The sequence below is a fragment of the Symphalangus syndactylus genome, chromosome 17 (genome assembly GCF_028878055.3).
Source record: "Symphalangus syndactylus isolate Jambi chromosome 17, NHGRI_mSymSyn1-v2.1_pri, whole genome shotgun sequence".
Classification (NCBI taxonomy): domain Eukaryota; kingdom Metazoa; phylum Chordata; class Mammalia; order Primates; family Hylobatidae; genus Symphalangus; species Symphalangus syndactylus.
The window spans coordinates 55,994,484-56,253,378 of record NC_072439.2 but is presented as its reverse complement, the minus strand read 5'-3'; the positions used below and the strand labels follow the sequence as shown (position 1 = coordinate 56,253,378).

The window sequence follows — 258,895 nt, the reverse complement described above, 5'->3', positions numbered from 1 at the left end:
GAAAGATAGAACTCACCAGAGCCTTTGATAATGCTGGTAAGCTTCAGAATTAACCCATTCTAGAACTGCTCTACATGTGGACTTATTTTGATACAATAAAAACCCTTCAATTGTTTAAGCCACTTTTAATAGGATATTGTTAGTTTTTTGTTGGTTTTTTGTTTTTGTTTTGTTTTTCGTTTTTTGGAGACAGTGTCTTGCCCTGTCACCCAGGCTGGAGTGCAGTGGTGTGATCTTGGTTCACTGCAGCCTCGACTTCCTGGGTTCAAGTGATCCTCCTGCCTCAGCCTCCCAAACAGCTGGGACTACAGGCGTGCACCACCACACCTAGCTAATTTCTGTATTTTTTGTAGAGACACCGTTTCACCATGTTGCCCAGGCTGGTCTCAAACTCCTGTGCTCAAGCCATTTGCCCACGTTGGCTTCCCAAAGTGCTGGCATTACAGGTATGAGCCACTGCACCTGGTCCCTAGTAGGGTGTTTTTAACTTGGCAAAAAGGATGTTAATCAGAAACATACACTATCCATCACTGAGTGTTATACTATTGATTTTGCAATATAAGAGTTTTAACCTATTTGTCTGACAGAAGGTGTAAAAGTGCTGGACATGCTGCAGAAAGAAACAGGAAAAGCATCTTGCTGCACTCTAAAAAGTGCAAATTTTAATGTGCCTTCCAATAAATGCAAGGAAACCAAAAGAGTTAAGAGTATCATACAATGACTGGGATGTATTGATAATGCTACAGTGATCCATTAACAGCACTTGTTCAGGTACTGCTCCCTATCCTGGGAATGTGTGTTACCTGTTATGTCTCAAGTCCATTATATTGGCTGTTCTTCTAAAAGTGATCTGTCTCTCATTGAATGCTGGCATTAGAGTCATGTCACAATATTAGGGCATACTGGTTTGCCTCTGAGGTCAAGGTGACCATCTGGTCTTTCTTGCTCTATAAGAGTTTATGTTTGTGCTTTTTTTTTCCTTTTATTGTCCAGTTTAAATCCAGTCAGTTGGCCAAAATGGTCTTGGAAGAAAGGATTTAGAGATTCTGTAAAAAAGATTATTAGTTGGTTTTGTGTTTGCAAACCAATATGTAATTCCCATATGAATGGGGAAAATGTTCCTGAGGAATTATTTAATTGATGAGGTATTCACAGAGATTAAAGCAGTTATTGTTACCTCCAATTTATGTCTTCTGTACAGCTGATTAGGATGGACATTTTAATCCAAGGTGCTACTTACATTCTGTTTCTTTTGTTTACAAAATAGGGCATTACTGAGTAGAAAATACATTCTAGGTCTAAGAACTGTTTGTTCTTTAGTGGATTTTAAAGAATAAGACATTAAATTAAGAAGGAAAATCTGTTTGATTCATCATTCTGAGTAATGCAGAGAATAACTCTTAAAAAAAAAAAACCTGAAACAGAAACTTACAGGAAAAAAACAAAAGAAATTAAACTACTGAATAATCTTTCAAAAGCATCGTTGAAAAGTGAACACATGTGATGCCTTCCCAATTAATTAATTTGGGCAAAAGCTCTAGATAAACTTACACCAATTATTGCAAGGCATTCTCTATTACTGCATTTTTAAAACAAAGTCCTCCCCTAAAAGTTATGAATTATACAAAAGCTTTAGGAGGAATTTTAGTACTCCTTTACCCGAAATAAATAGTGGTAAATTTCCTCCTGTTCTTAGCTCTGAGTTTGTATTTATTTATAAGTCATTGTGATCATGTATACTCATATATTTTTAATATGCTAATTGCCTTTAAATGGGATTTTTGTTTTGATTTTAAAATAATACGTCCTCCCTGGACAATATCTGGAAATGTGGCAAAGTAAATCATGTTACCATTATTCCATTTTGATATATATAAACTTTAGGTATTATTTTATATATAATAAATTTTAAGGTATTATATATAATAAAATTAACCAATTTAAGTATATGATTCAGTGAATTTTGTCAAATATATAGTAGTGTAATTACCACCACCACAACCTTGATACAGAACTTTTTTTTCCCCCCTGAGACGGAGTTTCGCTCTGTCACCCAGGCTGGAATGCAGTGGCGGGATCTTGGCTCACTGCAACCTTCGTCCACCTGGGTTCAAGCAATTCTCCGGCCTCAGCCTCCTGAGTAGCTGGGATTACAGGCACGCGCCACCATGCCTGGCTAACTTTTGTATTTTTAGTAGAGACAGGATTTCACCATGTTGGCCAGGCTGGTCTCGAACTCCTGACCTCATGATCCACCTACCTTGGCCTCCCAAAGTGCTGGGATTACAGGCATGAACCACCATGCCCAGCTGATATAGAACATTTCTATCAGCTAAAAATTTCCCTGTTACCCCTTTGTAGTCAATCCCTTGCCGCCACTTCTACCCCTGGCAACCCATTGATCTGCTTTTTGTCACTTTCGTTTTGCCTTTTCTATAATTTAAAATAACCAGTCTTTTGCATCCAGCTTCTTTCACTTAATGTAGTACTTTTGAGATACTGATATTGTTACGTGTATTAGTAGTTAGTTCCTGTTTTATCTTCTGTTGTTCAGTAGTATTTGCATTGTATAGTCATACCACAGTTTGTTAATTCATTTACCAGTTGATGGACATTTCAGTTACTTTCAATTTTTTTTGTTGTTATGAATAAAGCTGCTATGAACATACATACATATATTAGTCTTTGTGTGATTATATGTTTTCATTTCTCTTGGGTAAATACCTAAGATTAAGGTTGTTGTATTATAGTAAGTGTGTTTGTATAAGAAACTGCTAAACTGTTGTCAGAATTTGCTGAAATTTTACATTCCCAACAGCAATGTGTGGGCGGGGGATCAGAATATTCCACATCCTTGCCAGTACTTGGTATTTTTAGCTGTCGTTTTAATTTTAGCCTTTAGTGGATGAAGCGTCCTGTCTCATTGTGGGTTTAATTTTTGTTTCTAAAATGATTAATGATGAGCATCTTTTCATGTGTTGTTTGCTTTTTCCTTAGTTATCTTAGGTATTTCTGTTTGAGTTTTGATTTTTCATCTCATGTCAAATGATTGGAGTTTTAAGGATATGTCTGACTAGGGAAAAGGAGGATTACTAATTAATTTTAGAGATACAAAAAGTTATTATTTACATTCCTTGACAGTTATAATGGCCAGATGTGTTACTCTTGACTTGGTTGGTAAAGTGTAAAGAGTTAAGCCAGTGTTATTAAGTGCCAGGAGAGACTAGCACCAGTTTTATATAGTTATGAAGGCAAGAGGTGTATTCATCATGAGGTGAAGAATGGGACATAAGAAAAAATATTTATTGGTATTGGGAAAGTCATTGGAGATAAGGAAAACAGCTGCTATGGAAGCACTGTAGAGGCAGTCTACTGTGGATGATAGAGAACTTTTAAATTGTGACTACCTTTTTTTTCTGGTTCTTAAATTTGATTCATATCTTAATGGTCTGGTATAAATTTTTGAGTTGTATTTTTCTATTTCTGAGTCCTTATATAGTATATTATGTTACCTTTACACAGTGAACATCATGGTTGGGAATAAAATTAACTTTAGCAAAGCTTTAATTTAATGAAAAAGTGATTCCTTGGTGACTTTTATCTTTTAGGCCCTTCTAGCTGTATATTTATTTTAAATATTTCAATATTTAATCCTTCCCATAGCTTCCATTCACCTCACTTTCTCTTAATGGCTGTTTCTCTCGTTAAATGAGAGAGTTTGATTATTTTTACTTGTTCTGGAAGCCAATTTTTTTTTCTTGTTTGTTCAAGCAAAGGCAAAACAGACCTATCTCTAACGTTTTTGTGGTGTCTGAAGTAAGAATATAAATGGAAGCCAACATACTAGATCTCTAAATATTTTAAAATTTTAAATTAGTTTAACAAACTTAAATAAAACGTCCTTTTAGCCAGGTGCGGTGGCTCATACCTGTAATCCCAGCCGTTTGGAAAGCGAAGGTGGGTGGATCATTTGAGCCCATGAATTCAAGACCAGCCTGGACAACATGGTGAAACTCTGTCTTCACAAAAATTACAAAAATGAGCCAGGCATGGTGGCATGTGCCTGTAGTCGCAGCTACTCAGGAGGCTGAGATGGAAGGATTGCATGAGCCTGGGAGGTTAGGGCTGTAGTGAGCCACTGCGCTCTAGTCTGGACAACAGAGCAAGACCCTGTCTCAAAAAACTCCTTTTGACAGATACACATTAATAATGACAAAATAAAAAATGGCATAAAACAATATTGAAGATGACTTTTAGCCGTAGTTTCTTATTTTTTCCAAATATTCTTTTTTACATCAATTGGCACAGTAACCATATTTTTTTTTCTTTAGCTTGTTAATATTATAGATTGCTGTCTTAGTCATTTTCTGTTGCCATAACAGAATATCAAAGACTGGGTAATTTATAAAGAAAACACATTTTTTCCTTACAGTTCTTAAGTCCAAGACCAAGGTGTCAGCATCTGGTGAAGGCCTTCTTGCTGTGTCACAAATTGGGACATCACATGGCTAGAGGGCAAGAGTGTGTGTGTCGTGTGTCATCTCAAGTCTCTTATAAAGCCACCAGTCCCATCATGGAGCCTTTACCCTGATTAACTTAGCTAAGCTTAAAATTACCTCACAGAGGGCCTACCTCCAATCAACATATGAATTTGGGGATTAAGTTTCCAATGCATGAAATTTATGGGACACATTCAAACCATAGCAATCACATCAATTGATTTTTAAATATTGAGCAATCCTTGCATTTCTGTAATAAACCCGACTTGGTCTCAGTGTGGGTATAATGTATTTTTTAAATATATTGCTGGATAGGATTTGGCAGTGTCTTGCTGAAGATTTTTGTCTCTCTATTCAGGAAAGATACCAATCTATAGTAGCTTTTTTAATAATGTAATGCTGGCCTCATAAAATATGTTGGGAACTATTGTCTTCCTCTTATGTTTTCTGGAAGACATTATGCATAATTGGCATTAATTCTTTAAATGGTTGTAGAATTTTCCAACAAAACCATTTGCACTTGGAGATTTTTTTTCAGAAATTATTTTAAATTGTGAGTTTATTTAGTAATTATGAGATTATTCAATGTCTTGGTAGTTTGTGGTTTTCATTGGTTCATTTTCTCTTAAGCTGTTGAATTTATGTATGTAAAGATTTTTTGTATTGATCAGAAGCCTGGGAAGCAGTAAAAAATTTTTGAGTTTTTTGTAATGCCCCTTTATTATTTTTTTAATGTCTGTAATGTGGGATCTTTAATGATATATTCATTTTTCATTGATTTTTCTCTCGTATTCTGTTTTCAATTTTATTGATTTCTACACCTAACCTTATTTCCTTCTTATTGCTTTTTTGAGTTTATTTTGTCTCATTTCTTGAGGTGAAAGATTAGATTTCTTTTCTAATACAAGTTTTTTGTGCTGTAAATTCTCTAAGCACTACTTTAGCTGCATCCTATGTATGTTGATATTTTGTATTTTCATGTCATTTAGCCAATGTATTTTTTATTTCCCTCTTTATATATTTTTTTCTTTAATAAATAGATTAGTTGGGAGTGTGCTGTTTTAAGTTCCTAGTGTTTGGAGATTTTCTTGTCCATTATTAATTTCTAGTTTGATTCCATTATGGTCAGAGAAAATACTTTGTATGATTTCAGTCCTTGTAAATTGGTCAGTTTGTTGTATGACTCAGAATATAGTTATCTTGGTGAATATCCCTTAGCTATATTTAAAAAATGGATAATCTTATGTTATTGGATAGTATACTGTAAATGTCAATTATATCCCATGTATTGGTGTTCTGTTCTATACTCTTTTTTTTTTTTAAGTTCTAGGGTACATGTGCACAACGTACAGGTTTGTTTCATATGTATACATGTGCCATGTTGGTGTGCTGCACTCATTAACTCATCATTTACATTAGGTATTTCTCCTAATGCTGTCCCTCCCCCCTCCCCCCACCCCATGACAGGCCACCGTGTGTGGTGTTCCCCACCCTGTGTCCAGGTGTTCTCATTGTTCAATTCCCACCTATGAGTGAGAACATGTGGTGTTTGGTTTTCTGTCCTTGTGATAGTTTGCTCAGAATGATGGTTTCCGGCTTCATCCATGTCCCTACAAAGGACAGGAACTCATCCTTTTTTATGGCTGCATAGTATTCCATGGTGTATACGTGCCACATTTTCTTAATCCAGTCTATCATTGTTGGACATTTGGGTTGGTTCCAAGTCTTTGCTATTGTGAATAGTGCTGCAATAAACATACATGTGCATCTGTCTTTATAGCAACATGATTTATAATCCTTTTGGTATATACCCAGTAATGGGATGGCTGGGTCAAATGGTATTTCTAGTTCTAGATCCTTGAGGAATCACCACACTGTCTTCCACAATGGTTGAACTATTTTACAGTCCCACCAACAGTGTAAAAGTGTTCCTGTTTCTCCACATCCTTTCCAGCACCTGTTGTTTCCTGACTTTTTAATGATAGCCATTCTAACTGGTGTGAGATGGTATCTCACTGTGGTTTTGATTTGCATTTCTCTGATGGCCAGTGGTGATGAGCATTTTTTTCATGTGTCTGTTGGTTGCATAAATGTCTTCTTTTGAGAAGTGTTTGTTCATATCCTTTGCCCACTTTTTGATGGGGTTGTTTGATTTTTTTCTTGTAAATTTGTTTAAGTTCTTTGTAGATTCTGGGTATTAGCCCTTTGTCAGATGGGTAGATTGCAAAAATTTTCTCCCATTCTGTAGGTTGCCTGTTCACTCTGATGGTAGTTTCTTTTGCTGTGCAGAAGCTCTTTAGTTTAATTAGATCCCATTTGTCAATTTTGGTTTTTGTTGCCATTTGTTTCGGTGTTTTAGTCGTGAAGTCCTTGCCCATGCCTATGTCCTGAATGGTATTGCCTAGGTTTTCTTCTAGGGTTTTTATGGTTTTAGGTCTAACATGTAAGTCTTTAACCCATCTTGAATTAATTTTTGTATAAGGTGTAAGGAAGGAATCCAGTTTCAGCTTTCTTCATGTGGCTAGCCAGTTTTCCCAGCACCATTTATTAAATAGGGAATCCTTTCCCCATTTCTTGTTTTTGTCAGGTTTGTCAAAAATCAGGTGGTTGTAGATGTGTAGTATTATTTCTGAGGGCTCTGTTCTGTTCCATTGGTCTATATCTCTGTTTTGGTACTAGTACCATACTGTTTTGGTTACTGTAGCCTTATAGTATAGTTTGAAGTCAGGTAGCATGATGCCTCGAGCTTTATTCTTTTGGCTTAGGATTGTCTTGGCAATGCGGGCTCTTTTTTGGTTCCATATGAACTTTAAAGTAGTTTTTTTCCAATTCTGTGAAGAAAGTCATTGGTAGCTTGATGGGGATGGCACTGAATCTATGAATTACCTTGGGCAGTATGGCCATTTTCATGATATTGATTCTTCCTGTCCATGAGCATGGAATGTTCTTCCATTCTGTTTGTGTCCTCTTTTATTTCTTTGAGCAATCGTTTGTAGTTCTCCTTGAAGAGGTCGTTTACATCCCTTGTAAGTTGGATTCCTAGGTATTTTATTCTCTTTGAAGCAATTGTGAATGGGAGTTCACTCATGATTTGGCTGTCTGCTTTTCTGTTATTGGTGTATAGGAATGCTTGTGATTTTTGCACATTGATTTTGTATCCTGAGACTTTGCTGAAGTTGCTTATCAGCTTGAGATTTTGGGTTGAGATGATGGGGTTTTCTAAATATACAATCATGTCATCTGCAAACAGGGACAATTTGACTTCCTGTTTTCTTAATTGAATAGCCTTTATTTCTTTCTGCTGCCTGATTGCCCTGGCCAGAACTTCCAAGACTGTGTTGAATAGGAGTGGTGAGAGAGGGCATCCCTGTGTTGTGCCAGTTTTCAAAGGGAATGCTTCCAGTTTTTGCCCGTTCAGTATGATATTGGCTGTGGGTTTGTCATAAATAGCTCTTATTATTTTGAGATACGTCCCATCAATAACTAGTTTATTGAGAATTTTTAGCACGAAGGCTGTTGAATTTTGTCAAAGGACTTTTCTGCATCTGTTGAGATAATCGTGGTTTTTGTCTTTGGTTCTATATGATGGATTGTGTTTATTGATTTGCGTATGTTGAGCCAGCCTTGCATCCCAGGGATGAAGCCAACTTGATCGTGGTGGATAAGCTTTTTGATCCGCTGCTGGATTCAGTTTGCCAGTATTTTATTGAGGGTTTTTGCATCGATTCATCAGGGATATTGGTCTAAAACTCTCTTTTTTTGTTGCATCTCTGCCAGGCTTTGGTATCAGGATGATGCTGGCCTCATAAAATGAGTTAGGAAGGATTCCCTCTTTTTCTGTTGATTGCAATAGTTTCAGAAGGAATGGTACCAGCTCCTCTTTGTACCTCTGATAGAACTCGGCTGTGAATCCATCTGGTCCTGGACTTTTTTTGGTTGGTAGGCTATTAATTGTTGCCTCAATTTCAGAGCCTGTTAGTGGCCTATTCAGAGATTCAACTTCTTCCTGGTTTAGTCTTGGGAGGGTGTATGTGTCCAGGAATTTATCCATTACTTCTAGATTTTCTTACTTGCATAGAGGTGTTTATAGTATTGTCTGATGGTAGTTTGTATTTCTGTGGGATCGGTGGTGATATCCCCTTTATCATTTTTTATTGTGCCTATTTAATTCTTCTCTCTTTTCTTCTTTATTAGTCTTCCTAGCGGTGTATCAGTTTTGTGGATCTTTTCAAAAAACCAGCTCCTGGATTCATTGATTTTTTTTGAAGGGTTTTTTGTGTCTCTATCTCCTTCAGTTCTGCTCTGATCTTAGTTATTTCTTGCCTTCTGCTAGCTTTTGAATGTATTTGGTCTTGCTTCTCTAGTTCTTTAAATTGTGATGTTAGGGTGTCAATTTTAGATCTTTCCTGCTTTCTCTTGTGGGCATTTAGTGTTATAAATTTCCCTCTACACACTGCTTTGAATGTGTCCCAGAGATTCTGGTATGTTGTGTCTTTGTTCTCGTTGGTTTTAAAGAACATCTTTATTTCTGCCTTCATTTTGTTATTTACCCAGTAATCATTCAGAAGCAGGTTGTTCAGTTTCCATGTAGTTGTGCGGTTTTGAGTGAGTTTCTTAATCCTGAGGTCTAATTTGATTGCACTGTGGTCTGAGAGAGTTCGTTATAATTTGTTCTTTTACATTTGCCGAGGAGAGCTTTACTTCCAACTATGTGGTCAATTTTGGAATAAGTGTGATGTGGTGCTGAGAAGAAGGTATATTTTGTTGATTTGGGGTGGAGAGTTCTGTAGATGTCTATTAGGTCTACTTGGTGCAGAGCTGAGTTCAATTCCTGGATATCCTTGGTAACTTTCTGTCTCGTTGATCTGTCTAATGTTGACGGTGGGGTGTTAAAGTCTCTCATTATTATTGTGTGGGAGTCTAAGTCTCTTTGTAGGTCTCTAAGGATTTGCTTTATGAATCTGGGCACTCCTGTATTCGGTGCATATATATTTAGGATAGGTAGCTCTTCTTGTTGGATTGATCCCTTTACCATTATGTAATGGCCTTCTTTGTCTCTTTCGATCTTTGTTGGTTTAAAGTCTGTTTTATCAGAGACTAGGATTGCAACCCCTGCTTTTTTTTTGTTTTCCATTTACTTTGTAGATCTTCCTCCATCCCTTTATTTTGAGCCTATGTGTGTCTCTGCAGGTGAGATGGGTCTCCCGAATATAGCACACTGATGGGTCTTGACTCTTTATCGAATTTGCCAGTCTGTTTCTTTTAATTGGGGCATTTAGCCCGTTTACATTTAAGGTTAATATTGTTATGTGTGAATTTGATCCTGTCATTATGATGTTAACTGGTTATTTTGCTCATTAGTTGATGCAGTTTTTTCCTAGCATCAATGGTCTTTACCATTTGGCATGTTTTTGCAGTGGCTGCTACCAGTTCCTTTCTATGTTTAGTGCTTACTTCAGGAGCTCTTGTAAGGCAGGCCTGGTGGTGACAAATCTCTCAGCATTTGCTTGTCTGTAAAGGATTTTGTTTCTCCTTCACTTATGAAGCTTAGTTTGGATGGATATGAAATTCTGGGTTGAAAATTCTTTTCTTTAAGAATGTTGAATATTGGCCCCCAGTCTCTTCTGGCTTGTAGAGTTTCTACCGAGAGATCCGCTGTTCGTCTGATGGGCTTCCCTTTATGGGTAACCTGACCTTTCTTTCTGGCTGCTCTTAAGATTTTTTTCCTTCATTTCAACCTTGGTGAATCTGACAGTTATGTGTCTTGGGGTTGTTCTTCTCGAGGAGTATCTTTGTGGCGTCTGTGTGTTTCCTGAATTGGAATGTTGGCCTGCCCTGCTAGGGTGGGGACGTTCTCCTGGATAATATCCTGCAGAGTGTTTTCCAACTTGGTTCCATTCTCCCCGTCACTTTCAGGTACACCAGTCAAACGTAGATTTGGTCTTTTCACATAGTCCCATGTTTCTTGGAGGTTTTGTTTGTTTCTTTTTACTCTTTTTTTTCTCAACTTCTCTTCTTGCTTTATTTCATTCATTTAATCTTCAATCACTGATACCCTTTCTTCCACTCAATTGAATCGGCTAGTGAAGCTTGTGCATGTGCCACGTAGTTCTCGTGCCATGGTTTTCAGCTCCATCAGGTCATTTAAGGTCTTCTCTACACTGTTTATTCTAGTTAGCCATTCGTCTCATCCTTTTCAAGGTTTTTAGCTTCTTTGCGATGGGTTCGAACATCCTCCTTTAGCTCGGGGAAGTTTGTTATTACCGACTTTCTGAAGCCTACTTCTCTCAACTCGTGAAAGTCATTCTCCGTCCAGCTTTGATCCGTTGCTGGCGAGGAGCTGCGATCCTTTGGAGGAGAAGAGGTGCTCTGGTTTCTAGAGTTTTCAGCTTTTCTCTTCTGGTTTCTCCCCCTCTTTGTGGTTTTATCTACCTTTGGTCTTTGATGATGGTGACCTACAGGTGGGGTTTTGGTGTGGATGTCCTTTTTGTTGATGTTGATGCTATTTCTTTCTCTTTGTTAGTTTTCCTTCTAACAGGACTCTCAGCTGCAGATCTGTTGGAGTTTGCTGGAGGTCCACTGCAGACCCTGTTTGCCTGGGTATCACCAGCAGAGGCTGCAGAACAGCGAATGTTGCTGCCTGATCCTTCCTCTGGAAGCTTTGTCTCAGAGGGGCACCCACCTGTATGAGGTGTCAGTAGGCCCCTACTGGGAGGTGTCTCCCAGTTAGGCTACTCAGGGGTCAGGGACCCACCTGAGGAGGCAGTCTGTCTGTTCTCGGATATCAAACTCAGTGCTGGGAGAACCACTATTCTCTTCAAAGCTGTCAGACAAGGATGTTTAAGTGTGCAGAAGTTTCTGCTGCCTTTTGTTTAGCTATTCCCTGTTCCCAGAGGTGGAGTCTACAGAGGCAGGCAGGCCTCCTTGAGCTGAGGTGGGCTCCACCCAGTTCAAGCTTCCTGGCCACTTTGTTTACCTAGTCAAGGGTCAGGAATGGCAGACGCCCCTCCCCCAGCCTCACCACCACCTCGCAGTTTGATCTTGGACTGCTGTGCTAGCAGTGAGCAAGGCTCCATGGGCATGGGACCCTCTGAGCTAGGCATGGGATATAATCTCCTGTTGTGCCATTTGCTAAGACCATTGGAAGGGCGCAGTATTAGGGTGGGAGTGTTCTGATTTTCCAGATACTGTCTGTCATGGCTTCCCTTGGCTAGGAAATGGAATTCCCCAACCCCCTGTGATTCCCCGGTGCGGCGATGCCCCGCCCTGCTTCCCCTCACACTCTGTGGGCTGCACCCACTGTCCAACAAGTCCCAGTGAAATGAACCCGGTACCTCAGTTGGAAATGCAGAAATCACCCATCTGCGTCGCTCATGCTGGGAGCTGTAGATCAGAGCTTTTCCTGTTCGGCTGTCTTCGAAATCCTGTTCTATACTCTTAACACTATATTGTCATTTGTCTGTTTTCCTTTTAGTTCTGTTTTGTACTTCATATATTCTAGTTCATGTATTCTGTCCTAGTTTGTACTTAATGTATTTTAAAGCTCTATTACTTGCTGCATACACATTAGAGATTTTTTATGTCTTCTTGGCATACTGACTCTTGTATCGTTATATAGTGTCCCCCTTTGTGCCTGATAATTCTCTTTGCTCTGAAGGCTTTGTCTGATATTAGTATAGCAGCTTTTTTTTTTTGGATTGGTATTTGCTTGACATGTTTTTCCCTTCATTTATTCTAAACCTACCTATATTAATTGTATTTGAAATGTGTTTTGAGTGGATAGCATATGGTCAGGTAATTTTTAAAGTTTCTGTGAATCTGTCTTCTAATTACAATTTAGACACTCAAATTTTATATATTCATATGTTAGGAGTGAAGTCTGCTGTTCTATTTTTGCTTTCTTTAATATTTTTTTTCTTTCCTGTTTCCCTTTTCCTGCCTTCCTGTGGGTACCTGATTTTTTCTTTTTTTTTTACTGTTCTGTTTTGCCTTGTCTATTGTGTTTTTAAATATATCACTCTGTATATATTTTTTGTTGCTCAATGGATTACAGTATACGTATATAACATCAGTTGACTAGTATCAACAGTTTGACACTTCTAGTGAAATATAAGAACTTTACAACCACTTAGGTATTTAGCTTACTGCTTTATAATTTATTTTCTTAAATAATTCCTTTACATACATTGACAACCATGTCAGATAATATAATTTTGCTTTCAGCCATCTCACATTTTTAAAACTCAAGGATAGCCTATTATATTTACCCAAATGTTTACCCATTCTGTTCTTCATTCCTCATCTTCCAAGTTTCATTCTGTTATTTCCTTACTTTGAAAAACTTTCTTCAGCAATTCTTTTTTAAAAATTAATACTTCACTTTGTGGAGCAGTTTTAGGTTTACAGAAAAATTGAGCAAAAGGTACAGAGGTCCCATAATCCCCTTTACCCCTCCCACCAGTTTTTAAATTAACATCTTGTATTATGGATTATATTTGTTATAATTAATGAGCCAATTTTGATACTTCATTATTAAAGTCCATAGTTTACATAGGGTTCACTCTGTGTTGTACATTTTGACACATGTATAATATGTATCCACTATCACCATATCAGAGGACACTTTCACTGCCCTAAAAAATCCTCTGTGTTCTACCTATTTTTCCCTCCCTACCCCTGAGTCCCAGGCAACCACTCTCTACGTGGTTTGCCTTTCCAGAATGTCATATATTTGGAGTCATAAAGTGTGTAGGCTTTTCAGATTGGCTTCTTTCACCTGGCAATGTGCATTTAAGGTTACTTCATGTCTTTTTATGGCTTGATAACATTTTTTTATTGCTCATTAATATCCCATTGTATAGATGTAACAGTTTATCCATTCATCTATTGAAGGACATCTTATAGTTGCTTTCAAGTTTTGACAATTATGAGTAAAGCTGCTATAAACATTTATGTGCAGGTTTTCCTGTGGGCATATTTTCAACTCATTTGGATAAATACCAAGGAGTGTAATTGTTGGATCATATGGTAGGTGTGTATTGCTGTAAGAAACTGCCCAACTGTTTTCCCAAGTTGTTTTTGCATTTCCATCAGCAGTGAGTAAGAGTTCCTGCTGCTCCACATCCTCATCAGTATTCGGTATTTTCAGGGTCTTAGACTTCAGCTATTCTAATGAATATAGTGGTATCTCCTTTAAATTTATAATTCCCTAATGTATGATCTTAGATATCTTTTCATATGTTTATTTACTAATTGTGTATCTTTGGTGAGTTGCCTAGTTCCCCCCCGCCACCCCCGAATTTGAACACTGGGTTGTTTTCTGTTGAGTTTTAAGTTTTCTGTATGTTTTTGATTGCCAATCCTTTACGTTTTGCACATATTTCCTGTCTGTGGCTTTTTATTCTAACAGTGTTTTTCACAGAACTGAGGTTTTTACTATAAAAGTTCAACTTACCAATTTTTTTTCTTCATGGACCGTACTTTTCATGCTGTAGATAAAAAGTCATTACCAAACCAAAGGTCACCTAGATTGTCTCCTATGTCATCTTCAAGGAATTTTATAATTTTGCATTTGGAAAGGCCTAACTTTCCAAATAAATTGATAATTCTTAATTTTTGTTGTTTTCTAACCTACTTATGTCGCCATCAAAGAACTCACTCCGCATAAGTTCAGTTCTTTAAATAATTGGTTGGAATGTGCCTTATGGCCCAGGGAATAGCCCAATGTTGTAAATATTTTATGTGCTTGAAAAGTGTGTATATGCTGAAATTGTTTGTGGGGTGTCCTATATATTCCCATTCTGTTAAACTATTTCATTAAAATTTTCTGTACTTTTCCTGATTTGTATCTATTCTTCCAATCAAATACTCAGAGTGTGTTGAAGTCTCATGCTATGATTTAAAATTTTTTTTTCTTATATTTCTGCCAACTTTAGTTGAGGCCATATATATATATATATGCTAGGTTATTGCTAGAATATATATTTAAGTTACTCCATCTTCCTGATTAGATGAAACATTCATCAACTATGTAGGCACTCACTTTATCCCTAGTGATACCTTTTACCCTAGACCATTTTATGTAACATTGATAGAGCTCCATGTAGTGAATGCTGTGATGTTCTGCCCCGACCTCCCCCCTCCTTCAGGACTGAAGGACTTTTTGCTTTAGGTGCTGGGAATGCAACCGGATGACAGCCTTCACCCATCAACCCTCTACGGGAATTGTCCTCAGCTGAAGGGAGCCACCTTACCCAAGACCGCTCTCTTTTCCTGGGGACAGCCTGCCTCTCATATCTGGTCAGAGCAGGGTTATAAAGGTCCAGCCCCTTGCCAATGCTGCTTTCTCTCTCCACTCTCCTCTGGGATTCCAGTTAAATCCCTACATTCTCCAGGTCTCCTCTCTCCATGCTTTCTTATGGGTAGAATCTTCTAGCCTCTCTTCTCATTCCCCAATATCTCTTTTAACTCTTATCTAATCTGGCATTAAACCCAGTTCCATAATTTCTAGGTTTTTTTCTTCTATTATGCAACTTTGTGTAGTTCAGTTCTGGCTTTATCTCCGTCAACAGCAATGGTAAGTACTTTAATGTCTATATCTGATGATTCTAGTATATAGAGTCCCTGCGTTTGTTTTTTTCTGGATCACAATGCCATGTCTTAGTGTTTACTGAAACTTTGACAATTTGCTTTTAGAAGTAACAGAAGTCTTAGTTCTGATGATGCTGGTTTCTTTCAGAGACAGGATGCGTTTTCTTCTTCCAGGACTTTAATACTACTAAAAACCCAGAAAGCAAAGCTTTAAATCTTTCAGATTCATACTCCCACATGAGAATAAGCCCTTTAGGGACCAAATCCACGAGAAGTGTTATTAATGGTACTAAACACTGACCTGGATTATTTTTTAGCACTGCAAGTCCACCAAGTAGCTCTGCCTCTCTGGTGCTTGCCAAAGCCTAGGAAGAATGCAGCAGTGATTTGGGATAGGGGATGGAGCAAAGAGGAGGATGCATCCTGCTACTTCCAGGGATGGTATTCCTTATCTCTTTCTTCTTCCATCACTAGCTTGAGTGAAAATCCAGGAAAGAAGGCTTTGATTGGTGTATTCTAAGATAGAGGTAGCTGATTGCTGTTTCCTATCACATAGCTAGCTGTATCTTAGCTGCAAGAGATCCTGGAAACTCTAAGCCTCAAACATCTTAAGGTTTTATAGAAGGTGTTATAGGCAGAAATCTAAGATGTCCCCCAATCTCCCTCCCTGATACTACATCCATAATTCTTTTATATTGCATGGCAAAGGAATTTAGCAGATGTAATTAAGGTCCCAAATCATTTGATTGATTTTGAGTTAGTCATAAGGGACTTATCTCATGAGCCTAACCTAATTAATTATGTAAGTTATTTAAAAGCAGAGTTTTCTCCCACTGGTAGCCTAAGAGGGAGTCAAACAGATTCCAAGTGAGAAAAGGAGTTAACATGCCATTGCTGCCTTGAAGATGGAAGGAGCCTGTGGCGAGGATATGAAGGGCCTCTAGAAGCTGTGAGCAGCCCCTAGCTCACAGCCAGCAAGCAAACAAGGACCTCAGCTCAGCAACAGCAAGGACGTGAATCCTGCCAATAACAGAAATGAGCTTTAAAGAAGACAGACACCAAGCTCCAGGTAAGAAAGCAGCCAGCCAACACTTAACAGCCTTGTGAAACTCTAAGCAGAGAACCCACCCATGCTATTCTAGACTTCTGACTACAGAACTATGAGATAATAAATGGGTAGTTTTATGCCACTAAGTGTGTGGCAATTTGTTATGCAGCAATAAAAAACTAATGTCAAGTCATTTTTTGACTTCTACCAAGGTTCACAAGGTGGCAAAATTTCACAAACACAAAGGTTCAGATACAAGGTGACCAAATGAATGGTAGGATATGCTCCAGGGGATAAGGGAACCGTGCACTATGTAAGATAAGCGATTTAGTCCTGCAGGTTTATGCCAACTACGAGAAGAAACAGCACAACCCATCTCCTAAAAATATTCTAGTCTTCTAGGGCAGCTGATACCAGCATGTACCCAAAGAGAAAAGATTAGTCCCCTGAAATGTTAGCTACAGATGATACCTTTTAAATAGAGCTCTGATTTGGCCAAAAATCCAGGAAACTGTATACTTGACTGAAAACAACCTAGAGTAAAATAAATCACACCAGCACAAAAGAACAAGTATCTACAAAATCTTTATAAATTCACATATTTTTCTGAAAGTATACAAGCAGTCTCAACTTACTGAGACAAAAATGAACATTTTTGTTCTTTAGTAATGAAGTCAATGTACAACTCAGAGCAGGTGTTCATAGAAACAACTAGGTTTGAAAAAACTGTGTTAAGACAATTCACAGTTGAAATCAAACACTGTGAATGTGTTAAATACTTGCCATATAACAACACTTTAATACACAGCATTGATCCTGCTAAATAAGGCTATGATTCATAAGATGCACGTATTTCCAAAGCTGTTTAACATTCTTATAAATTAATTCACAGGATTCAAATAGTTGCTTTTTAGCTTCAACTGGGTATTAGCAAAAATAATACAAAATGATCCCTGTGCAAGCACAAATTTACCTTCCTTCCTAAATAAAACATGACAGATTATATTACAACTTGTTAGCCTCTCCTTTAAAAAGTCTGTGACACTCTTAAAGAGGCGACGGAATTCTTGTTTTACAAACCCCAACACATCTTTCACTGTGGACCATTGCTATTACTTCATTAACACAGTTGCTCAGATCTCAAGGTACTCACGGTCTGAAATATATTTTACAATTAGAATGTATGCACAGGTCAAAAAGAGCAATCCAAGGGTTAGAAGTCCCCAGTGCCCCACAATGGCTCATTGCCGAGGTGACGGTGCAGGCTGTGTGAGCCAGGCACACTTACCCCTCCACTGGGCTTCTGTAGCTTTACAATTTGGATAACTAGTTAGCGGACAGTAGTTGGGACATGTCACATATAGATTTGAGTCCTCCAATAATGTATACTTTGCCAGGTTTTATCCCTTTGTTAAAGAAAATAGAACAGAGAGGGAATATAGCTGCCAGTAAAAATCATTTCCCCCCTCTTAATCTCCCATCCTTCATCATCTCCATGAAACTATTTATTAAAATAACCTTTCTCTTTCTGTGCACTAGTGGAAAAAGTAGAGTTCTACAGAAACTCACAGGTAAGAGGGACTCTGAATACAGCAAGTTAAAGCTTTTAGTGCAAACAGAATGAATTCCCACTAAGGTCAAAACATTTCAATTGGGTACCATGCTGACTTCTTGATATCTTTTAAGGCCTGATTTTCCCTTCCTTGAGATTACTGTAGTGTGTTCCAGCTAATTTCTATTTGGAAACGAGTTGGAACAGCTGAAAACTAGGTATTATTGAAGGCAAAGCAGCCTCACGTCAGTTTTTTATCAGCTCATTTGGGAAGATTTTTTTTTTTTTAATTAGAAAGTCGGCTGGGCACGGTGGCTCATGCCTGTAATCCCAGCACTTGGGGAGACTGAGGAGGGTGGATCACTTGAGGGCAGGAGTTAAGAGACCATCCTGGCCAACATGGTGAAACCCTGTCTCTACTAAAAATACAAAAAGTAGCTGGGCGTGGTGGCATACTCTTACAATCCCAGCTACTTGGGAGGCTGAGGCAGGAGAATCACCTGAACCCAGGAAGCAGAGGTTGCAGTGGGCCAAGATCACACCACTATACTCTAGCCTGGGTGACAGAGGTGGGGGAAAAAAGTAGGACCCCTGTCCTACATTCAGGATTTTCTCACATATGTGAAACCATTTAAATTCTACGTTGTTAAAGGTAGCTTAGGTTAATTAGTCTGTACTTACTTAAGACCAATATGGGGTAAGATGGATTTTTTTAAAAAATCCTAAAGTAAGGCTTTCTACTTTCCTTCTAATGAGGAAAAAGGTGACGACAAAAATTCAAGTGTCAATGTCCCTTTCCTGGGAAGAGGTTTAGAAAAACAACAGCTCACCTTCTGAGCTCTACCAGTTTCTTTTGAAGTTAACAAAGCATTAGAATCAAATGTAAAAAAAGAAAAAAAAAGGCAGGGAAATATTTACAAAACTGGACATTCTTTACAGATATAAAATCTTGCTAATACTTGGAGAACCATACAACGATGTTTAAAGAGAGATAGTAACCTTAGTAAAGCAAGGATAGAGAAAACCAGGATATAATATGTGTTTTTTATTGCCAGAACATGGTGAAACTAGGAGGAGCGGAGATGACCTGATCCCTGAAAGTGAACTGCTCAGCTATTCTGTGTACCTCAGGAGGTCTGCAAGTGTGTGGTTAGGTAAAAACTGAACTGTGCAAACTCACCGTATCCAAGTTCTCATGAAGAGCAGAACCACCTGGCAAGCTTAAAGGCAAGTGTTTTCGTTCTTTTAATTGAATAGGCTGTGATAAAATTAACAATAAAACTAGCCCAGAACCAACCAGCCCAGTAAGTGTCATGCAAATCTTGCAGTAACAAAAGACCATCTGAGAGACTACACGTTGGTCTCCAGTCCTAGCAAGCGTCCCATTCTCTCCACATTCTTATCAATTGTAGCTTGACATGTTATCTCCTTGGCACATTCCATAGGAAACCAGCCTCTTTCTCCATCTCGCAGTCGTTCTCCCTCATACCAGCCTGTGAAAAAGAACAGAGTCCACATCAAACGACAAGTATTTGGAGTGTGCCAGGCTCCAAGGATATGAAAAAGCTGAGAGGCAGCATCCCTCCCCAGGCTAGGTGCTACGGTGAGAAGAGAAAGTGGGACAGGGAAAGGTTTTGAGGGGGAATGAATGACATGGCAGGGAAAGAACATGAGCAGAGGCCCTGAAGTGAGAAGGCTGAGAGTATCTGAACCTGGGCTGAGCTGGGAAAGGAGATGCTTTGGGTAAGGATAGCAGGAAGAACGGTATTTTTGAAAGGACAAATATTTAGAGATAAGAACTAGGTCACTGGGGGACTGGGGAAAAAAAACTTAATGGTTTCCTTTTGAATAACAAACCATATGACTGCATCTGCATTCAAAACCAAATCAGATAAATCGTGGAGTGTAGATAGATGAGAGGCAGGTGCACATGAGAAAGCTGAAGGGAAAGCACATAAAGAGGCAAACGTTTCAAAGTCCCCAAAACACTTCTCCAAGTCATCTTTAGGCCTCTGGGAAGCCAGTGATTTAGGGAATAAAGTCTTGGGGAAGAGAAAAGGAGTAAGAACAGAGAAGCAGCAAAATTAGCCTTAGAGATGAGAAGACAGTACATATATGTGATCTCAAACATTAACATGTCAAGATTTGGAATATGGGCAATAATGACAAAATGACAGTCCTCGGGTCTATAGCACTCTGCATCCTGGACCACGAGTGTCCCGTAAGAACACTCCCACTCACCATCGCTGACACGTTGATAGATGAGGACGACGTCAGCCACCTGCAGGGACAGTTCATCTGGCTGCTTAGCAGTAAATGACCTAACGATTTCCACCTGGGTCAGTGCTGAGGCCGAAAGAGGACATACTAAGTTTCCAGTAGCAGAGAAAAAACATGTGCAATCCAATAATGTACACTTATACTCATTTTTCTCTGCAATTCAGGGCCAGCATTGAGAGAAACAAGTTGGGCTTCTAACAAAAAGCAGAACATCTTTTCTAGCAACTCCTTTGCTTTGCTATAAGCTTTAGAATTTTAGAAGCTCAGATTTGAGAGGCCTTTTATGATGCATGAATCCCCTCAATAACAGGTTGATCAGGAGTCATTAGTCATGTCACAAAATGGAACAGAAAACAGCCACTGTGCATTAGGGAAACTGAGACATGAAAGAGTTGCTGATGTGCCAAGGCCATGCAAAATCTGCAACAGACACAGTTCTCCTGGCTCTCATCAGAGTGTCTCCCCATCCCAACAGCAGCACATGAAAGTTACCAAAAAAAGTTTAGAAATAAAATGAGCTCCAACCAAAAGCTGAGAAGTCATGTTAGACCTCCTCAGAAATGCTGACATGTGGCCGGGCCCTGTGGCTCACGCCTGTAATCCCAGCACTTTGGGAGGCCGAGGCGGGCAGATCACGAGGTCAAGAGATTGAGACCATCCTGGCTAACACGGTGAAACCCTGTCTCTACTAAAAATACAAAAAATTAGCCAGGCATGGTGGCGGGCGCCTGTAGTCCCAGCTACTCGGGAGGCTGAGGCAGGAGAATGGCGTGAACCCGGGAGGCGGAGCTTGCAGTGAGCTGAGATAGCGCCACTGCACTCCAGCCTGGGTGACAGAGCAAGACTCCGTCTCAAAAAAAAAAAAAAAAAAAAAAAAAAAAATGCTGACATGTGACTTCTTAATTTGCTTTTTAATCGAAAGCTTGATTTCCAGGAACTTTCAAACCAGTCATTTTGGCTTTTAATCTAAGCTTAAAGCTATAATTTTTGAGTGTTCCAGGATAACAGTGTTTTGTTCTAATTCTTTGGATTTGACCTTGCAACTGTAATAATCTAAGGAACCACAGCATCAAAGTTAGGAAGCTAATAGGCATACAACACCTCCCTTCACTGCGCCAGTTTCTAATTCTCTAGAATAATGAAACACACTTTCTTAGAAGGTCAAAAAGAATTCTTAAGTAATTTTCTTTTAGATTAAAAATACTTTTCAGCTTAAATCCAGTCAGTATGGAGAAGGTTTAAACATGATCAACTATTGTCCACTGATAATAGCTAAACATTTAAGAGTTTTACAATTCAAATAGGGCTTTTAACGTAGATTATTTAACTTAATCTTCACAATAACCCCATGTTGTATATAATGGTGTAACTGACTTGCAGATGGTTAAACAGGCTCTGTAATGCTAAGCAATGATTTGCCATGTTTACACAACAAAGAAATGCACCTTGGATTTGAATTCAGACCCCCTGACTTCCAAAGCAAGGATCATACATTTCTGGTGTAAAGCAGAAGGAAGCCCTGGAGGAAACTTAGGCAAGTATTGTGGTGATGTAACTCGTTAGTAACCCGGCGTCCAGCAGGGGGCAGAGCCCATCCATGTTCCCAAGTGGGCTTCCCCTTGAGAGAACTTACAGGTTCGGTCTGCAGGCGGCTTCCCGCTGCTGTGTCCCAGGGCAGTTATCCAGCGGGCTCGCTCGCTGCTAAAACAGAGGACAGATCCAACTGAGAGATTCAAGGTGTAAAAACACAGAATGGAGTGTGTTCTAGGCAGCCAGTGCAAAGGCATTCCCAGAAAACAAGAGGTTCTCCAGAGAGGTACGGTAAAACAGGGTGAGAGTAGTTTAAAAGTGATAAGCTGGAAAGTCTAAAATAAGCAGGAGACTAGTCATTATTGTCAAAAGAGTCTGAGTGAACTTGGCTCATTATTGATTAAAAGGAACTTCTCATATGACAGTTTAAAAGTTAATAAGGAGCTGATTACACGAACACATGATAACCCCAAAAGGTATTTAGCATACCCATAATTTGATGTCTAACACTTCAAAAGCAGTTTTTTCATTTTTTAAAAATCCTACTAATTTCTCTGCTTCTTCCCCACTTCCCTTCCCACACACTCAAACCTTTCAGAAAACTTGAGAAACCTGACATATTTAGTTATCTCATCCCTCATACAACTAATTTTGCCAAATATGAGTCTTACTGAAATAGAAATTCTTCGGCCACTTTTATACTGTTCCCAAATGCTTAAAATGGTTTAATGAGCACAGGAAAAATGACCAATACTTATAATATTAAGCTATAATTACATAAAAATAATTATTCAACTAAAGGATCAAAAGTTTCAGATAAGCACTTTTCTACATAATGCAGTCACCCTGGTTTTTTATTTTGAGCATCAGGTATTAAAATTACAATTAATTAAATACTGCCCCTGCCACACACATACTTTTAACTCTCTTACATATTTATTAAACACATGCTACATGTCAGACACTGCACTCAACATCCACTATTCCATGTAATCCTCCCAAAAGCCCATCTGAAGGATGCTAAGATCGGACAGAAGTTAAGAGGCAAGCAACTCAAACCGAAGTCAGTTTCTACTGTGCCACTCTACATTCTTAAGAAAAAATGCCTTCATGACCAACACCTGGGGAAAAAAACTCTTCTCTCATAGCAACCTGAATCTACAGACGCTTGTCGCTGTCACCCCACCTTCATCCCCACATGCATCCTTCCAACCCAGGCAGAGAGAACGACTTACCGCATCGGAACATAGCACCCTTGCCCCAGCCCTTCCTATTCCTTCCCTGTTTTTACCTAGATAAGCCCACTCATTATTGCCATTAAAATTTCTTAACATACATAAACTGAGTTAATCATAAGCATGTACAGCTCTGTGTTTACTTACCAAGACATAGATGCGCCAGGCATTTCCATTCTGACCCTTTCCAATCAGTAAACTCTGTCCAAAGGTAACTGCTCTTCTGTTTTCCATTACCATGGAATTTCTATTCCATCTTACCATGCTTTTGTATTTTTTGCAAATGAAATCCTTTAGTATGTATGCTTTTGTATTTGGCTTCTTTTGCTCAACATATATCCACTCAATGCTGAAAACAGAAGGCTCACTTCCTCCAGCGGAGGCTCCTCTGATAGTCTGATAGTCCTGATAGTCCTGTTTCCAGGGCACCCCCCTGCACAATTCTATTATACTGCTGGTCAACAGTAAGCCTCATAAAAGCAGGCAGCTTATCCATTTGGTTCACTGCATTATCTCTACAACACTGCCCAACACATAACAGGGGCTCAGTATACATCTGCTAATGAATGAATTATATAACTCATCACATATTGAGCCCAATCACTTACTGACTCATCTGCTTTTCTTACCAGGCTATAAACTCCAGAATGGCAGGAATTGGGCCTTGTTCTAAATAATATTCTGAAGCACGTATATGTCAGGTATGGTACTAAACAATTGCAAGTATCATCTAATTTTTACAACAATCTTGAAAATATTACCAAAATTATTTCTATTTTTTTCAGAGGACAAAGCAAGTTGGTATGTTAAGCACCCAACCCAGGCAGTCTGAAATCAAAGAGGTGGTGTTATGCAGCAGGTGTTTACAAAATAATGATGGAAGGCAGGAATGGTGGAAACTGTGCTATCTTGAAAGACAGGCATTTTCAAAGATTAAGATGAGGCTGGGCCTTGGTCAAGATGGTGTCTCAAGTAGTAATATGCACAATTTATATAGAAGCCAAGGCTCCTGTCTTGCTTTTAAAACCTCTCTCTCTCTCTCTAATACAGGACAAAGGGCTTTACAATAGTTCTATAAGAAATAAGCAAAGCACAACTCCATGTAAAATAATTCCCAGGCAAATGCTTATATCTTTGCTATCATGTCCTTATTGGGAATAAGATCTATTTTTTACACAGGCTCAAGTGGAATTTGCAAAGTACAAAGCCAATCGAAAACAAAATACCTCAAGAATGGAAGAGTTGCTCACCAAGAGAAATCTAAAATGATCCATTTGTGTCTCTCTATGCCATACTGAAACAAATTATACGTAGCCTATACTGCTGTCTTCTGGAGCAATGTAGAGCAACTTGGAGCCAGTGAGGCAGATCTTCCTGTACACAGACACCATCTCTGGCACTCAGTGGCCAGTATCAGCAGTGGCTTTGCCCTGCAGCCAGTTTCCAGAAGTCCAGATGAAATCTTTCACTTCTGTGGCATGCTGCCTAGATGCTAATAGCATCTCTTAGACACAGCTGCCTCTCACAGGGACTCCAGAGGATAGAACAAGACACTCCTTGTTGCTATCACTAAAAGGAGCGGCTTTTTGAAACTTTCAATTGAGTCAATTGAGTGACTCCCACCCCGCTCTTAGATGCTGTCAAATCCACAGGACTTCCCCTGGGGCTTTCAAGAGCCTGCCAAGAGGCCGGGTGGGGCAGCTCACACTTGAAATCCCAGCACTTTGGGAGGCCGAGGCAGGGATCACCTGAGGTCGGGAGTTCGAGACCAGCCTGACCAACATGGAGAAACCCCATCTCTGCTAAAAATACAAAATTAGCTGGGCGTGGTGGTGCACGCCTGTAATCCCAGCTACTCAGGAGGCTGAGGCAGGAGAATTGCTTGAACCTGGGAGGCGGAGGTTACGGTGAGCCGAGAGTACGCCATTGCACTCCAGCCTGGGCGACAAGAGCAAAACTCCATCTCAAAAAAAAAAAAAAAGAGCCTGCTAAGGAGCTCCTCCAGCTATGAAGCAGAAAGCACTACATCTCTAAGGCAGGAACTAAGTTGTAAGATGGATTCTAGGGACAGGAAAAACCAGGGCATAGACTTACCCACGATTAAATTTAGACATGAAGTCTAGGGCTCACTCACAGACATCTATTTTCTCCAGGGACATATCGATATAAAACAATTGAGATGAATTCGCAATCTACCACACAGCCAGTTCATGGACTTTTCCCTTTGCCCAAAGTGACAAGAGTAAGCAATGCTGCACTAAAGTCCATCTGCGGCATATCAACTTTCAAGACTCGCCTTACCACTCCTTCCTCCACCCACATTCACTTTGCACACGCCCTGGGCTAGCTTGGGGGTGCAGAGCAAGTACACCGGAGTCCCTTGCTTTTCACTGCCCTCAGTATGAGGGAACACACAGAGCAGAAAACACACAAAATCCAATACAGCATGCAGTGTGCTGAAATGGAACACTCTAACAAAACATTTGACCTACGTAGAGAAAGAAGACTAAATTGAAATGAGACTCTTAACTTAAATATCTATAAATATAGTCTTTTCATAACCCTTAAGTTCTCCATGCATGGCATGAAATGATGTTTCTACAGTTTCCTATTAGCTGTGGTAGCACCTTGTCCTGTCTCTCATATAATTCATTATGCACAGTAGGTTTAAACTTAATTGCACGAAGGTCAAAGATACAGCAAAGTCTCACTTCTTATGGAATACCAGGCATCAGCTACAAAACACAGATACATACTGAGAAAGTAGGAAGTAGGCTTTGAAATCACAGAGGCAGGGCTGCAGGTGAGGCTGCACAGAGCAGAACATTGGCTGAGGACTCCATCACCAACAGGGTTTTCCTGATTTCTCAATAGAAAAAAAGAGCCCTTCGTTGCTCTTTAATCTTCCTTTTATCCCTCCCAAAATGGCATTTGACCAGTTACCTTTTGTGTTTCTTCTTACAGCCTACACATTTACCTGTGGTTCCTTTTGAATTTTCTATATCCATGGACTTTGAAACAAGTCCTTCGAACCTTTGTAAAGAACAGGATTGTGAAGACAGTTGTTTTTGTTCATTCCCTCACACACTCAATTCAACTAGATTAGTTCAGAAAACTGATCCATGAAAGAAAGCCCATAGCGTGAAAAAAAGTCATTAAAAATGCTGAGACCAGGCCTTAAAAAACTAGATATCAGTTCAATTTGCCAAATTTTAAAAAATCTAACTGAAGCAAAATAATATCCCTAGCCCACTAAGAGTTCTAAAATTTAGATTTTTGTCACATGCTATATAGTTAAATCAATTATTTCTTGTTTATCATATTACATTAGCTCAGACCTAAAAAATCTGGTCCAGAATCCTTCAGTTAACCTGAAGCGGGTCAATGATGTTTCCTTGCTGATAGAAGACCTCCCGTCCTATTGGGGTTCGTGATGAGGACCCCATAAGATCAGATCCTTTGACAGGCACTAGATAAATGTAAGATTATGACTGGACTTAGAATTTAGATTTAACAAGGAAAAAAATGCTATACCCCGCAATAAATGTTTCCACGTATACTGTCTTTATGTTGTGATTTTTCTAAAAGGATGAAGTATATGACTATGTCAGAGATACTATTTACAATTTTATTCCATTCCATGTACTTCCTGTTGTTAATTAAATCATTAACAGAAGCAGGAAAAGCTCAAAGACTCCCTACAAACAATGCCCCTTTATCAGGAGGCCCAGGAATTGGTGTCTGGATGGTTGACAGCACCAACCACATTCATTATGCTTCTAGAGCGCTCTGTGAGGGAGAAGTTTTGAAAAGGATATTTGATTATGGGCTAAGGTCATCATATCCTATAACTGACACATAATGAGTGAGGAGAGTTTATGTTCATCACTGAACACGTCCTAGATGTTTCATGACGGTATACACTACACCCAAATGACATCTAAATTTTACTGCAAATGCAGGAAGCCAAGGACTCCACTTGCCACAGCCTGTTGTGTGTGCCAGCTGCAGCTGTCTGTGCTTCATTTTAATGAAGGCAGACAAAGGGGGCTCTCTGGCTCCCACATTCCTCTTGAAAGGCCCGGAGGGAAAAAAGAATGATAGTGGTAAAACGTTCTTCCTTTGTCCTTCTATAAAGGGTAGGCTTTTGTATTTTTCGCAGACTATTGTCTCATTAACAATACCATGACTTAGGGCCTGTCATGGACAAACAGATACAACACAGTATACATGACTTCCACGTACATCCTTAAAAAACATTTGACTGAATCCATAATAGCAAAAAATTGAAAAACAAGCAAAATTTGGGAAAAACTTGCTCCAGCAGTAACAAAAAGGGCAGTAAATAGAGACAGATAGGAAGCAGTTTTTCTCCACACCTGGTTACTCTTCTACCTTGTCTTGGATAGAGAAAAGCTAGTTATAATAATCATGGGTCAATCCCAAAAATATTTATTGGGAACCTACTCGCTATGTACAAAGCAAGGAAAGGGCAAAACTAGAGCTGAGCTTAGGGATTAGTGATAAAACTACTGTATTGATGGGAGAGGAGAATCGCTAGGAGGCCATTGGGGTAGTTCAAAAGCCATGTGGTTGACCTAGGAAGGAGGCAGTGCAATGGAAAGATGAAATAGACTTTTACACAGGAAGAACTGGCAAGTGATGGATCTGTTCTGACACAGAAGCATCAAAAACAGCACCAAGTCTCCAGACTGGATAACGCAAAACAGTGTCATGGTACCATTTACAGAAATGTGTGCGTCAGGAAAAGCCATGGGCAGTGTTGATGTTTGGTTTTGGACAGCCTGCATTTCTGAAGAGACAGAGAAGAGGAATGGTCATAGGTGTGAGAGGCAAACAGCACAGATAAGAGGCTGAGAAAAACAATCTCAAAAAAAGGGTTAGCATGAAAGAGCTGGATGGTCAATAAAACTAAATGACACTAGAGGTAAAGAAAGAGGAAGACTGGACTGCTGGGTGTGAAACTAGGAAGCCTGTTAATCTGATGGAGAGGCCTCAACAGGGTGCCAGAGGAAGAAGCCACGCCAAGGTTGATTAAGAAACAACTCAACTAGCTAACAACTCACTGCACTTACCCCTACCTTGATTAAGAAACAACTCAAGCTAGCAGCTCATGTCAAAAATCTAAATATCATCGATTCCTCTCTTCCACTTACTGCCACCTCAACTCATCCAATCCATTGGTTGGTCCTGTTGTTTTTGTTTCCAAAATATAACATTTCTGTCTCCTCATATATCATGGTCCAAGCCAACATCGGGACTCCCCTTGACTACTCCAACAGGATTAGGGTTAGGGTTCTCATTGTTTGCCCCACTGAAACTTCTGTCCCCAGGGCCCCTGTTGTTCCTGGAACTTCCTGCTATGGCTTATGTGGTTCTAAATCAGTGTTTCTTGAGATATCTCTGGTAGAGAACCAGTCTCCACCCCTTGAATCCACTGCAGACCAAATGTTTTTAGAAATACAATAAAAATAAATTAATTGTTAAAATCATCACAAGTTTTGATGCCTCAGAAATGCCAAACTGCTTCCTACATACCAGGCTGGTAACTACTTGAGGACTGATGGCCCACAGACAGCACTGGGGTAGCTCTGCTCTTAGACAAACTGGCCTTTGTTGCCCATTGACTGCCACCCTCTCCCTGGTTTATTCTGCTCCAGCCACATTCTCCATGTTCAAGCCAAGTTTGAGAACACTAAACTCGTTTCCTTAGAGGTTTTGCACTTGCTGTTCCCTTTGGCTGAAACATTCTGATTGCATTTTCCTAAGGGTTGACTCCTCCCTTTCACTCAAGGCTCAAATATCACCTCTTAAGAGAGGTCTTTCTGCACCACCTAAGTTAGAGTACATATCCTCACCACCCCTCAATTAGCACTCACTCCGGATCACATCACCAGCTTTAGGGTCTTCACTGCACTTACCACTACCTGAAATGATCCTTTATTTTTAATTGAATCAAGAAGAAATGCTTTCCCATCATCCTAGCTCATTGCAGAGCATTTGCCCAGGCAGACTGGCCAAAGCTCCCTTCCATCCAAAGTCACCCTTCCTAAGAGCAGGAAGCCCAAGGGGATCGGTTCTTCACTTGGATATAAGCCTAAGAGCAGAGATCTGATCTCTGTATGGTTCACTGCCACATCCCAGCACTGAGAATAACACTTGATGGGAAGTAGGTGCCTGACAAAAATCCACTGAATTAATTAATCCGGAGAAATGAAGGCCACTCTCTTGAGAAGTTCTGTAAAGGAAAGGAAGGATGTAGCAGTAGGCTGGGAGTTTGGAGTCATACAGTGGAGGGTGGGTGAGACAGAAAACATGAGGGGAAAAGTGAACTAACAAGAGTGGCACACACAGCGAGCACTGGGCATTCTCAGGATGAGACTGCAGTGTGCAGTACTGAGAGGTTCCTCAGCAGAGGAAAGCTTGACATGGGCCCTAAGAGGAGCTATCTGGCCATCCGAGGAGGCCTGAAGAGGGCATTCCAGGAAGTATGAAAAACACAGGCAAAGGAACAAAAAAGGAAGTTTAACATGGAAAATAATTTTGGGGATGCAATATCTACTTGGCATTTTATAAAATATTCCAACCCATATGATATCCTAAATTTAACATCTAGGTTTCCACAATCTTTTTTCCTTTTTAAAGCCTATGGATTGAGGCTGGGCACAATGGCTCACACCTGTAATCCCGGCACTTTTGGAAGCTGAGGCAGGCAAATCACTTGAGGTCAGGAGTTTTGAGACCAGCCTGGCCAACATGGTGAAATCCCGTCTCTATTAACAATAAAAAAATTAGCCAAGCGTGGTGATAAGCCCCTGTAATCCCAGCTCTTTGGGAGGCTGAGGCAGGAGAATCACTTGAACCCGTGAAGGGGAGGTTGCAGTGAGCCGAGATCGTGCCACTGCACTCCAGCCCCGGCGACAGAGTGAAACTCTGTCTTAATAAAATAAAATAAAAAATAATAAAGTCTTTGGACTTGAAAAATTCTGTATTTTAGTAGTTTCTCACAGTTAATAGCGACTGACTTCTTGGAGTTTTCCTTCCAAATCCAGAACAAGCCAAACTGAGCAGCAGAGTGGGGGTGGAACAGCCTACTGGTTGGCAGCTTCTCCGTAAAAAGATTAAAATTTGTTACTAGAAAGACTGCTAGACTGTCAGGAAGGCCAGATTCTAGTTCCAGCTTTGGCAATAACTCACTTCCTGTATGGCCTTTGTGAGTCTCACTTCACATGGGGGAAGAAAATGAGAGAGTTAGACCATGTATATAATTATAAATATGTGTATATATTTATAATTTGTTATTGATAATATTTTGTTTTATATAATAATTATATATAATTAGGGTCACCATATATTTCATTGTATAAATGAGGACCTTTTGAGAGTCAAAAAGAGTATCATTCATAATTTCACCAGGACAACGGACCTAAACTTGAACCACTGATTCTGGGAAAACCAAGATGTCTGATCACTTCCCTATATGCTTTCTTCAGCTCAAAATTCTGTCCTCCTCTAGAAACACCCATGGGTCCCTTCATCATGTTTTATAGCTGGCTCAGTGCCTGGCACATCCCAGATGCTCACTGTTTGCCCCATCTCCTTTTGGTGAGCATTTCTGCATTCTTTATGTAATCAAAGCCATTGATTTTTCTTCCACAATTTCACTGTCTTATGAAGTTGAATTGTCCTTGTGCCAAACAGCTGCACCCCTCCTACTGCTGATTTTACATGTTGTATATCCTCAGGTGGCCTTTAGTGACAACAGTTTTTCAAAGAAAGTAAAGATTTAGGTGTAAAATTCATTATTTTTCAGGTCAAAGAGTAAGCAGTGAAATTATATACCTGACTGGTCTGAAATTCTTCAATTACTTAAGGCTAGAGTGGTAGTGAAAACCTTGTTTTTTCAACTAGATTGCCAATGAATCATATTAACCAAAAAGACATAAAAGAAAGAAAACCTAAACAATATATACTTATTGATGCATTTCACAAATTTTGGAAGAAAATAACACATTCTATGCATATCGAAACTCTAATTGCTCAAAACTCGGTAGCCCAAAGCTAACCTGCATATTTGCAAACACGGCATGTAACGATTTGCCAGGTTTTTTAATAATCTTTTTTTTTTTTTAAGGAAAGTGCGTCTTTAGTTGTTAAATCTATTTTTTCAACACCAATGCTATTTTATGTCTTGAAAGCATGTCCATTTATTTACTTCTCAACTATAATTGAGGGTGGGGGCAGGGAGAGCAAAGAGAATGAGAGAGTCACTCCCTCTGTACCCAAGGAGACCTCTGTCCCATGCCCCTTCTGGAATGTCCTCTTGCTATTAATTAAAGAACTACAAATATGAGTCAGACCCATGGGTTTCCAAGTGACATGACTAAATATTCTGAGAACATGTCTGACTGAGGAAACGAACAACCATTCAGTCTTTGGCAAGATTAAAAGGCAAAAGGATGGAACAAATGCTACACAATGTCCCAGGAAAGGATCTAGCCTTGGCGTGAAATAAGCTGGACATGTCAGTTCACCTCCTACTCTCTTGGAATCATCTCAGAAATGAGTGGTGGAGATTACATAAATTATGAATGAGACAGTCAGGAAAATCTCTGTTGAGATGTTGGCAAGGCCTGAATAAAGAACAAACAATCCTTGTAAGCCAAAGAAAAGGAAAACACAAGGCAAAACCAGCAACACTTTCACCATTACTAACTATATGGGGAAAGGGAAGTCTCTAGTTTCTGAGAATTCTCTAGAATACTGGAAAAGTACTAATTTCCAAAGTGTTTAAGTCATTCTCATCCTTAAAGTCCTATAAAATCCAAAGCACAGGCATACTAAAAATTCTGTTTTGAGGAGAGGTTTCCCCACACAAAGGAAGTCTAGTTTGTCCTCACTGGCGAAGGGGTTTAAACCACTTTTGGAGTTCAAGTAATGCCTCCCCTTGGCCCTGGTCTTGGGTGTGTCGCTTGCTGGTCACCTCACAGATCAGCAAGCACACGCCCACCCAAGCTCACCTCCCCAGAGCCGCAAACACAGAGGGGCATGCTTGGAATGCCGTCAGCGCTTTTCAGCACCTTTAGAGGAAGAACTCTGGGACCTCACAGAAAGGCATTTGTTTGTTTTGTAAACAAACACATGAAGATGACGCTCCCTTTTTTTTTTTTTGATGGCTGCTGACTAATTCGGGTGATGGTTGCTGAAGGTTTGGGTGGCTGTGGCCGTTTCTTAAATTAAGACCACAATGTAGTTTGCTGCATCAACTGACTCTTTCATTCATGAAAGATTTCTGTATAGCATGCAATGCTGTTTGATAGTATTTTATCCTCTGCAGAACTTCTTGCAAAATTGGAATCAATCCTCTCAAACTTTGCCGCTGCTTTATCAGTTCAGTTTACGGAATATTCTAAATCCTTTGTCGTCATTTCCACGATGCTCACAGCAACTTCACTTTCTTTGCTCATCCTGAAGAAGCAACTCCTCATTTGTTCATTTTATTATGAGATTGCAGCAATTCAGTTGCATCTTCAGTCTCCATTTCTAAATCTAGTTCTCTCACTTTTCCATTGCATCTGCAGTTGCTTCCTCCGATGAAGTCTTGAACCCCTCAAAGTCATCCATGAGACTTGGAATCAACTTTTCCCAACTCCTGTTCATGTTGATATGTTGATCTCCTCCCATGAAATTATGAATGTTTTTAATGACATCTACGATGGTGAATCTTTTCCAGAAGTCTTTTAATTTACTTTGCCCAGATCCATCAGAGGAATCACTGTCTATGGTAGCTGCAGCCTTATGAAATGTATTTCTTTTTTCATTACCTTGGTGAACTCTCCAGTTCATTTGGAATATGCTATAGCTTTCACCAACCTGTCCTTGGTTTTCTCCAGCCTGTGAAATGTTACTTCTAGTGCCAAAAGATATGAAATAATTTGACATTTTATGTGGATGCCTTGTAATTTTCACATTTTTCTTATGTCTCTTGACAAAGATTCTTTGCTTGGCCAAACTTTAGTTAGATTTCTGTATCTTCTCCTAGGCTCATCTGTACAGTTCATAAAATCCAGTTTTAGCAAAGAACCCTACTAAGTCAATTTGTCAAGAATATCCCCTACCCCATCCTCAATATCTGATAAGATTCATTATTCTCTATCATCCCAGAGGTTATGATGTCTAATTACCCTGGCCTGTCTTCAGCAAGAATCCTGTTTGGTTAGTTTAGCCAGAATCACCCTTATCTCTGATATTTCCTCTTAGTAAGTTTCCTTCCACTGACCTCCATCCTGCTCCATGGCTATAAATTCCCACTTGCCCATGCTGTGTTCGAAGTTGAGCCCAATCTCTCTCCCCTACTGGAGACCTTGTTGCAATGGTCCTTACACCTATTAAAATGATCTTGAATAAAGCCTGCTAAGCTTACTGTGCTTTAGCAAGTGCCCTTGAATAATTTTTCTTAAATATTCTCTTTAATCATCTAGGAACACTGTTAAAATCAGTCTTAAGGTGAAGATACCTCTTTGGGATCACTTTCTCTAAGATCTTGCTACAGTTTTAGGGTTGTTATTCATCAGCTGCTGATCCATTTGAACCACACCATTTAGGAACCTTGGCAAACATGGACTGGGAGGCAGGAATCTGCGAGGACAAAGAATTAGGGAACTTCTCCTTTCCCTCCACTGTTCCACTCTCTGACCCAATATAGTATCTGCCCATGATGATTATTGCAAGAGGAAGTTTCCAGTTTCTAAACAAATACATTGGTCAGTTATCTTTAAGTGAACCAAAAAATCACTAAGGTGGACTTGAAAGTTAACCCTCACTGCCACTCATCCAATGTGAGAACTAACTGCACACTAACTGCTGGCGAAACTGCAGGCACAAACAGAATGCCTGTTTTGGTCTTGCATAAACTCTGGATTAGAAAGAGGATTTATCAGTATATTTCCGTAAACTGGGTAGCTCTTTTGACAGAAATCATTAGGCTTTCTGCTCTCTGGTTGAAGGTAGGTGACTGAGAAACGACCTCAATTCCATTACCTAAGAAGGCTTATGGCCTAGACTCAAAATACCAGTTGAGTCATATTCCCTAAGGACAGTGTATCATATTTTTGTCAATGAAAAAAGTAAAATGATTTTTAAACCACTCTATAAAAATAAAAACATCACCTAAAGCACACTGCATCTATCAGGACTTATAAGGACAAAAATAACAACATCCATCTCCTGTAAGAAGATTACAATGAAAAGAACAACATCTGTAAAAGTCACCTAGTCATAGTGCTTAGCGAACAGTAGGTGCTCAACAAAAACATGAATAGTAGCTGCTGTTTTTAGGGAGTCTGTAAACCAAAGGAAATCAGGTCAGGGAGATACTATCAGCTATTCCGATCCTTTCCCCACATATACTTACTGCGTCTCAGCTCCTAGTAGCATCTCCACTTTCTCATTCGCATGGTTACTAAGGACTGTCAGAGTAAAGAGGTGACTGGCAGAGCTCTGTCTTGAATAGAGCATCGTGGAGCTGTTCTTCCCTGGAGAAGAATTAAGCTCTTCATTGTCACAAGATTCCACCAATAGCTGATCTCTTAAGGAATAATCATTGACGTTATAACTTTCTTCACTATAAAGGAAAGGGAAAAGAACATGTCAATTATTCAGCAGATAAGACTGTGACATTGTCAGTTTTCAAGGCACATTTTGGTGGAAACAGCAAGGAGTGGGCAGGAAGGAGAGGGAGAGAATGACTTATTTTAAACTATGAATTGGAATTTGAATTCTATCTACTGATTATAAATCAATGTAACCCCCTCCAATTAAACCTAATTACTATTTTTATGTATGTAACACACTAAATTGCATCTCAGGTATTGACATCATCCTGGAACTGTTATATAATAAGTGATCCTTGCTTCCTTACAGGCATCTTGGTAATACTCCAGCAGGTATACTTCCCCAGCTTCCACATCTCTATTCGCAGAATGAAGGAGGAGCCTACTACTCATGCTCTGGGTAACAAGACCTCACCTCCCAAACCCCCCCATCTCCAAATGACCATGCATTGGAGAGAAGAGCCCCAGAAGTCTGCTTGCTTCTGGCAAGACACCCAACCCATCCTTGTGTCCCACACTCAGAGCCTCACCACCTGTTTCAGAAACCACCAGGACTAATCTCATTATGCCCTCTATTCCTGCTTAGGCTCAGGACCCCCAATATCCTTCTTTGCCCTGCACTCCCATTCCCATCGCACTGTGAACATGCCCAATCTGGCCCCACTTTTTTCCACTCCTCAGCTGGTTCCTGAATCCTTTCCACTGTACCCTCTGGGAATGCAATTCCCTCATTTAAGGAATCTAGTAAAGTCTTTAAATACTTGGCCTCGTCTCTGAACCCTCCCTTCACATTCTTGCCTTAAAAGAAACCTGGCTCTCCCTAGAGAACAAGGCATCTCCTGAGAGCTCTCTGCCTGCGTGCTTTTTATTCTTGCTTCTATACAATGATCACTTCCTCCTCCTGAAACATCATCAGCTTTGAAGCTCATGCCATCAGTCTCTAACTCATAACCACAGTCATCTATAGACCCCTGGATCGTTTCCTATCCTCTCCCTTGAGTTTCATTGCTGGCTCTCTGTCTCTCTCCAACAATACTTCTTCATACACACACACACACACACACACACACACACACACACTCTCTCACTCTCTCTCTCTCTCTCTCTCTCGGTCATTTGCATCAAGTCCCCAACACTACTTCTTTCTTGAACTCTCCTGTAAAGGATCTTTCCATTACCCTGTACCTTCAATTCCCCAACTTTACTCTCCTCCGATGATCTTGTTTTCTGCCCTACTTCAGCCACAAATCCATGGTTATACCTTAGTCCCTGTCATTACCATCAACTACAACCTCTCTGTAATCCCAGTGTCAAACATACCACTCTCTAACCAGCACGGCCTTTCTTTCCAACTCACCTCCTCTAATCCTCAACACCAACCATCATTTAACCCACCAGTTCTTACAACCCATTGACGCTACAACCTTCCCCCTACCCCCTCCCTTAATTCCCTTGTGTCCTCTTGTTCATGCATATTAAATTAGCTAGCTTGGATTTCTTGGTACCTAGTTAAATCACATCTTGCATACATGTTCATCTCCTTGATTGTACTTGGCTGGCAAATCCCGAACCTGGTTACATACAGCTTTTCCTCTATTCTGCACCCGCACCCTTGCGAGTGAACATGAGAGTACTCAATAACTGTCACATAAGTGGATGAATATGCAGTAAATTCTAATATATGCTAGGAATATCGAATAATTACCTCATTTAATAATAAATGCAAATGAATGATGTCAGGGGAGCTTAGAGAAAAGAAAACTCCTTGTGCCTAGTCCAGTACACTAGGAGGAATTTCAGAACAGGCCACTTTGCTCAAGATTTCCTGGAATTTATTTTCCTCAGAATGGACATCTACCTGTCAACCACTCCCTTGTCATGCTCCTTGAAAACCGTTATAATCTTTTCTAAAATTTAGTTTGATAGATTCTGGCCTCAAAAAACAGCAAATGCAGTTATCTATAAAAGCAAAATATTGCCTTCTGATCAAGCCTAATTGTTCTAGGGTAGTAATCTGTATTAATTAAAAGATTGTGTGGCACGATTATCTCCAAAGTTCTCCTGAGACTGCCTACAGACCAGCACACCCACACCTGGATATGTCAAATATTTCTCACATCCAAAATGAGACTTATCAAAGTAGACATGATGTTTATAAAAAGACGAAGGTGAATAATACGCTTTACAAACAAATACGGTCATTTTTTAAAAGACTATGTTTACTAGAAACAAAGCAGTCAATTTTTAGCAGCATAGAACAAGTTTATTATGTTGTATAGATACTATATCAGACATGCATTTAACAGCATAGAACTCAGGATAAAAAACAAAACCAGGATAAAACAGCAAACATAACAAAGCTCAATAACAGCAGCATCAAAAACAAGAGAAAATGAGGATGAACTGAGGCTTCCTTGTTACTATTTTCTCTCTGCCCCTTCTGATTACTCTTTTGGTCCAATTTACAAGTTAAAAAACCTGTTAGTCAAAGGCACCTGTTTCTGCTTAAAAACAATTCTGCTTCAGAAGGAGAAATGGAAGCAACCTAATATTGTGAACGTGGGGTAAGGCCCTAAACAATGACATGTGCGTAGGTATCGTAGGTATTTCCAAAGAAATAAAAGTCAAAGAAATGAATATGCTATGAAGTCATCATTTGAGATGACTCAAATTCCAAAATAAAATAAAATAAAGTGGTTTCACCTATCGAGTCATCCCAATAGAATTCAAGACCAAGAGTTCACAGAAAATGAATATAAGCTAATATGAATAAACTAGTTAAGTGTATGTGTGTGTTTGTGTGTGTGTGTGTGTGTGTGACGGAGTCTCGCTCTGTCGCCCAGGCTGGAGTCCAGTGGTGCACTCTCGGCTCACTGCAACCTCCGCCTCCCAGGTTTAAGTGATTCTCCTGCCTCAGCCTCCCGTGCAGCTGGGATTACAGGCATGCACCACCATGCCTGGTTAATTTTTGTATTTTTAGTAGAGACAGGGTTTCACCATGTTGGCCAGGCTGGTCTGGAACTCCTGACCTCAAGTAATCGGCCTCCCAAAGTGCTGGGATTACAGGCCTGATCCACTACACCCAGCCAGCTTCTTTTTCAATTTTCAGAGTCATAAATGCTTTAATTTTTTGTCTTTGGGGGATAAAGACAGAAGTAGATACTTTTTAAAAATGTTTATTAATTTCCTCTTAAGCAATGACAACTACAATGCCACTGACTAAGACCCAGGGTGGCTGCTGGGCTCAGTTTATGCCTGAAGTCCTCTCAAATGTCCAGTTTGAATGATAAACTGTGGCTGCCCTAATCATAGCTATATGATTTCACCTCAAGTATTTATTTCCACACATCTGCATAGGTGTGTCACTGAACATGCCTGAAAACAAGGAACTTGGCCCACTGGACTTCTCAGTCCAAAATAAAATGCAAGAAACATGTTGGCCTTTTTGTTTTTAAAGTGGTCACCCAATATCCAATATCATTATTTCGTCTAGGCCAGTACACTTCTGCATTACGTAATAATGTAGGTGTTTACACCTTCCTTACTGCTCTTTTAGGGAATCCACTATAAAAAGAAACGATTCCATTTAATAGTAGTGAAGTAAATAGGTTATTTATCCTTGCTGGCTACCTAATTCAAACCCAGTGGGACAAAAACTGAAAGAAAAAAAAGAACTGAAAAAAAAAAAAGAACAAAAACTGAAAAGCAGCTCACTCTCGCTTGCTAGCTCTTGAGTGTTCTCACACATGCACATACACATTCACACACTTAATCCCATGAAGGTTTGAATGAATACTGAAATACTGAATGAAATTCATTCTCTTCCTGTCAGCCAGCACCTACTATCTTTCTTCTTAATAGAGAGTAACTGTTAAAACATGTGCTTCAGTAGAAAGAGGAGCGGAAACTCTATAGCCAAGTGCAGCTGTTTAAAGCCCGTTTCCCATCTCTACTTACCCCATGTCCAATACGTACGGAGCAGGCTAAACAGGGTTGGGAAAGAAACCCCCTTCCTGAGGGAAGCTGATGCTAATCAGACTTCCCCATGTTTGTCTCTATCGTTTAACAAACATATGGTTTACATAGTCTCTGAAACAATTTGGAACAGGTAATGAGGAAGTTAAAGTGCTCAGAAAAGGGCAAATGGAAAAACCATCTTTCCTTGCATGGAGAAGTTTATATGGAGACTTCCTTTGATTGTCTTACATGTGCTCCAAGTTTACCAGCTGCTCATCAAGGCGTCTGCTTTGTGCAAACGGCAGCTCCTATCAGATGCTTCAACTGAATCAAATCTATGTAAGTCTGTTGCTTGGAGTGTAAACAGTGATGGGTTCCTCTGTTGAAATCCACTTAAGGTCCTAGTAACCTTTGTTGAGATTTCTTTCTTTTCTTGTTTTTAACAAAATAAAGAACTACTAGTAGAGAACAGGATATGATGGTAAACACATAATCTAATTGTTTTTTTTCTCTGGAAGGCATTCTTTGTTAAGCAGGTCAGTGTTTGATTCTACTATATGCAACATAACATCAAAGGCAGAAAAATGATATACCTTATTGTGAACAGTGGCTTTCTTAAGGAGATTATTACGAAGCCCTTGAAATTTCTGTCCCATAATTTCTACAAAGGTTAGACTTTTCATTCTGAGCATATATTCATTACTTTGAAATCAGGAAGACATTTAAAAATTTGCATACAACTTGCATACATTTTTAAAATACCAAAGCTACATATATGTATCTACAGTAGTTAGCACAGGAATAAGAGATGCCAACTTCAACAGAGTAGGTACTCTGGGGAAGAGGAGGAAGAAGGGCTGAGGGTGGAAGGACTTTGGGTAATCTGAAGTGTTTTATTTTTTTTTTTTGTTTAAAAAGGAAGGATCTGACACTAATACAGCAAAAAGTATCTGTTAAGCACGGATGATAGGTATGTTCATGTTTGATAATTTTCTGCAAGGTTGAACCATTTTACAATAAAAGTAAAAAAACAAGAATTTAATCAAAAATACATAGATGTGACGGCTATCATCACTCTAGCTGTCTGTGGCTGCTTAAGGATGCAACTGAAGTGACTACCTGATAATGGAATGTCTTTTCTGCCCTCTAACAACTAACTCTTTGCAGATGACATCATTGACTGAAAATATACTACCAAGTGAGAGTGAATTCAGTAAAGCAACTAGGTGTTAAAAAAATGGTTTTTGTGTATATGAATAACACCCAGTTAGAATATAAAATGAAGATGTCACTTTATGATAGCCACAAAACACATAATATGGATTAAACTTCTATATGTAGATAACCTTAAACAAGGTTTCTTCTATATGTAGATAACCTTAAACAACTTTAGAAGAAGGCCCAAATTAATGAATAGAAAAGCTTGATATCAAGATACCATTCTTCCTAAATTAATATATAATTTAAACACAACCCAGTGAAAACACAAGCAAGGGTTTTTTGACAGATGGCAGGGAGTAGAAACAGTTCAGTTGACTGTAAAACACGGAAAAAAATAAACATGCAGAAATAGCCAGAAAGGTTGTGGGAAAAAAAAAACAATAAACTAGCCGTATGATGTATTAAAACATACTGTAGGGAGGCCAAGGTGGGCGGATCATGAGGTCAGGAGATCGAGACCATCCTGGCTAACACAGTGAAACCCCATCTCTAAAAGTACAAAAAATGAGCTGGGCACGGTGGTGAGCGCCTGTAGTCCCAGCTACTCAGGAGGCTGAGGCAGAAGAATAGCGTGAACCTGAGAGGTGGAGCTTGCAGTGAGCCGAGATCGCACCACTGCACTCCAGCCTGGGTGACAGAGTGAGACTCCGTTTCAAAAAAAATAAAAATAAAAAATAAAAAAATAAAAAATAAACGTACTGTAAAGCTGCAGAAATTCAAAGACTGGGACAAGGGCATGAGTTGGCTGATGAATTATGAAGCAGAATAGTGGGTTCACGAGTTGACACAGACACTTCTGGGGATATAGACGTGACATTTCAAATCTCTAAAAAAATTAATGGGTTAATCAATAAATAACATTGGGACATTTGGGGAAACATATCAAATATGTTTTTAAAATGTGGATCCCAATCTCACTCCTTAAACCAGGATTTTTCCTTGGACCCAAGCTCTGGGTACATAAGAGTTGTGAAGAAAAAGTAAGTGACAAGACAGGTCTTTCTGCTGGATATAGACCTTTAAGGGCCTGCCTTGTGGTCAGAGAGGTGCTGTTAAACATGTACATACCTTAGCGCGAGTTCTCATCTTAACCCTTATTAGCAAGCATTTTAGATACTTAATATGGATGAACAGGAATGGAAGATAGGCTAGCTTACCAAGATGCACCCAGGATAGTGAAAGGAAGGATGGTGATGGGGAGGCAAGGGAAAGGGTTAGACTGCACAAGCCAGCTTTCCCACAAGCCACATCTCTCAGCCCCAGCTGTAGGTATAACTCTCACGTACCCACTTACATTGTTTTAGAACTCTCTTTTATGGCCCAAATCCGACAGATAGAAACCCAAGCAGCACTTCCAATTCTTCCTTTTGTAAAAAGGTTTAATTTAAAAGAAAAGATGCTATTGAGATTTATCACAACATTGATATTCATATGATTTTGGCATATATTCTCAAGATAGTGACATTTATTTTTTACCTATTCAGTAGTTTCCTTTCCATAGGCTTTAGAACATTCACACAGCTTTTCTGTCCCAAAAAAAATATTTACTAGAATGTGCTGGTGCCACAACAAATGTTTCCTGAGTTAGCAGCTGCCTGCGTTTTTTCAGACCCTTGTGCTTACAGGCCAGTGAAATGGCTTCCGAAGGGCCACCATGGCCCATCACCCCACCAAATTAAACACCTGGATTTCACCATTTTATTTCTCTTTGCATGTATACAGAATCTAGTGACACTGAGCAACTGTGAAACCTGAAACTCTATCTTCTAATGCCTTTTGTGACATTTCTAAATCATTCTTCTTTGGGGACACTCCAAGATCCTCTTCTAGACTGTCGTGCATTAAATCCCTCTGAGGAATTTAATGGCTCTGACATTCCCCCCAGTAGCACTGATACACAGGAGTTAATGGGGCTTATGAGATCAAAGGAAATTCTTCCTACTTTCCTCGAATATATGTATGAGAAAAAAGTGTTCTGTAAATTTCAACTTGTTTCCCTTCTCCTTCTAAAAAACATGATTCCTAAACTGTCACACTTGATCGTGTGCTTAAATGGAATAGAAACACTCTAGTCAAACTTTGCTGGGATGAAGGACATTGAATTTATGCTAAAATTTATTTTAAGTCAAGGAGTTAAAAATTTTTTTCACTTGACTGAGGTTGATTTCCATTTCAAAGCTTGGTTTTAGAATTATACTACTAACATGTTTTTAGTGGAATAATATACAATTTTAAAGGAATGAAGTATGGCACAGCAGGTAAGAGTAGAGCCATAATTTGGAATGTCTGGTAAGAAACCCAATTCTAGGCTGGGCACGGTGGCTCACACCTGTAATCCCAGCACTTTGGGAGGCCAAGGCAGGTGGATCACGAGGTCAGGAGATCCAGACCATCCTGGCTAACATGGTAAAACCCCATCTTTACTAAAAATAGAAAAAAAAAAATTAGCCAGACGTGGTGGCAAGCACCTGTAGTCCCAGCTACTCGGGAGGCTGAGGCAGGAGAATCGCTTGAACCCAGGAGGTGGAGGTGCAGTGAGCTGAGATCATGCCACTGCACTCCAGCCTGGGTGACTCCGTCTCAGAAAAAAAAAAAAAAAAAAAAGAAAGAAACCCACTCACTCACTGGCTTTGTGAACCAAAGCAAGTTACTGATCCTCTCTGTGCTTCAGTTTTCTCATCTGTAAAGTGGGAATAACAATACCAACTTGACTGGATTGTTGAGAGGATTAAATGAGATAATACATTTATTACCTCATTGTGTGTAAGGCACTTACAATCATGCCTGACTTACAGTAAATGTCAGCTATTTTTTTTATTTTCCTAACAGAACACCATCCATTTAAATTGCCTGACATTTTGTTAAAAGCCTGATAATTATATGTTTTGCAAATGCGCAAGTGGACCAAGCATAATTAGAGCTAAATACCCATGTCAAGAAATCCACAATTTGGCAAGTGCTCAGACCAGCAAAACAAGGCACAATATTTATCCAGAAACTGATTTCAAATAGGCTTACTTGCTCAGTTCCTCAAGATAATTCTGAAGTCTAACAAACATGCCACATACATCCTATTTCATTGTTAATAATATAACAAATAGTGGAGATGAGGTTCCCCATTTGTCAGTATGATAAGGATCTGTTGTGATTCACTGCCACCAAAAAAGATGGCCAGTGACCCAGAAAAGGGCCAGGAAGCCCCATCCCTGTCTCCAGGGGTCACCAGATGCCACAGCCCAGCACTTCTTGTGGCTGCTCATTGGATGCTCTCAACCCACAGTCCTTGAAAAAGAGGAGATGGACAGTTCTGAGAGGCTGTCACCACCTTTCTGAAGCTCTCTCCCTGGGATAAGCTGAACTAAGCAAGTCCTGAAGAGCAGGCACAGCTTCTTAAGTGGGTAACAAGGTTATCCAAATTATACAGCAACCCCACACTCCAATTCAGGAGTACCACACTACTGACTACGTCAAGAAAAAGGAAAAATATACTATTTATTTCACATTTTTCAGCAACAATGTTATAGTGTCTCCTAATCATTGAGGAATAGTGCAAAAAAAAAAAAAAACTGCTACTACAACGTGTACACATGATTTACACCAATTTATAAAAGAAAAATTGACCAATAGTTTTTCCTCACTCACTTGCCGCCTGACATGGGTTTCATGAGGAGGGAAAGGCACAGAGTTAAAGGCATTTATTCCAAAACTGCTCGTGTTCTGGAGGCCATAAATTCAGGTCTGGTCCTAGAGCGTGCCGTACCTTCAGCTATGTGGCAATTACGTAAAGGTTTAAAATCATTTTTTTTTCTTTTCTTTTTTTTTTTTTTTTTTTGAGATGGAGTCTTGCTCTTTCACCCAGGCCGGAGTGCAGTGGCACTGTCTTGGCTCACTGCAAGCTCTGCCTCCCGGGTTCACGCCATTCTCCTGCCTCAGCCTCCCGAGTAGCTGGGACTACAGGCACCCGCCACCACGTCCGGCTAATTTTTTGTATTTTTAGTAGAGACAGGGTTTCACTGTGTTAGCCAGGATTGTCTCGATCTCCTGACCTCGTGATCCACCCGCCTCGGCCTCCCAAAGTGCTGGGATTACAGGCGTGAGCCACCACACCCGGCCCTAAAATCATTTTTTAAAAACAATAAAATATTCTAGAAGCAGAAGGGCAATAATTTGATTTATGGCAAAATCTTTAGAGAGAGAAACACAATACCAAAAATAATCTTGATGATAGCATGTGTCAGTTACTTAGCAGGACTATTCATATTCACTGTAGTAAGAGCTTTATGTGCATTATCTCATTTAATTCTCACAGAAACTCTGTAATGAAGATGATGTTATTACCCCCATATTACAGACAGAACACTGAGGCTCTGAGAGACGAGAAGTAATTTGCCCAGGATTTGAGCTCAGTTTTCTGACCCCAGGCATCGATATTGTGCTTCTCAGTAGTGGCAGCTTTAAACATTTAACAGCAATGACAACTCTCCTTACAGATGCAGAGGAAACAATACCTCATAACATCAGAGGAATCAAGGGTGCATATGACAGCGGAAGAAAAAAAGGAGCAAAAAGGAAACAGGGCTCGCATTTCTTTTCCACCCAATCTTGCCATCTTGAATTTAGAACTCAATTCCAAACTGGTCAGAAATAACCAAGCTTCATGTGTTCCAGGAATAAAGGAGCTTGCAATCATTTTTAGTGCCCCTTCCTTTAGCCAAGATACTCTTAATTTCCCTAGGAACGACTTTATTCTGCAGATGAAGACAGGTATCAGGTGATTTCCAGCTTTCTATAATAGGAAAGCGCATTCTCATGGAAAAAGCAAATATGGAACCAAACCAGGCCATGAACCTTTCAAGGGAGCCTGCACAGCTTTAAGCCACTGGGTGTTCAAACTATTTGGGAAAATCCAAATTTGAACTTAAGTCCTTGACCTTATGATAATGACCTAGTAGTTTGCTATTACAGAAAATTTTATAAAACCTGAAAAAAAGTTAAAAATTTTGAAAACCTTTTTATAAAACCTAGAAAGTTGTAACCAGGGCTCAAGCTATGTCAATATACACAGTATTTATGGAACCAGAAATCAGGAAGTAGAAATCTCCTGTCTTAAATGTCTGCAGGAAGGAAATGTTATCAAAGGGAAACTCTTCCCCAGACTCTGATGCTAGATTAGCTAATGGCAGAGGAAAACTCACAAATATGATTTGGTCCTGGTTCTAGTTTTCTCCTACAACCAGTAAACTATAAAAATACTTAACAAAAGTTTACTTTGGAAAAGACGTTTCTCCAAACAAACAAAAAAGGTGTAAGTTGCTATGCTTTTTCCCCCCTGTAACTTTATAGGATGAGGGGAAAAGTGAAATATTCTAGAAAAATAAAATGAAGAAGTAATGAACATAAAGAAACTGAGCCTGTGGAAACAAAGTCTCAGATTAGAATCCTGGCTCTGCTCAAAGACCCTGGAAAAGGTATTTTCTCTCTCTTTTCCTCAGCGTCTTCATCTGTGAAATGGAAATAATCCTGGCCTCCGGAACCATAAGACAATAAATTCTGACTGTTAGAAGCCACTCGCTTTGTTTGTGGCTTAATGTGTTTCTTACAGCAGCTGTAAGAAACTAACACAGCGAGGAAACAAATACAGGAGGGAAAATTTTGCTTTCAGCTTCAGGTGAAATTGGTAGAGAAGACCGAAGCCAGACAGAAGGGACTATATCTTACAAAATAAACCTTTTAGGAGTTTGAACCTAGTTAGGTCTTGGATTCAGTTTTGTATTTCAAAACTAGGAACAAGAGTACTTAGACCATAGGTTATACATGAAGGTATAGTCTGTAATTAGTCTTTATTATAAGTTATCAGTAGGCACATATTGGATATTATGTTACTTGTTAATCTACGAGTATAACTCGACAATAAATTACTTATATAATACAATATTACTATTCATGCTGTGTTAGTCTGATAGATTCACACACCTTCACTACTCCAAAGGCAAAGCTAGTTTAGTTTACTACCATGCTAGTATAGTGGTTGTCAACCAGCAGGGATTTGCCCCATGGGGACATTAGGCAAAAACATCTAGCGACATTTTTGGTTGTCGCAACTAGGGTGCAAGGGGGCTGCTACTAGCCAACAGTGGATAGAGACGAGGAATGCTGCTAAAACATCCTACACTGCACAGGACAGTCCTCTACAACAAAGAAACATCAGGCCCCAAAATGTCAATCGTGCCAAGGTTGAGAAGTCTGCTCTTGCAGTACCCAGATAACTTCTAAGTCAAAGCTTCAAATACCAAAGTGTTCATGTCCTCATCCCTCATCCAGAGTAATCAATCATGTATCCTTTCGAAATTTGGTAGAACCAGGCTATTAATAGAGTGACTCACTAGCAGCCAGTGCTAATGAAAACTAAACTTTCTTGTAAAGAGAAAGGCATGTGCCCACAGCCCCAGCTACTCAGGAGGCTGAGGTGTAAGGGCTGCTTGAGCCCAGGAGTGTGAGGCTGCAGTGTGCTATGATCATGCCTGTGAATAGCCTGGGCAGCAGAACAAGGTCCCGTCTCTAAAAAAAAAAAAATTAATAATTAAAATAAGCTTGCTTTTAATGTTCTAAAAAACTGAAAATTCCTGTCACAAAGACAGTGTCATGGCCACTCATCAAGCCAGCTTTATAAGCACTAGCAGTGATACATGCACTGCGAAGTGGAGGGGTCCACACACCTCAGCAATCTATGGAATGTGCCCAGTATAAACCTTCTGCCAGTCTGGATTGGAGGAGGAAGAGTAACTGTCCTCCCGAGCAGCTTTTCTCAGTAGCTGAAAAACCTCCCTGAAGAGGAAAACCACTGGAAGCCCAGCGGCTAAGTTCCTTGACTGAAACTTGGAATTAGAATTAGGCAGTGGGTGGCTAGATCAGTCCTCAAGCGCTGGCACAGGTGATTTTCCTTTATCTGTAACTTGTGGCCAAGCCTAAATTATTGCCTTATTCAGGGTTGTTGTATCTCCTTTACTGTTGCCTCTGGCATGCAAAGCATTTGCAGTCGCCTCCTTGCAGCTATCACGTAAATACGGTCAGGCATAGTTTACATTTTTAACCAAGTCTGTTTATCAAGCTTCTGTGGTCTGCATGTCACCTCACCACATATTAAGGTCACAAACAATTAGGTCTCCAATACTATTACCTAAGAACACCCTAGAAATATAATGAACTAATTGGTAAGGCAAAAAAAAAATCTAGTTTTGGTAAAGGCCAAGTTAGGTACTCAGGTTGTCCTCTCCATTGGAGCTGTGTATCTTGCTCTTAAAAAAAAAAAAAAAGAAAAGAAAAAGAAAAAAAAAAAGGCCAGGTGCGGTGGCTCATGCCTCTAATCCCAGCACTTTGGGAGGCCGAGACAGGCGGATCACCTGAGGTCAGGAGTTCTAGACCAGCCTGACCAACATGGAGAAACCCCATCTCTACTAAAAATACAAAATTAGCCACGCGTGGTGGCGCATGCCTGTAATCCCAGCTACTCAGGAGGCTGAGGCAGGAGAATCACTTGAACCTGGGAGGCAGAGGTTGCAGTGAGCCAGAGATCACGCCATTGCACTCCAGCCTGGGCAACAACAGCAAAACTCCGGTCTCAAAAAAAAAAAAAAAATCTCAAAGACTCCCAATGGCATTGCTCTTTATTAATAACGCAAGTTCAAATTTACCTGAGCAAATAAATGTGGGATAGCTAGGAAAGCAAAACCATCTGTGAAGGGCAAAGTATGCTACTAAATAGAAGAGCATATACCTTAATTCTGACTTTCAATAGTCTATATTTATTGAGTAGTTCTGTGCAAATTCAAGAACAAAAGTTGCACTGTACTGGTTTAAATACCTTTAATATTTTCATTAAGCCACCAAAGTCACCATAATCGAAATTACATTTATATTTAAAATTGGCTTGGTACTGTCAGTGTACATTTTACCATTTAAATCAAAAGTTTAGTTAAAGCTCTTGGTCCACTGAGACAGAACAAATATTTCAACAGCTGGAAGATGTTAAAAGTCAAGAGTTCTGGCATTTGAAGAGACATATATAATTACTCTCCCCTAAAAACAAAACATCCTGGAGAAAGCCAAGGAAAAATGCTATCTCATAGGAAACCAACAAAACACAAAAACATAAAAATTATAATTCTTCTCCCATCTTTCTTTATAAAATTTACGGCCGGGCGCAGTGGCTCACACCTGTAATCCCAGCACTTTAGGAGGCCAAGGCAGGCAGATCACGAGGTCAGGAGATTGAGACCATCCTGGCTGACACCGGGAAACCCCATCTCCACTAAAAATACAAAAAATTAGCCGGGCGTGGTAGCGGGCGCCTGTAGTCCCAGCTACTCGAGAGGCTGAGGCAGAATGGCGTGAACCCGGGAGGCAGCGCTTGCAGTGAGCCGAGATCACACCACTGCACTCCAGCCTGTGGGACAGAGCAAGAATCTATATCAAAAAAAAAAAAAAAAAAATTTTTTTTTTTTTACTTAGCTGCTAGAACTATTTAGACTACTCCAGGTAAGAGAAGTAATTTCTCCTTGGAGATATGGAAATAGAATTTTCCTAAGTATGAAAAATAATGATCAGCATTTTAATGTATGTATCATTGTCACATTATGGCTTCTCAGGGAAGATCATACTAACATTTCATTTCAGCTAGACAGCCACTCAGCTAAAATAATTCATAATATGGTCTGATTAAAAGGAGCAAAAAGAAAAATTCAATCTGTTTTAATTTAGTTTGAATTTTCAAGCTATAAAGTCAGCAACTCAGAACTAGCATTTAATTAAATATTTCTGATACATTTGGACATTTATTTTGTATTTTCATAGCGATCTGTTTCTATAATTCTCTTCACCTTGCCTAAATTGCACCCCAGGACCACCCCTGCTCCCACCATGTGCCATCAATTCAGGCTACCATCATTTCCCTCAGATGTGGAAATAACAGCCCACAGATTTATATTTTCACTCTAAGTTCATATTCTAGAAAAGACTAAATATTTACATAGGACCTTACATGTGTTGGGTGCATTTAATAAAATATGTTCCCTAGAGAAAGGCAGAGCTGAAGGGGTGTGTGTGTGTGTGTGTGTGTGTGTGTGTGTGTGTAGAACAGGAACAGTCTGACAGAAGAAATACTGGAAAGAAAAGGTTTCTACAATATTCTTCATGGACATCTCACCAGAGCTGGACACAAACACACAACTAGAAGCCTGGAGTAAGAAGAACAAACACTCTGCCAATCAAATGATTTATTTCATTCCCTTCAGAAGGGAGTATGGCTAGCACCTTCCCAGTCACAGGGGAATGTTTTAGACTAAGAATCATTAAAAGCAGTGCATTTTAAGTTAAAAGGAGCACTAGAGTTGCTCCCCAGCCTGTTCTCAACTGGACCAACTTTTTTCTGTTTTACACAAAAATTTTATGGTAGGAGTCTGAAAAACACTGAATGAGAATAAAAACAGTGCTACCTTCTCAGGGATATCGTCAGAATTGAATGATATAAATGTGTAAAATGCTTAGAACAGTGGCTCAGTAGAGGTTGGCAAGAATTATGATGCAGATAATGATTCAAGTCTGAAACTACATAAGCAATTTAAAGAAAATGAACCATAGATGCAATTATGATTCAGTATGTAGAAACTATACTTCCAACATCTCTAGCTTTTAAAGGATGATCACCCTAACAGGTGTCTGAATTATAGAACTTTAAAATTGGAATGTCTAGTCAGCAACACCAGATAAAGACTTACCTCTTCTTCTTGGTGATAATGAGCACATCATTAAAGAGAAAGAAGTAGACTTGCTGTTTGGATGTCCTTCTTGAGAAAAGCACAGTGTCTTCAACATAGGCTGTCAATTCACCTCTTTTTACCAACCACCGGGAAGAGGAGACTAAAGGAAAAGGCTACAAAAGGAGAAAATCCCAGTGACCAAAGCTAAATTGAAATCCTTTTAAGTTTACTGAAAGTAAAATCTAAAACGTACATTCAAACAAATGATACTTATCATAGTATGCATCATTATTTTATAGGCATATAAAACTGAACTATAAATACAGAAGTACAGTGCATTCTTCAAGAAAAAATGAAAAGGAACAATATATCTTCCACTATAAAAAACTATTAACTTCCCAATATGAAACTAAAACTCAATGAGAAAATGTTATTGGATCAATAAAAAACTATGACCCTTCCATTAACTCTCAACTGAAAAAGAAAGGAGTTACTTAAAATTGAAAAGCCTAGTAATAAAATCTATCAGAATCGACTAGTTATTTTAAATATCTCAAATCAGAATCTAAACATACAGAAAAACACAACTGTAGGTTAACAAGACAAATATAAAAGTCTACATTTACTTTATGAAGTAAAAAGGTTTCTTTCAAGAGAAAAAAACCTACATGCTTATTTTTTTGTCTACAAATTGTCTATTTAGCCATATTCTTGAGAACACCTGTTCTTAAGATCATGGTAGCTTTCTTCATGGAAGTTTGTACCTGAAAGCATCATACTACGTTCTGGCTGTGAAAATGAGGTTCTTCCAAAATAATCCATCACAATCATTATAATATCATAGAAAAGGCTGTATCCAAAAAAATTACATACTGCTTTATTTTCTTTATTCAGTCTTGTGCAAGCCAACTGGAAAACTCTCAAAACTACAGAACAATCCTTACCCTTGAAAGCTTTTTTTTTAAGTTACCAGAAATGTTTACTGCCAAAAATCTGATTTAAAAGACTGCATCCATAAAATAAGCAAAAGTTCTTGGACACACAAAACATAACGCAGAAATGTGATGCAATCAAACATCACCCTTTTCAGGAAATAATGATTAAAAATAGCTAAAGGAAATTGAGGATATTAGAGAGGAAATGAGAAGGCTAAGAAAGGATTTCATATTTATTTTAAACTTTATAAAGAGCTTTTATAAGAAGGCTGCTTATCATTTATATACTATTTTCCTGAAGGTCCAAGAAATGAAGATAAAAGATTATGGCTAACCCCAAACTTTTCAAAACTGGCTGCTAAGGGAGTTCATGAAGTTCCCAACCCCCAAAATCTCAAAATCAGACAATTACCCTACAGAGACAGCTGAGACCTTAAAGGTCGACAGATTGCTTAGATAACTCCGGCAGACTAGGCAGCACATACAAGAGGTCACCTTGTGTCAGGGTAGGTCTGGCTGAAGGGCCGTAATTACAGGAAACACAGGACTATCTTGCTATTGCGTGTAACCCTACCAGATGAACCAAGGACAGTATTATGGTTAAGTTTCAGTGCACATGCTGCCCTGTGACTGTTCTGATTTAGGGGGTGGAGAAAGAAAGATTTTTAAATTGTTTTATTGTTTTTAAAGCAGATTCATTTTTATGGAGTCCTCATACTCCACTAGGGGCAAAACTAAATTTCTACCTATAAACACCTAAAATTGACAATAGCTTTCAATACATCTATGCTTCTTTTGAAAACAAAAATCCAACATTATATTAGTTTATGTTTCAGATTTATTGTTAGAAGACTGAACTCAATCAGATAGGTTTTATTAAAGAAGAGATATTAAAATGATCAAAATAAAGGGAATCAGAACAGCCCAAAGTGAGCATGAGTGAATTCCCCTAGTAAGGAAATGCTGAGACTAGAATCGATGTGTGAACCAGAAACTAGAAAAGAAATTCATGAACAAAGATATATCCTAAATAGTACTGAAACAATGCCTATGGAGCACAGACATTTCATTTTTTTTTCTATTACCTGGCATCCTAGAAAGCTAGCCTTGGCATAAAATGTAACTAATTTTATGGGGCAGTAAGAAAAGAGAGAGCTGCTGAAGAGCAAATGATTTTTTTTAATGTTGAGATAAAATTTACATAACACGAAATTCACCATTTCACCACTTCAAAGGGTGTAGAATACAGTGGTTTCTAGTATGTTCACAATATTGTTCAATAATCACCATTATGTAATTCCAGAGCATTTTCATTACCTCAAAAGGAAACCCCATATGCATTGAGCAGTCATCCCCCACTCTTCCTCCCCCAAGCATCTGGCAACCACTAATCTACTTTCTAACTCTATGGATTTATCTATACTGGACGTGTCATATAAATGGAATTATACACACATGTGATCTTTGAATTTGGTTTCTCTCACCTAGCATAACATTTCCAAGGTTCATCCACAAAGCATGTATCAGAACTTTATTTCTTTCTGTGCCTAAATATTTTACTATATGCATATATCACATTTTGTTTATCATTCATCCGTTGATTTGGGCTATTTCCACTTTCTTGGCTATTATGAATAATGCTGCCATGAAGATTCGTGTATATGTTTTTGAACATCTCTTTTCAGTTTTCTTGGGTATATACCTAGGAATGGAACTGCTGGGTCATATAGTAGTAACTCTTATGTTTAGATTTTTGGGAAACTAACAAACTGTCCTCTATAGCAGAAAGATTTTTCTTGGATTTCCATTGTTAGTAAGGCCTCCAAATGGCAACCAGCAAAGCCTTCTGTCAACTAACATACCACCACTCCACTCAATCACACTGAATGTATGTCTCCTAAAGCAGCCTGAGAACCCTCAACTTCTCCATGTGCTTATTCATAAGGTGAAACTTTCCATTGCAAGACAAAAAAAAAAAAAAAAAAAAAAAATTCTTCCCAATTCTGTAGAGGCAACTTTTAAAGAAAGCTGCTTTCTAGTGGAGAAAAAACACTGGATTTGAGACACAAACTAATCTCTGGTTTTCAATCTTCTTGGTTTAGTGACCAGCTTTTTCTCTACAACCATCATTTTCTTTCCTCCCATCTCAGAGGATAAGCTCTCCTGTCTTCAACACCCTGCTTTCAGCTCTAAGGCCTTATTCCCTTGATTTATTCCCCTCTCATTAGTATTCTCTCCCTCCTGGCTCCCTTTCTGCAAACTATCCTGAAGACTATTCACAAAAAATGGTCCCTTGACTTTGTGTATCCTCTAGTCATCATCATTGCCCTATCCTCTTGATAGTCAAGCTTCTGGAATGAAAAGTCTAATCTGCTTCAACTGCTTCACATCCCATTCACTCTTCAATGCACCCACATCTATTTAACTATTCTGATAAAACACATCAATAATGTTTGCTGCTTGTTTACTATAAATCAGGTCTCTTTCAGTCCTTTATATCTCTTAAATAATTTAATTTTCAAAATAATTCCATGAGGGAAAATACCATCATCGGCTTCATTTTAGGGTTCAGAAAACCAAGACATGAAAAGGTAAGTGATGCCCAAGGTTGTACAGCTAGTAAGTGGTGGAGCTTCTACTGCAACTCAGGCAGGTCAGTTCTGGAGCCTGTGGTCTAACTTTATACTAGCTTCCAAAGTGCCAATCCAGGGATGCTTTCCACCTCCTCTCATGCTACTGCAGTTTAGCACTTGACAGTCTTCCAGAAAATCACAAGCAAAATTAAAAATGAAAAACACGTGAAATGACAATGAAACACACACACGCACATGCCCTACAAAATTTACTTTCCTCCAAATTAGAAAAATATCCACATTATCATTATCATACAGTCATTGTTAAGAATGTGGACTCTGAAGTCCAAGATTAGCATCTAGACTTTATAATGTCTTGGTGTATAACCTTAAGCAAAGAATTTAATCTCTCTAGCTTCAGTTTCTTCATCTATAAAATGAAGTTGATAATAGGGTACTTTATAGGGTTCATATGAGAATTAAATCAGATAAATGTGAAAATGGCACTACTTAGTAAATTTGCAACCAATATTCTCATAGTAGTAGCACCTATGGCCATACCATAAACCAAATATGGCCAAAATAGAACTCATTACCTTCCCCCAAAACTTGTTCCTCCTCCTGAATTTCTTGTCTGAGTGAGTGGGTGGCTCTCCACCCAGACAACCCGACAAGACCCACTCCCTGACCACTGCCCCTCATGGATAATGACCAATAACTAGTTTTGTCTGCATCTGTCCAAATATTTCATCTGAAGAAGGAAATTGTATTTTTTATATCTAAACCTTACTTTTTTCATTTAATAATATATAAGAAAGCTTTCCATATAGGTATCTAAAATTCTCCTTTATTCTTTTGAGTGGTATCACATTATCTGGGTATACTATAATTTATTTAATCAATCCTCTTTGATAGATATTTAGATGTTTTTCCTCATCTTTCACTATTACAAACAACACTATAATAATAGCTCAGTGTGTGTATTTTATACATTCACGAGTACATCTGTAGAATAAATTCTTAGAAGTAAAATGGCTGAGTTGTAGTAACTTGAATCTGTAATTTTGATAGTTATTGCCAAATTGCCCACCATTAGGATAAAACAATCTTTCCCACCAGCAACATATAAAAATGCCTTTCTCCAATTCCATCAATAAAATGTGTTATCAAACTTTTGAATTATTTATAAATCTAAAAGGTGAAGTTCATTATCTGCTAATCTTCAATTAGCAATTTTCTTCTGAGTGAAATAAAGCATCTTCAAAACTTTAATCATCATTTGGATTTCCTTTTCTGGTAGCAGTTTTCTAACTTGCAACTTCCTAGTGTTTTTTTTTTTTTTTTCTTTGTTTTACACAACAGGAATTTATGTCTCACAGTTTTGGAAGATGGGCCAAGATGAAAGTGTCAGCAAGGCCAGGCTCTCAGAAGGTGCTAGAGAATAATCTGTTCCAGTCCTCTCCCTCAGCTTCTGGTAGTTTGCTGGCAATCTTTGGTGCTCCTTGGCTTGTAGACTAGTGGATCTTCTCTTATCATTTTGATTTGATACATCGGGGATATTTACCCTTTGTCTATATGTGAGTTGCAACTATTTTTTTCTCCAGTTTGCTATTTGCCTTCTCACTTTTTTCATGGTCTTTTTCCCTCTATAGATAATTTTTTTAAAAATTTATATAGATAAATTAGGACTTTTTTCTTTCAACGACTTCTGGATTTGGAGTAAGTTGGAAAAGCTTTCTCCATTGCTGAAGTTGTCTTTACTAAACACACGTCTGATTGTGTTACTTCCCTGCTTACAACTTTTTGGTGGTTCCCAAATGACCTCACTCAGCTCCTCCTCTTGGTACACAGGGCTGTCCGTATGAGCATTTGCCTGCTACTGTAGCTCTGCCCTGCTCCTCTTGCACCCCAAGTCTACCCACACTGAATGCTTACAATTCCTGGGCCACAGCAGTGGAAACTGTGCATTTGCTTCTGCTCTAAGACCCTTCCTAACTCACCTTTCAAGATTCAGGTCAAACACACCTCTGGCATGAAGCCTTGCCAGACTGTTCCAAGCCCCCCAGCCCTCTGTCTCTTGCTCTTACAGTTGTCCATCTCCCTTCCATTTCCAGTATTTTCCATAGTCTTCTAGCTACTGTGACAGCGGTAGACTTTGCTGACTCCTTTGATCTTCAGCAGTCTTCTACTAGACTATGAGGGGAGGGATGATCACGTTTTTGTTTATCTACTGCCTTCCACATGGAAGATGCTCAGTAAATCTGTTGTATTCTTACAATACTTGCCATGTACTTGGATAAATCATTTAACTTCATTGAACCTCTATTTTATTATCATTAAAATAAATTAAACAGAAATGTCCATTGTTATTCATATAGTGTTATAAGGTCCTAAGATTTTACGAGTATTTCTAATTAGTAAAAATTAGTAATTCTAAGTGTTCTAAATTAGGTGCTCCACTGTAAATCCGTACTTCAGGCTTGCAAATATTTTAATCATTGAATGAAAAGAAAACAACCAACCAAAAACTCAGGAACTCAATTGATGTTAATCACTTACTTTTTTGTTTTTTTGTTTTTTTGAGACGGAGTCTCGCTCTGTCACCCAGGCTGGAGTGCAGTGGTGCAATCTCGGCTCACTGCAAGCTCCGCCTCCTGGGTTCTGCCATTCTCCTGCGTCAGCCTCCCGAGTAGCTGGGACTACAGGCACCCACCACCACGCCCAGCTAATTTTTTTGTATTTTTAGTAGAGACGGGGTTTCACTGTGTTAGCCAGGATGGTCTCGATCTCCTGACCTCAGTTAATCACTTACTTTTAAAATGATCCTTGAGGTTAGCATTTTTCAATTACAAATTAATTTTGGGTTCTGGACAGAGTTTCTTTTTTTTTTTTTTTTTAGAGTCTTGCTCTGTTGCCCAGGCTGGAGTGCAGTGGTGAGATATCGACTCATTGCAACCTCTGCCTCCTGAGTTCAAGCAATTCTCCTGTCTCAGCTTCCCAAATAGCTGGGATTACAGGTGCCCACCACTACACCTGGCTAATTTTTGTATTTTTAGTAGGGACAGGGTTTCATCATGTTGGTCAGGCTGGTCTCGAACTCCTGACCCCAGGTGATCCACCCACCTCGGCCTAAGAAAGTGCTGGAATTACAGGAATGAGCCACCTCGCCCGGCCTAGACAGAGTTTCTTAAAGTAATCTCATACCAATTGACTTTCAGTGAAGAAGGGAAAAGGAAAATGGTTAGGGATTTTTTTCATCTTTCAAAAGGAGGAAATTAAAAAACAAAAAACAAACTTGTTGTCAGATATATTTTCCAAAATATTTAGAAAAAAATTAGAACAAGATTCTGAGAATTGGGAGAAAGATGGGATTTTTAGTTGCTGTAAATTTCTGTACAAGAACATTAAAACTATTTAAAGTGTGCGTGCATGCATGTGTGTGCATGTGTGTCTGGTTTTTGGCAAATACCCATCTTCCCTTTTACAGTTTGTGTTTCTGCATCTAAACCATTACAGTCAGAATGTTACAGTAGAAGAGTTTACACTGACCTGCAAGTCAGGGCATCTTGACCTTAGTCTTGATTTTAACACCACTAGCCAAGTGACTCTGCTGACAATTGTTCTCTGGGTTTCTTTTCCTCATTCATAAAATAAAAGGGTATAGCTGTACTATATCAGTGATCCTCAATTTTAGTATATATGCTGCCAAAGCAAGCATGCAGTAATCCTCAAACTACATGACATGGCAGAGAATCTGCTCTTTACAGAATACCATGAAATGCTGATCACTATAATTTGACTGCATGAAACAGAAACACTTTTACTAGGGAAAAAATATGACCAGTCATTTAAAATTGTTTAATTACATTTACAAGTTATAAAACTAAATAGAGTCACAATTGTGAGCACTCACTTCCCATTAAAAACTCAGCCGTGAGCCAACAAAAGAATGGCCATGACCTAGATTTGCCATTAACTGTCATTTTCTTCTTCTTTGTTCATCTTGTCATCTGCTCAAGAGCAGTATCAGACAAGGAATAACAAGCAGCACATATTCAAAAAAATTATGAGAGAAAAACAAAGTTGAAAAAAATTATCCATTAACGATCTGTTTTGTAAACAAGAAAAGGAGTGTCCTTATTTAATTTAGGAGAACACTGGTCCAGCTCATGGAATATTACTGTTTTTCAGAACATTTGAGAATAATGAAGGAATCTCCTTTCAATTCTAAAATTCTATTATTTTAACTACCCTATTCTATTATTTTATTTATTCCCCTAAGCTTGGTGTCTTCCTGGAAAAAAAAAAAAAAAAAAAGTGCTTCTTAGATAATGCCTGGCTTCAGAGCCTGGAGAAAGGTCACTCTGTCCCGTACAAGCAAAAGCAAAATTGCCTGAAGCATCTGCTACTCCCTTTTGTCAATTTAGGACCCTTCTTTGAAAAGTAAATTCCTATCTACTTTGTTGCCCTCAACTGTCTCTATTTAGAGAAAACATAGGCAAGAACAGTAATGAACAAGGTACGAGAATACCTTAATTTTAAATTCCAGCTGGGAGTTAATTGTGTACATCATCTCAGTCCTTTCCATCTTCCGGGCGCCCTCATTGCACAGTCGAACCAACTGGGAATACAGAAGAGTAACAAGGGTTAAAGGTCAAGGAGAGAAACCTCACTTTCAAAAGCAGAACTCTCACAGGAAATAATTAACACTTGGGAAGCCCTAGAGACTCATTTCTGACAGAGAACTCTCAGTTTTTCACAGTTAAGACATTTGTATCCAGTTAGAAGTGGTGTGATTAGGATGTGAGGACAGAAGGGAAAAAAAGGTCACCCTATCTCAGGGAAAGCTGCACCCCTCACCCCTCTTCCAAATCAGAGCAGCTGAAGGGAGATGGCCAACTTCAAAGGCAAAATCTAAGGAGAGTGCTGTGTAAAGCATGAGACCAGTAAACAAGTGCTGAAGAGGGACGTCTTGCAGGGGAGCCTGACAGTCAAGGATTCTTCAACAATAGCCAAGCTAAGGCCACCAGTTAAAATTTGTTTCACTGGAAGCACTAAATTATCTATAAAGCAAAATTATCTATAAAGGACTTTCACAGTCGTTTAATGAGTACCTAATCCTAATTCAATGGTCTAAATCAAAACAAATTTTGCATCTCAAATTTCTCATTAACTGGAAAATCTGAAAAGAAAAAAAAATGCCCATATAAGAGTCATTGGCCATATAAACTAACGTGATTGTTAAAAGGACTGGAAATTTTAATTGGATTTATTTTTAATATTTCGCTTTGTTAAGTAATGCTCACTATAAAAATATAGTTATAAAAATATAAACACGTCCACTATAAAAATAAATGATTATTATAATACAGAAGTAAATAAAATAGGACGCAAAAGGTCCTGACCTACTCCCACTGCACAGATGTAGTTGGAAACAGACTGGGTCATATACTTTCTCTTTTTTTACTATGTTTATATGAACATATAAATACACACATACATGTACAGAAATTTTTCTTTTATTTTTGGAAATGATCATTCTATGCTTGTGTGTCTTTTTTCACTTATCAATTATTACAGACTAAATGTTTGTGTCTCCCCCAAATTCATGTTGAAATCCTAACCTCCAATGTGGTAATATTACAAGGCAGAGCCTTTGGGAGGTTATTAGGGCATGAGAGTGGAGTCCTCATGAACAGGATTAGTGCCCTTATAAGAGACAGGATAGCTTTCTTTTTCTCTCTGCTCTCTCTCCACCATGTGAGGACACAGGAAGAAGGTGGCCATCTGCAAACCAGGAAACCAGCCTTCAGCAAACACTGGTTCTGCCTATACCTTGATCTTGGACTGCCCTGCCTCCAGAACTGTGAGCAATAAATATCTGTTCCTTAAACCACCCAGTTTATGGTACTCTGTTACAGCAGCTTGAATTAAGACAAAAATATTTCCCCTTCTAAAATATCATTCATTAAAAAAAAACGTTTATTTAGTACCTACTGTGTTTCAGGTACTAGGGTTAGAATACTTACAATCCCTAACCTCACGGAAGGGCAGACAAAAGGCAAAAAAAAATCACAGACTGAGATCATAAAGTAAAAACACAGGTGAGTAGGGGAGTGGGAAGTGGGGAGGGATCCAAGGAACTCTCTCCTGAGAGGTCATTTAAGCTGAAAGCTGAAGGAGAAGTAGTTACTACTAAATGATACGATGGTTCACAGAGAAGGGACACCATGAGCAAAGGACGAGATGAGAAAGTGTGTGACTGAGTGAGCCAAAGAAGATCCTGGCACGAAGGAAGGTGTCATAGGGTGAAGCAAAAAGAGATAGGCCAAGGTCAGATCATGCAAGGTCTTAAGGTGTCTGGACTGTACTCTAGGTACAAAAAAAAGTCACCAGCAGGCTTTCAGTGGGGGAATGGTATGATCCAATTTATGCTATAATAATTATATGGACTTTCCACAATATAGTTATTCTATTTCCTATTAATGGGCACTTAAACAATTTCTAATTGCTCACTTGGTTTTTAGACTTGGAGGGCAGACCTGTCTTCAATGACAGCATATCTTTAGCTGTGGCCTGTGAGTTCACTGATGCAGGGATTGATAGCTATATCTGATCAAAGCTAAGAGCCAAAATATCTAGGTATGAGACAGGGGCAACCTGAAACTGCAATACCCTGAAAGGAACAGGGCATATCAGGGTGAAACCCAAGCACCATATCAGGCCTCTGCTGCTTGGGACATTTTTGTGACTTCTCTTGGGGAATGTGTTCGTAGCTCCCAAATCTATGTTCCCAGACTTTGTCTACATCCTAGGCTCTGGATCCAACTATCTACATGGCATCTCTTCTTAAATGTCCCAGAGCCATTTCAAATTCAGCATAACCAAACCTGAGCATCTCCTTCATCACGCTCTTGCCCCTGGCTCCACACTGTCTATCCTGGTGACTCAACTCAGCATCATCCACTTCCCTCCAAAACTTGGCCCTCACCACTCAGACCCCTCCCTCTGCTTTGCCCTCCACATACAATCCAAGTCTCCTTAATGATGCTGTCCTGCTGTCCACTTCTCTCTACCTGCCCTGGCCACTGAACTCAGGCTCAGACCTCTTGCTGCCTGGATTACTGGCCTCTTAATTCTTTTCCTCACTTCTGCCCTACCCTTATGCATCCTCCAAAAATAAGATGTCAGTTTTTCTAAGTTCAGATCTGATCACGAAACAACTTCACTAGAAATCCTTAAAAGGCTCCCTGAAGCTTTCAGAATAAAGTCTTAGCAAGACCCTTCATGATCTGGTGTCTACTTCCTTGATCCCTAACCTGTTACTGCTCCCATGTGGGGCCTCGGCCCCACCAAATGATAGATGCATATGCTGTGTCCCGCCTTCCCTCTTTTGCATGTGTGTTTCCCTGTCTGAACATCCTTCACCCCACTCTGTCCGACTGACTCCTTATCTAGATTTATATCCCCCTACTTGTCTTTCAGTGCTCAATGTGGGCACTACTTCTCCAAAAAGACTGGAGAGCACAGACTATAAAATTTCTGTAATTGTAAGCCCAGAGCCCAATATAGCACCTAATGCCCAATGGGATATTCTGCAAATGTTTCTGCATAAACAAACGACCTTCAGAGCCTGTTTATAAGTCATTTTTAAAAAAAGAAACAATTTCTTCATAGTTATCCTCCTCTCTTTTTTTGTGGAGATGGGGTCTCACTACATTGCCCAGGCTGGTCTTGAACTCCTGACATTAAGTGATCATCCCACCTTAGCATCCCAAACTGCTAGGATTACAGACATGAGCCAGCACACCAGGCCAATAGTTATCCTTTCTTAAAATGAAAAGAAAAAAATGGCATTATTAAGTTTGGGTTATCTTATTTCTTAAACTTCCAAATTCTGAGCCCATCAGCAAAAGCTGGAGTCATGCCACCACTAGGGAAATCCTAAAGAAACCAAAGGTGCTTCAGAAGTCAGACCAAAAACAAGATTCCCAAGATGTCTTAAGCAATGGTGTCATCAATGGAGTTGATTTTAATTAGTATTTTGAAGGGACAAGCATTAATTTGAACATACGTGTTCTGCTGTTTTTATTGAAAGCAGCCTCAGTATATTACTGGACCTTCCTTCAATTTATGCCAAAGCTTTATTAAATTTAGTTCGCTAAAGCTTTTGTCCCAGGCCTAATAAATATATATTAGGCCTGGAACAAAAGCATACATACACACACACACACACACACACACACACACTCTCTCTCTCTCTCTCTCTGAATGTTACTAGTAAAGAAATGTAAATTAAAACACAAATAAAGTCTTTTTGATCTATCAAATTAACAAAGATTAATAGAATATCTGATCCTGGCAGCATGCAGTAAGATAGACACTTTGAAACACTACTGGTGGATGTGGACGTGAACTTTTCTGGAAGGCACTTTGGCGTTATATACAAAAGACTTTAAAACATTCTTGTGTTTTTCTTCCCATGAACCCACTTCTGAAAATTTATCTTTAGAAACGGTTAGATATGCACAATCATTTAGGTAAGACAATGTTCAGTGGAGCACAACTTAGCATGTTAAATGAAATAGGTACCATATATACCATGGATTCCCCACCCCTAGGGCCATGGATTGGTTAGGAATCCAGCACACAGCAGGAGGTGAGTGGAGGGCAAGTGAGCATTACTGCCTGAGCTCTGCCTCCTCCTCCTGTCAGATCACAGTATTAGATTCTCATAGGAGTGTGAACCTTATTGTAAACTGCACATGTGAAGGATCTAGGCTGTGCACTCCCTATGAGAATCTAATGCCTGATGATCTGAGGTGAAACGGCTTCATCCCGAAACCACCTGCCACCTACCCCCCAACCCCCTACCCCTGTCTGTGGAAAAATTGTCTTCCATGAAACCAGTCTGGGGTGCCAAAAAGGTTGGAGACCACTTTTAAGTACTCATTTACAACCATATGCTAATATTGGAATAGAAAGCCAACCAGAAGGATACAAAATAGAATGACAATAGTCATCTTTAAGTGATAAAATTACTGATGCATTTTACTGGCTCTTAAGTTTTCCAAATATTCTGCAATGTATATTTATTATTGTATCCAATTTTCCTTTTTTTTTTTTTTTTGAGACAGGGTCTTGCTCTGTCACCCAGGTTGCAGTGCAGTGGTGTGATCATGGTCACAGGGTCTATCATGGCATGATCAACAACCTGGGCTCAAGCAATCCTCCCACCTCAGCCTCCCGAGTAGTTGGAACCACAGCTGTGTGCCAGGCTAATTTTGATTTACTGTAGAGAAGAGGTCTCACTATGTTGCCCAGGCTGGTCTCGAACTCCTGGGCTCAAGCAATACACCTACCTCAGCCTCTCAAAATGCTGGGATTATGGGTGTGAGCCACTGCACTTGGCCACTTTATCCACTGTTAAAATATACCAATGTCAACTTAAATACGTTCTTACGGAGCTGTACTTAGCCTTATTACTTCCTCCCTTCCAAACTCTCCTCCCTTTACCACAGCTAACAATGGTTGAAAGTGTGATGTGCATGATTCTGGGACTATTCCTACATATCAATAAAATACATACACACACACACACACACACATATATATGCACACATACATATACATTATACATTATTTTCTAGGTGTCATTACACTATATTGTTCTGCAACTTAATTTTCTGCACTGAACAATACAGCTTGTTTGCATGTTAAAATATATATATTGGCCCAAGGCCAACTAAGATAATGGAATACAAGGCTGCACTGATCATCCTCCCCGCTACCCTCTTCAAGGACACCAATTTAACAACTATCTACACAGAGAAAACACCTTCATAAGAACCAAAACTTAGGTGAGCTCTCAGTACCTGGTTTCATCTTCATATTGCTGAAAGAGGCACTAAAGAGATAGAAAAAACAGTCTTGAATCCCCAATGCCACCCCCCACCCACCCCCGTCTCCTACAGCAGTGGCATGTTGCGGAGAGCATGTCTGGGCACTGGGGGAGAGAAAACACAGCAATTGTGATGCACTGAACTCAGTGCTGTCCTGCTAGAGCAGGAAAAAAAAACAGACCAAACTCAGCTGATGCCCATCCATGGAGGGAGCATTTAAATCAGCCCTAGTCAGAGGGAAATCACCTATCCCAGAAGTCTGAACTTGAGTTATCGCCACCAAGGCCTACAGCACTCTGTCTCCCTCAGTGAACTTGAAAGGCAGTTTAGGCCATAAAGACTGTGACAATTAGACAAGTCCTAGTGCTGAACTAGGCCCAGAGACAACGGAATGGGGGCTCACATGACATACTGAGACACCAGCTGTGGCAGCCAAGTGAGTGCTGGCATGCACAGCTGGGGCTCCAAGAGACCCCTTCCTTCTGCTTGAGAAGAGGAGAGGAAAAAATGGGAAGGGCTTTGTCTTGCATCTTGGATACCAGCTCAGCCACAGTGGGAGAGGGTAATGCTCATTGTTGTTAGGCCCCCATTCCAGGCCCTACCTCCCAGACAACATTTTTTTTGGGGGGGCGGGGGGGGGACAGACTCGATCTGTCGCCCAGGCTAGAGTGCAATGGCACGATCTTGGCTCACTGCAACCTCCACCTCCCGGGTTCAAGTAATTCTCCTGCCTCAGCCTCCCAAGTAGCTGGGATTACAGGCGCCCGCCACCACACCCAGCTAATTTTTTGTATTTTTAGTAGAGACAGAGTTTTGCCATATTGGCCAGGCTGGTCTCAAACTCCTGACCTCAGGTGATCCACCTATCTCGGCCTCTCAAAAGTGCTGCGATTACAGGTGTGAGCCATTGTGCCTGACCCCAGACAACGTTTCTAGACACCCTGGTGCCAAATGCAATTGGCAGCCAGGCGCAGTGGTTCACGCCTGTAATTCCAGCATTTTGGGAGGCCGAGGTGGGCAGATCACTTGAGGTCAAGGAGTTTGAGACCAGCCTGGCCAGCATGGTGAAACCCCGTCTCTACTAAAAATACAAAAAATTAGCCAGGCATGGTGGTGCGTGCCTGTAATCCCAGCTACTTGGGAGGCTGAGGCATGAGAATCGCCAGAAGGGAACCTGCTGCCTTGAAGAAAAGAACCCAGTCCTGGTAGTATTCAACACCTGCTAACTGAAGAGCCCTTGGGCCCTGAATAAACAGCTTAGATACCCAGGTACTATGCCAAGGGCCTTGAGTCAGCCTCTGAGACTTCCTGGATTCAGGTACCAGCATGGTCACAGGAAGGCAGAACACCAAGCAGGCTCCTGGGGTCCCCGACTCCAGGACTTGACTTCTGGATGGCATTTCTGGACCTGCCCTGGGTCAGAGGGGAGCCCACTGCCCTGAAGGGTGAGTCCCAGGCCAGGCAGCATTCACCACAAGCTGACCTAAGAACCCTTGGATCTTAAGGGAACATCAACAGTAGTCTGGCAGTACTCCTTGTGGCCTGGGGTGGTGGTGGCTAAAAAGTGAGGCTCCCATCTTTGGAAAGGGAAGGTTAGAGTGGGAAGAACTGCATCTTGTGGTTTCAGTGGCAGCTCAGCCTCAGTATAACAGAACACCAAGTAGACTTCTAAGGTTTTTGACTTTAGACCCTGACTCACAAACGGTACCTCTCGACCCACCTGGGACCCGGGGGACCTCCCTGGCCTGAAGGGAAGGACACAGGCCTGGCTGGCTTTGCCATCGACTGACTGTAGAGCCTAAAGGCCTTGAGTAAACAGGCAGTAGCCAGGGAGTGGTTAGAGCAGACCTTGAGCAAGATCCAGCACTGTGCTGGCTTCAGGTCTTACCCAGCGCAATCATAGTGAGGGTGGCCACAGGGGTGCTTGTGTCACTCTACCCCCATCTTTAGGTGACTCAGAACAAAGAGAGAGGCTATGTATCTGGGAGAAAGTAAGGGAAGAGAACAAGAGTCTCTACCTGGTAATCCAGAGACTTCTTCCAGATCTTAGACCATCAAGGTGGTACCTATATGAATCTGCAAGAACCACAGCGTTACTGGGCTTTGGGTGCCCCTAAGGCAGATACAGCTTAGATCACAACACCCAAGTTCTTTCACATGTCTGGAAAGCCTTCCCAAGAAGGATGGGTACAAATAAGCCCAGACAGTGAAGACTACAATAAATATCTAACTCTTCCATGCCCAGACACAAAGAACATCTACTAGCATCAACACCATCCAGGAAAACATGACTTCACCAAATGAACTAAGTAAGGAACCAGGGACCAATCCTGGAGAAACACACATATGTGATTTTTCAGGCAAAGAGTTCAAAATAGCTGTGTTGAGGAAACTCAAGGAATTCAAGATAATACAGAGAAGGAATTCAGAATTATACCAGCTAAATTTAACAAAGAGATTGAAATAATTAAAAGAAATCAAGCAGAAATTCTGGAGCCAAAAAATGCAACTGGCGGCCAGGCACAGTGGCTCACGCCTGTAATCCCAGCATTTTGGGAGACCGAGGTGGGCGGATCACTTGAGGCCAGGAGTTTGAGACCAGCCTGGCCAGCATGGTGAAACCCCGTCTCTACTAAAAATACAAAAAATTAGCCAGGCATGGTGGTATGTGCCTGTAATCCTAGCTATTTGGGAGGCTGAGGCGTGAGAATCGCTTGAATCCGGTAGGCAGAGGTTGCAGTGAGCCAAGATTGCACTACTGCACTCCAGCCTGGGTGATACAGTGAGACTCCATCTCAAAAAAAAAAAAAAAAAAAATGCAATTGGCATACTGAATACTGCACCAGAGTCCTTTAATAGCAGAATTAGTCAAGCAGAAGAAAAAATTAGTGAGCTTGAGGACAGGCTATTTGAAAATACACAGTCAGGGGAGATAACAGAAAAAAGAATACAAAAAGATTAAGCATGGCTACAGGAGCTAGAAAACAGCCTCAAAAGGGCAAATCTAAGAGTTATTGGGCTGAAAGAAGAGGTAGAGACAGAGATGGGGTAGAAACTTTATTCAAAGGGATATAACAGAGAACTTCCCAAACCTAGAGAAAGATATAAATATCCAAGTACAAGAAGGTTACACAACACCAAGCAAATTTAACCCAAAAAAGACTACCTCAAGGCATTTAATAATTAAACACCCAGATAAAGAAAGGATCCTGAAAGCATCAAGAAGCTGAGGATGGCGGCTCACACCTGTAATCCCAGTACTTTGAGGGACCAAGGCAAGAGGATTACTTGAGCCCAGTTTTTGTTTTATTTCCAACTTTTATTTTAGCTTCAGGGATATGTATGCCCAATATGCAGGTTTGTTACATAGGTAAACATGTGCCATGGTGGTTTGCTGCACAGTTCATCCCATCACCCAAGTATTGCCCAGAATCCACTAGCTATTCTCCCTAATTCACTCCCTCCTCCCACCCATCCTCCAGTAGGCCCCAGGGTATGTTGTTCCCTACTTGTGTCCATGTATTCTTATCATTTAGCTCTCACTTACAAGTGAGAACATGTGGTATTTGTTTTTCTGTTCCTGCATTACTTTGCTAAGGATAATGGCCTCCAGTTCCATCCATGTCCCTGCAGAGGACATGGTCTCATTCTTTTTTATGGCTGCACAGTATACCATGGTATATATGTACTACATTTTCTTTATCCAGTCTATCATTGATGGGCACTTAACTGGATTCCATGTCTTTGTTATTGTAAATAGTGCTGCAATGAACATACAAGTGCATGTGTCTTTATAACAGAACGATTTCTATTCCTTTGGGTGCATACCCAGTAATGGGATTGCTGCGTCAAATGGTATTTCTGTTTCTAGGTCTTTGAGGAATCACCACACTGTCTTCAATAATGGTTGAACTAATATATACTCCCACCAATAGTGCAAAATCATTCCTTTTTCTCCACAACCTCACCAGCATCTGTTATTTTTTGAATTTTTAACAGTAGTAATTCTAACTAGTGTGAGATGGTATCTCATTGTGGTTTTGATTTGCATTTCTCTAATCAGTGATGTTGAGCTTTTCTTTATGTTTGCTGGCCACATGTATGTCTTCTTTTGAGAAGTGTCTGTTCATGTCCTTTGCCCACTTTTTAATGGAGTTTTTTTTCTTGTAAATTTGTTTAAATTTCTTATAGATGCTGGATATTAGACCTTTGTCAGATGCATAGATTACAGAAATTTTCTCCCATTCTGTAGGCTGTCTGTTTACTCTGTTGAGTTTCCTTTGCTGTGCAGAAGCTCTTTAGTTTAATTAGATCTCATTTGTCAATTTTTGCTTTTGTCACGACTGTTTTTGGCAACTTCATCATGAAATCTTTGCCCATGCCTATGTCCCAAATGGTATGACCAGGTTTTCTTTTAGGGTTTTATAGTTTTAGGGTTTACATTTAAGTCTTTAATCTATCTTGATTTTTGTATATGGTATAAGAAAGGAATCCAGTTTCAATTTTCTGCATACAGTTAGCCAGTTCTTCCAGTACCATTTATTAAATAGGAATCCTTTCTCCACAGTCTGTTTTGGTCAGATTTGTTGAAGATCAGATGATTGTGAGTGTATGGTCTTATTTTTGGGTTCTCTATTCTATTCCATTGGTCTATGTGTCAGTTTTTGTATCAGTACCATGCTGTTTTGGATACTGTAGCCCTGTAGTATAGTTTGAAGTCAGGTAGTGTGATGCCTCCAACTTTGTTCTTTTTGCTTAGAATTGCCTTGGCTATTTAGGCTCTTCATTTGTTCCATATGAATTTTAAAATACTTTTTTTCTAATTCTGTGAAGAATGTCAATGGTAGTTTAATAATAATAGCATTGAATCTATAAATTACTTTGGGCAGTATTACCATTTTAAAGATACTAATTCTTCCTATCCATGAGTATGGAATGTTTTTCCATCTGTTTATGTCATCTCTGATTTCTCTGGGCAGTGGTTTGTAGTTTTCCTTGAAGAGGTCCTTACTTCCCTTGTTAGCTGTATTCTTAGGTATTTTATTCTTTTTGTGTTAATTATGAATTATGAATAGAAGTTCACTCATGATTTAGCTCTTGGATTGCCCACTGTTGGTGTATAGGAATGTTGGCGATTTTTGCAAATTAATTCTGGTCCCGAGACTTTGCTGAAGTTGTTTTATCAACTTAAGAAGCTTTTGGAGCCCAGGAGTTTGAGAACAAGCTGGATAACACAGTGAGACCCCATCTCTACAAAAAAATAAACAAAAGCAGCAAGAGAAAAGAGACAAATAACATACAATGGAGCTGCAATATGTCTGGCAGCAGACTTTTCAGTGGAAACCTTACAGGCCAGGAGAGACAAGCATGACATATTTCAAGTGCTGAAGGCAAAAAACTTTTGCCCTAAAATAGTGTATCCAGTGAAAATATCCTTCAAACATGAAGGAGAAATAAAAACATTCCCAAACAAAAGCTGAGGCATTTCATCACTAGACCTTTCCTGCAAGAAATGCTAAAGGGAGTACTTCAATCAGAAAGAAAACAATATTAATCAATAATAAGTAATCACCTGAAGGTACAAAACTCACTGGTAATAGTAAATACATAGAAAAACACAGAATATTATAACACTGTAACTATGGTGTGTAAACTACCCCTACCCTAAGTAGAAGAGTAAATGATTAACCAATCAGAAATAGTAACCACTTTTCAAGGCATAGTCAGTACAATAAGATATAAACAGAAACAACAAAATGATTAAAAGTGGGGGTACAAAGTTAAGGCATAGAGTTCTTATTAGTTTTCTGTTTGCTTGTTTCCTTGCTTATGCAAATAGTGCTGTTATTGTGTTAAAATAATGGGTTATAATATTTGCAAGCCTCATGATAACCTTAAACACAAAAAACAAAAAGCAAAAAATGAAATCAGAGAAAATAATCTTCACTAGAGGAAGACAAAAAGGAAAGAAAGAAGGAATAGACCACAAAACAACCAGAAAACAAATAACCAAAGGGCAGGAGTAAGTCCATACTTACCAATAATAACATTGAATGTAAATGGACTAAACTCTCCAATCAAAAGACACAGACTGGCTGACTAGATGAAAAGACAAGACTGATTGATCTATTGCCTACAAGAAACACACTTTACCTACAAAGACACACACAGGCTAAAAACAAACAGATGGAGAAAGATACTCCATGTCAATGGAAACCAAAACAACAACAACAAAAAAACAGGAGTTGCTATACTTATATCAGACACAATGGATTTCCAGAAAAAACTGTAAGAAGACACAAAGAGGCCGTGCGCGGTGGCTCATGCTTGTAATCCCAGCACTTTGGGTGGCCGAGGTGGGTGGATCACGAGGTCAGGAGATCGAGACCATAGTGAAACCCCGTCTCTACTAAAAATACAAAAAATTAGCCAGGCGTGGTGGCGGGTGCCTGTAGTCCCAGCTACTCAGAGAGGCTGAGGCAGGAGAATGGTGTGAACCTGGGAGGAGGAGCTTGCAGTGAGCCGAGATTGCGCCACTGCACTCCAGCCTGGGTGACAGAGCAAGACTCCGTCAAACAAAAAAAAAAAGAAGAAGACACAAAGAAAGTCACTATATAATGATAATGAGGTCAATTCAGCAAGAGGATATAACAATTTTAAATATATATGAACTCAACACTGGAACACACAGATATATAAAGCAAATATTATTAAAGGTAAAGACAGAGATAGACCATAGTACCATAATAGCTAGAGACTTCAACATCCCACATTCAGCACTGGACAGATCTTCCAGACAGAAAATCAACAAAGAAACATCAGACTTAATCTGCACTATAAACCAAATGGATCTAATAGATATTTACAGAACATTTTGTCCAGGAGCTATAAAATACACATTCTTTGGATCATTCTCAATAATTGTCCATATTTAGGTCACAAAACAAGTCACAAAATATTCAAAAATTCTGAAGTAATATCAAGCATATTCTTTGACCACAATGAAATAAAACTAAAAATTAATAATATGAATTTTGGAACCTGTACAAATACATAGAAATTTAAAAATATGCTCCTGTATGACCAGTAGGTTAAAGAAGAAATTAAGAAGGAAATGGAAAAATTTCTTGAAACAAATGATAATGGAAACACAACATATCAAAACCTACGTGATACACTAAAAGCAGTATAAAGAGGGAATTTTATAGCTGTAAGTGCCTAAATCAAAAAAGAGGAAAACGCCAGGTGCAGTGGCTCTTGCCTGTAATCCCAGCACTTTGGGAGGCCAAGGTGGGGGGATCACTTGAGACCAGGAGATCGAGATCAGCCTGCCAACATGGTGAAACCCCATCTCTACTAAAAAATAATACAAAAATTAGCCAGGCATGTGCCTGTAGTCCCAGCTACTTGAGAGGCTGAGGCATGAGATATGCTTGAACTCAGGAGGCGGAGGTTGCAGTGAACCGAGATCATCGAGATCATGCCACTGCACTCTATCCTGGGAGATACAGCAAAACTCTGTCTCAAAAAAAAAAAAAAAAAAAAAAAAAAGAAAAGAAAAATAAACAAACTCACAATGAAACTCAACTAAACCCAAAATTGGTAGAAAACAAATAATAAAGAAAATCTAAAGGAAATGGACAAATTCCTGGACACATACCACCTATCAGGATTGAACCAAGAAGAAATCCAAAAGCTGAATAGACCAATAACAAGTAATGAGATTGAAGCTGTAATAACAAGCCTCCCAGGAAAGAAAAGCCTGACACTCAATGGCTTCACTGCTGAATTCTACCAAACATTTAAAGAAAAATTAATACCAACCCCACCCAATCTATTCCAGGAAATAGAGGAGGAGGGAATACTTCCAAACTAATTCTATAAGGCCGATATTTCCATGATACCAAAACCAGACAAAGACACATCAAAAAAGAAAACTACAGGACAATATCTATGATTAATATTAATGCAAAAATCCTCAAGAAAATACTAGCAAACTGAATTCAACAACACATTAGAAAGATTATCAAAAAAAAAAAAGAAAAGGAAAAAAAAAGAAAGATTATCATGGCCAAGTGGGATTTATCCCTGGGATGCAAGGATGGTTCAACATAGGCAAACTAATCAGTGTAATACATTATATCAACCAAATGAAGGACAAAAAAAAGATCATTTCAATTGTGCAGAAAAAGCATTTGATAAAATTCAACATCCCTTCATGATAAAAACTCTCAAAAACTGGGTATAGAAGGAACATACCCCAACATGATAAAAAATCATATGACAGACCCATAGCTAGTATCAGCTGAATGGGGAAAACTGAAAACCTTTCCTCTAATATCTGGAACATAACAAGGATATCCACTTTCATCACCATTATTTAACATAGTACTGGAAGTCCCAGCTAGTGCAATCAAACAAGAGAATGATATAAAGACCATCCAAATTTGGAAGGAAGAAATCAAATTATCCTGTTTGCAGATGATAAGATCTCAATAAAATACTGGTAACCCGAATCCAGCAGCACATCAAAAAGCTTATCCATCATGAGCAAGTGGGCTTCATCCCTGGGATGCAGGGCTGGTTCAACATACGCAAATCAATAAATGTAATCCAGCATATAAACAGAATCAATGACAAAAACCATATGATTATCTCAACAGATGCAGAAAAGGCCTTTGACAAAATTCAACAACACTTCATGCTAAAAACTCTCAATAAATTAGGTATTGATGGGACATATCTCAAAATAGTAAGAGCTATCTATGACAATCCCACAGCCAATATCATACTGAATGGGCAAAAACTGGAAGCATTCCCTTTGAAAACGGGCACAGGACAGGGATGTCCTCTCTCACCACTCCTATTCAACATAGTGTTGGAAGTTCTGGCCAGGGCAATCAGGCAGGAGAAGGAAATAAAGGGTATTCAATTAGGAAAAGAGGAAGTCAAATTGTCCCTGTTTGCAGATGACATGATTGTATATCTAGAAAACCCCACTGTCTCAGCCCAAAATCTCCTTAAGCTGATAAGCAACTTCAGCAGTCTCAGGATACAAAATCAATGTGCAAAAATCGCAAGCATTCTTATACACCAATAACAGACAAACAGCCAAATCATGAGTGAACTCCCCTTCACAATTGCTTCAAAGAGAATAAAATACCTAGGAATCCAACTTACAAGGGATGTGAAGGACCTCTTCAAGGAGAACTACAAACCGCTGCACAACGAAATCAAAGAGGATACAAAGAAATGGAAGAACATTCCATGCTCATGTGTAGGAAGAATCAATATCGTGAAAATGGCCACACTGCCCAAGGTAATTTATAGATTCAATGCCATCCCCATCAAGCTACCAATGACTTCCTTCACAGAATTGGAAATAACTACTTTAAAGTTCATATGGAACCAAAAAAGAGCCCGCATTGCCAAGTCAATCCTAAGCCAAAAGAACAAAGCTGGAGGCATCACACTACCTGACTTCAAACTATACTGCAAGGCTACAGTATCCAAAACAGCATGGTACTGGTACCAAAACAGAGATATAGATCAATGGAACAGAACAGAGCCCTCAGAAATAATGTCGCATATCTACTACTATCTGATCTTTGACAAACCCGACAAAAACAAGAAATGGGGAAATGATTCCCTATTTAATAAATGGTGCTGAGAAAACTGGATAGCCATATGTAGAAAGCTGAAACTGGATCCCTTCCTTACACCTTATACAAAAATTAATTCAAGATGGATTAAAGACTTACATGTTAGACCTAAAACCATAAAAACCCTAGAAGAAAACCTAGGCAATACCATTCAGGACATAGGCATGGGCAAAGACTTCATGTCTAAAACACCAAAAGCAATGGCAACAAAAGCCAAAATTGACAAAAGGGATCTAATTAAACTAAAGAGCTTCTGCAGAGCAAAAGAAACTACCATCAGAATGAACAGGTAACCTACAGAATGGGAGAAAATTTTTGCAATCTACTCATCTGACAAAGGGCTAATATCCAGAATCTATGAAGAACTCAAACAAATTTACAAGAAAAAAAACAAACAACTCCATCAACAAGTGGGCGAAGGATATGAACAGACACTTCTCAAAAGAAGACATTTATGCAGCCAACAGACACATGAAAAAATGCTCATCATCACTGGCCATCAGAGAAATGCAAATCAAAACCACAATGAGATACCATCTCACACCAGTTAGAATGGCCATGATTAAAAATTCAGGAAACAACAGGTGCTGGAGAGGATGTGGAGAAAAAGGAACACTTTTACACTGCTGGTGGGACTGTAAACTAGTTCAACCATTGTGGAAGTCGGTTGTGGCGATTCCTCAGGGATCTAGAACTAGAAATACTATTTGACCCAGCCATCCCATTACTGGGTATACACCCAAAGGATTATAAATCATGCTGCTATAAAGACACATGCACACGTATGTTTATTGTGGCACTATTCACAATAGCAAAGACTTGGAACCAACCCAAATGTCCATCAATGACAGACTGGATTAAGAAAATGTGGCACATATACACCATGGAATACTATGCAGCCATAAAAAATGATGAGTTCATGTCGTTTGTAGGGACATGGATGAAGCTGGAAACCATCATTCTCAGCAAACTATCGCAAGGACAAAAAACCAAACACCACATGTTCTCACTCATAGGTGGGAACTGAACAATGAGAACACATGGACACAGGAAGGGGAACATCACACACCGGGGCCTGTTGTGGGGTGGGGGGAGGGGGGAGGGATAGCATTAGGAGATATACCTAATGTTAAATGAAGAGTTAATGGGTGCAGCACACCAACACAGCATATGTATACATATGTAACAAACCTGCATGTTGTGCACATGTACCCTAAAACTTAAAGTATAATATAAAAAAGTCTTATATTTGATCTCCACAAAATAGAAACTATCAGAACTAATAAACAAATTCAGTAAAGTTGCAGGATACAAAATCAACATACAAAAATCAGTAGCATATTTCTATATGCCAACAGTGAACAATGTGAAAAAGAAATTAAAAAGTAATCTCATTTACAATAGCCACACATAAAATTAAATACTTAGGAATTAACCAAACAAGTGAAAGATCTCTATAATAAAAACTATAAAACACTGATAAAAGAAATTGAAGAAGACCCCAAAAAATTGAAAAATATTCTATGTTCATGGATTGGAAGAATCCATATTATTAAAATGTCCATACTACCCAAAGAAATCCACAGATTCAATGTAAATACTAACAAAATACCAATGACATTCTTTACAAAAATATTAAAAATCCTAAAATTTATATGAAACCACAAAAGACCCAGAATAGCCAAAGCTGTCCTAAGCAAAAAGAACAAAATTGGAAGAATCACTTTACCTGGCTTCAAATTATATTACAGAGCGATAATAACCAAGACAGCATGGTACTGGCATAAAAACAGACACACAGGCCAGTGGAGCAGAAAAAAGAACTTAGAAACAAATCCACACACCTACAGTGAACTCATTTACGACAAGAGTGCCAAGAACATACACTGAGGAAAAGACAATCTCTTTAATAAATAGTGCTGAGAAAACTGAATATCTATATGCAGAAGAATAAAACTATACCCCTATCTCTTACCATATACAAAAATTAAATCAAAATGGAGTAAATACTTAAATCTAAGGCCTCAAACTATGAAAGTACTACAAGAAAATATTGGGGAGAATCTCTAGGACATTGGTCTGGGCAAAAATTCCTTGAAAAATACCCTACAACCACAGGCAGCCAAAGCAAAAATGGACAAATGAGATCACATCAAGTTAAAAGGCTTCTGCAAAGCATAGAGTCAACAAAGGGAAGAGACAACCCCCCAGAATAGAAGGAAAATATGTGCAAGCTAGTCATCTGACAAGGGATTAATAACCAGAATACATAAGGTGCTCCAATAACTCTATAGGAAAAAAATCTAATAATCCAATCAAAAATGGGCAAAGATATGAATAGACATTTCTGAAAAGACATACACATGGCAAACAGGCATATGAAAAGGTCCTCAACATCACTGATCATTAGCGAGACGCAAATCAAAACTACAATGAGATGTCATCTTATTCCAGTTGAAATGGTTTATATGCAAAAGACAGGCAATAACAAATGCTAGCAAGGATGTGGAGAAAACAGAACCCTCATACACTGATGGTGGACATGTAAATTAGTACAACCACTATGGAGAACAGCTTGGAGGTTCCTTAAAAAACTAAAAATTGATTACCATATGATTCAGAAATCCTACTGCTGGGTATATACCCAAAAGAAAGGAAATCAGTATATCAAAGAGATATCTGCCCTTCTATGTTTGCTGCAGCACTGTTTATAATATCTAAGATCTGGAAGCAACCTAAGTGTCCATCAAAAGAATGAAAGAATGAAGAAAATGTAGTACATACACATAGTGGAGTATCATGCAGCCATGAAAAAGAATGATATCTAGTCATTTGCAACAACATGGCTGGAACTGGAGATCATTATGTTAAATGAAATAATCCAGACACAGAAAGACAAACATTACATGTTCTCATTTGTGGGATTTAAATTTTTTTTTAAAAAATGAACTCATGGGCCAGGCGCAGTGGCTCACGCCTGTAATCCCAGCACTTTGGGAGGCCGAGGTGGGTGGATCACAAGGTCAGGAGATCAAGATCATCCTGGCTAACACAGTGAAACCCCGTCTCTACTAAAAATACAAAAAAATTAGCCAGGCGTGGTGGCGGGCGCCTGTAGTCCCAGCTACTTGGGAGGCTGAGGCAGGAGAATGGCATGAACCCAGGAGATGGAGGTTGCAGTGAGCCGAGATTGCGCCACTGCACTCCAGCCTGGGTGACAGAGCAAGACTCCATCTCAAAAAAAAAAAAAAAAAAAAAAAAAAAAAAAAATGAACTCATGGACATAGAGAGTAGAATGATGCTTATCAGAAGCTAGGAAGGGTAGTCAGGGGCTGGGGAGGAGGTGGGGATGGTTAATGGGTACAAAAAAAAAATAGAATGAATAAGACCTACTGTATGATAGCACAACAGGGTGACTACAGTCAATAATAACCCCCTACATTTTAAAATGAAGAGTTTAATTGAATTATTTTTAACTCAAAAGATAAACGCTTGAGGGGATGGATACCCTATTCTCCATGATGTGCTTATTTCACACTGCATGCCTACATCAAAACATCTCATGTACCTCATAAATATATGTGCCTACTATGTACCCACAAAACTAATAAAATAATAAAAATACTTTTATATCTACTTATCTATGAAAAAATTTATTTCAATACTTTTCAGGGAGCAGGTAGTTTTTGATTCCATGGAGAAGTTCTTTAGCGGTGATTTACGAGATTTTGGTGTACCCATCACCTGAGCAGTGTACACTGTGCCCAATAGTGTACTCTTTTATCCCACACCCCCTTCCCCCTTCTCCCCAGGTCCCCAAAGTCCATAATATCATTCTTATGCCTTTGCATCCTCATAGCTTAGCTCCTACTTATAAGTCAGAACACATGATACTTGGTTTTCCATTCCTGAGTTACTTCACTTAGAATAATGGTCTCCAACTCCAACCAAGTTGCTGCAAATGCCATTATTTTGTTTCTTTTTACAGTTGAGTAGTATTCCATGGTGTATATATGCCACATTTCCTTTACCCATTCATTGGTTGATGGACATTTGGATTAGTTCCATATTTTTGCAAGTGCAAACTGTGCTGCTATAAACATGAGTGTGCAAGTGTCTTTTTCACATAATGACTTCTTTTCCTTTGGGTAGATACTCAGTAGTGGGATTGCTGGATTGAATGGTAGCTCTACTTTTAGTTCTTTACTGTTTTCCATACTGGTTGTACCAGTTTACATTCCCAACATCAGGGTAAAAGTGTTTCCTTTTCACCACATCCATGTCAACATCTACTATTTCTTATTTTTAAATTATGGCCATTTTTGGAGGAGTAAGGTGGTACCTCATCATGGTTTTAATTTGCATTTATAGTTAGTGATGCTGAGCATTTTTTCACATGTTTGTTGGCCATTTGTCATACACATGTACTTCTTTGTAAATGGCTGAAACAATACGTTATAGGAAAAGATTAAATGGAGCTTGACTATTTTGCCTCTGGGAGAAAAGCTCAAAATGTAACACTATCTCCAACTCTAAACAGAATTTTGATGAGGTCAGAGTTAAAGCAGACATTCTCTTTCCATGGGAGAGTAAACAGAAGGAAATAACAGGGAAGATTCATGTGGCATAAGACCATCTCTTGATCGCTACTCCTTACATGGTACACGTCACTCTAGATGAGCTGAATTACCAGATTCCTATGGAAATTATCAGATTCCCAAGAATTTCTCCCCCCAGCATGTTAACAGAAAATCAGGAGGTAAGCACATTTTTCATTTTGTTCTTGTTTTTGAGTTGTTTGATTAGGTCAGTAAGTCTTTCCAAGGCCCTAAATTAAAGAAATTGTCACAGTCTTTTCGGCAACATGCATGAGCAATTTCAGCGAAGTATTATTCACATCTTGCAAATAACCTGCATTATTTTAACTACCAAAAAGGTATGACTCTTTTTTTCCAAGAATGAGTAACTACCTAGAGAGACTTACCCAAGAGATTAAGGCAGCATCTGGTTCTAAACCTTGGGCCTCAACATACCAAATTTAACTCTCTAAAATAAAATATTGGGAACTCCCAATTTCTCTGATTTTAGATAAAGCAAACAAGTATAGTTCTACATTTTCATTCTAAACCATAAATGCTCTCTGTGCATACTCTTTCTGCTGAAAATATTCATATTGTTTTCCCAGAATCTATAAAACCTCATCAGTAACCTTTACAAATAAAAAAGATTAATTATTGAGCTGACTATATTAACGATTTCAGTTTCCCTATAACACTGGGAGACTGAAGGAATAATTCTAATATTCATGATTCATGCTCAATAGAGAGAAAGCAATGACGCCCTTCAGAGAAAGCAAGTCACTGGAATGACATCTCTTCACATGATAGCCTTTTGTATACTTATAGTACCAAGGTAAAGCAACTCACTGGTCTATTACATTTTTGTTAGCCTTTCCTGAAAGTATCAGCACGAAATCAAGTGAACAAGAGATGCCTGAAGGAATGTAGTAATCTACTGTAACTGAGATGTAAAATTCCTGAAAAAAATTAAGCAACATTCCAGGTTTAATTCAACAACCAATCACTAGTACCTTCCTATTTTTCTCTCTGTGCAAATTCTTTTTTTTTCAATTTCTTAGTAACAACCAGGCAAAATTTGTCAAAATCTCATTTATGTCCAAGACTAGAACTTCTCTAGTAGTTTCTCCTAAAAACCTTCCCCCGTTTCCCTCCCCAATTCCTCCTCTAGGAAAGCAGCACAGGACTTGAGGTCTTGGAGGAAGCACCACTGGCAGTAGTATCTTATGTAACTTCTTACTTGTCAGGCTTTCTTTACTTATTGTTCCCAAAATAGGTGTGCAGACCACTGATGGGATGAAGAGATGAATTTAAGTGGCTCACAGATACACTTACTTTTACTACAAAAATGTATGTTTGAAAAATAAACAACTAATAAAACCCGTGACTTTGTAAATATTATTGGCAACGATGAGGATAAGTAAAATGGTGACTCGATGTAAAGTTGAGTAAAAGAAACAGTACTTCACAGTAAAGTGGTACAAAGCCATACCCAATTCATATAGGGCTATGTAACTGGAGACATTTAGGAAGCTTCTGATGCTACCATTATCTTTGCTCCTCCGTGCCAACCTCATACAGTATCCTCAGTGACACCTACACCTTCTATTGCTTCCTCTCAGCTAGATATTTCTATCAGTAGCTAACCCTACCTACATTTCTCTATCTTTAAACAAATATACTAACGAAGACCCTCTCTCACTTCCCTTTCAGCTACAACTCTTTCTCTTTCTACTCCCCGAATTTAGACAGTTAGCTACCACTGCTGGCTGGCTGCATATTCACACCTCCCTCTCAGTTCTGGATACACTCAGCTCAGGTTCCCTACCCCCGCCCCCCAACCCCAGTATACAACCTACCTGATGATAAACCCAAGGATAACTTCAGTCATTAACTCACTTTATCTTTCAGGAGCATTCAACAGAGTTAACCACCAAATTATCTGCCATTTGCCAAGCTATTACAGTTTTCCTTCTTCTTCTCTGGTATGTTTCACTTTGTTTTGTTCTTTTTTTTCAGTTTCCTCCGCTGGCTCATTTTCCCTAAATAAGACTATGAATGCTAGCATTCCTCATGGTCATTCCTCAGGCTCACTGCCCTTCTCATTCCATACAGTCTCCCTAAGTAACCTCATCCACTCTCCCAGCTGCAAGTATTGTCCCTACGCTGATGATTCCCAAATCCATGTCTCCAGTTCAGGTCTCCTCTCTGAGCTTCTGACTTGTTTATTTAGCCAACTTGGATATTCTATAGGAATCTCAATGACAATACGACCCAAATGGAACTTATCCACTCTCCCTATGTTTCTATTGAAGATGAAGAAGAGCATCCACCTTGCTGCCCAAGCCAGAGACAATATTCCTTGACTTCTGTCCTGAAATGTGCTCACCCAATCAGTTTCCAAGCCTGCCTCCCCAGTATACAGGTAGACTTCTCACCACCTTACCATCATGTCAATAGGGGCCACTGCCATCCCTTGCCTAATCAACTATCACTGGCCTCAGAACTGGCCCCATCACCACTATCATCTTCATAATACATGAATTTAACCTCTACATCATCTTAAGATCAGGTCCCCAACAGCCTAGCATGTATAACAAGGCCCCACACAGCTGGTTCCCCAGTGCTGACTCTGATTGCGTCCTAGCCACATGGAGAACATCCCAGTTCTTCAAAATCTCCAGTATTTTCTTGCCTTTGGATCTCTACACATACCTGAGACACTCTCTTCCCCCAATCCTGGGCTCACAGCCACTCCCGTGTTAGGTCTCAGCTTAGACACCACTGTGGACTTCCCTATCACGTCACCCACCACCCTTCATTGTAACTCTATTTAATGTCTGCCCTCCTCTTTCCATTGCACATTCCACGAGCACAGTGACTACACGTGTCTCACTCATCACTGCATTTCCAAGAACTGGCATCATTCTTGGCACGGTGGTTGATACTCAATAAGCATTTACTGAACGAGAAATGAATAAACAGCTATTCAGCCACCAAAAGAAAATGAGGTATCTGTAGGCCCTTAAAGCAAAACTGTCTGAAACCATAAAAATACCAATTTCACTTGAGTATAGCAAATATTATTTTGTTTTGCAACTACCTAAAGAACGCTGTACAAACGGCCATGAGACTCTACTAGTTTTCAGCATCAAGCCAAGACACACTTAGTGTCTGAGGTAACTGAATGGTTTCCTGTCTTACAAATAAACTGTCACCCAACAGTTACCTTGCTAACTTCCTTCAAGGCTCTTTTGCAGACTTCATACTTCGGAGAGTCCTTAGGTGTTTTTTGACAGATAGTCTGTAATAAAATAAAAGTGAACAAAATTTATTGATCTATTTTGTTAAGTAAAATAAAACCAATGTCCAGCCATATCCTTTTACTCATAGCAAACAATGCCAAACACGATATTATGGATCAGTATGAGGATAATATTAAAACCCAATTTAAAAACCAGGAAATAATCTTTAAACACAGGATCCAAGTCCATCCGGGGAATGGTTAAGTAAGAAGATAGAATTCAGAGGTGGGTAACCCTAGTTTCAAATCCCAGGTCTGCCCCTTACTAGTTATCCAACCTTAAGCAAGTCATCAACTCTATCTTTATAAGCCTCTCTTTCCTCATCTGTAAAACTGGGGTGATGTCAGCTACATCACAAGGTTGTTAGAAGTGTTAATGATAATTTATGTAAAGTTCTTTATGAGTGCCTGGCATACGGTATGCCCTCAATAAATAAGAGTTACTTTAATTATCACCATTATAATCATTATTATTAGAGGCAATTATATTTATAGATGATACATTTTGAATAAAAAGAACAGCTGGGCACAGTGGCTCATGTCTGTAATCCCAGTACTTTGGGAGGCCAAGGCAGACAGAATGCTTGAGTCCAGGAGCCAGGGCAACATGGAAAAACCCCATCTCTACAAAAATACTAAAAAAAAATTAGCCAGGCATGGTGGTGTGCACCTGTGGTCCCAGCTACTCAGGAGGCTAAGGTGGGAGGGTCACTTGAGCCTGGGAGGTGGAGGTTGCAGTGAGCCGAGATTGCACCATTGCACTCCTGGGTGACAGCAGCTCAAAGAAAAAACAAACCACCAAAAAAAAACAAACAACAACAACAACAAAAAACCAGCAAGGGAAAAAAAGCCTGCTAGGTTTTCTGTTGATATATTTATACTGAGAAATTTCATTTGTGATAGTAAAATCAGGTCAAACAGGGTCAATTCATGGTAAATTTAATTACATATAACTTTAAAGCTATACACACACATTCAAAGCCCAGGGAACCACTCTAATTACTGAAAGTGTTTATTTCAATTAACAAGCTTTACTGAATTTCCAAAGGAGGTAAAACTGAAGAGACACTATTTTAAGTACATTTACATTCTGCCTAAATGGCCAGATTTCCACACATGAGAAACAGATTAGAGCAATAGGCATCAGGCAGAGGTAGAAAGTAGTTGGCTACTAGCAAGTCACTGGTCCCTTAAATGTACAGAAGCACCAAGCCAAGACATCTGAAAGTCAGGTATCAAGATTTTTAACTATGTGCTATGTGAGAAACACAGAGTGCACCATCTCTGGAGGTTCTTATATTTTTTTACTGTGATCCCCTGCAAGAAATACTTTTACGCTGCAACCAGCACACATGCACACATAAATGAAACCAGAATTTTATGAAACAATATTTAACCACTTTATGAGCAATGTACATATGCTCATAATTCAAAAATCAGTTTTATGGCCCACTAATGGGTATGAAAGCAGCATGAAAAATACTGGTTTATGTCCCTGAGAGAGCAGGCATTCTTAGCTGGACTCCATATATTGATATTTTATGTAAAATTTTGTACATACACATTCTCTGGGAAGAAAAGCTATAGCTTTACTCAGAATCTCAAGGGGGGTCTGTGGCTTAAAAAAAGTTTAAAGCCTACTGAGCAATCATGGCATGAATCTCCAACACTGTATAACATAATGTGTTAGATTTTAGAGTCCCATTCTATACAAGTAATTTTCTCAAATTTAAAGAGGATATAAAAGTCTTGGCCATCACAGCATATGTAAAATCTGGAAAACATGTTTAAAATGCATTTTATTTATTTTCGTTCTTTTATTTCAATTCTTAAAGGGGAATAAAATGCATTTTCAGAAGAAGAAAACCCTGAAAATTCAAAAGTCTAATATTACAAGAAATGTTGTATTTACAAGGCATTCACTTTTTGTTTAAAAAAATAGTCATGTTTGAAATAATATTTCCTTATATGGACCAAAGTCTCCTTCTTAAGCAAAAATTCGATTTTGATAACTTAGCTGCATTCTATCTTTAAACATGATAAATACTGATCTCAAAAAAAAGTCAGAAAGTGAAATGTTCAAAACTGCAAGCTTCCCAATATGTACACAGGGGGGAAGTTCCTGAATTACAGGTGATCGGTAGAGAAGGTGTAAAGGCAGTAGATCAAGGTGAACTTGAGGAGCACAGGGTGCTATGAATCCTGAAATATCTGACAAAACCTCTCCAAAACTGCAGCAGTCAGCTAAATGCTCATGATCCCATGCTTTTACACATTTCAAAATTTCAGCATTTTTAAAGAATATATTTTAGAATTTACAATGGGATATAGAATGTGCAATTTACTTTGTAACCTTAATCATAATTTTTAAGACATATTTTACTTTGTTTTGATTAGTCAAAATCAGGTATGTAAAAAGTTGACCTTATATCAACATTATGATCCAATTTTAAAGTAGGATTGTAACAAAATATTTTCTAATTAGATCAAAAAGACACTCTGTGGTCTACTGCTAGAATGGCACCTGTGTCAAGCCACCCCACTTTTCTCTTTTGCTGCCCTAGCAGCTCCAGTGCAGCCAGTGGCAGGCTCTCCTGCCCACAGCCTACCTGTCTTTCCAGCTGCACGTACTACTAGGCAGACTCTACTCACTTTTCCCAGTCATGTCTTGCCATGATTCAAAGTCAAACACTTGTTTTCTTCATAAATGCTGCCTAACACAAGAAGGAAGCTGGGCTTTCCTCACTCACTTCACACAATGCATAATACAGGCAGTACTATGCCTTGTCATGCTGAAGAGACTCTCATTCCTGTATGAAATGGAAACCCCAGGGTAGCTTGGAACATTATAGATGAAGGGATCTCAGTGATCAGTCTGAGGAATCCGGCCCGAAGAGGCTGAGTTGCTCAAGGTCACACGCCTAATGGCTTAGCTGGAATTGGAATCCAGGCCTCCTGACATAAAGAAGCCACAACTCTTCCTATTTCAAAAAATGCTGAGTAAGTGGGTGATGAGATCCAATTCTTCAGAATGACCACAGAAGTCTAAATGAAAGATAATTTCCAGAGATATCAGATACAGGTGAGACTTTCTGAACAAACAACACCTTCTCACTTAATTGGGGGATTTTTAGACCTTTAAATATGCATCAATTTAAGTGGAATAATAATAATTTTCTAAATCAGATTTAGAGAAGCACAGCTACCAACAGAGGAAAAAGCCACCGTCATGTCTTACATCCATCAGCAGGGGAAGGCGGGTCACCCTCTGCATGGGGAGAATGAGGAAAGAGATCATGGGTAAGTTCCTACAGTCTTCATGGGACTCAATCCTTGACAATACTTCCTTAAAGGATGGATTGGTAGCTCTGAGGGAAAACAAAGAAAAGAGAAACTTCAAAATATTTCCTCCTCAAATTAAGCAGCAAGTAAAAATGTATTACAAAATACTGTGATAAATCCACATAGCATCAACTATTTTAAACTATATGAAAAGATCATAAGCACATAATTACACCGCAAATACGAATGGCTTGTCTGCCTTTTATATTCAAGGCTGAATATAATAAGATGTGGATTTCACATAACAGTATTAACAATAAGGCAAAACATGTATGAGCTAGAAATTTATACAAGTGGAAGGTAAGCAAATGAAGAAGCCGTGGTATCATAATGGTGAATATATGGGTCATAAATCAGTATACAGACTAGGTCTTATATCCGATCATCTATAAACATATATCATTAATAAGATCATAAATAATATGTTTTAAGCCACTTCTCCAGCCCTAGACAATGATATAAGAAATTAACAGTTAGACTGGACTTCAGAGGCTTTAGGCCACAAAGATCCTCTTTCTGAGACAGAAAACCTTTTGATCACATCAGTCAAAATATTCCTCTTTCTCCTGTTAATGCAAGAAAAGTATTAATGCTGCTATAACATTTTAATGAAACTTAGCGAGATACTGTGACATACATTCTTTCATGTGGAACCACCTACATAACTTTTAAGGAAGGCCAGATAGGGATTCCAGTAAGAAAACGGAATGCAGAAAGGTCCCTACCTCACCAAGTAAATATGACTTAGTAACTGCCAAAGACAGAAGTCAAACCCAGGTTGGTTTGTTTTTATTTTTTTTTGAGATGGAGTCTTGCTCTATCACCCAGGCTGGAGTGCAATGGCACGATCTCGACTCACTGCAGCCTCTGCCTCCCAGGTTCAAGCGATTCTATGCCTCAGCCTCACAAGTAGCTGGGATTACAGGTGTGCGCCACGACGCCCAGCTAATTTTTGTATCTTTAGTAAAGACAAGGTTTCATCGTGTTGGCCAGGGTAGTCTCGAACTCCTGGCCTCAAGTAATCCACCTGCCTCGGCCTCCCAAGTGGTGGGATTACAGGTGTGAGCCACTGTGCCCGGCCTCAAACCTAAGTTTTCTAATGTTAAATCTGACACTCTTGTCCCCCCATCTCTTGCTCTCTTACCTCACTTCATCCCATGAAGAGCTCTGTAGAGTTCCACTGCCACTTTCCAAGGCAAGGAGGGTAGGAGGTAGACAGATATTGTACTCCCATGATGGGAGAAGGAAGCAGGATAGTGACAATAGCAGTCATTTTTTTAAAAAAAAAAATGTTATTTTGAAAATTAAATAATATCGTTCAAGGCTGCTACTAAAAGCAGGGAGGGGGAGAATGCGAGAATAGCAAATGAAAAGAAATTATACAGAAACATTTCATTTCCATTTTCTCTAATTGAGAAGTTTTAAGTTTCCTTTAACTTTAGAAAGTTAAAAAAAAAAAAAAAACTCTAAATTAGTTGTATATTTAAATAACTCAGGTCCCAGTCCCCTCCCTCACCTTCCAAAAGTTCTGATTAAATAGTCTGGGATGGACTCTGGACAGTGTATATTTGCTCATTTTCAGGCCTCAAGGCATTTGTAACATGCAGCTAGAATTGAAAGCCACTGCTCTAACCTTAAATTCACATCAACTGCAGGCCGGGCGCAGTGGCTTACACCTGTAATCCCAACACTTTGGGAGGCAGAGACAGGTGGATCACGAGGTCAGGAGATCAAGACCATCCTGGCTAACACGGTGAAACCAGGTCTCTATTAAAAATACAAAAAATTAGCCGGGTGTGGTGGCACGCACTTGTAGTCCCAGCTACTTGGGAGGCTGAGGCAGGAGAATTGCTTGAACCTGGGATGCAGAAGTTGCGGCGACCTGAGATTGCGCCACTGCACTCCAGCCTGGGCAACAGAGGGAGACTCCATCTCAAAAAAAAAAAAAAAAATCACATCAACTGCAACAAATCCCCTGAAAACACAACTACTAATTGCCATGTGAAAGTGCTGATGATGTTATCATTAAGCTAATTTAGACAAAACCTTAAAGAGTCACATGATGTATAGCAGTACCTAGTGACATTTTTTAAATCCTGCAAAACAAAACGAAACCCAAATTTATCTCTAATTCAAGGCTTTGTTTTCAGACATGAACTTGCATTCTCTAACAGTTACAGAGAACCTCTGTCCCTATAGCAGCGGTTCCCACCAGGGCGTGGTGGAGTGAGGAAGTGAGGGGTGTGGTTTTACCCTCAGGGGACCTTCTGCAATGTCTGGGGAGATTCTTGGCATCTAGCAGATGGAAGCCAGGAATGCCCTTAAGCATCTTACAATGCATAGGACAGCCCACCACAAAGACTTATCCAGTCCAAAATGTCAATTGTGCGAACAAACCCTGCTTTATACTAAAAACCTCATTTGGGGTTGGCAGCTGTGTGTTCTCCACCCTGGCTATATGAAAATGTCATGAAGATGTAGAGGAAACAGGGGGCCATCATCAGCCCTTCTCACCAGCTTAGAGGCTTTGACTATTTCTCCAAGCAGCCGTAAGTTAGTCATCTTCAACCCCTACTCCAAGGGATCTCACATATTGCACAGAAGTTGACCAAAGCTCCATGCTATGCTCATAAATGCCACAACTCACAGGAGGGGGTGAGAATGATAACAGCCATTAAGCTCCCAAACTGGGTTTACAGCAGTGCACAACTGTGCTGTAAAACAGCTACTTGTGATAAACAGGACCCTTTAAAATACATATAGGCATCACTGAACAATTGGTGCTCTTTTAAGGACACAGATGGCAGATGTATCACATCAAAACTCTCAGTAACCTAAAAAGGACAAAAAGAAAAGATGTGGCAGGAAATCTAATGCTTGACTCTTTTGCTGCATAACTGAAATCTTCAAGAACATTATTTTTTTCTATTGCTTTCCTTCAGAATTTCCCTCCTCTCCTCAACCCTAACTACCCAAGGTGGGGAATAATCAGCAATTTTTATGGACAATTTATTATCATTGTCAATTGAATGGAGGGAGATCAGAATAGTAGAGAAAACCCTGAATCTTAGCTTGTAGCTCAATCTACTCAAGAATCCCCTCTAGGCCGCAGGAAAACCACTTAATTGCCAGTAAAAGCTTAGAAAACCACGGGTTTAGAGTGAGGACCGCCTCTATTTCTTGCAACAATTAAAAACAAAGAAACAATAAACAAGGACAACATCAATAACAAACTATAATTTCATAATACAGAAAATTCTCTACACACTAGATTTTTCTACTTAAACACCCTCACCCTAAAAGTAATGCTCTTAAACATTTCTCCTCTGGGAAATAGCCTATCAGGAGGCATTTCTAAATATAATTCAAAAGATAATTAATTTCAGTCAATGTGGCCTAATTAAAACTAGGTTAGACGATTAAAACTGTACCATTCAACATTGCTTACAACAATTTTTGTAGTGTTCGTTGTTGGTAGACTTCATTTGTGCAGTATTTCACATATGGGTCAAATGTGGATGCTGTGTGTTTTTCCACAATGTCACTTATGTCATCTATGAAGATATTATTCTGATGTCTTGCTTCCAACTCTATAAAGAACCTGAAAAACCAAAGAGGGAAAAAAAATTTACACTTCTTTCATACACTCTAACAGGTAACAGATTAGCCTTATGTAATGTTATTGTGGTTTGAAAATTCAACAGTACACAGTACCAACTAAAAAATATTTTTAAAAACTATAAAAATTTTATCTAAGTTTAAGTCTATCATATGAACACCTCCTTGAGGATGAGCATTGTGGCTCACACCTATAATCCCAGCACTTTGGGAGGCTGAGGCAGGAAGATCACTTGAGGCCAGGAGTTCAAGACAAGACAAAACCAAAAAAAAAAAAAAAATCAAGTTACTGCTTCAAGTGTTTGGCTTCAAACATTGATTTGCTCTGCCTTCAGGTACTTTAAACTAAACATATTTCACTATTTTTCAAGAATTCTTTATGGGAAGGGGAGTGAATGCTTATATATTTTATTGTATTAAAAAGTACATGAGCAAAACACCTAAATAAGTGCTTAAAAAATAAGTCTGAGGCCAGGTGTGATGGCTCACACCTGTAATCCCAGCACTCCGGGAGGTCGAGGTGGGCGGATCACGATTTGAAGGGATGGAGACCATCCTGGCCAACATGGTGAAACGCCGTCTCTCCTAAAAATACAAAAATCAGCCAGGTGTGGTGGCACGCAGCTGTAGTCCCAGCTACTCAGGAGGCTGAGGCAAGAGGCGGAGGTTGCAGTGAGCCGAGATCACGCCACTGGACTCCAGCCTGGCAACAGAGCCTCCGTCTCAAAAAAAAAAAGTCTGAAATAAATCTAACACTATATGTTTTTTTTTCTCAAAATAAAAACAATCACATTATTTTAAATCTGATAATATACATGGTATTTAAATCCCCCCTCCCTCCCTTTCTCTCTCTCTCTCTTTCTTTCTTTCTTTCTTCTGAGAGAGGGCCTCACTCTGTCACCCAGGCTGGAGTGCACTGGTATTATCTCACCTCACTGCAACCTCTGCCTCCCAGGATCAAGTGATTCTCCTGCCTCAGCCTCCTGAGTAGCTGGGATTACAGGCAAGTGCCACCATGCCTGGCTAATTTTTGTGTTTTTTAGTAGAGACGGGGTTTCACCATATTGGCCAGGCTGGTCTCAAACTCCTGACCTCAACTGATTCTACCCACCGTGGCTTCCTGAAGTGTTGGGATTACAGGCGTGAGCCACTGCACCCGGCCAGGGTTACCAGATTTAGTGTATAAATAGATAGCAATTTAGGGTCACCTAAATAGATACAATAGACATACAAGTGTATATATCTATAATACACACATATGATATATATCATTATATATGTCATATAGATAGCAATTGTTTATCCTTTCATCTGCTGATGGAGACTTGAGTAGTTTCTAGTTTTTGGCTACCTGGAATAATGCTGCTATGAACATTTGCATACAAATATCTACTCGTGTGTCTGTTTTCAAGTCTCTGGGGTATATTCCTATCGGTGGAATTTTAACCACACTGACTCTGTGCAATAGTATGTGTATGGGTGTGTGTGTAAATGTGTGTAGAGAAACGGTAGCATAATACCTGAACCAAAACAGAAGACGCTGAATTATATGCCAAGGAGAGGTTAGTTCACTAAACAAAATTTAGTAAGAAATGATCCTTTCCCTCCCAACACTCACAGTGAAGTGACTGATGGGAGGCCAATTACAATACAGGATCTATAACACAGGTGTGGTATAATAAAATAGTAAGTATTTGGTCTTCATCCTTGGTTCTTGGAACACAGCTCCTTGAAATACCTGGAATCTCCACAGTGATAGGAGTGTCTTTTGTATGCCAGTGAGATGACTAGTAGCTGGGGACCCTTAGATAGCTTCAGCATGGCTCTCAGCATGCCGGAAAGACCAAGGCGTGATTGCAGGGTTGGAACTTTCAGCCATGCCCGCCTACCTCCACTCATAAGAAGAGAAGAGTTTGAGTTCAATTGCCAAGGAACAATGATTTAATCAATCATGCCTATGTAATGGAGCCTCCACAGTAACCCTTAACTGATGGGGTTAGGGAGGGACGATGAACACCTTGAGGTTCTGGGAGGGTAGCAGGCCTTGAGAGGGACTAGGTGGTCTGTAGTACCTGCACCCCCTCCAGCCTTGCCCTACAACAATCCTTGTACATGGCTGTTCTTGAGTTGTACCCTATATAATTAACCAGAAATTGTAGAATACCATCCTGAGTTCTGTGAGCCATTTTAGCAAATCATCAGGGCCTGAAAGAGGGGTGGATTGTGGAAATTCCCCCGCAACTTTGTAGCCAAGTAGGAGAGAAGTGTGGGTAACCTGGGGACCCAATACTTGCATGTGCCGTCTTAAATGAGGGCAGTTTTGTGGGCTGAAACCTTAAACCTGTGGAGTGTGATGCAAACTCAGGGTGGTTAATGTAGGAACTTAAAGTGTAGGACCGGAACTGTAGGACACACAATTGGTGTCTCGAGGGTTAGAAAGTTGGTTGGTATAAGCAAAAAAAAAAAAAAAAAAAATCACACATTTGGTGTCAGAAGTATGGTGAGTAAAAAAATAAAGAGGCCTACAAAGAAAACTCCAGAGGTCAGAGTGACCACCCTCATGGTAAACACAGGTGAGGACACGTGTAAGCTGGATCCTCAGTGCCAAGGATGACATGACAGGAGCAGGGGAGCGAAGCACAAGGGGCAGAGGAAGCAACGTGGGTCTGGTTGGGGAAACTGGGAAGTTCAGTGGAGATGAGGTATAGACTCCACTCCAGGAGGAACCAGGGCACAGAAAGAAGACTGCAGAGCAGGCTTGAGCTCGATTGCAAAGGTTACACTGCATGCTGGGAAGTTTAGGATTAATCTGCAAACAATAAGAAACCACTGGAGGTGTGGAAGCCAATAAATCACTCAATCTGAGAAAACTGGACCAGAGCAAGGATGGATTACTAGTAGGGAGGAACAGATGGCAAGCAGGCCGGTTAGGTGGCTAATCTGGGCAAGCTGACAATAAAGCCTGGTAGTGGGAAATCAAGAAGACCCAGCATAGGGTAACAATCTGCAGATAAAATTAATAGACTCAAGAAACGCATTAGATGGGAAGTCAAGGAAAATGCTGAGATTTCTGGTCAAGGTTTCCACCTGGTCAATAAAGTGGGTTCTTAAACCATTAATGAAGACAGAGATTTAGGAAGAGGGAGAAGCAGCAGGAAGAGCTCCACTTAATTTTGCCTTGGAGATGTCTAATGGACAGCTAAAAATACACATCTGTGAAAATTCAGAGGAACTGGAATTCTAGGTAGTATATAGTTAAGACTATTTGATTTCTAGCTGGTTTTCATATAAATGTGAAATATTTGTCATTTAACTCCAACTGTTTTCTAATGCAAATGTAAAGAAAATTGTTCAAAGAAAATTGAAAGGCCGGGCACGGTGGCTCACACCTGTAATCCCAGCACTTTGGGAGGCTGAGGCGGGCGGATCACAAGGTCAGGAGATCCAGACCACCCTGGCTAACACAGTGAAACCCCGTCTCTACTAAAAATACAAAAAATTAGCCAGGCGTGGTGGCGGACGCCTGTAGTCCCAGCTACTCGGGAGGCTGAGGCAGGAGAACGGCGTGAACCCAGGAGGTGGAGCTGGCAGTGAGCCAAAATCACACCACTGCACTCTAGCCTGGGTGACAGAGCGAGACTCTGTCTCAAAAAAAAAAAAAAAGAAGAAAGAAAATTGAAAAAAGAAGAAACCATTCATAAGGCCATTATCATATAATTCTAGGATATAAATATCTTGAGGCAGGTGTCTCTTACAATTTGTCTTTAGCTTACACTGTTAGCAGCCTGAAGGATGCAACTATATAACCAAAAACAACAGTAACTTGGCTTTTCCCAATGGAAAGGAAAATTTCATTTATCACTGTAAAAGGTTTGCCAAAGTACAATATTAAAAATAAGGTACTAATTAAATATCTGTTTATGCTACTTACTTCAATATAAACCAAACCACCCATCTTTTATTTTTACATTGACATAATTAAGACATAATTTAAAGCTTTCTATGTTAAACGATCTATTGGGTATTTTGGAAAATTTGCGTACTTTACTAAGTGAGCTAGCTACCAAAAGATCAAGAAAGTATTTCTAAAAAATGAGGTATGATTTCGGGAACCAAGAATGCTGGTGAATCAAATCAAATCTGAAGCGAAAGTAGAAGTATTCTGGTTCCCTGGATGAAACTTGAATGAAATAATTTGGCTTACCGGGAGGACAACTTTTTAATGGAAATACGTATTTAAGTTCTATGAATTTTTTTCTAGGATAATACTTCCATTTATTTCCTCTTTGTAGTATTACCAAGATGTTCATGTTTTATAACCAACCATGTTACACAACCTTTATCTTTTTTTTCTCCGTAAAGCATTTCCAATCTCACCACTAAAGAGAAACCTTCTGTGGACCAGGAAAAGCTGCCTAGAAACATTCCCTCCTAACCAGAAACACAAGTTAGCCCTGTTTGGCTGTTAACTCACCATCACAAGCAAAATCACACCCATACTTCAAATGAGTGCTTTAAATGATTGTAGTCTGCCAAGGTGAGCTCCTCAGCTGTGCAGATAATGGTCCTACCAAACACATAAGGTCAACCTCCCAGGAGGTTCAAGATGATTCATCTAAAACCCATGTTTGAAAAAAGAGCCTGATGTGGAGCTTGCTTATGGTCTAGTAACCTTTCTTCTAACATTTTTTAGAACTGCAGGGATTTTCTTTAGGCCTTTTGTGGTTGCTTTATTACGTGATGATCTTAAATGTGGCACTACATTTTTGAGGAAAAAACAAAACCAACAGCGAGCCTGCTTTATGAAATGGTCATTATACCCGTTTTATAGATAAGAAAACCAAGGCAAAGAGTGCTTAAGTCACAACTTAGTTTGAAACCAGAGCCAGACCCTGTGCTTGAACCAAAACACCTGCTGCCTCACCTCTCAGTGGCAAGCTGATCTTGCCCACCTGTTACTACTGGCCAACCCTCAACTAAGACATCCAGCAAGAAGAGTAGCAGCTGGAACCAAAAAGAAAAAGATCATTTTCCAAGAAGATTAATGTTGAATGGTCTCAGCAAATAAATTACACAAATCAGCATAGTGCAGATGTTCACAGTAAGATCCACGCCATGACAAAATGTGCAGACAACAGAAGGCTCAGCAACTATATCAGGTTCAGCCTCCAAGAAAGATAATCAGGAGAATCACAGCCTGGTGCTCTGGTCCTGGTTGACACAGTGTGAGCAAATATTGGTTTACAGGTGCCCTGTGAAGCCCTCTGGGGGTTATTCATTTTGGCCCTCCTATTCTCGTTCCCCTTTTTGCCTCATGAATCCCACTCATCCTTCATGTATCAGATTAAATTTCATCTCTTCCAGGAAGCTTTCCCTGAACCTGCTGGGATAGGCTAAGTTCTCTTGTTCTATGACTTCATAAACCCCCATATATTTCCTTCAGTGTACCTATTATGATGGCAATTAATTCTTTTATAATTTTTGTTTACTTCTGTTTCTCTTAGCAAGGTCTAGAGGATGGGGCCATGTCTGTTGTGTTCACTACTATCTATACATATATAGTGTGTGTGTGTATATATAGTGTGTGTGTGTATATATATAGTGTGTGTGTATATATATATTCTGTGTGTGTATATATATATACACACACACACACACACACACACATCCAGACTTGGCCATAGTACCTGGAATATAGGAGACAGTCAAATATTTGATAAGTGAATACATAAACAAATGAAATTTATTGTTTTAAATAGAAAATGATAAAGGTGAAACATGTAAAAGAATTTTGTTCTATTATTATTTTACTAAGAAAGTAATACCCACAAATTGGGTCAGTCTCTACCTTGCTTTTATCACTGATAAGTCAACATATATTTAATTGACCACAAGTTGGCTTCCCAGAACTGCGCCAGGTACAGGAAGGGCCACCAATGAAGACAGAAACTCCCAGCACAAGCCTTTACAATTCTTCAATTAGGATTACTAAAGTGAGACCCAGTCCAATCTGAGTTTCTTCGATGCCAGCTGCATTTTCTGAAAAACCTGCCAGACCAGCCCCTCCCCTATCCAATTCAGAAGGATGCCAGAGAGGCTAAGCAGCTCAGCACTCAGCGCTCTAGCTCTGGAAACACAGAAAAAAAGGAGCTCTGGTTATAATCAATGCCGCTGTCCTGTGCCCTCCTCAGAATGGCATCCTTTCAAGATACTTTTTCTTCATTAATATCCATCTGCCTAAAGCAAACTGAAATCATTCTTGGACGTCTCCCTCACTTAAATGAGCTGTCAATCTAAATGGCTGCAGTATCCTACCAGAGAAGGTCATATTCACTTAGGCTGGAGACTTGTAACATACCAGGCAGGTTTCACATGTCTAAGTTGCTGTTATATAATAAAATATCTTCACTAAACAAAGAAATATTCCAGATAAGTGGCAGCAAAGTATGTGCTGCTGGAAATACTTTCCTAATACAGAACGTTCTGTACTCTACCAAAATGAATTTATATTCTGCTGCCGGTAAGTGAGATTTGGGGTTTCTTTATTTGGAATTTTTTTGGCGGTCACATTGACACTGAAGGTCGAAGTCAGTTTCTTTTGACATACTGGATCAGGGAGAATAAAAGCATGGCAAGCGCACCGCCACTAACCCATGGCAGGCATCAGTAACTGTCTGGCACTCTGCCTACATGCAGAGTTTGCACTCCAGGCAGCCATTAACAATACATCAAAATCAATGCTGAAGAAGATGAAGCTCATTGATGAATCCTTCACCAGAGACTAACAGTGATAGGAAATGTGTTGATTCGACACAAATATAGGACAGTTGCTTCTCAATCAGAAAATATCCTACCTACATCCTGATCTGGTAAAAAGGTCTCAAGAGATTTATTTCCTTTTCAGCAGACTATATGTCTTCTCACATTCTATTTTAGCTTTTTCTTCTGAAATTTTATCTCTGGATTGATAATAAGAGGATAAGAAATTAAAAGTGGTTTGGGATGTGAGGAAAAAAAAAGTTCTAAACAAAAATGCTCTGGTAGTTCTCATTCCCATTCTGATAGCTACTGTTTGATCCTTAAAATCTCTAGGATAATTTTTGTTAAACAATTCTTATCATCCTGTTAAACCTTTAAGATCAGCCTGGATATATGGCAGAGACTGAGGTAAAAGACACAAGCTAAGGGTATTTTCGGGTCTTTGAATCAAAGGGTTTTCTTAGCCTTAATACCACACAACACAGAGCCTGCTTAGGTTTAAATCCAGCTCTGCACAGACACCTTCAGTTCAAGGCACCTGGCAAATCCCAAAGAAGGAGAGGGGTGTTGGGGGCCAGGGGAGGGAGAGGCAAAGAGAGACTACAAAACCAAGTGTGTCCCTCAACTCTTCTCTATCAGTTAAGGCTCCAACTTACTTAGTGCTTCCTCTTACTGATAATATATTTGCTAGAAGGAATATATACAAGACCATACAAATATAGCAAAACAGTATAAAAAAAGACCTTGAAATTCTAATACTATTAAGACTGAATTTTTGCCTAAAAATGACCATTTAAAGTATTTATCATCTGAACTTGCCTCACAGAAATAAAGTGGAGAAAAAGGAACTTGTTCCCATGGTAACCTGCACACTTGATTCTTTTGTTTCAGTGCTACTCAAACGCATTCACCCATATTTTAATTTCTCCCAGAAACGAGGATAACACTCCTCAGAAATAGGGATAATGAATAACAGAAAACCTATGCCAGCACTCTTATCATAGCATCCTTAGAAGAGAAAACAGTTTGTGAACGCTTGGGCCTGAGATGCTCTGGGTTATTATGGAGGGCTTTTCAATTTATAATTACTTTTTTTAATGTAGATATAACTATTAATTTCCATCTAATGGAAATTGACCCCTAATTTTATATATGACCATGAAGACACAGACAAGTATGCCTGTTCACCCCGGGATCTCCAGTGCCTAACAAAGAGTAAACGCTCAACAGATGTGCTGAATGAATCAATACTAGGTACCTATTATTCTTCCTTGCTCCACTATTAAAGTGCATTCTTCCAAGGAGAACAATGAGAAAAAATACAAAGCAAGTATCTGCCAGGCATGATTTAATAACCACATTAAATTATCACTTTTGATGGGGGTGAGATCTGCTGAGAGGCCAGCTTTCCCAGCTGTCAGAATCAGGTTGGCAAATATCACGTGTGGAAGTTTACACTCCTTACACAGCAGCCTCCATGCCAGGCTTGTATCTTCAAGAATAGTTTTGCTAATCCATTGCCTGGCAAAAATTCTTGAAAACTCAATCCTAGGAAAGGTTTCTGACTTCTAAGGAACATTTGCTTTTAGGATACGACTGCTATAAAACCAATTATGTGACCTTTTCATTTTGGCTGCCCAGAAGGGAATTGCTGTTTAATCCCCACTCATAGTAACTCTTACAGAAGTGGCTAGGCATGCTTGCTCTCTTCAACCCTGCCTTGTTTGCCTTGTTTTGTTTCCCACTTAAATAGCCTCATTCAGTACATCTATTTTATTGTAAGTTTCCTTGAGCCTTTTATGGATTCAGTTGGGGTATAAATAATAAATGATAAACAAACTGGGAGAATGTGGATTCTTAGTTGCTGCTTGGAAACTGCACCAAGAATGAATTTACAGAATATTGGAATGAAGTCAAGTAAAACAAAAAAGCTTTTGCATGCCAAAGCCCCCTTTCCTATTGTGGACTGGTCATTCTGGGATAAAAATCAGTATAGGAAAGAACGCATTTCTCTTTGGGCACTATTTCCAATTCTTTTTCAGGGAGCACCCATGATAATCCAAATCCAAATTCAGCCAATGGTAAAAATAACATTTAAAGTGAGCCCCAAATCCTTGTATCTCAGGCTTTCTTTCTTAAATATGCCCCCCGAAAGCTGTCTTCCAAAAAAAAGAAATGCTTTCTATGGCTTCCATCAGTTTCATTAAAACAAAACAAAACAAACAAACAAAAAAACGGAACCAGGGCACAGAATTTTGAAAAACTCTAGAGCTCAATTTCCTAAGCCATAATATCCTAAGGAAAATGACGCTTGTCTACCTGAGGGAAATAGGATTTCACTTCCTTTCTGATATTTTCCAGTCCTGCTCCAGCTCATATGAAGCAGCTGATTCCAGTTTACCCCTTTCACACAACCCTCCCCTTCAACTTTAATCAAAGGCTTTAAAATACTTTGTTTTTAAATATTATTAGCACGGATTAGCAAAGCATCAGAAGAAGAAGATGTATGGGATAAACAAGTCCTTGCCCTGATTTTAAGTAGATTTGGAAATGATAAATTTCCATTTATTCATTTATTAAAACAAAACAAACAAGTGAGCGGAGAAGACAGGGCCAACCTTCAGTCCTGCTATAGACAGTAATCAGCTCAAGAAAGACGACTGGCAACCAAGAGAAAAAGGAAGCATGCCAGGAAGAAAAGGTCTTGTACATCAAAGGTAGTGAGAATAAAAGAATGAAAAGAGGGAAAGTGTGCTTATTAGGTTTCCAAATCACCTCCTCAACACCAAAAACCAGACTTTCCACCTTCTCTTTTTCCCAATCTTTATGTTTTCCTTTTCCTTCGATATTGGTGAGATGGGATCTGTTACCTCATGAGTAAACTCTATAATATCTGTAAGTGAATACACTTCCAGACAAAGTCCATTTCACAGACTGCCACACTGTACATACTAAAGCATTAGCAAGGCTAATCATGTACCATGCACATCACCTCTGTGGGAAATGTTAGCAGGATACTGGTTACAGGTGCAAGCTCTGGAGCCAAACCACCTGGGTTCAAATCCCGGCTCGCTCTTTTATTAGCCATATACCCTTAGGCAATTTTACGTCCCCACATCATGCCTCTATTTCCTTATTTGCAAAATGGGAATCTAATGGTATGATCTCATTAGGTTCTCATGCTGACTAAATGAGCTAAAACATGTTAAGTGCTTAGAACATGATCTGGCACATGGTACCTGCTCATTAACATTAATTGTCATTTAAAGTGCAATAAAATGCCTTTCCCTCCTATATGAATTCATAGAATTCACATGTCTTTTAAATAATGCCAGCAGGCTTTCTTCATTTTCTAGTTCATGCAGTTCAAGGACAGCAAGCCTCATTCCTATACTGTATTTCCATTAAGTCTGGGTAGGCAGGTGTAACATAATCCTGCCATACATCGGATCTGCTCAGAATCACAGGTAAACACTTTCTCATCAACTTTTTAAACATTTAGTAGGTACTTATCAATGACAAAATTAGAGGAGGATGCACCACAGACCTTTTTAAGTCCTTTGTGTTGGTACCTCCCCAGTGAGTTACATGTGGGAGAAAAATGAACCAGGGAAAACTAACAGTTCTCAGCAACTGAGAAGTGGTGGAACATTTCTTTACATGCAAACACTGTCCTTGGCCTTAGCATAATCATTGTGAGGAAGAAGTCATGTCACAATTAAGAAGCCCTGAGCAAGGCACAGACACACTTGGCAAAAAGACAAAGGGCGCCATGTTTATTTTTAGAGCCTCCTGTGGCAGGCTAAATTATGGCCATGTACATGCCCATTATTTATGTCCATCATCTCAAAAATGTCTATGTCCTGTGAATATGTTATCTTACATGGTAAAAGTGATTTTACAGACATGATTAATGATACTGAGATGGGAAAATCATCCTGGATTATCCAGGTGGGCTTAAAGTAATCATAGAGGTCCTTATAAGAGGGAAGCAGGAGGATAAGAGTCAGAAGAGAAGTAAAAATGAGAGAGAAGATGGTACGCAGCAGGCTTTGAAGACAGAAAAATCCGTAAGCCACGATACAAAAGTGACTTCTAGAAGCTGGAAAAGGCAAGAAAACGGATTCTCCCTTAGAGCCTCCAGAAGGAAACAGCCTAGTGACACCATGACTTTAGCCCAGTGAAACTGATTTCAGACTGCCCACCTTCAGAATTGCAAAAGAATAAATTTGTGTTGTTTTAAACCACTAAGTTTGTGGTAATTTGTTACAGCAGCAATAGAAAACTAATACATCCTCTTAATCTGTCTTAGAAACTGTCTTCTAACCTCTTATTCCATTTCCAGTAACCAATATCCAGTATCTGTATACGGGTCCCTCGTAACTCATGGGCCCACTATATAGCTTCATCCATCCCAGAAAGCTGATGGTTCCAGACTCAATTCCCTTCCCTACTCATTCTTTCAGTGACTACTTAGTGAATGCCTACTATGTGCCAGCCTCTATTCTAGACACATAAAATACACAGCCCAGGACAATTCCAACAAAAGTCTTTACGGCACTCACCATCTAGTTCTGAGAGGCTAGCCCTCTCTGTTCAATTCCCTCAAGGCCCTGCTACAGGACTGCATACACAACTGCGGAGCAGCAATGGTGGAAAAAGGAGCCAAACCACTTTCCTTTCCAGCAGATTCTCTGAAAGATACTCTAAAAAGCAAGAAAGCTTCTCATTAGGCAATCGGCAGGAAGGAGGAAGGCAGGAGAAAAGGGAAGACAGAGGTGAGAGAGTAGTTTGAACAAAGACAGAATACTCAGATTGTGCCCAGGCAATGTGTTGGTGAACTTCATGGTTTGCTAATGGTGCCAGAGCAATCACAAACTCTGAACTTGCATGCCAGGTTTGTTGTATCAGTACAATTATACACACATATTTTTTTTTTTGAGGAAGCAAGAAACGTATGACTATTGGACGATTTTCAAAGAGGTCCATAACTAAAAGAAGTTCAATAATCACTGACTTGTATGATGAAACATCTAGTGGTTGTATAACGAAACATCTACACAAGAACTTGGAAATTACTATTAAATGAAATTATAAACACAGCCTGGGCCTAGACCATGCAGAACTCAAAATGCCCTATTAGAGAGTTTCAATTTGTTTCAAAGTAACAAGAGAACCACTAGGGTTTCTGGTATTTTAGGAAAGTAACCCTGGAGGGAGCAGGGTGAAGGGCAGGATGTAGGGCTGGAAAAGGCTGAACTGAGGTGCAAAGGTGGTAAAGAGGCCAGCTGCAAGTCTACACATATCATCCACTTAAGAAGAGGCTGGCAGTTCCTCAAAATGTTAAACATAGCTTCCATATGACCCTTCAATTCCACTCCTAAGTATATACCCGAGGAAAACAAAAATCTAAAGCACAAAAACTCGAATACAAATGTTCATAGCAGCATAATTTAAAATAAAAAAGAGAACCCAATATCCATCAATTAATGAATAGATAAATAAAATGTGATATATTCATATAATAGCACATTATTCAGCAATGAAAAGTACTTACACATTACAATATGGATAAACCTTGAAAACTTTATGCTAGGTAAAAGAAAGCAGTCATAAAAGACCACATTTTATATTTTCTATTCATATGAAATCTCCAGAACAGTCAAATCTATAGAAACAGACAGTAGATTGGTGGCAGCCTAGAGCTGGGGAAGTGTGGGGGGAAATGGGGAGTGAGTGCTAATGGGTAGGGCATTTCTTTTTGAGGTGATGAAATCGTAAAACTCTGGTGATGGTTGCACAATCTGTGACTATACTAAAAATCACTGAACTATACAATTTTAATGGGTTATTTGTATGGCACATGAATTGTGATCTCAATAAAGCTTTTATTTTTATTTATTTATTTATAAGATGGAGTCTCACTCTATCAACCAGGCTGGAGTGCAGTGGCACGGTCTCGGCTCCCTGCAACCTCCACCTCCTGGGTTCAAGCGATTCTCTCGCCTCAGCCTCACAAGTAGCTGGGATTACAGGCGCCCACCACCATGCCAGGCTAATTTTTGTATTTTTAGTAGAGACAGGGTTTCACCATGTTGGCCAGGCTGGTCCTGAACTCCACACCTCGTGAACTGCCTGACTCGGCCTCCCGAAGTGCTGGGATTGTTGTTACAGGTGTGAGCCACTGTACCTGGCCAATAAAGCCCTTTTAATAAGTGCAGCAGCTAGAAAAATGGATGAAGGGCCGGGGCTTGTATCAGCTAGTTCTGTTCACATACAGAATGCTCTCTTTTCTTGCTTCCCCATATAGTGGACTTTGTATGCGTTTCATCCCTTTTCAAGTGAATCTTATGAAAAGTCCCAAGACTTCCACAATAAAAGAGAGCTGTTCTGCTTGTAGCAGGGTCAGGAGGCCCAGGGCCCAGTTATTTGCTTCCCTGACACCCAAATTGGCAGACCCTAAAGTGCCTTCAGGGAATTCCAGGCCTGATGGAACGCAATCAGAAACCACTCTATAGATCCAAATGGCTGAGAGATGTGGAATGTTAAGCATCTTTGTAGGGTCAGTGAGAGGGAATTCAGCCAAAATTTCCCCCACCCCAGTCACACCACGGAATTAGAGACAGTTATGTCCACACTAAAGCCAGTCCTGCACAGCTTTTAACACATCACAACTGTTATCCTTCTGCCTAATCACCATGCGAGGTACCCTGGTAAGAGGAAACAATGGTTTCACTTGTAGGAAGCTAAGGAAAGTTTGCTTTTAGACCCTCTTATAAGGCTTTCGGAGAGGTCCAATGCATGTGAATTTAGTCCAGAAGTGTCAAATGTTTCATACCCCAAAATCTTACCTGGCATTTGACCATAACCAAGGTGCTGGCAGCCTCTTACTTTAATAACAGTAAACTTATAATTATAAAATATGTTACTACTTTAGGGAAATTTCTGTAGCATGTGTATTCTTAAATCTCTGTTTCCTGCTGCCGATCAGTAATTTGTAAACCATAAACAGTCACATTTCACCAATGTTGTTCTGTTTTATACCTGCATCCCTTGCTTATTTCTCTACCCTGGCTCTGAAACACACATCTTCTGCAATGGGCTTTTTATGGTATTTACTCTTCTCCCTTTTATTCTTGCATCAATCCCCTTTTAGAGACTCTACCAAGCCAGGCACAGAGGTGTATGCCTATAATTTTAGCTATTCAGGGGGCTGAGGCGAGAGGACTGTTTAAGCCCAGGAGTTCAAGACTAGCCTGGGCAATATAGGAAAACCTCATTTCATAAAAAGATATATATATATTTTTTTAAAAGATAAAAAGAATCTACCAAAATCTGCTTCTAAAAATGTCTCTGGCCGCATTACCCTTTTTCTCTGAAACATCAGACCCGGCTTTTCAAACCGAATTTCTAACTACTGGCTTCTAACCATAAACCCTCTACGTAAAGCACACAGAGGCACGCCTCATCTTGGTTCTTCCCAACCACCTCTCAGACACTTTATGCCTCTCAGCCAGCCTAAATGCCTGGACCCACCTACATCCTGTGAAGCAGCGTCATTGCGAAAGCTTCTTTCATGGCTTGCGAAGGATGTTGACACTGATCACCAGGACTATGTCACTCACCAGGACCCAGAGCAGCTGATTTGTAAGTAATCACACCTTCTGGGAGTTTGTCATTTTCTAGTGTTACCTTTTTTCATTGCCCCTTAATAGTTACAGTGAAAACTACCAAAAAAAAGTTTATCTTAACTTTGGCCCATATACATATACCCTTGCATTTTGTCACTTCCCTATGGAAGATTGGATCCCAAACATTCTCTCCATCCTCACTTTCTGCCACAAAGGCAGAGCTGGCTCCCAGCCAGGTGCAGGAATGTGAAAAGTACTAAAGAAACTGCCTATTTGTCATTTACTCAGGGGAAGGCTGCACTGTGATCCTTTCACAGGATGATAGTCTCCAGTTTAAAAGGGATGGAGAAAGATACACCTGCAGAACAGAAGGTAGGCACCACTGGATAGCTAGACTGTGGGATCCAGGCCCTGCCAGGGTAACAATACTATTTGAGTTGTCAGCAGCTACTCTGGTTTCTATAAAATGTCAGAGCCCCAAAATGCCCTGGCACCTGTGCTAATATAATAACAAAGCCAGCACATAATGATTACCTGTTATTATATTCGATAGTTAAACTATACCTTGCATAATGCTTTACAGTTCCCAAGTGAGTTTATACATCTTTCCATTAAACATTAGTACCATTTCCAAGTGCTTTCCTTAGAACTTACTACAGCTATGCAAAATAAATACCATCTGGCTTCTTTGTAAAACAAAACAAAACATACAGTGCCAATACTTTCCTTTGAAGGGGGAACTAAAAGACCCTCCTTCAGTTATTGAGAATTGTTCCCTGGAAAGTGGCCTCTGAAACACAAGTGGTCTTTGAAACAAAAATCATTTGTAGGTTCTAATTTGTAAATTAGTATTTCTCAGGAGATACAAACCAGAGGCAATTAGCTTCATGAAAAAGTAAGTATGATTTATCTTTACTAAATTATCTACAGGAATGTTAAAAGGACTCAAGATTTTTGAAAACACAATTTTAAAGGTTTTTCTTTTACAAATCTCCAGGGTTTGGTACATTAATTCCTTGCACTTTTTTTTTTTTTTTTAACACTAGCTTGAAATTTAACCATACAAAAAGAAGAGGGAAGTATTTCATTTCCTTGGAAAGTTAATGAACATATGAAAAGGTAAAAAGAGTTACCACAATGCCCGCCCTCCCTCTCCAACAGTAGAAATAGCCTACAATATGAGGCTTCCACACTGAGTTACGTGTGCAGCCCAAGTCAGGCTTAAACACTTTGATTTAGGACTAGCTGTAGGTGTAGGAACACAGGTCAAAGATCTAACCATTATGGTTTATGGAACCTTTAATACAAGATGAATGGGATGCCATCACATTTTCTTAGACTTTCCAAATCTGAACTTTACCCTCTAGTCTTATGACACAGATGGTAAATTCAATTTTTTAAAAAACATAGAGGCTAAAAGCATTATATACAGGAGACCCATTCATAGTAAATCATGAATTGAATGCGGAGGGCACTTATACTATGTCTAGGACAGTTAGAGATTGAACATAAAAATAGTCTCCATCATTTTTCTTTGCACTGCTTATAAAAAGTATATTTATCTACATATTTTCAAATTTTAAGCATTTTCCCGGTTTTCTTTGCCAAGCCAACTCAAATTTCTTAACTATTTTTTAATTCAGAAAAAAAAATGAGTGTGTATATGTATGTAAACATTTCCTCATTCTTTTAAAGAAAGGCTACTTTGTTTTTACTTCTGTGTTAATACTATAAAAAAGAAATCTACCTGATCCTTTAGGTGCTCTAATATAAAAAATCTGACAAAGGCATATTATTTAACTGATTGCCCAATTAATTGTGACAGGAAGGAAAATGAAGGAAAGATCAGCATGCTTTATCACTGAAAGTTATATAATTGTATTTCCTCAATGCCTCAAATTACATAATATTAGTATTTATTAATATAATTCATTAAGATATATTTTCCCTTCTTCCCTCCAACCCCTGCTGAATTTGTAGAGAGGCTCTCTGAGGAACTTCAAGAGTGCCACCTGATGCATAGGCACAAGCCCCAGCCAGTGTATCAAGCTAATTCAGACCAAAAGATGAAGCCAACACAGTGTGCTTCAGAGCTCTCAAATGGATGGCTGGTGGGTTGAAACTGCCCTACACGTGTATTTTAAAAACCTAAATTAGCTCCAAACATTTAAAAATTAAGGAACTGCACCCACACATCTAGATTTGCTACTTTTTCTGAAACGTCAGTAGATCTGGCAACACTGAGCTCACATTCCACCATGGCTGGAACAACTGGGGCTGTACTCACAGCCCAGTTTATGGTGATCCCACCACTCAGACCCATCTCACACCCATCCTACTTTACTCAGCTATATGGACTAGCTGCCAGGGCAGGTATTTAAATTGTCTCCCTGTAGAGAGAGCTCTGAGTCAGATCTTGTCTGAATTCTGGATTAAATAACATAAAGTACTAAAAGAACTTATCACAGTACTCAGCACACTGGGCTGAATAAATGGTGGTAGACACTATTATCATCTTCAAATGACAAGGCATTTAAGAAATACTTGAGAAGATGCTAATTTTTATCCAAGCCAAAAAGGTTTCTGAAATCACTCATTTCAACTCTCCAAATTTATGTTTTATTTATAAACAAATTGAGCTTTTAGGGACTCATCAAACTTTTGCTTTTGTCAGGAACCTGCAGGCCTCCACTCTACATATGCAGAGAAAAGAATAAGCAAACCTCTGCAATCTCTGGTTTTCATTTAGTTGCTAAGACAAGCAATAGATCGCAAAAATAGTTTTATACATGTATCAATCTGTTCCCTACTGCTGAAAAGTTTCTCATATTAACATAAAGAGGGAAGAGAATGCCAGCTTTCATTAACCTATAAAACATTAAACATTAAAGAACGAATTAATTGCTGCAATTAGCAGCAAACGTTGACAAATGTGTGGTTGTAAAACGTTTATCTTTCATTATAAAGGCTTTGGAGTTTGCAAATTGCAATAATTGATACTCTGTAAGAACTGTAATTAATTGAGAACTTTTACAGTTCAATTACAGAAGGAGTAAAGGAAAGAAAAATTACATTCAATCATCTCTTCATAATTTTAATGCAATCTTGGTGAATTAAAATTGGCAGAAAATCTTACCAACTTATATTCATAATCTGAGACAAACAAAACTATAACAGAAGCTAAATCCAATTACTTATACTATATTGGCAAAAGTCCAAGGCAGTAACATAATGAATTTTTAGGTGGATGGTTGCAGGTGGGGTAGGAGGTGGCAGGAGTGGAGGGCAATGCAAAGAAGAATCCGTGGAAACCTTGCTAATAAATTCCCTTGAAATGGCATAATTAAGATTATGAAAAGGTATTAATAGTACTTGACTAAATATACTATATTCTGATAATAAAGTAAACGTTGCTGTAAAACCTTAACCATTTCTCAAATGTTGATTTTGGCTACGACATATGTGAAAATTGGTACTTATGATCCTTAATAAGCATTTTACTTCAAAGTCAACAATTGTACAGCACAGCCTATCCCTTCCATAATGACAACTTTAAGTTATAAAATGCAATTTATGTTTATAAAGCCCTAATTATTTTTGTAAGTCAAATCACTACAAATGACCCAAAAAAACCCTTGGATGTTTATTTTGTAAGAAGAAACATATTGAGGATGAACATGTTCCCCTTAGAATGAATGTATCTGTTCTATATGGCTGGCTCTTCCTTTGTTTTTGTTTTTGTTTTGTTTTGTTTTGTTTGAGACAGAGTCTTGCTCTGTTTTGTTTTGTTTGAGACAGAGTCTTGCTCTGTAGCCCAGGCTAGAGTAAGTCATGTGATCTTGGCTCACTGCAACCTCTGCCTCCTGGGTTCAAGCAATTCTCATGTCTCAGCCTACAGAGTAGCTGGGACTACAGGCATACACCACCACACCCAGCTAATTTTTGTATTTTTAGTAGAGATGGGGTTTACCATGTTGGCCAGGCTGGTCTTGAACTACTGGCCTCAAGCAATCCACCCACCTTGTCCTCCCAAAGTGCTGGGATTACAGGTGTGCACCACGGTGCCTGGCCATGGCAGGTTCTGCCTAGGCTGGCCTGTCTTTAAACACAACCTGTGCTTTCTACATTATGAAAACAAATGAAAGCAGAAGACTCATCCACATTCCACAGCTACTGTGAAACTTCAACAGCATCTACTGCATTTAGAATGAAGTGCTCTACCTCCCCTTCACTTTTCACTCCTTTGGAAGTGATGCTGATTACTCCAATAATCTTCTGGAAGGCACAGAGGCCATGCCATGACTTCAGGGTTCCAAATGTGTATCCTTTTTACACTGATGACACCCTGAATGAGCCGGTCGCACCCGCTTCTTGTGCAGAGACTTTCCTGTCTACAACTCTGTATCTCACTGACATGGCGCAAAATACTGATCTTCAAGAGAATGCCACAAGAGATTGAAACCATTTTTAAGGCATGTTGGTTTCTTCCTTTATAAATATGGAAGAAGAAGAAAAAAATTACATCCTGCTTGCCTTCTAGAGCACACATAATCCTGGGTTTCCTTCTACTCCCACTGCCTTTTCCTTCTCAGCATTCTTGGCCAGTCCTCCCCCACCCCCATCTTCTCAATAACTTAGTGTTGGAAGGTCTCAGGGCTTGATGCTCAGCTTTATCTTCTCTATCTCTAGTCTTTCTCCAATAATCTCATTCAGTACCATTGCTTGAAATTCCATCTATGTGCTAACCACTCCCAAATATGTCTCCAGCCTTCAAATGGCCCAAATCCAAACCTGCTTACCTGCCTATTCAGTAGTGCCTCTTATGTCTCATAGCCATCTCAAAAGGCTATGTGGGACAAGGGACAAATAACTACTGCAAAACTCAATAGTATTAGAAAAGGCAAAACTACAGAAATAATAAAAAAGATCACTGGTTGCCAGGGGCTTAAGGAGAGGGAGGGATGAATAGGTGGAACACAGAGGATATTTAGAGCAGTGAAACTATTCTGTATGATACTAATAATGGTGAATACATGCCACTATGCATTTATCCATCCCATAGAGCGTAGAACATTAAAAGCAAACCGTAAATTATGATAGTGATGTGTCAATGTAGCTTCATCAATTACAACAAATGTACCATTCTGGTATGGGATGTTGATAGTAGGGTAGAAGCTGTGTGGGGTGGGAGCAGCATCAGCGGGTATATGAGAACTCTGTACTTTCTGCTCAATTTTCCTATAACCTAAAACTGTTCTAAAATACAAAGTATATTTCCCACGAGTCTTTCCTGGCTACTAGAGAAAGAGCTGCCTAGTGGGAAAGATTTAATCTCTCTACGCCAGAACCAGATTCTAGACCCGTTTCTTTCACTGAGCAAAAACACAAAATAAGGAAACAACACACAATTAATGCCACATGTGAATACTCAACCTGTTCCTCTTCCATTTCTCTTCTCCAAGCAGCCCTCCAAAACCAGGAGGAGAGAGTTTCTCAACTTACTTCTTGAAGAAGAAAAAGAAATCAATCATCCCAATAGGTATTTACAGAAATAGCCAATAATTCAGTATTAGCTGAAAATTATGAATCATCCTTACACTAGAGAGTGATCACACAATTTATCCTCCAAATTGGGATATCTTTTGAGAATGAAAGGGGCAAATAATAACAACTAAAATTATCCTGGGCAAATGAGGAGATGCAATTACTCTAACCATATAAAAAGCACTATCTGTATACCAGGAGCTAGTCTAATGGCTTTCCATAGACTGACTTTTAACTTCCATAACAACCCAAAGAAGTAGTTAGTGGTATCATCTCCATTTTACACACATGACTGCTGAGGCACAAACATGTTAGGTATTTTGCTCAAGGTCACACAAGACAAATGGTAGAGAAGGGAATAGAATCCAGGTGGACTGATGACACTCTTAGTCACCATGCTATACTATCAGTAACACCGCTGTTAGCAACTTTCAAAATGTCTCGATTTTTGTAATGTTTTACAATAAGCAATTAAAACATCGTATTTCACAGTCCTGAGTTAATTAATGGGAAGTCATTTTTCCTTTTTCTTTTGAGACAGGGTCTCACTCTGTCACCCAGGCTGGAGCGCAGTGGCAAAATCATGGCTCACTGCAGCCTAGACCTCTCCCAGGCTCAGGCAGTCCTCCCACCTCAGCTCCCGAGTAGCTGGGACTACAGGAATGCACCACCACACCAGGTTAATTTTTGTATTTTTTGAAGAGATGGAGTTTTGCCCTGTTGCGCAGGCTGGTCTTGAACTCCCCGGCTCAAGCAATTCGCCCACCTTGGCCTCGCAAAGTGCTGAGATTACAGGCATGAGCCACCACGCCCGGCCAGTTGTATTTTTCTTGTATCTAAACTAAATTATTCCTCCTGTACCTTAGGGTAGAATGAGAAGAAATAAAACACAGATAGAACTAGCAGGAAGCTGACTACTTCTGGCTTTGCATTTACTATCTGTTCTCATTATTCCCAGAAGTTATGTTCCATGAAGTTGCTGTGAACATTGAATTACTGAATACTGAACTAGTGGAAACATAGCGTGGGTTCCTACAAGCCTCTGGTCACAATAATTTCATCAACTGATCAATACATAACTTTGTTTTCTGAGTGTTTCTGTTTAAAGACACCTTATTTAATGTATATGGTGTTGATTCACTAACAATGAACTCATGCCAATGGCACTATCGCTGCAGTCACATAACTATGACATATTGTTGATTTGTTAATATTGAACTCACGCCAACAGCAGTACAGCACTAGAACGCTAACTTACAATAGTACTATGAGCTTACCTTAAACACACATTTTCTCTGTATGTCACCACAGCCTTCTTGTAAACACTAAACAGTTTAGCACTATGCTTTGGGATCACTTTAAACCGCAAAATGATCAACAAAAAGCACAAAAATACAAAAAACTGTGGCACTTAATCAACCATCAGAAGGACACTTGTTTACAGTATAAGAAAAGGCAGAGCACTGCCTTGTTCAACCTCAGCTGGAAACACGTGTGTCAGGAAACACATTTTTTTGCTGATCTGCTTTCATGACTGTGAATGACCATAAAACCGCAAGTATTGATTTTGGGTTACAAATAAATTTTAGCAAATAGGTAAATTTGCAAATACGGAATCCGCAAATAATGAGTATCGACTGTACGTGTCACTCACAAATGTATCAGGCTCCTGTAGCAGATGGGGAATTGAGACACTTCAACACTGGCAGGCTAATCTGAGTGCAGGCCCCCATTGAGACTCCGAGTGCTTGGGTGACTGTGGGTAAGGTACTTTACCTCCATCTGAGCCTCCCCTTTTCTCATCTATAAAGTAATAATGCCCAAACTTTTTCTTCTTTGGGTTAAATAATAGCAGTTTCAATAATTTCCCACCTTTTACTTTCCATTTCTAATCTTTTTTTTTTTCACTACAGTCTTCATAGAACTATCTCATGTTTCTCATATGCTAGAATTAAGCTAAATACAGCAACCTAGTTCTGATCTAAGTGGACAAAATAAAGTGGGATCTGCAGGCACACTGACTTTTTTCAGGAGCTTAAACTTTCTTGAGAGAAAAAAAAAAGAGGCAGAATCGCATATATAGTCAGCACGCTGTTTTTAAAGAAAAGTGGGACAATAAGAAACCATTTTTATTTGCCTGTATCTGCATAAAGAAATGCTAAAAGGATAAACAAGACACTTAATGTAATACATCAGCAGAAGGTGAAGGGTGACAGAGTCGAATGCGGCTGGGCTTCTCAGTATATAAATAGATGCTATTTGATAATCTTTGGACATTTTTGGTCTTTTGTTGTTGTTGTTGTTGTTGTTTTTTAAGACAGAGTCTCTGTGTCACCTAGGATGGAGTGCAGTGGAGTGATCTCGGTTCACTGCAACTTCTGCCTCCTGGGCTCAAGTGATCCTCCCACCTCAGCCTCCCAAGTAGCTGGGAATACAGACATGTGCCACCACGACTGACTAATTTTTGTATACTTTGTAGGGACAGGGTTTCGCCATGTTGCCCAAGCTGGTCTCAAACTTCAGAGCTCAAGCAATCCACCCACCCCCACCTTCCAAAGTGCTGGGATTATAGACGTGAGCCAACGTGCACAGCCTCTTTGGACTTTTAAGCCACGTAAATATATAACATATTAAAAACACAGTGAACCACCCTTTCCTATAAAATGGGTCAGAAGTCCTGGGTTCTAGCCTTAGCTCTAATTCTAATTAGCTGTGAGATCTGAGGTACTATCTGTAAATTACAGAATGGGATATATGGCCTCTAAACTCAATCCCAAAATTCCATGGAAGTAGTTTATTAATCACAAAACAAAGTAAGAGAGTAAAATGAGCTCATGCACACCACATGGCTTACTAAGATAAATAAATTAACAGCAGGTGAGCTATATCTTAGTCAAGCTAATGATCACACAGTTGATAGGTTGTACAATTTCTATTATTTTTCAATAAATTACCTGGAGATTGTAAAAACAAAACTCCAATCATGAGTTACAGAAATTTTCATAATACTGTTACCTAAGGACATGATATAAAAGGAGTTTCTAGTGAACCTGAAGTATAGATGACTTTTCCGTAAGCTAAAATAAATTGACAGGATCCAAATCTTCCAGATTTAGAAATCATTCAGAGGCAAGGAAATCCAAGAATTATGCATTCAAACTAGAAGTATGTTTCGTATTTTGAACTGTGACATAATCCAGGCTCTGTTTTTCTTTAAATAAAAATTTTCATGTTGTAGCTAAAGGATCAATTTAACTACAGTGCAGAAATGTTGGTTTATTAAGCTGTTCCATACATCCCAGGTGCCCATTTAATGAAGTTACTTGCAAATATAAAATAATTAACATGTGACTAGTATGGCATTTCTATATCTAGAGACTAGATTGAATTATATTTGAATTAAGACATCTGATAAAGACTATTACTCTAATGAGATTAATTTGAGGAGGGAGGAAAGGAAAGAAGATCGAGGGGTAAGGAAAGGTCACCTCCTCAGATCCCCCCCTCCAGGCCAAGGTCCCACTTTAAGGAACACTCTGTTTCTCAGGCACCTGTTCTGTGTGTGTTTATCCCACCAGGTCTCAAGGACAAGGACCTTGCTTGTCAAGCTTACTGTTACATTTCCAATGCCTAGCACAGTGCCTGGTACACAGTAGGTGCTCTCACCCTAAAATATTTTATCAAAGAATAAGATGTAATGCTCAATAAGAATCCCATATTGAGAGCAATGACTATTTTCACAATAAAATTAAGTCCATAACTCATGTGGACCTATTCATTTAAAGTTCTTAAGTAGAAGAAACTACATAAAGAAAGCTTGGGCTTATTTGGGGAGCATACAAAGATTTTAAAAAATTATACTCGATGTTATTCTTCACTTAAGACTCTGGCTGTTTGATGGACTAAAAGTAAATAGGTACTAGTGCATACAGTGTGTATGGTAGGCAATCATCGCATTAAAAAAACTGTACTTGTATGTGCAGAGAATATCTCTGGAAGCTACGCCCCAAACCAGTCATACAGGGGGACTTGTTTCTCACTGCACACTTTTTGGCAGTATTTGAATTTTACACCATGTACATTTATTACTTTCAGTGGTTGAAGGCGGACCCTCTCACCACTGTTTCTTTAATTAAAGCTGAGTGGCCTCCTCCAGATGGATAAGCATTGAGGCAGCCCCTGATGAGGATACACATTGCTCACAAGAAAAAACACAGGCATTGCAAATGGATCAAAAGCAGCTCTGGAGAGTTCAAACTTTTACCATGCCAAACAGCCTACAACTCAATCCCAGCCTTGCTCAAATACATACACTCACCAAAATTATCAAAATATTATGTCATGTTTTCCTCAAAGATGTTGTTCAACAATTCCAGAGGAAAGGAAAAGGCAGCTCCTTTATAAAGCTTCCTGCTCCATCTGTTTTTGAGCGTGGATGTTCACTCTCAGAAAACCATTTTCATACATTACCTTCCTATCCTCAGGTTATTCATATGTTTGCTACCTCTAGCAACTCTTTTCTACATTAAAAATAAATAATCGCCAGGCGCGGTGGCTCATGCCTGTAATCCTAGCATTTTGGGAGGCCAAGGAGGGCGGATCACAAGGTCAGGAGATCGAGACCACCCTGGCTAACATGGTGAAACCCCGTCTCTACTAAAAATACAAAAAATTAGCCAGGAGTAGTGGCGGGCGCCTGTAGTCCCAGTAGGAGTAGTAGATTCTCCTACTGAGGCAGGAGAATCACTTGAACACGGAAGGCGGAGGCTGCATAGAGCCAAGATCACGCCACTGTACTCCAGCCTGGGCAACAGCGCGAGACTCTGTCTCAAAAAAATAAAAATAAAAATAGATATAAATAAATACTGTAGCAACATGTACAGCTAGATTTTTTTCAAACCATCCCCAAGAGGCTTTCACTACAACCGGACCCTGATTTAAGTCAGACTTCTGAGCCTAAGGTAATGTTTGCAAAGCTAACGTTAAAATAGACTAATTTCCAAATCCACATACCATGGATAGAATTTATTGTTTAGAAAAACCAATGGTAGGAAAAAGAATTCTCCTGTGTGAGCTGGTGATAACAGACTCACAGCAAGTGAAACCTTAGGGCCCTGGTTTTAGATTATTTAGTTATTCTGATAAACATTAGTTCCATGCTGATGGAAAGCTCATTTAGCAGTTGACATGCAGAGGGAAAAAGTGATCTGCCTAAGGATGAGATTAACATTCCTTATGCAGGTCTCAGGAAAAAGAAATATGATCAATAAAAACTAGTATTCAAAGTTGGGAATTAGTTCATGCCAGGAAAGTCTGAAATAAAATAGATAAAGGTAAGCAAGTTTCTCCAGTTTGAACACCTGAGTTTCCAAATATAGGGGTCTTCAAAGAGTCCGGAAAAATATGCTTTATTCAACAGTATGCAGAGAAAACGTGTCTTAATTCTAAATAATTACACTGTTTTCTCCATTCTAAGTTGGAAAAGGTACTTCATGAGTAACAGAAAATCACTTAGTGTCTCTCTCTCTGAAATATTAATAAAATGATATCCTGATCTCTAAATTTATTAAAACACTGTTAAAATAATATTCTGAACAAATAAAATTATATTACAATCACAAAAGCAGCTTTGCGAAAGTAAACTGGATATTGGCCAGGAAGACTGAAAAAAGAAAAAGGGTTAAAAAATAAGTCAAGGTTCAAAACAGGAGGCATATAGTGATCCCTAGGAATGGCATAAGCATAAGTAAGGTAAACCAAACTCCTCTCACATTTAATATTTTTAAAACCTGAAAAACACAGATTCTCAAACGACTTTATGAGATCCTCCAAAAATCAAAGATAAAATAATTAAATCTATATCTGTGATATACATTTTTTCAACCAGTCTTCCTAAAAATCCTTAATGCTACTTAGATAAATCCAAGAGAATAATTTCATAACTTAATCACTCCAGCTTTCTTTTCAACTGAATGCCTTCAAGTAAAATCTCAACTTGTGAGAACGCTTGCTGAGGATTTCTTGGAAAGCATCTTATTCACAGCAGATTTTTTCAGAGCTATCTAAAAACATTCACAAATGTACACCCTAAATATTTATAACTAAGTAGTGTGTATCCTCAGAGCTATCTAAAAACATTCACAAATGTACACCTAAATATTTATAACTAAGTAGTGTGTATCAAATATATACAAGACGGAAGAGAATAAGCAGTAGGAGCTACGTCACAGGACAACTTCAGCAGATGAACACAAACATTCCTATTGTGCCCTGTTCTGGTTATTCATATTACTCTTCTCTGCTAGAAAAGAAATTCCAATGAACTCCCGATACAGAGACAGTTTTTCTTGTTACAAAGGGACCTTTGTTTGAATCCCCCACAAGTGACAAGGTCAATCTCAGCCAATCTTGACATTTCTATGGAACCTTTCCACCAAAATTTTTTTTAAAGTCCAAGTCATTTCCCGAAACCTTTTTGAAATCCAAAGAAAACACTGTATAGATAAAGTATCTATTAAGTTCTTTAACAAATACCATTCATCATATGTTCCTCAGGATATTTTTTATAAATACATTTTTAAAATTAAAAAACAAGGCTTACATGATTTAATCCGCATCCTTAAAACAATTAGAGAATGGTAATAATATACTGAATTAATATTAAAACAGTCTTCACCTTCTTCTCAGCATATAGGAGGTGATTTCAGAATTTTTTTAAAAAATCATATTTTCACAGCTTTTTACATAAAGTTGACACTCTAAAAAATTAAAATATTTTGCTGTGAGGTTGCTCAGTATTTATATCAGCACCTAAGATATAAGAAATTCTTTAAGTCCTAAAAAAAGACTTGCAAAATCATTTTCTACAAAAGTTTATTTTGGAAACAGATTTTTTAGACCAAAAAGCAGAAAATTACAACCTGAATTAAGTTAGCACTTTCCAAACATACATTTTCTTTTCTTCCTCAAATCACTGTAAAGTAGTTTAAGGAGTGTAGTGTATGTTATTTGGGTATTTTTTTAATCTGAGGAAAACATATAGACAGCATACATGCAAAAGTTAATAAATACAAACTCCACAGACTTCAGATTATGGGATACTTTTACAATCAATTAGGTTATTTCTAGAGAATACTGCAATGCCACAACCATTGGGGCATATTCACAGACTGCTTATGCTAAAGATATGGACAATATTCTTCACTTCGGGAACAATGTCTATGAGAAAATAAGACAATGACCTTTATGATGTGCCACAGAGCTGTGCCACAGAAAACAATATGCTCTTTGCTTTTAAGTCTCCATATTCTAAGAGGTCAAAGACATTCAAATATGAGATAAAAATCTCATCACTCACTCTGACTAGCTCCATGGGTGATGTACACCAACAGGAGCAAGTTCAAATAATTTTCCAGATGTGTAATCCCTGGCAGATTAAAATTTAAATTAAAATTTAGTTCTGTAGACTGAACCCTTAACTGCACTTACAATATATATGTATTTTTGAACAAACAGTCTATGCCAATACATTGTTCACTAGGTACAATTCCAGTTAGGTGAATGACTTTAAACAAATCCACATAACTAATTTGGGCCTCAGTCTCCTTACCCACAAAAGAGAAATGATAGTACAGGAAGTCCACACAATGTTGTTGATAGGTTTTGGGGGCTGAGACTCTAAGTGAAATGATGTATAACTAAACTAATTTTACCAAAGGCTAATTGATATAAACAAAAGTTAAGTTCCTACAGGATATTTCTGGTCAAAAAGAAAATCATCAAACTTCTAAATAAACACTCAAAACACTTCTACTATTAAACATTGAAATAAATGTAAGCTATACATACATTTAAGAAAGAGAAGTAAAAACAAGTAAGATAATTATTTACCCAATTTTTGGTGAATCAGTGAGTGACAGCAGTGGGTTAAATCAAGGTATAAGTTTGCAAAGTGAAAATTGGAAGGAGCACCTCCTACCACCATGCGGTTCAAAAACAATCACAAATACAGTGGCTCAATGACCACTTTCGAAAAGCATCGTTTATTATAGTGCATTTGTATGATTATCATATATAATACAAATTTGTATTTCATAATCACTTGCATTCATTCATTCATTCCTCTCCCAAGCATCTTATTCCAGTTCAGGGTCACACCTGGCCAGAGCCTATCTCGGCAGCTTAGGGGGCGAGGTAAGTGCCAACCCTGGACAGGACACCCTTCCATCACAGCGCACTCTCACACACCCACATTCATTCAGACTGGGGCCACAGACACGCCAATTCATCTAATGTGCACATCTTCGTGAGGTGGAAGGAAACCTGAGTACCTGGAGAAAACCCACGCAGACACCGGGAGAACGTGCAAACTCCACACATGCAATGGCCCTGGCTGGGAATCCATTTTTTTCCCCTCATCAACATTATAGCAAAACAACATTACTCAAGGTTTGGCATACTTCACAGCATGCTATTAAGGATTAAATCAGATGAAATAAGAAAAGTTTTTGGAGAAACACAAAATTGATGCCCAGATGCTAATAATTAATGCACAGCAATTAGAGGCAACATCCTATGATAAGCAATTAGAAGGCTTTAAAAAGTTTGCTTTCGAAACTTAATTCATCAACCATCTCCCTTCCACTTAAATCAAGTGCTAGCTTTAACTTGGCTAGAATACAAAGTTTAAATTAAAATCTTTTCCATCAGCCAGAAAAACTGTGTGGTCCTGCTTGTTTTACTCACAACTGGCAGAGTCAAAAATCCATGTAATGGTTCAAAATCCACAGCTATAAATGCAATGCCGATGAAACACTGCAACCAAACCCCAGTCATTGTTTCTTTTTCCATAAAATTCTACCCTAGTTTAAGATTGATAACAGCTAATGACTAAGTTGGTAACACTTTAGTCTGTCCCAACCAGGCTCATTATCCAAGTTTAAATCTCCATGTGACAATTCGGAATCCACAGACTTAGAACTTGTAAAGGCAATGCAAAAAGAACATAATGGGTCCAAATGCCTGCCAAAAGTGACCAGGAGAATGGTCTAATTGGCAACTGAAGCATGCCAGGGCCTGCTCTGAAGCACTGATTCAAGGAATCTACCACTCACAAAGAAAACACCAGGCTGGTTTGGAAAAAATAGCTCAGGTTTTAGTCCTAATCTAGGTCACAATTAATTCTTTATGATTATGGAAGAATCTATTTACTCTGATTCACTCAATGTCAAAATAAAGATGATTGCTAAAATGTAATATTGTGCCACAACTATCTTTAAAAATAAACTCATGCAAACCATTGCACTAGATGCTTCATAAAACAAGACCTGTTCTTTAGCTTAGTCCTAGACCAATGCTGGCAGAGGCATATATTTACAAAAGTCAACAAATACAAAATCCAGAGACATTTCAGAATACCAGACATAGATGATAAAAATGATAGTAATAACATCAACAAAATAATTGCTACTAAAGAACTTGCCTAGTGTTATGCTAAGCATTTTATGTATATCATTTAATCCTCAAAACAACCTTATAAGGGTACGTATACTATCATCCTTATTAAATAGTGAAAGAAACTAAGATTTAAAGTCAACAAGTACTTGCTTAACATGTTACTAAAATGAATATTTCTTAAGGTTTGAGGCTTTTTATATTTCTGCTGTAATACTCAACTTATTGTTTCCTGCAAAACCTAATAATGATGTTAATAATAATGTATTCAAACATAAATCCATTGACAAAGATGATAAAATGTTACTTAACCTATACTATGCCAATCACTATTTGACAAAAAAGGAGCAAAGTGTACACACACACACACACACACACACACCTGGCTACCAGCATTCCAAAAGGAGAGTAGCACAGAAGGCTGTGGGTGCCAACAGCCATTATACCTTTGTTTCCTGTACAACAGTCCCCTTCTTATGTGGTCCTGGGTCTCCTGGTCCAGTATTCACCAATGCTGCCCTGCTGCTGGGGTAAAGAGGGTCATCGTCTTGCTGGGTAGAGCCAAAGAGGGGATCTAGGGTCTGACTACTTCTCAAACAGATTTGCATGAAACTTGTAGTTTTAGTCACACCTTTACCCAACTTCATCATCAATTCCTGCACCTAGGAATTACCTTTAACCTAGTCCTAGACTAAATTAATTAAGTTAATCACACTTACAGGTCTTTTTCTATTAACACAGCAATTATCTATAAATTATTCCAAGTAACCATAGACTTGTGAAGGCAGAACCAATCAATCAATGAATCAATGCACCACCTTTCAGAGGTTCTAGGATTTCAATGTGGTTGATCCTTGGATTTCCTCACTACCAGTCTAGATTTAAACTTTCCTGCATTACTGGACAACCATCTCAGGTTTTTCAGGTTCCAAAATATTGTAGCTGTTGTCTCTATTCTTATTTTCTTTTTCCTTGTGTATTGACTTTCCCGTCATTTTTACTGGGATTTTTAGAACAGAATGAATACAGTGCATGTCTCTAATCAGTCATCTTTAACTGGCCTCCTGTTCAATTGTACAAAGACTTCAGATCCCACACTGCTTTTCTGAAGTCTTATCCAAAAGGACTGCATCTATTAAAACATCGCTAGTTTTTCTTTCTGTATTGAAATAATACCTAAACAACTACCTATTTCTTTCACTATTACTCCAGACACTGGTTGTTGATAAGAGCTGAACAACATGGACTAGAATACTCACGTAGACTTACTTTGAAGTACTGCGAAAATACTTTGCGTGAATTTCAAATGAACTTTTTTGTCATTAATCTCAGGATAGAGAAATAGTCAAAAAGTGTCATAAAGACCGGCTTCTGAATGTCACTGTCTTTCAACTGTCAGTTGAAGAAATTGATTTTAGAAAGAATAAAGTTTCTCTGTTATATTCAGGAAAATAAGGTAATGGCTTCACTTACCAAAGACTCTGTGGTAAGTTTATCTTGAGTATATATGGAGTAAGAAAATAACATTTGCTAACAAAAATAGCAACAGCCATTACGTCAGGGCAAAAATTAAACAGGTTCTACAACTTAAAATGTTCCATATTATCTGGCCTAGTTAAATTTAATGTGTTTTTCCTTTAAAATTTAGCTTTAAGAATTAGTCAGGAAGGTTAAAATTTTAATATTCACACTATAAAAGACTTTTGAAGGTTTACTGTTATTTATTTGCTTATGCATTAAAGTTTAGAATTTTAATTACCAAATAGAAACATATTTCATAATGCAGATATGCTATACTATTATTTACATAAATTGTCATTTTTTGGTAATATGAACTCATTTCATAAAATAATATTAGAGCATGTGCATGTAAGGTAGTTTTTAATGTCATATGACATTTCAATTTTAATAGAGTTTGATTAAAATTAGGGAAAAAACTTCTGGAGAAGCAAGTGCGGGGTAAGTACTATTTTGTATGTTTACTATCATTGTAATTTACTCTGCTACACAAAGTAGAAACCAGAGAATTTGGCATTCACTGCTCATTATATGTTGGGAGCAAATTCAGTTCCTCAGGATACAAAAGCACATTGATGGATATTTTTACTTTACTCTGCAGAAATTGAAGACCAGCATAGTTTTAGTTTTAAATGGCTTTCCAAAGAATACCAACGTTTTAACTTTGTAATTGGAAAAAGAGAAACAAGTACCTTGCAAAGGTCTTCAGTAGCATATTTTTATAGGGTACTAATAACAGCACACTCTGTTATTGAAACAAATTAAATAAAAGACTGTTAATATAACCTAGGTATTTAGAATGAAAACTCAGAATTGAGAGTAAAAACCCATCTTTTTATGAAACATCAAAGCAAAGACTCATCTAATTTTCATTTTGCAGAAAACTTTTTAACACAAAAGACCTTATTTAGACCTTAGGGTTTCTAAATAGGGGAGAAGGGTTAACATTCAGTCTTCTACAAAAGACAACTTTCTTTCCTAATAGTATCAGTCTTTTAATAGAGATGTATCCTAAATTTAAAAACAACTGGTATTAGATCATATTCTGTTGCAAATTATTGTAAGTTAATCACACCTATCGTCTTTTTATATTAACACAGCAATTATCTATAAATTATCCTAAGTAACCATAGATTTGTAGGGTAAGAACCAAAAAAAAACAAAGGAAATATGAAAATATGCAAAGTATATACTATGTGTGATGTTTAGTTATGAATTAAGCCTATTCATTTCTAATTGAAAGATGATATCTGATACTCCATTTTTCATGAGATGATCAGGCTTTTAAGATAGCCGAGGTCCTTAAAAGACAAGGAGATCATGTAACCAGGAAGAGCTCATGAATTTGAGTCAGAGGGAAGAAGTTGGTACAGTTAAAGACGAAGGAAGTAGAGTTGGAAGTCAAAGGCTTTTTCCCTGACATTGACCCAAAGTCATTTAGGTACTACCTAAATTTAAAGAATTTAGCTCTAATCATTCCATGCAAAAGGAAAGTGTGTCACCCTTCTTAGGCGGGGTAAAAACAATCAGTAGTGGAGAGGATGTGGAGAAATAGGAACACTTTTACACTGTTGGTGGGACTGTAAACTAGTTCAACCATTGTGGAAGTCAGTGTGGCAATTCCTCAGGGATCTAGAACTAGAAATACCATTTGACCCAGCCATCCCATTACTGGGTATATACTCAAAGGACTATAAAACATGCTGCTATGAAGACACATGCACACGTATGTCTACTGCAGCACTATTCACAATAGCAAAGACTTGGAACCAACCTCAATGTCCAACAACGATAGATTGGATTAAGAAAATGTGGCACATATACACCATGGAATACTATGCAGCCATAAAAAATGATGAGTTCATGTCCTTTGTAGGGACATGGATGAAACTGGAAACCATCATTCTCAGTAAACTATCGGAAGGACAAAAAACCAAACACCGCATGTTCTCACTCATAAGTGGGAACTGAACAATGAGAACACATGGACACAGGAAGGGGAACATCACACTCTGGGGACTGTTGTGGGGTAGAGGGAGGGGGGAGGGACGGCTTTAGGAGATATACCTAACGCTAAATGACGAGTTAATGGGTGCAGCACACCAACATGGCACATGGATACATATGTAACAAACCTGCACATTGTGCACATGTACCCTAAAACTTAAAGTATAATAATAAAAAAAAATTAGTAAGATTCTAACTCCCCACATACTCCTTTTAAGGAGGGTTAGAAAACAAACAATTGTTAGGCCATGGCACTAAGAGACAGAGTAACAGGAAGGTGTTAATAGGAGAGGCAAACCCTTTACAGCTTTAGAACTTAAGATCCATGCACACTGTGCAATTCCTCTTATCTATGTACCTCATTTCTGTTCCAACCCCCAGGCTCCTTAAATGTTTCTTTGTCAAAATTCTGACATTTGTCTTCTTTTTACTCCATGCATCTCAAAAAGGGCTTTAGTGGCATTTGGGTGGGACAATTCAGGCTTATCTGGGACTGTCCTACTAAGTGTAGGATGCCCGGCACCCTGGCCCCCACCTACTAACGTCAATAGAGCCCTCCAAGTCTACTGGGACAAACAAAAATGCACTTCCAAGTATCCTTAGGGGGTAAATACCACCACCACTGCTTACAAACCACTGCTACAAGTTGTAGTTATCTCATTTAAACTTAAAATGACAAGAACCACCTCTATGACTCAAATCGACATCCCTACTGAAGATTTTTCTGGAGTTCTAACCTGCTTTTCTCTTTTTAACTAAATACCTTACCCTCATGTTCCAGTCACTCAAATGTAACATGCCCCAAACTGAATTCCTTGTCCCCCTCCCTAAGCCCCAATCTGGGAGGCAAACCTAGGAGGACCCCGCCTTTTCAGCAAGTCCTCAAGAGCCCCTATTCTAAATATCTCTCAGTATCTCTTGGAGGCCCGTCAGTTTCCACTCTAGCTAGCTGTGTTACTTCAATTGCCTCAAATCGTTTAACATTTTCACCTCTCTGCTAATGAAAACACCACACTGTTCTCTACAATGCCACAAAATCAGTCCCCTACTTAATTGGTAAATGTTTCCACATAGGCTTTAGGAAATGGTGAAAATGCCTCAGCGGGGCACACAATGGCCTTCACAAACATCTGCTCTCATGCTCTCCTTTGATTTTCACCAAGGGCCTTTAAACCCATAACCTCCAGCCAAACCCAAACCTTTCAATTTCAAAGAAAGTGCCCTAAAACGCCTCTGCAAATACATTGGAGGTGTTCACCAACCACCATGGGTCCCAAGAACCAACGGCCCCTGGGCGGATGCCACCAGCTGAAATGCTTTGGAACTTAGGAGCCTTGCAGAATATGAGGCCTTAAGTGTTAACTGAAATGAAAAATTTTTTAAAAGAAGCAAATAATTTTGCAGAGACATACTACTGAACATACGTACACACACACACACACACACACACAGAACGATCGCTGTCCCTGCTTGTCTGTTTTCAAATAGTGTCAACTTACATAAATCTTAGTGTTATTTATTTATTGGCAGTCAACAACCTAAGCCACAATAAAGGGGACTAGACAACACACTGTTAATTTGGATGTCAAGGATGTTCTGACCACAACCTATATCGAATATGTCATCACCTGTAGCTATAATTTTTCATTAGGTAAAAGTAAAACAATGAAGATAGCCCTGGTTATGACATACTTAACAATACCATGCTTACTCTGTAATATCTAATTCAGACACTGATCATTTATTTTATTCAAGATTTTATTTCGCATTTTCTTGGGACTGTAAGCTCTTTCATGAGTAATACATCAAGTAGTTATCAACACTTGGGTGTCACTCTTGAAGTTCAACAAGCAGGCCTTACATCATGAAATGGCCTTTGCAAATCTTCTGAGTACTTTGAATTTCAAAAAGGCTGTATCTGAAATGAATGTTTCAAACTAAATCAAAAACATTTTTGTAATGTAAGTTATTATGATATAGACATAGAGTTATCATGTAAAAGCTGAATATTCCTAGTAGAAATATAACAGATCAAATTATTACAAAGGCAGATATCCATATTAAAGCATTGCATTTGAAGTGAAAACAAAAAAAAAATGTAAAGAATACAGATATTTCTTTTTCTTTTAATGGAGGGTGAAAAGTATCTGTTTTCTTTTTTAAATAAAAAAGACAAAAATATTCAAAATAGCCCCTTACTATAAGCTATGACAGAAATAAAACTTTTTAATAAAATCTTAAATGATTTAAATTTTGTAAATGATTGAAATTAAAGTAAAATTTTAGTCTATACTTTAAATAAAATGACTTATTTCAAGGTTAACCAATTATGAATTTGTCAGCCATATCCAGTGACCTCCCCTGTTTTATTTTGGGCTCACATTTCTTACTGTTTGTTTCTCCTTTCCTTGTGTTTCCTTTTCTAACTACATTATGTTTATTGTAGAAGCTGAAACTACAGAAAAGTACACAGACAGAAATTAAAATAACTCATAATTCTATCATTAAAATTATCCTTTATGTTTTGATAAATTATCTTTCAAATAATTGAAATCTAAAACAATATAAAATCCCACTCTTTAGACCTGCTTTAAAATCTGAATATATTAGAAAAAAAGTCCATATTAAATATTCCTTTAAAGCATTTTATTGGTTATATAATTGTACATTATATAGGTATACATAGCTTATTAAACTAAACCCATATTACTATTACAGTCCTCTTAGAATTTTCCTTCAGTTTTCCTGACCTCTTAGAGTGATGATCTTTACATGCCTACTAACCATGAACTACATTATACTTTTGTTATTTATCCTAAGACTTTGTTCATTGAGGGCAGTCTATTTAAGGGTACACATATACTCTATTGAAAAGGCTATAACATAATGCTTGGTATGAATTATAAGTATTCCATAAAAGATAACTAAAATAATAACTAAATAAATGAATGTACACATCCTTCAAGCCTCAAGGAATACCCTAGTTTCTAACATTTTGGTATTTGATAAATTGTTATGTTCATCATTTCTACTTGTATTAACTTTTTCAGATAAGATGCCTCTAACAGCTTCTAACTTTCTGAGCAGAAAAAAAAATTCTAATACATTTTCCCTCTCTTTCTTATTAAGCAGATAATTCTCGTTGACTAGCTAAGCCAAACTTACATGTTAACACTGCTGATCTAGTCAAAGCAAATATTCTTGTGTTTCAGCGAGCATTAGAAAACCTTTTTCCTTCCTTGACTTTTGTTGATGTAATGTTAGTGCTTATCTCAAATTTTAAATTGTTCCAACATCATAGAGGAATATTATTAGTTTAGTAATATTTTACTGATACATACTATGTTCCAGATGGCTCTTATTCATATGGAAAAGCTTATAAGAGAAATGCTAACTAAAACTTTGCTCAGATAATCCTCCTTACCTATCAGATTGACAAAAATCTAAAGGTTTGTTGACATACTCTGCTAGAAAGACTCTGGGGAAGCAAGCATTCATCTATTCTTGGTGGTACTGCAAAATGGTACAATTTCTTTGAAGAAGAATTTGGCAGTGTCTTACAAAATAATATACTCATTTACCCTTTGATCTAGCAATCCTATTTCTAGAAAATCTCAAAGATGGAATGGCTAATATATGGCAGGGTGTAAGCACAAAGAAAAACTATCTGTAACAGTGAGACTGAAAACAATCCTAATACTCATATAGATAGGCGGCTGGATGAATAAACTACTACACAGTTACTCGATGGGAATTATTGTAGCTGGAGAAAGGAGTAAAACATCTCCATAAACTACTATGGAGTAACCTCTAATATATGTTGTTACATGAATAAAGAGGTTGAGAAAAATAAGTAGAATAAGCTTTCATTTATCTAAGAAAGTGAGGGGAATACACATACATAAACATACGCATATGCTTATTTTAAAAAACAAAGATAAACAACTTATTTAAGAGTATCTATATGGGAAGGGAATAGGATAGAGGGGACAGGAATAGAAACTAGACTTTCTTCTTTATGTTTTAAGCTTTACTGAGGTATAATTGATATATAAAAAAGTACCTATTTAATATATACACTTTGATAAATTTGGAGTGTCTATGGGCTTTGAATATATCTAGTTTTATAGAGAAAAATTTGGATTTTTGTTCTGGCTATCTACTGAAACAGCCTAAAACCACTTAGCAATGAGCACCCTGGTACTCACTGAGGTTTTAAATACCACTTCATTTCAAAAGACACCAGAGCTCTTTGGGGAAATGGCTGATTCCAGGCCTGGAGCAGGAATTGCAAAACATAATCCTTTAACATCTTAAAATGTCATATAGCAAGAAAATAATCAAAAACAAAGATGGAACAATCTGAGCACTAATAAATAGAATAACGTGAACTTTACCACTGAATATATGAATAGATGGATGTACCTTTCCCTTTATAGAAATATTTCAGCTAATAAATGAATAAAGAATGATAAATTAGAGTAACACTGTTTTGCAATCCTTAATGAAGTAATGGATCTGGTATTGATCACCACCCATACCTTATGTGCCTCATAGGAAATTCTACAGAACAAACGACCGGATTTCTTCAACAAATAATTGCAAGGAAAAAACATAAAAATGAATGAGGAAAGTTTTAATGTGCAGACATGCTATAATCTCCAGGATAGAGGTAAAAAAAAGTAAGGGGCAGAACAGTGTTTATAGTATGGTAACATTTAAGTAAAAACAAGAAAAAATATATATATACATATATTTTCTTACATAATCATAAGTATTACTAAAAAGATATACAAGAAAGCAAATGTTGACTCTGGTTGTGTTTCAGGTGGCCAGGGAACAGTATATGAATGGCATTTTACTGTAGGGTCTTTCGTATTTTTGGAATTTTAAAACATGTGACTCTATTACTTACACATACAAAAATTAAATGGAATAAAATCATAAAAGCATCATCATAAGTATGACCACAACAGTGTAGTTATGTAAGAAAATAACCTTATTCTTAAAAGCTGAATACTGGAGCATTTATAAGTAAAACATCCTATGTATATACTTGGAAAAAAATTAAGCAAAAATAATATATAAGTAAAGATGGAAAATTTTAACAATTGCTAAATATAAGTTTTGAATGTATAAAAGTTTATTATATGATTTTATCTACTCTTCATGACAAAAAGTAAAGCAAAAAACCTTAAATGTAATGAAAATATATATTATTAAATTGTAGCCAGATATTGCCTACAGAAGACCTAAGCCTAAGGCTTACTCTTTCTTTACTGAAACGGATGAATATCACAGACTAGCACCAAACCAAGACCCTTTCCTTGATGTAATCAGAAGTAAAGAGCAAGCAACGTGGGGAAAGAGAAGGAATAACATGACTTCGGACAGCTGCCTGCTGTGACAATTCATTACACACTGAGCATCTGTCTATCCACCAAACTTGAAACATATCTCAAAATGTATTTCAAGGAATCAAGACAAGAGCCAATTGAACGAGACTTGATAACCTGAAATGCCTTCCTTTAGAGATAACAAATTGTTTATTAGTACGCAACTTCTTGGCACGACCAAAGGCAGACTGCAGTGCACTTACTTTTTGCTTGCCTCACAGACATCTGTAATATTGGAGAAAAGATGGTGCCTCTCGGTTTTAGTCATGGTATCACTCAGTTCTTTAGAATTTTTAAACATTCGTATCAAGATCTCCAAGCTGAGTAAATATGAATGTTCAGAGGATATGACTTCAAAGATAGCCTGGTAAGAAGGAAAAAGAAATGTATTATTAATTCTTTTAATTAAAGAACTAAAGATAGCTCTCATAATTTTGCTGTAAGAATAACAAGATATTCCACTTGTCAGGTATAGTATCTTGGAAAGTACAAAAAGAGACGCATTAAAGAAACATCACAAAACTACTCTCTTTATATAATATACATTTACCCAAATCTTAAAAAATAATCACTATCTGTAAATATGAAAAAAACGAAAGCATGTGGATGACTTGACATCACATCCTGAGGTCATGCCTTTGCCAAGGGGTAGAATCTATGGAAGGAAGCTAGGGCATGTCATAAAATCTCAGTGTGACATTAATTAACCTTTGGGGTCATCTCCTCCAGCCCTGCTTTCAAAGCATGCTGCTTTAGGGACAGTAAGGATTTATGGTCATCTCTTGAGATTCAGAGAAAACTTCTCACACTTCCCTTCCCTCTTGTGTGTCACGCTCTTCCTCTCCCTATGCTTAATCTGACTAATTTTCAGTCAATAACAGCAAATATTCTGGTATGACTGTGTCTACCCTCAAAAGGTTCTTATCAACCACAGGAATTCTTTTATATAAACTCATACAATTGAAAGTAATTCCATCTATTCAACAAGTCACACTCTCTACTCTCATCAGTGTCTCAAGAAGGAGCAAAGGACTCTCTGCAGAGACTCTCAGTGGCAGGCACACAGTGGTTTTCCTGATAACTGTTAATGATGAAATACCAACCCACGTATGTGGATAAGATTCCAACGCCCTGTGTAAGGAATTCATCTAGATCCTTAACAAAATCAAATTCAGATCCTCTAAAAAGGGATATAGGGAAAATGCAGGCCTAAGATTCACAGCCTTCCTGGAAAGCTCCCTGGTAACGCTATCTTCATCACCCTGATCTCCAGGGCTCCACCCCTTCAAGTCCTTGCTCCAAACAGCAGAGGGTACTGTGGCTGGGTGGGAGCAGGAAAGGCACAAGCAGGTAGATGCCCAGCTGCTGATGGGTGCTCCATTATTTTATAAATCAGGTTAGAAGTGCTAATCTCAGTGTTCACCTCCACTTTTAACTTCTGTAAGGTTTAGGGACTTGGGTCTTACTTAAATGTGCTAATCTAGCCTCAGTTGTATTTCATGAAATTAAGTGATGTAACTATCTGAGGAGTAAAGAGTAAGAATGTTAAGAGTCTCATTTAACCTGTATATTGAATTTTTTCAATCAATACAATAACCCCCAAAAACTATACACAAAGCGAATTAAAGAAAAATTTCCCTTCTAGACCACAAATAATGGATTTCAGGTGTTGATGTATATGATGCCTTGGAATGACTTAAAATATTAGCAACAGCAAAGACATTTTTCACTTCTTCAATGCTGAACTATGCTGATTGATTAATGTGATTAAGTGATAATTGAGGGTTTTGAGAACAAAAATTAATATTGCTGAATTCAACATTTTAAATAATTTCTTTTGTTTCTGAAGGGCATAAACAAATAAGCCCTTTGTTATCTCCAAAGGAAGCCATTTAGGGTTATAAAGTCTCATGCATTTGGCTTTTGTCTTGATTCTTTGAAAGAAATTTTGAGGTATGTTTCAAGTTTGATGGACAGACAGATGTTCAGTGTGTAATGAATTGTCACAGCAGACAGCTGTCCAAAGTCACTTCATTCCTTCTTTTCCCCCACTCTGCTCACTCCTTACTTCTGATTACATCAAGGAGAGAGTGTGTAATCTAATCTAAATACTTAAACTGGGCAAAAAGACTTAATGAACTATTTATAATAGATCACAGGAAAAGGCAAATAATTGGCAGTTTATTATAATAAGTTTAATAAAATAATTGCTAAAATATCCTGCAATAATACCATCAACTATTTAAAAGCAAATTAGGTTAGACCTGTTATATATAGCAGGTAGGAATAGTTATATAGGAATAGAAAGTCTGAATAAATATTTTCAGAATATGATAGAAATAGGCAAGGTTATATAAGGTTTAGAAGAACAGAAATGTTCAAATGGGATTAATATCTTGGAGGAGCTTTTAAATTTATCCACAAGGAGAGGGAAACATTTTTATGTCACGATGTTAACAATGAAGGAAAAAGTCCCATCTACTGTCCAGCATTAGAAAAACAGATAAAAAATATTTAAAGGTGGTGTTCACAGAATAGAGTACTATATGATGATTGAAATGAATGATCTAGATTCATATGCATTAACATGAATAATCTCAAAAATAATGTTGAGTGTAAAAAACAGAAAACCAAAAAATACGCACAGAATATCATATATATACATTTTAACACACATGCACAAATATGTGTGTGTATGTTATACATAATTTTAAAACACAGGCTGGAAGTATATGTACCAGTTCATAATTATAGTTGCCTCTGGGGAGGAAAGGAAGGGAATGGGACGGGACTGAGGAAGAGAATGTAGGCATTCTACACTATCAGTTTTATGTTCTTTTTAAAAAAGGAGAAAAATTACAATTGTTATACATTTGTTAATTCTCAGTGGATGGGTACACCAAAGTTCTATACTATTATTTAAAACTTGAAAAAATGGCACTATACTGCACCCTTGTATTTCACTTTATTCTATGCCAACCAAAAAAAAAAAAAAAAAAAAAAAAGGACATCCTTGTGTCCTTTGTGGAATCAATTTATATGTATGTATATGCGTTGACATACACACACACACACACTAATATGCAGGAAGCAAGAGGAAAATGCTTTGAGAGCTTCACAATATTATTACAATAAACAATTTTCTCAAATTGCATTGATTTAAACTTCAAGTTGTAAAACTGTATTATTAACCTGTTTTTTTGTGTTTTTTGTTTTTTTACTAAATAAACTTTTTATTTTGGTATAACTTTAAATTTATAGAAAACTTGCAAAGAGGGTTCAGAGACCCCTGTATGCTTCATCCAGCTTTCCCTAACCAAGGGTATCTTACATAAATAGGCTACATTTGTCTACAGACTAACGTGACTATCAGTTTTTCCACAAATACCCTCTTCCAGTTCTAGGATCTAATGTTGGTTTCATTTTTTATCATATTTCTCTCAGTTTAAATACCTGAACTACGTGCTTTGTTGTTTAAAATCAAACAATGTTGAGTGATGTTGAGATATTTAAAATTTTTTCTTTTCTGGGAGCTTATGCGTAGCTTTATTTTAAAATGATCACTTACTGCTTTTGTTAAACAAATACATTTTCAAAGGACAACACTAAACAAGTGCACACAGTAAGTGAAAACACAAAAGAGCAGACACCAACATACACACTCCAGAGCTCTAAAGCAGCTGCTCGGTAAAAACATACCTCTTGTCTCTTTCTTTCCTCCTGGCTTACTGTCTGAGATAATCCATTTCTTTTCACCTAGGAGAAAAAGCAAAGTAGAGTTGACTCATTTATTAATACTTTAAAAGTGTCCTTATTATTCAAGGCATAACTCTATGCCCTTCAAAAATGAATTAAGAGAAACTATACAAAATGTTGAATTCATCAATATTAATTTATTAGTAATCAACAATTATTTACTAAATATTTATAGTGTGCCAGACAATATACTAAGCATTTTATACTCTTTTTCCCATTGAATCCTCATACAAACTCTAGAAAGCTGATACTGATCTTTTCCCCATTTCACAGATGGGGGTAACAACTGAGGCTTAGGATCCAAGAGCACATAGCTGATAGGTAACAAGGCCAGGATCTGCATCGATGCCAGTCCAACTCCAGGGCTCATGCTTTTAGTCAATATTATTGGTTAGGGACCCCATACTTTATATGAAAGTGGCACCTCATTTCTAAGGGTTGGGCTAGCATCACTAAGACCCCTTCTAATACCAAGTCTGTACCAGTTTTGTGTATCATGTGTTTTTTTGGTCCACATATATCTTGGAATGTTCTTAGCTTTACCCACCATCCTGACCCTGGGTCAGCCTGTCAGCAAGAATTCATGGCTAAAAAGGATTCTTTACACATTTTAATAAGGGAGGAGACTGGCCAGAAGAATGTAACCCTTCAGAGCTGCTCCCTTTGGTTAACCCTGAGCAGGAATTTCACAGGATTTCCTGCATGACCCGAAGTCCGACAGATATACAGGTGCCATGCCCACAATCTCTGCAGGTGAGGTCACCAGCAAGAATTTCCATGCCAGTGGTATCTCCACCCAAATGGGGTTCAGACCCAAAAAATCTTAAGGAGAATGAAAAACCTGGGCTTAGTGACCTACACAGATGACAGCTACTTTACTGGGGAATTAAGAGTACTTTGTCCTATCAAAAGAGAGGGCAAACCCACAACAAAAAAGTACTTGCTCTTTTGAAGGCAAAGAGAAGGTAGTTTTGACAAAGGTAAAGTATTAATATACAGAATTATAATCTTTCACTAATACTAACATGACAGATAGTAAAATATTCCTTTAACAAGCCATCAGTAAGGAACTAACAAAACTATGGTGCCAGAAAAAGAGATTCCGGGAAGCGTTCTTGTATTCTGATTGAGGAAACTGAAGTGTTGCACATTTGGGGAGCCTGAAAGTTTCTTCTAAGGTATGACAAAGCGGCTCCTCATGGCTGGCTGCCAGGCCGCTGCTCCTCGGCCTGTGCTTCTGTCTCTGTCCTTCCATGCCCTGTAACAGAACAGGCTCTCCAGGTTCTTCCTCCGAAACCCAGAGGAGTCATTTTGTCCACCTGAGGCATCCTTCCACAGTCAACTCCAAATTAAGAAGCACCTTACAGCACATGTCTGGAGGTGGAAGGTCATGAACAGGCAAGAAGATTTCAGAGACTGATCAAGGTGGGGAGATGAAACCCAGGAGGGGAGAGAATGATCTGAAAAGGGGACCCCAAGAAGACTGAGAGAGAGCAGAGAAGAGACAATCAGGGGAGAATGAGAATGTAGGTGAATAACATCAAGTGGAAATAAGGAAGAAAGAAAGGCAGAGAGGAAGGAGGGAGGAAGAAAGGAAAAGGAAGAAAAGAAGGGGAAAGAATGTGTACAAAGTTTTTAATAGGAAAGACCTCTGAAAATTCTCAAATTCAGACACAGGGACCTTATCTATAAACTTAAGTAAAAATCACTTTATGTTCCAGGCTTTTTTTAGCATGAAAAACATACGTTTATACCTATAGTCTTAAAATATACATCCTTTTTGAAGTTTACCAATTTTTGCTATGAGAATCCAAAGTATTGTCAAATTTATCCCATTTCTTCAAGTGTTTCTATTGTCTCCATTTGTGGGAAAGAAAATATAATATACCAGTTTCTAAAACCTATGAGTCTTACTTGATATATAAAGTGAAAGAAATTAAAATTGTACAGGCTCCTTTTTCTTATTTATTTATTGAGATAGAGTCTCGCTCTGTCGCTCAGGCTGCAGTGCAGTGGCGCTATCTCAGCTCACTGCAGCCTCCACCTTCTGGGTTCAAGTGATTCTCCTGCCTCAGCCTCCTGAGGATGAGAAGCTGAGATTATAGGCGTGCACCACAGTGCCTGGCTAATATTTGTATTTTTAGTGGAGAGGGGGTTTCACCATGTTGGTCAGGCTGGTCTGGAACTCCTGACCTCAGGTGATCTTCTCACCTTAGCCTCCCAAAGTGCTGGGATTACAGACGTGAGCCACCGTGCCCGGCCTCACTTTTAAAATATACATTTCATGTCAGCTTCAGCTGGGTACAAATGGGAACACGTAGACAACCAAAGCAACACTCCTTTAAACACACAGACAGCCAAAGCAACCTCATTTGAACTTTCTTATTCCTCACTGGTTTAAATTTCTTATTTAAATATGTCATCAACAAGTAGAATTGCAAAAGTAGTTTTTAACAAATCAGTAAGAAATGGATTTAATGTGAGGTTCTTGATTTTGTATAATCCAGCCAATTCACAAAACTGTTCAAATCTGTGCATTCTGAATTTTAAAGAGAATATATGAACATATGTCAATATCTTCAGCATTTTAAGTGGATAAAAATTAATTCAAATAAAACAAGAGAGTGAACAATATTACAGTTTTGACATATTAAAAATATGAGCATGTATCTGTGCCTTATTAAGATAGTGAATGCATAGAACTCACTGTTACAATAGTTTTAAATTCATAATTACAAATTTACTGTATAATTGGTGCTGAAATTCTTGACCTGTGATCTTTATAACTGATATATTTTGCATGTCAAAATGAGATATAAATTAGTAATTGGCTAAACCTAATAAAGAACACTACAAGATATTTCTTCTATGGTTTTGATACTGTCTAGTTAGACCCAAAACACAGTTTATGAAATTTGTAAAAGCGTAAACTCCCAAAGTATAGATCCAAAAGGTAATTATTAGATACTCCACCTAAAATCATGCCGATTTCCCTTTTAATACCTTGTGCTATGGTCTGAATGTTTGGGTCTTCCCAAATTCATATATTAAAATCCTAACCCCCAAGGTGATGGTATTAGGAGGTGGAGCCTTTCAGGAAGTGATTAAGCTTTGCCCCATGAATGGGATTAACGCCCTTTAAAATAGGCCCCAGAGAAACCCCTAACCCTTCTACCATGTGAAGATGTAGCAAGAAGGTGCTATGTGCCAGAAAGCAGCCCCTTGCCAAACACCAAATCTGCCTTGATTTTGGACTTTCCAGCTTCCAATACCGTGAGAAATAAATTTCTGTTGTTTATAAGCTACCCAATTTATGGTATTTTGTTATGGCAGCCCAAACTAAAGTACACTGCAGGTCTGAGCTTCTCAGATAAATACCCTAAGAAGGAAAAGACAAGCTTTAGACTGTGAGTCCATTATTACACTCATGACAGTTACACTAAGCATCTCCACCTTGCAGAGAACTGTGTAAAAGAACTATAAACTTTGTGTAATATTTCTTGGTCTTTGACTCCACTAACTGGAATAGGTTATGAGCCAAGTTCCCTAAGCCCCAAATAGATCCCTCACATTGCCATTTACACAGAACTCATCTATGGATACAGCCAGTCCTACATCTGTGGAGAGAACCAAGATTAGCACCAGTCTCTTGGCTTATCAGATAATCATTTTCTGCGAAGTAAACAGGGATATTTATGTTCTGACGCCCTCTTTGTTCTCAGACCCTCCATGACTCGATAGTGTTTCTAGATGAATGTGCATTCCTTCTATTTTTGCCCACCAGCTAGGGAAAACAGATGGGAAGAACCCGAAAGCCTCACAAACCAAAAAGACTCAAAAATGTAGACAGTTAAAAATTACATTAGATTTATAATCCAAGATCACTCTGTCTCCATCAAGCACTAATTTATACTGAACAGCCATCTGAGCTAAAACTCAATGGAGTTTACCCATTTGCAAAACTAAGCTTGTTTTTCATGTCTGTTGGTGATTCTCTACTTACAGGCTTCTTTTCTCAAGAGCTCAAATGGGAAGGGATTTCAAAGTAAAATTATACCACAGGACTCAATCACTCTCAGGTCCTTTCTACAGACAATGCAACCTGAGTCGTCCCTGAATTAAAAATGAGCTAGAGTTCTTTCACTGTAAATAACATGGGAACAGCAGCAGTTTGAGAGTATGCTTGAAATCCTTAAAATGAAAAATCTGCCAGAGTCCAGAAAGAGTGTCCTCTGTAACCAGATCCAGTAGGCTCTCTTTAACCCCACTACATCCACAAGGAAATGTTTTCAGACATCACTTTACCTAGCTAGGAGCTGCCACAGAACACAAATTTCAAAGGGCCAGAGATCTGCATAACCAAACACTAGACATGAGGTCAAGATGGGTCATCCTTTTGGGGAGTGGTGGGTAAACAGAAAGAAAGAATGCTTTCTTTAAAAAAAGAAAAAGTAGAAGAATAGCACATATCATAAAATCATATGCTTAATTTAAAAATGCATCAGGCAATATGCCAGTGACATCCAAATTAATTTGTTCAAAAAGCTGATCTCTCTGATGTCCTATTATTAAGCTTAATTCTATAATCCTCAAAAGTGTTTGAATCTCAAGAAATAGCAAGTATTCAGCCTCAAGCAGGCAACATCAAGTTTGCTAAAATAATGGAACACTCAGATAAAGCAGGCCAGGACATTTGCTCCTCTATGTTCTGCATCACCATCTACAGACAGAGCCAGGATTCCTGAATGAACCCAAATTATTTCAATACAGACATGAGGCTGAGAACACAAACTACAGATAAGTAATTAAATGCACAAGAATGAACTGCTGTGCTTTGTACATTTAGGAGATAAACATGCATTACTTCATTTGCAGCCAGCACTCACTAGCTTGCTACCCATGTCTTGTCAATTCCTGATTCAGAGTTCTGGTTGGTTCTTAATTTATTTCTCAAACTACTATGTCTGGAATTGGTGGGTTCTTGGTCTCACTGACTTCAAGAATAAAGCCGCGGACCCTCGCGGTGAGTGTACAGCTCTTAAGGTGGCGCGTCTGGACTTGTTCGTTCCTTCTGATGTTCGGATGTGTTCGGAGTTTCTTCCTTCTGGTGGGCTCGTGGTCTCACTGGCTCAGGAGTGAAGCTGCAGACCTTCGCGGTGAGTGTTACAGCTCTTAAGGCGGCGCGTCTGGAGTTGTTGGTTCCTCCCGGTGGGCTCGTGGTCTCGCTGGCTTCAGCAGTGAAGCTGCACAGACCTTGGCGGCGAGTGTTACAGCTCATAAAAGCAGCATGGACCCAAAGAGTGAGCAGCAGCAAGATTTATTGCAAACAGCGAAAGAACAAAGCTTCCACAGTGTGGAAGGGGACCCGAGCGGGTTGCCACTGCTGGCTCAGGCAGCCTGCTTTTATTCTCTTATCTGGCCCCACCTACGTCCTGCTGATTGGTAGAGCCGAGTGGTCTGTTTTGACAGGCCGCTGATTGGTGCGTTTACCATCCCTGAGCTAGACATAAAAGTCCTCCACGTGCCCATCAGATCAGTCAGATACACAGTATCGACACAAAGGTTCTCCAAGGCCCCACCAGAGCAGCCAGACACAGAATGTCGATTGGTGCATCCACAAACCTCGAGCTAGACACAGGGTGCTGACTGGTGTGTTTACAAACCTTGAGCTAGATACAGAGTGCTGATTGGTGTATTTACAATCCCTGAGCTAGACATAAAGGTTCTCCACATCTCCATCAGACTCAGGAGCCCAGCTGGCTTCACCCAGTGGATCCCGCACCGGGGCTGCAGGTGGAGCTGCCCGCCAGTCCCGCGCCGTGCGCTCGCACTCCTCAGCCCTTGGGTGGTTGATGGGACTGGGCGCTGTGGAGCAGGGGGAGGCGCTCGTCGGGGAGGCTCGGGCCGCACAGGAGCCCATGGAGGGGGTGGGAGGCTCAGGCATGGCGGGCTGCAGGTCCCGAGCCCTGCCCGGCGGGAAGGCAGCTAAGGTCCGGTGAGAAATCGAGCGCAGTGCTGGTGGGTCAGCACTGCTGGGGGACCCAGTACACCCTCCGCAGCCGCTGGCCTGAGTGCTAAGCCCCTCACTGCCCAGGGCCGGCAGGGCCCGCCGGCTGCTCCGAATGGGGGGGGCCAGCCAAGCCCACGCCCACCCGGAACTCCAGTCGGCCCGCAAGCGCCGCGCGCAGCCCCGGTTCCCGCTCGCGCCTCTCCTTCCACATCTCCCTGCAAGCTGAGAGAGCTGGCTCCCGCCTTGGCCAGCCCAGAAAGGCGCTCCCACAGTGCAGTGGTGGGCTGAAGGGCTCCTCAAGTGCCTCCAAAGTGGGAGCCCAGGCAGAGGAGGCACCGAGAGCAAGCGAGGGATGTGAGGACTGCCAGCATGCTGTCACCTCTCACTACCATTATATCAAATGTTTACCATGAACCAGGTACTGTTCCTTCCATGCATCTAAACCCTGTAACAATTCTGTGAGGAAGGCATTACTATCTCTAGTTTACAAATAAAGAATGGAGACACAGAAAAGTTAAGTCATTCACCCAAATAACTGGAAAGCTGAGATTCAGACTTGGGCCTGCCTGTCCACCCCTAAAGCCTGAGCTCTTAATCACTGTAGCACACTGCCTTCTAAAACTTCAGTTTTTAAGAGCTGTGCAAGCTACTCTTCCCCTAAATTAAGTTGCTCCCCCTGAATGCCCCAGAAACAACATCTCTCGTTGGCTTCCTGGCTTCTGCCGCAGTGAAAGCTAAGCTGTCAGCAGGGCTCCCTGGTCATTTAACTTGTTGATTAATCCTGACATTTCTACCACCAAACAAATTCCTCTCTTTTACTTGTGGCTCTCTCTAACCTGCATTCCCCGCTGTGGGCTACTGAGCCTGGACCAAAATTTATGTATTCTCTATCCGCCAAATGAGCAAGAGATGCAGTTCTCACATATCTATCAGCTAAATTAAGAAGAGAAAATGAGGTTAACAAATACATGAAAAGCTAATGACACAGAAGTAACAAGGACGAAACGGAATAAATTCAGGGTAAAGGGCAATTCTATAATTTAACTGAAGATTAACAATTTTTAAACGTGCACTATTTAATAAAATACTGGGGGACAGACCAGACTTATAGCACTGGTTAACAGCTGAGGGGTTGGGAATGGTGGTAAAGTTAAGCAGCTTTCAATCTTAACTGTTACATTTAATTTTTTAATAAGGAGAATCTATTTCTTTTACTTCAGCAGTTCAAAAATAATTATTTTTAAAAACTTAATCAGCCCTAAATTTTGAATTTTAAATTGAAAAATTAGAAACAAACACATGATTAACAACAGGAAACTGGTTAAAAGAGCTAAACATCCACTTATTTGAGGAGCTAGTATGTGGGCTTTAAAAAGGCTGTTGTAGAAGAATATTTAATGACATGGAAGGTCATTCATAACACTGTTAAGAAAAAAGTGACAAAACAGCAGGCTTAGTAACATGAAAAGATATTTACGACACTGTTAGGGGAAAAAAGTGACAAAACTATTACTACATTATTGATTTTTGCGTAAAAGACAATCCTATATATTTTTAAATCTGAAAAGTTATATACAAAAATGTTAATAGTGATTGAATAGATAGTTCAATTTTTTTATTTTTATCTATTGGTACTTTCTGATTTTTCTGTAATAAACATGTCTTGGCTTTGCAATTAAAGCAACACTTTGAATAACAAAAACTAAAATACTACTTCAACATCCTCTCCCAAAAAAGAAAGAAAACGAGTAGGGCAGACAAGTAGAACTGTTTAAAGGTGCCAATAATACTTCTGTTTCTTTGTTGCTGCCCCAAAGAGAAACTGGAGAAATGAGAGATGACCACCTGTAGATAAAAGAAATGAGAAGCTAAGGTAAAGGGAGGCAATAAGAAAGAAAGATTTTAATCAAGTCCAAACTGAGCAATGGCTTATGAGGCAGTGCTGAAAATGAGTGATGACAGGCCGATCTGCAAGCGAGAGAGATAAAGGAGGACAGGCCTGTTAAGAGTCTGCGTAACTGAGAATGACGCCATTTACACATAGTGAAGGTATGAGTCAAGGGGTTAAGAAAGGTAGAACAGGTCTGAGGTTCCTCTCTTGCAGAAGAAAAGAACACCTATTTCTAAAGGTGATGCCAACATTTTAGTTGCTATTTTATTTTTGTTTGCTATTTTTGTAAAATGACCTGTGGATAGGAATGAGAAACTCCAAAATAATAAGCTACTTAGAACAACAGCAATACTGAATTTCTGAGGTTTTACAATAAAAATCTAACCTGAGCAAAATCTGTTTCTGAAAAATGGGTAATAGAGTAAACTGATGCTTTCCATTAGATGTACAAAGCAGGCAGTGGTTTCTTTGGACAGGAATTATCTTATTGTACAGAGATCTGAGAAACAGACATAGAAGTCATATCTTTCTTCTTCCCTTTGCCTACCTATCAAGCTTTATTGGCTGGGTGCAGTGACTCACACCTGTAATCCCAGCACTTTGGGAGGCCAAGGCAAGTGGATCACTTGAGGCCAGGAGTTCGAGACCAGCCTGGCCAACATGGTGAAATCCTGTCTGCCTGTCTCTACTGAAAAGAAAAAAAAAAAAAAGAAAAAAGAAAAAGCTTTATTCAAGCAATTTACACCTTCATTACTTTTATTTTCTCCTCTTCTGCCCAACTAGCCCATCTAGTTTAAGTCACATCCTATAGACAAAACTTTCCTCATCCTCACTTCACTTTCTGTGATTCCAACCGTGTCATTCACTTTGGCATTCTGTCCTACATCCTTTCAAAATATCATTTAGACATTTCATTTCTATTGTCTTCTGCTCTAGGTTCTAAGCTCCTGGAGGGTAGGCTGGGTTTTAGCCTTGTTTTGTTTGCCTCATTCACTACAATGCAGTGGAAAACAAATGAATTTTGGAGTCAGATATTAGTACTGTTCAAATTATAAGTTATAAACTGGCAGTGAATGCAAAGTAAAGTCTTACATGAAGTGATCGTTATCTATTTAAATGTAACAAAACAGAAAAAAATTAAAAATACTATAGTACACTGCAAGCAGAAGTATAAAGTAACTCCTGCCTTGTAAAATTTCTTTGAGATATATACACACATACATATGTACAAACATATACGTTCAGACACACATACTGGTTTATAAGGTAAAACATATTTCTTATCATGTTAAGCTGCTGATAAAGACCATGGTTACAATGTGCACTCCATGATGTATAAATTTACACTAGACGAAAGTCAGTCAGTCATGTCGTTTAACACTCCCATGGACCTCTACAAGAAAAACCATTCTACTCACAGCCTCTGCAAAAGAAGCAGCCCCAAGGCACCACATTTTGTGCCATAGTACATCATGGAGGCCAAAGCTGACTGGAGCAGAGTTATTAAGCACCTGGCTAAATGACAATACATGTTCTAGTGACCTGTTAAGTGGGGGCAAAGTAGCTGACCCAATATAATCCCCTCTCTCTCAAGGAACTAAACTGGGCAACTAAACTGTGTAACTCACTTTGGCATTCTGGCCTACATCCTTTCAAAAATAGGATGGAAGGCCAGGTGCGGTGGCTCACGCCCATAATCCCGGCATTTTAGGAGGCCAAGGCGGGCGGAAAACGAGGTCAGGAGACAGAGACCATCCTGGCTAACATGGTGAAACCCCGTCTCTACTAAAAATACAAGAAAATCAGCCGGGCGAGGTGGCGGGCGCCTGTAGTCCCAGCTACTCAGGAGGCTGAGGCAGGAGAATGGCGTGAACACAGGAGGCGGAGCTTGCAGTGAGCTGAGATTGCGCCACTGCACTCCAGCCTGGGTGACAGAGCAAGACTCCATCTCAAAAAAAAAAAAAAAAAAAAAAAAAAAATAGGATGGAAGCTGAAAGAGTGACTTGAGGGAAGGACAGGGCTGTTAACACAGCCTCAAGTGTAAGTTACAAGAACTCAGAGGCTGGGCATGGTGGCTCATGCCTGTAATCCCAGCACTTTGGGAGGCCGAGGCAAGCAGATAACCTGAGCTTAGGAGTTCGAGACCAGCCTGACCAACATGACAAAACCCTGTCTCTATTAAAAATACAAAAATTAGCTGGGCGTGGTGGCGTGTGCCTGTAATCCCAGCTCCTCAGGAGGCTGAGGCGGGAGAATTGCTTATAGGAGACGCAGGTTGCAGTGAACTGAGATCGCGCCACTGCACTCCAGCCTGAGCAACAGTGAGATTGTCTCCAAAAAAAAAAAAAAAAAACAAAAAAAAAAAACTTAGAAACCCTGAGTATGCAGGAGCTTTCAGGAAAAAGACAAGCATAGTAAAAAGGGAAAATAAGCCAATTTATGAGAAGAAAAAAAAGCCCAAGTCAAGAGTTGCAGTCATATTATTGGCTGAGCACCTGGGAGAAACACAGTTCCTGCTCTTCCAGAGCCCTAGGTACATGTATCCATTTTTTGAGGTCACTGCAGAGGCTGTTCCAAGTAATCTCAAGACCTTAACTAGCAGCCGCATTTAACATCCTAGCCTCTCAGCTGACTTGCTACAAAGTAAAGAATTTGTACTTACCCTCGTGGCATTGTCCCGGGGACTACATAAACTGTATATGAAATTACCTAACACAATCCTAGTATACAATAAGTCTCCTGCAAATATGTGGTCAGTAATTTAACTGCATGTAAACAAATCAATACTGTGATGATCCCAGAGCTAACAGCTATCCTGCAACTCAGTCTGCTCATTCAGACTTTGGACCCGTGTGGATATAAGGGCTCCCTGTTGCCCAGGTGGGCACACAACAATCAGACTCCTTTGCACTCCACTACCAGAAGCAGGGTTTCTAACCATGCAAAGTGGAAATTGCTCCATTTTTGTATTATAGTTGGATAGGCTTATTTCCTACAAAGAGGGAAATAATCTGCAATTTTATTTTACTGTCAATAATACTTTCTGCTACAGAAGTTGTCCACTGACTGTATGGTTCTTATCTCCTCAAAATAATAGAAATATAGATAATAAACATCCTAATATTAAGATATTAGAGTACAGGCTAATAATCTAGAGAATTAATAGGCTATATGTGCTCCAGATAAATCCACAAAATTTGAGTAATACATTTTTAAGGATTCCATATTTAAAGATTCAATAGTAATTTTAAAGGTGACAACACTGTCCAATCATCATGGAGACCAACCAGTGTGGATGTGGCCCTGAGAAATAGCCCCATCTTTGGACTGAGGAAGGAGATCCCACAAGAGGATACATTAAGCTCAACAGGGCAAATACAAGAATCCCATAGATGAGTCTGCAATCCAAAGTCAGTATGAGAAAGTCTTTCTACACAGTTATTCAGAACTCCTCAACATCCCTGAGCCTTCTCTTCTAATTACACTGTATTCCTACAGACTGCTATTATTCTTGAATGTATCCCTTCCACCTCTCCAAAGGAAATAGCTAGTTGAGAATAAGTCCATAATTTAATTTGATTTCATAGTAAGCAATAACTTGGAAGTCATCAGAGTATATGATATATTTAAAAGTACAAGATTGATAAAACCATCATCACATGAGTGCAGGTAAGAGAATGGGCCCAGGGACCCTCCAACATTTAGAGAACAGAGGAATGAGGAAAAACCCACAAAGGAGATCAAGACGTTCCAGCTGCACTGGCCTTATCCCAACTCCTCTTACCCACCATCACCCCAAAGGGTCTGTGCACATGACATTTTCTCTACCTGAGACTCTTCTACCCTGCCACTCCCCAACTGTGCCCCACCAGCTACCGTCCTGGACCCTCCAGATGACAGCTCACATTACCTACTCTGACACCTGCTCTCCACTGACCGCACCTTGCCCAGACAGGTGTTCTTCTCTAGCAGATCTTGCAGCAGCACCAATAAGTCCTTCACAGCTTTACCACAATAGTAATTATGCATTTATCTATGGGATGATTTGATATCTGACACCTGTCTCGCCATTCAGGTTGTTTACAAGGACATGAATGCAAGGTGGAGTCTGTTCTTGCTCTATCTCCAGGGCCTGCCATAGACAGAACTTCATGTGGGGCAGGCCCTTGATGAAGACAATGAATTCATCAATCTCTCTCACCGATTTTCTACTCAATGAAATAAGAAGACCCTCTCTGTCTGGACCCTGTTGTAGGTTTGTAGTTGAAACATCTGCTTTTGTAGTTATGCCCATAACAATTAACTAACCGTGTTTTCATCTCCTCCTGCTTTCTTGGAACACCTGTCATTTCTGATCTCTGCCAACCCTAGGGCAAGTGGTGCACACACCCCCATATCCCAACACTTCACTGTTCTCTCAGAAGAATCAATTACATAAATATTGGCAGATCTACCACTCAGCTGCCCTTTAATTATTCAGCTCCAACAAGAGTAGTTTTTTCCTCAATCTCTGTCTATATTTTTAGGAGTTTATATAAAGTTCCAACACGGCAACAATGCAGATACAGAAAAACTTTTTAAAGTGATGTTAACAACATGGAAACTGTACTCAATACATAAAAAGCTACACTAAGGTGCTCCTAGTATTTGGAAATAAAGTCAAGAAAAAAAATACTCTCCAACTAAAACTGAAAAAACAGAAATTATTTAAAAAATTTACATGTATACATGTGTGCATTTTTCCACAGAGAAAGCCTATGGCTCATAATTTTTATTAGATTCTTAAAGCATGCATGACATTCCCCCAGTAAAGATGGCTAAATGCATATCCATCCTATGTATTAATGCAGTTATAACACTGTAGATCACATGTAGCTATGAAATGATTTATATGGTTTATAAGACACATAGTGCAGAAAAGAAACAAGCTGTATATTATAAATAATCTGTATATTTACATAAATATGGGTAATCTATATTGTTTCCTTAAATGTATATATGTGGATTTTCAGAAGAGTATTGCCAAATTGAGAGCAGCATTATCTATGGAGAAGGGGATAGAGATTGGGATTGCACAAATGACCAAAAGAGCCTTTAGTCTTATTTGAAATGTCCCAATTCTTCTTCTTTTCTTTTTTTTTTTAAGAGATGGGGGTCTCACTATGTTGCCCAGGCTGGTCTCAAACTCCTGGGCTCAAGAGATCCCCCTGCCTCAGCCTTCCAAAGTTCTGGGATTACAGGTGGGACCCACTGTACCTGATCCAAAATGTCTGAATTATTCTCTACATGAAGGACATATTATATATTGCTTACATAAGTCAAGTTAATTTTCAGAACTGTTAAGAGAATACCATAATCTAATTATACATAAAAAGCAAGACCACACACAGAGCCCAGTCCCTGGCCCAAGCTAAATAGTCCCTCACCTTTATCTCTCTTAGCTAGAGTAGTAAGTCTTAGTCCGTTTTGGGGTGCGTACAACAGAATACCTGAAATTGGGTAATTTATAAAGCAAAGGAATTTATTTCCTACAGTTATAGAGGCTAACAAGTTCCAGGCTGAGGTGCTACATTTGGTGAGAGCCTTCTTGCCGGTGGGGACACTCTGAACAGCCCTGAAGTGGTGCAGGGTATCTATCATATGGCAAGGAGGCTCAGCATGCTAACGAGCTAGCTCAGGTCTCTCTTCCTCTTCCTATAAAGCCACCTGCTCCCCTCCCATGATAACTCATTAATCCATTAGCCCAGTAATCTGTGGCTGTTAATCTATTCATGCAGGCAGAGCCCTCATGATCTAATCACTTCTTAAAGGCTCCACCTCTCAATACTGCTACATTAGGAATTAAATTTCCATGTGAGTTTTGGAGGGGACAAATATCCAAACTATGGGTCTCGGGTCTAGGCACATGGGCCTCTATTTTTGTTTATAAAAACACAATAATTCCAGAAGACCCACAGGCCAACTTAAAAGTGTGGACTAGTATGTACCTGCAGTTCTGTTTAAACTATGATGTGAGCTAAATGTGAGCCAGCCACAAAAAGTGAAAACAATTTTCTATATCTTATACACACAAAAAAAAGATATGGCAAAAGGTTTTAGTCACCATCTAAAGTAAAAAAATAATCTTATGAGACTGCTGCGTTGCCAAACTGTAAATGAAAAATTATAAAACTGCAGAAATTACTATTTTAAGCAACAAGTCACAAACAACTGAAAATTCTGAAAATTTAGGGAAAAGAATAAGTTTAAATGCATTAAGCATTTCTGCAAACAGAATGACATTCAGGTATATTACATTTGTCGAGCTCTGATTTTTACTGGAAAATAGTATGTCTTTCACAATAAGCACAGTGTAAATTCTAAAATAGTAAGTCCCATCACATCAAACCACTAAGACGCCAAAGTGTCTGCTGTATTTTCAATGGAATGAAATGATATTTATAATAAAATTCCTGCTTTTCAAATCTTCCTTTCTCATCCTGCAATTCCAGAAAGTCTCCCACAGGTACACTATGCGTGCTTTAAGAGCTGAGCCCAGAACCAGAGACTGAGGTCTGAATTCTAGATCTCCCATTGCACTGTTAGTCACACTAAGCACAGAGCTGAAAAATATTTTAATTAAAATACTTTAGTTAAAATAATTTCATTAAAATTAAAATACTTTAACAAGTCAAACTATTTCTGACTAGAGTTCAAAATTTTTGAGCAAACTGAAGAAACATTCCAATGACTTAAGATTACTGATAAAGCCACATGTCAGCAAGTACAAAAGAAGAGTGCAGTAGAGGATGACTCTATTAGGTGCTGAACAGAGAACACCCTTTTCAAAGGTATCTGGCATTTCAAGGTGATGGAAATTACACAAACACACCCCATGGCAAATAAATGGGGTCAGGGCACAGCTGGCAAGTATCGCTTTGGTTCCATCACGGAACTTAACATAACGAACACTGGTGTTGCAACAGTCGTTTATTAGTACATGCACAGTACATTATCTTGGAGAGGTGGAGGGGGTAATTATAGTGAAAAGAAAAACTCTAGTCAAAATCTATCTAAAAGACAATAAATACTTCCGGGGTCCTACTAATGAATGAACCCTTGGGAAAACCTTAAGTTCAGCTGACTACACACCTGGCATTAACTGTAACAAGTACATAGTGTTCCATCCCTGACTAATACAATCAATATTTTCCTTCAAACCCACATGCTTTTCCCAGAGATCCGCGAACTGCTGGCTTAACGTTTGTGCTGCTGTTTTGGGTGAGGCACCGGGCGATTTACCTGCGTGCAGCAGGGTTTTTGTCTCTGAGTAGAGTTCCAGATAATCTCCAGAGGTCAAAACTTACTTTTAAAAGTCATTGAGGTTTCAAAACCTCAAATCCCTTCCATATTTGACCAACCCAAACTGGGAACTACGACCATTAACATTATTTCAGGACAAGGGGGATATCACCACTGACCCCACAGAAATACAAACAACCATCAGAAAACATTATGAATACCTCTAGGCATGTAAAGTAGAAAATCTAGAAGAAATGGATAAATTCCTGAACACATATACCCTCCCAAGACTGAACTAGGGAGAAATCAAATCCCTGAAGAGACCAATCACAATTTCTGAAATTCAGGCAGTAATAAATAGCCTACCAGCCAAAAAAAGCCCAGGACCAGGCAGATTCATAGCTAAATTCTACCGGATGTAAAAAGAGGAACTGGTACCATTCCTACTGAAACTATTCCAAAAAAAAATTGGAGAAGAGGAACTCCTCTCTAACTCATTCTACGAGGCCAGCATCATCCTGATACTAAAACCTGGCAGAGATACCACAAAAGAAAAAAACTTCAAGCCAATGTCCTTAATGAACATCCATGCAAAAATATTCAACAAAATACGGCAAACCAAATCCAGCAGCACATCAAAAAGCTTATCCACCATGATCAACTAGGCTTTATCCATGGGATGCAAGGTTGGTTCAACATGTACAATAAATGTGATTCATCATATAAGCAGAACTAAAGACAAAAACCACATGATTATCTCAATAGATGCAGAAAAGGCTTTCGATAAAATTCAACATTGATTCATGTTAAAAAAAAAACCTCAATAAACTAGGTATTGAAGGAAAATACCTCAAAATAATAAGAGCCATATATTACAAACCCATCACCAACATCATGCTAAATGAGCAAAAGCTGGAAGCACTCCCCTTGAAAACCGGCACAAGACAAGGATGCCATCTCTCACCACTCCTATTCAACATAGTTGATATGGTTTGTCTGTGTCCCCACCCAAATCTCATATTGAATTCCCACGTTGTTGAGGGGACCAGGTGGGAGGTAAGTGATCATGGGGGCTGGTCTTTCCTGTGCTGTTCTCATGATAGTAAGTCTCACGAGATCTGATGGTTTAAAAACGGGAGTTTCTCTGCACAAGCTCTCTCTTTGCCTGCTGCCATCCACATAAGACATGACTTGCTCCTCCTTGCCTTCCACCATTGTGGAAGCCTCCCCAGAGGCCTCCCCAGACACAGGGGACTGTAAGCCCATTAAACCCTTTTTCCTGTATAAATTACCCAGTCTCAGGGATGTCTTTATCAGCAGCATGAAAACAGACTAATACAATAGTACTGGAAGTTCTGGCCAGGGCAGTCTGGCAAGAGGAAGAAAGAAAGGGTATTCAAATAGTAAGAGAGAAAGTCAAACTATCCCTGTCTGCAGATGACACGATCCTATACATGGAAAACCCCATAGTCTCAGCCCAAAAGCTTCTTAAGCTGATAGAAAAAAACCTCAGCAAAGTCTCAGGATACGAAATTGATGTACAAAAATCACTAGCATTTCTATACACCAACAACAGTCAAGCCAAGAGCCAAATCAGGAACAAACTGCCATTCACAATTGCCACAAAAAAATAAGATACCTAGGAATATAGCTAATTAGGGAGGTAAAAGATCTCTACAAGAAGAAGTACAAAACACTGCTCAAAGAAATCAGAGATGACATAAACAAATGGACAAATATTCCATGCTCATGGATAGGAAGAATTAATATCATTAAAATGGCCATACTGCCCAAAGCAATTTATAGATTCAATGCTATTCCTACTAACCTACCATTGAGATGCTTCACAAACTGGAAAAAACCTATTCTAAAATCCATATGGAACCAAAAATTAGCCAAGACAATCCTAAGCAAAAGAATAAAGCTGGAGGCATCACACTACCCGACTTCAAACCATACTACAGGGCTACAGTAACCAAACAGCATGATACTGGTACAAAAACAGACACACAGACCAATGGAACAGAAAAAAGAGCCCAGAAATAAGGCTGCACACCTACAACTATCTGATCTTCTACAAACCTGCCAGATCAGATAGTTGTTGGTGTGCAGCCTTATTTCTTTAGTCCTAATATAGAAGTCTGTGGCTCATTATTCTACTGAGGCTCAGTTAAACAAATGACTATCATTTATTATTCTACTGAGGCCCAACTAAATAAATGCCTCTTTTAATTCTCTTTTATTCCTAAATGACAACACTACAGTTAAACCTGTCTCAACACCATAAATGGGGAACCGCCTGTCACCTGTATAGCTGAACACTGCCTTACCCAGCATGGTCCAATGAAACCAAAGGAAACATAAACACGCCCAGACAAATTACACCACAGACTCAAGGCTTAAATAACTTATGTAACAACCATAAATTACTGCAAATTGCTGTACTTCAAAAGTATTCAGCATACTGAATGCTTCTTATAGTCAACTGATAAGGACAATTTCACCATCCCAGGAGGCAGGCGTTTGCAATAAAAAGATTTTTTAGAAAATAAAACAATCAACACCACCTAATGCACATGTGCACTCACTCCCAACCCTCCTTAGCAGGAAGTGAAGGTATATGCTGAACTGAGACCTAACCCACTGCCAGAAAACCCCTTGTCTTTAAGAAGAGTTTTGCGTTAAAATGGTATATGCAAAATTAGACAGGGGCTACCTTACTATTTTGATTATTAAAAGTTAAGCATGGAAGGATGATTTTATATATATATATAGATGATGCTAGGTTTACTATATATATTATACTAGGTATTTATATATATAGACCTCCAACTCTATATATACACACACATATATATTTATATATTATATATTAAAGCTGAATATATATATTAAAGTTGAAAGTCTTCTGAGACATGCCCTAAACACTGCAGCTTCATTACCAGGAGGGGTCAGGTAGAGAAATGGAGGTGCCGATCACTTATGAGAAACATCCTGACATTGTTAATAATTCAGGAAGCCTCCTCTCTTTAGGGTCCTAAATACGACTTGAAAATTTAGTAGTGGATGAGCTTCTGAAAAGGTAATGGCTGCTTTCTGGTGTTAAAATATCTACTTTCCTAAAAGCCAGAACTGGTTATATCTTTTTGGTGGACGGAAAACCCTCATGAGAAGGACAAAAGAGAACGCCAGGGATAGTGGTTATCTCTGGGGAGGTAGGAAAGAGAAAAGAACTGGAAAGGAAGGAGGGGTTCGCTGTAATAGTCTAAAAAAATAGAAAATGAAGCAAATATGTTAAAATATTAACATTTGTTCAATCTGAGTGACAGGTACACAGAAATTGATTACCTTTATTTATTTTTAAATTTTTCTATGGGTTTAAAGCACTTTATAACAAAAAAATTAAAGTAAAATTTAAGTGAAAAGAAGACACAAAAGGCATAAAGAAATGCAGGCTGTGCCTAAGTAATGCTAAGTGGTGAAGTCCAGTCATGCTGCTTTCATTAAATGTAATTGCCAAGCAACACAATAAACACACACAAGCCTCCCGGGAACACTCAACTCCAAGATAACATACACTAAAGTCAGAATTCACTTTATAGTTTTACATTTTATTACAAGATAGTTCTATGATATCAATATTGTTTATAAAAGACACAACATTCATTTTTTGCCAAATAAAATGCAAGTCCATAAACAAAGTTGAACTGAAGGATATGCACTATTATTTAATTGTATATACATTCGTTCATCTATATGAAAGCCAAACTCCAGGAGGCATAAATATGGCAGCCTGTTTCTTGAGCTAAACTGAGATCAGGGTGTAACTGACATAAAGATCTACATTTCTTTTTAGCATTCTTTCAGAGACCAACAGCAGGATTTAGGCCTGTGCTAACAAACCCAGCTGCTGCCACAGAGAGAAAACAAAAAATTCACAGCCTTCCTTATTCTCCTGGATCCTCTACCAAACGGTCCATACCGACAACTGAATGAACTGAATGACAGCCATTTAGAGCCAACACGGCCTCAATGGACCTTGTCATCAGTTTTTCCACATATCTGTTTTGGGATACACATATCATGAGATCTTTAGATTAGGGTATAAGGCTGCTAATACACCAATTCTGTGGCTAGCTTTTACCACCTAACCACATGCAAAAATTTTAAAAATATCACAGAAGTTACAAACCGTTAGCATAGAGGCCAAATCTGAATACTTTCTTGGACACACAACATTTCTTTAAAATTTGAGTTGAGAAAATACTCATAAAAGTCTGGATTTGTACATTCTCTTTTCTAATTATCAGAACATCTGGTCACACTGAGCCCCTGCACTCACCTGGTTTGAGCTAAGTAGTAGCTGCTCAATTTATATAAGGCCTGTTCACCACAGCTCCCACCACTCCCTATCACCTACATATACCAACATCACATATTCATTCTACTTCCCCTGCCACTGTGGATATTTTAATTTTTGGCATAATCATAAGGGTGCTATACCTCAGAGGCCCTGGAAATGAACAGATTCTCCTGAGAACAAAATTAGCAGGTGGGAAGAAGACAGGGAGAAAGCACTTGGTGTATTGAATTTTGAATTCCAATACAGGTTAGAAAAGGGAAGGCAGAGCTTAAAGCAGAAGTTGTCTCCCACTGTTTACATACGCATATTCCCACGGCCCTGGCTATACGGCACCAAGATTAACAACTCCTTTTCTTACACCAATGGGTTCCCTAAATACACAAGATTCCTGATTCTGAACATCTCTGTCACCTCTGCTCTGATATTGCCTAAGGACTTATGGAGGTGTACCGGCTTGTTTTTGATGCAAAGCTCCCCCGAACCAAGCCAGCCATGGGAATTCCTTTCTACTTGCTAATTCATCAGATATTCGCAAATGCTGTGCCCAAACTCTTATCAAGTAAACTAAGCATCAAACTGTGACATTTTGTAAGCCAGGAGGAAAGAAATACACAGTTAAAAAACAAAAGGTGTCTGATACAGAGAGGAGAAATTACTCATCAACACAAAATTAAGTGTCACAGACAGTCATACAAAAAAGGCACAGAGATGGAACAGAATACCATTCATTAATCAGCTTTAAGAATATATAAACATTTCTGTATCAAATTAAATTTCCAAGGAAGGGCTAGACGCGGTGGCTCATGCCTGTAATCCCAGCACTTTGGGAGGCTGAGGCAGGCAGATCACTTGAGGGCAGGAGTTCAAGACCAGCCTGGCCAATACGGTGAAACCTCATCTCTACTAAAAATACAAAAATTAGCTGGGTATGGTGACACACACCTACAGTCCTAACTACTCAGGAGGCTGAGGCGGGAGAATCACGTGAACCTGGGAGATTGCAGTGAGCTGAGATCACGCCACTGTACTCCAGCCTGTGCAACACAGCAAGACCTCATCTCAAAAAAAAAAAAAAAAATTCCAAGGAAGAATTGTAACTAGCTTTCTATTGTGCAGAGATACATATACAGGTACATACATACAGGTACATACATACATGTACATATACATGCATACATACATAAATATACATGCATACATACATAAATACACATGCATACATATGTAAATAGCCATAATTATGATAAAGTGCAGGTTATATTTAACAAAAAGACCTCGTAGAAAGAGTTTCCAGAGGTCACAGTACATCAATCTCATAGCACTTTATTTTATCAAACCTAATTTTCCTGATCAGAAGTGTCAAAGTTCATGTTCTCATTAGTGCCGGCAGAGTTCTGAGAGACATTTCACAATCTAAAAAGAGTCTTTCTCCTTAGTTACAGGATCACTGGCAGAAAAGAACAAAAGCCAAATCCACACATAATTTCCAAAACTTGTTTTTTTCCTACCACAGATAGAATAGAAGGTAAACACTCACCACAGAGAGCTGGCTCCATGTGGATCTCAATGGCTTATGGTGAATCACAATTTTTTCATCTGACTTCTGTTCTTTGGGCTCTGACTCTTCATCAGAATCAATGTCAAGGGCCTTTTCCTTGTAGTTTTGATACAGGACAGCATTTTCTGCAAGAAAACAAGGCCTATGTGTCACTAATTGTTCTCAATCATTATGTTACTTGTTCTAAATAAACATCATATGTACCCAATGTTTGGCCTCCAATTTTATAAACAACAGAGAGACAAACAGATTTAGTCCCTGAAGAATAATTACAGAAAAGTGATTTTCTCATTCACACAGCTCTATCTCAAACTCAACTGCAGGGGAAGGGGAGGAGCCCATACAGAGAATGCCAACGGAAGCAAAGTTTCCATGTCTCTGTCCACTACTCATGAAGGACAGTCAGGCCTGTTAAATCACTGTAATTTAGGTTAAACTACATCCTATCTTTTATTTAAGGTCCATCACCATTTATCTATTTAATAAACATCTATTGTGTATCTATGACGTGCCAAGGGCTGAGAGTAAAATGGAAAACAAAAGAAAGACACCTCTGATGCCTCATGAGCTCTCATGTCCTCATCCACCTCTCAAGAGCTAACAGTCTAATAAGAAAAACTGTCAAATTCACTCATGCATTTATTCATTCAACTGTTACTTAGAAAACACCTATTAGGAACCAGCAACAGCTTAGCACATGAAATACAGTAATGGACACAAAATAAAAATCTCAATATTCAGGAGCTGATACTAAAGCATGAGAGAACTGCAATAAATAAGCAAGTAACTTTGAGAGTATTTTGATGCTGATAAGTGTCATGAAGAAACATGAAAAAGGGAAGGGGGGTAGAAAGTGCTGGGAGGAGGGTACATAGATGTTAAGTAGGGTAGTTTAGGAAGGCCTCACTGGAGTGACAATTAAGTAAAGACACAGAAGAGGTGAGAAAGTGAGCCACCTGTATCAAAACTACAAAGAAAAGGCCCTTGATGTTGACTCTGATGAAGAACTGGTGTCCAAACAGCATCTCATCGGGGGCACAGCAAGTGCAAAGCCCTGGGGCATGAGTCTACTTGGTAAGTCTGTATATACCAAGAGCAGCAAGGAGGACTGCATGGCTGGAGTACCAAGAAAATGGGGGGAAAGTACAGAAGATGGGAGTTGAGGCCGGGCATGGTGGCTCACACTTGTAATCTCAGCACTTTGGGAGGCTGAGGTGGGCAGATCACTTGAGGTCAGGAGTTCAAGACCAGCCTGGGCAACACAGTGAGACCCCCCCGCCTCTATCAAAAATACAACAAATTAGCCAAGTGTGGTGGTGCGCCCCTGTGGTCCCAGCTACCCGGGAGGCTGAGGCAGGAGAATTGCTTGAACCCGGGAGGCAGAGGTTGCAGTAAGCCGAGATCATGCCACCGCACTCCAGACTGGAATCTGTCTCAAAAAAAAAAAAAAAAAAAAGAAGAAGAAGAAGAAGATGGGAGTTGAGGGTGACCAGAGGGCTGATCATGTAGGGTCTTGCCTCGGCCATTAAAAGACTTCGACTTTTACTCAAAATGTGATGGCAACTCACTATAGGTTTGAGGACATAATGATCTTACACAAATACATACCTACAAACTGAAGGATTTATATACAGGTGCAAACAGACTGTCAGTAGGGTGTGATCTAGTCTGGCAGTCAGGTATTTGGTCAATGAGGAAAGTCTAAGGTCTGAAAGCTGAGAAGCTACAGAGCTATAGGAAAAGCATACACAAAAGCTATAATGCGAACATAAGAGGAAACATAATAGTCATGCATTGCATAATATTGTTTTGATCAATGACAAACCACATCTACAACGGTGGTCCCATATGTTATAAAGGAGCTAAAAAATTCCTATCACCTAGCCATCTTAATGTTGTAGTGTACCACATTACTCACATGTCTATGTTAATGCTGGTGTAAACAAACCAATTGCATTGCCAAAAATATAAAATATAGCACACACAATTATGTACAGTTCATACTTGATAATGATAATAAACTAAGTTACTGGTTTATGTATTTACTATACCATACTTTTTATCATTATTTTAGAGTGCACTCCTACTTACCAAAAAAAAAAAAAAAAAAAGTTAACTGTGAAACAGCCTCAGGCAGGTCCTTCAGGACGTATTCCAGAAGAAGACACTGTTATCATGGATGATAACAGCCCCATGTATGTTACTGTCCCTGAAGACCTTCTTGTGGGACAAGACATTGAGATGGAGGACAGTGATATTGATGATTCTGACCTTGTGCAGGCCTAGGCTAATGCATGTGTTTAGTTTCAACAAAAGAATTTAAAAAGTAAAAATGAAAATTTTTTACAAAAGGAAAAAGCTTATGGAATAGGTATGTGAAGAAATAAAACATTTCTGTATAGCTGTACAGTGTGTTTGTGTTTTAAGCTGCGTTAAAACCAGTTTAAAAGTTTCAAAAATTTTTAAGTTTTACAAATAAGTTACAGTAAGCTAAAGTTAATTTATTATTGAAGAAAAAAGTTTTTTAAAAAATTTAATGTAGCTTCAGTGTACAGTATTTATGAAGTCTACAATAGTGTACAGTAATGTTCTAGGCCTTCCCATTCACTCACTACTCATTCACTGACTCACCCAGAGCAACTTTCAGTACTGCAAGCTCCATTCATGGTAAGAGCCCTATAGAAGAGTACCATTTTTAATTTTTTATATTGTATTTCTACTGTACTTTTCCTGTGCTTAGATACACAAATATCATTGTGTTACAACTTCCTACAGTATTCAGTACAGTAACATGCTGTACAGGTTAGGCTCTACCATATATCCTAGGCTATACCATCTGGTTTAAGTACACTCTACGATATTTGCACAACAACAAAATTGCCCAAGGGTGTATTTCTCAGAATGTATCCTCATCATTGAGTGATGCATGGCTGTATCTTAAAAGAACTAGGGAAAGTCAATGTGGCAAAAGCTTGGGTATGTCTAGTGGCCACAGCGTACAAGGTGAGTTTAGAGAGATGAGCCAGACAGTCCAAATTAAGGAAATATTTGTAGGCAATGGTAAAAACTGATTTCGCCCTGAGTACAAAAGGATTGAGTTTCTTTCACACTGTCATGATAGCATTTCTTTCCTGAACACAATGGGATTCCATGAAAAGGAAAGACTTGCTTAGGTTAGACAGCAAAACACTGACTACCTAGGAGACTAAGAAGCTATTGGGGTAGTCAACGAAAGATGATGGAGATTTGAGCTATATAACAGACTGGTGAAAGACTGGATATGGGGGCAGAGAGAGGGAGGCATTAAGGATGTTTCCTAGGTCTGCAGGCCTCACAACCAGAAAGTAGGAGATGGGAACACCAGAAGAGATTCAGGTTTAGTGGGGAAGATTATGAGTTTGGTTTGGGGCATTTTGAGTTTGAACTGCCTTTCCCATCTACCAAAACAAGCATGCATCTGCCCCTTTTCTCATCAACTATAGATTATTCTGTATGCACTATGACTAAAGTAACACTGGAGTCTATTGAAGATTTTACTGGTCTCTGATTGTCATGCTATGTAAAGTAGATTATGAGGGTAAAGGCTGAGTCTCCCCTAGTCTTCAAAGTACTAAGTAGTTGGCACAAAGTATATATGCATAACATTGTTGACAGATTTCTCATTTTCACAACAACTTAGACAACAGTATTATTAACCTCATTTCATACATGAGGTGGCTCAGTGAGGTCCCTGTGATATTAAGGGTTTTTCTCAGTATCACTTAACTGATGAACAGGAGCAGCAACACAGGAACCCAGGTCTGCCTGGCTCTAATATCACAGATTCTCACCATTTGGACACACTGCTTCCTTAGTTACATTCTTGTTAATAATTAACTGTAAGAATCCTGCATTCCTCGTGTACATATATATGTGTGAAAAAAATTTCTAGGTCATTATATTTGAGAAGAAATGAGAGGATACACAGAAACAGCTCCTTATAAAAGAAATAATGTAAAACTAGTTATAATGAAGTCTACTCTCTGACTTTAAAAAAAAATCTAAAAATTTTAATATCTCTTAGGCAAAGGTCACATAGTAAATACCAAATTCCAGGGAATGTAAAGCATCTCCTTAGGTAAATATTAGGTAGATGCTGTTCACTTCATAGTCAGAGTGCTATAAGCAGCAGCAAACTGGACTAAGAACTAGATCTGTGTCCTACTACTGGCTGTGTAACTAGATGTGACAGTAGACAGGTTACCAAACCTCTCAGATCTTCCAGTTTCCTCAATTACAAAATTAGGGAGATGAACTTATTCCAACCAGCTAAATACTGTATCTGGATTTCCTAAGATTGGTGCGGTGAATGAATTTTTATAGATAAGTCATTTATAAATGTTCCAATGGGAAACTCATCTTTACAAAAATTATATAGGGAATTACTTGACAATCACCTAAGGCTACATATTTTATAACTCTGGGTGGTTGTACATTTGCTTGACTTACAGAGGGGCATTCCCTTCTTCATTATTCTTTGAAGGTTGGAAAATCTTCACACTTCAAAACATAACAAAAAGTTAACTACCCTCACTACCACCATGACCCTCCAGCCCAACAAGTGCTACATCTGGGACTGCTCCCTTCATGCTCTTCCAGTTGGCTGACACTTGACCCATCTATTTACAGAAAGTCCATTAATCTGATTAGGGTTTGAACACCTGGTTGAAGCTGCTTTTGTTTTTGAGATCCTTCATAAAAATACTACGTGGGTTGAAAAGTCTTAAGAATATGTTTTTGTCAGCCAGGAGAGTTAGATTTCTCCCAAAGCTGAAACTTAATAAGGAAACAGGAAGTCAGAAATGATAATAAAATGTGGAAATATGGGCAGAATACTAAGTCAAAGGAAATGCGACCTAAAGAAATATGACTTCAGATCTAAATGCCAAAATCAGAATTTTTAACTAAAAAGCTACAGCTTGCTCTTACCCTTTCTCTGTTTCCTGAGGAACATGGGGACGGAGCCAAGGTAGAGAAGAATTAAAAATCCCAGGACATTGACTGAAAAAGTTATCAGCCTATAAAAAATGCCATTAACTATATTCACCATTAGTATTACTAGGTAAAAATTTAGCTTAGTGAGAAGCTTTGGACTGTATAATTTGAGAAGAAGTTGGACATATTTCTCATCGTAAGCATTTTTGTTACTGCAGTTGGATTTCAACTTATAATTGGTATTCCACATTGAAACAGCAATGAAAGTTTGGAAAATTAAATGCTTACCTTCCCCATCAAATGTTCCTTGTCCTTTCAGCATTTTTTTCTAAGAGACAAAAAAAGTAAAAAAAAAAAAAAAAAAAAAAGGAAAAGCAAACTATGTATGAATGAGCCAAATTGAAAATACAGCTATTTTAAGTAAAAATACTTTTTTTTTGGTCATTACATTAATCAGATTTCCAAGAGCACACAGAAGCTGAGCCCTGGAGGAGTTCACTCATTTGATCACTACAATTCACTGAAACAATGAAATAAAACGTAAAAGATCCCCCACACCCTGTCAAAACAGATTGAGAATCCTCAAATAACTAGCAGGTCAGCTCATTTTACTACTCGTGATTCACCATCACTGGTAAATTGAACTTTGCTATACTTGCAGAGTTGGAAAAAACACATAAAATGTTAGTTATGTAATTTATTTTCTTTAAGACCACGGGCTCTAAAATAAAACAGGCTTGCTTGTGTTTTGCATATGTGACATTTATATAGACTGGTTTCAGTGCTCTGATTAACCAAGAAAAAATGTGGCTGCCAAAAAGAATCTCTGCCCTATTGCTGAGATCTGTCTTGTTTCTGTGGAAGGCAGCACACACTCCAAAATATCCCTCTTCAGTTTTCCCTGTTTCTTTATGTCATATTTGGCAATATTTTAATAAGTGGAGCTAATGGGACAATATAGGGGAACAATACCACACAGTGTGTCACCCAGCCGTAAGTTTTCAGCTGCCAATTGTTAAATGCACTCAAGGATGAATGGGCATACAACGGGAATAAAACACAACCAAAGGCCACGGTGACAAAAACAAGCAACAAAAAAGATGATAAAATATTTATGTCTTTTGTGATCCTGGCAATTGATTTTCAAATTCACATTCTACCTGAATGACATCAAGTGTGTAGTAACCACTCAAAAAACAATTCAGTAAGTAAAAGCAAAAAATAATCAACAGGCTCAAACAGGAATCAGTATTTTTCTGAATCAGCTGTGATAACAGCTACCATTGACTGAAACCTCTAAGCAAACTCCAGACAACTTGACTGCAGAGTGCGGCTCTGAGCATGCTCCTCCCCCTTTCAGCTATCTCTTTTAAAAGTGGTAAAGACTCACTCAGCCAACAATCTGCCATATTTCACTTTTGTCCCCCCAATTCTGCCTGAGCTTAGAAATTTAAAAGTGATGAATTTCAATTCTTCCCACAAAGTTGCACTAAACTCGGCTGTGCCTGCCAGCATCAAAGCGGCCAAGAGCTGGATGTACACTAGCAATCAAGAGCAAAACACAGAATTAAAAGGGACGACTTCTTCGGGTTTCCTCTATGCTTCTCCTCCCCACTCCCAACACATTTACTTTTGGCTTAGTGAATGGCGTGCCACACTCCTGCCCACTTTTACCTTTATCCTTCCCAGACTGGAAAACTTCTCCTTGTCTTCCATCACTGCTTTCAGAACAGGCTGGGACATTCTGTTCTTCTTCTTCGAGCTGGTAGGACTGTCAAAATCAAAGCCACTGACTACCGCCCTGCGATAAGACGTGGACCGCAAGCCTCTCCGCAAAGACCCTGGGCTATCCACGTCGTTATCGACCTCACTCTCCTCCCCTGAGTGACCCAGGGGTCCTCCTAGGCCCTCCACCATGCTGCGCACCTTGAGGAGTCTCTTGTGGGGCTCCACATTCTGATTGTTGGATTTACTTATTTTAATTTCCGAGGCCAGATTCTTCGGAATGATCTGCTGCTTCCCCACTTTGAGGGCGGCGGGGCTGTTTGTACTCAAAACCACGGAAGGATTCTCGAGGAGCTCGTTTTCCTGGGAGGGCAGCCTTTGGAGGGGGAGTTTTTGTTCCAAAGAACTTTTCTGGGGCCCAGGAGGGAGCCCCCGTTCGGGATCCTTTGCCTTCTGGCCGGACTGCGAACCCGACCCAGGAGAGTCGTTATTAGCGGCAAGGCCATTTGCAGTGAGCGAAGGCACTGGGCTGGCAGTCAACCCAGTCGGGTCCTCCTCCGGGGTGCAGGGGGCGGGCGCGTTAGGAGTCCGCGGGGGGCGCAGAACCGGCGGCGGCGGCGCAGGCAAGGTCACCGCCCCATTTGCTGGGGATTTCGGGGAGCCGCCCGGCACCGCTTTGGGGAGCTTGGGTGACTTGGGCCGTCGAAGTCGAGGAGAGGCAGCCTTGTACTCCGGGGATGCCGTCCCACCATTGGCCACAGCTCTCCGCTGGGCGCCCCGAAGCAGGGGGCTCCTATGTACCGTCCTGCTGTCCGAGGCGGTGGGCACCTGGGCAGGAATCTGCGCTGCGGGGAGCGTCCCTCGGTCCTCCACCGGGAAATCCGTAATTAGCAACCCGTTGGGGCTCTGGTAGGACTGGGGCCTCGGCTTGCTCCGCACCAGCAGCTGGGGCTGAGGAATCGACCGCCTCCGCCACAAAGGGGTTATGCTGTTGCTAGAAAAATCCACCTCGCTCTCGCCGTCCATAGCCGGGCCTCGAAGTCAGCCCTGGGAGGAGCAACACCGAGTTAGTCTTGCCTAAAGAGGAAATTAGTTAGGAAACTGTGCCTCCAGACAACCGGGGACGCCTGGCCGACTCGCGTGCTCCGAGTCCGGCGGTCCCCCTGCTGCTGCGCAGGACACGACTGTACCGCACTTACCCGCCCTTTCTCGGGCAAAAACTGCACCATTGCGGTGCGCGGTCCCCGGCAGAAATCTGGGCTGCCGCCCAGGCGGATTAATCCAATCACCTCCGCGTCCCTCCCACGCCAAAAGACCACCCGCACCAAACGAGCCCGCCACCAATTCACTGAGTGCAAGCCGAGGCACAAGAAACTTGGGACGAGTTCAGCTTTCTTAGGAAACTCGCCGCGGGACGCTCCCTTCTGTCGCCAACCGGCCGCCCGCCCTCATCGTGGGTACCCTCGCGCTCCAGGTGCGCGGCTCCCAGACAAATTTACCTTCTGGGGCTTGCAATGTCCGGGGCCAAGGAGCACCCACTGCCCCGTGGGTGGCCCGGGTCCGGGACCGAAGCGCAGCCGCTAGAGCTTAGGAGAGCGCTGCAGCCGACCGCGGCGCCGGCGCCGGCCCGCCCCCACACTTGGCCCCGCCCCCGTTTCGGCCCCGCCCAGATCCGCCTCCATCGCAGCCAGAAGCAAGAAGCTGTCTTCCCGCCCCCACGTGCCTACAATCAGCCCCAGTCTCCCTGGGAAACAGACGGGCGCACCTGAGCTGGGTTCTGAGCTCCAGCGTTTGGGGTTAGAAGTTGCGGACTGGTAGCTGAGGCGGCACGGGAGTGTAGGCGCCCGGGGTCGTTGCCGGGGGGCACAACGTGAGAACAAGCAAGGGAGCCCTGCTGAATTGCAGTTTTTGGAAGCCCTGAATCCTGGAGGTGTGTTGAAATCGAGAACGGGCGGCGGAGTAGACTTTGTGAGATGCGTGGGCAGTAGCGCAGAGTTCTAACGCAGAGTCATGCCCTCTCAGCATTCAGGTGGTCTTAATCAGATGGGCTCGTTCCACTGCTGAAAATGCATTATAATATAAACACATAGATGGGCTTGTTTGTGCCTAGAGTCTTTCCGTAGGAAAGACTGGCAGCTCTGAAAAGGGAAACTGGGTGGCTAGGAAACCGGAGGGAGGGAGAGTTTTCATATAATTATTTTTGGTCCTTGTGTGCTTTGCATCTTGAAACCTATCTATGAAAAATAAGTTCAATTTACACTACAAAAAAAGTATTGGTTTCCAACAGTACATAGAATAAAACTTAAAATCCTTACCATGGCTTACAAGACACTGCACTACTGCCCTACTTCTTCAGCCTAGTCTTTCCTCCATCACTTTCTCCATTATTTTTTTGGCCACACTCAAAGTTTGACAGCCTCAGAACCTTCCCTTTCGTTCATTCTTGACCTGACTTGTCACTGCATCAGAAAGGCCTTCCCTGTCCCCTCCTTAATTATACCATTGCCCCGTTTATTTTCCCAGCCACTTGTTCTGTTCTATTTCTGCACTTATCAAATTTTGTGTATATATATATTTATGTGTTTATGTTTATTGTCTGTTTTGTCTTTACACGGTAATTTGCATGAGGGCAGGGGTCATGTTTTTTTCTTCTCCGTATTTCGGCACATGGTGGGCACTTAATATTTAATGAGTGAGAGAGTGAATGACAGGAATGAAGTGAAAACAGTGACCATTCCTTCCAAAGTGCTTGGTTGCCAAATAGTAGAAAGATGGCTGTGTCTTGGCCAGGCTCCTGCTGTGTAACAATAATGAGGCAAACTTGAGAAGACAAATAATTTTAGACCATAAGAGCTGTATAATTGATTCTATTAGCAAGACAAATGGGCCCTTCTCCAATTTCTCTTTCAGCATTCATGCATTCAGCAGGGATGCAGTGAGCATCCACTGTGTGCAAGTTATGCTCCTTGTTTTTGCCCTAGATTGAATGCAATGGCCAAAAATATTAAGATGTGATCTCTGGGTGGTGAGATGAAGGATAGTATGTTTCATGCTGCTTTATATTTTTCTGTACTTAACGAAATATACTGTACAATGAAGATATATTACTTTGATCTGAGACATTTTCATAAACAAAGAAAAAAAGAAACGGCATCCAAAAGTGTATAAGAAACTTTTTTTTTTTTTTTTGACGGAATTTTGCTCTTGTTGCCCAGGCTGGAGTACAATGACGCGATCTCGGCTCACTGCAACCTATGCCTCTAGGGTTCAAGCAATTCTCCTGCCTCAGCCTCCCGAGTAGCTGGGATTACAGGCATGTACCACCACGCCCGGCTAATTTTGTATTTTTAGTAGAGACAGGGTTTCTCCATGTTGGTCAGGCTGGTCTTGAACTCCCAATCTCAGGTGAGCCACCCACCTTGGCCTCCCAAAGTGCTGGGAATTGCAGGTGTGAGCCACCGCTCCTGGCCTAAGAAAATTTTTAAGAAAGAAATTTTCAAAATTGGGTGGAAGACATATGGCTGATTACATACTCACGCGTAGATACATAGACATTTTTTTTTAATATAAGGTATTTTCTATACCAACATGTATTGCTGTTATATTGGAAAAATATAATAAATTAATTTCAAAAGTGGTTACCTAATGACAAATGGAGTATTCACCTAATTCAAAACGCAACCTGTGACTTATACTAAGAAGCTGTAAAAGGTGATGTGAGAAGGTGGCTTTTCTTGAAATTATGTTGCTTCTACAAACAAGTGTAACCGATATTTGTGACGACTTCATAGGATCTTCTTACCTCATTTCCTACAAACAACAAAATACCTACCAAAACAACAACACAACACCAAGCTCTGGTCCTTCACTGAGGGAAGTTTACAAACTCACAGACCTAGTGCCTATTCAATTTATTGTTATCTATCCAAATCTAAGATATCTTCAATTATATGTTCCACTCAAAAGAAAGGAAAAGACCTGCTAATAAAACTATGACAATATGTTATGTCATATTGAATTTTTACTTTATACTTAGTGCTTTTAGACACTTATGCATAGATTTGTTTAGTACTGTGTATATGTAGGAAAGGAAAATATAAGCAAAATGAATTTACTGAATCCCGAACATTGAGCCTGATTCTTCTGAATACCTTTTCATGAAAAGCATTCATATGTGTGTTTTTCCACACAATATCGTTGATAGTGCACCGTTTCTTAAAAGGATGTTCCAGTCTTGTTTCTGGGATTTGCTTCCTAGACAATGACACTCATTCTGCAAATGTGATGCTGGCACTATCCCATTTGACTAAACACATAGTTTTCTTGTTCAACTGAATTGTATGTCACTACAAGCTATGCAGCTTCTCTATTAATGGCCAGGAGAAAGTTTCTCATAAATTGTAGTTTCATGCCTTAACCATAGTCCTGCATGATACATGAACTGGTTATATCAACCTCTCTTTGCTTTAGAATTTCTTTCACCTAATCTGTCATATCTGGTAATTTCTCCTGCCTTCAACTGTGTTTCTTGGCATATGGCTTTGACACAATAGGACTAAATTTCATAGAATTTAGTAGAAATGATAACAATTCATTTATGCCCATGTTCAAAAATAGGCAATGCCAACTATATCATTACTGTCACCTGGCCACTGGATGTTTATTTGATAGAAAGACACATCCCAGTTTCAGAGAAATTAAAATGTGGTACCAAATTATTCTTAAAATTGAAGAAATACAGTATGTCAAACTATTTGTAATGATATTTTCCTCTGGTATATTCCAGTGGTATACTGAACTATTAGAATATTCAGTGGTATAATGCAAGATATGTATGGCTACATTTACTAAACAAATTCACATTGGTCACAAATTTTGTGTCCCAAACACAATAATTAGCCTAATTTTTAAACGCAAATTGTTAGTCTTATTAGAATATATGTCCAATTTTCCAATATATCCCATCCCATGTACCTTTTGTTTATTTATACATTCAACAACTATTTATTGGGTGCATTCAAGTGCCAAGCATTAGGACAGACGTTCCTGAACCTTACAGTTTGGCTCATGAAACATGACTGAAATATTAAAATAGTAACATAAGACACCCAAACTGTGTAAGATGCATAGTAAGCTTTCTGTTCTATGTAAACCTTTGTGAAGGAGTCTGGATAAAACTGGCCCAGAAGGGTAGGTAAAGTATTGCAAGGTGGAGAAGCAGACAGTGATGTCACAGAAAGATTTCCCAGGATAAGCAAAAACATGGAGGGATGGCTGGAGAACTGATATTCATTAAGTGCCAACTGTATGTTAAGCTTTGTTGTTTGTTACACATAATCTCACATTAGTTCTGAGCCCGCTTAAATATGAAGTTGAAGCCCAAAAAGCTCTTCTCATACTGTTGATAATTGGTTGAGTCAGAATCCTAAACTTTTTCTTTACAATATTCCAGAGCCCATGCATCAAAACATTCAAGAAATTAAGCTCACCAAAACCTAGTTTGCTTTTAGAAGTTGTGGGATATTAATTTGGCTGAATATGGTGAGAATAGAATGTGGTATGCCACAAAGACTGAGGGATTGAGATTTTACCTGAATGACAACTAACTACTCTGATATGATTTGGCAGTTTGGCTCTGTGTCCCCATCCAAATCTCATCTCAAATTGTAATCCCCATGTGTTCATGGAGGGAGGTGATTGGATCATGGGTCATGAGGGCAGTTTCCTCCATGCTGTTCTCATGATAGTGAGTGAGTTCTCACGAGATCTGACGGTTTTATAAGCGTCTAGCATTTCCACTGCTTGCGCTTCTCTCTCTTGCCACCATATGAAGAAGGTTCTTGCTTCCTCTTCACCTTCTGCCATGAGCGTAAGTTTCCCAATGCTTCCCCAGCCATATGGAACTGTGAGTCAACTGAGCCTCTTTCCTTTACAAATTACCTAGTCTCAGGTAATATCTTTATAGCAGTGTGAAAATGGACTAATACATACTCCTTGAAGAGATTTAAACTTTGCCATCTTCTAAAAAAATGAATATAATGACACCAGTGTCAGAAATAAAAAACAAAACATTGACAGATTTGACAATTTAAACATTTTAACCTTTGTGCATTAAGAAAAGCCACATAAACCCATAAATTTTGAGGGAAATCTTCTCTAAGAAGGAAATTAGAGAAAAATATTTAAATATATATAAAATATAAATAGGTTTGTGTATGTATAGCCATTTAACATTGTTATGTATATTTAAATATTTATATATTGTATATTAAAAATATATATTATATATTGAAATATATAAATATATATGACAGTGTTAAACTGCTTGTACCCAGGAGGTGGAGGTTGCAGTGAGCCGTGATTGTGCCACTGCACTCCAGCCTGGGTGACAGAGCGAGACTCCATCTCAAAAAAAAAAAAAAAAAAAAAAAGAATAAGATAACAAAAGTTGTAAAATGAACAGAGTAAGAATAAGCATTTTGGAGAAGACATGAGTGTCCACTATGCATCAAAATATACTCCATCTCAATAATAAAAACGAAATTTAAGAATTAATGAGATAATTTTTCACTTATTAGATTAGCAAAGATTGTCTTTTTTTTTTTTTTTTTAGATGGAGGCTCACTGTGTTCCCCAGGCTGGAGTGCAGTGGCGTGATCCTGGCTCACTGCAACCTCCACCTCCTGGGTACAAGCAGTTCTCTGCCTCAGCCTCTCAAGTAGCTGGGATTACAGGCGCCCACCACCATACTCGGCTAATTTTTATATTTTTAGTAGAGACGGGGTTTCACCATCTTGGCCAGGCTGGTCTTGAACTCCTAACCTCATGATCCACCCGCCTTGGCCTCCCGAAGTGCTGGGATTACAGGTGTGAGCCACGGTGCCCGGCCAAGATTGTCTTTTAAAAAGGCAATACCCGCTGTTGGTAAAAGCACAGGCAAAAGAGAATTCTGAATCATTCATGGTAAGAATGTAAATTGGTACATCTTTCTGGAGAGCAATTAGATGATACTTAACCAAAATGTTGATTAACTTAAGCAAACCTTTTGTTATGGTGGCCAACAGTTAGCAACAGGCTAAGTGTCAGCAAGGGACTGGCTAATAAACCATGATGTGCAATGCAACCACCAAAAATAATTATACAAAATTATAATTATACAAAAATTCAAAATATGTAATTAAATTTTTTTAGAAAACTGTTTTAATACACACTATGCAAAATATCCTACTTTGAGTTTTACAAAGTGCAAATAGCTATATGTAAAACTGTTTGTAAATATATAAAACGTATTTGTGTATATATGTAATGCCTAGATTTTGAATATTCACCAAAATGTTGTCATGTCTACTCTGCACAGCTGGATTAATGGTGATATTTAGGTATGTTTTGCTGTGAAACAAACCACCCCAACACTTAGTGACATAAAATAGCAACTTCTATTATTTGTTATTTTTTCACCATTTTGTGGGCTGGCTTGGCAGTTCTTCAGTAGGTCTCACCTAGGTTTTCTAGTGTGGCAGCAGGCAGCCAGCTGTGGGGTTGTCTGGGTCAGGAGGACAAAGACCCCTCACATGCCTCACAGCTGGTTGATGCTGGCTGTTATATGAGGCTCCTGTTCTCCCTTTCTCAAATCTTCAATGTCCTGAAGAGGGTAATATCCCCATGATTCCTGAGACAATGGAGTGGTAAGTCAAAATGACAAAGAAAAATCTGGAGAGGATACTCGAAAAAGGGGTTTTGAAAATTGACTAGATCTCTTTGGGGAAAGAGTTCTGAAAAGGAGACGTTCTACAACACTTATTAATGATTTATATGTTATCTTACATGTTAACATTTTGTGAGCACTTACAGTATACAGACCCTCTTTGAAGTGCTTCAACTGTATTGTATAATTTAATCCTCACAACTACCTTGTGAGGTAGGAACTACTACTATAATCCATTTATACACAAGAAAATTAAGTGTAGCACAGAGAGGTTAAGAAGCCGTGCATCCTGGCTCATAATTATTACACTATATTGTTATATTGTTTGTGATTCCATTATGTATTTATATTTTCCATAAATAATATACAAACACCCCACCATCAAACTGGTTCTTTATCTCCAGTATTGCTTCAGTAATGGACAGGTTGATCAATTGGTGAAAATGCCCAAAGTTATAAGGAAAAAGAGGTGGAGGAAGGGATGTCATCCAAGTATGAAGAAAGCCACAAAAGCCTGAGAAAGGAAGTTTCCGAAAGGAAAGTCAGATCAGCACCTCCTGGTTGGTACCTGGCCCTAGGCTACCTATAGGTACAGTGATGAAGAAAATAGGCACATAATCCTTACCATGGTGTATCAGGAAAGACTAACCTTAGATAGCATTGAATACTAAAGATGCTGCTCACTTAGTACCCTTGCAACTGGCATCTTCAATCTTGGTGGGCACTGAACCCAAATGGCAGGGCTTATGGAGAAGGCAAGTAGAAAACAGTCTAGGAACTTAACTGCAACTGTGAGAATTGTGGCAATAAAATGAAGGAGAAAATAGGGCAGTAGATGGAGGATAAGGGAGAAATAAACAGTTTTAGTTTCAAGACTGAAGACACTTGGCTAGACATCAGGAAGCTGGGTTTGAGTTTGTGTTTACCACTTTTGAACGGTGGGAATGAAGAGAAGTCATTTAATCTCTAAGACCACAGTTTCTTGAGCTGCAACGTGAAGTTGTTCCTCCTCTCCAGCACAGTTTGGGAAGCACTGGTATAGATTAGAATAATTTGGATGTGGCCAGTCTAATGGTTGGAGGAAAGTAGGACATGGAAATGGGGATGGAGACAAAGAGTAGGGGAGACTTGGCCAGATAAGTGCACAAAAAACTGAATTCTAATTTATTTCCCCCCTCTTGAACAGCAAATAATTCAAATAAAATTTTGTTATTTTTAACTCCATGATAAGAATAAAGATCATAATGAGAAAAGGGTTAGGACTTGTTGAAAATGACTCCGAGGACTCTCCATGGCCAGATGGAAGGGAAGTGGCAAGAAGACTTCACCAAGTGGAGAAGGGCTTCTTTCTTGTTCCCAGCCCTTGCCTGTAGCATCCAATCTGTTCACCCACAACAGCAGTGAGAATGATTCAAAGATGATGCATTGAACCTCTAGCGACACCATGTTTTGAGGGGGAAGGTCCCGGTTTAACTAGAGTAATTAAGATCCCAGGTAAACCATGAGGTCAGAGTGGAGAGTGGCTCCCACAACTGGCAGCCACCAAGAGCTGTTCGCTTTTGTTCTTTGAATTGTAGGAATGAGATAAGCAATTGAGCAGCCACTTTGTTCAACATGTTCTAGTATGAGCTCACTGTATGGCTTGTACAGATGCTTTACCTCTCTAAACAGTGATTTCCTTGTTGCTTTGTTTTTTGTTTTGTGTTTGCTGTAAAATATTTAATACATGCATGTAGTAAAAATTGGGACTGCACAAAAGTAAAAAAATCTCTGTCACTCTTGTCTCTTGTTTCCAAGTTGGCCCGCTAGAGGCGTCCACTGTTAACAGTTTGCTGTATTTTATAAATTTTCAGATGTATGGTAGACATTAGTAAGCATATATCCCTACACATACTACACACTGGCACCTTATAACACTCCTCTGTTCCTTACAAATTACCTTAAATACAATTCATTTAATGCCAGTACTTATAGAACTGCCATATATTTTTAATAGCTGTAGAGCATTAGGTAGATCAAATAAAATTGCCATTTTTGTAAGTCAAAAGCAATCAAATATCAGGAATTTCATATGGTTTCACCTAATATTATATAATTCATTAGCAAATTTCCTATTAACAGACATTTTAATTATTTATTTGCAAAATCTGAGCACCAATGAAAAAACTGTAAAATTCCTTCCACCTCTTAATTTCTGTAATTCTTTGCTTTGTTCCCATCCCTGAATGCCTGGAAGATGTAAGATAGTAAAAGAGAATGCTTTATTGAACAAAGATGCAGATATTATTTAATTTTGTTATGTTTAATTTAGAGTCTGCTCTTAATGCTATCTTAATGGTGAAATCATCATGCATCAACATGCTCTAAGCAGGGTTCTGGTACTTTCTGGGGAAATCGAGTTGAGGTGCTATTATCACTATTACTATTCTTTTGATGATTATTTCTCTTCTTTTGTGTCCTTTCCTGGATCCTGCTCTTTCTCTGGATTAACAAGACAGCACATAGAATCACAGCTCTTGTTTCATGAAGTTTGTTAAGTAATTTGAACAAAGGTGTGTTACACTGTTCCTTTTGAACAACCAGTTTAATGTTTGCAAAAGAACTCAAGATTTAAAAAACAAATCTGTTGTGTCCACTCCAGTTTCCAGGTAAATTTATATCGGGAATCACGTGAGGATACTTAAGACTGGCCGGTACTTTCAAGTTTTCTCCTACCCAGATCTGTTTGGAAGAAATCTAGTCTTATCTACCTCAAAAGTCCAGCAGAGAATAATAGCTGAAATAAATGAAGCCTGTGATTACTTGGTTCTGTGTTTACCTAGACATTCTGGCATTTGGCTCAAAAGACAAAGCTTTTTAGATGTGCTATTTGAACCTGGTTTTGCTATAGATTTTAAATTGGAAGAAAAAATGGTAACAAAGTGAAGCTCTCTAAATCATACACATTTGGGCTGACTACCAAGCTCGTCTCACCCAGCAGTACTAATAGAATGTGAAAAATGCTTTCCAGAGTTGAGGTCTGCCACTTAGCAACCGCTTTGAAATGCCTCCTGCACTGACCCAAGGCTACTCAAAATGCCCAGTTTTGAAATTGGTGGGACATTTTGCTGTGTATGGGCCACAGTCATTGAAAGGAGGATTAGAACTTTGTTTTTCAGTCCAAAGACATGGAGATTAGAAGGATCGTTTAATTTAACTGCTCAACTGGTTTGGAAATAGAACTGGCAGATTAAATATAGATGAAAGATGATTGCATCGGATATACGCTAAAAAAAATCCCTTGTCGTTTATCTGAAATTGAAATTGAACTAAGCATCCCGTATTTTTATTTGTTAAAACTGGCAATCCTATTTTGGAGAGACTTTTTTAGTACAGAGGTGAGGGATATTTGTAAAATATGCACTGTAAATATTAACTTGATCCCCTAAGGCTGATAACGTTATAGACCTAGACACCTTTCTCAGAGCACTGGCTGTTGGGCATGTGAAGAAGCCTGAAGCATAGGAGACCAAAGGTGTGGGTAGGGCAGGAACTAACAGAAGACAAGAAATTGCTTCAAGTTTGCACTCAGGAAAGCTATGCTGAATGTAGGACAGGCAAACGAAGGGGTTGAGCACAGAAGGGCAGTGACATCCCACAAGCGGAATGGTGGGTGGTGAGGAGAGGGAAGTGCCCAGAAATGAGAAGGAAGTGGATGTGGCACGACATCAGCAGTCATTTTATATTTGAGCGGAGAAGGGGTGAAGTGAAGCCAGCTACATCAATGTTCACTATGAAGCCTGGGCTGAGGTGGGAGGGGTGTAGCCTGGGATCCACTGGAGGGCATTGACACCTTCATGCGGCATCCCAGCAATTCTCAAGCTGCTTGCACCAGCAAGGGAGCCAGCCTGGGAGTACAGAGGCTATTTCAGGGACCCCCTTTCAGCTTCACCTGGCTCAGTTCTGAGCTTGTCATTTTGTTATCACAGCCTCCTATCCTCCAAATCTGTAGTCTCCACTCACAAAATTAACCTAGCAGTACAGAACAGTTAAAACATAGAACCACATACATAATCCCTATGTGTTTGTGCATAATTCAGCACCTTCTGAAGAATACACAAGAAGCTGCTAACTGTGGCTGCGGTGGTAGAGGGCGAGTGGGTTGGAGGAGGTAGATCCTGGATGAAAGCAAGATATATTTATTCCATATATCGTACATGCTCATCTATTTAGTTTTCCTTGTGTGTGTATTACTGACTCAAAATGAAATTTAAATATAATTACTATAGACAAAGCCAGCCCAGAATCTGACTCACATTTAAACTACTTGCATCATTGATTTAAGATGGCTCATTACACTAAAGTGTTTTAAAATAAATATTTTATATGGTTTGTATTATTTATATGTTTGAGAGGCCTGGAGTCTGACATTTTAGTGTGCTTTCTGGAAAATTTGCTGCTGAAATAAGGGAAAAATCAATAGCAACCCTGGACAAAAAGCTTTTGCTTATCTTTTCAAGTATTTACTCTGAGTTCTGTGCCATGTTGTTTTAATATATAGATACTTAAAAGTGCAAAATGAAAGTTTGATAGAAACCAGTCTTTTATAGCTTTTTTTCTAAATAAAAGCAATATAGAGTCCTCCTTTGTAAATTCCATTAGGTCAGGAGTCTTTGTCTGTTTTGTTCAGTAATGGATCTCTAGGACCTAGAGCCTTTCTTGGCATGTATTAGGTGCTCAGTAAATATTTGTTGAATGAAGGAATACATAATCATTATAAAAATCCAAGCATTACAGAAAAATATGCCATGGAATATGTAATCTTTTCTAATCCCTTTCCTCCAAATAATCATTACCCTAGTCTCTTAAAATGAAAGAAGAAATCATTTTCTGAGGTGTAAAATTTCATTATAAATATATTTTTAAAAATAATTATCAGCAGTTCGAGACCAGCCAGGCCAATATGGTGAAACCTCATCTCTACTAAAAAATACAAAAATTAGCTGGACGTGGTGGTGTGTGCCTGTAGTCCCAGCTACTCAGGAGGCTGAGGCAGGAAAATCACTTGAACCCGGGAGGTGGAGGTTGCAGTGAGCCGAGGTTGCGCCACTGCACTCCAGCCTGGGCAACAGCGTGAGACTCCATCTCAAAAAATAATAATAATACTAATTAAATGCACCATAAAGAATAAAAAGACAAGCAACAGAATGGGAGAAAACGTTTGCAAAAGACTAGTATTTAAAATACACAAAGAACTCATTACAATCAATTAGAAAAACGGACAAAACACTCGAGTACACACTTCAGGTAAGAGTAAATCCTAATGGTCCAAAAGCATAGGAAAAGTGCTTCATCTCATTAGTCATGAGAGAAATGAAAAAAAAAGAAAAAAGAAAAAAACACAATCAGCAGGTTAACAAAAATGTGAAGTCTCTGGCCACGTGCAGTGGCTCACGCCTGTAATCCCAGCACTTTGGGAGGCCGAGGCAGGCAGATCACGAGGCAAAGATCGAGACTATCTTGGCTTACATGGTGAAACCCCGTCTCTACTAAAAATACAAAAAAAATATATATATAAAGTCTCACAATACTAATTGGTGAGGATCCTGAGCAACAGGAACTCTTGTATACTGCCTGTAGGAGAGTAACTTGGTAATCTACGTAACTCTTTGGCATTGTCTTCTAAACCCGACTATACAACAATTTCATGTATATGAAATAAAAATTCATTAACATAAAAGCAATATTTATTACATGCCAAAATTGGAAACTACTCAATTATCTACCATCAGAAGAAGGGATTTAAAAGTATAGTGTAGCTCCACTGTGGAATTCTGCAAAGCATTTAAAATGAACAAACAGCATCTTCAGGCAAAAACATGGATAAACTCATTAACATATAGTTATCATAAGGTTCTGTAACGGCTTCCCTAGGGGATCAGCAAGTCATTTCAGTGGACACACTCTTTTAGCAATTCAGAAATATCCCAGTGCTGAGATAGTTTCTATCTGGAAAGCCAGCTCCATCTGGGTACAAGGTTTTATAGGGTTCTAAGGGAAGAGGTACACATAGAGGTCACTAAAGGGGTCTGTAGATGCAAGGTGGACTGTGGGGCCAGGGAAACATTCAGACACCGGCATAAAGTCCCTGGCATAAGGAGCAGAGAGCAAGTCTATAGCTGGGGCTACCAGAATCTCTCCTGAGGTCTTTATACTGGGATTCTTAGGCCTGGCTGTGGATCAAGAGTAAATTCTGCTGCAGTGGGGATTCTCAAGCATCTGGGAAGAAAGGGGCTGCAGAAACATGTGAATCCTCCAACTACAGAATCCATGGAGGCAGAGGCTCTGGGTGACATGCTTGGCTTCTTGTCTCTGGCCTGGGGTCATTGCCGCTGATGTTGGTCTTGCTGCTTCTGCTGCTGAGTGTCTTTGGCTCAGTTATTCTTGAACCACACCAGAACTTGTGCTCAACTCAGGGTGAGTGTTTTAGCCTGTGCCTCCATTTCTTTGTGGGTTGGCCATCTCATCTTCTCATAGTTTTTCTTTAACTCCTATCACTGTCCCCTATTATAGATATGTTCCTGACCCTTCCTTCTTGAAGGGACAGCTGTGTAACCATTCAACCATCTGGCCATCAGTTTCCACATCTGTGAAATCAATTTCTGCCTCATGGAGCCATGAGTTCCCAAGGTACTTGCAATCCTTTACTACTGCTGTTTCTACCTGTTGTTGTCACTTTGTTCTGAAGAACCACTGTGAGTTGGTTCTGCAAATGTGAAGAAATGTGAGTTTTAGGGGGTTTGTGTGAGCTGTACATATGGATAAAGACAGAACTTGTAGTTGTGAAAATATAATGAAATCTGAGCTCTACCATTTTCTAGATGAATCTTTGAATAAGTCCCTAAATCTCTCTAACTGTAATTTCTTTATCTTGAAAGTGGAGCTAATACTCCTAGCCCAGACAACCACCCAGACTGCGTGTGGGCGTGAAATTTTAAAATGCTTATGAAAAACACCTTATAAAATCTATACAAAACAAAGGCAGACATTTATTATTTATTCACAGGGGCTGAATTCTCACAGTCAAATGAACACATGAATTGCCAGAGAAGCATTTTCTTTTTTTTTTTTTTTTTGAGACGGAGTCTCTCTCCGTCGCCCAGGCTGGAGTGCAGTGGCGCCATCTCGGCTCACTGCAAGCTCCGCCTCCCAGGTTCATGCCATTCTCCCGCCTCAGCCTCCCAAGTAGCTGGGACTACAGGTGCCCGCCACCATGCCTGGCTAATTTTTTTGTATTTTTAGTAGAGACGGGGTTTCACTATGTTAGCCAGGATGGTCTCGATCTCCTGACCTCATGATCCACCCACCTCGGCCCCCCAAAGTGCTGGGATTACAGGCGTGAGCCACCACGCCTGGCCGAGAAGCATTTTCAAAGCACTCAAGGTCGACTCCTGCTTAGACCACACTGGTCTTGTGGTCTTGAGATGATTTTTATTCTGTGGGCTGCAGCAGAGCCCATGAATCTGCATTTTATGAAGCAGCCAGGTGATGTTGAAGTAGATGACTTTTAGGTCTCACTTTTAGAAAATGTTGGTTTCACTTTGGGTAATATTAACTTTTTCACACGCAGATGTTACTTGTTTAAAGAAACCTTTAGTATTTCCCTATGAATAGAGGGGATATTAACATTGAGCATCAAATTAGGGATGCTAAAGGAGCTCTCTAGAACGCTTTCTTGAGGATATAAGTAGAATTCTGATAAGCAAAAGGAAATTTTCCAAGCCAAAGCTTTGATGTGTGTATGTGTATATATACTACTTACATGTATTTTTTCATGAATCAATTGTTCATACCCCTTGTTCATACCCCTTGTGCATTTTTATGTTGGGCAGTTGATCCTTTCCTTATTCAATGTGAACACCTTGAGTATCTAGGAAAATAGGCTTTTGCTGGCTATATGTCTTGCAAATGTTTTTCTAGCTTTTTGTCTTTTGACTATGTTAATACACTCATTGCTATACAGATTTACAGCAAATATTTCAGTAAGTATTTTCTTGAACCACACCAGAAATAGTGCTTAACTCAGAGTGAGTGTTTTAGCCTGTCCCTCCCTTTCTTTGTTGATTGGCCGTATCATCTTCTCATAGTTTTTCTTTAACTCTTATTACTGTCCCCTATTATAGATATTATAGAGAGGCCTATTTCACTCTGCGATTATTTTTTAAAAAGTAACCAAACTAGGAGAATCGCTTGAACCCGGGGGGCAGGGGTTGCAGTGAGCCAAGATCACGCCACTGCACTCCAGCCTGGTGACAGAGCGAGGCTCCGTCTCGAAAAAAAAAAAAGTAAACAAACTTTCTTTGGGGGCACTTTTGCCCAGAGGGCATGTCTTACAGTAGATATTTTGGCACTAATAATAGGCGCCTCAACAATAGTGTTTCTTTCCCTCCTTTTCTTTTAGAGTACACATCACTGAACCAGTTGCTTTATTCATGTTTACTCTTAATCTTAGTGCCTCATCAGATATTACCGTCTGTACTTTACTGTGAGACCTACAGAAGTGTTATAATGAGGATACTCTTTTCTTCATTCCCTACCCTCTGAAACAGTTTAAAGAGCCTAAGACTGACTCACTTGTTTTTTGAAAACTGGAAAACTTCACAGTGAAACTGCCTGAACCAGGCTTTTTTTTGTGGGATGGCTCTTTAATATTTCTCTCAGGGTTATTTATGTATTTGGATTTTATAACTTTTCTTGAATCAGTTTTTGTTTTTATATTTTCTTAGATGTATTGAATTCTTCTTTTAACTGCCTTAATCACCTCTGTTTCTAAGATTTGTTATATTTTCTGTCTTACTTTTAATATTCTGCATTTGTGCACTCTTATTACTGTTACTATTATTATTATTATTTTGAGATGGAGTATCACTCTATCACCCAGGCTGGAGTGCAGTGGTGCAATCTCGGCTCACTGCAACCTCCACCTCCCCGGTTCAAGCGATTCTCCTGCCTCAGCCACCTGAGTAGCTGGGATTACAGGCGTATTTTTAGTAGAGACGGGGTTTCGCCATGTTGGCCAGGCTGGTCTGGAACACCTAACCTCAAGTGATCCGACCGCTTCAGCCTCCCAAAGTGCTAAGATTACAGGCCTGAGCCACCGTGCCTAGCCACTTTTATTTATTTGATTAATACTGCCATACAAGCTTGCTTATTTAAATTTGGCATTTTTTTAAGGTTTCTTGTATGTATTTATCAATTCTACTGACTCTTTTTTCTAAGTTATTTATTTTTTTATCACTAGTAATGTCTTCTGTTTTTCTTTCTTTTGTTTTATTCTTTTTCTAATTTCTTGAATTGAATAGTTTGTATCAGTCTGGATCCAATTAGAAGAGGGAGCTAAGCCACATAATTTGAACAGGGAAGGTTTAGTATAAAGAATTATTAACCACATTAAGGCACTAAAGTAATTAGGGATTGGCTGGTAAGAAGTAAAGAGAACATTAAACACAGGAATAGCACATAGAAGGAACAGCCACTACTCTCTGGGTTGAGATGGAGCACTCAAGCAAGAAGCTCCCACTCTCTGCCCCACCCCATCCCTGGGACTGGAATCTGACCTTGTTGGAGAGAATGCCCTCTTAGCTCACTGGATGGTAAAGAAGTCTCTGTGATGCTACATCAGTGGAACTTGCTGGAAATCTGCTCTCTGAAACTTGCCAAAAATCTGCCCTTTAGTATGCTAGGAAAAATTGTTCACAGGAAGGTGTCTCACTCTGCTACAGCAGCACCCAAAGGGGATGTTGGGGGGTGGAGTGGGAGAATTTCTGGCCCCTGAGTGCTGCTGTCCACTGCAGTGTAAGAGCTTGGCATTGGAGAAGCTGCAAGCACTGCAACTGGCAGGCTGCTAACCTCTAGGTGCTGTGGCTGCCATGCACTGCAAAAGTTGAGCCCTCAAGAAGCTATAAGTGCTTCAGGAGCCTGGTGCTGGAGAAAGCCACCCACTTACACTCTTAGGAGCCTGCCTCGTAAGCACACCAACACCAGGAAACAAGATCCTTTTTCTATTGCAATGTCTCTCCAACACTCTTTACTGATAAAGCTTCAGTGCCAGCCAGCAAGCAAAAAATATTTGAAAGACTGACCCAGATTCATTTTACAGAGCAATCACGAAGGGTAAATTCGGAGCTGAAAGGCAATGAATAGATAATTGACACATATTTTTATTAATTCTTTTTTTTTTTTTTTTTTTTTTGTGACGGAGTTTTGCTCTTTTTGCCCAGGTTGGAGTGCAATGGGACGATCTCAGCTCACTGAAACCTCTGCCTCCTGGGTTCAAGCAAATCTGATGCTGCAGCCTCCCGAGTAGTAGAGATTAGAGGCATGTGCCACCATGCCTGGCTAATTTTGTATTTTTAGTAGAGACAGGGTTTCTCCATGTTGGTCAGGCTGGTCTCGAACTGCCGACCTTAGGTGATCCGCCTGCCTCAGCCTCTCAAAGTGCTGGAATTACAGGTGTGAGCCACTGTGCCCAGCCTTATTTTTATTCTTATTGAATAATAAAAGTATTTAAAAGTATGCATTTTATTCTGAGTAAGGTGTAAGTACTTCTCATAAATTTAAATGTTGTGTTGTCATACTTATAGGTCACTGGTGCTTTCTAATTAGTCTGCTATTGATGCTTTGAACTTCTGTGACTCAATAGTGTACATTTTATTTCTAGTTAATAAGTGGACTTTTATTTATTATTTGTGTTTCGTTGCCATACAAATATTTACTTATATTGTAGTCAAAGAACAGGCCTTTATTAGTTGTACTATTTGGAATAGATTAAGAAACCCTTTTATAAAATGCATCATGAATTTTGAAAAGAATATGCATTGTCTGTGTGTAAAAAGCTCAATATATATACATGCTAAGCTTTTAAATTATATAACGTATATTATATTTGTTAGCTTGTTCTGTAGAAGACTGAGAGACATAGATTAATGTCTGATTTTTTTCAATCTATTCATATAATTTCTCACAAATTTTATTAGGTATATTTTAAAACTATGTTATTTAGCACATAAACACTCACTGATTTAGCTTGAAAAATTATATTAAATTCTTATCATGGTACGTTTGCCTAGATGTCTGGCATATAGTAGACATTTAACAAACAGAAATTTAATTATGGCCTTAAATTTTTTAAAAATAATTTTGAATGCCACTTATTTATTAGCATCAATATCATATCACTTATATTGGTTGGAATGTGCTTTAAAATATGTTAGCCAGAAAAAAGTATATGGAAGAGATAACAGAAGATTGACCAAAAAAAATGTTGATAATCACCCGTGTTGGATGGGGATATGTGAGGATTAATAACAATATTCTATTTTTTTGTTTATGCTTGAAATTTTTCACAATAAAAGATTAAAAATTATGTATATACCATCATTTATTAATTCTCCCCTTGTAGGATAAAAAAAGTTCATTCTTCTAATAGTTTCAGGTTATTATTATTTGTGATTATAATAAATTATTTTAACTTTACATCTCTTTAAAAAACTTTCATAATTTTTACAATATTTGCGGATTATTTCAATAGCTAATTAGACATTAATTCTAAATAATGTTGTAGAGGATATCTAGAGTTCAGAACTGGCTGAGTTGGCAGTGCCGGAGGAGATGTGCAGTGTTCAGTGACTGCTGCAGTGGTTTCCACCCTATGAGTCATGTGGCAAAGGACTATGGGAGGCTACTACTGGTCAATGGCTCATGAGAAATTGAGGTCTGAGGTCCAGTGGCCCACAGTGAACTGAATCCTGCCAACAACCACCTGAATGAGCTTAGAAATAGATTCATACTTAATAGAACTTTAAGATGATTGCAGGATGATGGCAGCTGTACAGGAGATCCAAAGACAGAGGACCTGTCTTATATGGAGGCATTCTCACTTGAGAATTTTCTCAGAAATGTTATGTGCGTGATAGATTCTATAGCTCTCTTTTTCTTGAGTATTTTCAAATACAAACTACATTAAGAAATGTACCACCAAGTAATGAAATAAAATGCATTTCTTATTGTGGGGTGGGATTGGAATCAGTTCCACCCAAGCCACATGGTTATTACACATTAGAGGAGGGGTTAGTGAGGACACAATTACAATACCACACAGTGATTTTAGAAGGCATCTGTGTTTGTCCCCAAATACCCACTTTAATGGATGATGAAGTCATTGAGCATTTCATGAAATTAATCTAGCTTATGAATGACCTTGACTTACCACCATTCCTTCTGAATGTTTGACCCCTTCTAGAACAATTATTAGAGTAGAGGTCACAATCTGGTAGACCACAGAGGGGTTTTGTTAGGACCACACATTGTTAGTCCACATAATACTTTTAAAATTTTGAATAAGTTGCCAATCTTTTAAAAATCAGGAGATTTTGCATTAAAAATATAGATTTCTGGCTTCCCTTGAATCAGACACTCTCTCTGGCAGTGCTGAGCACACACTCCCTCACGGCAACAATAAACTGGAGCTGAGTAGCAGCTGCCTACTTCAGACAAGGCATGCATTTTCCGGGTTTCTACAGACCTCTTTGGACCGTTTTGCATGCATAGGTACCCTTTGGCCTCTGTAGACTTGTTAGTCTGCAGTCATTGTCTAAGGCCCTGCTTATGAACTTGCCCACCCACTGTGCACATGCACTCAATATGTTAACAATTGAGCTTACCCAGTACTGACCCTGGACTCCATATGGCAAAAATGTTGTAAATTGTGGCTAAGAAATAACTGCCTGGTCAAGAGCTACTTTTCAGAAATTCATCTGCAGATTCCATATGCACATAAAAATACAAAAAATGGAAAATTATTCTTTTGTCTTTATTAAGGACTAAAAGATTTAATAAGATGATATTTTTAATTGACAAATTTGAATCCTGGACTTGTTAAGTATGAGTAGAAAAAAATCAATAGTAAAATAAAGCAAATGTAGTATGCTTCATTACACCTCCACGTGCAGTGTAATATCACCCTTGCTGACTTCAACAGACAGTAAACCAGGCCTAAGCCAATCAGAAAATAGCACTTCCTAGAAACACAGGTTACAGCACAATGACTTTACTGGGCTGTTAACTTAGATTTTAGAGGTATAAGAGATTCTAGAATTAAACTATTCAGTGTACTTATTTTTAGATGAGGAAATGAAGTCCTTAAGAGGTGATGTGAATTGGCCAAGGACATGTAGCTGTCTAGAGGTAGATTGAGGCAATAGCTGAGTCTCCACACTCTGTCTCTTTTATTTAAATTCATTATGTTGCCTTTAAAAATGAATATCTTTCTTAGAGTTATTTTGTATTCATCATTCTCTTACAACTACTATTATTTATATTATTTTACAACTCAACTGCATTCCTGCTCTATTTACCAAATATTTCCATACTGTATGCCTCCCTACTCCGAACTCAAGATATATATTGTTAATTTTGCTAATTTTATAACTGTGTCAGTCAGGACTCTTCTAATCACTAGAAGCAGAAAACCAATCAAACTGTCCTTGGCCAACAACTTTTTGGTTTTTTTTTCACTCAGAAGTCTGTTGGTGCTGACTTCAAGCACTGCTGAATGCAGGGCCAGTGGGGCCAATGATGTCATCAGATTTATTGATCTGCTCATCTCTGTCCTTTGGGTGTATTGGACTACTTCTGGAGCAGACAACTTTCTCTAGACATCTGGGGAAGAGAGGTCCAAGCAGTACCATACATCATAATCATAATTTAGTAGCCAAATGGAGAGAAGTTTCTTCACTTAAAATTTGTATATTGAGCTCAGAGAGAGACTCTGATTGGCCCTTCCTGTGTACCATGTCTGTGCCTTATACCAATTTCTCTGTCCAGAAGAATATGCTGCTATTATAGGTTCAGATTGGATCTTGTTTTTACTCATTAGGGGAGAGGATGAGTTACTATGATGAAGGGCACTCACTAATATTACATGGAACTGGAGGGTGGGGGGTGTTCCTTAAAAGAAAGGACTGGCAAAGGACAGGGATGCTGCTAAAAGAAGAGGTATGGAAAAGAGTATTGGGTGTTTACAAATAATACCTATCAGAGTCTGCTAAAGCAATCAAGCAGTCAGTATCGTTGCACTCAGTGTGATTGTGTTTGGGAAATAGAATAAGATTCTGCTCAATTCCTATGCATTCAGGAGATAGACGTTGTCGGGTTCCAGAGAGTATATCCAATGATGGCAGCAATAGTTATTTACGTGAGGAAACTAGGAGTGCTCTAAGAGAGACACGAAGCTGAGTGAGTCAAGGGTGGAGACGAGATGAGGGTGAGGGAGTTGAAGATCAGGCATAGGGATGGCTTAATGAGGTTTGCACAAAGCCAGCTTTGTTGTTTGTTGGTCTTACCATGACAGCAGTAACTTGCCCTACAAATGGATTCTTAAGTTGTTTCAAAACTCTTGACAAATAACACCCCATATTTATAGATGCCAGATTTAGAGCAATTGCTGGGGCAAAGTGCAAATTGGTTTAAACTTTCTAAAGTTTACAACATGTATGCCCTTGGACTTAGCTATTCCCCTTCTCAGAATTTATCCTATGAAAATATTTATACAGAAGATGTTGCCATAAGCTGTTAGTTTTTTTTTTTTTTTTTTTTAGACGGAGTCTTGCTCTGTCACCCAGGCTGGAGTGTAGCGGTGGGATCTCAGCTCACTGCAAGCTCCGCCTCCATGGTTCACGTCATTCTCCTGCCTCAGCCTCCCGAGTAGCTGGGACTACAGGCGCCCACCACCACACCTGGCTAATTTTTTGTATTTTTAGTAGAGATGGGGTTTTGCCATTTTAGCCAGGATAGTCTCGATCTCCTGACTTCATGATCCATCCGTCTTGGCCTCCCAAGGTGCTGGGATTACAGGCATGAGCCACGACGCCCAGCCACTGTTAGTTTTTATTGTAAGTAGTTAAAAGATGAAAACAACCTAAATGTCTCATGGTATAAGATCGGGCAAGCAAAGAAATCACTGCAAACACAAAGGAATACATTGCAGGTGTTTAAAATGCTGTTGTAAAAGACTATATAAAGAAATAGAAATTTGCTAATATATTGTTACATGAAAAAACTTCTGAAATGGTTTAATATTAACTTTCATTATGCTCAGTTATCTATCAGACAATTATCTGATTTAATCCTTACAATTATATATGTAGGTATTATCATGTTCCCCATATGACTTGTTTTCTCCAAACTTAATTTCCTTATCCATAAGTGGCAAATGGTTTTGAAAGTCAGCTGGCAGTCTATGCCTGGAGTCAGAGCTGGCTCTGTCACTTCCTATTTTTGTGACTTTGGACAAATGACTTTCTTCATCACAACCTACATTTAGAAAATATGTCCCTATTATAAATCACTACATATATGTACACATAGACACACAATATAAATGAAAAGAAAAATTTGCAAACCAATACTTATTCTTGCCTTTTTTTTTGAGACAGAGTTGTGTGGCTCCGTTGCCCAGACTGGAGTGCAGTGGTATGATCTTGGCTTACTGCAACCTTGGCCTCTCAGGCTCAAGTCATTCTCCCACCTCAGCCTCCCGAATAGCTGGGACTAAAGACATGTGCCACCACGCCTGGGAAATTTTTGCATTTTTTGTAGAGACTGGGTTTTGCCATGTTGCCCAAGCTGGCCTAGAACTCCTGAGCTCAAGCAATCCACCTGCCTCAGCCTTCCAAAGTGCTGAGATTGCAGGCGTGAGCCACCATGCCCAGCCTGTTGGATGCAGTCTGATATTTTCTTTTCATTCCATTTCATTATAATTTACTTAATTCTATTCCATTCTACTCGATTTTTAAAAAATAATAATTGCAGCCCACAAAACACAACCCACTAATGGTGTAGTGCCTGTTACTCAGCAGATGTTGGATAAATTTCAGCTATTATTCTTACTGTTATTATTATTAGTAGTAGTAGCATTAAGATTGTATGAGGCGGTAGTTAAAGGCTGTGCCCTTCAAAAATAGTAGGGAATTGATGGATTGAACTTATTTTGGTTCCACCATAAGTTTCAGAGTGTAGAAGTAATCCGTAAGCACAGTGTAGATTGACACAATTAGTATAGATGTAACAGATCTGAGAAAGCAGGTGGGTTTGTCCTGTACTTTGTAATACATTCAGTTGTCGATGATGGCAGTAAAGCTGGAACTTTGGTTTAGAGAGGCAGAGGCAGCCAATATTAAATGAAGTAAGTTAGAAGACTGCATTGACCAACACACTTCAGAGGTATTAGGACTTTTTCAGTTGCAGGTGATAGAAGCCCAAAACCAGGCTTAATGGAAAAATAATTATTGGCTTATATGCTGAAAAATCTAGGACATGTACTGGCTTCAGGTATTGGTGGATCCAGGCCCTTAAAAAAGTCCTCAGGAAGCTATTTTTTAATTACTGTCTTTTGGTTATACTTTACTCCACTGGCTTCACTCTCAGTCAGGTGCTTTTTTAATGGTGGCCTCTGGCAACTTCAGCTCCAAACCTAGAAGAAGGAGAAAGTGTGCCCTGCTAAGTTCCAATAAAAGTCTTGGGCCTGGTTCTCTTTGACTTGCATTGTACTCCATCCTGGACCCAATTTCTCTAGCCAGGAAGACACATTTTTGTGATTGGCTAGAGTCCCAGAGCCACACAGACTGAATGAAAAATAGATGGGTTGCCAAAGGAAATGAGAGTGCTGCTACCAGTAGCAGGGAGAAGCAGGATTAGGGAGACATGGGAGTACAAAAACCAAGAAATGTTTACAATAGATAATAATAGTTCAGAGCTAGACAGAAGATCAGAAGTCCATGTAGGTAAGCAGCGGGTTTCAGAAACCCATGTAAAGTGAATGGTTATGAGGGGCTGAAATCCAGGCCTTAACCACAAACAACGTTGGAGCAGCAATAACAAAAGAATTCAAAACTCCAGTTACCCTTCTGTGCTTTGCCGGCCTGGCATGTGCAGAGACATCTAGTTAGGAGCATCCTCCTTAGACAAGAAGGGGAAAAGAGACCTACAGCAAGAGAATTGCATTGAACTAATGAATATTATCTTAATTTTTTTAAAAAAATCCTCAGGCAGCCCTGGGGTGGGTAGTAGTGTTTACACACACACACACACACACACACACACACTGAGGTCACACAGCTAGAAAGTGTTAGAGTCAGTATTTCAGCACAGCTTTGTCTTACCCAAAGCCCATGCTTATTACATCTGCTTGAAATTTTGTTCCTGTATTTTCCTGAGTGATGAATCCTGAGCTACACTTTAGAGTGTCCAGATTTATCATGCATCTCTGGGCTCCCATAACACTTAATTCACACCGTGACGGCAGAATCTTTTAACACGGTACAATAATCAGTTGTTAATATACCTGTCAATGGTCTAAATTTGTTGCTCATGCACCCCAGTGGTAAAAAAGAAAATCTGGGAATAGCCTCCTGGATATGTATTTTTATGTTTATATACATTTATGACATAAATATACTATTCCATATTTATAATACTAATGTTAGTATTAATATTAGATGGTAAGCTCATTGAAGGCAATGGCTGTGTGATTCATCTTTATCTAGAGTTTGCATGGTACCTGAAATGTAGCCACAATAATACAATTTTCCAATAAAAGTTTTTGAACATATACTTTGACATATAACAATGATGTAATTGTCCATTATCGCTAACTACTTGCTGTATGTTATCCTAGAAAATAAAATCTTCCTATTAACTCTAAGTGATAGGCACTACTTTTCCCATTTTACAGATGAGAGATCTGAATTTACGTAACAGTTGACAAAACTTGTATTCTAATCCAGTTATTCAGAGCCCCCAAAGATACTGAAGTTAAATACTATGCTAAATTTTTTTTAACACATGAAGTGACAGTGAGTCAGAATATTGATACTGTTCTGGAAATTTAGAATACAGACTGTTAAAACTTTTTTTAAAGACAGGGTTTCACTCTTTCTCCCAGGCTGGACTGCAATGGCACTATCATGGCTCACTGCAGACTCGTCCTCCCTGGCTCAATGGATCCACTGGTCTCAGCCTTCCAAATAGCTGGGATCACGGGTTCACACCAGTACACCCAGCTAATTTTTGTATTTTTTTTGTAGAGAGATGTTTTTGCCATGTGGCCCAGGCTGGTCTCCAACTCCTGGGCCTACCATTCTCCCACCTTGGTCTCCCAAAGTGCTGAGATTACAGGGATGAGCCACTGCATCCCCTAAACACATAATTTTAGTTGTTCATTAAATAGCCATGTGTTAGTAACATTTTTGTAGTTTTATTCTTTGCCTTTCTAACTAGATTATAAGGCTCTTATGTGTGCATAAATTTTTACCATTTTCTATTCCACCTTGCATTGCTCAGATGCTTAACCAGTGTTTTTGGGTGAGTTATTTTTGAGAAAGAGCAGGGAAAGTTGTATGTGGGAGTAGAGAGGTGTCAGGTGGGTGGACATGGGGTACGTAGCATTGACAGCGGAATGGCTTTCAGCCCACTTTCCATACATCACATACCACAGGCTGCTAAACATCCTAGAAAATTCTTGTTCATCATTGCTTGATTGAAGAGGAGACCTAACTGAAAAGAAAAAATTCTACAGAATATTAGGCACTAAGATTTCACAACTTCACTATCCAACAGTAAGAGTGGCATAGAAGTGATCACTTTGAGTTACTGATGATGTCATTTAAAAGAAGAAAATTTCAAATTTAATTCTCCGTAAAAAGCCAAAGGTTTAAATAAATGGAAAGCTGCCAGCAAGGGAATGGTGTCTGCAGTGCTGGCTAACAGTTATACCATGCAAAAAGGCTTCTTCATAATGAAATTCAACTTAAACATGGGGAGACACATTGTCCTATTTTAAATGCTACAAAATAATAGATATGACCTGAGAACCAGAAAAAAATATAAATGACATTGCAATCCAGAAATGAGAGAGTGTCTTAATTTTCTGACAGCGTTTTTTTTCCCTGCCACTAAATCACCTGTATCAGGCAAAGCCTTGCACCCACCTTGTTGGAAATGAACTCACTTATCTACCGTATTTCAAAAGTGAAATGATGGTATAAATTCATTTAGATACAAAATTGAAGAAATTTCCTTATGTATACATGCCTCAGAGCAACACAGCTGTGCCCTCTAGTGATCATTTTCTTCTGTTGTTTTATGAGGAGTCTTGAAAAGCATTGTAACAAATTTACTCCAGTTTCCTCTTCTATTTTATAAATTAGTTTTTTGTGGGAGATGATTGCTACTTTGGAAAATAAATGCTACTTTGGCACTAGGTATAGTGAGTATAAAACAAAGAGTTCTTTATTTTTGTTTCCTGGAGCTCCATTTTCTTCACTTATAAATTCCTTTATAAATTTACTTTGTTGGGCCATGCCTTCAATTTCACCCTAGTCAGTTACCAGAGGATTGGATTGAAGTATAAAGAATACATATATTCAGTATTGCAAATCAGTTGGATCAAGTCAGGGCAATTTCTTTAAGGAATATTAACCTTCCTTAATACATGTTGTGAAATGTGGTATTGCAAGAACTCTGTTAAAATTTTTCAGTCAAATTTGATCCTTGGCTCAATTTGATTTACCAGGTATACAAGTGTTCATGTCTCAATCCTTTGCTCGGTTGTAAATTCCTTGTATATAGGTCTTGTATCTTCTAGAGGCTGGCATTTTGCACTATACTGTGTTTTGAAGTGTTCCTCAAATGCAAAACGTTTTTTAAAAAATTAAAACAATCAACAGACTTTAAGTTGCAAGTGCAAAGAACTTTTTTTCTGGACCATTTAAGAGAAAGTTACCAATATAATGCCCTGTGTTCCCTGGATATTTTAATATGTGTTTTCCAACATTAATATGTTACTCTCACCTGAACCTCAGACTTTATTTCAGTTGTCCCAATAATGTTTTTTTTTGCCAAAGGATCAATTTCAGGATCATGTGTTGCATTTAATTGTTACTTCTCTCAAGGTTCTTCCACTCTAGAAAAATTTTCCAGTTTTTTTCCCCACTTTCATGACCTTGATACTTTCTAATATACCAGCCAGTTATTTTGAAGAACAATCTTCAGTATAGGTGTGTCTGAAGTTTTCTCATGATTATATTTAGGTGACACGTCATTGGCAGGAATATCACAGAAGTGATGCTGTGTTCTCAATACATCCTGTCAGGTGCATATGATGTTAACTTCCCCCATTACTAATATTTTCACTTTTTTTTTTTTTTTTGAGACAGAGTCTCGCTCTGTCACCCAGGCTGGAGTGCAGTGGCACAATCTCGGCTCACTGCAAACTCCGCCTCCCGGGTTCACGCCGTTCTCCTGCCTCAGCCTCTCCGAGTAGCTGGGACTACAGGCGCCCGCCACCACGCCCGGCTAATTTTTTTTTTGTATTTTTAGTAGAGACGGGGTTTCACCGTGGTCTCGATCTCCTGACCTCGTGATCCGCCCGCCTCGGCCTCCCAAAGTGCTGGGATTACAAGCGTGAGCCACCGCGCCCGGCCTAATATTTTCACTTTTATTACGTGATCAAGGTGGTGTCTGCCAGGTTTCTTCACTGTAAAGTTACTCTTTTTCACTGTATAATTTTCGAAGTATTTTGTTGGGAATTCTTTAAGACTATGTAAATATCCCGCTCTTCATTAAACTTTCAATTTATTCATTTACTTATATCTCTTTGGGTACATAGTTTCTATTTTATTCCATAAACTATAATTCCTTAATATCATTATTTATTTTAATGTTCAAAGTTCCCCCAGTTTGGCCAATGAGAACCCCTGCAAGTTGATGTCTGTGTGATTTTGACACATTCTATTACTTTTTCAGCACAAAAATTGATCATTTTGTACTTTCCTTCGTCTAGCCCTGGAATCTGCCATTTTTTCCAAGAAGTTTCTGCTTCCTTTTAGTAGAGAATAATATTTAGAAACAAGATCTCGGCACTAGGTACTCCTGCTGTCCCCTCAGAAAACTAAGCTAAGGAATAGATGTATGCATATGTAACACACACACACACGCACACACACACACCCCTATGTTTATTTCTATATCTATATTTATTGAAATGCATAAGTTTATTGTCAATAGCTCCAGTTTGTGTTCATCACAGAGTTAATTCTAGTTGTCTTTTTTCCTTTGTTTTAATTCCCCTTTCTGCGGGTGAGAAACCTGGCTCTTATATTCCTTAATATATTCACTTAATCAACTTGCCTAAATGTTGCCAATGAACATTTTCCCTGCCACTCCAACCAGGCATCACACTCTGTGTCTGGCTCGTATGCCTGTTCACCGTCGTGTTCCAGCTCTGAGAGCCTATGCAGGATCTCTCCTATGAGTGGATATTCTTTCTCTTTTTTGAGACAGAGTCTTGGCCCAGTTTGGAGTGCAGTGGCATGATATCAGCTCACTGCAACCTCCGCCTGCTAGGGTTAGAGTGATTCTCCTGCCTCAGCCTCCTGAGTAGCTGGGATTACAGGTGGGCACTGCCACACCCAGCTGAGTTTTGTATTTTAGTGGAGTCAGGGTTTCACTATATTGGTCAGACTGGTCTCGAACTCCTGACCTCAAGTGATCGGCCTGCCTTGACCTTTCAAAGTGCTAGGATAACAGGTGTGAGCCACCGCACCTGGCCCTTTCTCTTCTTATAAGAGTATGTCAGATTGGATTAAGGGCCCACCCTACTTATTAACTAATCACATCTAATTAATTAACTAATGAACAAATGGCATTTAGAAACTAAAAACTGGATGCTAGGCTCTCCTGTGGCTTGGCCACTTTTAAGAAAAATTACCTTTATCTGATTTGTAGATTCTCAAGTCCTTTAGGGCTCTGTCCTAAGCCCTTATTTTCTCTTTATGTTAAACTCTCCTACCCATTCTTATAGTTTCATATAACATTTATATAACAACTTCCAATGCTGTACCACTTCCAATCTAGACCTTGTTCCTAAGCTTAAGATTTTATATTGCATGCTGCCTAAATCACTCCACTTGGTTGTTTCTCATATTCAAAACCAAATTCCCCCCTACTCACCTATCTGCACCAAAATTGCACTTTTTCCCACCTTTCCTGTCGCAGGTAACACAAACCAGATACCTGTCAGTCATACTTGATACTTAATCCTCCTTCAAATATTTTTCCCAAACCATTGTCATGAATTCCCAGATCTTTTGCTCACTCTTTTGCCTTCTTTCCCTCTCAGCTGCCACCATCCTAGTCAAAACAACCATTACGTCTTGTGGGTTTACTGAAGTTGCCTCTGACTGGTATCCCCAATTCTTAGATTGCCCTTTCCAATCTTTTCTTCATAATATTACTAGAGTGATTTTTAAATTAGGAAAACTTTTTGTTATAACAATTTTTAGCCATACCCAAAAGTAGAGAAAATAGTATAATGACTCCCATTTAGCCATCAGCCAGATTCAACAATTACCAGCGTCTTGACATGCCTGCTTCTTGCTTGTTATATCTGTCTTCTCCCTTTTTTCATTCTTCTATCTTTCCTTTTTATTTTTGAGACAGAGTCTTGCTTTGACCTAGGCTGGAGTGCACTGGTGCCCTCATACCTCACTGCTGCCTGGAACTCCTGGGCTCAAGGGATTCTCCCACTTCAGCCTCCCAAGTAGCTGGGACTACAGGCATGCACCACCATTCCCAGCTAATTTTTAAGTTTTTATTTTTGTAGAGACAGGGTTGCTCCATCCTGCCCAGGCTTGTCTCAAACTTTTGGGCTTACATGATCCTACCACCACAGCCTGCCAAAGTGCTGGGATTACAGGCATGAGCCACTGCACTTGGCCTCTGTTTTCTTTTTTCCTCTTTCTCTCTCCTGTTCTAAGCTTTAGAAAAATTTTTGCAGATATAGTTTATAGGAAATTCCTGATGTCAAATAATTTCGCCTAAAATACTTCAGGAAACATCTCCAAAGAATAAAGAAAAATGATTTTTAAAAATCTGTATTTAAAGGCATTATATAATCACAATACCATTATCACACCAAACCAAATTAAATCAAATTAAAAATAATTCCTCGGCCGGGCGCGGTGGCTCAAGCCTGTAATCCCAGCACTTTGGGAGGCCGAGGCGGGCGGATCACGAGGTCAGGAGATCGAGACCATCCTGGCTAACACGGTGAAACCCTGTCTCTACTAAAAATACAAAAAATTAGCCGGGCGTGTTGGTGGGCGCCTGTAGTCCCAGCTCCTCGGGAGGCTGAGGCAGGAGAATGGCCTGAACCCGGGAGGCGGAGCTTGCAGTGAGCCGAGATCGCCCCACTGCACTCCAGCCTGGGTGACACAGCAAGACTCCGTCTCAAAAAAAAAAAAAAAAAAAAAAAAAAAAAAAAAAAAAAAAAAAAAAAAAAAAAAAAAAAGAAAAATAATTCCTCTATCATCCTTAGTTGACACTCAAATTCCTTTAATTATCTCAAATGTGTCCTTTTAAAATTAGTTTGTTACACTTATTTAAAAATATGGATCATGTTCCAGCCAATATGGGGTAGCCCCATTCTTTCCAGGTTCTCCATCCTAGAACCGAAAAACCTTAGAGACAATACAACAAACAGGCATAGGAAGATTCAAAAATGTAGAAAGAATAAGGCAGATGGTCTAGGGACCTTGAGAACTGAAGGATGACATGATGGTGAGTTTCTTAGGTTTCTTTATTGCCTTTCACATCGTCTTGAGAAGTTGTTATCTGCAAACTGGAGCTGCCAGTAGGCCTAAGACAAAAAGCTCCAAGAAAGCCTATTCCCATTGCTGGAAGATTGGGAAAAGAATGACCTAACAGCAGAAAAGCCTTTTGGCAATACCTGCCCTACTCCAGCCAAACACCAGTGGAAAAACTGCCTCCCTTCCTGCGGTTTCAGTGGGACCAGACAGGAAGTAAATCTTCCATTCCTTCTTCCCCGCCCCGCTCCCATGGAAGAAGCAGTTGCCTGTACTGATTCTCGTGCATATGCCTTGTGCACTTTTCCTTAAGAGCATCAGGCTTATTTCAATTCAATACCTTTTTGTAACCCTGAGCCATAAATTCCCTTTCTTTCTCCTTTAAACACACTGAAGTACCATCTAAGTATGTAAGAACTGTGAAAGGAGCACCCGACACACCTAAGTCCTTAATGCATTGCTCATCCAAGTTGGAATGCACTAATGTGATTTTTCACATAATGGCAAAAATAAGTAAAAAGTAGCTTAGGAGGTGCAGAGAGACTTATAAAAATAAGTATAACCACCTATGGCACCAAATATCAAGCAGATTACATAAAAACCATTTTTCTTATAATCCGTGTCTTTTTTTCTGTTTTTTTTCTCTTGCTCTGGTTTGGTGGACTGACTTTAAGCTGACCTCCAGTCCTTATGCCCTTACATAATTCCCTTGTGTTGAGTGTGGGCTGGTCTGGTTCTAACCAATAGAACATATCAAAGGTTATGGATTGTCATTTTCCTGACTAGGTTGCAAGAGACGGTAACTTCTGGTTAGCTAGGAGACTCTCTTGCTGGCTATTGTGAAGGATGCTGCTATGTTGTGAGTGATCCTATGGAGAAGCCCATGTGATAAGGGACTGAGGGTAGCTTATGGCTGGCAGCCAACAAGGAACTAAGATTCTCGGTTCAAAACATAGAGAAACCAAATCCTGCCAACACCTGTGTGACCTCACTTTCCCGTTGAGCCTTTGGATGATATGCACCTTGCCCATCACCTTGATTGTAGCCTGTGAGAAACCCTGAAGCAGAAACCCCAGCTAAGATACATCTGAACTCCTGACCAAAAGAAACTGTGAGATAATAAATACGTGTTGTTTTAAGCTGTTAAATTTGTGGTAATTTGTCCTGCTGTAATAGAAATAATTTTAAAATTGTTTTAGGGAAGATCTGTGAGTGGCACACTGAACTTTTGTGAGGCTAAAAAGTATTTTTTTGGCCGGATGCAGTGGCTAATGCCTGTAATCCTAGCACTTTGGGAGGCCGAGATGGGCAGATCACTTGAAGTCAGGAGTTGGTGACCAGCCTGGCCAACATGGTGAAACCCCATCTCTACTAAAAATACAAAATTTAGCTGGGCGTGGTGGTGTGTGCCTGTAGTCCCAGCTACTTAGGAGGCTGAGGCAAGAGAATCACTTGAAACCCTGAGGCGAAAGTTGCAGTGAGGCGAGATCAAGCCACTGCACTCCAGCATGGGCGACGGAGCTAGACTCTGTCTCAAAAAAAAAAAAAAAAAAAAAATTTTCTTTTAGGCTTGGAAGAAATACTTCAGCTTTTGTATAAAATTCTAGATTTTCCATAAACATTTGAAATATGACTGCATTGTTATTTAGCTTCTGTTGTGGGTAATGAGTCTAATTATTATTTTGCAGGTCATCTGTCGTTTTTCTTAAAGTTCTTTTTATCTTTTATATACTTTAAGAAGAATGCATTGGCATGGAACACAACCAACGTATGTTTCTTTGCTCTTGTTTTATTATACGCTCCTATTATTTTTATCTTACTTTAGGAAATGCTGAGTTAATGTGACCCAGCTTGTTCAAGGAGCAGCCAGGATGCAGGCCAGCTGCAGAGGTCTGAGGAAAGCAAAAGGAAATCAACTTGAGGCCACATGATTGAATGACAGTCCAGGGTACTTGGCACTGATGCAGTAGTGATAAGGAATTCTTGAAGAATTTAGGGCAGGGGTGTGAGGGTTAATGTCAAGAAGGTTAGTCTGATCTTAGCAAACAAACCAAGGTGAATCTGATTGACAGAAATTCCAGTGAGAAGTTTATGATACAACTGCAACCCAGTGAGCATAATGACCATGAGAATGGAGTGGAAAGTACAAAAATAACAGCATTTAGTTGCAGATTAGAAACAGATGTAAAGGGTGAAAAGCACCATAGGGAAGGACATAAGAGGTCCCTGGAGTCAGACTTGGGAGATGTGGGTTTTATCAGTTTTGCCATTAGCTAGTTGTGTGCACCCTTGGGCATATAGCACTTTTTTGGTAATTCTATTTTCTCAGTTTTCAAATGAGATGCAATTAGATTAGAAACTGTAAAGTAAAAGCTGCCGTGCTTCGTTTTTTTAAGCCAGTAAAGCATTTTATAAGAGTTTGAATTGACTGTTGACATTTATATACTGGAATAACATACAAATCTGGATTTCTAGCTTCTCTTGAAAAACTGGAAAATCTGGTAATACCAGGCTCCTGATCTCATATGACAGTAATGTGCTTCACCTTGAGTAGCAGCTACAGTGCTGTCTAGCCAGGTGACCACAGTTCTCCCTACTGTCCTTCATCTTGAGAGTTTGTTTCAATCATACTGTGTCCGGAATTGGTGGGTTCTTGGTCTCACTGACCTCAAGAATAAAGCCACGGACCCTCGTGGTGAGTGTCACAGTTCTTAAAGGCGGCGTGTCTGGAGTTTGTTCCTTCTGAACAGTTCTTAAAGGCAGCGTGTCCGGAGTTTGTTCCTTCTGATGTTCGGATGTGTTCAGAGTTTCTTCCTTCTGGTGGGTTCGTGGTCTCGCTGGCCCAGGAGTGAAGCTGCTGACCTTTGCAGTGAGTGTTACAGCTCTTAAGGCGGCGCGTCTGGAGTTGTTCGTTCCTCCCGGTGGGTTCGTGGTCTCGCTGGCTTCAGGAGTGAAGCTGCAGACCTTTGCGGTGAGTGTTATAGCCCATAAAGGCAGTGTAGACCCAAAGAGTGAGCAGCACCAAGATTTATCGCGAAGAGTGAAAGAACAAAGCTTCCACAGTGTGGAAGGGGACCCCAGCGGGTTGCCACTGCTGGCTGGGGCAGCCTGCTTTTATTCTCTTATCTGGCCCCACCCACATCCTGCTGATTGGTCCATTTTACAGAGAGCCAATTGGTCTGTTTTACAGAGAGCTGATTGGTCCATTTTGACAGGTTGCTGATTGGTGTGTTTACAATCCCTGAGCTAGACACAAAAGTTCTCCACCTCCCCACTAGATTAGCTAGATACAGAGTGTCTATTGGTGTATTTACGAACCTTGAGCTAGACACAGAGTGCTGATTGGTACATTTACAAACCTTGAGCTAGATACAGAGTGCTGATTGGTGTATTCACAATCCCTTAGCTAGACATAAAGGTTCTCCAAGTCCCTACCAGATCAGCTAGACGCAGAGCGCTGATTGGTGCATTTACAAACCTTGAGCTAGACACAGAGTGCTGATTGGTGCATTTACAAACCTTGAGCTAGATACAGAGTGCCGATTGGTGTATTCACAATCCCTTAGCTAGACATAAAGATTCTCCAAGTCCCCACCAGATTAGCTAGATACAGAGTGCCAATTGGTGCATCCACAAACCCTGAGCTAGACACAGGGTGCTGATTGGTGTGTTTACAAACCTTGAACTAGATACGGGGTGCTGATTGGTGTATTTACAAACCTTGAGCTAGACACAGAGTGCTGACTGGTGTATTTACAATCCCTTAGCTAGACATAAAGGTTCTCCAAGTTCCCACCAGACTCAGGAGCCCAGCTGGCTTCACCCAGTGGATCTCGCACCGGGGCCACAGGTGGAGCTGCCTGCCAGTCCGGCGCCATGCACCCGCACTCCTCAGCCCTTGGGCGGTCGATGGGACCGGGCACCGTGGAGCAGGGGTCGGCACTCGTGAGGGAGGCTTGGGCTGTGCAGGAGCCCACGGCGGTGGGGGAGGAGGTTCAGGCATGGCGGGCTGCAGGTCCCAAGCCCTGCCCCGCCGGGAGGCAGCTAAGGCCCGGCAAGAAATTGAGCACAGCAGCTGCTCGCCCAGGTGCTAAGCCCCTCACTGCCTGGGGCTGGCCGGGCCCGCCGAGCCCACACCCACCCAGAACTCGTGCTGGCCCGCAAGCGCCCTGCTCAGCCCCAGGTCCCGCCCGCGCCTCTCCCTCCACGCCTCCCACAAGCTGAGGGAGCCGGCTCTGGCCTCGGCCAGCCTAGGAAGGGGCTCCCACAGTGCAGCAGTGGGCTGAAGGGCTCCTCAAGTGCCGCCAGAGTGGGCGCCCAGGCAGAGGAGGCGCCAAGAGCGAGCGAGGCCTGTGAGGGCTGCCAGCATGCTGTCACCTCTCAATATCAATCATTTTGCCTGTCTTGGCCCTGTAGGCATTTGAGTATTTTTAACCCTGGACCAGTTGATTTTCAAGTTTCTTGCATTTGTGAACCTTGTGAATCTGTAACTCTCAATATATACCCTAAAAAATGCAAGGTGAATAGGTAATAGTAACAGTTATAGCTTTATTAAGAACTTATTTTGTACACTATTGTCCAGGTGCTTTATGTATATTGTCTAATTTATCCTCATAACAACCTTTAACATCAATATTATTTTTTTATCATCGTCTCCATGATATAAGTGAGGAACAAAGGCTTAGAATGCTAATTTGTCCAAGGTCATACAGCAGGTAAGAGGTAGAGTCAGGATTTGAACCTGACAGTCTAACTCCAGACTTAATGCTTCTAACTCTTAAGCTTTGCAATCATAGAAAGGTCAGTGAATTTTGGAGAAAGCTAGTTTTTCTAGGTGTATGGAAGGATGATGGTCAGGGTATTACTGTGGCCGCAAAGGGGATGAAGATGATCAAGATACTTGCTAACTTACTTAGGTAGAGGAGTGAGAATCCTCAACTGCTATGATTCTCTATGCCAACAGCTAGACCATGGGAAGAATATACCCAATCTAGTCCTACTGAAATGAAGCATTAAGGGATGGGGTGAAAGGCCGGGCATGGTGGCTCACACCTGTAACCCCAACACTTTGGGAGGCCGAGGCGGGTGGATCACGAGGTCAAGAGAGCGAGACCATCCTGGCCAACATGGTGAAATCTCGTCTCTACTAAAAATACAGAAATTGGCTGGGCGTAATGGCGTGCACCTGTAATCCCAGATACTCAGGAGGCTGAGGCAGGAGAATCACTTGAACCCAGGAAGTAGAGGTTGCAGCGAGCCGAGATTGTGCCACTGCACTCCAGCCTGGTGACTGCGTCTCAAGAAAAAAAAAAAAAAGAGAGAGAGAGATGGAGTAAAAAAGGATTTGAAAAGGACTTAAGAATTAAGGGAGAAACAGAAGTCAGAGTGGCAGCCCAAAGTGGGGAGAGCATGTTGTAGTAAAGCTAGACATGTGTTAGCCTTTTTCTTCTGCCAAGAAGCTTTGAGTGCAAACTTGAAATCCGGACCCAAGGCCAGGTAGGAGCAATATTATCAGATCATGCTTACAAGCTATGGTGAGCAAGCTGTTTTTACAAGATTATCCATAGTGTCTCTGGGCAATGGAGCTACAGAGAGGGCTTAGTAACTATTTTAAGTTGCTGGCTTATTAACCATGGAAATCTAGCATATATTATATGTTTTAATACAATATGGAAAAATGTACGTAAGTCTTCAGAAACTTATGACATGAAAAAGCTTAAATATGAAACTACAAGTGGCATATTTTTTCTAAAATGCATATGTAAGCATTTTCCTTCTTTGGTTATCATAATTTTCACTTCTTTTATTCTTTTGTTTTTTATTCCTTTTTGTGTTAGTGAAAAACAATTATGGGAAATTAAGAAAATTATATATTTAATAAAGGACAAAAAGAATATATATATATATAAATATAAATGGAAAAATAATGTTTTATCATAATTGGGCCAATTGAGACAATATGGATTAGAGAAATAGCTTGCCTGCTATGACATGTTTTTGGAAAAGTCGATAATAAACTAAGTTGAGAACTGTATTTTATTTTTCCATTTAGGAAACATTTATTAAGCACCTATTTTGTGCTTGGATCTCAATGAGAGGTGGAGGGAGAAAACAATACAAATAAGATTCAGCATAGGCTTCAAGAAATTTACAACTTCCTCCAGCTATCTGAGGCCTGGTGACAGTGACAGTGACTGACCGTTTGGCTATTTTGAGGTGGATGACTACCTATGCTAAACTGTGGATTGAGCCACTCCCCCAAAATCTCTTCTACTACTACCTGACGCTATAAGCTGTATGTCAGGATGGAATCAGGCAGAATCTCGGACTGCTATCAGTCTGATACATTCAGCAGTGCTTTTCACACTCCCTCCTTCCAAAGTGTGCAAAACACGTGTATGTTTAATATTAAATTCTGTTTTTCACATCATTCTTAAAATGGAAAAAGGTTAAGCCAGCTCTGCATAAACTGACTCTGTTTTCTACTTCTGCTAAAACTGCTTTTAGAAGTGTATGGAGTGTTTTTAGGGCAATACTCATGGTTTATGTTGATTTTTTTACTTCATGAAAAATTAAGACAAATATGACCAGGACTGGGAAAGCAGGAATTTGTGAAAAAGTGAAAAAAGGTTTTGGATCAGCTCCTTAGACCAAATACTATGCATTTTGAGAAGTAGCATAATCTGTTGATGTGTCAAGGGACAATTTGGCTTGATTTCTCTCATTGTTCCCAAAGCCACTCCAAGTAATTTCCTAGAAAATCTATGAAAAAGCAATGGGTTTGCTAGGCAAATGCAGCTTCACCAAAAGCCCCACAATACCCCCTTCTAAACAGGATGAGTCAGCTGAGCTTTCTTACATAAAAATTCTGAAGCATCCACCAGCTGAAATTCATTTTACAGAAGTTTTAAAGCTGCCGCTAAGCCCCACTCCAATCCTGTCCTGGTTCTATCATTAATCATTCTTCAGGGCTAATAAAAATGCCTCTTTCAACAAGCAAACCATCCTACAAGGATTAAATCCATGATGTACAATGAAGGATGGATTGGATTAACCAATTTAGCTGGGAAGACTTGGAAATACAGGTGTTCTGATGGTGGAAAAGGAAGAATATGAATCTTTGCACACTGTCTGGAAAAGCAGGCCTGCTTGGGTGTGAATCTCCACGGGAACACTTGCAGTGGGGTGGGACCAAGACCCCAAGATATGTTTTGACCAAGACCCCACTTGCACAGGTTATATACAAATACTACACCATTTTTATGAGGGATGTGAGCATCTGTGGACTTTGGCATTCAAGGAAGAGTCTTGGAACCAGTCCCTCAGGATACCAAAGGATGACTGTATAGCTAGCATTTAGAGGTCAGTAGGTCCTTCTCCTAAAACAGGCTATGTAATCATTCATGCAGGCTCCTTTACCAACTCGTATGTTCACTTCAGCAAGTCAACCAAATTCAATTCAGTGTTCACTTTGATAGAGCTTTTTCTTCATCTGCAAAATGAAGGTCCAGTGCTTCTTGATCTCCAAGGCTTCTTTATTTTTTATTTTTTTATTTTTTATTTATTTTTTTATTTTTTATTATTATACTTTAGGTTTTAGGGTACATGTGCACAATGTGCAGGTTTGTTACATATGTATCCATGTGCCATGTTGATTTGCTGCACCCATTAACTCGTCATTTAGCATTAGGTATATCTCCTAATGCTGTCCCTCCCCCCTCCCCCCACCCCACAACAGCCCCCGGAGTGTGATGTTCCCCTTCCTGTGTCCATGAGTTCTCACTGTTCAATTCCCACCTATGAGTGAGAACATGCGGTGTTTGGTTTTTTGTCCTTGCAATAGTTTACTGAGAATGATGGTTTCCAGTTTCATCCATGTTCCTACAAAGGACATGAACTCATCATTTTTTATGGCTGCATAGTATTCCATGGTGTATATGTGCCACATTTTCTTAATCCAGTCTATCATTGTTGGACATTTGGGTTGGTTCCAACTCTTTGCTATTGTGAATAGTGCCACAATAAACATACGTGTGCATGTGTCTTTATAGCAGCATGATTTATAGTCCTTTGGGTATATACCCAGTAATGGGATGGCTGGGTCAAATGGTATTTCTAGTTCGAGATCCCTGAGGAATCGCCACACTGACTTCCATAATGGTTGAATTAGTTTACAGTCCCACCAACAGTGTAAAAGTGTTCCTATTTCTCCACATCCCCTCCAGCACCTGTTGTTTCCTGATTTTTTAATGATGGCCATTCTAACTGGTGTGAGATGGTATCTCACTGTGGTTTTGATTTGCATTTCTCTGATGGCCAGTGATGATGAGCATTTCTTCATGTGTTTTTTGGCTGCATAAATGTCTTCTTTTGAGAAGTGTCTGTTCATGTCCTTTGCCCACTTTTGGATGGGGTTGTTTGTTTTTTTCTTGTAAATTTCTTTGAGTTCATTGTAGATTCTGGATATTAGCCCTTTGTCAGATGAGTAGGTTGCAAAAATTTTCTCCCATTCTGTAGGTTGCCTTTTCACTCTGATGGTAGTTTCTTTTGCTGTGCAGAAGCTCTTTAGTTTAATGAGATCCCATTTGTCAATTTTGGCTTTTGTTGCCATTGCTTTTGGTGTTTTAGACATGAAGTCCTTGCCCACGCCTATGTCCTGAATGGTATTGCCTAGATTTTCTTGTAGGATTTTAATGGTTTTAGGTCTAACATGTAAGTCTTTAATCCATCTTGAATTAATTTTTGTATAAGGTGTAAGGAAGGGATCCAGTTTCAGCTTTCTGCATATGGCTAGCCAGTTTTCCCAGCACCATTTATTAAATAGGGAATCCTTTCCCCATTGCTTGTTTTTGTCAGGTTTGTCAAAGATCAGATAGTTGTAGATATGCAGCATTATTTCTGAGGGCTCTGTTCTGTTCCATTGATCTATGTCTCTGTTGTGGTACCAGTACCATGCTGTTTTGGTTACTGTAGCCTTGTAATATAGTTTGAAGTGAGGTAGCATGATGCCTCCAGCTTTGTTCTTTTGGCTTAGGATTGACTTGGCGATGCGGGCTCTTTTTTGGTTCCATATGACCTTTAAAGTAGTTTTTTCCAATTCTGTGAAGAAAGTCATTGGTAGCCTGATGGGGATGGCATTGAATCTATAAATTACCTTGGGCAGTATGGCCATTTTCATGATATTGATTCTTCCAACCCATGAGCATGGAATGTTCTTCCATTTGTTTGTATCCTCTTTTATTTCATTGAGCAGTGGTTTGTAGTTCTCCTTGAAGAGGTCCTTCACATCCCTTGTAAGTTGGATTCCTAGGTATTTGATTCTCTTTGAAGCCATTGTGAATGGGAGTTCACTCATGATTTGGCTCTCTGTTTGTCTGTGATTGGTGTACAAGAATGCTTGTGATTTTTGTACATTGACTTTGTATCCTGAGACTTTGCTGAAGTTGCTAATCAGCTTAAGGAGATTTTGGGCTGAGACAATGGAGTTTTCTAGATATACAATCATGTCATCTGCAAACAGGGACAATTTGACTTCCTCTTCTCCTAATTGAATACCCTTTATTTCCTTCTCCTGCCTGATTGCTCTGGCCAGAACTTCCAGCACTATGTTGAATAGGAGCGGTGAGAGAGGGCATCCCTGTCTGGTGCCAGTATTCAAAGGGAATGCTTCCAGTTTTTGCCCATTCAGTATGATATTGGCTGTGGGTTTGTTCTTGAGGCTCTACAGGTATATATTTCTATGTGGAATGCATTGCAATTGAGTGAGCTCCAGGGATGCCAGTGATGTCCGTAACCAGATGTTTGGATTTGTAGTGTTCATCACAAATGATAAAGGGGTTTCCTGATAAAAGAAAGGAGAGAAAAGGGAGACCAGCTTGGAGTTCCTAGCTTTGAGCACACATTGGGGTGGGCAAAGTGAGGCTCATTTGGCTTAAGGTGTCCAGAATGGGTGGGGTTCTTTATTTCATCTAGAACTGCAGTTACATAGGACTGATAAAATTGTGGCAAACCCATTACAATAGTCAGAGAAAACATGTTTTAAGCCTTAAAGAGTGAAACAGGCTGTAACAGAATGACTTTTTTTAAATTTTAACTAAAGACTTTGTCATTCTTTACTTCAAATGAGTTCTTTAAATTATTTGTATAGGCAATTGAGAAATATAGTTGAGAAATAATAAGTTTTATATGTAAAACCCAGAAAATGTATGTAGTTAAATCCTTTTATTTACATATGTTAAATATTTCTGTGTCCTAGCAGTGTTAAGCCAAAGATGTGTAACTAATATGGTGTGCATATGGCAAATGGGGTGGAGAAGGAAATAGTTTATAAATTTTAAAATCACTGTAATTAATATAGGAAAATATACAAGCCATTTTCATGTAATCGAATACACATGAACAGTTTCCACTTGCATCATGGGTGTGGAACTGAAGGCAACGTGGAATAGAAAGGAAGCCAATTTTAAAGATGTTTATTTTTTCAGCGTATGAAGAACATGTGGAATTAACTATATAGAAAAATACATCTGAAAATTAAATAACTACGTCAACAAGTTAATATTCAACTCTTTAAGGGCAGAGAGAGTTGATTCCATTTTTCAATTATTAGTACTTCTAACAGTACTTGCTACACAGAAGACATTTAGTAAATTTTGAGAGAGGAAGAAAAAGTTTTTCTCATTCAAAGTTAAGAAAAGATTTACTTTTACTTGAACTTGAGGAAGAACTAATCATTTTCAAAAAGTTGTAATAATCTGCAAATAAAAACCAGATCACTTTATAGAGTACAGTTGAATTACTCTTTTAATAAATATTTATACTTCACCTCCATTGTGCTGGAAAATATACCAAGGTTATGGGAGCTAAGAAGAGACATAAGACATTCCTTGTCTTTAGGGAATATTTGGTCAAATAGGGGAGATAAAATCTACACAAAAAATGGTGACAAAGAGATAAAATGATACAAGTATTTGTTATGTTGTATAAATGCTCAAGGGAGATGTTACCTTTTTTTTTTTTTTTTAAGAGATAGGATCTCACTTTGTTGCCCAAGCTAGAGTGCAGTGGTATGATCATAGCTCACTGCAGCCTCCAACTCCTGGATCAAGAGATCCTCCTGAGTTACTGGGACTACAGGCATGAGCCATTGCACCTGGAGAGATAGATACTAATTTTGGTTGATGGAATTTACTGAATACCTATTACACGTTAGGCACATTAAACATCATTTCTTCTGTCACATGGTAGGCATTATTTTACCTGCCTCACAGATGATAAAACTGAGGCTCAGAATGGTATGCCTGGGAAGAATTCAGAGTTGGCATTTTGTGCTGAATACATGCTGGCCCATGCTCTTTTAATTACCACATGATGACTTTCAGGATCAGAGGAGGTTTATGCAGGAAGTACCACAGGTTGGGCATTGACAAGCCTTGTGCTGGTAGCATCCTGTCCCATAAAGATTCCACTGGGAGTAAGCCCTCGAGGCCATATCAGTCCTCTGTGACTGTCTTTCTCCGACTCCTCGTTGACCCATCCTAAATCAGATCAGTTAGAACCTGCTCTTGGGAATTCTCAATCTGAATTTTAAGGAATAGAAGCGGTCAACTCTCAATGTATGGGATCCATGGGAAATATGTGCTGGGAACTCTCGTCTACCATGTCCTACAACACAGGGAAGCTGCTGGACTATTGCAGAGAAAATGAAGCTGATATATCTGTAAGAGCAGAGATGAGAATGGAAATGAAAATGAGAGACAGAGTGCAAGGGAGCGCTGTTTTCACTTTTCATGAGGCCCAATTGTAGCCCTTTCCTCCCCCTGCCAAAGGAAATATTCAAGAACTCTTGCAATTTCTTTGACTAACTTAGCTTGAGTTCTACTGGGGATAGGCCACCAAATCTAGCCATAAACTGGCCCCAAAACTGGCCATAAACAAAATCTCTGCAGCACTGTGATATGTTCATGATGGCCGTGATGCCCATGCTGAAGGTTGTGGGTTTACCAGAATGAGGGCAAGGAACACCTCGCCCACCCAGGGCAGAAAACTGCTTAAAGGTGTTCCTGAACCACAAACAGTAGCATGAGCCATCTGTGCCTTAAGGACATGTTCCTGCTGCAGATAACTAGCCAGAGCCCATCCCTTTATTTTGACCCATCCCTTTGTTTCCCATAAGGAATTCTTTTAGTAAATCTATAATCTACAGAAACAATGCTTATCACTCGTTTGCTGTCAATAAATATGTGGGTAAAACTCTGTTCAGGGCTCTCAGCTCTGAAGGCTGTGAGACCCCTGATTTCCCAATCCACATCCCATATTTCTGTGTGTGTGTCTTTAATTTCTGTAGCACCGCTGGGTTAGGGTCTCTACAACCAAGCTGGTCTCGGCAGAGTTTGTTTTTTTATCTCTTGTAACTAAAAAATGAGTAATATGATGAGGTGGTCTTTGAAGGCAATATAAATAATGTAAGCAAAAAAGGGGGGGAAGAAGGTCACTGTGGGTTTCCCAGGAAGCAGAGCCTGAGGCAAATGTGCATGCACTGGCACTTCATAGGGAGTGCAGTCCTCAGGAGCAAGAGTGAGGGGAGTGGGACAGGAAGAGAAGGACGTGCAATGTGAGGATGTGTTATTCACTTGGCTGCCACTTGATGTTAGTTATAAAGGATTTTTCTCACTTCTGAGGGGAGGAATTTATCCACTGACTCCCATCACCTAATGGTCAAAGCTTTGTCTGGCGGGGCATGAATTCTATGCTCTTCTGAGTTGCACCACATAATTGGTTGGGGTCCACATGACCAGCAACAACAGAGAAGCACTGAGCAGAAGTGAAATGTGTGATGCAGGCATGAAGCAAGGTGCTGTTGAGTTGTGTCTGAATGGAATTGGTCAGAGTTCATTCAGAGTCTGTAATAATTAATCTTATCTACTTGACCTGTTGACATAAGAATTAAATGTTACTGCAAGGAATGTACACAGGACACTGCAGAACAGCTAGTTATCATTAGCATTCAGTAGATATTAACTATTGCTGCTGTTGTTACTGCTGCTATTGCTATTGCTACTACTACTACTATTACCACCACTATTACTATTATAGGTGTTAGAAAATAGTGATGATACCATAAGGGTATATAGGATGGATTAGAATAGGGGAGAAATAGGGGTGGGGAGACCAGTTAAATCCTGGAACACACACCTGAGTGTATTGAATGAATTAATCAGAAAGCTATTGAAATAAGTTCAGGTAAGCAGATAAATAAAGCAGGTTGGTATATTTTTTAAAATCCCATGGTTCTCTTGATCTTTTTTTTTTTTTAATTAAAAAACATGAACAGGCTTGGCATGGCGTCTCATGTCTGTAATCCTAGCACTTTGGGAGGCCAAGGAGGGAGGATCACTTGAACCCAGGAGTTTGAGACCAGCCTGGGGAACAAAGTGAGAATCTGTCTCCACAAAAAAATAAATAAATAAATTAGCTAGGTGGTGGCCCGTGCCTATAATCCCAGCTACTTGGGAGGCTGAGGCAAGAGGATTACTTGAGCCCAGGAGTTCAAGGCAGCAGTGAGCTATAATTGTACTACTGTACTGCAGCTTGGGCAACAGAGTAAAATCCTGTCTCTTACAAACAAAACAAAGTGAAACCAAACAAAAACCATGAATATAGAAAAATATTTATATACCAAAAGAAAAGCACTGCTAATATAAATAGCAATGGATTATTGGTTTTGATGTCAAGGGGATAATGAGGAGCACTAGGGACTGAGATAACCTGGGAAGCACATGCCCTGTGCAAAAGAATAACTATTTCTTAGTGGTGATTGACTAATGCCACATGAGAAACCAGGCCAAGTATTGCCAGATCTTCAGATTTCTGAAGAACAGCTGAAATCCTGAGATTTGTTGAAATCGCTCACATTTTAAATATTGGCTGAAATTTTTCTAAAATATTACGTGAGTCAAAGACAACATATGTACCAGCCTCTTCTGTCCTAAGCTTGTCGATTTGCAATCTCTGTGGGTAGTGGGGAGCGCCCATAAGCCAGATCATAAGGTTGGGATGTCCCAGAGTATAGAATCCCATCTTAATGATTTGTATATTCAGTACTAATAGTACCTCACTGGCACAGGTATCAGTAAAAATCCTTCCCTTACAACCGAGGTGGGAGATAGGCATATGAACATATTGTTCATTTCTAAGAAAATAAATATTTCATTGTTCGGCAAACACGCTTTTTATGCTTCCCCATTTTTTCATGTTCATATGCCTATCTCCCACACTATGTTATTATTCCTATCTTAATGCTTTGTATATTCAGTACTAACATAGTGTGATAAATACACTGACAGATACGTCCAAGGTATTATGAAAGCGCAGCAGTAAATCACCTATTAAGAGAGCTGATGTCCACCAGGACTTCTTGGAGGAGGTGACACTGCATTGCTAAGTAGTAACTTTAAAACTTCTCAAAAGGTCACCATGTATATTTTTCAATGTTTGCTTTAACTGTCATTGCAAACACTTAAAACATATATTGAAAGTTGAAGAAACAGGAGGTAATTCTGTATCCTATTCAGTTTCATGCTATGATAACAATAAATGCATTAGAGGTAGGAGAGCAGGAGGACTTGTTTTCTGGTCACAACCCTGGTGACCAAAACAGGATCTGTCCAGAGAGGATAAAGTAAAGAAACCAACAGAAACCACTAGATGGTAATGAAAATGATCCCTAGTGGCCCTTATAGCTCATTAGCATAAGACCAGCACCATGACAGTTTACAATTGCCATGGCAACAACCTGGAAGTTACTGCCCTTTCCTAGAAATTTCTAAATAATCCACCTCTCAAATTGCACTAACCTGCCCCTTAATTTGCATGTAATTAAAAGTAGGTATAAGTGGATATAAGCACAGTTGCCAGCAGCCCATACATTGCCAACTCTGGGCACACTGCCTATGAGTTAGCCCTGCTTCACAAGGAGCAGAACCATTCAATGAAAGATTGCTGTCTAACACCACTGCCTCATCCTGGAATCCTTTCCTGGGTATGCCAAGAACTCTCTTGGGCTAAGCCCCAATTTGGGGGCTCACCTGTCCTGTATCACATTAGTATTTCCTCTTAGGAGTGAAAATGGGGAAGCATAAAAGGCTTGTTTGCCGAACAATGAAATATTTTCTTTTCTTTTCTTTTTTTTTTTTTTGAGACGGAGTCTCACTCTGTCGCCCAGGCTGGAGTGCAGTGGCGCAATCTCGGTTCACTGCAAGCTCTGCCTCCTAGGTTCACGCCGTTCTCCTGCCTCAGCCTCTCCGAGTAGCTGGGACTACAGGCGCCCGCCACCACGCCCGGCTAATTTTTTTGTATTTTTTTTTTAGTAGAGACGGGGTTTCACCGTGGTCTGGATCTCCTGACCTCGTGATCCGCCCGCCTCGGCCTCCCAAAGTGCTGGGATTACAAGCGTGAGCCACCGCGCCCGGCCGAAATATTTTATTTTCTTAGAAAATAACCACGTCAGCTTGGCGCAGTGGCTCACACTTGTAATCCCAGGACTTTGGGAGGCCGAGGCAGGCAGAATCACTTGAGCCCTGGAGTTCAAGACCAGTCTGGGCAACATGGCAAAACCCCGTCTCTGCAAAAATTAGAAAAATTAGCTGGCTGTCGTGGCATGAACCTTGCAGTTCCAGCTATTCAGCTGAGGTGGGCCCAGGAAATCGAGACTGCAGTGAGCCATGATTGTGACACTGCTCTGAAGCCTAGATGACAGAGCAAGACCCTGTCTCAAAAAAAAAAAAAAAAAAAAAAAGAAGAAGAAAAAGAAAATGGCCATGTCATCTGACAGGAGAAATTATTTGGAAGTTACAATAGTGCCTGTTCAGCCATCATTGAGTAGTATTGACATTGTATTTATTCTCTTACTTGCTTCTCAGTCTTGGAAAATGTGGCTGACTTTTATCATCAGATAAGACTGCCTTTATGTGTTGTGTTATGTTATGTTATGTTATGTTATGTTATGTTATGTTATGTTATGTTGTTATGTTATGTTATGTTATGTTATGTTATGTTATGTTATGTTATGTTATGTTATGTTATTTTAGACAGGGTCTCTCTCTGTTGCCCAGGCTGGAGGGCAGTGGCACGATCTCAGCTCACTGAAACCTCTGCCTCCAGAATCAAGTGATTCTCATGCCTCAGCCTCTGGAGTACCTGGGATTACAGGCGTGCGCCACCACACCTGGCTAATTTTTTTTTTTTTTTTTAAGTAGACACAGGGTTTTGCCATGTTGGCAAGGCTGGTTTCGAACTCCTGGGTCTGGGCCAGGCTAGTCTCAAACTCCTGTAATACCAGCTGCTCCAGAGGCTGAGGCAGGAGGATTACTTGAGCCCAGGAGTTCAGGACTGCAGTGAGCTATAATTGTACCACTGTACTACAGCTTGGGCAACAGAGTAAGGCTCTTCTGTTAAAAACAAAACAAAACAAAACAAAGTGAAACAAGCCAAACAAAAACCATGAATATAGAAAAATATTTATATGCCAAAAGAAAACCACTGCTAATATAAATAGCAATGGATTTTTGGTTTTGATGTCAGGGAGATAAAGAGAAGCACTAAGGAACTGAGTGCTCCAACTCCTGGCCTCCAGTGATCTGCCTGCCTTGGCCTCCCAAAGTGCTGGGATTACAGGCGTGAGCCACCATGCGCAGCCTAGTACATTATTTTTAAAAGACACAGATTTTATCTTTGGGAGCCAATAGAAAACTTTTATATGCACATTTCAACAGTAAAATAATTTTTAGAAATACCTTTGAAGATCTTTCAGATGTATGGTTGCATTTGAAAATCTTCAAGATTTGGGGGGACATAAAATTCTATTTCTCTTTATTTTTTTCTGAAAAAGATCATATTTTGTTCTTGATACAGATATATCAGGTTAAGAAGGAACTTAAATGTGTAATCACAAACACCAAATTAGTTTAATTAGCACTGTATCCATCACTAATGTGAGCAACATGGAGGACCTCAGGTGGAAGGATTGCACTGTTTTGAAAGAGCTAGTCACTATAGTACATTATTTTTGAGTCTGGAGGGGTTTTTATTTTGGGCCTTCTTACTTTTAAGAAAAGATATAAGAGAGCAATATTTTAGGAGGAAATACTTACCTCTATGGGGAGACATAGTCTTCAGGAATGGGAGACTGACTGCTTAGTGTACCTCAGCCACTCACATAATTCTGCTTCCAAAGGCTAGTTCCTGGTCCGTAAAATGTTATAATTTTGGCTTTGGCCAATTCATAATTTATACTAAGCCAGATGGGACATGGGGTAAAATTTATTTTTGAACCATTTAAAAGTGGGTGAAAATATTTTAAAGCAGCTTAATGTTATACGTGAGTCTGCAGATGAGATGTTTAAGATGATAAAAAAGGAACAAACTGTTCTCAAACACTTTAGAAGTATGGACTTGAATAAACAGATGAGCTATGTGCAAATGATTTAAACCTATTCTAAACCCTGTTCTATTTGTTATGAATCCAAAAGGTTATTCAGTAGCATTCTGCTTTTACCACCTTAAACATATTTATTTGAAAATACTTTGCTCAAAATGTCATTAGTAAATAAAATTACTTTTCTTAGACCACTCTATAATTCCTATTGTTCTTTCCAGAAAAAAATCTAAATCAGCATTTTTCAAAATAATATCTATAAATTATTTTGAGTAGCTTTCTTTATCTTTTCATTAGATTTTTACCTCTTTCTAAATGTATAGTTTTGAGGGTAAAAAAAAAAAAAAAAAAAACCATACCTTGGGTTTGGCCCAACAGCACCTGACAAACTGACAGGTGGAATAGAGAGCGTGGAGCTGGGGTTAGACCTGACGCTTGGCCTGTGAACAGACTTAGCCACATGTTCTGATGGTATCGATTCGACAAGCAAGTCAGGGTAGACAAAACAGCATGGTAAAAGAAAATGGAAGCACTGGGGCTTCAAGAGAGCATCCTGGGAGATTTGTGGGGCAGAGTCAAGAGGAAATCAAGTGATGTTTGACGGTCAAAAGCCCAGACAGTTGCCTTTAGGAAAGTTAGCCAATAGACCCAGGACCCAGATCCTTAGCAGAGGGTTGCAAAGAACAAGATAAGATCCAGTGCTAAATAGCATGAGTAAGAAGGCAGATAACTGGGCCGGGCGCGGCGGCTCAAGCCTGTAATCCTAGCACTTTGGGAGGCCAAGGCGGGCGGATCACGAGGTCAGGAGATCGAGACCATCCTGGCTAACACGGTGAAACCCCGTCTCTACTAAAAATACAAAAAATTAGCCGGGTGTGTTGGCGGGCGCCTGTAGTCCCAGCTACTCGGGAGGCTGAGGCAGGAGAATGGCATGAACCCGGGAGGCGGAGCTTGCAGTGAGCCAAGATCGTACCACTGCACTCCAGCCTGGGGGACAGAGCCAGACTCCGTCTCAAAAAAAAAAAAAAAAAAAGGCAGATAACTAAGACAAAAAGCCAAAGAAACAGAATGAAAGGCAATTAGCATATAGTCCATGACCTAAGCTGAGGTTTGGGGTATGGTCGATCCCATCTCCCAGGTTGTGAACATAGTATCCATTACTCGGTTTTTCAAACCTTGACCCCCTCCTGCCGTCGTCCTTCCTCTTAGTAGTCCCATAGTGAATGTCAGGACTTTTACTAAGATGGCTGCAATGCAGATGCTGTCTTCCTTGTTTGGCACTATTGCAGCCAGTTTTGATACCATAAGGGAAACCATTTTAAGGAAAAGGCTGACAGAAGAAGATGGCAGAACTGGAAATTTGCAGAGAAATGAAGACAGAACTCTAAGGATATAGTAAACCTTGGCTTGTGTGATGCCTAAGAACAGCATTACCTCTGGACTTTTTAATGCACTTGCTTTTTGTTGCAGCCATTTGGGTTGGAAAACAATGGTTACATTAGCTGTTAGCCAGGGATGATGAATAAACTCAGTTGTTAGAAGATGATTCACAGTGGGCACCCAAGTCTCAGGATTAAGACCAAAGCCGTGTTGTGATTTGTGAGACTTGAGGTCAGAGATAATCCCCTTCTGAATCCCAAAGTACTGGGTAAGAACTATTTAAATTTCTTTTGCTGAAGATTAGAATTTGTGCTATAATTTTCAGTGAAATTTGAATCTGCAGATGGACAACAAATTGGATGAGAGAAATACGAACTAAGAGACAAGCTGGGCCTGAATTCCTTTATAACACTCCCAAATTTGATTTATTCTTAGAATTGGGAACAAAGGTTTTGAGTGGGACCCAAACTCTAATTTTATAATGTATGACAAAGGAAAATATAAATACACCTAAATAAATAGATAGTTAAAAATATTTTTTCCATGGGAAAAAATAAAATTTATTTTTATGAACCTGAATGGATAATTCATTCCCTCTGCTCTTTCATCTTATTTAAAGAATAATTTTAACTTTTATTTTAGATTCAGGGGGTACATGTGCAGATTTGTTACATGGGTATATTCTGTGATACTGAGGTTTGGGGTATGATTGATCCCATCTCCCAGGTAATGAGCACAGTACCCATTACTTGCCTTTTCAATCCTTGATCCCCTCTTTCTGTCCCTCTAGTAGTCACTAATGTCTACTGTTGCCATCGTTATGTCCAGGAATACCCAGTGTTTAGCTCCCACTTATAAGTGAGAGTATCTGGCATTTGGCTTTCTGTTCCTGTGTTAATTTGCTTAGGATAATGGCCTCTAGCTGCATCCATGTTGCTGCAAAAGACATGATTTTATTCTTTTTTATGGCTACACAGTATTCCATGGTGCATATGTGCCAAATTTTCTTTATCCAATCCATCGTTGATGGGTACCTAGATTGATTCCATGCCTTTGCTATTGTTTTTTATTTTATTTTATTTTATTATTTTTTGAGACAGAGTCTGGCTCTGTCACCCAGGCTGGAGTGCAATGGCGCGATTGCAGCTCACCGCAACCTCCGCCTCCCGGGTTCAAGCGATTCCCCTGCCTCAGCCTCCCGAGTAGCTGGGATTACAGGCATGCGCCACCACACCCAGCTAATTTTGTATTTTTAGTAGAGACGGGGTTTCTCCATGTTGGTAAAGCTGGTCTCCACCTCCTGACCTTAGGTAATCCGCCCGCCTCAGCCTCCCAAAGTGCTGGGATTACAGGCATGAGCCAATGCGCACAGCCACCTTTGCTATTGTTAATAGTGCTGTGATGAACATATGAGTGCATATGTCTTTTTGGTAGACAGTTTATTTTCTTTTGGATATATACCCAGTAATGGGATTGTTGGGTCAAATGGTAGTTCTGTTTTAAGGTTTTTGAGAAATCTCCAAACAGCTTTCCATAATGGCTGAAGTAATTTACACTCCCACCAACAGTGTATAAGTGTTCCCTTTACTCTGTAGCCTTGCCAGCATCACTTGTCTTTGACTTTTTAATAATAGCCATTCTGACTTGTGTGAGATGGAATCTCATTGTGGTTTTGAATCGCATTTCTCCGATGATTAGTGATGTGGATATGTTTGTTTATTGCTTGTATGTCTTATTTTAAGAAGTGTCTGTTCATATCTTTTGCCCACTGTGTCAGTCAGAGTTCTCCAGAGGGACAGAGCTAATAGGATATATGTGTGTGTGTGTTTGTATGTGTGTGTGTATGTGTGTGTGTGTGGGTGTGTATGGATATATATATATATATCCTACAAGAGTTTTTTAGAGAGAATTGACTCACACAATTACAAGATGAAGTCCCATGCTAGGCCATCTGCAAGCTGGGGAAGAGAGAAGCTGGTATTGGCTCAGTCTGAATCCAAAAGCCTCAAAATCAGGGAAGCCAACAATGCCACTCCTGGCAAGTCATGGTGCAAGTCCCAGAGTCCAAAGGCTGAAGAACCTGCAGTCTGATGTTTAACGGCAGAAGGAGCAGAAGGAAGCATCCAGCACGGGATAAAGAAGCAAGCCAGAAGTCTCAGCAAGAAAGGCCATCCCACATTCTTCCACCTGCTTTGTTCTAGCTGCACTGGCAGCCAATTAGATGGTGCTCAACTTCATTGAGGATGGATCTTCTGTTCCCAGTCCGCCGACTCAAATGTCAGTCTCCTATAGCAACACCCTCACAGACACACCCAGAAACAATACTCTACCAGCCATCTGGGCATCTTTCAATCCAATCAAATTGACACCTGCTAGTAACCATGACACCACTTTTTAACGGTGTTATTTCTTTTTTCTTCAATTGCTTAAGTTCTTTATAGATTCTGGATATTAGATCTTTATCAGTTGCATAGTTTTGAATATTTTCTCCCATTCTGTAGGTTGTTTGTTCACTCTGTTGATAGTTTCTTTTGCTGTGCAGAAGTTCTTTCGTTTGATTAGGTCCCATTTGTCAATTTTTGTTTTTGTTCTAATTGCTTTTGAGGACTTAGTCATAAATTCTTTACAAAGGCCAATGTCCAGAATGATGTTTCTTAGGTTTTCTTCTAGGATTCTTTTAGTTTGAGGTCTTACATTTAAATCTTTAATCCATCCTGATTTAATTTTTGTATATGGCAAAAGGCAGGAGTCCAGTTTCATTCTTCTGCATATGGCTAGCCAGCTACCCCAGCACTATTTATTGAGTAGGGAGTCCTTTCCCTATGACTTGTTTTTGGTGACTTTGTCAAAGATTAGATGGCTGTAGGTGTGTGGCTTTATTTCTGGGTTCACTATTCTGTTCCATTGTTATGTGTCTGTTTCTGTACCAGTACTATGCTGTTTTAGTTATTGTAGTTTTACAGTATAGTTTGAAGTTGGGTAATGAGATGCCTCCAGCTTTTTTTATTTTTGTTTAGGATTGCTTTGGCTATTCAGGCTCTTTTTTGGTTCCACATGAATTTTAGAATAGTTTCTTTTATCTGATTCTGTGAAAAATGATGTTGGTAGTTTGATGGGAATAGCTTTGAACCTGTATATTTATTTGGGCAGTATGTCCATTTTAATGATATTGATTATTTTAATCCATGAACATGGAATGTTTTTCCATTTGTTTGTGTCATCTATGATCCCTCTAAGCACTATTGTGGTTCTTTTGGTAGAGATTTTTCACCTCCTTACTTAGCTGTATTCTTGGGTATTTTATTTTTTTTCGTGTGACTATTGTAAATGGGATTGTGTTATTGATTTGGCTTTCAGTCTGAATATTATTGGTTTATAGAAATGTTACTGATTTTTGTACGTTGATTTTATATCCTGAAACTATATTGAAGTAGTTTATTCCAGGATCCTTTTGGCACAATCTTTCAGGTTCTCTAGTTATAGAATCATATCATCTGTGAAGAGACGTAGTTTGAATTTTTCTTTTCCTATTTGGTTGCCTTGTATTTCTTTCTCTTGCCTGATTGCTCTGACTAGCACTTCTGGAACTATTTCAAATAGGAGTGGTGAGACTGGGCACTCTTGTCTTAGTCTAGTTCTCTAGGGGAATGGTTCCAGCTTTTGCCCATTTAGTATGATATTGGCTGTGTGTTTGTCATAGATGACTCTTAGTATTTTGAGGTATTTTCCATCAATGCCTAGTTTGTTGAGGGTTTTTATCATGAGGAGGTCTTGGATTTTATTAAAAGCTTTTTTCATGTCTATTGAAATGATCATGTGGTTTTTGTCTTCAATTCTGTTTATGTGGTGAATTACATTTATTGATTTGTGTATGTTGAACTAACCTTGCATCCCAGGAATGATGCCTACTTGATCATGGTGAATTAACTTTCCAGTGTGCTGCTAGATTTGGTTTGCTAGTATTTTGTTGAGGATTTTTGTGTCTATGTTAATCAGGGATTGGCCTCTCATTTTCTTTCTTCGTTGTGTCTTTGCCAGGTTTTGGTATCTGGGTGATGCTGACTTCATAGAATGAGTTATGAAGGAGTTCTTCCTCCTCAATTTTTTGAAAAAGTTTCAGTAATTGGTACCAGCTCTTCTTTGTACATCTTGTAGAATTCAGCTGTGTATCCATCTGGTCTGAGGCTTTTTTTGGTTGGCAGAATTTTTATTATTGGTTGAATTTCAGAACTCAAGGTTTCAATTTCCTCCTGGTTAAATCTTGGGAGGTTGTTCATTTCCAGAAATTTTTTCACTTTTCTCTAGATTTTCTAGTTTCTGTGCATAGAGGTGTTCATAATAGACTCTGAAGAGATTGGCTGTAATGTCATCTATGTCGTTTCTGATTATGCTTATTTGGATCTTTTCTTTTTCTTTGTTAATCTAGCTAGCAGTCTATCAACCTTGTTTATTTTTTCAAATAACCAACTTTTGATTTCATTGATTCTTTGTATGGATATTTTGTTGATTCTTTGTATGGGTCTCAACTTCATTAAATTCTGCCCTAATTTTAGTTAATTATTTTCTTCTACTAGCTTTGGGGTTAGTTTGTCCATGTTTTTCTAGTTTCTCTAGGTGCGATTAGATCATTGAGACTGTCCTAACTTTCTGAGGTAGGTATTTAGCACTATAAACTTTCCTCTTAGCACTGCTTTTGGTGCATTCTAGAAATTTTGGTATGCTGTGTCTCTGTTTTCATTTATTTCAAATAATTTTTTTATTTCTGCCTTAATTTTGTTGTTTGCCCAAACGTCATTCAGGAGCAAGTTGTTTAATTTCCAGGGAATTGAGTGGTTTTGAGAAATCTCCTTTGCATTGATTTCTATTTTTATTACGTGATCTGAGAGTTAAATTTCTTTTCTAGCCAATACTTTTATTAACTGAAGTAAAGCTATATAATCAGCCATTCTCCTTATCTTAATTGGCATCAAGAATGCCCATGAGAATAATATGATAGTAATTATAATTAGAGGTTAAATTTCTTTTCTATCATCTCCCAAAGAGACTATACCTATATTGTTTAGTGTTATATTCCCAGTGTGTAATGCAGTTATTATTTGGAAAATTGGGTGGATAAGTTGGTTGTCTTTCACTGGGCTCCCCACAAAGCTGGCCTTCACATAAGGACTTGGGTGTTGGTGGTTTATTTGGGATGTAAATTCAGGCAGCCAAGTGAGGTAATATGGAAGAGAGACAGGAAAAGAAACAGAACCAATAAAAAGTATAAATAAACCAGCTATCTTTGCAGGCAATTGGAATTCAATCGCACTAGAGACATTCTAAGAAAGCATATTGAACATACCTCAGAATTGTCCCACTGGACAATGAGAAGGTTAGGATTTTACCTACCAATTCACACTCTTCTCTGAGTGAGGATTGACTCTATCCCTGGTGGTTAACTCACTCATGCTTTGTCATGAGTCTCTGTGATGGTGCAAGCTCTCACAGTGTAGAGAAAGCCCTCAGGCAGATAAATGAGTAGAAGCAGGAACTCAAGAGGGGAAGCTACCAGTGTGCCAGAAACCATCTACCGCAGTGACTGGAACTCAGAGCTGGATCAAGTGGATATGGAGTGGACACCAAAAGCATCTGCCACACTGCTTATCAACATCTGTTGTTTTTATCTGGCCATTATCTCTCACCCACGTCTTTGGGTCATGGCATCTCCCTTTCATTTGGTGAACTGTTAGTCCTCCACTCCATGCATTTCTTGTGTGTCTACCAATCAAGAACTGCTCGATTCTGTCATACTGCCATAGAATTTTATATGTGGACACTAGAAGAAACAATATGTCTCTTTTCTCTTAGTGAACTGAGTAGAATAATATAAACCTGGAGCTGTCTACAGCCATCCTTTTCCTTCCAATGCTGCAAGGAGAAAGCCATGTATAGTAGGAGAAAATAAAGTCAGTATATACAAAGAGAAGCAAAATCAAGGGACGGAGAGAGCCACATAGACAAGGTTGGGTTCCTAAATGCAGTCACTCTCTAAGGCCAATCTAATCCTGTCAGGTAGGTACCATTGACCTATTGAGTCTCATGAGGAAATTAATTTTTACTCTACCCTCCCCCTACCTGATTTTTTTCTTTGCATATGCCAAATTGAATTCTGTCACAACCAAAAAGGCATTAATTAATATACTTAATTAAATATATATATTTATTCCACAGTGTGACACATTGTGACATGCAGTGATATGGTTTAGATCTGTGTCCCCACCAAATCTCATATTGAATTCTAATCCCCAGTGTTGGAGGTGGGGCTTGGTGGAAGGTGATTGGATCATGTGAGCGGAGTTCTCATGAATGGCTTAGGAATGAGTTACCGTGAGATCTGGTTGTTTAAAAGTATGTAGCACCTCTCCCTTCTCTCTCTTGGTCCTGCCTCTGCCTTGTAAGACACCTGCTCCTGCTTGCTTTGCCTTCCACCACAAGTAAAAGCTCCCTAAGGCCTCTCCAGAAGCAAATGCTGCCATGCTTACTGTATAGCCTGAGGAACCAGGAACCAATGAAAACCTCTTTTCTTTATAAATCACCAGTCTTATGTATTTCTTTATAGCAGAGTGAGAATGGACTAATACATGAAGCAACCACTATTTTTTAGGAGGTTGAGAATCCTAAAATGAACCACACATACTTCATGTACATGAATGGAAACTTAACAGCTGGGAAGAAAATAATTATCTCTGTACTAGGAATAGAAGAAAAATAATACAAATCTTGTGTGGTCTATAGAAGAACAAAATATCTTTCAAAGGCCCTGAGTTTAGTGCATAGAAAGGTGGGTTTTATACCCAAGTTTTATTTTGGACATCAAAGCACACATGGATTTTGGCAGAAAGGGTCCATCGGGGAAAGCTTTGTATCAGCAATGTGACCTTGGGCTTTTGTGTGTTCCTTTAAAGATTATCTTTAACGCTGTTTTACTGTGTATTATTTTAGTAAGTAATACTTTATAATGACATCTTAAAGACTTCAGCTCTTTTCCTCTTCTTTTTTTGCATCAGTTACTATAAAAAAGTTTAAGAAATTAATAGCTTGATAACATCATTATCTACCTTATAAGGTATTTTTTTCTTTCTTTTCTTTTGTTAAACAGAAAATTCTTATACTTCCCTCAATCTGCTCCTATAAAACTGTTTATTTACAGCTTTTCTGTTTGACACTTTTGTGACACTTATTCAAATGGAAAAAAAACAGCTTCAAGTAATTTGTATTTACATACATCATCCAGGATGTGTTTTCTTTTTTTTAATTTTTATTATACTTTAAGTTTTAGGGTACATGTGCACAACGTGCAGGTTTGTTACATATGTATACATGTGCCATGTTGGTGTGCTGCACCCATTAACTCGTCATTTAACATTAGGTAGATCTCCTAATGCTACCCCTCCCCCCTCCCCCCACCCCACAACAAGCCCCAGTGTGTGATGTTCCCCTTCCTGTGTCCATGTGTTCTCATTGTTCAATTCCCACCTATGAGTGAGAACATGTGATGTTTGGTTTTTTGTCCTTGCGATAGTTTGCTGAGAATGATGGTTTCCAGCTTCGTCCATGTCCCTAAAAAGGACATGAACTCATCCTTTTTTATGGCTGCATAGTATTCCATGGTGTATATGTGCCACATTTTCTTAATCCAGTCTATCATTGATGGACATTTGGGTTGGTTCCAAGTCTTTGCTATTGTGAATAGTGCCACAATAAACATACATGTGCACGTGTCTTTATAGCAGCATGATTTATAATCCTTTGGGTATATACCCAGTAATGGGATGGCTGCATCAAATGGTATTTCTAGTTCTAGATCCCTGAGGAATCGCCACACTGGCTTCCACAATGGTTGAACTAGTTTACAGTCCCACCAACAGTGTAAAAGTGTTCCTATTTCTCCACATCCTCCCCAGCACCTGTTGTTTTCCTGACTTTTTAATGATGGCCATTCTAACTGCTGTGAGATGGTATCTCATTGTGATTTTGATTTGCATTTCTCTGATGGCCAGTGATGATGAGCATTTTTTTCATGTGTCTTTTGGCTGCATAAATGTCTTCTTTTGAGAAGTGTCTGTTCATATCCTTTGCCCACTTGTTGATGGGGTTGTTTTCAGGATGTGTTTTCATGTAAAAATAGCAAATCCGTTTTTTTGAGAAACGTTTAAAAATTGACTTATGCATGCTTCTGATCAGTGTTTAATACAATTAAACACATTTTGAGTAGTTTTATGTTGAGCAAGGATTGTGGTAGACCCAAAATATTAGGTGAATGCAAAAGTAATTGCGGTTTTTGCATTGTTGGAATTTGTCATTTGATAAGGGAATACATTCTTAAATAAATGGGAATTATGGCTTTTTTTGCTAATAACTTATTACTTGCTGTTTATTTTATGTTTATTTTAGACTATGGAAATGATGTTATACAAAAAGCAAATTCGGTTTGGGAAATAAAGGGACAGAGTACAAAACAGAGAAATTTTAAAGCTGAGTGTCCGGGGGAGACATCACATACCGGTAGGTTCCGTGATGCCCCACAAGCCACAAAACCAGCTAGTTTTTATTAGTGATTTTCAAAAGGGAGGGAGTGTACGAATAGGGTGTGGGTCACAGAGATCATGTGCTTCACAAGGTAATAGAATATCACAAGGCAAATGGAGGCAGGGCGAGATCACATGACCACAGGACGGGGGCGAAATTAAAATTGCTAATGAAGTTTTGGCACGCATTGTCATTGATAACATCTTATCAGGAGACAGGGTTTGAGAACAGACAACCTGTCTGACCAAATATTAGGGGGGAATTTCTTCGTCCTAATAAGCCTGGGAGCGCTATGGGAGACTGGGGCTTATTTCATCCCTACCGCTCCACCATAAAAGATGGCCGCACCCAAGGGGGCCATTTTAGAGGCCCACCCTCAGGGATGCATTCTCTTTCTCAGGGATATTCCTTGCTGAAAAAAAGAATTCAGCGATATTTCTCTCATTTGCTTTTGAAAGAAGAGAAATATGGCTCTGTTCTGCCCGGCTCACTGGTGGTCAGAGTTTAAGGGTATCTCTCTTGTTCCCTGAACATTGCCGTTATCCTGTTCTTTTTTCAAGGTGCCCAGATTTCATATCGTTCAAACACACATGCTCTACAAACAATTTGTGCAGTTAACGCAATCATCACAGGGTGCTGAGGCGACATCCTCCTCAGCTTACGAAAATGACGGGATTAAGAGATTAAAGTAAAGACAGGCATAGGAAATCAAAAGGGTATTGATTGGGGAAATGATAAGTGTCCATGAAATCTTCACAATTTGTGTTCAGAGATTGCAGTAAAGACAGGCGTAAGAAATTATAAAAGTATTAATTTGGGGATCTAATAAATGTCCATGAAATCTTCACAATCCACATTCTTCTGCCATGGCTTCAGCCGGTCCCTCCATTCGGGGTCCCTGACTTCCTGCAACAACAGAAAGCAAATTCAAGCGATTTTCTTATTCAAGTTCAAAATGGGTCATAAAGCAGTGGAGACAACTTGCAACATCAACATCACATTTGGCCCAGGAATTGCTAACAAACACACAGTGCAGCGGTAGTTCAAGAAGTTTAGTGAAAGAGACAAGAGCCTTGAAGATGAAGAGCATAGTGGCCGGCCATCGGAAGTTGACAATGACCAATTGAGAACAATAATCGAAGCTGATCCTCTTACAACTACAGGAGAAGTGCCTGAAGAATTCAATGTTGAGCATTCTACCATCATTTGGCATTTGAAGGAAATTAGAAAGGTGAAAAAGCTCAATAAATGGATGCCCCATGAGCTGACCGAAAATTTTTAAAAATCATCATTTTGAAGTGTCATCTTCTCTTATTCTACACAGCAACAATGAACCATTTCTCAATCAGATTATGACGTGTGACGAAAGTAGATTTTATATGACAACCAGCAATGATCAGTTCAGTGGTTGGACTTAGAAGAAGCTTCAAAGCACTTCCCAACACCAAACTTTTACCAAAGAAGAGTAATGGTCACTGTTTGGTGGTCTGCTGCCGGTCTCATTCACTACAGCTTTCGGAATCCTGGTGGAACCATTACATCTGAGAAGTATGCTCAGCAAATTGATGAGATGCACCAAAAACTGCAAAGCCTGCAGCTAGCATTGGTCAACAGAAAGGGCCCAATTTTTCTCCAGGACAACGCCTGACCATACATTGGCACAATCAGTGCTTCAAAAGTTGAATAAATTTGGCTACGAAGCTTTGCCTCACGCGCCATATTCACCTGACCTTTCTCCAACCACTTCTTCAAGCATCTTGACAACATTTTTCAGGGAAAATTCTTCCACAACCAGCAGGATGCAGAAAATGCTTTCCAAGAGTTTGTTGAATCCCTAAGCAAGGATTTTTATGCTACAGGAATAAACAAACTTATTTCTCATTGTAATAGTTTGTATTTTGATTAATAAAGATGTGTTTGAGCCTAGTTATAATAATTTAAAATACAGGGTCTGAAACCGCGACTACTTTTGCACCAACTATCAGCATATATGTCCAGGTCTCACATAAAACCTGCAGATGATACTTCTTACTAGAGAAGTTCTGCCAAGAAATTACTGTGAAACTCAACTGTCTCTAGGCTGTTCTGAGAAGAGAGACCAGGACCCAGGGGTTGATCCCAGGGAAACACTGGCCATGAATGAGTTGGGCCCAGGTAGGGGCGTAGGAGAAAGTTCACCCAGAACTACTGAGGCCAGTCAGTTGGAGAGAAAGCACAAGTAACAGAAGGAAAGGAAAGGTCATAGTAGCACTGAGTATCAGGTCTGGAGGAGCTTAGGGCAGAAAACAGAAAATAAGGCATCTCAAAGCAGGGAAGATTGAAAAAAAGTTGGATCAAGGGAGTGTCAGCTGTGTCAGCAGTGAGAGGGTTGAAGGCCCACTTTTCTGGGGTGCTAGCAGGAGTGTCTGGTAATTCCCAAGAGCTATTCAGAGCCAGACATTATTCACAGTCAAAATAAATGCAAATCAAAGCAATGGAGGTAATCTGCCCATTTACTTACCATATGCCAAATAATTTGTTAGATTAAATTTTCCCAACGTGGTTGGACCTATTTACATTCCTATTTGTTAAAGATGGAAATTGCAGTTGCTCCTCATCTTCACCTGTAGTTTCTATCACTGGTCTTTTGTATTTTAAGATAATCATTATTTAAAAATATATCTTGTTTACCTCATGTGGAGCAGGGTTGAGAACCAATTTTCTATCCTTTGAGAGAATCATACTAGACAGATTAGACAGATGAGAATAAAGACAGACATTTAGAAGAGGCGTGTGAGAAAATTAGCCTCTTCGTGTTAACTAATCTTCATCTGTGAAATTAAGATAATACCTCATAAGGTTATTGTGAAGATTTGAATGTGTGAAAACATGCAAAGCACATCGTGTTTGCAATGTCAACCATTATTACATCTTCACCATAGAGTCAACCAAATAGTGAACAAACATTCCTGGGTACAGTCTTCCATAGATTGTGCTAGGCTTCCCTAAACACTCTGGCACTCTACAGTATATCCAGTCACTCATTCATTTATCAGGCGTGAAGATCATAAGAGGCACTTTTTCAGTCATTATGTGACAATGCCAAACCAAAAAAAAATTGTGAAAAAATAGTTTGACTAGGAGATAGGAATAAATGAAGATGGGTTATCTTCTTTATAATTTCCATCATATAAATAAATATCTTCACAAATATTATGAGTAGCTAATAATACTACTTTTTTCTCAAATTTGAACTGTTGGCTTAAGAGAAGCCTAAGAAATATAATGGAGAAGGTAAAATTTAAAAATCACTTATAATTGTACACATACACATAAAATAATTTCTACCAATTCATACAATCTCAGAAATGTTATAATTTCAGAAGATGAGATGGCAGATGCTATCAGTGGGGTCAGTGTAAACTTAATGTTAGCTTCATGAAAACACATTGTTTCATGTCAACACAAAAAATATAACTCCAAATGTATTTACAATTAAAAGCAACAACTGAGCATTCACACCAAGTGTGCCATCTTTTACTTTTAAAATTGTACTTATAAGCAAGAATAGCATATTTTGTTTGTGGCTACTTAGCACTCAGCTCAAGTACATAAGTTTGAGGAAAGGTTGTGAATAAGCCTACAGTTTTTATTTATCAACCACCGTATAACCAAGACAAAGCATCTTTGGATGTACAAGAGTCAAATGTGTATTGCAAACTTTTTACACTCGTCATTTAAATGTTATCTTCTAAAAATTTGAACAATATGTAATATTGTAGCAAAGAAAAACATACCCGGAAACACTAGCACTATTATGTTTTAGTGTTCATGTTTGAATGTTTAATAAACTCTAAAAGTTTAGATTTCTCATTAGAATTCTCATTGGCTAACTGAGTTGCTCAGTTAGATTCAGATACAATCAGATTCAGAGCTCTCAGTCACCTTAAGCCCATCAGCATATTAGCCCAGATAGGTACAGATGAATTCAGATCAATAAGATTATGTTCTGGGATTCCAGTTTTGGTAGGCAGATTTTCTCTTTTCTACTGAAAACATGTAGCCTGGACACCTTCTTGAGACTTCAGGGAGAATGCCTGTTGGCAATGGAGCCATTGCTAAGGAAATATTGCTGAGGAACAAGAAGAAGCAACTATGTTCTAGTCACATTGTATGAATCATTGGATCAATCTTCTGAAACTGTACCTCTTTCTGGACTTTTCAGTTACATGAATCAATAAGTTCTCTGTATGGTTCAATCTAGTTTGAGTTGGTGTTTTAGGTACTTGCAACCAGTTATGCTGACCAATATACTGAGCTACTGGCAGTTCCATTTTTACGGGACTCTAAACTCCATGAGGGAGATGGTAAGGATCTGTTCTTGTATGTAGTCTCAGTTCTTTCATGAAACCACTACTTCTAAAGTGTGAAATGTCATATGGATAGACCACTGGGCTTGGTGATAGAGGAAGTAGAGTTCGGTCTTGGTTCTGACATGTTTTTGACAGTTAATTCTGTAATTCATTTAATCTCAGTTTATCTATAAAATGAAGAAGTAGGCCTTTCGTTTGTTTACATATCTTATCTATCTAGCTATCAAAGAAGAGCTCTTTTTCAGAAGAAATCTTACGTAGAACTCAACAAATAAAACATGTACAATTGTGAGTTATAAGAAAGGCAATTGTTTTTTTCATTCCTGTATCCTTAGCATAACCATAAACCTGGTGAAATGTATATACTCAGCAAGTAGTTGCTGAATGAAGGAATAAAAGCAAAGCTCCTCTGTTGGAGAGATGACATGGAAGCTGGGTCCCCACTGGCTTGGACTTCCCCTCATCCCCTTACTCACCCTTGAGGTCCCACTGAGAAACTCGAGGGCTTGGCAGATCCCAAGCTGAAAGCCAACAACCAAGTCATCTCTAAGGCCTTTCCAGTTCTAACATTGTGTAGTCCAGTTTAGTGATTCCCAGCTGTGACAGTGGAAGAGTGCAGGTTGATTATGTCATCAGAATTATGAGACTTTTCAAATGATTGTTCCCACTCTACTGAGACTCTTTTTCTGTCACCTCAATCAATTAACTATTTCTATTAATTAACCATGTACCAGTTTCATTAATGACAATTTGATGAATCATTTTAAAAAGAACCTCCCATGCCCAGGCACTGTGCATGGGCTAGTGGTCGACTGCTAAACAAACAAGACAGAGTGACAGACATGATCCTGATACAGCTCCAATGAGTGGAGGAACACCAGGTTCTTCCTCTCGAGTCGAATTAGAAAAACCAACATGGACACACGTGGAGTAGTTTTAAGGAGCAGGGAGTTTAATAGGCAAAAAAGAAGGGGGAAGAAAGAAAGAAGAAGTTCCCCTGCACAGAGACAGAGGGAGGGAGGCTCCAAAGTCAAGAGACAGAACGCTACGTTCAGGTAATATCAACCAGCTGTATTCCATGGCTGGAGGAGGTGGTGTCTGATTTGCATAGGGCTCAGGGGATTGGTTTGACCAGGCATGTCATTCACGTAGCCCGCGGAAAAAACTGGCCCTCCCACCCTAGCCTTTTAATATGCAAATTCAGGGCGCCATGATGTTCCACACACGCAGGGATATGTGGGGGCGACCATGCTTCCAGGCACATGTGGGGCAAGGGCAAGAAGGGCACTGAATCGCAATGTTGGGTGGACCCAGTTTCTAATGGCCTGCATTTGCATATCAAAGGTTGCCGGCCTGGTTCTAAGAGCCGGAGCTTTACAAGAAACTTTTCTGGAGATGCTTTAAAAATGAAAACTTCCCAAGGACCCCTTTTCCTCTCTATCTGCCTAAAATAATTTCTTAGTAACTCCTACAACAATCCCATTCTCTTGGAGCTTCCTTGGTTGAATGTTATGTCTGGGAGCTGTCAAAATCTTGATGCTTTAGGTCCCACCCCCAGATAATCTTATTTCAAAATTAAAAAGTATGAAATTATGACAGATACTGTTGTTTGTTGAATGATAGCTAACTGAAGAAATTAGTACTTGTAAAAAGGCTTATGTGGAACATGTTGAGTTCTCTACATCTGAGGCAGTCAAGAGAAATTGGGCAACTACTCTATAGTTATATCTGTCTCTGTGTATATATATATACAGAGAGAGAGGAGTCAGTCATCAGGAGGTGCTTTTATAAGTCTGAGCTTATCAGAATGTGTGAAGTTAACACACAGTCACTCTTCATAATGCAATATTCTATGAGCTTTCGGGGGATAGCTTCATGACAATGAGGAGATAACTGGGGGCAGAGTTTTATTCCTTTTCCCACAATGTGTGTGTGAGTGTGTGTGTGTGTGTGTGTGTCTAGGAAAGACTGTGTTGGGATGAACAGGTCTGAAGAGAGTAAAGACCTTTTAGCTTCTTGGCAGAAATGGTATCTAGTGGGAGGTAACTACACATTAGGCACATGGAAGAGGAAGTATTTGATGGTGAAGCTATTTTCAGATGAAAGTGTGATAAGTAAAGCTTTTAGAACCAGCAAATTTCAGCCTGATTTAATCCTTACCTGTGGTAAAACAAATAAAAACAAAAAATATACCTATGTGACTGTGAAATTTAAAAAGAAAACAAAACCAGTCTCTTTAGTTACCTTAAAGGATGGGAATCTATGTATTAGTTTAGGTGATTAGAGTCAGTACCAGTTCTGGTACGGACTTAATAGAAAATAAACTTAAATAGAACTTAATAGAAAATAAACTTAATAGAAAATAAAAAATAAATAAATAGAGTTTAAAACACTCAGAAAAGCTACTTGTTTTCAAAATGGATACTTTGATCATGGTTGCAGTGGAATTTTAGACTAGAGCAGGAATTAGATGGTATTTGTGCTTCTTGCCTCTGTGCATTTATTTATTTGTTTTAAGGTTCAGCTCAACTGACTTTTTTTGCAAGAAATCTCTAATCCTTGTCAGCACAAAGGAATTTGTTTGACAATCTTAAGACATGCAAAATAGTCACAGTTACATTATTTATTATTTTTAACACTAAAATTTTTCTTAATCAGTTGCAAGCTCATAGAGGCACGACTTTGATTCACTTCTCCCCCATCAGGCCAAACATAATGCCTCAGCATCATAGGTCGTTTACTGAATGAGATAGCTTTGTTTTCTTCCCCTGATTCTCTAATGAGCGATATTATGATGCAATCGTTTTTTAATTCTGGCTCCCATTGTAAGAAGCAACCGCAAAAAATTTTTCTACAAACCTCACCATTAGATGTAGCAGTTTTGGTGTGCAGCTTCTGAAACCAAACCAGGAAAAGACATTATGTATTGATGTTAGAAACCCACAAATGCTTCAGTTTTAAATACTTTCCACTGTTTATTTTTTTCTAATTCATCAAATGAAATCTTTCCATGTTTTAGCTCTAGGAGAGATTAAGCACATTCAATCTAATTATGCAACCTCCTGGCAAAAGCAGTCTCAATGTGAAACACTGTGCTGGTTGTATTTCACAGTTGCTAATGGAAACAGAGTTTGGAAAACTGCAAAGTCAAGTCTGAGCCTTGGCATTATCATGCCTCTGAGGAAAGGCATTTCCTGGGTCTGTTCTTTCTTTCCTTCACTCTCTGTATACATGCTGTATGCATCCAGTCAGGCTCTACAAATAACTGTAAATGATCACATCAAGGTAGGAGTACCATAGACATAAAAAATGAATAAAAACTTGAAAAGTTTCACAAACAACAAACAAAATACAACTTGCCAGGGAGTCTGAGACTTGATAATTTTTTGTAGATAGATAAAATCAATTTATCTGATGTTAAAGAATACCAGTTGTCACAGAGTTTAAAAAATTCCTAGTTCCAAACATCTGTGGCAACTCCTCAGGCTAACAATGCAGCCTTACAAATTATAGTTGTTAACTGCAAGTTTTGTCTTTCACCCATAGTTACATGGTATATTCAGATACAGAGAAGTCATTATATTATTTCCAAAACAAGTTTTTAAAACTTCTATTCACTTTAGGTTCAAAGATGACAGTGTGTTATCTTCCTAAAAATAATTTTGCTGAATTATACACCAGATTTACATGAGAGCTGGAAAACATTTTGGAAGTGAAAAAAGAATGCTGGCATCCGTGTGAGTAACATTGAGATGCACGAATGGTTTCGCTGCGACGAAAGCACTCACCCATGTAAAGACAGCCAATTTGATCAGACAGTCAGTTTGACTAGTTTCCCTTCTGTCTTCTCTCTAAGCTCTTGTGTGTATTATCTGATTGGAAAGTCTTTACAGCTCACTGACAGGTATGGCAAACCCCTGCAGGACTGCTCTAACAGGAACTGAACTCTGTGTTAACTTCTGTCAATTCTGAGCGCCCAAGTGTTAACCTAAGCATCTTGGACTGTTTTCCTGAGCTCCTCACCTTACAGTGGGCCCTGCACTGATGTGTGCTATAGGCCCTGGGCTCTTCCTCTTTCCTTCTGCCTGGGGTGCTGAGGTCCCAGCATGCCTGAGGCAGGGCCCACCCAAGGGACTGTTTGAATAGAGTTTCTTATTTACACAAATCTTGAAATAATTAAAAATTCAGTTTTTACATTCTATTTCATGTCTCAGTCTCTTGTATTATTAGCCACCACCCAAGACCTCCCAGCTGGAATGACAGTGCTTGCCAACTGCAGGATTAATGTTGACTATTTCCATTCATTCATTTATTCACTCATCCAGTCATCTATTCCCACCTCCATTCAGCAGATATATCTGTCAATCACATACCATATGCTAGGCACAGTGCTGTGAATACTGTAAGCCAAAGTAGACATGGTCCTGTTCACATGGATCTTACAGTCTACTGAGGACAGGGAATACTAATCAAATAATCACCCCCAACAAATTTAAAATTAGAAATGAGGGCTGGGTGCAGTGTCTAATACCTGTAATCTCAGCACTTTGAGAGGCTAAGGCAGGCAGTTCACTTGAGCGCAGGAATTTGAGACCAGCCTGGGCAATGTGGTGAAACTCTGTCTCCACAAAACATACAAAAAATTCCCCAGACGTGGTGGTGTGCGCCTGTAGTCCTAGCTATTTGGGAGGCTGAGGTGGGAAGACTGATTGATCCCGGGAGTTCAAGGCTGCAATAAGTGGTGATCACACCACTGCTCCAGCCTGGGCAACAGAGTGAGACCCAGTCTCCAAAACAACAACGACAGCAACAACACAAAAACTAAAACCGACAAATGAGGTAAGTTCTAAGAAGGAAAGGTGCACAGTGCTATGAGGGAGCCTGTTAGCTTGAAGGGAGGGAGCAAGAAGGCTTTCTCCTAGAAAAATTACCACTTGTCTGAGCTAAGATCTGGAGTGTGAGTTGCAATTGTGTTGCCAAAGGATTAAGGTGGTGGCCACAGCAGAGCATTTCATTCAAAGGGGGCCATGCACGATCTTCTCTGGCAGGCAGAGGCTCAGCCTTTCTCAGGAACTAATGGCAGTATGACAAGAGCACAGAGAGTGAGAATGAATAAGGAGGGAGAGAATCTGGAGGAAGCCTTGTTGATCGTGATAAAGTTCTCATCAGAGACTAAAAAATGACTGAAGGCTTTAGAGCAAGGCAGTGAAATGACCAGACTTAGGAGTATTTTTAAAGATTACTTTGTCTATTAAGTTGAAAACAGATTCGAGTAGTGGTAGGAGTGAGGTGGGCAATAGTAGTCTTGGTGCAGATGAAGGTCCTCGTGCCTTGGTGGTGGTGGATATAAACAGTAGTGGATCAGTTTGAGAGATTTTTCAGGACAGATCCATTGTGCATACTAATGTATTGCATATGAAATGTGAAGAAGATGATTCTGGGATTGCAGAATGTTCTGACTAGTGCAGTCATTTGTAGGGAGGGGAAACATTGGAAGGGGGTCCCATTTAGAGGAGAAGATTATGAAGGTGGTTGTGAACATGTTGAGTTTGGAACGTTGAATAGGAGATGTCCAAGAGGCACTTGGATATTTTGGTCTCAAGTTCAGGGGAGAGGTCTGGATTGGAATTGCACATTTGTGGATCATTGGTGTGTAGGTGGTAATTGCAACCATGAGTATGAAGGATCTCTCCTGTGTATAGTGTGGAGTGAAAAGACAGGAGAGCCTAAGAATGACTATGGCTTTCCAACATTTAGTGATCAGACAGAAGAAAATAAAATTATTATTGAGGAGAGTTGTCAGACTAAAGATAAAACTGGGGAAGAATTATGGCTATTCTCTGTTTGTCTGTCCGTGCTTCTCCATGCTACTCTGTGCCCTGGGAATATAATTTTATGAATTACATCAGCCAGGCTCCCTTGCTTCTGGCTTGATACTGGATGAAGCCAATGAAAGAAGAGAAAGATCCTGCCTCCCTCCCTGTTATGCTGTGATTTGACAGCAGTTTCATTTTCCCAAAGTCTACAGTTTCTATATCAGAATAAGTAGTTGAAGAGCACATGAAATTAAAAAAGAAATTATATTGATGAGTCTTAGGAGACACTTAGTGTGGCTTTAGGCAAAAGAATGTAGCCACTGTCAAATTGTAGCATAGCAGATTGGTCTTAATGCCCTCCTTCATACAAAATGTCTAGTGAGACTTGTCTGTTCTCTATCTTTTTCTGCATCTCCCACAGACTCTTCAACTTATTACAATCTGGCAACTTACCAACATTTTGTATAGAGGAAAAGTCAGTCAAGGAAAAGTAGCTGGAGATGAATATGGGCTCAAAAAAAGGTTTTTAAAAAAGCTTCAGATCAGCATTTTGTGGAGACTGGAATTCACCTAGTTGCCAGAGGTCAAGTGTCTGGTGTGCAATTGGAAGAACCTTACGCATGTACCTGAATAACATGAAATGTATTACTGTTCTCCATGAAAGCCCAATGTGTATGATAAATTCCTTAACTCATTTGATTCTCTGGGCAGCAATATCTTGGTCAAAATAATTAAGTGGGTCCATTTAGTATTGACAAATTATCTATACTGGGGTTGGAGAGTTTTTAACTTGAAAAATTTTAGCAGCAATAGGAGAAATTAATTGAAAATTGTTAAGCCTATATTTTGAAATGAGAACTATATAAAAGTATACTGTGGTGTTCATAAGGCATGAATAATGAACTAATCCAGAAATTAATGTTCACTTCTTCTTTTTATTGTTGAATCGTTTAACCAAGAGAAGCTAAAGACTTCTCTCTGACCTGTTTTATTTTCTTGAGTTGTCTGTGTTGTTTTGCACATGTCTCCTGTCTTGTGCCTATCGGTGCTAGGAAAGTTATATCCTTAATTCTGTGTCTTAATGACCCATTACAAAAGGGTTTTTAAAAAATGCTATCATTGCTCTGAGTTTATTGTCAATATAGAGACATTATCAATTGTCTTTGAAGGAGGTGGCTTCCATCCAGTGCTTCCTGTTTAATGCCTTCTGCTTATTCCATTTTATTCTCTTGGAAATGGATTCTCTTTTTGTTTACTGGATGGCAGCTTCGGCTTCTTTTTCAATACTCTGTCTATTGCCTCTGTATTCTACATGCATGCTGCAATGTGAGGGGCTTTATTTCACTTATTTTTGTGATGGGAAAGTAATTTGCAGTTTGAGTCTGAACTAAAAAAGGTCTCCCACTGGGCAGGAACAGTAGGACCATGGTAATTCTTGTCTAAGTCTGTTAAATATCTTTCCCTTCCTGTATGCAAAACCTCAGGAGTTTACTTAACCTCTTAGAACCAGTATCATGTAGGTTATGTAGATACCAAAAGTTAGATACATAACAAAGGAATTTGAAAAAGTAAGTTTACAGAAGTGGAGTTGAAACCTGGACTGAGAATCCAAATTCTGACAAATACCAATTCCAAAATTTTTCAATTCCTAGATATTTCATTCTTGGGGATAAAGTAGTCCTAATAATTATTATATTGGCAGGGCTTACTATAATGGTGAAAGACTGTAGGTCCAAGTTTACCTGTACAGAGTGGGAACAAAATCATCTGTGGATTTGGATCCTCAATAACCATTTCAATTTAGCCATTCTAGCCTTGCCTACCCTGTGGACTAGACTCTCGACTCTGCTCGGGTGTCTGCTTCTCAACTTCCCTGCATTAGCTGAAACTCCCCGGATTCTACTACTTGCCTACCCCAAACTCTAATTAATCTCAGATCCCTGTCTGGGCCCTTTGTAGCCAGTTTGGCCTTGCCACATTCTGTATGGGACTAGCAAGACATTGAGTTTGGGAAGAAATTGTAAGGTGCACTGGGACGCTAAAACAGATCAATAAATATGATTGTTGGTAATAATAGTTGACATATAGTTCCATTACCCTCACTTATGTAGATAATCTATGTAAGTATAAAACTTGTAGGCAAATTAACATAAACTATTGACTAAAGATGTTCAGTGGCCGGGCATGGTGGCTCACGCCTGTAATCCCAGCACTTTGGGAGGCCGAGATGGGGAGATTGCTTGAGGCCAGGTGTTGGAGACCAGTCTAGTCAACATGGTGAGATCTGATCTCAAAATAAATAAACAAACAAACAAATAAATAAATAAAAAATAGAGATGTTCAGTGTTGGCTTAGAAAAAATCATGTAGGAGACTCAAGATATACTTTCTTTTAATTCATGAAAATGGACTCATTCTAAACATCATGGACTACAAATATATGTTTATTCTTAAAATTAAGAAAAGAGAGTAGCTGTGCCTTTGAAGGTGTCATATTTACGCAAATAAAATGGTTGCAGCATTGTGGAGATTCTGGCACATTGTGGATTTTTTTCCTTCAGGTCACTTGTGTGATGGGAATGGATTGTAATATATGAATTTAAGATGCAAAAGGTAGAAGTTGTATTTCCTCTCTTTTAAATATTAAATAAGATTTTTTTTCCATTAGTTTTTTCATTGTTACTAAAGTGATAAAATTTAGAAGGCACTAGTTTTTGACTGATTTTAATAAACTGCATTTTCTAAAACCTTTTATTGTTTAATAGTTTTATATATTTTGAGGCCTTTTTATAAGTATATAAAAATTAGAATTATTGTATCTTCTTAGTGAATTGAAACTTTTGTCATTATTAAATTTCCTCTTTACCTGTAGTAATTTTTTTGTTAGTGTTTGCATGGTATATATTTTTCCATTCTTTTACTTTTAACATGTCTATATATTTATATATAAGGTTAGTTTCTTGCAGGTAGCTTAGAATGTTTTTTCCCCTCTTAATCCACTCTGACAATCTTTATCTTTCAATTAGAATATTTACTTTGTTTATATTTAATATAATTACTGATTTATTTGAGGTTAAGTTCACTGTATTACAATTTACTTTTTGTCCCATTTCCCATCTGTCCTATTTTTCTTTTTCAATTTTTTTGCCTTCTCTCTGATAAATTATTTTTCTATTATTCCATTTCTCCCTTTGCCATCTTTATAGTTATAAATTCTTTTACTGGTCTTTTAGTGGTTACCTTAGAGATCACAATATACATCTTTGATTATTAATTTCTATTATAAATTAGTTCTTTTGCCACTTTCTAAACAATGCAAGAGCCTTGGAATACTCTAACTTCACTTACTTCAGTCATAATGTATATGCTATTGTTTTATGTACTTTAATTCCCTATGTATTTGGAACCCCATAGAGCATTATTTTTACTTAATTTTATTATTTATTCAGTTAATAATCATTTAAATATGTTCACATATATCTCCTCCACTACTGTTTATATCTTCCCATATTTTCAAGTTTCCATCTGGAATCACTTTTTTTCAAGAAAGGCTTTCTTTAGTATTTCTTTTTGGGTGGTTTGCTCATAATTAATTCTAGTGTTTGTGTGTTTGAGAAGTCCTTATTTCCTCTTTACTTTTTCTCTTTTGAGACAAAGTCTTGCTATGCTGCCCAGGATAGAGTGCAGTGGCTATTCACAAGTGTGATTATAGTACACTTCAGCCTCAAACTCCTGGGCTCAAGGAATTCTCCCACCACTGCCTCCTCAGTAGATGAGACTAGAGGCACACACCACTGTGCCCAGCTCTATCCACTTTTGAAGGATATACTTGTTGGTTATCTAGGTTGTCCACATTTTTAAGAAAGCATTTTGGAGACATCATTCCATTGCCTCCAGGCTACCATTGTTTTCACTGAAAAATCAGTTACCATTCCAGTTGTTGTTTCTTTGATGGTAATCTGACCTTTTCTTACTGCTTTAAAGATTTTCATGTTGTATGTATTTTCTTGTAGTTTTATACTTATATACATATGTCTAGCTTTCTTTTTTATTTTCCTGCTTGGGATTTGTAAGGATTCTTAAATCTTGACAAGGAACTAAGTAAGGAGGAAATAAGGACTTTTCAGACACACAAAAATTAGAATTAATCACCAGCAGAGCACCCAAAGGAAATACAAAAGAAAGTCTTTTTTGAAAAATGTGATTTCAGATGTAAACTTGAAAATATGCAAAGAAGTAAAGAGTAGTGGAGAGGAGAAATAATGTGGGTACATTTAAATAAATATTAACTGAGTAAATAATAAAATTATAATGAAGATAATGTTTTCTGGGGCTGGAAATACATATGGAATTTAAAATACATAAAAATAATAGCATATAAGTTTACTAAAGTAAATAAAGATAGAGTATTCCCAGGCTCTATTTTAAAGACCTTATGTGTTTTGTCAATTTTGGATAATTTTTAGTCATTATGTCTTCAAATATTGCTTCTGCTAGATTAGCGCCTCCCTTTTTAATGAAATTATAAATAATCATAAGGTAGACCTTGCTGATACACACACAGATCCTCCCCAATTTAGGATGATTTGACTTAATGGCTTTTTGACATTACAATGGTGTAAAAGTGATACTGGTCTAGTCATATGTGGTATGATACTTTCTCATGTTGCTGGGCATTGGCAGCAAGCTGTGGCTCCCAGTAAGCCATATGATAGAAAGGGTGAACAAGTGTGTACTGCATCCCCAGCTTTTTTTGAATGTTGTGTTTTTGCATCCCATCATATCTACAGAATGCTTATCTGTGTAATATGGTTGGGATCTGTGTCCCTGCCCAAATGTCATGTCAAATTGTAATCCTCAATGTTGGAGGGTCTGGTGAGAGGTGATTGGATCATGGGTACAGTTTAACACCATCCCCACAGTGCTGTTCTTGTGATAGTGAGTGAGTGAGTTATTGAAAGATCCAGTTGTTTAAAAGTATGTAGCACCACCCCACTCTCTCATGGTCCTGCTCTTGCCATGTAAGACACCTGCTCCTACTTTGCCTTCAGCCATAATTGTAAGTTTCCTGAGGCCTCCCCAGAAGCCAAGAAGATGCTGCCATGCTTCCTGTACAGCCTGAAGAACCATGAGCCAATAAACCTCTTTTCTTTTTAAATTACCCAGTCTCAGGTATTTCTTTATAGCAGTACAAAAACTGATTAATACACTGTGTAGAGTATTCAACACGACTTTATTATAAAATAGGTTTTGTGTTAGATGATTTTGCCCAACTGTGGGGTTAATGCAAGTATTCTGAGCACATTTATAGTGGACTAAATTATGCTATGATGTTCAATATGTTAGGTGTATTAAATGCATTTTTGACTTACAGTTGTTTTAACTTATGATAGGTTTATTGGGACATAACCCCATTGTAGGTTGGGGAGCCTCTGTATTTCATATATTCTATATTTAAAATAAGAAACATTTTACTTACTTTTCAGTTCACTAATTCTCTTTTTACCTTTGTCTAATATGTTGTTAAATCCATTTATTAGATTCTTTTTTATATAGTTTTAAAATTTTTACTAAAATTCTTAGTCTGAACTTGTAATTCCTTGAAAACACTACTCATACTTATTTTCAACTACATCTAATAAATCCATTATCTGGAGTCTGCCTTCTTTTTTTCTTTTGGTTTCTTATTATCAATTGTTGTCTTCTCATGTGTTCAGTTATTTTTTATTGAGTCCCAGACAGTATAAGTAAAAATTTGTAGAGCTATTTTAAGATTGTGGGAGATGTTATCTTCTTTTAGAGATTTAGTTTTATTTCTGACAAGTAGTCAGAACTAGCAGTCCTAGCTGAACATTCATTCAGTTAGGTGCAGTAATGACTCAAAACTGGGCTTCAGTCTCTGTTAGTGCTGGTCTATCTTTTGTTCACCCTAACTCCCAGATGCAACCCTTACATGTCCCAGTCAAATCCCTGTTTTATTTTTGTCATGGTTATCTTTCCTTGGTAAATCCCAGCTTCCCAACTTCTGTCCCAGCAGCCTCTGTAGTCTGCTCAAAGCTATGCTCAGCTTCTCAGACTCTTAGCTGCCACTTTTAAAGTCAGCAGACTCCTATAAGAAAAGAGTAGTCTCAAATGTCAGACTTACCTCTCTGAGCTTTCTTTCAATCCTAGGTTTTGTCTCTGCAATTTATTACTGGCTTGTTAGTTGTTTGATGCCTCGTAAAAACATGTTTTATACTTAATTTAGTTTTTTTTTAAGTTGTTATCAGTGGGTATATTAGTGCAAAATAACTTGGTTAGTTATTGCTCCATGTGGTGCATTTTAAGAAAAAATTTTATCAAACTATTTAGACATTGAATCTGCAATACACACATCTATCATTCTAAAATAAATACTGTAATTTGAGATGAACATTTAACATCAATAAATTATGTAGTTATCTGCTATTTATTAAAGTAAAAGTGGCTAGTTTAGTGCCAATTGGATTTTGTTTCAAACATTTTTCCAAAGCATATATGCAGATAATGATGAATAACGGAATTTGGAGGAAAAGTGCCAGGGAAGACAAATATTTTCAGATGTTAATGTATTTTCAGGGAGGAAATATGTAAAATTACTGAAAATCTTCATATTGTAATGACTAGTGCAACTTTAAAGTAAAGAGAAATGTGCATTTTTAGTTCCTTTTCTACTTAAATTGTTTTCACTATAAAAGCAAAATAACATTTTTGTTACAAATACTCCATAGGTAATGTTTTGTATTTCTTTTTCTATCATATCAAAAGGTAAGTAATATTTAGTGTCCCATTACTGGTGAAGCTAGGTTTGATTACCTGCTAAAGGTGCTACTGCCACACTTTCCCATTGTAAAGATATTTTCTTTTTCTATAGTTAGTAAGGAATTCATGGGGATGACACTTTAGATCTATGAATATAGACTTCTCCAAGAGGATCACAAGGAATTGTTGTAGTAACAATTGAGGATTCCTGCCTGAAGCAATTTATAAACTGTGGTTTATAAAATGGTGATTTTCTAATTCTTACCATTCCTTCTCTATTAGCTGGCATTCACTAAAGGAGAATTCTCCATGTCCTCCGCGCTGTTTTGAGTGTCACAGAAGGGCTCTTTCTCCCTTGCCACTCTGTGTGAGCAGCACTGTGCTCCAGAATCTGGTTCCAGGTGACTCTGGCATGCATCTTCCGTCCTTGATTTTCACACAGAATAGCCCTTTGGTAGTTCAATTATTTCTTCAACAGTGATCCCTTTAATCTTTCTTTTTGCTTAAGTTAATCAGAATCAGATTTTAACAAACAATACTAACAGTCCTTATTAATAAAATTTGGAAAATTGCTTTCTAAAAGTTGGTACCAATCTACAAAACCACTTGCAGTGTTTGAAGATACCAGTCTCTCCGCGCTAGTGTGTTTATCTCTGTCAAATACTAAAATAACCTTAAAGTAATTGTGTCTAATGTATAAAAACACTTTTACTTATTGGAAATGAAGAACTTAATTATAAAGAAAATTGTTGTTGTCATTTGTATTTAAATGTTTTATCAACTTCTTCATTCTGAGAATAGAAAGTAAAATCTACTTGGACAATGCCATATATGCTCACTGAGAATGTATTATGTGTCAGAGATTGGAGCTTTACCAATGAATGAGAAAGACACAGCTGCATTTTTGTAGCTTCTAGTCCAGTAGAAGAAACAAATATTTAAGCATATCATTATGTCACAAATAACCTGCATTTTAATGAATCTCTGATGCTTTGATGCTTTTTTTGATGTCACCAGAAGCTTTTACTGATGTCCCAGTAGAAAGTTTTTACACAACTGTGTCATGACTCGTTGGTGATATTATCAATTAAATCATGCACCCTCATTTTTGCAATATTAAAATACGAAAAATGTGAATCTTAGACTTGGTGAAATGTAGCAGTGAGCACTTTGATTAAAAAGTTGAAAAAGAAACAGTCACAGAAATGAACATGCAAAGTGGACGGAATATTTCTGAAGGAATTGAAGTCTTGTCTGAGAATTGAGGGATGAGCAGGAATTTCTGAAGAGAATGGGCAAAAGTATTCTGGGCAAGAGTATTCTAGGCAAAAGTCACTTCCCTTGACACTCTCCTCATTTTTGAAATTAGGAGTTTGGGTACTAGTTTAAAATATAGATATAGTAAATATTAGTATTTTAGTTTATTTTGTTTTAGCAGCAATAATTTTTAAGAAAATTCCGATTGTGAATAGTGCTGCAACAATAGCAAAGACATGGAATCAACCAAATGCCCATCAATGATAGAATGGATAAAGACATGTGCTACATATACACCATGGAACACCATGCAGCCATAACACAGAACAAGATCGTGTCCTTTGCAGGCACATGGATGGAATTGGAAGCCATATCCTCAGCAAATGAACACAGGAACAGAAAACCGAACACCAGATTTTCTTACTTACAAATATGAGTTGAATGATGAGAACACATGGACACACGGAGGAGGAGAACAACACACACTGGGGCCTGTCGGGAGATGGGGCCTGAAGAATTCTCCTTGCCAACCCTCCACCTGCCCCCCTCCACACACTTTTTTGAGTGTCACAGAAGGGGTCTTCCTTTCCTGCTACTCTTTGTTCTAGAATCTGGCTCCAGGTGACTGGCATGCATCCTTGGTTTTGTATTTCACACCAAAGTTTCTGAAGCAGCATGATTTTAAAACCACTAGACTAGATGATCCGAAGATCCCTTCTACTTTTTACAAGATTTTTAATTTTTAGTTTTTGTGGGTACATAGTATATATATATATATATATTTATGGGGTACCTGAGATGTTTTGATATGGGCATGCAATGTGAAATAATCACATTATAGAGAATGGGATATGTGCCCCCTCAGGCACTTACTCTTTGTGTTATAAACAATCCAATTATGCTCTTTCAGTTATTTTGAAATGTACAATTAAGCTATTATTGACTATAGTCACCCTATTGTGCTATCAAATAGAATGAATAAGATGCCTTCTACTTTTAATGGTATATAACTCAACGTAACATACTCATTGGACACTGTCTGAAGCTCAATTCGGTTTCAGAAAGTTATACAACTGGTAAGTGACAATGGCGGGCTTTGATACCAGATGCTCTAATTCTAAACTTCACCCTCTTAACCTTATACTATACGGATTCTACACTGCACTTACTATTTTCTCGATCTGTGAAATGAGGATAACACTCTATTCTAAGGTCATTGAGGAACGAATGAACTTTATCTGTTTGTGCATGAGTGGCATTCCTTTGTGTGTGCCCATAAGACCTTCCTCCTTCATCTATTATTACATAACAAATTATCCCCCAAACTGTGGTTTCAGACAGTAATAGTTTTGCATATAGACATTATGTATACATATGCAAATACATATGCAATTTTACACATACATATGCCTTTGTTGTTTGGAAATTTATAGGTAAGTGGCTGGGTGATTCTTCTCCACATGGCATTGACTGAGGTTACTCAGTGTTATGAGTGGCTGATCTGGCCTGGAGGCTTTACTAACATGTCTGAGGCCTTCCTAGGTACGGCTAGAAGTCTAGGCTCAGTTGAACCCTTCTTTTCCAGGTGGCCTCAGGCTTTTCCACTTGGTCTCTCTATCAGGTGATTGACATTTTTACAGTGGCTGAGGGTGCCAAGAGTGACTCTTCCAATGGAAAGAAAGTGGAAGCTGTCAGTCTTTTAAGGCCTGGGCCCAGAAACTGAAACAGCGTCATTTCCTCCACATGCTATTGGTCAAAACAAGAACAGAACTTACTCACATTCTAAGGATGTGGACATAGATCCAATCATCTCTTGATGAGAAGAGTAGTGGAGAATCTGAGGTCATCTGTATTCTGCCACAGATCTGGCTAAGAAAATAGTCTGTTAGAGCACAGGTAGCAAGCACAAATGGGTTGAAGGCTAGACTTATATTTTTCCTCTCCAGTTTCAGGGGCGAGGAAATTACAGAATGCTAGAGGATTTATGGAGCAATTCACTTAGTCAACCAAGTATGAAGGTTATTCTTTATCTTTGGGAAGCAAAGCCTGAATATAAGAACTGCTAGCGTTCGTTTAAAGAAATCACTAGTTTCAAAAAAGGTGGGAAACCAGTTTGAATTAAGCTATTGTGGCAAGGGCAGAAGAAGTTTAAGGTTAAAATATACTTTTACTGTGGCTTGGGAAATTGTCTACTTGTCAAGTATTGAGCTTTTGGGATGGAAGAAAGAGCTCGACAGTATCTTCTTTAGAAGATGAGACTGTGATAACCTCTGAGAAAGGAAAACTAGCTATGAAAATGCTCATGGTTGCCCTGGGAGGAGCAGAGGAGGTAGGAAGAGCTGGCCTATCTCTAGCAGTAGAAAAGGGAAGGTAAAGTAAAATAACTGAGATGGAAACGGCTACCAAATAATAAAGAGAAAGTCCTTGGGACTGGAAAGGAAGGGAAAAATCAGTAGATTTGGCTTCAGGAATTAATACAAGGAAGTTACAGATTTTGGAACAGATGTGGGGAAAAATGAAGATGAAATTAAATGTGAGGTATAGCAAGAACATAAGGAGAAGAAAGCTCTTGCAGATGAAAGGAACCAGTAGAACTCGGCTTTGTGAGTAGAGGAGGAAAGAAAGAGGGAAAAGAGTATAGAGGAACCAAGGGATGGAAAGAGGAAAGCGAATGGGGCCAATAGGCTTGCAGCAGACAGAACAAAGACCCTAAAAGTAAGAACACAAATGGAGGAAGTGAAGGATATTACAGAAGTTGAGGTTAACTGAAGGGACAAAAGAGAAGACTACAATTATATTACAATGCCATTATTATCTTTATTGCTGTGGCTACTGTTATTATTTTGTTACTTCTTCAGAATTCCCCAGTTATTTCAAACCTTTTCCACTTGCTAAGGTCCGAGCTCATTCTTAGCCAGTGACAATATCTCTTACTCTGTTGAGAGCAGTGAGACAAGCGTGATAGGAACCCCATTAACTTGCTTCAATTTTACATCACATTTTTTGTACATTTAATATTTCTGTATATTTAAGAATGTATATTTAGTATTTTTTGTATATTTAATAATTCTCATCTTTATTCTAATTTTAAAATGTCCCTTCTTTTTCAAGTTACCCTTGATATTACTCCCTCTTGCCTCTCATAGGAATTGGCTCTTTAATTATCCATTTCTTTCTCTTAGTGCCTCCTGTTCTATTCACTTCTTTCCTTCTGAGGAGAAGCATTTTCATGTCTTTCCTGTGCTGAACATATCTTGTTTCTCAATTTGCTATTACAATGAACTATATACTTATTTATTTATTAGTTTGTTTTTTTGAGACAGGGTCTCGCTCTGTCCCCCAGGCTGGAGTGCAGTGGTATGATCTCGGCCCACTGCAACCTCTGCCTTTCAGGTTCAGGCAATTCTCCTGCTTCAGCTTCCTGAGTAGCTAGGACTACAGTCATGCGAGACACGCCGGGCTAATTTTTGGTATTTAGTAGAGATGGGGTTTCACCATGTTGGTCAGGCTGGTCTCGAACTCCTAACCTCAAGTGATCCATCTGCCTCAGCCTCCCAAAGTGCTCGGATTACAGGTGTGAGCCACTGTGCCCAGCCTGTTTCTTTCATTTTACTACTAAGCTTCTTGCAAAAGAAGTCTACATCTTTTCAGTCCACCAGTTAAATAAAGTTTCAAAGCAGGAAAGAAGAGTGTATCACCTCAAAAGAAAAGAAAATAATGCAGAAGGGGGAGGCACAGCAGTGCTATCCCACAGCCAAAGATAATGATAGTGGAGCCAGTTATCAATGGTTCTTGATAGGTGAAGAAGGTGAAGATGAAGGACAGAGTGGAAAAGAGGCATCTGCAAAAGATTTTTAAGGATTATATTACAAAAGAAGAGAAAAACGTAGGAGAATCACAATCATGGGGAGGAAGACCATACAAGTCTAGGAGTTTGGAAAATGAAAAATAACACACAAAAGAGAAATGGAATAAGGAAAAATGTGTTCCATTGTGTGTATACATACCTATGTGCGCATTTGTGTGTGTGTGTATGTGTGTATACTACAAGTAAGTGATAGATAATATTTTTGAAATTTTACTCAGTTTGAAAGATAAATTGTAAATATGTATGGTATATAGTATTAATCATAAGCCACATAGTCAGATCTGAAGGAAATAATCCATTACTTTATTTTCTCTAAATCAACTTGAACCCTGACCTGGTTTCTCTATTGTCAGAAGTGGATGAGAAATAAGGTATTAATCTTGACCACGGCTCTTTCCTGCATCTAGGATGATACAGAGGATGTATGTGGTGCTTAGGAAAGGAAGGCAGGGTCTCAAATTTCTAGCCCTATGTGGTTGCTGTTCATGGCACAAACACCCGCAGGTTCTTGAAATTCAATAGTTCGATGTTTTCAGTGCCATGTGTAGGGAAAACTCCTTTGTGGGCTTGCTACCCATCCTGGGCTTCCCAGGGAGCAAGATGTAGATCTTCTAGAACTTTCTTCCCGTTCAGTTGTCCAAGACCATCCATGTCCCACTCTCCAACAAAGACACAGACTCACACGTTCACCCTCAAAGAAACCCCAGGACAACTAGCATAATATCTCCAATGGATATAGACTTTCACAAAAGATTACCTTTGAGCAGTTTTTGCTTCATGCCCTACAAATGTCCCTGAGCATCTGGACTGGACAATGGAATCTGATTTGGGTTTGAGGATTGGTAAGAACTATAACTTGGACTCAGCTTACTCCTGAAGCATCACAGTAGCAGAGCAGAAACACATAAAGACAGGGACACAAATATGTAGGTGCAGCTCCTCGCTTTCCCCCTCATATCAGGCAGAGGCACAGCCAATCTCAGGGGTCTTGGCAGCCCCTGAAAAGGGGAATGCCTGCCAGGTTGAGGATGAACTTGCTGTTCTTTGTATTTCCAGCCACATCAGCACCCAGAAATAACATATTGCCTTGAAAGGTAATACTTAACCTTCTCTAGGAAGCATGTGAACCAGACCAAAAATCTGGGTTCCAGGCCGTGAAATTGTTGCTTTGCTAGCACAGGGACAGTCTCTCCTTATCTGAGTTTTCCATTTAAGTCTACTTAAGGGCTTTCCGTGGGCAGGCCTGGCAGTGGCCACCACACTAAGGAGAGGATATTAGAAAGACACTGTCTACCTTCTTGGAAAAAAGAGAAGACAAACACATCAATACAGCAAGAACTTCTGCCAAACATATGTAAATATCTTTTATTATGTAGAGAGATCAAATTAAAGTGTGTGCGTGGAAGTGTTCTGACAAATGGACCATAGCCCTGGGACATATTTTATTTCTGTTTTTCAAATTATAGTTTCCAAGTATCCTGAGTAAGCTTTATGACAAAGACACAGCTTCCATTTAGACAGTTGGATTTGTAATAGTTTATTTTAATAATGTATTTTAGAAATTCATTTCTGGCATAATGAATAAGATAATGTCTTATTCCGAGACTGAGTTTTGCTCACTGAAAGATAAATATTGTGAACAAAAAACCATAATAACTGGCAGTAATTAACTAGAATTACATACTGGGATATCAGCTACAATAATTGCTCAATATTGTGTGTTTTCTTTGAAACAGCAAAATATGATTGATGGGATTTCTATAACACTTTTACTCTGGAAGATTAGGGAAAAAAACGAATAGAGATCAGTTGCTAAACTCAAATATTTATCTGTAGGCCAAGCAATAGTTCCAAGGAACATTTCTCTTCATTTATAATATAGCAACACAGTTCTTAATCTGGAAAGATGGCTTAACATACCCACTATTCTCAGTAAGGCATGGGCTTTGAATTTTCCCTCAGATGGCATGGAAATGGCTTTATACTGAGGAACTCATGCTTCTCCACAGCTTCTTCTGTGACTAATAGCACGATTCTCTGAGTTGGCTTGACTGTCAGTCACAGAATTGTACAGTACAACCCCTCTGCTGAAAATGGGACCAGAACAGAGCAATCTGCTGAGCTAATTGGAATCTGATTCCCCACTACCAGGGTCTATCTCCAGAAGGGGAGAGTAAGAAAAATAAAAAGAAGGGATTTGTGAAAATATAATGGCTAATTTTTTAAATATGATGAAATATACAAATCTAAAGATTTGATAATTACAACAAATTCTAATCACACTTGAACATATCATAGTGAAACTGCAGAAGTCTAAAAATAAAGGGAAGATTTTAAAAACAAAGAAAGAGGACAGATGCTACAAAGAAATGACAATTAGACTAATGGCAGACTTCTCAATAGCAATAACAGATCCAGAAAATGGTGGAATTTTGTTTAAACTGCTGAGGGAAAATAAATGTCAACCTACAATTATGAATTTTTGTTGATTTTTAAGAACGAATACAAAATAAAGACATTTTCAGACTTGGAAAACTGAAAAAATTTGCAACCACTAAGTTTCTCACTAAAGAAAAGTTTAAAAGATGCATTTGACAGTACAGGGTTCCTATTGGGGACAACAAAAATGTTCTGAAATTGATTGTGGAGATGGTTACAGAATTCTAAATATACAAAAAAATGAATTTTACATTTTACTCTGTACAAATTGGTGAATTGTACAGCACATGTAGAGGTTGAATAGTGTCCCCGCAAAAATTCATGCTCACCTAGAATCCCAGAATCTGACCTTATTTGGAAATAGGGTCATTGCAGATGCAATTAGATAAAGATCTAAAGAAATTATTCTGGATTTAGCACCTCAGATTCAGTGACTGCTGTCCTTATAAAATGAAAAGACACTGAGAGACACAGAGAAAAGACCGTTGTGAAGATGGAGGCAGAGTTTGGAATTATGCTGCCACAAGCCAAAGAATGCTAGAAGTCATCAGAAGCTAGAAGAGGCAAGCAAGGATTCTCCCATAGAGCCTCTGGAGGGAGGCTGGCGCTAACAGCAACTTGATTTTGAACTTCTGGACTCTGCAACTGTGAGAGAGTAAATTTCTACTGTTCGAAGTCACTAAGTTTATGGTAATCTGTTATAGAAGTCCTAGGAAACTAATATAGTATGTAAATTATATCTCAACATTTATATGATGTTCTCTAAGAAGAAAGTAAGTTGGAATTCAGACATGCAAGAAGGACTGGTGAGCAAGATATCTGGGAAATATGTAGGTAAATCTGAAGAAAAATTGGATGGTATAAATGCCATATTTGATTTGGGTAGTTAAATTGTGATAGAACATAAATATTTAGAAAAATTAACATGTATGATGAGGGGGTATGAAAAGAGTTAAATGTAAAATATTTGTATTTGGGAGAAAGTTTGAAATGTTGAAAAATTTTAGATCAAAGAAGTTTGCATATTAAAATCTTAAAGTTAACCAGTAAATGAATAGAAATAGAGTATGTAATCTTCAGAACTATAGAAAAAAATGGAATTAGAAACTTAAACTTATGAAAAAAGGAATTGGTAAAAAGAATCTGAGCTCTCCACTTAGAAGACAGAGATAGATTGGATTAAAAGTCAAAAGTATAGTATGTAATCTCCAAGAAAAATCTCAGGTGCAAAGTGATCCAAAGAGCCAAAACAGAAAAATTGAAAATAGTTATAAAGTGACTTACTATCCTGGTTTGCTCTAATCTCTCTGCTTTTGAGTATGTTTGAAAATATCCATAATAAAATGGTAAATCAAAGACAAATGGTATCACTGGAGAATTAACAGACGTTTAGAAGAGAGCAAGAGATCTCTGTGAACAAATTTATGCCAATGAATAAAAAAATCATAGACAAATGAACAATTTCCTAGAAAAGCATAACTTAACAAAACTCAATCAAGAATAAGAATTTTTAGTACTCACATAACTACTAAAGAAATTAAAGCAGTAAAAATACCCTCAGAAAGAAAACACTAGATAGACACCAACAGTTTTACTAGTGAGTTCTATCAAGCCTTCATAAAGGAGTTAATTTCAATGCTTTAAAACTTTTCTGTAGAATATAAAAAGAATGAATACTCTTCAACTCATCTTACCAGTCTAGTAAACTCTAAAACTAAAATCAGAGCAGGATGCTATAGTAAAAGAAAATTGCTAGGCACAGCAGCTCATGCCTGTGATTCCAGCACATTGAGAGGCCAAGGCGGAAGGATCACTGGAAGCCAGGAGTTTGAGGTAATCCTGGGCAATACAGAGAGACCCTGTCTCTACAAAAAATAAAAAAGCTTAGCTGGGTATGGTGTCACGCCTGTAGTGCTAGCTACTCAAGAGGCTGAGGTGGAAGGATTAGTTCAGCCCAGGAATTTGAGGACGCTGCAGTGAGCTATGATAGTGCCACTGTGCTTCAGCCAGAGTGACAGAGGGAGACCTTGTCTCTTAAAGAAAAAAGAAAAGAAAATTACAAAAAATTGGGCTTTTGTATTTTTTAATCTATTGTAGGAGCTCCTCAAAGCCACCAAAACTCTGCCAATTCCTGGTATGAGCTGAGAACAAAGTCTCAACTAGAGATTTTAATGCCAAGAATGTAAGCAGAAAGAAACCAGCAGAAGAGAAATCAGCAAATGCCTCCAGAGAAGAAAACAACTGGCGATCATGATCAACATCTCATCTAGGAAGGACTATTCTGTCTCTGGAATTTTAGTTCATTTACTCCTAATTGTTTCTATAGTTGTTCGTTTTCATTGTTTTTTGGTATTCAATTGAATGAGGATATTACAACTTATTCTTCCACTTTTATGAACCTTTAGGTTGTTTTCAATATTTGGTTATTATAAATATGTTACTATGAACACTTGGTACATGTCCCCTGTTGCACATGCAGGGGACATACTTAGAAGCTGAATTGCTGAGGATAGGATCTGTGTATGTTCAACTTTGGCAGTTAATGTCAAATAATTTTCCAAATTCTTGACCAATTTATATTCCCACCAGCAGAGTGTGAGAATTTTCATTGTTTTAATTTTAGTCATTCTGATAAATATGTAGTGAGAACATATTTTGTCTTTAATTTGCATTTTCTTGGTTACTAATGAGGTTGAGAATCTTTTTCTGTTTACGAGTCATTTGGATGTCTCTTTTGAATTCTCTTTTCAAGTTTCCTGTCCATTCCTTTTTGCTTTTTACCATAGTCATCTCTCCTTCATATTAGTTTGCAGAAGTTTTTAATGTAGTCCTGATACGAGATTTCAGTTATGTTTTCTCTCATTCTATGACTCACATTTTACTCTTTTATAGCGTTTTTTAGTTACATGTTTTTGTGTTTAATTTTGGTAAATACACACAACATAAAATTTACCATTTTAAATCTTTTAAAGTGTGCAGTTCAATAGTGTTAACTATATTCACATTGTTATGCAAAAGATCTCTAGAACTTTTATATCGTGCAAACTAAAACTCAATACGCTTTAAGTAACAACTGCCCATTTTACCCAATCCCTAACCCTTGACAAACATCATTCTACTTTCTGTTTCTATGAGACTGGCTACTGAAGATTATTTCATATAAGTAAAATCCTACAGTGTTTATTACTTTGTTATTGGCTTAGTTCCGTTAATATAATATTCTCAAGGTTTATCTTTATCACAGAATGTGACAAGGTTTCTTTCTTAAGGTTGAATGATATTCCATTCTATGTATGTGCCACATTTTCTTTAACTGTTCATGTCAAGGGACATTTGGGTTGCTTCCACCTTGTGGCTTTTATGAATAATGCAGCAATAAACATGGGTGTGCAACTATCTCTTCCGGGGCCTGCACTGCATACTTTAGATGTGTCCTCAGAAATGGGATTGCTGGATAATAATTCTCATTTTTAATTTTTGACAAATCTCCACAGTTTTTCATAGTGGCCGCATCATTTTTTTCCCACCAACAGTGTGGAGGAGTTCCAATTTCTCCACATCCTCAACAGATTTCTTTTTTCTTTTTGTTAATTTAATTTTTATTTTAGGTTTAGGGGCATACATGCAGATTTGTTATATATAGGTAAACTGCATGTCACAGAGGTTTGGTGTACAGATTATTTCATCACTCAGGTGATAGGCATCATACTCCATAGGCAGCTTTTTGATCCTCTGTCTCCTCCCCAACTCCACCCTCAAGGAGGCTCCAGTGTCTGTTTTTCCCCTTTGCGTCCATGTGTTCTTGTTGTTTAGAGTTGTTTATAAGTGAGAATACTCAGTAATAGTGTTTTTGATTAATAGAAGTTCTTCATTTTAATGTAGTTCAATTCATCAATTTTAACCTTTTTATTCATCTCTTTTTTCTTATTTAACTGACTAGTTCAACCAATTCGGTTGACTAATTCTCTGTGGTTTTTGGCATCTCTGATGTATTGTTTTGTACATCTAGGAGATTTTGTAGTTTTATCATTTGTACTTCTTCAGCTTTACAATTATTATTTAACAATAATATTTATTTCTTGTTTGAAATATTATATTTATAATAGTATAAATATTACCATAATAATTTTATTATATTACTATTATTATATTATATTATATTAAGAAATATTATTTCTTGACTGAAATAAAAATTGTTAAGTAATAATTCTAAAGCCAAAGAAGTATAAATGTTAAAACTATAAAATGCCTATTTTCATTGACACCATATTTTTCTTCAATTCTTTGAATTTTTTTTTTTTTTTTTAATTTGAGATGGAGTCTTACTCTGTTGCCCAGGCTGGAGTGCAGTGGCACCATCTTGACTCACTGCAACCTCCACCTCCAGGTTCAAGCGATCCTCCTGTTTCAGCCCCCCAATAGCTGGGGTTACAGGTACGCACCACCATGCCCAGCTAATTTTTGTATTTTTAGTAGAGATAGGGTTTCTCCATGTTGGCCAGGTTGGTCTCAAACTCCTGATCTCAGGTGATCCACCCGCCCCGGCCTCCCAAAGTGCTGGGATTATAGGCGTGATCCACCATGCCTGGCCAATTCTTTGAATATTTTTGTAGACATTATAACTATCTCTGAAGTGAGTGCCACGTGTGCCAAAATACTTAACTATCTACCAAGATTTTTAGCATAGGGAAAACCCACAGAAAACCAGGTTTTAAAAGCAGTGCAAAGATAGAACAGGGCAAAAAGAGCATGGAATGGTTCTAAGATACAAGTAATTTCTTGCAGGTTTGTTTGCTTTGGGATCTGTATTCTGATCTTTAGGTTTTCTGTTACTTGAACTTTTCGTAACTGGGAACATGCTTTTTCAAGAAAAGCATCCAATTCATAGATTCTGCTCAATATCACTATATTTTTCTAGAATACACATTATCTTCCCTCTGCCTACTTCTCTGTGGTGTCTCCTGGAGCCTTAAAATATACGAATAGTTATCAATCAGGCATTTAAGTAGTTCAGATTCTGCATTTGGGTCTCTGTGGTTTTTATATTGTGAGCTCACAATTCTTAGCTCTTCCACGCAGTTTTTGTATTTTTATTTATGCTTTTAGATACTTCTAAGTAACTTTAGGCAGTTTTGTTTTTAATGTCTTTCATGTTTTATAATTGCTATCTGCTGCACGTTTGCAGGGCCACTTATCTCCTACTATTACTGGAAGTTGATTTTGAATTAACTGAATGTCAATTTTTTATTATCTGAAAATGTATATATTTCACTTTCAGTTTTGAAGAATGATATTGCGGAGTATAAAAATCTAAGTGGAAAGTTGTGTTTCTACTGGTATGTTAAAGATATTTTACACTGTAAGTTTTCATTCATTGGTGCTCTTGGAAAGTCATCTGTTAGTCTGTTGCTCTTTCGAAAATAATTTATATTTTATTTTTCCCTTGGATGCTTTTAAGGTCATTCGTTTTTTATTTGATTATATGTTTTGCTATGATGTATCTATGTGTAAATTTCCTTTAATCTGCCCTGTAGCCTCTTGAAGCTGTGGCTTGCTTCTTTTATTAATTTTGGAAAATTGTCAGCCAATATTATGTAAATATTTTTGTCCCACTCTCTTATCTTTTATTACAACTACAATTAAATGTATGCTAGATCTTTCATTGTTTTCTCAATGAATCAAACCCTCCTTACTGTATTTTTCAAATTTTTGTCTCTCTATGTATCATTGTGAGTAGTTCTTCCTGACCGATCTTCCATCTTTCTTTAATCTGTTCTTAAACTCATCCACTGAGTTATTAATTTAGCTTATTTGTACTTTCAGTTTTAGAATTTCCTTTTTGTGCTCACTCCTGTAATCCCAGCACTCTGGGAGGCAAAGGGGGGTGGGGGGAGCTGATTGCAAGGTCAGGAGTTCAAGACCAGCCTGGCCAATATGGTAGAATTTCCTTTTTGTTTGTTTTATTTTATTTTTATTAATTGACAGGTGATAATTGTACGTATTCGTGGGAGTACTAGTGATGTTTCCATACATATAATTTATAGCGATCAGATTAGGGTAATCAGCATTTCCGTCATCTCAAACATTTATCATTTCTTTGTGTTGGGAATGTTCACTATCAAATTAGTTCTTTTTCAAATAAGCAATGTTTACTTTTTACAGTTTCCAGTTCATTCTGGAAACTTAAAAGTTGGCCTTTTAGCTTCATTTCATAGACATGGTAATTGTTTTATGTTCTGTTTCTGACAACTTTACTAACTGAAGAAGTTATGGATGTTTCTGCTGACTGTTATTTGTACCAGATCTTGTTCATTTTATCTTGTTTCCTCATGTTTCTCATTATCTTTGATTAGGTGCTGCATAGTGTATTTGAAAAAATTATTTATAGAAATAATTTGAGGCCTAAGATGATGTGAATTCCTCCAGGGAAGATTTACTCTTGTTTCTTTTATGTGCCTGGTGGCAGTACTAATCTAGGATCTCCTAAATCAAATTTTAGGATTCGAGATATTCTGTGTTACCCAGAAAATCTGATGGCAGAGAGATGCTGCAGTCCGTATAGTTCTTTGATTATTTCCAGTTCACTTATTCATGGAATGCAGTTTGCAGCCCTTCTGAGCCCCAAATTAAATAGGGAGTTTTCTATTTTCCCCAACTTTGACCCCTACTTATATGTTCCTATTCAAGTGACGTTGTAAAAAGTGTTGCACAACCTCTTAATCATCCCTTTTTGGATTTACAAATGCCCACTGGTGGGGTGGTTTTGAATGTTAGGCTCATCTCTTTGGATTCCTGTTTTCTTCCAAATTTCTCCTAAATTTGATAATTCCTAATTGCATTGTTAGTTCTTTAATGCATTTAGGAAGTTAAAAAATATTAGCTAGTCTTTTTTATTATCTTTAGCAGGTTTGGCCCAAAGCACTGAACTACGTATTGCTGGAAGTAAAATCCTCCACAGTCAGGGATTTGCATTCTAAGCCATGCTATTATACGCCCTCTCTTACTTTTGCTTTCTGAGTAAAAAGAACAGTGTTCAGAATCTTTAGTCCCCATTGCTTCCTATCTCATTCATAATGTAACCAAAGTCTTTAGAAGAACCTGTAAGATACTACTTGATCTGCCTTTCTCCAGCTCTCTGATCTTATTTTCCACTGCTCTCTTATTCACTTTGCTCCAAGCACACTGATCTCTTTCGTCTTCATCTAACATACCACGCATGCTTTTGCTCCTTCAGGATCTTTGCATTTGCTGGTCTCTGTGCCAGAAATTCTCCTTTCCCAAATATCCACACTTCTTTACCTTCTAAGGCTTGAAATTAAATGTTCCCTTTTTAGTGGAACCTTCCCTGACTGCCCTGTCTAAAATTTCAAATACTGTTTTCCTTTCACCTATTGTCTTGGTTTGTTTTGTGTTGCTATAACAGAATTCCACAGACTGGTTAATTTATAAGGAATGGAAATTTATTCTTTCACAGTCCTGTATACTGGGAAGTTCAAGATTAAGGTGCCATCAGGTTAGATCCTGGTCTCTCTGGTTCCAAGATGGTACCTCACACGCTGCTTCCTCCAGAGAGAAGGAATGTTGTGTCCTCACATGGCAGAAAAGCAAAAGAGAACCGACTCCCGTGAGTACTTTTTATAGTGGCATGGCAGAAGCTTCATGATCTAAATGGCTCTCATTAGGCCTCAACACTGCTGCACTGGGGAACAAGTTTCTAACACATAAATTTTGGAGGGGATACATTCAAACCATAGCACCTATGTGCTACCTATTGCTATATTCTGTTTCATTTTTTTTCCTTAGAAAGTATTATTATCTAACATATTATATAGTTTCATCTTTTAAGTCTTATGAGAAACCTCTCTTTCACCTAGAATATAAATTCCGTGGAGGCAGTGATTTTTGTCTATTTGGTGATTGTTCTGTCTCCAGTACAGAGAGTGGAGTTTGTCACAAAATAATTATTCAGTAAATATTTGTTGAATGAATAATAGAGAACTTTTGTTTATATATCTCAGGTAGGCTAGATATACCTTGAATCGTGCTTAAGGAATGCTTTCCTAAGTTCCTTAAGGAGCAAAAGGCAATACTGATCAAATGTTTTTATTTAAAGTTAAATATAAAGAGAAAAATAAATCATATACTAGAGGTGGAAAATAGTGTACTGGTAATTAATAAATAGTAAAACAGTAGTTCTTAAAGTTTAGCTTGCTTAAGAAATATGTGAGGATGCTTATTAAAATAAAGGTTCTAGGACAGGCCCTTTCTTCACAGATACTAAATCAGCAAAGATGGGGTGATAGCCAACAATGTGCATTTATACTAACACTTGAAACTTGGAGAAATATTGATCTAAAGAATCACAAGTTGCTCCCTGAAGCATAGAAATGAGTACAGTAGTTAGCAGCTGAGTTTGGAAAAATATTTCCTTCTCTAACATTGCAAATGCACTGACCATATCCTCCTTCAGCAATTGGTTTTTAGACTCCATGATAATTTACGGGAATTCTCAGACGGAGACCAACTTCTTCATGCCTCCATTTTATTCTTTGTAAATTAATTACGGACTCATTTACATTTACTATTTCTTATTTACAAAGTGTTGAAAGGCATTCCTGGAGCAGAATTGAATGTATGAAAGCATCTGATAATAAACAGAGATTATACTGGAGAGGAGTTCACGGGCTCCTGCTTCATCCTCTTGGACTGATATTAAAATGCTCACCAGCTGTGTTCAATCAATATTTCTTTTCACATTTGAATGTAGTTCCAACTCAGAGACAAAGGTCTAAGAAATATATTCTAAAATTTATCAGAGAAACAATTAAATACCTATTCATATGCCTGCCTTTTTTGACCTGTTTTCTTCAGGCTCCATTTCAGTAATCCACAAATTCTTGCTACCACCCGATAAGTGAATATAAAGCATTAAAGTGCCAATTGCACAGTTTTTGTTTTTAAGGGTCAGGGAAGGGTTAGGACATCCTGGGTCTGGATTTCATTCTTCTCTAGACTTCCTGTGTAATTTAATGCTCCTCCATCTGCACTCAGAATCCTATTAGAATAAAAGAGAGATTTCAGCTGCTTTTTCGCTCGTATGTAATGCATTTCTAATGGCAACTTCCCAATAGAGGTTCAGGTGCTTATGTGAAGAAAGGACATTCTTACTCCATTTCAGTGAATTTCGAACAGTGCATTTAGAAGAATAAGCTTTATATTTTTCATCCAGCATTCCTCTTACCTTTAATTTAGAAGCAAGCAGGTCTACCCCTAAATATGTTTTGAGATTTTCTCTACTAATCTATTGAATTGAAGTGTTTATTGTTTGAGGCTCTATGAGGATGGTGGTATTATTATGTGGTAGTTATTGTTTTAAACTGCACAACAAGTTTTCCCATATGCACCTTCCTACTTATATAATAGGCCCCTTCCTTATATACCCCAGTATTAGTGGATGGGAATAACAGTTGTGGCCAACTGAAGCACTCATTACCCTGGCTGCATACATTGGTTGAGAGGTAGTTTAATGACATCAGTTAATCAATCAGACTCCTTGGGATATTTCTATTGGGACAAGGGTGAAAAATTGTTTCTTGCCTCTGTGGTCCCCTTACTGGAAGGATAGGAACCTAAGACCACTAGAAACTATCCTACTCATCATGTGGCTACAGCCAGGCAACAATACGAGAGAATGAGGCCCACACCTAGAAAGACACAGAGCTGAAACGTGAGGAAAAGGCTAATTATTATTTTTTTTTTTGAGACGGAGTCTTGCTCTGTCGTCCAGGCTGGAGTGCAGTGGCGCAATCTCGGCTCACTGCAAGCTTTGCCTCCCGGGTTCATGCCATTCTCCTGCCTCAGCCTCCCGAGTAGCTGGGACTACAGGTGCCCGCCACCACGCCCAGCTGATTTTTTTGTATTTTTAGTAGAGACGGGGTTTCACTGTGTTAGCCAGGATGGTCTCGATCTCCTGACCTCGTGATCCGCCTGTCTTGGCCTGGAAAAGGCTAATTTTTAAAATTTTGTTTTTAATTGACATGTAATAGTTGTACATTTATATGGAGTACACTGTGATGTTCCAAGGGGAAAGGATCTTGGTGATCTGGTCCTGAATATATTAGTTGGTACAAAATGTTTGATGCTGGGACCATTCCTTTCCTTCCCTATTACACAGTCAATAAATTAATTTTTACCACATGCTAGTTGAATTGCATTTCTGTTATTTCAAACTGAAAACATCCTGACTAAAATAAACAATAACAACAAATAGAAATGGAGATTAAAAAAAAACATGCAGGAAGTTAACAATTCCTTCAATGGTACGAATGAGTTTTCTGGATATGTCACAGGTATAGGCATGTTCGTTAATAACTTGGTTTTGTGTCAGGATTCCTTTATTCCTCTTGCATCTAACATTAATAAATTGCTATTTGTTGTTAAGGGAAGTAGGGAACTCCTGTAATATTAAATTTAGGGAGATCCCAGGAAGTTAGCCTTCCCAAAGTCTTTGAAAACCTGGCTACATTGTCACCTTAAGCTTAGGAAGCCAAAATTCAATATAGACATAAAAATATCTCTTTCTTAGGGGGAGAATTCCAGAATAGCTGATAAATTGTATTATTTTTTGGTACCATGACTCATAGCTTTAACTTTTTAACTCTTTAGGGGGACTTTTGCATTTGCCATGGGAGATGTCATTTCAATGCCTAAAAGTTAGATAGATTAAAGATAGGATGTAGCTTGGGACATGCATACTAGGACATTTCTGAGTGTGAAAGGGGTTTCTATCAACAGTTAGACCTGGGACAATAGGTCCAAGAACACCAAGAACAAGGACACCAAGACCCAAGAACATGCTAGAGAAAGGGAGGTATTTGTTTGTCTTTGCCAAAGATGATAGACTCTTTTCCTAGACCAGTGGTTTCCAAACTGGTTCCACATTAGAATTGCCTGGGAAACTTACAAAAATACAGAAGCTAAGTTTCCTCACCCACAGATTTTGATGATTTGTCTGGAGTGGCATATGGGAATTTCACTTTTTTTTTTTTTTTTTTTTTTTTGAGACAGAGTCTCACTCTGTCGCCCGGGCTGGAGAGCAGTGGCGCAATCTCGGCTCACTGCAAGCTCCGCCTCCCGGGTTCACACCATTCTCCTGCCTCAGCCTCCGAGTAGCTGGGACTACAGGCGGGAATTTCACTTTTAAAGAGTTCCCTGGAGACTGTACAGCATAGTTTTAGTATTTAAGTATCTAAACCTGAATCTCAATAGGCAAAGACCTGGTGTCTCTTCTTCTATTAGCTAGGTGTGTGATTCTGGACAAATAATTTTCTGATCTTCAGTGGCTTCATCTATAAAAAGAGGGGTTTAGTCTAAAAAATACTCTAAGATCTATTGAACTCTGATATTCTACAATTCTGATCGTTTTAAGAGCTCTTCTTTACAGGGATTAAAATCTCTTAAAGTCAGAACCTATTCCCCTAGTCTTGGACAGTGACAGAACATTACTTGGAGGAAGGCTAATCAAGTTCATTTCTTAAAAGCCAAGGATGTGTTGTATAAACGAAGTGATAGGACATGCGCACATATTAATTCCAGTGCTGTTTGAGAGCACCTAGCAGTTTTCATGCCAGCGGAGAGGATGCAAGGCCTGCAACCCCCAGAGACATTATGTAATCTTTGCAATCTAATTCAGCACAATCTTCAACAACTGAAATGTTGAAGGGCAGGTTTACTTTTCCCCAGAATGAATTTTTATGGTTGCTTATACTGAGAAGGCAGTGCATTGTGTGTGTCTTGTTAATGATCTAATTCAGTGTGTTTTTCTGTCTATAAATGGAGACAAACTGAGAGATGTACAACTGGTCTAAAATAGAGGGCCTAGTTCAGGGTGTGAAATGTATTTTGTAGAGTCATTTTAAGCCTCAGTTCCTCATTCCTTTTAACAACAAACTCCTTTAAAGACTTAATGCTAGCATTGAATTACTTTTTATAACTCCATAAGAACCCTCTCCCCTCTGCGTCTTTTGTTCTGACTGAGTTAATATATCAGGTAGGATATGCTGGATTGTGGCACCTTCTCAAACTCATCAACCAGCAATCTTCCCTTCTTTTTCCGTAGAGTAGTCCCTAATAAATACAAATGAGAAGAAATATCTCTCTACTTAATGTTTCACTCCTGAGTTGATCATATATAGCCTATTTGTCCAAAAACATTTTTGAGTTCCTACTGGGTTTTCAGCAGACCTTTAGATTTAAACTGCTGTAAGTTTTTGTTTGTTTGTTTGTTTGTTTGTTTGTTTTTCTTCATCTCTGTATCTCAGCCTGTACAACCTCTACAAAATGATGTTTTCTGACTAGATCTCAAACCAAAATAAAAATTCCCCTTCCTGGCAATAGTATCAGCTTAAGAATTAGGAAAAAATCAATTGTGTTAAACTAATTTATATTACTGTATAAATGACTAAAAAATATATATTGTTTCAGTAGGACAATAAAATGTATGCATTCTATTTAGATACTTATAAGTAGCTAAATATTTTCCTCTTTCTGCATGCTTTCTAAAAATATTCTGACTTGTTTCTTATATGCATTTCTCACAATAAGTTGAGTTCATATATTGGGGTACTTGGTGCACATTTCCCCAGGAAGTAGAGCTGTAGATGATAGCTAGCTTATCCACCAGTCCTCCAAATCCCCATCTAACTCTTCTTGTAATTTATAAACAGAGGATTATTAATAAATGTTGCTTAAGTGAGTAACTGAATAGAAGCTAGACAGGGAGGAGGGCTCGTCCATGAAGAGGGTCTGTGGGTAGTATTCAGTGCTAGAAGACATTTCCTTCTCTTTTCCAGGGCAAAACACTGCCCTGGGTGAAATTATAATGCTCACAGAGCATCTTTTGTATCATAACTCTCTACTCATACTTTCCAACCTCTTTAGACGCTCTCTTCAGTGCTTTCCTAGGTTTATAAGTATAATCTTTGATCTTGCCCTTCTCATGGAAGGCCTCTTTGCTCCAATATTACTGTTTCTCCCCTACAAAAACCCTTCATACCTCTCAAATAAAATCCATCTTTTATGAACGCTCCCTAATCACCTTTTAGTATGAAAAGAAGCTGATTTAAACATAAGACTCCAAGATTGTTCGTGCTTCAAAGGAAGATATATGTTAACCCAAAATATCTCCAACAGTGGAGTTTTATGTAGTCTGGCTAATTCAATGTGACAATTCAGGCAGAGTGAGAGAATATATTTTCAAAGGGCCAATCTATAGAGTGTCTTGACTGTGTTTCTTTCTCCAGAGTTATATCCCTTTCATATCATTTCTTCTTTCTGTGTTTTATTTGGGTGGAGTAAACAATGGTTAAATTATGTAGATCAATTATCTAGAAAATAAATATCAAACAATGAAATTGCCTTGAAAGTATTATAAAATTTATTCATGCTTTTTTGGAATTGTTTTGAATGTTTTTTTAAATTTATTCATACTTTTTTTCAGCAATTCAAGAATGATTTGCTTTTTGCTATGTTGCAGCATGAAGGCAGTGAGGGGCTGTGGTGTGATCCAGGAGGCTGAGAATTATGCAGTGGGTGCTGTCACCTTGAAGGCATCAGCGCGATCAGGCAGATCATCATGGTAGTAAAATAGATTAAAAATTGCTCTAAGAGGCCATTTTATGAAATAAAAGTGATTTACCACTGAGCAGGAGATATCCCACTTGTGGTGGCTGGAAGAGAAATTTTCTAAGCAAAGATGAGAAAAAGCAAATGGCTGGTGCTGACGGATCTTTCCAAGCAGTGCTATGTGGCTTCTGTACGCTTCTGCAGACACTGCAATCTGTATTCCTGTAGTGAGTGATTCTGACATGGCACACATGCATATCAACACAGATTTCCCTGAAGTACACACTTCACAGGGTTTCAATGACTGAGAGTTTTTGTCAGTGTCATTTTTAAAAGAAAGTGGAGAAGTACCTTCACGTTGTGCACATGTACCCTAGAACTTAAAGTATAATAATAAAAAAAAAGAAAGTGGACGTTCACTACAAATTTTGATTTTTTGTTGTTGTTGATGTTGCAGAAAATGATACAGTGTATCTGTTATGATTTTGTGAGTAAATGTTTAATTTTTCACAAATTTTATAAAGGTAAAGATGAAGCAAGATGATTCAGGAATCCTGTAACTTGCAGCCCACTCCCACTCTCCCAATCCAACCCATATTCATCACCAGCTTGAGAAAGGGAAAGGGAGGAGGACCCAGCAAAGTGGTTGAATCTCAGCAAATCAATGAGTTGGGAAAGAAACAGTTTCAGACTGGGGATTGCAGAGAAAGTTTTTATGTATTTATCTATTTATTTCTTTTTTCTTTTCTTTGTGGCCTCTTACCTTGGTTTTGGCAAATGAAAGGCTCTGGTGGATGTGCCATTTGAGAGCACTGGAGAAGAGAAGAGAAAACAAGATGCACTAACTTTGACATTTTGCTGAGTGCATAGAAATAGATTCCCTTTACTGTCTTTACAGAGGTTTAACTAAGGAATGAAATTCCACTGAAACCTTTTTTGCCTGTTTGGATTGTGCCTCATTGACAGTGATACTACTCTGGGGCTAAGTCTGATGTGTCACAACCCAACAGGGTGGGGCTTTATCTCTTTTTCAATTGATTACATGAAATAATTGTATTAAATAGAAAATATAAAGGCATAAATGCCTTGATATTTATTTCTTATCAGTCCTTATATTCCTTAGTAGATCTCTATTTAAAGCTCTAAAATTATTTATCTTCTCCTCCTGATACTGCTTTTCAGTCTAAACTTCCCAAATTTTGTGAATGTGAAGAAACTTAGAAACTCTGAATATTTCTGAAAACAATCTTGTGTTGTTTTCAGAAATATTCAGAGTTTGTTTCCCATTAAACAAAATTTGTAGAAAAAAAAAAGAAAAAAATCACCTACAACATAATATAAACTGATACAAATGAATACAATACTACTTTGGTATTTTCTCTCCATATTTTCTTTTAGAAAGCCTAGTCATGATTATATTAAGCACTTTGCCTCGGGTAAAGCACTCAGCTTCCCCTTCGATTCGAGCTTTTGGGATCTGAGGGCCATGATCTTCGGTAGCCAGTTTTTTATACTTCAGGAGTTTATATGCCAGGATCAGACTGTCAAATAGGTCCATATTAATATCTGTTAAATTCTGAAAGTTCAGGGACAAACTTTTAATCTATCCTAAGCAAAAAATGATAAACTTGGAGGTGCTAAGTAAATAAAATTTCTTAATAAAATTCCATTACAATGTTCACATGTACCATTCTGATACTGTATATTTGCCCTTACATTCTTGTCTACATAGCAGGATGCTGTGCCAAATCATCTCAGCAAGAGGTCTCTACATCACGATGTTGGCAAAGATATTGGAGTGGGTGAAGAGACCCTCTTATTACCGTTTCTGGGCCCAATTTTCTCACAATGAAGCTGCACAAGATGATCTCTAAGGTTCGGTTGTGTTGTAGCAATATATTCTGTAGAGTTGAGAACTTGAAAAATTTCCTCCACTTAGCACAGTTATTTCTAGACAGAAATGTCTTTTGTATTCTTAAGGCATATCGGTATATGACAGTAGTCTCCTAATTTTTTTCTTACACACCTGCTAAAATAATTCTAAAAAGCTATATACCCTCCTGCACATTTAAAGGGACATTAAAATTTCTTTTCATCACTGTAAACAATGATAAGGGATGTAATTTTCAGTATAATGTAAATATTGACCTTTTAGAATAAAGCCATTTTAAAAGCACTCAATATAACAAAAACCATAGCAATGTGTTACTAGCTATAACCCATTCAAAACTAGGTGACCATGCTTTTCAAACCAGAAATTTTATTTGTAGTTTTCTTTGTTCTTTTATTTCCATTCCATCCCCCCACAGAATTGTTTCTTAATTCAATATATTTCTATGCTTAAAAATCTTCTATTGTTTTACTTGTAGTTTTCTTTGTACTTGCATTTCTGCCTCTGAATTATAACCTAATTGATTTTTATGCTTAAAAATCCCTTATTAATCATATTACTCAGCAATAAATACGTGAGTACTCATTTGGGAACTAATTTTTAAAATTCATGTCCATAGGTTCTAACTGTTCAAATGTTACTTTTGGATTGAGTTTTCATTAGTTATTAGTACAAAATTGGGCTAAATGGCATGAATGTATTACACATTTTGATACATAATTATTAAGCAAATGAATTTCTTAGGGGGATAGATATAATTTTTTAAACAATTAGTTTATTGTAGACATGGATGAATATTACTAATTGTTAGGCAGGGTTGAGCATCAACTTTGCTTTATTTCTCCTCCTTAGAGATGAAAAGCTTATGTTCACTTAAATAAGTAGATGAGAATGAAAGTTTTGCTACAGTAATGTCAGTCAGTTTTATTGATTCGAGTCATATGCAAAAAACACATATATCTCTGTCATGGTTAACTTTATGTGTCACCTTGGCAAGGCTATGGCGCCTAGTTATCTGGTCAAACACTAGTCTAGATGTTGCTGTGAAGGTATTTGTAGAGGTGATTAACATTTACAACCAATACACTTTGAGTAAAGCAAATTGCCTACAATATTGTGGCTAAGCCTCATTTATTCTATTGGAGACCTTAAGAGCAAAGACTGAGGTTTCCCAAAAAAGAAGCAATTCTACCTTAAGACTGCAGCCAGCATAGAAAACCTGCCTGAGTCTATAGCCTACTGGCTGCTCTATAGATTTTGGTTTCAAGACTGCAATATCAACTCTTACTTGAATTTCCAGCCTGCCAGCCAGTCTTACAAACTTCAGACTTGTTAGCCCCACTGCAAGAGCCAATTCCTTAAGATAGGTCTCTATGTATCTCCATCTCTATCTCTCTCTCTCTCTATCTCTGTCTCTGTTTCTATCTCTATCACCCCTCTCTATCTCTATCTCTATCCCCCTCTCCCTCTCTCTCTATCTCTCTATATTTCTATCTCTGTCTCTGTATCTATCTATATCTTTATCTCTGTCTCCTATTGGTTCTGTTTATCTGAAGAATCCTAACTAGGAGTCTCATATCAAAAGTACTTTTAGTGACTTATCATTGACAATTGAATTAGACTCTTTACAATTTTTTTAAGAAAAATAATTGAGTACCCCTCAATTGAAAAAAAAAATTTGTTACCTAATCTTAATTTTCTTTTCTTTTCTTAGGTACTGCATTTCCTGGACACGATCTTAATTTTCTTAATACCTCCATCAACATTTCAAGTAGCGTCTCTAATGCCCCAGAGATTTTTATGCCCCTAAGGTAGTTTTCTTTCTTTTGTGAAGCAGAAGAAGGGAAATTGTTAAAGGGAATTATTTTAACTAAATCTATTTCCATGAAACTATCTTTGTCTTTATATCCCATGGAAAGTGTTAGGTAGCCTCAGGATTATATCTCAGTTGGAAAATTGTAGACGTAAACCTTCTTGTTATCTACGTACTTATATATTTTTCTGTTGTTATTTACTTATGAATAGCATTTTGATTACAGCAGAAATAAAATACATTAAATGACTAAGCTCAGAAATAAGAAAAAAAGGTCAATGATGATCATTTATTTGGAAACTATGATATTTTAATGATATTAATGGTGTAATTGACATTTAGTTAAACATATTTCAACATACCTAAAACATTTTAACTCTTATGGTCCATTTGAAATGTAATCATACATTTATGTATTTCTAGTTAATGTATCAAACTCAACTGAATAATCAATGTACATCATTTATTTTGCTCCTAAGTTAATACACTAAGTTATGCTTTAAAATTACTAATTTGCTGCAATATCCAACACTCTCTTTTAAGTCTTACATTGGGAGAAAAGGATATAAACATTTCATGACACCAAACCCAAGTATTTTTGATGCCCTTGGCAGTGTCAGTTGAACAGGCAGGCAGTGTCATTTAATGTTTGAGGCAGCATCTGAATTCCTTTTATTCTTAAAATTCTATTTTAAAATGCAGTTTTTGGAAAGTTAATGTGAATAGAAAAATTTCTAACATTTTATGTGTATGTGTTTTGTTTGGTACAGACTGAGCATCTCAAATCTGAAAATTTGAAATCTGAAATGTTTCTAAAATTCAACTCTTTTGAGTGCTGATATGACGTTCAAAGGAAAAGCTCACTGGAGCATTTCAGATTTTGGATTTTTGGATTTGGGATATTTAACCAGGGTAAAATATAGAATGCAAATATTCCAAAATCTGAATAAAATTGAAATCTGAAATGCTTCTGGTTCCAAGCATTTTGGATAAGGGATAATTAAGCTGTATAACTTATAAAGCTGAATATAACAAAATTTCCCAACATGTGGAAAATGATGTCTTTTTTCAAAAATGTCAATAGCAGATACATGGTACAATAAGTTAGGGGAAAAATGAGGTTTCATATCTTCTAGTTTCCTAATTAAAAGGAGCCCATTGTAGGTTGGAAGAAAGTGTCAGTAAGATAATGTCTCCTATTTGAAAATCA

The 258,895-nt window shown here is 38.8% G+C and overlaps 1 protein-coding gene and 2 long non-coding RNA genes across 4 annotated transcripts; 2 read left to right on the top strand and 1 right to left on the bottom strand.

The window, feature by feature from the left end:
* Window positions 1-16,704: 16,704 nt before the first annotated feature.
* Window positions 16,705-158,707, bottom strand: ARHGEF26 (Rho guanine nucleotide exchange factor 26). Of its 2 annotated transcripts, none has more exons than XM_063620266.1 (15): window positions 158,579-158,707; window positions 157,029-158,126; window positions 155,643-155,682; window positions 150,360-150,505; window positions 129,221-129,277; window positions 125,725-125,885; window positions 87,044-87,196; window positions 83,492-83,621; window positions 80,179-80,253; window positions 57,340-57,429; window positions 49,319-49,473; window positions 34,169-34,378; window positions 21,603-21,670; window positions 19,931-20,035; window positions 16,705-19,182 (listed from the first exon to the last, which is right to left on the bottom strand). In XM_063620266.1, the coding sequence occupies exons 2-15, from the start codon at window positions 158,103-158,105 to the stop codon at window positions 19,040-19,042; spliced, it is 2,610 nt and encodes an 869-aa protein (XP_063476336.1). In that variant the 5' UTR covers window positions 158,106-158,126; window positions 158,579-158,707; the 3' UTR covers window positions 16,705-19,039. The 2 variants fall into 2 exon arrangements, with proteins under 2 accessions (XP_063476336.1, XP_063476335.1); XM_063620265.1 differs by lacking the exon at window positions 158,579-158,707 and adding an exon at window positions 158,279-158,496.
* Window positions 23,367-28,247, top strand: LOC134732896 (uncharacterized). Its single transcript, XR_010116462.1, has 2 exons — window positions 23,367-23,435; window positions 23,520-28,247. It is a non-coding gene; the product is annotated as an uncharacterized lncRNA (long non-coding RNA).
* Window positions 158,708-158,793: 86 nt separating the features above from the next.
* LOC134732894 (uncharacterized) lies at window positions 158,794-257,976 on the top strand. Its single transcript, XR_010116460.1, has 4 exons — window positions 158,794-159,009; window positions 253,893-253,994; window positions 255,714-255,856; window positions 257,587-257,976. It is a non-coding gene; the product is annotated as an uncharacterized lncRNA (long non-coding RNA).
* Window positions 257,977-258,895: the final 919 nt, after the last annotated feature.

What these genes read in the sequence shown, in the direction of transcription:
- ARHGEF26 (XM_063620266.1), bottom strand. Translation starts at nt 158,105, where the DNA reads ATGGACGGCGAGAGCGAGGTGGATTTTTCTAGCAACAGCATAACCCCT. An exon ending in AGGAACATTTGATGGGGAAG is followed by an intron (nt 150,506 to 155,642) that starts GTAAGCATTTAA and finishes GTTTTCTTGCAG; the next exon opens with AAAATGCTGTCCTGTATCAA. An exon ending in CATGGAGCCAGCTCTCTGTG is followed by an intron (nt 129,278 to 150,359) that starts GTGAGTGTTTAC and finishes TTTTTCTCCTAG; the next exon opens with GTGAAAAGAAATGGATTATC.